Raw genomic sequence first — 288,358 nt, 5'->3', positions numbered from 1 at the left:
AAGGAAGAGGGAAATGCACTCTTTTGATAGGAAGAGAGTTTTTCGTAATTAACATTAACTATGTATATGCATTGGAGAAGGCAATGGCATCCCACTCCAGTACTCCTGCCTGGAAAATCCCAGGGACGGAGGAGCCTGGTAGGCTGCAGTCCATGGGGTCGCTAAGAGTCGGACACAACTGAGCGACTCCACTTTCACTTTCATGCATTGGAGAAGGAAATAGCAACCCACTCCAGTGTTCTTGCCTGGAGAATCCCAGGGACAGGAGAGCCTGGTGGGCTGCCGTCTATGGGGTCGCACAGAGTCGGACACGACTGAAGCGACTTAGCAGCAGCATGTACATGTATACACACAGAGCATGTGTGTATTAACATTATAATTGCCTCTACAGGTATGACATGAAGAAATATTCAGTTACCCTTTTACACTCCAAATAATGCAAGAATTTACTTTCTGAGAAGAGAGAAACTTAAAACCTGAAATATCCCATCACAGACATGTCTCATCATCTCCCTAAAAGAGCAATATAGGGCTTACCTGGTGGCTCAGGAATAAAGAATCTGCTTGCAACACAGGAAACACAGGTTCAATCCCTAGTCTGGGAGAATGCCATGTACCACGGAGCAGCTAGGCCCATATACCACAACCACTGAGCCTGTGCTCTAGAGCCCGGGAGCCACAACTATTGAAGCTGGCAGGCCTAGAGTGGGCCAAGAGAAGCCACCACAGTGAGAAGTTGCACGCTACAATGAAGAGTAGCCCTGACTCACTGCAACTAGAGAAAAGCTGCACAGTAACGAAGACCCAGCACAGCCAAAAAGAAGTAAATAAATAATTTTTTTAAAGAGCAATTTAGAGAGCACTTTCTCTGCCCATATGTGACCCCAAAAAAATGAAGGCTGTTCAGTAGCCCTGCTCTCCCCAGGACCTTTCTTTTCTATAAAATTTATATGGAAGAAAGTGGCCCCATGGTTTCAATAGAGCTATTAAGGGACATCTATATTTTCAGGATGATGCCAAAACTTACCAGTGATCCATAATTTTGTGCACATTAGCCTATTAGGATGCTAAGGATATGAAAATAAAAATTTATTAGTTGCTCAGTTATGAACTGTTTGACTTCTATGAAATTGCCAATATTTTATTGCTTTGGCCTACAGAAACAGCCCTTTCGCATCATTCAACCTAATGAAATCCTACCTATTTTTCATCTATCAGAAAATTAATGTAAATGCATTCTTCTTTTAATACAAAACATATAAATAAGTGGTTAAGAGCACAAGCACCAGGTTAAAAAAAGACTTTTAATTGAATCCTGGCTCTGCTTCTTTGTAGATGTGTGGATTTTGGCATTTTCTTAAACTTTCCAGGTCTTCTCACCTGTAAAATGCAGGTAAGAATACCTCTCAGAGAGCTATTGTGAGGTGGAAAAGAGATAAGATGCATAAAGTGCTTAGTACAGTGTTGGGCACTTAGTAAGTTCTCGATTAATTATCAAGTTTATTATCACAACAAAAAATTGTAATTTTCACAGATAATCACTTCTAGAAAGTAAAGAAAGTGAAAAGTAAAAGTTTAGTCGCTCAATTGTGTCTGACTCTGAGACACTATGGATTGTAGCCTGCCAGGTTTCTCTGTCCACGGGATTCTCCAGGCAAGAATACTGGAGTGGGTTGCCATGGCCTTCTCCAGGGGATATTCCTAACCCAGGGATCGAACCCAGGTCTTCTGCATTGCAGGCAGATTCTTTACCATCTGAGCCATCAGGGAAGCCTCTGTAAAGTATGCTAATTGTAAATATGATGGTTAGATTCAATTCCACTAGTCTTAATGGTGTATTTGTGCTCAGTCATGTCCAACTCTTTGTAGCCCTACGGATTATAGCCCACCAGGTTCATCTGTCCATGTGATTTCCTAGGCAAGAATACTGGAGGGAGTAGCCATTCCCTTCTCCAGGGGATCTAACGACCCAGGGATTGAACCTGCGTCTTTGGCGTCTCCTGCATTGACAGGTGGATTCTTTATCACTGAGCCTTCAAATCATATCAAAGCCCAGCAAAAACCACAATACTCATGGCTGATCTCCCTGGCATAGCCCAGTGTCTACTGCTCTCCTTTCTGGACTGCATGTCCATCAGAGATGGGAGAGTGGAAATGGCCTGTCAGTGCTGATTTTGTATACTTCTATGAGAGAATGCCACAGAATGTGAGGACTAAATGACTCTCGGTTGGGATTTTTGAGCTTTCTGCCTCTCTGGAAATCAGCTGGTTTCTGCTTGCTCCATTTACTGTACCAGCCTACACAAGATGAAATGCTCATGTCGTAATTTAAAAATTAAGACTATCCCAGAGGATCCCCATTCAGGGCATACATCAGTGTTTGCCTAACAATCTGTGAGTTCAATCGCAGGAACAGTTTAGAATAGCCTATTCCTCACGGCCCAAAGGCCTTGAGTCTTCTCAAAAATCAGAGCTTGTCAAATGGAATGAAAGAAGCAGGGAAGCAGCAGGGGATGGCATTCAGTTAGCTGTTTCATTTGTGTTATGGGGCAGGGCTGCATCCTCTCCTTGAGCCTTTATGTGTTAACTTGGCACTCATACTAGCCTGTTATGGGATTAGAGAGGCAGCATGCCACAGCGAAGCAGGGGAGAGTTTCTTTGGGGGGCCCAGATTTGATTTGGCTTCATTCACCACATGCTAGGTCTGCAACCCTTCACAAGTTATTTAACTTTTCAGTGTCTCTATTTCCTTACTGTAAATTGAAGATGATAATGGAAACTATGTCATTCATTACTGGCTGTTGGATTAAATGAATTCATAAAAAGCACTTAGAAAAGTGTCTGACAACCAATAAACATATTATAAGGGTATACTACTGTTATTACCCGAAGGAGAAAAGGAAAGATATACCCATTGGAATGCAGAGTTCCAAAGAATAGCAAGGCGAGATAAGAAAGCCTTCTTCAGTGATCAATGCAAAGAAATAGAGGAAAACAATAGAATGGGAGACTAGAGATCTCTTCAAGAAAATTCAAGACACCAAGGATCATTTCATGCAAAGAAGGGCACAATTATGGACAGAAATGGTAGGGACCTAACTGAAGCAGAAGATATTAAGAAGAGGGAGCAAGAATACACAGAAGAACTATACAAAAAAAGATCTTCATGACCCGGATAATCACGATGGCATGATCACTCACCTAGAGCCAGATATCCTGGTGTGTGAAGTCAAGTGGGCCTTAGGAAGCACCACTACGAACAAAGCTAGTAGAGGTGATGGAACTCCAGTTGAGCTATTTTAAATTCTAAAAGATGCTGCTGCAAAAGTGCTGCACTCAATATGTCAGCAAATTTGGAAAACTCAGCAATGGCCACAGGACTGGAAATGGTCAGTTTTTATTCCAAATCCAAAGAAAGACAATGCCCAAATGTTCAAACTAGTGCACAATTGCACACATCTCACACGCTAGCAAAGTGATGCTCAAAATTCTCCAAGCCAGATTTCAACAGTATGTGAACTGTGAACTTCCAGATGTTCAAGCTGGATTTAGAAAGGCAGAGGAGCCAGAGATCAAATTTCCAACATCCGTTGGATCATTGAGAAAGCAAGAGAGTTCCAGAAAAACATCTACTTCTGCTTTATTGACTACACCAAAGCCTTTGACGTGGTCACAGACAAACCATGTGTGGATCACAACAAACTATGGAAAATTCTTCAAGAGATGGGAACACCAGACCACCTTGCCTGCCTCCTGAGAAATCTGTATGCAAGTCAAGAAGCAACAGGTAGAACTGGACATGGAACAACAGACTGGTTCCAAATAGGAAAAGGAGTATGTCAAGGCTGTATATTGTCCCCCTGCTTATTTAACTTATATGCAGAGTACATCATGTGAAATGCCAGGCTGAATGGAACACAAGCTGGAATCAAGATTGCTGGGAGAAGTATCAATAACCTCAGATATGCAGATGACACCACCCTTATGGCACAAAGCAAAGAAGAACTAAAGATAAAAGCGAAAGAGGAGAGTGATAAAGTTGGCTTAAAACTCAACATTCAGAATAAGATCATGCCACGCAGTCCCATCACTTCATGGCAAATAGACTGGGAAATAATGGAAACAGTGACAGACTTTATTTTTGGTGGCTCCAAAATCACTGCAGATGGTGATTGTAGCCATGAAATTAAGAGACGCTTGCTCCTTGAAGGAAAAGCTATGACCAACCTAGACAGCATATTAAAAAGCAGAGACATTACTTTGCCAACAAAAGTCCACCTAGTCAAAGCTATGGTTTTTCCCGTAGTCATGTATGGATGTCAGAGTTGGACTATAAAGAAAGTTGAGTGCCAAAGAACTGATGCTTTTGAACTGTGGTGTTGGGGAAGACTCTTGAAAGTTCCCTGGACTGCAAGGAGATCCAACTAGTGCATACTAAAGGAAATCAGTCCTAAATTTTCATTGGAAAGACTGATGCTGAAGCTGAAACTCCAATACTTTGGCCACGTGATTCGAAGAACTGACTCATTGGAAAAGACCCTGATGCTGGGAAAGATTGAAGGTGGAATGAGAAGGGGACGACAGAGGTTGAGACTGTTGGATGGCATCACTGACTTGATGGACATGAGTTTGGGTAAATTCCAAGAGCTGGTGATAGACAGGGATGCCTGGTGTGCTGCAGTCCATGGGGTCGCAAAGAGTAGGACACGACTGAGTAACTGAACTGAACTGAACTGCACTACTGTTCATTTTCATCACATTTTTAATGTGGAAATAGAGGCAGCTGTATGTAGTGCTGTTACTGACCTTTTCAAGTTGGTCCCCAACATGAGTCCTCCTGTCAGGTGTTTCTTCAGCCCACAGAACAAGATAGAGTTTGGTTTCGAAGCCCAAGAAGCTTTATTGTTTGATCAAAGAATGGAGAGGTGGGAGCTCCCACTCTAGAGCACACGCTCTCCCCAAAAAGTTGTGGGTGGAACCGCTTTATATGGATCTTCTGGGGTGGGGAGTAGGAGGGTAGTTCTCACATGATCAGGTACAGCTGTGCTGCTCAGGCTTCAGATCACTGTGCCCAGCATCCAGTGTCTGCTCATGGCCTACCACCACCATCTTGAACTGAGTGCTAGTCACAGCACTCAATGGCTTCCCTGGTGGCTCAGATGGTAAAATATCTGCCTGCAATGTGGGAGACCCAGGTTCAATCCCTGGGTTGGGAAGATCCTCTAGAGAAGGAAATGGAAACCCACTCCAGTACCCTTGCCTGGAAAATCCATGGTCAGAGGAGCCTGGTATGCTACAGTCCATGGGGTCACAGAGAATCAGACATGACTGAGCAACTTCACTTTCACTTTCACAACACTCAAGCTTCTGGGCTTCCCAGGTGGCTCAGTGGTAAAGAATCCACCTGCCAGTGCACAAGACTCAGGTTTGATCCCTGGGTCTGGAAGGTCCCCTGGAGAAGGAAATAGCAACCCACTTCAGTATTCTTGCCTGAAAAATCCCATGGACAGAGGAGCCTGGAGAGCTATATAGTCCATGACGTCACCAAGCATCGGATACAACTTAGGGACTGAACAACACCACAGCTTTCCTGCACGAGGCCAGATGAGCGGCGCAGCCGTTTTTGCACCAGGGACTCTGGTCTGAAGGGCTGGGTACAAGGCCTCTGGGTGCGGCACCCCATGAATACCACACCCAGAGGATTAAGGAAAACGAGGTGAAGGACAAAGGAAGAGATTAGACCTTATCACCTGTCACCTAGATCCCACCTTATTTTTCTTGGGCTTATATTTTCCTCGAGCTTATATTTCTCAGTGGGCTTTGGTGGTGACAAAGTGATTTAGGAGGGGTTTCTGTGGTAAACTATCTCTGTATGCTCAGTCAAGTCCGACTCTTTGTTGACCCCATGGACTGTAGCCCATCCATCTGTCAATGAATGTTTGCTAGCATTCTACCTTTCAGTTATTGCAAATGTGGATATGAACACTGGCATCCAAATATCTGATAGAGTGCCTGCTTTCAGTTTTGGAGGGAATATATCCAAAAGTGCAATTCCTGAACCAAATTCTATGTTTATTTTTGAGGACCGCCTGGCATACCACTTTCCACACTGGACATACAATTTTACATTCCCTTCACCAGTACATAGCGGTTTCAATTTCTCTACATCCATTCCATACCTATTTTCTTCTTTTTAAAAACTTTTATAAAGCCATCTTAATGGGTGCGAAGTTGTATATCATTGTAATTTTGATTTGCATTTACCTAACTAAGCTGGTTTTAGAAAAGGCAGAGAAACCAGAGATCAAATTACCAACATCCACTGGATCATCGAAAAAGCAAGAGAGTTCCAGAAAAACATCTATTTCTGCTTTATTGACTATGCCAAAGCCTTTGACTGTGTGGATCACAATAAACTGTGGAAAATTCTGAAAGTGATGGGAATACCAGACCACCTGACCTGCCTCTTGAGAAATCTGTATGCAGGTCAGGAAGCAACGGTTAGAACTGGACATGGAACAACAGACTGGTTCCAAATAGGAAAAGGAGTATGTCAAGGCTGTATATTGTCACCCTGCTTATTTAACTTCTATCACGAGAAACGCTGGGCTGGAAGAAGCACAAGCTGGAATTAAGATTGCCAGGAGAAATATCAATAACCTCCGATATGCAGATGACACCACCCTTAAGGCAGAAAGTGAAGAGGAACTCAAAAGCCTCTTGATGAAAGTGAAAGTGGAGAGTGAAAAAGTTGGTTTAAAGCTCAACATTCAGAAAACAAAGATCATGGCACCCGGTCCCATCACTTCATGGGAAATAGATGGGGAAACAGTGGAAACTGTGTCAAACTTTATTTTTTTGGGCCAAAATCACTGCAGATGGTGACTGCAGCCATGAAATTAAAAGACGCTTACTCCTTGGAAGGAAAGTTATGACCAACCTAGATAGCATATTCAAAAGCAGAGACAACAATGGTCCGTCTAGTCAAGGCTATGGTTTTTCCTGTGGTCATGTACGGATGTGAGAGTCGGACTGTGAAGAAAGCTGAGCACCGAAGAATTGATGCTTTTGAACTGTGGTGTTGGAGAAGACTCTTGAGAGTCCCTTGGACTGCAAGGAGATCCAACCAGTCCATTCTGAAGGAGATCAGCCCTGGGTGTTCTTTGGAAGGAATGATGCTAAAGTTGAAACTCCAGTACTTTGGCCACCTCATGCGAAGAGTTGACTCATTGGAAAAGACTCTGATGCTGGGAGGGATTGGGGGCAGGAGGAAAAGGGGACAACAGAGGATGAGATGGCTGGATGGCATTACTGACTCGATGGATGTGAGTTTGAGTGAACTCCGGGAGATGGTGATGGACAGGGAGGCCTGGCGTGCTGCGATTCATGGGGTTGCAAAGAGTCAGACACGACTGAGTGACTGAACTGAACTGAACTGAACGATTAGTGATGTTGATATCTTTTTGTGTGATTATTGCCATTCATATATCTTCTTTGGTGTAATGTAACTTTTTAGATACATATTTTCTAATTATTAACCCTAAATAATAACAGTGATACAATCAATAATGATAATAACAACCCATCTATTAGTATGTAATGAGTTTCTTCTACTTCACCTAATACACAGTAGGCACCACATGTGTATAGATAAATAGGAACCCTTGCAAAGTAATATGTTTTATTTTTACACCCAGCCAGTTAGGATAACCTAACTGAGGTGACAATGCACAGGGAGTCTCCTGAGCAGAGAGAGTAGGATGGAGGATTTTCCAAACAGGGACTGAAAGTTGTTGTCATCCTCCTGAGACTCCTCCAGCTGCCATAGCACTTGCAGAAGGCCATTAATGGCCAGCATTCAGGGGCATTTCCTGGCAGCTGTAACAAGTATTTTATAGAATTAGAGACACATACATTTTAAATAGAGCCATATAAACACATTTATTGGATACTCTATACCTTAAATCTATACTCTGAGCAATTTCAGATGGGAAACAAAGGATTCCTTGCAATGAAGGTTTCTGCTCTGACAGTTTAAAGAAATGTGGTCATCACTTGATACAAGATAGATCTAAAGACAAGTGTAAGCAGCTCTGAAGATGACAAGACAAGAGTCTGGCACAGAACTGCCTTAAGGTCTCACCAATATCTGAAGAATACACAACCCCAGAGTCATTTAATCATAAATTTATTTACCAAATGTAAACACAGGCTTGTTGTTCAGTCACTCAGTTGTGTCCAACTCTTTACAAGCCTGTGGACTGCAGCATGCCAGGCCTCCCTGTCTATCACCAACTCCCAGAGTTTACTCAAACTCATGTTCATTGAGTCGGTGATGCCATCCAACCATTTCATCCTCTGTCGTCCCTTTCTCCTCCTGCCCTCAATCTTTCCCAGCATCAGGGTTTTTTCAAATGAGTCAGTTCTTCGCATCAGGTGGCCAAAGTATTGGAGTTTCAGCTTCAGCATCAGTACTTCCAATGAATATTCAGGACTGATTTCCTTTAGGACTGACTGATTTGATCTCCTTGCAGTCCAGTGGACTGTCAAGAATCTTCTCCAACACCACAGTTTGAAAGCATCAAATTTTTGGCACTCAGCCTTCTTTATGGTCCAACGCTCACACCCATACATGACTACTGAAAAAGCCATAGCTTTGACTAGACAGACCTTTGTCGGCAGAGTAGTGTCTCTGCTTTACAATACACTGTCTAGGGTTGTCAAAGTTTTTCTTCCAAGGAGCAAGCATCTTTTAATTTCATGGCTGCAGTCACCATCTGCATTGATTTTGGAGCCCCCCAAAATAAAGTCTCTCACTGTATCCATTGTTTCCTCATCTATTTGCCATGAAGTGATGGGACTGGATGCCATGATCTTAGTTTTTTGAATATTGAGTTTTAGGCCATACTTTTCACTCTCTTTCACCTTTATCAAAAGGCTCTTTAGTTCCTCTTCGCTTTCTGCCATAAGAGTGGTATCATCTTCATGTCTGAGGTTATTGATATTTCTCCCCACAGTCTTGATTCCAGCTTGTGCTTCTTTCAGCCCAGCATTTCACATGATGTTACTCTGCATATAAGTTAAATAAACAAGGTGACAATATACAGCCTCGATGCACTCCTTTTCCAATTTTGAGCCAGTCTGTTTTTCCATGTTTGGTTCTACCTGTTGCTTCTTGACTTGCATACATTTCTCTGGAGGCAGATAAGGTGGTCTAGTATTCCCATCTCTTTAAGAATTTTCTACAGTTAGTTGTGATCCAGACAGTCAAAGTCTTTTATGTAGTCAATGAAGCAGAAGTAGATGTTTTTCTGGAATTTTCTTGCTTTATCTATGATCCAGTGGATGTTAGCAATTTGATCTCTGGTTCCTCTGCCTTTTCTAAATCCAGCTTGAACATCTAGAAGTTCTCGGTTCGCGTACTTTTAAAGCCTAGCTTGGAGGATTTTGAGCTTGACCTTGCTAGCATGTGAAATGAGTGCAATTGTGCAGTAGTTTGAACATTCTTTGGCATTCCCCTTCTTTGGTACTTTAATGAAAACTGACCTTTTCCAGTCCTGTGGCCACTGCTAAGTTTTCCAAATTTGTTGGCATATTGAGTGCAGCACTTTAACAGCATCATCTTTTTAAGATTTGAAATAGCTCAGCTGGAATCCTGTCACCTCTACTACTGTGTACCAGATGCTGTTTTAGGCTTACAGAGATGAATACAGCATAATCTTAACACTTATATTCTAAGAGGTAGAAAATAAATGATCAAAAACAAAATGTTTGAGCTGGAGATAAGCACTATGTAGAAAATTCAAAAATTAGTCAATTACATCTATGAAAGTAAAGTGTTAGTTGTTCAGTCATGTTCAACTCCAGCCTTAGAAGTATACTGAGAGTTGATCTAATCTGATCCTTTAATTTTATAGAAAGTGAAACTAAGGCAGAGGAATTGGTGTGAGTTACCAAAGGCAAAGAGCTGACTAGCAGATGCCCTGGTTTGGATGCCTTCTGACTCCACTAAAGTAAGTAAGCATTAGTCACTCAGTTGTGTCCGACTGTTTGCAATCCCATGAACTGTACCCATCAGGCTCCTCTGTCCATGGAATTCTTCAGGCAAGAATATGGGAGTGAGTTGCCATTTCCTTCTTCAGGGGCTCGAACCTGGGTCTTCCGCATTACAGGCAGGTTCTTTACCATCTGAGTCATCAATATAATTATTATAATGCTATACATAGTGTACAGTTGTATATAAGCTATGTGTGTACATAATTTATTCCATAATATGGATTCAATTATCTCAAGTAATCTTTCCCTTGTCTTTCAAACCCTATGTAAAATATATCTACAAGTATTATTAAAGAGAGTTATCTGAACCTGAAAGCACCACCCTGTGCCCAGAGTATGTGTGCCAAGAAAGCAATCCTCTTAGAATGGAGCCCAGTGTGAAAAACAATTGAGTAGAAGATGTACTGTTAAGTGCAAAATGAACAGCTTGAAAACAGAAGAATCAAGATCATGAGATGACAAGCAACAGATATTTCCTTGAAAATATTTGGATGTATAGTTGGATGAAAATATTGGCAAAACACTGTTAACTTAAAAAAAATTCACAATGTGAGAGTTGTGAATTAAGTTTTATTTGGGGGCAAAATAAGGACTATAGCCCTGGAAGGTAGCATCTCAGATAGCTCTGAAAAACTGCTCCAAAGAGGTAGTGGGGGAAGGTCAGTATAAATGTGATTTTGGTAAGGGCCAATACATGCAAAATGTCAATCCACTCCAGTACTATTGCCTGGAAAATCCCATGGACAGAGGAGCTTGGCAGGCTACAGTCCATGCGGCCGCAAAGAGTCGGACACGACTGAGTGACTTCACTTCACTTCACTTCAATACATGCAATCAAGATCATATTTTTTGCAGAAGATTTCTGTTAGTCACGAGGAGCAGTTGTCACTATGAAGACTTTTGGTACTTTTCTAGATATGAGGAGATACAACTATTGGGCTCATAAAATCGTCTCCCGAAAATATCTATCTGAAGACCTATTCTGCCAGTTTTTCCCAGAGTACAGAATGCCTCATTTTTGCTCTCCACCCCAAACTCCTTTCAGGGGATGTTGAAAATCAGCAGCTGCAGCAACACATGACCTAATCCTTGTAGCGGTAAGTGGCTAGCAGCCATGGCAAGTGCCAGTTTGACAAGAGACTATTAGCCAAAATATACAATGAGCTCTTAACATATAAGAAAGCTAAGAGCTTGATTAAATGATGGTCCAAAGACCTAAACAGACATGTCACCAAAGAAGATACACACATGGCAAGTTAACTATCTGAAAAAATGCTCCACATCATGTCGTCAAAGAAATGACATTAAAAGATTAAATGACATTTAAAAGATTAAAACAACAATGAGATACCACTACTGTGTAGGAAAAACTCAGTTCTTCTGTGAATCTCTTTCATCTTTTACTCTCATGCTACCACCACACTCACAACACTTCTATCACCAGATATGTGAGGGTTTTCCCCCACCAAAAATCCTCTGCAACACCAGCTGAGCACTGACAATTTTACCCAATTCTGACACTACCTGGAGATAGCATCAGACCCCACAGGTTAAGGGCTTAGTCCTACAAGACTGTCACCACCTCAGATGCCAGTCACCAAGTCCAGGTTGTCATCTGTGCTTCTGACCAATTCTCTATAAATAAAAGATTCCCACCAACCCCTCTTTGTGATTGAGTACTTTGTTAAAGTGGATTGCAGCATTTAGGAATGCAGTTTATTTACTATTTACCAGTTTATTATAAAAGGATATGATACAGAATATAGATGAATATCCGTAAAGAAATCCAAAGGGCTAGGGATGTGGGAAGGAGTCATGTCACCTCTATGTTCTCCAGCTTGTAAACTCTCTGAATTCCATACCTTTGGGATTTTTATAGAGGCTTTATCATCTAGGCATGATTCATCATTAACTCCATTTCCAACCCTCTCCTCTCTCTTGAGAATGGGAGGTGGGACTAAAAATTTCAAGCTTCTAATCATGGCTTGGTATTTCTGATGACCAGACCCCATCCAGGAACCTCCAAAGTGTCACCTTGTTAGAACTAAAGACACTGCTATCACCCAGGAAATTCCAGGGGATTTAGGAACTCTGTGTCAGGAACTAAGGTCAAAGACCAAATAGTAGAACAAATCCTAAGGCTTCTATTTCTTAAGAAATTACACAGGTTTTAGGAGCTCTGTGCCAGGAACCAGGGGCAGAGACCAATACATGTATGTGTTATTATCTCACAACACACCTATTAGACGGGGCAAAGTCCAGAGTACTGACAACACCAAATGCTGGCAAGGATGTAGAGCAACAGCAACTCTCATTCACTGCTAGTGGGAATTCAAGAATAGTACAGCCACTTTGGGAGACAGTTTGGCAGTTTCTAACAAAGCTAAAGATACTATTATCACACTGTTCAACAATAGCATCCCCTTGGTATTTACCCAGATGAATTGAAAACTTACGTCTACACAAAATATGCACATGGGTATTTACAGCAACTTTACTCATAATTGCCAAAACTTGGGAGCAATCAAGATGGATGAATGAACTGGTACATACAGATAATGCAGAAGCCAATAAAAAATGATCAGCCATGAAAAGACAACAAATACATATCACTGACTGAAAGAAACCAACCTAAGTCTACATACTGTTTGACTCCAACAATATGGCATTCCAGAAAAGGCAAAACTATGGAGAATAAAAGATTAGTGGCTGCCAGAGTTTAGAGGGGAGGGAGGGATGAAAAGGCAGAGCACAGAGCCTGTTGAAGGAAGTGAAACCATTCTACTACAATGGTAGATGCAGGTCATTATACATTTGTTAATGCCCATAGAATGTACAACACCAAAACTGAATCCTAATGTAAACTATGGGCTCTGCCTGACGACAATGTGCCAGTGTAGAAATACTGACTGCAACAAATGTACGACTCTCACGTGGGATGATGATAGTGAGGAGGTTGTATGTGTGTGGGGACCGGGGGTATATGGGAACTCTCTGTACTCTCTACTCAGTTCTGTTGTGAACCTAAAGTTTTTCTGAAAAATGGAGTTACTTCCCTGGCGGTCTAGTGGTTAAGACTCCAAGCTTCCAATGCAAAGAGTGCAGGTTCACTCCCTGGTTCAGGGCACTAAGGTCCCATACACCTCAAGGCCAAAAATAAAGCTTATTAACTAAATAACAAGAAGAAGAAGACAGTATCTGAATTCCTGGCTAGCATAACTAGAATGCTATGTACACAGGTGATTTGATACATGGCCATGTTTGAAGAGCCATGCCTAGGACCATAAAAAAGTCAAATCATGATTTGACTACATGGCATTGACATTATCTTTTAAAATATTTGAGATGAAATAATGTCATTTGGTTCTCTTTTTAACACTAGCACTGGTTTAGAGCTCTATCTTCAGATTAAAAGTTGAATTCAAAGAATAGCTTTGAAATAGAAACATTGTTGCTGTATAGACCTTTACTTTTTTAAACTCTCAATGGATATCATCTTTCCAAATTTTATTTTTCTCACTAAATTAATCTTCAGGAAACTATAAAATGTACTTTCCACCTTGGAGTCAGATTCTTGTTTGATGCCTTTAGCTATTTACTTGTTATATGACCTTGGGCTCCACAAGAAACTCAGTTTCTAAAAGTTTCTAAAATGTCACTTATAATGCATGCACCTGGGGTTGGTGTAAGGCTTAAATGTGATGGTATATGTGAAAGTGATCTTTAAATTGTAAAGAAGTTAACAAATCTGAGTTATTTTTATATATAAAATACTTAAATATAAAATACTCCAGATGTAATTTTAAGATCACTATATAAAACCTCCCAGAATTTAAATGTTCTTGGAAGTTAACAATCATCTCATTAACTTTTATTTTCTTGTTACATAAAATCATGTTTAACATAGAATGCATGATCTGGTTTCATTTTTGTTTTAAACATTACTTAGAAAATTCTTTGGTGGACAAGTTGTTAGGACTCTACTTCCACTGCTGAGAGCCCGGGATTGATCTTTGGTCGGGGAACTAAGATCTCCAAGCCACATGGTGTAGTCACACACAAAAATTTAGATATGTATGTGTGTGTGTGTGTGTGTGTGTGTGTGTGTGTGTGGCTTATATCATATAAGCCATACAGAAAAGTCTTGCAAGATACACATTTTTAACTTGGCCCTCAAGTTCTTTGATATTTCTTCCACTGAATGGCGGGGTATATGGCTCCTTCCTGTTGAATCTGGACAATCTTGTGGCTGTTTTGAACAAAAGAGCATAACAGAACTGATATAGTGTGGATTCTGAAGTCAATTCATAAAATGTCAGGGAGCTTCTGCCTGGTTCTCTTGGAATGACTACTCTCCTAAAGTTTCCTCTGGATATTCCTCTTAGAACCCAGCCGCCATGTGTGAAAAGTCCAAACCACACAGGGAGACCAAACCTAGATGCTCCAGACTCCAGCCAAGAATTGCAGCCGAGTTTGGCCTCTGTGTCATTCCAGGGTAACCAGCACACCTGTGAATAGAGAAGCCACCAGATGATTTGAGTCACGGCTTGTGAGTCACCAGCACTTCTCTTCCCAAGTGAGTCCCCAGTATCACAGAGCAGATACAAGCCACTCCTTGGTCCCCTGTCTGAATTCCTGACACTCTGTGTGCTTCATAGAATGTCTCAGGCCACTAAGTTTGGGGCTGTGTGTTATGCAGCAATAGATAATAATACACAAAATAAATAACTAATAATAGATAACTAAATGCCAAAGTAGTATTATTGGGTTTAGAATATTTTTCTTATTTATAGTTCCAATTTCTCTGTAATGAGTATATATTACACACAAGCCAAACAATATTTTGCAAAGAACAATTTAAAAAATGCTTTAGTCTATGGTCATATCACCTTGAACACGCCCAATCTTGTCTGATTTCAGAAGCTAAGCAGGGTCCGGCCTGGTTAGTACTTGGATCGGAAACAAAAATGCTTAAGTCTGCTCTCTCCAGGATTGATTTCCTGCTTATCCAATTTCTTTAAACAAGTTCAGAAACTCTAAAAGGAAACTCCAAAGAGAAACTGAAACTCCAGTCTAAGAATGGAAAAGAGTTAAGGCCAATGTGTGGATTGCATAAATGATTGTGAAATTATTTCTCCCACATTACATTTATTTTCTTTTAAGAACTCAAATGATAAAATTTATTCCTTCACAAATTTTGAAAACTACTTGAGAGTTATTGAGATAAATGATTGCTGTAACCTATACAGCAAGAAGAAAGTTACAAAGGTACATTTCCCATAGTAAAGCCACCAACTAACTATACAAACAAGATGGAACAAGCTCGAATTATGTGAGGAATGTGTTCAAGCTCACAAACTGACTTTAATTACTATCCAAATTTTCCAAAGCAGGAATTAGTGTATCAGTTTTAGAGTAAGAATTGGGTAGATTTTTTTATATATATTTAAAAATAACTCAGATTTGTTAACTCCTTAACAATTTAAAGATCACTTTCACATATACTATCACATTTAAGCCTTACACCAACTCCAGGTGCGTGCATTAGAGACTTTTAGAAACTGAGTTTCTTGTACGGCCCAAGGTCATACAGCAAGTAAACAACTGAAGACATCAAATGAGTAATCTGACTCTTAAGGAGGAACATGCTTTTCATCGGATTCTCACATAAGTGCATCCTTCTTTCCATAGCATCTCCAGATGTAAGAATTCACCCAAAGTGGAAAGGGAACATTTCCTGCTCTTCAGCTGTGAGCGCTGAAGTTAAAAACCCATGTATAGTATGTCTGTTGGGATTTTGGCCACAAGCAGGAGAAAGCTGCTCTGGCTAATTTAAGCAGGAAAGGAAATCTATTGAAAAGATACTGGGCATCTCATGGAATCTTTGGGAGACTGTGTATACAGGTCTGTACTCACATCGATGTGGGATCCAAACTCACTAGTGCTATCCCTGGGTGCAGCCACTGCAACTTCCCCCTCACCCCACCGATATTGGATGTCAGACACTGGGCGCTGTTGCCAGAGATACTGCATCTGTGTCTCCAAAGAGCTACTAGAGAACATTCTGCTGGGCTCCTTCCTCACACAGTTATTTTCATTTCAAGATCTAGGTCATGCGCCCTGATTGATCCGCACTGTCTTAGCTGCAGAAAAGGCTCAGGAAGTACATTTTCGCTATTTTTCAGCTTGTAGAGTGGAAGTCTGACTGCCTCACAAAGCTACGGGAGTTCCCCTGTCACAGGTTTATATGATGGAAAGACAGAAGGATAGGTGACCTCTGTCTGTGATAAGGACCCTCCATTCCCCTCAGGAGGAAATTGAAGTTGGTATGGATTTTGCACCTAAGTGAACTTGATGGCACCTTGTTTGTGCAATGCTGACTACCAATAAATTAATGACTGTGTGATTTTTTTTTTACTGGACAAATAATAATATGCACTTTCTAATATTTATCATCTGTCAAGCATCATCAGGAGCAGGTTTACTATAAAGTTAATGAAGGAAAAGCTTCTCTTTCACAAGGGACCTATCCAAGGTCATGCACTTAATTTTGTTTTTGTCACTTTGTATCCTTTTTCTTTAAAAAGGGACCTGCAGGTTACATAACATTTAGGCCCCACAAAACCAGGATGCACCTCTGAGCTCTTTGCTAGATGCTCGGCATGTGCTCCGTTGCAGCAAACTGCAACCCCATGCATGGTAGCCTGCAAAGTGCCTCTGTCCGTGGAATTCTCCAGGCAGGAATACTGGAGTAGGTTGCCATTTCCTTCTCCAAGATACTTTGTATATATTAGCTCCAATTTTTACAACTACATACAACACATAAGACAGTTAATAAAGGGTAAATATTGTCTGTAAATCCTGCCAAACCCTGCTTCCTTCCCTTTTCCTTTCACAAGTATTTTGTATTCCTAACTCCATCTGAGCATCTGCTTCCCAGAGAACCCAACTTTCAACAAATTAACCACTTAGTTCATAATTCTGTGGGTCATTGATCTGGGCTGGGCTCAGCTGAGGTGGTCCGTCTCTGCTCCAGTTTCTCATCATCAGGCTAGCTGGACTTGTTCACATGGACTTCTTCACTTTTTCACATGGCAGATAGAAAGAACTCCAAGACAGAAAGCAGAATGCCCTTAAAATCTAGACTCTGAACTGCCACAGCATGGTTTCTGCCATCATCTACTAGCAGAAATAAATCACAAGTCCAGGCCAGATTCAAGAGGAGAAACAAACTCTACCTTTTGATCAGAGGAGCTGTAAAGTCACAATGCAAAGGGTTGGGTACAGGGCAGGGTGAAGAATTGGGGCCAATTTGCAAACTGCTACAGTAGGTGTGGTCAAGTAATTAAGTTTGTTAACAACTGAATGATCAAATACTAGCAGAAGTGAAATACGCATTTATGAGCCTGGATCTTCAGACACAGAGTTGTGGCTCCTCCACTCCTTCTCTGTTCCCTTCATATGGAATCCATCCAATTTTATTATGCAAATGTTATCACTGAGGAGCTTTAGAAAGAACCTAGGTTCTTGAGGAACCAGGGAGCAGAGCTGCCCTGCTGACCAGGAACATTTACATCCTAACTGTACAAAAGAGAGAAAAAAACCTTTTTTTTTTTTTTTTTTTTGCTGCTGAGTCACTTCAGTCATGTCCGACTCTGTTCTGTGCGACGACCCCATAGACAGCAGCCCATCAGGCTCCCCGCCACCCCCCCCTCTCCCCGCCGTCCCTGGGATTCTCCATTTTGGGACTGTTTGTTATGGTAACTTATTATTACCCTAACTAATGCATATGAAAATTGATAGAGGAACTGGAAGCTGGGGGAAAGTAAAACTGTTAAAGAGGAGTTTTAATAAGCCTTGCTGGGAGTTGTGCAATGTAATCCCCTTTTTTTTTTCCTTGAGCAACCTCATAGGTCTTCATCACTCATCACTGGATTTTGTTTATTTTTTCCCAGAAGTGTCAATATACTGAACTAGCTCTTAAGAAAGCATGGGGCAATCTGCAAGGACTACTGGTATGTGGATTACAGTATCATTACCTCATTTTTCAGATGGGGACACTGAATTTAGATAACAAATAACTGATGAAAACAGTATTCCAATCCTAATTTATCAGACCCCCAACCCATTTCCCACCTAGGCAGTTATTAGGTTCATTTCCCCCTTGTGAATGTAGAAGAGATTTTCTTCTCTCTGTTGTCATCTTTAGAGTGGGTAGAGAAACTTCCCATTCTATTCAATGACAGGTAGTAGTCCATAGGGATACATCACAGAAAGGCGGCCAGGACTCCAAGACTAATATTCTCTTTGGGTAAAGAGAAGCAAGAGAGTTCACCCAAGTCATCTTCTTGCCAAAATTACTCCTTAGATGAAATTATAACTCATTTGGAATCTTTATTAATTAATTTAGTGAGAGAACAGCTGGGTTGGTGCCATCTATGCAGAATGATAAAGGTGGTTCATGTTTCAGCCAGAAATCAGAAGAGAAATAGAAGCAGGTTGAAAATTGGCAAAATGCTGCAGCACTCTGTTGTTCGCCAGAGGCTTTGTTTCTGGCCAGAACTGTAGTATATTTAACAGTATTTGCATATTCCTTCAAGCAATATGTGGTATGTATGTGTGTCTGTACACAAAGGATTATATGGAAAATACAGCATCTTCTACCTGTACTATCAGGCCAAGATTTAGTACCTTGTAGTTTTCTGCAACTAAGCAGGAGGGAGAAAATGTCTAATGCCTGGCATTAAATTTTGCTTTCCAGTTCCAAATAACCATTTTAAATCTCAGGGCTTAAATAGCAACAGATTCAAAAAGAATTTATATACATAATTAACTATATAACTGATTACACTTGCCTGAATATACACTTGATTAGTTTAGTGTTCCTTCTGTACATGTTTCCAAGCAATAGTATATTTGGTGAATTGAAACAGAAATAAATAATGATATGAAATTTACTGACAGCTAAATTAAAATAAGATTTTGAAAACATCTTCATATAATTCAAAACTATAGTCATAGAATTAATTGTTTTGTGTATACATGCAAAACACGCCAAGTAATAATGCTATCAGGATTATTTCTTATATGCAAATACAGAAAGTTAGTGGCTCTTAACCAAAACTTGAAGCTGAAAAAAAGCCTTGCACAATATCTAGTTCAGCTAATCATATTAAAGATAAAGCAACTGAAACCCAGAAAGGGTTCTCAATGAGTTCACAATCACTATTTCATTATTATTAATCAAATTTTGTTATTATTTTATTATTATTATTATAACCCACTCCTTGAACCGAGAACTTCCAGATGTTCAAGCTGGTTTTAGAAAAGGCAGAGGAACCAGAGATCAAATTGCCAACATCCGCTGGACTGTGGAAAAAGCAAGAGAGTTCCAGAAAAACATCTATTTCTGCTTTATTGACTATGCCAAAGCCTTTGACTATGTGGATCACAATAAACTGTGGAAAATTCTGAAAGAGATGGGAATACCAGACCACCTGATCTTGAGAAATTTGTATGCAGGTCAGGAAGCAACAGTTAGAACTGGACATAGAACAATAGACTGGTTCCAAATAGGAAAAGGAGTACGTCAAGGCTGTATATTGTCACCCTGCTTATTTAACTTCTATGCAGAGTACATCATGAGAAACGCAGGACTGGAAGAAGCACAAGCTGGAATCAAGATTGCCGGGAGAAATATCAATAACCTCAGATATGCAGATGACACCACCCTTAAGGCAGAAAGTGAAGAGGAACTCAAAAGCCTCTTGATGAAAGTGAAAGTGGAGAGTGAAAAAGTTGGCTTAAAGCTCAACATTCAGAAAACAAAGATCATGGCATCCGGTCGCATCACTTCATGGGAAATAGATGGGGAAACAGTGGAAACAGTGTCAGACTTAATTTTTCTGGGCTCCAAAATCACTGCAGATGGTGACTGCAGCCATGAAATTAAAAGACACTTACTCCTTGGAAGGAAAGTTATGACCAACCTAGATAGCATATTCAAAAGCAGAGACATTACTTTGTCAACAAAGGTCCGTCTAGTCAAGGCTATGGTTTTTCCTGTGGTCATGTATGGATGTGAGAGTTGGACTGTGAAGAAGGCTGAGTGCCGAAGAATTGATGCTTTTGAACTGTGGTGTTGGAGAAGACTCTTGAGAGTCCCTTGGACTGCAAGGAGATCCAACCAGTCCATTCTAAAGGAGATCAGCCCTGGGATTTCTTTGGGAGGAATGATGCTAAAGCTGAAACTCCAGTACTTTGGCCACCTCATGCGAAGAGTTGACTCATTGGAAAAGACTCTGATGCTGGGAGGGATTGGGGGCAGGAGGAGAAGGGGACAACAGAGGATGAGATGGCTGGATGGCATCACCAACTCAATGGACGTGAGTCTGAGTGAACTCCGGGAGTTGGTGATGGACAGGGAGGCCTGGTGTGCTGCGATTCATGGGGTCGCAAAGAGTCGGACACAACTGAGTGACTGATCTGATCTGATCTCTCCTTCCTACCTTTAAATATTTTCTTTTATTTATCAGTTAATTTACTTATGTATTTCTTTGTCTTCCCCAGGTCTTAGTTATGGCACATGATGTCTTCCAGCTGTGGCATGTGAAATCTTTAGTTGTAACGTGTGGGATCTAGATCCCTGACTAGGGATCAAACCAGGACCCTCTGCATTGGAAGTGTGGAGTCTTAACCACTGGGCCACTAGGGAAGTCTCTGAAGTATTTTCTTATCAACTGCCGAAATAAAAAAGAGGAGAAATGAACTCCAGAGGCCAAACCAATCTCAGAATCATAAATGAATTTCTCTTTCCTATTAAAGGGTATTTAATACATTATTTCCACACACAAGTGTCTACCTCTGGCACATAGTAGGTGCTCAGTATTACTTGAAAGAATTAATTCTTCCAGGGTTAAAAAGGGGGGGGGGGCAAGAAGAATCAGATTTGCCCAGCATGTAGGTTCATTGTAGAAGGGTCTTTCATTCCACCTCACCTGATCTGCTCCCCTTATGCCTCAAGTCTCAGTCTAAATAACACTTCTCTAAGAAAGGAATGCCTGTACAGCCCCCTCCCATCTCTAATCACAAAACTAGGGTAATTGCAGTTGTACTTATTCTGCACAACCTTGATCAGAATTTCATCTTAATTACGTATGTATATGTGTATCATGTGTCTCTTTCCCACTAAATCAAAAGTTTCTTGTCAGAGTTTTTGTCTGTCTTCACCACTGTTTCTCTGATACCTTGCAATAGTATTCACTGCCCTTTAGTCAATCCTAGAGGAAGTGAACCCTGAATATTTATTGGAAGGACTGATGCTGAAGCTGAAGCTCCAGTACCTTGGCCACCTGATGAAAAAAGTCGACACTTCGGAAAAGACCCTAATGCTGGGAAAGATAGACAGCAGGAGGAGAAGAAGGTGACAGAGGATTCGATGGTTAGATAATATCACTGACTCAATGGACATGAATTTGAGCAAACTCTGGGAGATAGTGAAGGACAGGGAAGCCTGGTGTGCTGCAGTCCATGGGGTTGGAAAGAGTTGGACACAATTTAGCAATAAACAACAACAACAGCATTTCCCCCTAACAAGTACTTTCTAAACATGCGCTGACCTTGTGGGTAAATAACTGAGTAAATAAACAAACAAGCCTGTGGCAAAATCACATTTGACTAGACAAACCTACAGAAGAATATATAATTTGTCTTTCCTTGAACTGTTTAAAATGAAAGAAAAGGAAATAAAAAACCACTCATAACAGACATTTGAAAATCAGAGTTCCAGATCAGAGGCAAATACAGACAAAATTGTATCAAGAAAATAAAATGGTTCTAAGGAAATATATTTAGGAAAAAATGGCTCTGACAGAATATTTATAAATATACCCACATTGCCCACAGTAAACAGGAGCACTTTACCTTTGAAGCAAGCCCAGCAACGCTGGGGCAAGAGTAGTATCTGACATGTGAACATCACTGAATGAATGGAAAGATAGTCTTACATGTGCTTTTCTTTATCCTTCTGGATGTTATGGAAACATCAAGATGAGGGGCAAGGACAATCTTACCACAATTTTAAAATCAGAGTCAAAAGCCTTACTGCAAACTGTTCTTGAAAAACCGCCATAGCTCCTCAATTGACTTATTGGACAACCAACAAAAATGAACTTGAGCTGATGCTTGTATCCATCATAATAAGTGAGGCAAGAAATAAGAACCAGATTTTCAAAATGAAGTCAAGAGCTTCAAAAGCAGAAAGGAGATCTAAACCTAAAGTTAAAGGCTGTTACATTAAAAATACTTGGCTATACTTTTGTGAATTACAAAAATAAATAAAGGAAGTGGCATACAATGGTTTATATACACTGTTTAACACACATCTTACAACTAGAAAAATCAAGTTCCAGAGAGGAAACACATACCAAGTGAAGCTTTTATCATCAAAGCCCAAAGAAGGCTCATTATAATAATGTTTCTAGACACAAGGATCAAAGAAAGAATCCACAAAGAAGCAAGGTTCAGGGAACTCTTTATATCATCAACATGAATATATCAGAGGAAACATGGGAAAAAAGGATGAACATGACAGTGGTAACCCACCGATGAATGTGACATAATGGAGAAAATTTGGCTGTCAATGCTCCAAGTATTTGTTATAGTGAAATTGACGGAGAAAAGAAAGAAAACCAAAACATCTAATGGCAAAGCTAAACCAAGCAGAATGCAGATGAACATATGACTATATTCTGCTTTGTCTGCTACCTCTAGGGCTTCTAGCTTAAATGGTACAAAACCTCTCGAATAAAGCTCTTTTTACCGAGGCCAACCTCGCTGCATCGTCCAGAACTGTTCATCACATGATAGGCCAATAAATCGAGATGAGTTGTTGGGGCAAAGAATAGCAACTTTATTTGGAAAGCCAGCAGACTGACAAGATGATGGACTGGTGTCCCAAAGAACCATCTTTCCTGGGTTAGAATTCTAGCTTTTATACTAAAAAGGGACAGAATGTGGTTGGTTGTTGCAAACTTCTTGGGGTCAGAATCCTTTGTTCTCTCTGCTGTCCACATAGGTCAGATCATGATATTCTTGTAAACCTCCAACAAGACAAATGTTATTCTCTGATCTGCAACTGAATGGAAAAGTGTTACATCTTTAAAGGTCAGAGCCTTGAGAATGGGCTATCCTGAATACTTCAGGCTATAGGCAACATTCTTAACTTGTAAAAGCAATAGGATACAAAGGTTAAAGAAAAACAGATCAAAAATGGAGTCAGATGTTCTTCCCTACTACAATCTTGATTCAGACACATTCTATTTTCATCATAGTTGAGAGTTTATGAACATTCTTTCAAATGTTCTGTAAGCCAGCAAGCATTTGTTGACATACTATAGATAGCCCAAAAGATAATCTTTTAAAAAGGTAATTTAACTTTTCTTAAAATTTAAATTGAAAAGCCCCACTCATAACACTTTGATTCAGAAAACAGAATGGTATCCAAAGGCAAACCAGTAGTTTCATTAGGAGAATTTGTTTGAGAATTTTAAATGCTAAGACTAGAATAGTAGCTCTTTAGACCAGTGCTGCTCAAACTACCTGTGATGAAGGACCAGGTTTTTTCCAATCTACTGCAGACCCATTCTTTTGGTTGTTTTGTTTTGTTTGGCCATGCTGTGAGCAGCTTGTAGGACCTCAGCTCCCCGGCCAAGGATTCAACCCAGGTCATAGCAGCAAAAGCACAGTTCAGTTCAGTTCAGTCGCTCAGTCGTGTCCGACTCTCTGCGACCCCGTGAATCACAGCACGCCAGGCCTCCCTGTCCATCACCAACTCCTGGAGTTCACCCAGACTCACGTCCATCGAGTCAGTGATGCCATCCAGCCATCTCATCCTCTGTCGTCCCCTTCTCCTCCTGTCCCCAATCCCTCCCAGCATCAGAGTCTTTTCCAATGAGTCAACTCTTTGCATGAGGTGGCCAAAGTACTGGAGTTTCAGCTTTAGCATCATTCCTCCCAAAGAAATCCCAGGGCTGATCTCCTTCAGAATGGACTGGTTGGATCTCCTTGCAGTCCAAGGGACTCTCAAGAGTCTTCTCCAACACCACAGTTCAAAAGCATCAATTCTTCAGCGCTCAGCCTTCTTCACAGTCCAACTCTCACATCCATACATGACCACAGGAAAAACCAAAGGTCTGGACTAGACGGACCTTTGTTGGCAAAGTAATGTCTCTGCTTTTGAATATGCTATCTAGGTTGGTCATAACTTTCCTTCCAAGGAGTGAGCGTCTTTTAATTTCATGGCTGCAGTCACCATCTGCAGTGATTTTGGAGCCCAGAAAAATTAAGTCTGACACTGTTTCCACTGTTTCCCCATCTATTTCCCATGAAGTGATGGGATCGGATGCCATGATCTTTGTTTTCTGAATGTTGAGCTTTAAGCCAACTTTTTCACTCTCCACTTTGACTTTCATCAAGAGGCTTTTGAGTTCCTCTTCACTTTCTGCCATAAGGGTGGTGTCATCTGCATATCTGAGGTTATTGATATTTCTCCTGGCAATCTTGATTCCAGCTTGTGTTTCTTCCAGTCCAGCGTTTCTCATGATGTACTCTGCATAGAAGTTAAATAAGCAGGGTGACAATATACAGCCTTGACATACTCCTTTTCCTATTTGGAACCAGTCTATTGTTCCATGTCCAGTTCTAACTATTGCTTCCTGACCCGCATACAAATTTCTCAAGAGGCAGGTCAGGTGGTCTGGTATTCCCATCTCTTTCAGAATTTTCCACAGTTTATTGTGATCCACATAGTCAAAGGCTTTGGCATAGTCAATAAAGCAGAAATAGATGTTTTTCTGGAACTCTCTTGCTTTTTCCATGATCCAGCGAATGTTGGCAAAAGGAAGAAAAGCGAAAAGCAAAGGAGAAAAGGAAAGATATAAGCATCTGAATGCAGAGTTCCAAAGAATAGCAAGAAGAGATAAGAAAGACTTCCTCAGCCATCAATGCAAAGAAATAGAGGAAAACAACAGAGATCTCTTCAAGAAAATTAGAGATACCAAGGGGACATTTCATGCAAAGATGGGCTCAATAAAGGACAGAAATGGTATGGACCTAACAGAAGCAGAAGATATTAAGAAGAGGTGGCAAGAATACACAGAAGAACTGTACAAAAAAGATCTTCATGACCCAAGATAATCATGATGGTGTGATCACTGACCTAGAGCCAGACATCCTGGAATGTGAAGTCAAGTGGGCCTTAGAAAGCATCAGTACAAACAAAGCTAGTGGAGGTTATGGAATTCCAGTTGAGCTATTTCAAATCCTGAAAGATGATGCTGTGAAAGTGCTGCACTCAATATGCCAGCAAATCTGGAAAACTCAGCAGTGGCCACAGGACTGGAAAAGGTCAGTTTTCATTCCAATCCCAAAGAAAGGCAATGCCAAAGAATGCTCAAACTACCGCACAATTGCACTCATCTCACACGCTAGTAAAGTAATTCTCAAAATTCTCCAAGCCAGGCTTCAGCAATACATGAACCGTGAACTTCCTGATGTTCAAGCTAGTTTTAGAAAAGGCAGAGGAACCAGAGATCAAATTGCCAACATCTGCTGGATCACAGTAATCCTAACCAATAGAGCACCAGGGAATTTTCCTGGACCAATGCTTTTGTAAAACACAGTAAAAATGAATGACTGTACTAGGAAAATGAATTTTTTAAAAAAGACATACTAATCATGAGAGAAACATTAGACAAATCTTAATTAAGGGGCATTCTACAATATAACTGACCATTTCTCCTCAAAATTGTCAAGGCCATCAGAAAGAAGCCAAGAGGGGCCTAAGGTATGGTGACAACTAAATGTAATGTAGTGTTCTGGGTAAGATTCTAGAATAGAAAAGGACACTAAGAAAAAACTAAGGAAATCTGAATAAAGTATAGACTTTAATAATAATAATAATGCCTCGATGTTGGTTCATTATTATAACAAAAATTACTCTCAAATCTCTAAATGCTATAGAAGGTTTCTAAATTCTTACTCTTGGTTTCAGAACATATCTCATTATAGGCTGATAATAAATAGTTCATGGACTGGCACTAGCCCATGAACCACAATTTCAGTAGCACTGGTCTAGGCCAGTGCTTCCCAAATACCATGGTGAAGTTTTCATTGGGTACACAACCAATAAGAAAAAAAGGATAATGAATTGAATTTTCCATAAAGCTAATTTAATCTGATATAAAGCACCATCAATTTAATTTGATATAAAGGACCATTCTATATTCTGAAATTATCTCCTTTCTACATATTTAGGGGTATGTGTGTTCGTGTGGGTGTGTGAAACAATGGAGAGAGTAGATAGTAGCTGTCTTTGTTTGGATGCTTTTGCCTACAAATTATTGAACAGTGGCGGAAACAATAAAGATACTTATCATTTTTCATACGAAAATCCTGTACTTAAAGGATTTCCAAGGAAAGTCAAGTGCTGTGATTCCAGCAAGACTTCTTTCATCCTTGCACTGTGCCATCTGGTGAATGTTGGCTTGTCCCCTTAAGCTGGCTTTCTTCATGGTCCCAAGATGGCTGCAGTAGTTCTGGTTGTCCCATAAAGACAGCAATGTCCAAAAAAGCAAGGCTGCCAGTGGTGATTTACCATGACACTAAGGAAGCTTAAGCTTTAGAACCCTTCACTTTCACAGGTTTCTTCCAAGGTCCTGAAGAGGACCCTAGCAATCATTCACCTGGTCATGTATTTTTGTAAACTGAAAAAGCAAGATAATTTTATACCTTTTTCCTTAAAAAGGGCCCCCAAACTGTATAAGGTTCAAGCTCCATAACCTGGATCTTACCCTGAAGAGCACTTTTTCTTCATGTATCTCTCTTTTTAAGAATAAGAAAAACTTTTTCCAGAACTCCTGCATTATATATATCTCATTGACTAAAACTAAGTCAAGGCTCACTCCTAAAGAAATCATTGGCAAAGTGATGGGACTGCATAATTGGCTTATCCTAATCAAGATTCACTCCTTGCTGCAGAAGAGGAGTTCGATTACCCGGAATTCCCTGGCTACTACATACATGAACAAAATTGGGATTCTGAAAACAAGGAAGAAGAGCGTGAGATTTTAATATGCTACCAATGGTGTCTTCTCAGAAAGGATTTTTCTCCCTTAATTGTACTTGCAAAAGTAAAAGTTGGTGACCCCCTATTGGGTCCCCTGTTCAAAAACGAAAACTTTACTGGATCATGAAATTTAAAAAGCTGGGAACTTGCAGGCAGATCAATGAAGAGAATGAACATAATTAATAACTTTTAATGACTTGGGTTTGACTTACTTAGACTGCGTTATTTATTGAACAGTGCTCTCTGGAGAAACCTGCAGGAGAGAAGGGTAGTAAGATAGAACAGGAGTAAAAGCTAAGCAAAGCCATAGTTTCAGCTGGAGTCTAGTTTCACATTGATCCCATGGGGAGCTTTGGAATGTGTCTTGCATCACAGAGTTACTGCCTCCTCAAAAAAACAAGGAGCTGTGTTCCACACATCTGTCAGTTACTGGTTGGCTGAGGGGAAGTGGCTAACAACCTCCCAGCCAACTCTTGACGAGCTAGTTCTCTCTGGACTAGAGCAATTCTCTGGGGAAAGGTGCAGCTATGAATGGTTTGCCACCAACATGCACAGGCCCTGAGGGATGGATTGGACAGCCAAGTAATGGGATTTGGGTGGGATTCCATCAATGTCTAAAATATACCCTTCCATCGAGTAGTTTTCTGGTTATATGTTTCAGAGGAAAAAGTGAAAGAACAGTTTTGTTCACATAAATACATGGTATACAAAATAGGCTGGAGTCATGAGCTATAATCATAAAGCAACTGAATTTTGTCTTTCACTATCTCTTCAAATTTATTAGATGGAACTGGTTCATCCTTTACCTCTGAATGAACTCAAGCAGTCTCATGACTCTTCTGATCCCTTTTAGGAAACAAAAATCCTTACCATGACTTGACATAAGCAAACCAACTTTAGTTGAAGTAGACTGTCTAGGCTGCTATACCCCACTCTTATCCTGCTTGCTAACCATGGTTCCTGACCCCTTAGGCAGAGAGAGGAGTGAGCAAAAGGAAGAGGTGAGGAAGGCAGGAAACGGCTGACTTAAAATGGCCTTGAAGACTTGGTCCTAGCAAATGTTTAGAGCTTGGCTCTGTGGTTGCTTCAGAAACATCCCAATCAGAAATCTTTTACTTATAGCTTCCTTGATCTAAGCAATCATATCTTAAATCTGTCTGGTCTGTCTGTCTTACTCCTTCTATGGCCCATAATAATTTCTTCAGAGTTTCTGTTAGGCCATCATCACCCTTCAGGAAACCCTATCAGACTGTATGTATGGGTAGGTATTCTCATCACTCTCTCTCTCAAACCTGGGTCTTAGGAAACATTTAGGAAGTCTTGGCCCTATTCAATTTTATTTGCCTGTCAGCAGCTAGCCAGCCCACTTTCATCCTTTAAATTCCTGGAACCGAGCCTGTTTCACGAGGCTTGAGTGAGGAGCATCCACCCACCAGCTCTACTCTTTGATGGCAGTTGGGGAATCCATGTAACAGCTCTCTCCAATCTTTTCTCCCTCATCCCATCTATGCTCTCAGTGTGGGTGAAGGATTTAAGAGCCAATTAACACTGAGTGACTTTCACTTGCACTTAACTCTGTGCAGTTCAGTTCAGTTCAGTCGCACAGTTGTGTCCGGCTCTTTGCGACCCCATGGACTGCAGCACACCAGGCCTCCCTGTCCATCACCAACTCCCAGAGCTTGCTCAAATTCATGTTCATCCAGTCGGTGATGCCATTATCCTCTGTCATCCCCTTCTTCTCCTGCCTTCTATCTTTCCCAGCAACAGGGTCTTTTCCAAGGATTCAGCTCTTTGCATCAGGTGGCCAAACTATTGGAGCTTTAGTTTCAGCATCAGTCCTTCCATTGAATATTCACGACTGATTTCCTTTAAGAATTGACTGGTTTGATCGTCTTGCAGTCTAAGGGACTCTCAAGAGTCTTCTCTAACACCACAGTTCAAAAGCATCAATTCTTGGACACTCAGCTTTCTTTATGGTTCAACACTCACATCCATACACGACTACTGGAAAAACCATAGCTTTGACTAGATGGACCTTTGTCCACAAAATAATGTCTCTGCTTTTTAACATGCTGTCTAAGTTGGTCATAGTTTTTCCTCCAAGGAGCAAGCGTCTTTTAATTTCATGGGTGCAGTCACCATCTGCAGTGATTTTGGAGTCCAAGAAAATAAAGTCTGTCACTGTTTCCATTATTTCCTCATCTATTTGCCATGAAGTGATGGGACCAGATGCCATGATCTTCATTTTTTGAATGTTGAGTTTTAAGCCAGCTTTTCTATCATTTAAATTTAAATGAATCAAAATTGAGAATTCCCTGATGGTCCAGTGGTTAGGACTCCATGGTTACACTGCAAAGGGTGTGGGTTTGATCTCTGGTCAGAGAACTAATATCTCACAAACTTAATGGCACAGTCAAAAAAGTAAAAATAAAGAGATAAGTTAATCAAATTTACAAATTAATCAAAATTACAAAAAATTAAAAATTCAGTCATGGTACTTCTAAGTCAAGGGCTCAGTAGTCATATGTGGCTAGAGGCTCACACAGGAAACACAGATATAGAACATTTCCATCATTGTAGAAGGTACTATTGATGCTTTGATTTTTGAACATCTACTTTAAAGTCTTTGCATAGTGTTCTGAACTTTTGGTATCTGAAACACCATACCTTAAAGCCTCAAGCAAAGCCTAATAAACTGTTCCACATACATTTAAAAATGTGAGATGCATTAATATAACTAAATAGGATTTTCCCATGAATCTCATCTCATGTATAGTAATCATTACATTCTTAAAGTTGTAAAAATCTTACAAGGACTACTTCAATTGCTTTGCTTCAGCTTACATTCAATTAATATGCCCTAATTTATCTTAGAGAACATATTTGAATATCATTTAATAAAGTTTGTATTTGTTGAATTTGTACTTTTGAAATTACCCTTTGTTATATTTTATGTCCAATGCAGCAATAATTTAAATATGGGTCATTGAGGGAGTACCTTGGTGGCCTAGCGGCTAGGGCTCTGTGCTTTCACTGCCATGGACCTGGTTCAATCCCTGGTCGGGGAACTAAGATCCTGCTAACCACTCAGTGCAGCCAAATAAATAAATAAAATAGTTCATCAAAGTATAAATATAGTAATGAAAATAATAATGTAAACACTCTACTTGAGAACAACCACATAAAAAGTGACTAGAAATCTAGAACAAATATACAATGTATACTGATCTCTTATAAGTAACAAAAGATGAAAAATACAGACAAGAAATATGATTAATCTTTGAAGGTGAATGACAGTCATTACTTAATTTATTCTCTAGTTCTCAGCAATGTTTTCCGCTTCAAAATGTTGCCAACTAGTAGCACGAACCCTTTGTGTAATGTTCTAACAAAGCATCATGACCGCTCTGATGAACCAATCATCTGTTCTATTTCAAAACAAACAGAAAACAAATAATATTCTCCAATATGAAAACAGTGAAATTTGCTGCTGGATCAAAACAATGCCCGTCATTCATTCTTATGAACCTTATTAAAAGTAATAATACTTTGCAAGTAAAGTGCATGTCATGGCATTGCTGAACAATAGCTGCAAAGCAAATGATAAGAATCATATTCAGAGAGAAGACAGAAAAAGCTATTGGCAAATCCCTTAATGAATGACTCTATTGTAGAAGCTAATAACCAAGGCACACATGGTGGCAGAGTGGTTCCTATGCTTTGTGCATACTAGTACCTCATGCTAGCAGGAAGTCACCGATGAGAGTCAGGGTAGAAATCAGACGTTGGCACATCATGATGTAACGTGTGGGTGAGAAGTTCTAGATGAGTTTTTTGTTCTCCTTATCCCTGAAGTGTTAGTCGCTCAGTCGCGTTCAACTCTATGCGACCCCATGAACTACTGTAGCCCGCTGAGCTCCTCTGTCTATGGAATTTTCCAGGAGAGAATACTGGAGCGGGTTGCCATTTCATACTCCAGGGGGTCTCCCTGACCCACAGCTCGAACCCGGGTCTTATGCTAGTGGAACTTTTTATTGTTACAAATCATAGCAACTTAATGTGCAGACTCAAACCTGTAATTTTCATATTCTTACTTTTTTTTTTATAACACCACAAACATTTTATATTGGGGTACAGCCAATTAACAATGTTGTGGTAGTTTCAGATGAACAACAAGGGACTCAGCCACACATATAAATGTATCCATGCTCCCCCAAACCCCTCTCCCTTCCAGGCTGGCACATAAAATTGAACAGAGTTTCATGTGCTATACAATAGGACTTTGTTGGTTATCCACATTAAATGTAGCAGTGTGTACATGACCTTCCAAGATCTTGAAGATCATAATTTTCATTATTTAAATGGAAATTAATTGTCATTAATTTTTAATTAATAAATTAAATCAATTTATTTTATTATAAATAAAATCAATAAATTGAATCATTTATTATGTAACTAATATAATAATTGAATCATTTATTATATAACTAATATAATAAATTAAAATATTAAAATAAATAAATTTTATTATAAAATCTAATAAATCAAATTATATACTACATAATTAATATAAAATTTAAATTAATATATTTTATTATTACTAATTTATTATAATTAATAAACATGTTAATTTTTAAATTAATAAACATTTGGATGAAAAAAAATCCACCTTCCAATACGGGTGACCTGGGTTCAGTCCCCAGGGGAGCTAAGATTGCACATGCCTTGGGGCAATTAAGCCTGCCTGCTTGCCACAAACAACTACAGAGAAGCCCGTGCCACAGTGAAGGATTCTGCATGCTGCAATGAAGATCCTGCGTGCCACAGCTAAGAGCTGACACAGCCAAATAAATATTTTTTTAATAAAAATAAACAATTGACAAAATAAAAAAGAATAGTAGGCTGTTACACAGACACCCAGTTGGTTCTGTTTCTCTAAACCTTGATTAACACAAGCACCTTTCTGATTTCTGGGAAAGTAGACTCCCATGCCCAGTGTATGGTGTTTGTCGAGGTCCAGAAGTGACCCCAGGTCCCAGAACACTCAGGTATAGGGTGGCTGGCCTGGATGCAGGATCACAGCAAGGGGAGTGACCCAGCCCTCCAAGTGAAAGGCTGGTCAGACCCAGGGAGCAGAGCCACGTGGGCCCCAGTGGAGCTGGGTGGCTTTGATTGTGGCTAGGATAGAATAAGCAGCTACAGGTTCAGGATGTGGAATCCAAAGACATCTAAGGAGCATAAACTGTATCTGAAGTTGACCTGAAGTTGACTTCAAGAACCTATTATCTAGACTTTTAATGTTGAAGGTAAAACGTCAGGATATCTTCAGAAAACTGCATTGTGTACAACTGACTCAGTCACTAGCACCTTAAATTTTCCCTAACTCCAGATGATTCTTCAGATATCTAGGAGATAAATCAATGATGTATTATTCAGCTTATTTTAAATCACATTCAAAAACTGCAACAGTACAGCCCCTGGGCAAGTCCCAAGGATGAATCAAGTTACCCATTATGACACTGGCTTGACAAAAATTGCATACAATCTTTAAAAATATGAAATGATCATCCTAAATTTTGAATATCACTTTTTACTAGTGAGCAATCTTTTAAAATTTTCACTAAAATTTCAGTTCACAAGTATGCCAAACACTGATAAGGGGTCCAGTGAGGCTGAAAGTGAAAGTCACTCAGTCATGTCCAACTCTTTGCAACTCCATGGATTGTAGCCCACCAGGCTCCTCTGTCCATGGAATTCTCCAAGCAAGAATACTGGAGCCATTCCCTCCTCCAGAGATCCTTCCCAACCCAGGGTTAAATCCAGATCTCCCACCTTGCAGGTGAATTCTTTACCATCTGAGCCACCAAGGAAGCCCAATGAAGCTGAAAGTATGACAAAAACTACCTTCTTCATATCTGTGAAAAAATCACACAGAAACTTGTATCAACTGCCCTTCTGAGTTATAACATTTAAATATTAACTCACTGTTGAGGATCCTAAAAGCAAGAGACATTGCTATACTAATAGCTCAGATATTTCATAAGGCCTTGACAGTGGCTCCCAGAAAGGCTACAAGTACATGAAAGGCAATTAGAGATACAAGCTATCATCACCATTATGTTCCCAGTTGCTGCTCCCAGAAATCAGATCTCAACAGGGTATTTAAATATTAAAATCTAAAAACATGCTCTTGGGACTTCTCTGGCAGTCCAGTGGTTAAAAATCCATACTTCCATGACTTTTCTGGAGGTCCAGTGGTTAAGACTTCATCTTCCCAATGCAGGGAGTACAGGTTCAATCCCTGGTTGGAGAGCTAAGATCCCACATGCCTCATGGCCAAAATACCAAAGCATAAAACAGAGGCAATATTGTAATAAGTCCAAAAAAGTCTTTAAAAATGGTCCACATCAAAAAAATGAAAAAGAAGAAGAATCACACTTCCATTGAAGGGGACACAGGTTTGATTCCTGGTCTGCATGGCAAAAATCCTGTATGCCATATGATGTGGCCAAAAATAAAAATAAAGATAAAAATAAAAACTTGCCCTTCCCCCAAAGGAATAACGTCAATAGATAATCAATGGAGATTAGAATAAACAGTTTGTATCTTGTACTTGTTTTTGTGGTTAGATTAAGTGTTCTGTAGCCCGTCAGGTTCCTCTGTCTATGGAATTCTCCAGGCAAGAATACTGGGGTGGGTTGCCATTTCCTTCTCCAGGGGATTTTCCCAACCCAGGGATTGAACCTGGGTCTCCTGCATTGGCAGGCAGATTCTTTATCATCTGAGCCACCAGGGAAGCCCTAGAATAAACAGTTTGAAGATCTCTTTACCCCTATAACACACAGAAAATTGGCTTTGGGAATGGAGATGATGATAATGATAAGCAGCATGCAGTGAGTGTTTACTGAGTTCTAAGCTTTATGCTAAGCACTCACTTTCATTCTAACCTTATTATTACTATTTCAGACTTAGTCTGTTTGTACTGCTTAAACAGAAAAACCATAGAATGGGTAGCTTATAAACAACGAAAATTCAGTTCTCACAGTTCTGAAGGCTGGAAGTCTGGGATAAGGGGGCCAGCATGGCTGAGTTTTGGTGAAAGCCCTCTGTCTGGTTCTGGACCTCTAGTTACATCCCTAACTGCAGAGAGAAGACGCAACCTCTCTCATGACTTGTGGAAGCACACTAATCCTATTCATGGGGACTCCATCCTCATGACCTCATGTAATCCTTACTACCTCTCAATGCTTATACCTCTCATGCTGGGGTATAAGGGTAGGGGAGCGTTTCAACATATGACTATTAGAGGGACACAAACATTCAGTCCTGCAAGGTAGGAATCACTGTTCCCAGTTAACAGATGAGAAAACTGAGCAGAAGAAATGTTGAACAAATTACCCCTGGACTTGTTAGTTTTATAGGTCCAAATAGAGTGTGCCTTACTCCAAACCCATACCTTTAGCATAATGCTGAACAGGAAAGATTCTGTGGACTGCTGGAAATCAAGAGCCTCTAGAAGAGGCTGGGAGTCATGCGTCCACTAGAAATAAAAGATAACCCCAGGGAATGGAGAAAATAGGCAAGTCAACAAGAATTCTGCAATTGTGACTGATAAACATGTAGGACAGAGATCATTTATTTGGTCATGAAAGAAAAAGACAGCCCTTGGGACCCCAACAAGAGCACCAGAGGGCACAGCTAGGATTAATAAGAGGATTTTTCAGGCATCATAAATAGGCAGATTTTCATAAGCTGTAAACTTCAGCAGCATGCAGTATAAGGAGAGAAAAAAGGACTGAATTATACTTTATGTCAATTAAATATATTCCTCTTAAATTCAGTGGTAAAGGTGGAGCTCCATATTTCAGATTTTTTGGAATTTGAGGAGAAAAGGGATTACACCAACTCAGGCATATTATATAAGTTGTTTTTTTGGCCACTCACATGGCTTGTAGGGATTTTAGTTTCCTTACCAGGGATCGAACCTGAGCCTCAGCAGTGAGGGCACAGAGTCTAACCACTGGACTGTCAGGGAATTCCTTATATGAGATTATTTGAGTGGAAAAAATGGGGCAAATTTGAACTGATATAGGTAATACAAGAAGTTCTCCCATCTGTGATTCCCGTGGAAGAGTTTGTGGACTTTGCAAACTCTCTGCTTATAGATATTGCAACATCATGCTCTCAGAGATTGCTGGCAAGTTCCCACCTCTCACAAAGGATGATCACTTCTATTAGTCGCTCAGTCATGTCCAACTCTTTGCAACACCATGCACTGTAGCCCGCCAGGGTCCTCTCTCCCTGGGATTTCCCAGGTGAGAATACTGAAGTGGGTTGCCATTTCCTTCTCCAGGAGATCTTCCCAACCGAGGGACTGAACCTGTGTCTCCTGCATTGACAGGTGGATTCTTTACCACTGAACCACCTAGAAAGCCCCTTTATTAATATAGATGAATAAGAAGACTTAAAACAGGATTCTGTTGGACTCTAATTTACTGAGGTAAGTTCAATTATGTAAACTGAATCAGATAGAGCTTACAATTAACCCGAGTTACTTTGAACTGCTGAAATATTTAACAGAAGAGTTAACAAAATACTTTGCTGATTTTTCTAGTAGTTACTGCAACCTTCTGAAATTAACAATTTAATAAATCCCATAGGATGAATAAATGTTCTTGTTTATTCAATTCTCTAGAAGGTTTGCATCAACTGTTTATTAGAACTTGTCCTCAAAACTATCTGGAGCAGTTGTTTTCTTCAGGAGAATCCCCCTTGAAATCACCAATTCCATGTGTTTAAAGGAGTACTCAGGGTTGGGTTTGAACTTTTTAAGTTAATCTTATTAATTACTTTTTTTTAAACTAGGTATTTGTTCACTTATATTTATTTAAAAATGAGTTTTTCTCATAATTTCTTTCTAATCTGCTGTCCCTTGTGTTATGTCCCAGTTATTCCCAGTATAGTGCTTTTGTGCCCCTTCTCTTTTTTAAACTAAGTCTCCAGAGATATATTAATTTTATTACTCATTTCAAAGAACCAATTTTTTGCTTTTTGATTCTTTTTTACCTTTTTTTCCATTTCATTAATTTCTACTTTATTAGTTCCATACTTCTACTACTCCTTGGGTTTATTCTGTTGTTACTTTAATAACTTTTAAGTTAGCCACCTAGTTCATTAATTTTCAGTCTTTGGCTTTTCTAAATGATCCATTTAAGATAATGTTTCCCTATATGCATTGCTATAGCTAAATCTTCAAATTTTTTATTTGTTACATTTGTTTTTATTTTTCAGTTCTATGTATTTTGAATTTTCTGAGTTCCTTTTTAACCTGTGAATAATTTAGCAGTTTATTTTAAGATTTGCTGGCATATAAGATTTTCACGGTCATTTTTTACAAACTGATTTGAGTTTTAACTGCACTGAAGTCAGAAATTGTGGTTCTAATTTTTCAAAATGTATTGACACAAACTTTGGACTATTAAGTAGTCAATTTTCATAACATTCTGTACAGCATTTAAAAAATGTACATTCTCTAGTTGTTTTATGGGATCCTATATATGTTCATTAGATCAAGTTTGTTAATTGTATTATTCAAAATTTATCTATCTTTACTGATATTTTCTGTTCTGGAGGACAGCGGAACCATGTTTGGAGAGTTCTATAAGAAAGGGTGACCTAAAATTTGATATTAAAAAAAGAATTTATATTCATAAATTTTCTCTTCATAAAATAAAGCAGAGAACAAATATTCTCCAGCATGAAAGAGCTCAAATGAAATGAGTTCTTCTTGAAAAAGAAGGCAATACAAAATTCTCTGATAACAAAATGCAGCCATGCAAGAATGGGTAGAATCAAAACAAAACATTTTAGAAAAGAAAGAGCCCTGGTGGGTATCGACTATGGTGACAGACCACCTGGGCTGGAATCACATCTCTCTGTGACCTTGGACAAGTCATTTAAGCTCTCTGTACCTAAGTCTCCTCATTGTAAAATGTAGACAAGAGATGAACTGAAGTCTTAAGATTTTCTAAGACTTCATTTGGCTTATACACGAAATGAAATTAGAATAGGGCCTGGGAAAGAAAATGCTGTTAGCTGTATATGTGAAGCTAGTACTTCATTTTAGAAAATAAGGCTAAACAGCTATGAGGGCTGTTACTACAAATTAGAATATGAGGAACCTCACAGAATTGCCAAAAAGACTGCCTAGTAAACTTCATAGCTAAGAACTTCCAAAATAATGTTTTAAGATGGATCTAGGGAACTCCCCGGCTGGCCAGTGGTTAGGACTCAGTGCTCTCACTGCCAAGGGCCTGCATTCAATCCCTGGTCAGGGATATAAAATCCTACAAGCCAAAGAATGTGGCCAAAAAAAAAAAGGGACTGGTCTAGCGAGGACAGGCCTATTGCCACTGCCAAGCTGCCAAGAACTGGAAGGGGCAGTTTGTGACCCCCAACAGCCCTGGCACCACTGGACACGAGTCTATCACTAGCAGTACTGACCCTGGAACTCCTGAAATTTGATCTTGCTGCAGTGGCCACCGGAGAGTGCACGTGATGGGTGAGTCTTGATCACATGCCATATCCAAGGTGCAAGGGAAACTGGGAAGTGAGTAGCAGCACTTTGAGCTTTGTAGGCCCAGGTGGGCTCTGTCTACTACCCAGACTCATGTGAAAAAGGACTTCCCAAGCATAACAAAGGACTCAGAGGCTGGGCAGCCTTAAAGAATGACCTATCTCCTCCGCAGTAAACTAAGTCAGGATAGGGCACGAGTTCTATACACAGAATGCCTAGGGGCAAATGCTCTGTAACTGTGGCCAAGTTAATTAAAGTGTAGGAGCCTTCATTTCATCTGTAAATGGAGATAATAATAGTACCATTCTCGAAGTGCTGTCCTAAAGATTAAATGACTTAGCGACTGAACAGCAACATTAAATAAGTTAATTCAAGTGCTCAGTAAATGTTAGATATATTAAAGTGATTCTTCTTCATCTTCTTCTTCTCTTTCCCCTCTTCTTCCCCTGCTCCTTCCTCCTCCTCCTTTTCCTTCTTTCTCTCCACTCCTTCATGAGTGCTAAGTCAATTCAGTTGTGTCGGACTCTGTGTGACCCCATGAACTGTAGCCCACCAGGTCCCTCTGTCCATAGGATTCTCCAAGCAAGAATACTGGAGTGGGTTGCCATTTCCTTCTCCAGGTGATCTTCTTGACCCAGGGATGGAACCTGGGTCTCCTGCATTGCAGGCAGATTATTTACCATCTGAGCCACCAGGGAAGCCCAGTGAAGGGAGAAGAAAGAGAGGGGAAATTAAAGTGTGTAAATACATACACAATAGCAGAGAAGAAAACATGAATTGCCAAGATTGTTCGTACTTCCACAATGTTGTATAAATACTACAGTTAATATTTATGGCTTGTTTTCCCACCATCTATCCTGTGTTCCCTTGGTTTTCCATCAGCATCTCAGCTGGTTTGGATTTTTTGCCTGAAGAAGTGAACCAAACGTTAATTCCTGTGGGAGCTGAGCCTTTTGCGGTCCAGTTGCTATCGAGTTACTGTAGTTTTCCACTTACTCCTGCTACTGGCAGTGGCGGAGGCAGTCCAGTGATTCCCTTGAGTCCCATCCATATTCCTTCTTCTCCTCCCTGTGTGCCATGTTGCCAGTTGGGTTCTCTGAAAGTAGATACTGAGATGGGAGTTTGGGGTGCAAGGTGCTTGTTAGGGATCAACACCAGTGATGTTAAGGAGGCAGAAGCAGAATTGAGCAGAGGAGCAAAACTGCAGTATAAACCTGGCAAAGCCTCAGCCAGCCTGGTGGGGAGGGAGCTCTGAAGGAAGTGTTGCCAGTCACTCAGTCACCAGCTATCCCAGGAAGGGTGTGGCATGTGCAAGGTGGCTCTTGGCAGCTAAAGGTCTGATATCTGGAAGCTGACTGCACACCATATTGTCTGTAGCTGGGCCAAAAGTCCTTCCTTCAAAGGGATCTACAGGGCTTATCTCTTTTTCACAGGAAGCAACTTCATTTCTTCTTAGGAGCCAGGCACAATCACCCCATCAACATCATGAACCCCTCTTATTATGTCTGTTCAGCCAATTGCATGTGGAAACCTTACTTCTGATCCATTAGAACCATAATTGCATCTGCTTGTGGAAGCATTCCTCCCCCTGGGCATGACAAAGCACAGAACTTTGAAGATGGACAACGAAAATTTTGCAACTAGGTCACTGAGTGGAATGCTCAGAGGTGCCTCCTCCACCTCCTTTGTCATTTGCAGCATAGAACTGAAAATATTGTAATTTTAGGAAAACAGATTGACCTGTTTATGTTAGAAATGGGCTTCTAAAAAAAAATCTAAATGTAAGTCAAATTGTGGCCAACTGAATTGAATTTAAATGCATTTGAGGAACTCACTGCTGCTGCTAAGTCGCTTCAGTCGTGTCCAACTCTGTGCGACCCCAGAGATGGCAGCCCACTAGGCTCCTCCATCCCTGGGATTCTCCAGGCAAGAACACTGGAGTGGGTTGCCATTTCCTTCTCCAATGCATTAAAGTGAAAGTGAAATCGATCAGTTGTGTCCGACTCCTAGCGACCCCATGGACTGCAGCCCACCAGGCTCCTCCGTCCATGGGATTTTCCAGGCAAGAGTACTGGAGTGGGGTGCCATTGCCTTCTCCATGAGGAACTCACAGCGTAAAGGAAATAGCTCAGCAAAATTATTTTTATTAATCAAATAGTCACTCTTTCATCCCCTAACTCACTTTTCCCACTTGTTATCCATCTCCATCAAATTAAAATATTTTATCAATTAACATGTTTGACATTGAGTTTCAAAAGTAATACACACCTGTACTGTTAACTACAATTTAATATCCCATAGTTTCCTGGCAATACTGGTTTCTTGTTCCTGACAGGACACCTAGGGCTTATGAAATTACCCCAGTAGGAGGTAATGGAAAAATAAATATAAAACCTTTTTGTTAGTGAATGAGAAAGTTAAATAAATGCCCCTATGGAAGGGCACTTAGTTTCATTAAGAAAACTGCTCAATAGCCTAAAGAGTTAAGGGGAGATTTGGGGCATGACTACTGCTCATCACCATGGAAGGTAGAATGTTTCTAAGTTTCAGAAGTCAGATAAGTAAATATTTTTAAATCTTTATGATTTTATTTTAATTTCAGTATGCTGTGGTTCTTAATAGATGCTTTAAATTTCTCTTAATTTTACCAAGACTTTATAGTTTTGCTTTTGCAGTGTTCTGTAGTATTGTTTATTAACTCACACTTTCTGTCTGTCAGCCCAAGAGGATATAAAATACTGTCCTTCCTCCCAAGGAGCTCACAATCTCATGGGTATGCAGAAAAGTAAATAAAAAGTTATGGTGGTGCCTTAATAAAGGTATGCACAAGACTGCCTGAAAGAGAGCCAGCAAGGGCAGTCAGGAAAAGTGGCACCTGGTCATATCACTCAAGCCAAGATGTAAGGCGATGTAGGAAGGAGCTGAGACCGTGCTTCTTTTGCTCCTTCTTGATCTTTCAGTTGTAAGAATGCTCCTTCAGTTTGCCCATGGGAAGATAAGGAGCCAGCCTTCTTTCACCCCTACCGCATGCACTCCCATTCTGCCACTCCCCTGCAAGACTCATATCAGAATTCTGGTTAGATTAACCTCAATATTTACATTAGAGGTACAATGCAGATCCATCCATAGTTGAGCCGTTTGGCATATCCCAATAACTTTTCCTTTTTTTTTCCTTATCAATTATTTTTTTCACTTGCTTGGTTTTCCAGTCACAAAACATTCTGTTTAGATCTCTACATCTCTACTCCAAAACAACTTGCATTGGTTTCATCTTCCTCTATTCTAGAGTCCTAAGGCCTGCACCACATCCATAGTGGTTGCCCTCCATGCTGGCGCCGTCGGCCTGCACTGCAGCAACCCACAGACATGGACTTCTTCACCCTCATGCTGAGAAAGGACGGCCCTTTCTCCCTCTCTTAATTTACTCCCTCATGTTGGAGGACACACTTCTTGACACCTTGAGAAAGAGTGTATGAGAAGTAAAATATTAGGAGAGGGGACTGGGGAGGAAAAGATAGATTAGCAAGGAACCTGAAGACACTTTGGGATGAGCTGGCTGTATCCATTATTTTGACTGTAGTATGATTCATAGCATCCATATGAGAAAACTCATCAAATTGTGTGTAGTATACTGCATGTCAGTTATATTTCAAGTCAGCAATACGTGAACCTTGAACTTCCAGATGTTCAAACTGGTTTTAGAAAAGGCTGAGGAACCAGAGGTCAAATTGCCAACATCCGCTGGATCATCGAAAAAGAAGAGAGTTCCAGAAAAACATCTATTTCTGCTTTATTGACTATGCCAAAGCCTTTGACTGTGTGGATCACAATAAACTGTGAAAGATTCTGAAAGTGATGGGAATACCAGACCACCTGACCTGCCTCTTGAGAAATCTGTATGCAGGTCAGGAAGCAACAGTTAGAACTGGACATGAACAACAGACTGGTTCCAAATAGGAAAAGGAGTACGTCAAGGCTGTATATTGTCACCCTGCTTATTTAACTTCTATGCAGAGTACATCATGAGAAACACTGGGCTGGAAGAAGCACAAGCTGGAATCAAGATTGCCGGGAGAAATATCAATAACCTCAGATATGCAGATGACACCACCCTTAAGGCAGACAGTGAAGAGGAACTCAAAAGCCTCTTGATGAAAGTGAAAGTGGAGGGTGAAAAAGTTGGCTTAAAGCTCAACATTCAGAAAACGAAGATCATGGCATCCAGTCCCATCACTTCATGGGAAATAGATGGGGAAACAGTGGAAACAGTGTCAGACTTAATTTTTTGGGGCTCCAAAATCACTGCAGATGGTGACTGCAGCCATGAAATTAAAAGACGCTTACTCCTTGGAAGAAAAGTCATGACCAACCTAGATAGCATATTGAAAAGCAGAGACATTACTCTGCCAACAAAGATCCATTTAGTTCAAGCTATGGTTTTTCCAGTGGTCATGTACAGATGCGAAAGTTGGACTGTGAAGAGAGCTGAGTGGCAAAGAATTGATGCTTTTGAGCTGTGGTGTTGGAGAAGACTCTTGAGAGTCCCTTGGACTGCAAGGAGATCCAACCAGTCCATTCTAAAGGAGATCAGCCCTGGGTGTTCTTTGGAAGGAATGATGCTAAAGTTGAAACTCCAGTACTTTGGCCACCTCATGCGAAGAGTTGACTCATTGGAAAAGACCCTGATGCTGGGAGGGATTGGGGGCAGGAGGAAAAGGGGACGACTGAGGATGAGATGGCTGGATGGCATTACCGACTTGATGGAAATGAGTTTGAGTGAACTCCAGGAGATGGTGATGGACAGGGAGGCCTGGTGTGCTGCGATTCATGGGGTCACAAAGAGTCGGACACAACTGAGCGACTGAACTGAACTGAAGCTACAAGAAAATAAGAAGAGGGAAAAAAGATATGCATATAAACTTCAAACATTTATTAACTTATATTATTAGCAAGTCTGTGGGGAAACAGGGTATTTTTGCATACCCTAACACATTGCAGTTGGGAATGAAAATGGTACAACCTCTACACGGAAGACTTGACAATATCTAGGCAAATTACAAATGTACTTAACCTTTGGCCCAGTAAGTCATTTCTTAGAATCAAACAAACGTTGGCAGAAATACTGAAGGATGTCCCTATGTAACTCTTCGTTGAAGCACTGTTGGTAATAGCAAAAGGCTGGAATCAATCTAAAGGTCCATCTGTAGAATACTGATAAGTGTTGGTACAGCTGAGTAGTGAAGCGCTACTCAGGTGAGTGAAAAAATTAAGAAGTTCTCAGTACACTGCTATGGAGTAATCATTAGGATGTATTGTTAAGTGAAGATAACAAGTTAGTAAACATTGAGGATACTGCTACTTTTTGTTCCTGGTAATGTTCTCTTACCTGGTAATGTTCTGGGTGGTAGCTACACGGGGTGCATAAAAATGTAAAACTTCACTGAGCTGTGCATTTAAGATTGGGGCACATGACCATATGTATCCTAAATCTCAATTTAAAACATTTAATGGTAGCAAACTGAGTAAAGAGTAGAGAAGAGGAAATGGAAAGATGCCGAGGACCAGCCCCGGCTGATCCAGGGTATTCGAAGGAGAGACGGCATAGGCGAAGATCAGGAAACAACTGCTTAATTAAATGTTAATTAAGGATATAAAGAGTAATAGGATGAGGATAGCTCAGTGAGGAAATTCAGTGGAGAAAAGAGGCTGAGTGGCTTGGTTTACGCGGGAGACCAATAAAACTTCAAGACAAGAAGTTTGCACCACTTACGTAGGCCACAGGCGTCCTTCCGTTCTCCCGAAGGAGAGGAGACACTGAGGCCTCCCTGGTCGGATCTTAGAAGCCCAGGCATAATTAGTAAGCATGGTGGGTTCCGCGGTCCAGATGGAGACTCAGCCAGAGTGAAAGAGAGAGAGACATGGGGAGACCAGTATTTCGAGAAACTGATCCCCATTCTTTATTTTCCATGGTCTACTTTTATACACTGAGATGTTATGCAAAAGTCACGCGGGGTCAGCAGTCCTGACTTTTATCAAAGTCAGGTGCTTCATACAAATGTATACAGAGGTCTTAGGGGTGTTACATCATCTTCTGGCCAGGGGGCCTGCTGACAATTTACGACCCTCTCCTTGTGACAGCGGTCAGTCAACCAGGACACTTATTTCTCCAGGGCTGATTATTCTCAAAGCAGACGCCACCCAAATAAAGTTACATCCCTACGGGGTGAGGGTGTAGTGGGTTTTAGTTAAGGAAAGAATTTACTTAGCCTAAGGTCTAACGTGATTAATATCAAAGGTTAATACTTATTCCTTCTATATATTCATTAATGTGTGTAAGGGCAGGGGATGTGGAGACGTAGCAACAAACATTAGCTCAACAAATGAAAAACCCTTCACCAACACAATTTCTAATCAATCTTTTGACTGCTCAAAGGAATCTGTATTTAGACAGTTTAGAACATCTCCTGCCTCTCACAGTTGGGAGGCTCTGAAAATCACACGTGGCCGGAAAAACCTATTCAGGCAGGCTAGAGGATTTCCAAAGGAGTTTGTAGGTTGAAACACTGTCACACCCAATAATTATTAACTGGAGCTGTAAGCTAACTCTTTTTTCAGAGAGGTAGTGGGGGACAGCCCCCCGTAAAGTCAGAGGTGTAGGTAAGAGCACAAAGTAGTAAAGTAGGCAGGCTCTGGTTATGGGGGTAGACACTCGAGGATTTCCAGGGGGACTCCTGAGGCTCGATCCCGCCTTTGCGTATGTCGAGCCTCCTTCCTCATGACCTTTGCCATGGGCGGAGTACCTCACTCTGGCCCCCAACATCAAGAGACTTGGGGCCACAGAGAAGCACTTAGCTAAAACAGATGTGTCCTGTCAAGGGAGAATTTTTCTCTTCCTCCTTTTTTCATTCCTTTCTTCTTCCCTTCCTTTGTGTAATGGGAAAGATTTACACATGTGTAAAAGCTGATGGCTGATGAGAAACACTAGTTAAAAATTGAAATTGACTCTGTATAAGAAAAAGAAAGTATAATCCACAGTGTAAGATCTATGGAAAGTTGGGAGGGTATGCAAATCCAAGTACAAGTACAGGGATTGTCCTTAGATGGAGGAGGAACATTTCTATTATTTCAATAGGGGAAAAGGAGGCTGGAATGGGGGCAGTGACAGGAATTTTGTAGGATGAGGGACACCAGGCACAACTGTGCTGTGTAAAGGGGCTAGGTGGGTAGGATATGCAGCTGGGGAGAAGAGAGAGGTAGTTGTAGAATCCAGAAAGTGGAAAGGATTTCAATAGTGTTACAGGGAGTGGGAGAGTAGGATATAAGCTGAACGGGAAGCCTAATAGGATTGTCAGATACTAAGGGCCTAATTGACACTAAATGATCATCTGGCTTTCTCCCGCAGGGCTCAATGGAAGCAGAAAGTTGGCTCCATCCACAGTGGGGTTTTGCCAGATTGGTACAAACAAGAAATAAGGGGGCTTAGATAATTGGCCAAGCGTGTTACTAAAATGATGAATCATTCAGTCTAAGATGGATAAACAGGGAAGCAAAGAAAGCAGAGGGCTGATTAATTAGAAACAAACAGAAGGCTTGAAGGACTGACTTTCCAGAGAGGTTGAAAAATGGTTGTAATGGACTGGTTGAAAGCTGTGAGTCAGCATTTTCTAAAGTGTGTTCTGAAGAATATTACCATGTAAGTGGCTGATGCACTAATAATGCATCATTAAGATTCTAAGACATCTTGCATAACAGATTTACTGTTTAACCAAGCACTCCTGAACCCTTGAATTACTAAACTTCTTTGAATGTAACATCTACTAACACTTTCTAAACCAGTGTTCTTCCAAACGTGTTAGCAATTCTGCTTTGTATGTCACATGCTGAAACTTTTACATTCAATGGGATGAAGTGAATATTATCACAACATATGACCATAGTTTTATCTGTTTTAATGTATTTCAATATGAAAAGGTTATTTTCCTAGTAAAAGTATGTATAAGAGTACAGTATATTTTCAGAAAGTTGAGCAGGGTATGGTTCATGAGGTTAATACTGTTCAGTTTAACTTTATTCTGCTATGAAGGTGATTAAAAGACAGCGCTATTGTGTCAGATAATTAGAGTCAAATTTAACCACTAAGATTATCTTAGTCTGCATAAATACTACACCTCATTTTGACCATTAAACCGCCATCTGTTAAAACTAATTATATCCCAGCTGAAGAAAGGACACTGAATGATAAAAAGTCCTGAGGTTAATCACATCAAATGTGTATTTCTAGCCTTTAAACCTCAAAATAAGGTTTCTACTATATACAGTAAGAAAAATAAGGAGCAGCCATTGAAATTGATAAATAGAAAAGTCTCTTTTCTTTCACTACCTTTATTTAAGAATAAACTGTAAGTATCTGATGTAAACTGAATTAATGTGTTTGCTGCCCAGCCCTAAGGGAGGGTACACTTGCCCACTTCGCTGATATTAGGCTTGGCCAATGAAGTGTGAATAGAAGTGACGTGAGTTCCTTATAAGCAGAAATTTTAAGAGTCAGTGAATGATTCACCATGGTCTGTTTTCTACTGCCACAAGACTAGCAATGTTCCAGATAGAGGCTGCTCTGTCAGCCTGACTTCCTAGATAAAGGAAACACAAAGCAGATCCTCAACTAATTCTGAAAAAATGAGTCACATGAGCAAGAAATACCAAGTTTGGGGGGTCATTTATTACCACAGTCTATACTGACTCTTACAGAAATCACATTCTCCACACTCTACTCATTTCCCCAAACCAGCAACTGTTAGTGAACAGAAATAGAAGTAATCACCAGAAAATACAACTCTCTTCATATTGCCTCCCAGTGGTGGCAAACTGGTTTCATCACTCCCAACTACTCTAATGGACTTAATAACGGCAGTCTGAGTCAACTCTGTAGAGGACTCCGAAGCCATGTCCTCGCTCAGCAGAAAAGAGTGCCATGTTTATCAGGATGTCTCTCAGTAGAAGGGGTAATGAGCTGCCCTCCCCGGCCTAAGATACACAACCTATTCTCACTATCATTTCTGTTTTTTTTTTCTTCTCTTTTTGTGCAAGAGGCATTATTTTTTCAATGCACCCAGAAATAAAATAAATTTTAAAAAGCTAATTTGCTAAAATACTTAGAACAACAAATAATTTTATTTTATCTACTGATGGAAGGGGAAAAAGAGGTTTCTGTCAGAGTTTATTACAGAATTTCTCCTTAGGTAGAGAACTATCTTTGTTAAAAACATCTTAAAATGGATTTTTTGGTTATTAGGATGGCCCTCTTGATCACATCTATATGGTTTGCAGAGAGAGGAAAATAGTTAAACTGTTTTACCTCAGAAACACACATTTTTGGAGTTGTTGTTGAAGCAAAGAGAAGTTCAAGAAGAGGGTAAGATGGGGTCCAGCAACATGGCAGAAGGCCAAGGGAAAGAGAGGACCACAGGAATTTCCCCAAAGTACACGATGGCTTAGGGACTTTAAAAAACTAAGGAAGGTCAAGTATTCATTTGCAAGTGTTTTGCCCTTATATTCTGTAAGGTAATACTCCTAACCCTAATATACATAATACACATGTACACACACACTCCTCTCTGTTATGGGTTAAATTATATCCTCCCAAAATGTAAATGTTGGAGTCCTAACACCCCCACACCCCGTACCTCAGAATGTGACCTTGTTTGGAAAGAGGACTTGCAGATGTAATTAAGATGAGGTCATACTGGAGAAGGGTGGGCCCCTGATCCAGTGGGACTAGTGTCTTTATAGAAAGAGAAAATCCAGATACAGGGAAAACACCACGTGAAGACCGGAGTTACACTGCTACAGCCTAAGGAAGCATCGGAAACTGGGAGAGAGGCCCGCAGTTATCCTTCCCTAGTATCTTCTGAGCCGACACATAGCCCCACTGCCATCTGGATTTCAGAGTTTTAGCTTTTAGAACCATGGGACAATAAATTTTTGTTGTTTAAGCCACTCAGTTTATATTACTTTGTGACAACAGGCCTAGGAAACACACACACACACGCAGGCATGCACTCCATTGCCCAAATCTTTGGTAAAGTCTGCAGCACCCACAGCCAGGAAGAGTGGCACTCTGGGCACTGAGGGTTTATAAGGAGTCCAGTAAGTAGGCAGTATATGCAAAATGAACAGGGCATACAGAAGGCAGAAAGCAGAGTGGAGACGAAGAAAGCAGAGGAAACAGAGAGAAGGGGCAGAGGGAACACAGGCTCCTTCTGTTTGTGCTGCCGGAAAGAATTTTCAGAGCTACTGGGAAAGTATCTGAGCTACTTACTGCATACGGATGAAGATTTGAGACATTTTTTACTAAATCATAAATGACCAAATGAGCTCAGCAAGCTGGGGAAGTTAGAAACAGCTAGTGGCTGACATCTGGCTCACCCAACTAATGATGTCAAGAGGAAATCTCTGGTTCACTGGCAGTGAGCAATTGAAGGAAACTGGCTCACCGCGCCAACCCTGAAAAAAAAGCAATCCTTGCAACAATCCAGGTTGCTCTGACCTTGGCCTAATGCTCCTGATTCCCTGTGCAGAGCTAATGAGTTTGCTGCTTTGTGGCTTTTAGAGGTAAGGGAAGAGATGAGCTTGGTCTAATGCCTGCTGACTCGTAAGACACAGAGGCCCTGGCCTGCCTCTGATGTGATGTGTGTACCTGAATCCGCACTGATTTCTATTTCCTCTCCAGGAAACAGAGGTTGCTAAGGACAGCCAGTTATGCATTCAGAAACGAGACCCAAGAACCCTGTCTCTGCCACCAGGGAAGACAGTGAAAAGAAGGAAAGGTCAGGTACATTTCCTCCTAGCCCTCCCCTTTCAGCTCCTCTACAAGCAAGCTGCTGCCAAAGAGTTAGAGCTACTGCTGTTTCCTACCAAGTAGGAGCTACGCCAACCAGAAGCAGGCTTAATGAAAGGCTGCTTATCCTATGTTGGGCATTAACTGGGTGTAGAAGCGAATCAACACCCTTCTGCTCCTTAAGCAGTGTCCAATCCAGAATCAGTGTACACAAAGAAATAGAGGACAGGGTCAAATGAAACACAGGCCGGGTGGAGCTAAAGCAACATGGTACAGATGCTCTGAAGAAAAACTGTCTTAGCTGTGTGTCCTGGGAGATCAAGAAGAGCTCCACACAGAAGGTGACAGCTGAAGTCTAGGAAAAATTTCCAGGGACAGACAATCCAGAAACGGTATTCTTGGCTGAGAGAATCATAGGAGCGATGATAATGCGTTTTTAGAGGCTAGAAGTACAGTTTTTTGTTTTTCCCTAAAACAAAAATTCCATGCTCAGGAATTTGCACTGTATTCTCTACGTGGTGGAGAAAGCAATGCAGATTGCGCAAGGTAGTCTATGTTCTAGAAATGTACGTGCAACTTATGGGCTTAATCAATAATGAATGCCCTGGTTATATGCCCTTCATTCTTCCAGGCACCATGGTGCCATAAGGAAGACCACACTCCTTACTCTCAGAGGCTGCTGCTGCTGCTAAGTCTCTTCAGTCATGTCCGACTCTGTGCGACCCCATAGACAGCAGCCCACCAGGCTCCCCTGTCCCTGGGATTCTCCGGGCAAGAACACTGGAGTGGGTTGCCATTTCCTTCTCCAATGCCTGAAAGTGAAAAGTGAAAGTGAAGTCGCTCAGTCATGTCCAACTCCTAGTGACCCCATGGACTGCAGCCTACCAGGCTCCTCCGTCCATGGGATTTGCCGGGCAAGAGTACTGGAGTGGGTTGCCATTGCCTTCTCCACTCTCAGAGGCTACAATCAATTTAAGAGATAATGCACAGATCCAGAGTTAGAAAGAGAGCTGGGGAGGAGCACCATGGAAGCAAACTGGTGGCAGGAATCCAGAAAGGTAAAGCTGATCAGATAGTGCTTAATGGAGGGAGTGAGCTGGGACTGAGCCAAGAACAAAGTGTAGGATTGGAATTGCAAAAAGAAGGGAGAAGCACTTTCTGGGATTGAGCAAGAGGAAGGTGGGACAAAACAGTTTATACAAAGGCTGTTAGTATAGTGGACTTGGGGATATTTGCTTGGGTTTGGAAACCATGAACAGAGGCCCTGGCATCACAGGTTTTGCAAGCAGTACTGCTGTGACACTACCAAAACCATTCCTTTCCCCACACCAATGCAGAGACGCAGGCTACATCAAAGAACACTTTGTATTCACTCTTTCCAGTATCAATACAACCAAACCTAGCAATGCAACCAGAAAACTGAAAACTGCAACCCGATGCTGAAACACTTCTGTTCTTTTGTTAAACAGCACAAATTCATCAGCCTAGAAAGTCCTCAAACCTTCTGGAAGCTGCTGTCCAGGAAATGCTAGGTCAGTGCCTAAGCTCTAGGAGGTACCATGGGAGAAATGATCTTACAAAATCATGGCACAAAATTAAAAAAACCAGCACATACCAGGCAAATCCTGCACATATGCCCAAAACTGAATTCTACCACTTTAGTAGCATTGACCACAAATGATCTCTTACGTAGGAGGCGGTGTGGTCTCTGGGCAAGTCCCAAAGTTGAATCCTGGCAGCACCACTCACCGTATGACCTAAGTGCTTTGAGCGTCTATTTCCTCATCTGTAAAATGATAATAGCACTTGCCTTGTACTTCTGACACAAAGATGAAGTGAGATAACATTTGCAAAGCACCTCACAAGATAATTGGCATTGAGTCAGCCCTGGGTAAACTCTGGTTCCCCTTCTTTTTCTCCCATTGGTCTCACACTATTTATAAAACCAGATCAAGAGGGTCAGCATGATTGGGGAAAACTAACCAAAAGAATATGATGTTAATAAGGCTTGAAGACTCAGACCACATTAAAGGTCTCCGAGGCATGGCCAATGTCCAACTTCTGAAAAGGCTCTGGGATTTGCATCTATTCCAGATGTCATGGTTTGATCAATGCAGTCTCTCCATCACACTCTGCATCAAATGTTAAGACAAGATCTATTATAGAATGCTGGAATAAGGTCAGCATAGCAGGAATAAGGCCCTGCTCCCAGTTCAGGCAGGATGGGAGCCAAGAAGAGGTGACCAAGGGTGTTGAAACAGCTTCCGAAGCTTCCAGAGGTCCAGCTCACATAGAAGGGGCAGGGGTAGATCTAGTCAAAGAAGCAGTCCCAAGATTCAGAAAAAGTCCCCAATCTAGAGTGCAGCTTGACTGCCAAAAGATCAGAAAAAGTTAATAATCCGACTTGACAGGCAGCCAAAAGACTTGAGGTAGCTCATTTAACATGTGGGTGTGATGCAGGTCAGAAGACAAAAGCGCACAAACAATAGCAGGTAAAATATGAATCAAGCTACTTAGCAAGTCAGAGTGAGATCTACCCGTTGCCAAGTCTCTTGGATTCCTACAAGATACCTTTGTCCCTTTTCTTCCTTCCAATCCCTTTGTCTTGTTTCAGGCCCCTATTACCTCTTGGGGTTCCCCAGTGGTTCAGCAGTAAAGAACTTACCTGCCAATGCAGATATGTGGGTTCCATCCTTGGGTCAGGAAGATCCCTTGCAGGAGGCTATGGCAATTCACTCCAGTATTCTTACCTGGAAATTTCCATGGACAGAGGAGCCTGGAGGGCTACAGTCCATGGGGTTGCAAAAGTTGGACGTGACTGAAGTAACTGAACACATACCTATTATCTCTTGCTTTTCGGTGGTGGTGATACAGAATTCGTCTACCAATGAGAAGATGCAAAGAGATGTGGGTTCGATCCCTGAGTTGGAAAGATCCCCTGGAAAAGGAAATGGCGACCCATTCCAGTATTCTTGCCTGGAAAATTCCATGAACAGAGGAGCCTGGAGGGCTATCCTGCATGGGTCGCAAAAAGTCAGACACGACTGAGTACACACACACACATCACCTCTTGCCAGCTCAGGGATGCCTTCATTTTCTAATTAATTTTCCTCATTGCTCAGCAAATAAAATCTAGATTTCCTAACCTGAAATTCACCGCCCTCCATCATATGATATGACCTCCATCTTCAACACCCTGTTCTGTTTCAGGATCTTTATGCTTCAGCCAAACTGAAAGAGACACACACTCACATCTCTGTATTTTTCCACTTTAGTGTCTTAGCTTGAGCTGTTGTTTCCCAGCGATTCTCACATACCCTTTGTATTCATTTCCCAGGGCTGCCACAATAAATTATCACAAACTGGGTGGCTTTAAACAAGAGAAATTTATTCTCTCACAATCCTGGAAGCCGTGAGTCCAAAATCAAGGTGCTGGCAGGATTGGTTCTCTCAGGGACAGTCTGTTTCATCCTCTCTCCTGTGATTGGTGGCTGCCAGCACCCCTGAATTAGGGCTGCCAATCTCTGTCTTCATCGCCTCATGGCCTTCTCTCTGTGTCAGTGTCTCCAATCTCTCCCTGCCTTTCTCTTAAAAGGGCACTTGTCACAGGATTTAGGGCCCCCCAAAATCCAGGATAATCTCATCTCGAGCTCCTTATCTGGATTACACCTACAGTAACTCTTTTTCCAAATAGTCACATTCCCAGTTTGGAAGAGGATGTGTCTTTTGGGGGGCCACAATTCAACCCACTGTGGGCTAAGTCGCTTCAGTCGTGTCCGACTCCATGACCCTATGGACTGCAGCCCACCAAGGTCCTCTGTCCATGGGGATTTTCCAGGCAAGAGAACTAGAGTGGGTTGCCACGCCCTCCTCCAGGGGAGCTTTCCAGGGATCGAACCAGCAGTGGGTTCTTTACCACTAGCACCACCTGGGAAGCCCATTCAACCCCGCTCTGTTCTTCAATACTTGGCTTTAACGCTGCTTCCTCTGTGAAGAATGCCCTGATGGCAATACACAGGAAGTAATCCTTCCCTGTTACAAACTATCAGGACACTTAACTAAATCCTCCTTGGTGTTATTGCATGCTTGTATGCAGGTTTCATGTTTGTGTGAGTTACTTCACAAAACGTAACTTCCAAGTAACTCACACTGAGTCCTGAATACAAGCATGCAATAACACCAAGGAGGATTTAGTTAAGTTGCAGGCAGATTCTTTACCGTCTGAGCCACCAGGGAAGCCCAAGAATACTGTAGTGGGTTGCCATTCTCTTCTCCAGGGGATGTTCCCAACTCATGGATCGAATCCAGGTGTCCTGCATTACAGGCAGATTCTTTATCATCTTAGACACCAAGGAAGCCCCTTACTTTCACAGACCTCAGTTTCCTCATCTTTGAAACTGAGATGATAATTACATTTTCTTATAGCACTGTTTTGATTAAAAAAAAAAAAAAAAACAACTTTTTTTAGTCACATGGCATGCAGGATCTTAGTTCCCCACCGGGGATGGAACCCAGGCCCCTTGCAATGAAAGCATGGAATCTTAATCACTGGACCACCAGGGAAGTCCAAATAAAAAGACACTGAAGGGGCCTTAAAGCAGAGCCTGGAAACAGTAAAATATCAGTAAGTGTTATTATTATTATTATCTTTGTTGTGGTGGATTTTATCATTTTCCCTAATATTGTAAGTTCCTTAAAGACAGACATCTCTGTATCCTCCATGGCATCTAAGAAGTGTCTTGCACAAAATAAAGAATATTGGGGGAAAATGACAGATAAGTTGCCTTGAAATAGACATATTTGGAAATGTTATGAGGGGTGAGTGCTCTATCCAGCCCCCCATCAGCAGTAAAGTGGTCAAGTCTTCCCCAAAGGTGGGGAGTCTCTTCTTGGCCACTCCCAGGACCTTTCTGCCAACAGCTACTCCCTTTGACTTACAAGAAGCACAACTGGGAGATTTGTCACTCAGTGGCCCTTCTGAGTAAGCCAGCATATCCAAGGAGAATTCATTTTCATAAAGAACATCATCTGTGGATTTGTCATCATGGTAATTATATTTTATCATTCTCATTGTACCTCTGAGCATTGATGTGACTCTGAAATAGAAGGGAAAAAAGGGGGTGGGGAGGGGCTGGCTCCTGGTTTAAGGGAAAAGTGACTCAGTAGCCCTAAGCAGCCTCTTCAGAGCTGGGTAGGTGTGCTGACTCACCTCCCAAAGGCTGCTCCCCTCAAGGGCCTCTCAGGAATGTGGAAACCTTCACTGCCCTGTTAGTTCTGTCTACACACTATACTCTCCCCCACGTGATCCCATGGGCTATTTCTCAAGGGTCAAGGCTCTTAAGAAATGGTTCTTTTCTTTTGTTTTAGAATACTCTGAAGTTTTCTAAAAGATGTTCACCATTTGATGTGAAGGCTGGCAGTCACTACCACTTGGCTGCAGATAATATTCCTGGTAATCCTACCATCACTGACTGGGCACTTAGAAAGAGCCAGGCACTGTGTTCTACTGATTATTGCGTGTAGTCCTCACCACAAATCTAAGAGAAACCTGTGATTAGCTCCATTTCACAGGGGAGAAACTTCAGGCTTATAGATAGTAAATAACACCTGCAATCACAATCCTTGTGCACGATGAAACTAAGATTCCAACCGGATCTAACTGCCGAGTTCAGACTCTTAACCACCGAACACTACTACCTCCTAATATGCATCCTCTCTTCCAAGCAGAGAACAAAAACAATCTTCTTCTTGCATTTCCCAGGTTAGAAATACTGAGGCAGACCCTTCACAGATGGGTAAACAGCTGCAATCTCAGAAGTTTACCTGATTTCACATAAGAAATATAAACACATTTTAAGTTTCCTGAGAATGCGTATCAGAATTAAAATTTTAAATGTTAATTCTGGAGGCAGGAAAGATAGAGTTGGAGAGTCATTCCCAACTTGCCTTTAATTATACAGTATACAAGCACAGGCATGTGCAAAGACTCATATTTTAGCAAGGTGTGTACAAAGCGTAGTTGAAAGAGAAGACAGAAGTGGAAACCCTTATACATATTTTCCCAAGCAGATGCCGGAAAACATGATCTGCCGTGCCTGGTAGGGCAGGTAGAGCAGAAGACTTCTGGGATCAGGTTTCCCTGGATGTATTCAGTTTGGGAAATGATAAAGCAACTCCATCCCGCCCAGAATCAGTGCTGATTGATGCCATTCTGTTTCCATGTAACAACTGCCAAAACTATGCTCATATATAACACTTGCTATCTATAGGCTTTAGAAAGTAATGTATTCTTTATCATAGAAACTCTCTAATGGTACATATAGAAGAAAATAATGAGGATGAATCAAAAAGAGAAGAGAACTTGTGACTTTTTAGCTTTTTCATTTTACAAGAAATTGAGTCATTTTCCTGTGAAAATTAAAACACAGCAAGTCTTCTTTTCATGGGGAGCACAGTGCCCACCTGAGAAGGAAGGCAGTGGCATTATCAGGGAGGCACTGTGGAGCAGTTACCAGGCAAAATTTGCCATGGACTGAGAGTGGGGAGCCAAGGCTGTGGTTACTAAGAAGGTTATCTGTGACTGTGCTTCAGAGCCTCCTCGATTAAGTCCTAACCCAGGCTCCTTCCCAGACGCTGATTTTATGCTCCAAATCCACTGAAAAGGGAAAGGATGAGTTATTGCAGGATATTTTTATTTCAAAAAATTACTGAAAGGAAGAGAATTCATCAAATTTTGATCTATACAAGACCTTCAAACAGTGCTCAAATCCACCTACCTATTCTTGTGTATAAAATCCCTGTCAGGGAAAATGACAGTTCAATGCGGAGATTCATCACAATGAACGTCCAGGGCTCCCAAAAGGAAGAGAAGGCTGCACCTAGCAAAACCAGCACCAGATTGAAAAACATTCTCTCCTAACATGGCCTCAAGACCGTGTTAGGTCTAATGACCTCTCAAACTCTCATTTCTCAGATTATTCCTAGGCAGCAAAATTGCCCCTCACTGCAGATGGTGACTGCAGCCATGAAATTAAAAGACACTTACTCCTTGGAAGGAAAGTTATGACCAACCTAGATAGCATATTCAAAAGCAGAGACATTACTTTGCCAACAAAGGTTCGTATAGTCAAGGCTATGGTTTTTCCAGTGGTCATGTATGGATGTGAGAGTTGGACTGTGAAGAAGGCTGAGCACCGAAGAATTGATGCTTTTGAACTGGTGTTGGAGAAGACTCTTGAGAGTCCCTTGGACTGCAAGGAGATCCAACCAGTCCATTCTGAAGGAGATCAGCCCTGGGATTTCTTTGGAAGGAATGATGCTAAAGCTGAACCTCCAGTACTTTGGCCACCTCATGCGAAGAGTTGACTCATTGGAAAAGACTCTGATGCTGGGAGGGATTGGGGGCAGGAGGAGAAGGGGACGACAGAGGATGAGATGGCTGGACGGCATCACTGACTCGATGGACGTGAGTCTGAGTGAACTCCAGGAGTTGGTGATGGACAGGGAGGCCTGGCGTGCTGCGATTCATGGGGTTGCAAAGAGTCGGACAGGACTGAGCGACTGAACTGAACTGAACTGAACTATGCACCTATCAAAGTGGTATGAACGTAGATTACTCTAAAGCACTTACAGTTGCTTTAGCCACTAAAAAAATTGAATCCCCTTGTATAATTCTGTAAAAATATATTTGCACTGATTGGTCCAATGACAAGTCCTAATTCTTTTCTGGCCATACCCTGCAGTTTGCAGGATCATAGTTCCCTGACCGGTAACTGAACCTGCACCGTTGCCGCTGGCAGTGAAAGCTTGGAGTCCTAACCACTGGATGGCCACGGAACTCCCTAATTAGTTATAAGTATTTTTGGAAGTACCCTCTGGTCTTCTGAGCACAGAGTAATATTCACTTTTTATTTTAATATCTAGGGGTGCAAGGACTCCTTTGTATTCTGTCTCCAAAAGCTGTTTGCTCCCTAAGGAGGACCTCATTCCTTTCTGGAGAGGAAAGAGCTCCCTCTAGGAAACACCTAGAAACTGTTTCCTAAAGTTTCATCAACAGTGAAATTCCACCTCCATTCTGCAGCAAGCAGTGTGATTGCCTTTTAGCAGCTAAGGCCCAGCACCTATGTCCTACAAGCTTTTCAAGGGCCAATAAAATTGTTTGAGAGCTGAGAAAAATCCATTGGCTCCAAAGTCTTTTAAATTCAAAACTGAATCTAGTTTCAAAATTGAAACATTAGATGAAGTGTTTACAAAATGTGACATATCAACTAATCACAGCAACTCAGCTATTAAACAGTTACATATAAATTACTTTTAATGTGAGATGTGGGTTCTTTTTAATATTTTCTATGATGAGGGACAACCTCTTAAAGTAAAAGTTATTTTTCAGAGTTGACCTCTCTTAAAGAGTCTTCCTGATCATTGACATGGTCCATCTAAGTCTCCTTTTTTTTCCTTACTATATATATTTTATCAAAGTATAGTTGATTTACAATGTTTAAGGTTTGGCATTACTCTCTTAAAGACATTAGAAACAATACTTCGTGCAAAGTGCTTGGTAAAAGTTTACATATATGCGCATTCAACTCATTTCATCTTTGCAATAGTAAATTATGAAATAATGAATTAAAATGCTTGGACACAGTGGGTTTTTTGTACCCCCCATTTTTTGGTCAAAGTACAAAATATTACAAATTCTGAACTACAAAACAGACAAAAAATCTTCAGAATCAAAACAGATTAACAAGCGCAGTGCAAATGAAAGCAAACTACTAATCTGAAGTGGCATATGTAGACTTTGATGGGGGAACAATACATAGCGTGTGGCTTCGGAGTTAGATATTCTGAACAGGAGCTGAGTGACGTGGGACAAGTTACTTAACCTCTCTGTGCCTTAGTATCTGCAACTGTAAAATGATTAAAGAGTATTAGGTAAAGAATCATCTGCAATGCATGAGACCTGGGTTTATTCCCTAGGTCAGGAAGATCCCCTGGAGAAGGGAATGGCTACCCACTCCAGTATTCTTCCCTGGAGAACTCCATGGACAGAGGAGCCTGGCGGGCTACAGTCCATGGAGTCACAGAGTCTGACATGAGCGAACACGTTCACTTTACCTCACAGAGTTATTGTGATGTTTAAGTGAGTTCATAATAGGAAATACTTAGAATATAGCTTGGCCCATCGTAAGAGGTGAACAAATGCCAGCAATCAGTTATTATTTAGCAAAACCATACCGATCTTTGATTCTCAGAAATAAAACAATTTAAGATTTTGAATAAATTAACTCTTACCAAAGCTGAAAACATCTACAAAAACAGTCATTCATCTTTTATTTTGAAACTCTTTATTTGAAAATAACTTCAAACTCAGAATTATTAACATTTTATTCATTCAACTTATCATTTGCCCACCAGATCACTGCAAATCTGTGTCCCTACTTCTTATTCATAACTTACGATGTATGTGTTTTCTATTTCTGCATAACAAATCACACCACAAGTTTGGTGGTTCAAAACCACACCTTTTTATAAGATCACAGTTGTACAGGTCAGAAGTCTGAGCACAGCATGACTGGACTCTCTGCTCAGAGCTTACATGACTGAAACGAAGGTCGTGGCTAGGCTGAGTTTCTTTCAGGGACTCCTTTCTCTGTTGCCAGCCAAATTTAGATCCTTGCAGCTGTAGGACTGAGGTCTCCATTTCTTTGCTGGTGTCAAGTGTGGGCCACTTTCAGCTCCTCCAAGTCACCCACCCTCTCTGCAACATGACCCCATCCATCTCCAAAGCAGCAATGGAGAATCTCCCTTATGGCAATTCTTTTCTCAAGTTTTGAATCTTTCTCCCAAGAAAGGGCCCGGTTCCTTGTAAGGCCTCGCCTGATAAGTTGATTAGGTCAGGCTCACTCAGGAATGTGAGTGATGTGTGTCTCTTGTGAGTAATGTGAGTAACGTGTCTCTCTCTCTTAAAGTTAACTGGTTTGGGACCTTAATTAAACCTGCAAAATACCTTTACAGCAGCACCAAGATTATTGTTTGAATAACTGGGAGAAGGTGGAAATTTGGGGGACCACCTCAGGATTCCACCTACCACATACGATGAGATACTTTATAAGCATGTATTTTAGCCTGCTAGGGCTGTCACAGCAAAATATCACAGACAGAATGGCTTAAACAACAAAAATTTATTTTTTTACGGTTCTGGAGGCTGAAAGTCCCAGATCAAGGAGTCAGAAGGTCTGGTTTCTCCTGAAGCCCTTCTCCTTGGCTTAAAGATGGCCACCTTCTTACTGTGTCCTCACAGTCTGATGTCTCTTTCTTCTTATAAGGACACAAGTTACACAGATTAGGTTTCTAGCATATGAATTGGCGGGGGGGGGGGGGGGGGGGGCGGGGCGAGACACAATTTGGTCCTTATCTGTCTAATAACAAAACTAAGAGCTAATATTTGAGTTATTTGAGCTACTAAACAGGTATTATGCTAAACATTTTTCATGAGCTATCTTATTACATATAAATCATTAGATTAAATCATGCATCAGTATAACTATTACATAAAATCCCAACTTTGTCAAAATATATCCTATATTCTTGATTAGAAATTGTATCTGATTTTTGCACTGATTGGTACAATGACAAATCCTAATTCTTTTTTGGCCTAACCTGATTCTTTGAGTTCTCTGTCTCTACTATGCTCCATTCTGAGGACAATTTTTCATTCACTGATCAAATTTTACTGATTATCCATGAGCTCGGTTCAAAGGCACAAAGATGAGTAACAATCCTCCTCTCAGAGACCATAGGCTAGAATGGGGACATGCATGTCTCCATTTTGAAATATCTCATATTAAGAGTATCAATTGTATTTATAGAACCATTCTGCACATGTAAGTTCTTATGAAAGCTGAGGCACTAAAAGTTACATTTCAAGAAAGAGGAAAATCTTCTGGTTATTTGGTTTTACATTACCTTCCTGAACTGCATCAACCCAACTGTGGACTTCTCAGGTGACACTAATGGTAAAGAAACAGCCTGCCAATGCAGGAGATATAAGAGACATGAGTTCAATCCCTGGGTGGGGAAGATACCCTGGAGAAGGAAATGGCAACCCACTCCAGTATTCTTGCCTGGAGAATTCCATGGACAGAGGAGCCTGGTGGGCTACAGTCCATGGGGTTGTAAAGAGTCAGACATGACTGCAGAGATTTAGCACAGCACAACCCTAAGTGCAGCAACACATTCTTTTATATGTGGCTTTAGACTGAATTCTCTGAAATTGGAAAAAAGCTAGCTAGGATTTGAAAGTGAGAAGTGATTATAACATAAAAGTCCAACACCTGACTGGGTAAAGTGCCTAAAATTCCACTCGCTTTACTCAAGGAAAAAAAATTCTATTAAAAAAATTTTTTTCTCACTGCCCAACCCATTTCATGATGCTAACACTGAAGTCCAAAAATCACTGCAGATGGTGACCACCATGAAATTAAAAGACGCTTGCTTCTTGGAAGAAAAGCTATGACAAATCTAGACAGTGTAGTAAAAAGCAGAGACATCACTTTGCTGACAAATGTTCTTATAGTCAAAGCTATGGTTTTTCCAGTAGTCACGTACAGATGTGAGAGTTGGACCATAAAGAAGGCTGAGCACCAAAGAATTGATGCTTTCGAATTGTGGTGCTGGAGGAGATTTTCTAAGAGTCCCTTGGACTGCAAGAAGATCAAATCAGTTAATCCTAAAGGAAATCAACTCTGAATATTCCATGGAAAGACTGATGCTGAAGCTCCAATACTTTGGCCACCTGATGCAAAGAACTGACTCATTGGAAAAGACCCTGATGCTAGGAAAGATTGAGGGTTGGAAAAGAAGTGGGGGAGACAGAGGATGAGATGGTTGGATGGCATCACCGACTCAATGGACATGCGTTTGAGTAAACTCTGGGAGATTGCGAAGGACAGAGAAGCCTGGCGTGCTGTAGTCCATGGGCTCCCAAAGGGTCGGACATGGCTTAGTGACTGAACAACAACACTGAGACCTTTTCTCCTGCAAAAGGCAAAGGCAGCATTTGCAGGTGGAAGGAACTCTCCAGATTGGCAGGCCGCGTTGCCTCTCAGCTGTGGGCCGAGTGCAGTGATTGCACTCAGGCGAGAACAGTCTTCCTGCCCCAGCCCTCTTTCCCCAGCAAGGTAAGGGACTCATGGGCTGGGTGCGGAGTTCTGCAACCCCCTCCCTGGTTCATCATCTGTTCCCTCCAGCCATCTGTGGGAGCGTAGACGTGGGGGACCAGGCGAGGCCCCCTGCCCGGCCCCTGGTCCCCTGCTCCCAGCCCTGGCCCAGGCCCCGCCTTGCCACGAGCAGCCGCGGGCCAATAAATGGCTTCTGCGCCCCACACGCCTGGCCAACTCAGCCACAGCTCCATTCGCTCTGGCTCTTCCCCCCATTCCCAACCTCTCAACTCCCAACAGTGAGCCCTCCACCCATGGAGGAGACATACCTGGAGCTCTACTTGGACCAGTGCTCCGCCCAGGTGAGCCTGGAAGCCGCCGCCACTGTCCCAGAGTCAGGGCCCACGTCCTGCGTACCCAGGAGTCTGCCTTCCTTTTATCTCTAGTAAAACTTCTAGCGACTGTAGGAGGTGGGCTTCATTATCCCCATCTTTCAGTTGAAAAACTAGAAGGTTCGAAAGATGAATTAACTTACTAAAGGTTGCTGGTCCAGTGTGAATACAAATTGGAGACACCTGAGGCTTCTTTCAGTTTGTTGATTCTTACATTTTGAGGTTTTGCTTTTTAATCTAAGAACTGTAGAAAACAGAGGAAAGAGTCCTCAAAAAGAAAAACAAGGGACTTCCCTGTTGGTCCAGTGGTTAAGACTCTGAGTTTCCATTTTAGGGGCCTGGGTTTCCATCAGTGCTAAGGAAATTAAGATCATGCATGTGGCGGAGTCAAGAACAAGTGAAAAAGCAAGAGAGCAACTTACAGAGAGGGTGGTGGTGGTTGGGGGGTGCTTAAATAGACCAGTGATTAGCAGTGAAGTAGAAATAGTGAAGTCCCACAGTATTTAACATTGCAAAGGAGAGCCCAAGCTGGGAAGATTCTGTGAAAGATGAGTTAATGGCTCTGTAAAGACAGTTTAACAAAAAAGTTTCTTCAAGTATAAGGCTATATTCTGTATACTTAGGGAATACTCTGTAAGCTTGTTCTCTAAGGTGTGTTCCTATAAATAAACTCAGACAGGAGGCTTTCAGGGTTCCACTGACATAAAACATCCCTCTTTTTATCTTGTTGCCATTGCCTCAAATTCCTTGTTGAAGTTCAGTTCTTTGGGTGGGAGTTTTGCCTTCTGCTAAAATGCCATAATTGGAAAAAGGAGGGGAGTCACCGATGTTGCAGACTTTAGTTCTTTAGTGTAAATTGGCTGATGGAGTCTTTTCCGGCTAGAACAGAAGAGGCCATGGAAACAGTGGAGAGGGGTCTGGGCCGCTGTCCCCACCTCACTTTCCCTAGGGCCCACCTGTGGGGTAGGGGTGGGGGGAGATAGGGGCAAAATATAATGCAAAATGAAATAAGGTCAAATCTTATTTTAAGAGAATAACTGCGTTCTTCTAAGTGTTTTTGTCTAACATTTAGTCACCGCTGCCATCTGCTGGACTTGTGGTAACAGCACCATCAGTTGGATCCGAAAGTGAAAGAGTAAAAGTGAAAGTCGCTCAGTCCTGCTGACTCTTTGCGACCCCATGGCCTGTATATGGAATTCTCCAGGCCAGGATACTGGAGTGGGTAGCCTTTCCCTTCTCCAGACGATCTTCCCAGCCCAGGGATCGAACCCAGGTCTCCCACATTGCAGGCAGATTCTTTACCAGCTGAACCACAAGGGAAGCCCAAGAATACTGGAGTGGGTAGCCTATCCCTTCTCCGGCGGATCTTCACCCAGGAATTGAACCAGGGTTTCCTGCTTTGCAGGAGGATTCTTTACAACTGAGCTATCAGGGAAGCCCCATAAAATGCAAAGCGGGCCACAGAAGCCACAGGCCGACGAGGATGGGATTTGAACCCACGTGTGCAGAGCACAATGGATTAGCAGTCCATCGCCTTAACCACTCGGCCACCTCGTCCCAATAGGATCTAGCCAGACTTATTACGGGCTTCCCTGGTGGCTCAGATGGTAAAGAATCTGACTGTAATGCAGGAGCCCTAGGTTCCATCACTGGGTTGAGAAGATCCCCTGGAGGAGGGCATGTCAATCCACTCCAGTATCCTTGCCTGGAGAATCCCATGGACAGAGGAGTCTGGTGGTTCTCACAGAGCCGGACACGACTAAAGTGACTTAGTACACAGCACACACAGATATATATATATATATATATACACTTCCCATGTGGCACAGTGGTAAAGAATATGAGTTCCATCTCCGGGTCAGGAAGATCCCCTGGAGTAGGAAATGGCAACCCACTCCAGTACTCTTGCCTGGAAAATTCTATGGACAGAAGAGCCTGGCGGGCTACAGTCCATAGGGTTGCAACGAGTCAGACACGACTGAGCACACACTTTTAGCCAGACGTATTAGCTGAGATAAGTTTGTCATGGAGAAGACATAGCACAAGGCATTCGTGACTGTTCAATTATTAGAAGCAAGATCTGATGGGTGAGGTTATCCTGCCAGCTAGTGGTCAAATATAGAATCCAGGCATGCAACTTGGGTGATGTGGGTGGTAATATGTACCAACAATTTTTTTCCATAACAAAGGCCATGAGTTTTATATTAGCTGTTTCCCTCAGTTGCACACCTCATTCCCTCGGTTGATGATAATGGAAGTTGATTAGCCGTCCCTGTGCTGGAAATACAATACATTGATTTAAACTAGTCTTTCCATTTAAATTTCAATAACTTTCCCCCTATGCACATAAATGGAATGATTTCTTATCTCTCCTTTGACTAGAAGGAATAAAGATGAGTCCTTTGTGGAGGCTTGATTAGCACTCAAGGCTGTATCCTCAGCTTCCTTCACTTACTACTCTTTTTTTAAAAATATGATTTTAAAACTCAAAAAAAAAACACCAAAAACCTTTAAGTCAACTAAAGTTTATAATCAACTTAGGGAGTACAGAAAAATCTGTACTTTTCAAAGTACAGATTTACAGCGTGATTGCCAACTTACCTGAATTACAGAAGTGGGTTTAGAGTAGCAACTTACTACAAATCTAACCAAAGAAAAACATTTTATGAAACATGCTTTTTCTGTATTTTAAGATACATTTTCCTGTTTTCATGAAGTGTGTTGTAACCCTAGAGTAGAACTTTAAGGAGCCTTTCTGGAAAGAGCAGGGTGTGAATATAAGCTATCTGAACGGCCTCCTCCTGAACACACTGCCTGTCAGCCAAGGTTGGCATCCTTTGGGTGTGACATGATGTTCTGTCTGTTGTGTTTTGTCTGTTTTGGGAACGGCCTAGGATGCCCTTACGCCATCCAGATCACCCCTGCTGAGCCCAGCTGTGCCTTATGATGTGGACATGCTTACGTCATCCAATCCAGAGACTGCATTTAATCCCCAGCTTGAAGAAGTCACAGAAGCATCTGGCAGTTTCTCAGCTGTGGATCTTAGCTTCTTACCAGATGAGCTCTCCCAAGAAAATAAAGACCAGACTGTCATTAGGAGCAAGCATGAAGTTGAAGAAAACTGTAAAACTCAAAGTCGGCAAATTAGGTTGCCCTTACCCAGCCAACTGGACGCTGGCCTGGCCTTAAACAGCAGCAGTGGGTCAGGTTCCCATTCACATCTGCACCCTGCTGATGGTAACTCAGCCCAGCCCTCTCCTGAGAAACCACACTCCATGCCTCTGGCGTCCATAACTCCTATGACACCAATGGCCCCTATTTCAGAATGTTCTGGAATTGTGCCTCAACTACAGTAAGTTGCTGTTGTTTTAGATGAGTAATGCTTCTGAGTATAGATTTTGTATTCTTGAATGGGATCATAATAGTGTAGGGAAGAAAATTTCAGATCTCAGTATCCTTTGTTTTATCAGCTCTTAGTGGACTTGGTTTTAGACTATTTACCTGAAAAATGAAGCACCAACTCTTGATCTCCTAAGCAGGAGTTGAGGGTTAGTCTACATATTCCTGAAGGATTATATTGTTTACACTGCTGCTACTGCTAAATCCTTCAGTCATGTCTGACTCTGTGCAACCCCATACATGGCAGCCCACCAGGCTCCCCCGTCCCTGGGATTCTCCAGGCAAGAACACTGTAGTGGGTTGCCATTTCCTTCTCCTATGCATGAAAGTGAAGTCACTCAGTCGTGTCCGACTCTTTGAGACCCCATGGACTGCAGCCCACCAGGCTCCTCCATCCATGGGATTTTCCAGGCAGGAGTGCTGGTGTGCCATTGCCTTCTCTGATTGTTTACACTAAAGCACTTTAGTTGTTATAAATTGTGGTTGGAGTTGGAATAACACAAAGGATAAAAAAAATGTAAAACTGAATTTGATTTGCAAGTTGATTTGATGTTGTGCTTTCTATTTTGAGGCATTTTGAAAAAGATCTAAAACTTAATTTTAGTCAGTCATGAAATTTTAGAAAAAGCTATTTTAGTCCTTTAGGAGTTTTACAATATACTAAGGACTGTGTAACTATATATTTCACATTTAGAATAATTCTCCCCCTAGGAAGGCACCTAAACCTATAAAATGAAGAAGTAAATATGTTTTAATTATTTTTTACTTTTTAAATCTGGTATAACTTAGGTTGACTTATTTCTTTAGGAACATAGTTTCCACTGTAAACCTGGCCTGTAAATTGGATCTGAAGAAAATAGCTTTGCATGCAAAAAACGCAGAATATAACCCAAAGGTAAGATTTCTCAGTAATTTTTTCAATAATTAGGTTCTATTTAGATGTTCTTTCCTTCATAGGATCGTGATATTGACTCATTCCTTTGTTAATATTTTTTAAAAAGAAAAAATGTTTGGTGGAAGACTTCTGGCAATTTGAAAGTTTAATTGCCTCATTCTCTGTTTTGAACTTATAAAAATAATTTCATTTTCTGTGTTGAATACTTATTAAGCAGTTCTAAACATTAAGATGTTTCTCTTGTTAATCAGAAAAACCTTTCAGTGTGGCTATTTTCAGCCTGATTATGGAAATGCTAACTTTCTTACAATGTCATCATACTCATGGAAATAATTTTTTCTAATTGTTTTCCCATTTAGCTGACACATGTATTTTTTCACTTATAGTTTCTCTTACCTGGGAAATCTCAATTGTATAAAGTGCAAAACTGAAGTGTATGATTCCAGCTTCAATAAAATCTATTTTATTAAATTCTATCTTATCTATTAAAATCAAAGTTTAATAAAATCTATTCTTTTTTGTGTCTTTCCAAGGCCAGGTATCCCATTTTCAGTGGTCTGTTTACCTAGGATTTGTTCATTCAATCAACATTTAATGATTAGTTAAATTACTTAGTACAAAGACGAGTAAGGCCTGGTGCCTACTGGGGAAAAGTTCACTGTCTTGGGTAGTGGAGATTTAAGGAGTTAGATGAGAAAGGCCATATTAGTCAGAACCCAGAGGACCTTGCCAACATCAACTATTTATGGATAAAGTCTTTGTTTTTCCTGTTGTGGTAGTGGTGCTGTTGACATCCGAATTTAAATATTACCTGAATATTACCTAGTGAAACAAAGCTTGCCTGTTTATCTTTTGTGTTGCTAGCTATGATGAGGACAGAAGCCCAGTGACGGGCCAGGATTTTTAAGGATGTAGCTATGATTGACTACACAAGTGAGCAATCAACATCTTGAGCCTATTTTATTCTCTACCGTCCTCAGCTCTCCTCTCAATTTGGTGCATAGGATTTGTCCATACTTAGACTTGACAGCTGGAAAAATTCTGGTTTGGCATTTCAGATGTCTTAAGAATTTAACAAAAGGAATATCAGGTGAGAGTGCCACCTTTTTAGTAAACATCTGGAAAACATTAATAGGCCTTGATCAGTTGTGTGTAGCTCTGACTTGGGGTTCTTTTTACTGTCGGCACTTCAAATGCAATAAGACCTGTTAAGCTTTTAGCATAGGGTCTGAAACATTAACAGATACTCAAATTTTAGCTTTACTATTATTCTTCTTACCTTTTAGAATCATGTACATTTTAGAATCACAATCATTTTGTTAACCTTAAGGTAGGAGAATAGACCCAGACATTTTTTAGTTTCCCACTAAATTTCGATTTATTTAACCCTTTTCATGTCTAGCTCACCCTTGCAACTGGAATAGTGCTAACCCTTCAGTTCAGTTCAGTTGCTCAGTCATGTCTGACTCTTTGCAACCCCATGGATTGCAGCATGCCAGGCTTCCCTGTCCATCACCAGCTCCCAGAGCTTATTCAAACTCATGTCCATCGAGTCAGTGATGCCTTCCAACCATCTCATTCTCTGTCACCCCTTCTCCTCCTCTCTTCAATCTTTCCCAGTATCAGAGTTTTTTCCAATGAGTCAGTTCTTCGCATCAGGTGGCCAAAGTATTGGAGTTTCAGCTTCAGCAGGTGTTAACCCCTAGTGAAGGTTAATTGTTCTTTTGGCTTCTGTCTTTAGAGATTTGCCGCTGTCATAATGAGGATCCGAGAGCCCAGGACTACAGCCCTCATATTTAGCTCTGGGAAAATGGTCTGCACAGGAGCCAAAAGGTAAGAGGAGCCACCCTCCTCCAAAACCAGACAAACAATTCAGTATGTGAAACAAGGAAGGATGGCATTAATATTCTAAAACACATAGTAGATGCAAAATACTTTGCTGAAGAGTTAAATTCATGAAATGCGAAGTTAGGGGTTAAAAACATTCAGCCTCGTAATACTGACATATCCCACTTTACAGTCTCCCATAGTGAAGGGGGCTTCACTAGGCTATTACAACTTGTTTCTAAGGTATATTTAAAATGAAAAAAAGAAAAGCTATAGTAGTAAAGCCTGTTATAAATCTGGGGAAGTAGTTCTTGTGTATTTTCCTCATTGCAGGCAGATACATGGATAGAACTTTTCAAAGGAGGGGAATTAGACATTTCTTGAGCATTAGCTTGAGCATTCACTCAGGAGGGATCTCTTAAAAGGCTTCTCTTTCCTGGATCTCATGCCGAGGTAGCCCTACCATGAGGTAGCCGAGGTGCTGATGGAGGTCTGTTCGCCATAAAACTAGTAGGAGAGCTGCTCTTCCCTCTAGGTGTTAGTAGATGAGTAGTAAATTGTCCTCCTGAAAGGGTGTACCAATTTTCTTCAATATACACTGAGTGTTAATATTCTTCTTTATATTTGCCAAATTTATTGGCAAAAGTTACATTGTTTTAATTACATTTCTTTTTATTTACTAGTGAGACTAACTTTTCATAAGGATATAAACTGTCTACTGTATCTTTTGCCCAATATTCTATGGAGATATTTATCTTTTGTATTTAAGTATTTTTGCCATTTTGGACTATAAGTATTTCTCCCATATTAATGTTAGTAATATTTTTTTGTTTTTTTTTTTATACACAGTTTAATTTTGTGTGTGTATGGTTAGTCTATCCAATCTTTCTCTTTATGGCTTCAGTGTTTGGCTTCACGCTTAGAAAGTCATTCCCCATGTGTAAGTATTGACCTCCATATGTTTTTCTTGTTTCTTTTAAGTCTTGCTTTGTATTGAAGAGAAGAAATTAATGTTTTGATTCATCGGACATGACTGAGTGACTTCACTTTCACTTTTCACTTTCATGCATTGGAGAAGGCAATGGCAACCCACTCCAGTGTTCTTGCCTGGAGAATCCCAGGGACGGGGGAGCCTGGTGGGCTGCTGTCTATGGGGTCGCACAGAGTTGGACATGACTAAAACGACTTAGCAGCAGCAGCAGCAGCAGAGCCTTCTCTGGATGAAGGAAATGTTCTGTACCTGTGCTGCCCAGTGTGGTAGCCTCTTGTCACATGTGGCTTCTGAGAACTTGAAATATGGCTAATACCACAGAGAAATTGAACTTTTTATTTTGTTTTAAAATTAATATAAATTTAAATAGCCAGTGTAACTGGTGGCCACCATATTGGGCACAGCAAGTCTAGAATTTCATTTCAGTATTTTCAAATGGCCAGTCAGTGTCCTGATACATTTATCAGAGAATCCATTTTATCTGTTCCTCCCCCGCCTGTTTTGCATGCTCTTTACCTGTGTCCAGGTAAGTTTCCAGACTTTCTCTTCTGTTGATCTGTGTATCCTCTGATCTAGAAATCTCCATTTTGAAGTCATTTTTGGACAACTCTGCAAAGATGTACATTTCAGCATTGTTTAAAATGGGAGCAGCTGCTGCTACTGCTAAGTCGCTTCAGTCGTGTCCGACTCTGTGCGACCCCAGAGACGGCAGCCCACCAGGCTCCTCTGTCCCTGGGATTCTCCAGGCAAGAACACTGGAGTGGGTTGCCATTTCCTTCTCCAATGCATGAAAATGAAAAGTGAAAGTGAAGTCGCACAGTCGTGTACGACTCTTCGAGACCCCATGGACTGCAGCCTACCAGGCTCCTCCGTCCATGGGATTTTCCAGGCAAGAGTACTGGAGTGGGGTGCCATTGCCTTCTCCGAAAAGATGGCTAGGAAGACACAAATCTGTTTATGATTCCAAAACTGTCCATTGTACCAAAGCCTTTTCTAGGTGCTAGGGACAGTAGTAGGGGAGGTGGGTCCTTCTCTTCAAAGTCTGCAGCTTCCTTGTATACAGTGAAGGGTATACATGATACAAATGCTAAAAAATAAATCAGAGAAGTGTCTGAATATAGCCCAACTTGTCAGCAGTCGCAGTGATTAAGACATCTTTAATGTCTTGCCCCTCCCCAGCGAAGAGCAGTCTCGACTTGCAGCGAGGAAGTACGCCCGTGTGGTGCAGAAGCTTGGCTTTCCTGCCAGATTCCTCGATTTTACAATTCAGAACATGGTTGCAAGCTGTGATGTGAGATTTCCTATCAGTCTGGAAGGTTTGGTGCTAACCCATCAGCAGTTCAGTAGGTATGATTGTATAACTTCACTTTGAGTTTACCAAAATATTAAAATTCTATTTGGATTGCTTATATATTATCTTTCAGAGAAAGTGTACATTTTTTTAAGCCACAATAAGTGAAAGGGTTAAATTGCTATACCTAAGTCCTCATTGGTTACCATATGTGTCTAATCTTCTGAAACGGTGGTTCTCAAAACTAAATTGCATAGCGATCACCTGGACGGCTTATCAACACACATTCCTGCCTGGGCTGCAGTCCCCAGAGATTCTGCTTTACTCTGCCTTTCTAACAAGCTCACAGGTGATGCCATTGCAGCTGGCCAGAGGCCCACACATTAAGACTCACTAATGTATAGATTTCTAAAAAAAACATCACACCTGGCTGGGGGTGGTGGCAATGGCAGGAAGAGAAAGGGTATGATACAGACTAGGTAAGTAGGAAGGGCTGACAGCCAGTGAGGGGAGAAAGGGCTGGAGAGAAGATTTTAAAATAATATTATAATGATAAAGAATGGCCATAGCATACTTTATGAAGGCAATCCTACCTAGTTTTTGTCCTATGGAGTTTGTTCAAGGGTTTTCTTTTGCTGTGTGTGGCTGTAGCCCCCACCACAGCTTCTTTCATGGATTCATATTTCTTGGGGAGTATCTCTAGCCTGCTTGGCTTCTTAAAACGAAACTTCCCATCTCAACAGCAAATGCTCCTCCTCCAGCTGCTTCTGTGCTTCTCACAGCCTGTTCAGGCCCTCAGAGAATGGTGATGGAGGGTGACTGACTAACACTAAATCCCACCACCCCTTAGGCCAGGGCACTTAAACTGGCTTAGAATCACAGATGCTCTTAAATTCTTGTGATCTAACTTGAACTGAAGTCCTTTCACTCTGCTTTTCCTTCCCTTTGCCTTTAAGCAATCATTCGGCTTAATAATAGACAGGGATCATAGAGCTGTGTTTTCTTTAATGTTTGTTAACTCTCCATTGAGAAATGACCTAAACAGAAGTTAAAAAGTGCCTTGTTTTCCCCTAACTTTCAAAAAAAATTTTGTTCATTCTGAGATTTAGCTTTTATGATATTCTTTAAGCAATATCTTGCTCTTGATTGTATTTTCATTTTTTCCTCTGCCTCAATTTTTTCAGCATATGTTTATTAAGTGCCTATGAGGTACCCCTTGAGTTCACTGAGAAGCACCCCATGCAAGATGTACTGCCTCTTTATGTGTCCTTTTCTTCCTTCAATCTTGGAATGACTCATAGACTCATAGTAAAACCTTCATTTTTAAGAGTCTCTGAACACATACTCTATCTTCCAGATCCTCAACCTTGGACCTCCTGTCTATCTTTCTCTGAGGCAGTTTTTAATGAACATGTGAAAGATGTCTGCCCAATTTTGAGGTACATGTCTGTATTAGTCTTGGCATTCCCCTTTCTGGCCCTTTAGGGCTCTGAAATGATGTGTGCAGTTCCCCCTAAATTTCATTTCTTTTTCACCAAGATTGTCTTCTTTGTAGGTCAGATTTAAATCTGGAGTGGGAGTGCCCCCTTGTCAGTACTTCTACCTCTGAAAAATGAAATTGCAGAAGGGCAAGATGAGAATTCACCTGATGCACTGCTTTTAGTCACTTGGAGTGGGTCCATCACTGTTTTCCCCTCCTCGTAAGCCAGTTTTATGATCTCATTCATCTTTTTTAAAAAATTTGGCCAGATACTCTCACCGATACCTCTTTTTAGTCTCATTTTTGCCTCCCCCAAAATGCCCTCCATCCTTATCTTATGGATTACAACTTCAGTGTGTGTATTTGTGACACTGGGGCATTAAAACCTCTTTCTCAGCAGATTTATGTCTTTAAAATGAAGACTTCCTTTAATTGCCTGTAGCCCTGTGGGGAACCATGGCAACATACCACTTATAATTGTCAAGTCAAGTTTGCTTTATGTTAAAACCTCAAGTTCATTTAATTCCCCTGATTCTACAAATATGTATATCAGCATCTGATAATACGTATCTCACTTATTACTGGGCAGCTTTTCCATCAGTTTTTCTATGCCATAATTGTTTTCCATTTTCCCTGAGCAATTTTTTCCCCTTCCATTCAGTTTTTATTGGGTTGGCCCAAAAGTTTGTTCCATCTCATGGAAAAATCCAAATGAAATTTTTGGCCAATCCAATAAATCAAAGTTATCTTAAATATTTCTTAGATGAGTAGAATCTAGGTGGCTACTGTGTAGTAGATGCTGTGATGCTAGTGGCAATCAATGCGGCCATGGGCCCCTGCCGTTATGGAACCACTATTTAAAAGGGAAAACAGAGAAACCAAAGACAATAATGAGATGTAACTATGAGGGTATAATGGTGAAGGTGAATACCTCTTGGCGTGTTTTGGTACCATCAATTAGGATACTTAATGTAACCGGGGAAGGGCTGAAGATAAGGAAGACTTGTTTTGGTACCATCAATTAGGATACTTAATGTAACTGGGGAAGGGCTGAAGATAAGGAAGACTTCTTAAGGGAATGACATTTAAACAGATTTGAATGAGCTGGTTTGGTCCAAGAGATCGGCAGCTATTTGCTGTTTTCAATCTTCATGAAATATTCTCCATCTCTAACCAAAACCTCTTTTCTTTCTGTCTCAGCCTTCTTTTGAAATGAAGTAGAGAGTAAATAAAATGAAGTAAATCTCTAGTTGGGAGTTCATCATGCTAGTACCTTAAAATCATGGTTCTGAAGCCAAAAACAGTTCACCATGATTTACATACCAAAGACTTTTTTTGTATATATATGTATGTATCTGTTTTTTATTGAGGTACAGTTGATTTACAATATTAGTTTCAGATGTACAACATAGTGATTCAACTTTTTATAGATTATAAATTTACTATTATTATAAAATACTGGCTATATTCCCTGTACTGTATAATATATCTATGTAGCTTATTTCTTTTTACATTATAGCAATTTGCACCTCTCAATCCCTTCTTCTCCCTTCTCTCTCTCCCCACTGGTAACCAATAGTTCATTCTCTGTATCTCTGATTCTGTTTCTTTTTTGTTACATTCACTAGTTTGATGTATTTTTTAGATTCCACATATAAATGACATCATACAGTATTTGTCTTTGACTTATTTCACTTGGCATAATACCCTCCAAGTCCATACATGTTGTTGCAAATAACAAAATTTTATTCATTTTTGTGGCTGGGTGGTATTCCACTGTGGAGAAGGCAATGGCACCCCACTCCAGTACTCTTGCCTGGAAAATCCCATGGACAGAGGAGCCTGGTAGGCTGCAGTCCATGGGGTTGCTAATAGTCGGGCACGACTGAGAGACTTCACTTTCAGTTTGCACTTTCATGCATTGGAGAAGGAAATGGCAACCCACTCCAGTGTTCTTGCCTGGAGAATCCCAGGGACAGAGGAGCCTGGTGGGCTGCCATCTCTGGGGTCGCACAGAGTCGGACACGACTGAAGCGATTTAGCAGCAGCAGCAGCAGCAGCAGTATTCCACTGTGTATATATATCACATCATCTTTATCCATTCATCTGTTGATGGACACTTACATTGTTGCCATATCTTGCCTATCGTAAATAATGCTTCTGTGAACTTTAGGGTGTATGTATCTTTCTGAATGTTTTTATTTTCTTTGGCTATATACCCAGGAGTGGAACTGCTGAATCATATGGTAGTTTTATTCTTAATTTTTTAGAATGTATTTATGTATTTGACCGCATCGGGTCTTGGTTGCGGCACACAGGCTCTTCTCTGCATCACTTGGGATCTTTCCTGCAGCCCATGGACTCTCTAGTTGTACCATGTGGCCTCAGTAGTTGCTGCTCACTGGTTTAATTGCTCTGCAGCATATAGGATCTTAGTTCCCTGACTGGAGATCAAACCCTCTTCCCCTGCATTGCAAGACAGATATTTAACCACTGAACCACCAGGAAAGTCCCTAGTCAATTTATGATTTAAGGTAATGATTGATACGTATGTTCTTACTGGGGCTTCCCTGGTAGCTCAGATGCCTGCAATGCAGGAGATCCAGGTTCGATCCCTGGATTAGGGAAATCCCCTGGAGAAGGAAATGGAAACTCACTCCAGTATTCTTGCCTAGAAAATCCCCTGAATGGAGGAGCCTGATAGGTTACAGTCCATGGGGTTGCAAAGGGTCGGACTGACTGAGCAACTTCACTTTCCCTTTCATGTTCTTACTGCCATTTTGTTAATTGCTTGGGGGTTATTTTTGTAGGTCTTTTCTGTTCCTTTCTTCCTTTTGTTCTCTCCCTTCTGATTTGATGACTATCCTTAATGTTCTGTTTGGATTTCTTTCTCTCTTTTTTTAAAATTTTATTTCTAGCTGTGCTGGGTCTTCGTTACTATGTGCAGGCTTTATGTAGTTGTGGCGATCTAGAAGCTATTCTCTAGTTGCAGTGTGCATGCTTTCTCATTGCCGTGGCTTCTGTTGTTGCAGAGCAGGGGTTCTAGGGCACGAGTTCAGTAGTCATGGTACACGGGCTTAGTTGCTCGAGGCATGTGGGAACGTCCCAGACCAGGGATCAAACCCGTGTTCCTTGCATTAGCAGGCAGATTCCCAGCCACTGGACCACCAGGAAAGTCCTTTCTCTTTGTGTGTATGTATTATTAGATTGTTGGTCTGTGGTTACCATAAATGAAGTTTATATATAGCAATCTGTCTGTGTGTGTATGTGTATACACATAATTAAGTTGTTGATCTCTTAAGTTCAAAGCCATTTTAAGAACCCTGAATATTTACTCCCCCCTCCATGATTACTGTTTTTGATATCATTCTTATTCTTTTCTTTTTTGAATTCCCTAATTGCCTATTGTGGAGAAGGCAATGGCACCCCACTCCAGTACTCTTGCCTGGAAAATACTACTTTTGTCTTTTAGTTTTCCTGCTAGCTTTGTTATTTACAACCTTTCCTGTGCGTTGTTGGCCTTTACCTGAGCTTTTCCCTTCTCTAATTTTCACATTTCTAGTTGTGGCTTTTTCTTTTTCACTTAGAGGGGTCCCTTTAACATTGCTTTGGTGGTGCTGCTTTCTCCGCTTTTGCTTGTCTGTAAAATTTTTGCTCTGTCCATCAAATCTGAATGACAGCCTTGCTTGGTAGTGTATTCTTGGTTGTAGGTTTTTCCCTTTCATCATTTTGAATACATTGTGCAAATCCCTTCTGGCCTTCAGGGTTTCTGCTGAAAAGTCAGCTGTGATAGCCTTACGATAGTTCTCTTGTATGTAACTTGTTGGTTTTCCCTTGCTGCCTTTGATAGTCTGTCTCTATCTTTACTTTTTTCCATCTTAATTACAATGTGTCCTGGTGTGGTCCTCCTTGGGTGGATGCTGTTTGGAACTCTCTGTGCTTCCTGGACCTGGATGTGTGTTTCCTTTCCCAGGTTAGGGACATTTCCAGGTATTTACATACCAAAGACTTTTATTTGCTCTTTTCCCTTTTAGTGTCTTCAGATTTGGTTGGAAAATCAAATGAAAACATTTCTTCTCTGCCCTTAGTCTTTACTTTCTTGGCTCGAACTTCATAGTTCCTATAGAAGTTTTTCAGGGCTCCAGCTAGTATCATTGTCTCCCCAGTGTCCGGAAGTGGCTTGTGGGCAGAAGTCCTGACAGGCTTTCTGCAGGAAAATAGAGTGATGTCCCAGGAAGACATGTCTACACATAACGACCTCCATATACTTCAGATGGGTACACTCACCACCGTCATGCATCTTTCTGGTGCCAGTAAGAGGTCAGAGCCATTTCAGAATGGAATGGAGTTTTTCTGTGTGATCTGGATCCACTCCTTAAGAGCAAAACCTTTTTTTTTTTTTTTGCTGCACCACACGGCTTGAGGGATCTTATCTCCCCAACCAGGAATTGAACCTGTGCCCTCAGTAGTGAAAGTGCAGAGTCCTAACCACTGGACCACTAGGGAATTCCCCATGTATATTATAGTGTTCAATTTCCTAGATTTTTTTCTTTCTTTTCTATCCCCATTAGCCATTGTTTTGAGAATAGTTTTATTTCATCAACATCCTCTTAACTACTGACATCTTTTTTGTAGGCTCCTCAAGCCTTTCTAGGAAGGAGTGAGATACTATTTATAGGAGCAAATTCTGAATTTGTAAAACTTGGTATGATTTAGTATACAGTATCTGTCCAAAGTATTCTAGTAATGTTTTTAGGTTCTATCTGCTAAAAATGTTAACTGTAGCACTTTATAAATATATCCACAATGTGCTTATTATTGTGGAACTTGGAAATTTTTGAAAATGTGTTTATGTATTGCTATTGATAGACTTTTTTTGAAAAATAGAGAACATTCAACTAAGAAGATCTTAATATATTAAACCTGATGCTCTAAATTTCCTTAATTTCTAAAAGCTTAGGATGTCTGCACTTGGAAAAATATTATGACTAAAAATGAATTCTGTCACTGACTGCCACAGAAATTACCTAAGACACTCAAGACTACTTTTGTCAAGATGGCCAAAAGGTTTTTGGTAAAATGGCTTTTGAAAACTGCTTTTGTGCGCTGGATCTCAAATATTACGAGAAAGTAGTTGAATAGTGCTATTTTTTAACTTCTTTCTTTTATATCTTAACAGTTATGAACCTGAACTGTTTCCTGGCCTTATTTATAGAATGGTGAAACCACGAATTGTGTTGCTTATCTTTGTATCTGGAAAAGTTGTGCTGACAGGTAAGTTCTAAGATTCTGACTTTCTTAAAATTCAACAGCTTTGCGTATGCTTTGCTTATGCTTTGTTTTACCTTTTAAATAACTTTATTCACTGTCATACAGCAATTCTTGGTATTATAGAATACCCGGGAAAAAAATGAAAAGCAAAATGAAAGATAACATCATACATTGGTCCCTAAAGTTAAACAATATAACTTTTTCCATGTTTTATGTCATTTTGATATATTTAAAACGAATATGTTATGTGTTTATGTGTCTGTTCAGTAGCTCAGTTGTGTCCAACTCTTTTTGACTCCATGAACTGTAGCCCACCAGGCTTCTCTGTCCATGGAATTTTCCAGGCAAGAATACTGAAGTTTATAAGCTATTTCCTACTCCAGGGATACTCATCTTTACATCCTATCATTTTAATAACCATTATAACATATGTAGCTTAACTCACTGTTACAAATTCTTAATGAAGGCTTTCAATGTCTGAACAATGTTCCTACAAAGGGGTCAACAAATCTTTTTTCTGCAAAGAGCTAAATACTAAATGTTTTCGGTTTTGTGGGCAGTAGAGTCTCTGTCACAACTGAGCCTTGTTTTATTGTGAAAGTAACTGTGAACACCACATAAATAAAAAGGCTCTAAAGTGTGAATTTAATGTAATTCACTTAATTTACACATATCAAGTAATTTTCTTCTTTTTTCCCCCAACCATTTCAGTATAAAAATCATTCTTAGCTCACAGTCTATACAGAATCAGGTAGCAGACTAGGTTTGACCAGCAGACCTAAGTTTCCCAACCTCTGTTCTAACATGTTCCTGCATCAGACTGGTTCTCCCATTGTCAGGTTATGCTTTTTCTTTGTTTTCTGCTTATTAATGGGACAAAAGTTTGGCTATTTTTATGTGTAGAGAGTCATTTATTAGTGTAAATGCTCAGAAGTGAAGTCACTCAGTCATGTCCGACTCTTTGTGACCCCATGGACTGTAGCCTACCAGGCTCTGGGTCCATGGGATTTTCCAGGCAAGAATACTGGAGTGGGCTGCCATTTCCTTGTCCACGGGATCTTCCCAACTCAGGGATTGAACCCGAGTCTCCTGCTTTGCAGACAGACGCTTTTCCATCTGAGCCACTAGGGAAGACCTATGCTCAGACGGGGAATATTTGTCTAAAGACAGACCACTTTAAAGCTTCCTAGTACAAATTATTTTATGAAATTGTTTTGAAAAGGTTTATACAATGCAGTTTTTCTATATCATACATTGCTGCCAGGAATGTATCTGAGTATCTTTTACAAACTCTCAGCAACATTCAAAACAATAATTTACAGAAAAAAACTCTAACTGTGTAAGTGAAAGGGATCTCACTGGTAATCAGAAATAGAAATTGATCGCTTTTCCGCATAGTAAACAGCATTTCATCTTTTTAAAATAGCGTGTATGTAACACTGCTTTTTGTCTACTTTCCGCCCTCTAAGGGTTTGTGTGAGTTTACCGTAGTATTGAAAATAATTACTCTTTGTTTTATTTGTGAGTTTTCCCAGTTTCACTTATTTTTACGTAAAAGTTTTTTTAATTCTTGAGGTAAATGGTTGAGGCTCTTTTCCACACCATTCTACTGAAGTTTGCTGGTTTTGCCTTATTTTGTCTGACTTTTTACACATTTTACTCTCTGGGACCAGGATAAATACCCAGTTTTTATGGCACGAGCCAAATTGACTATTCCCCACCCCCAAATAGCTGGCCAGACAACCTAAAACTACATATCCTTCATTATTAATATCTGATGACTTCTTTTTTGGCCTTTATTTTAAAATATGGGTCTGGTCTCCAGTTCCACCTTTGCTCCTGAATTATACTATGATAATCCTACTGTATTTTTACTACATTGTGGTTATGAATGTGTGTTAATCCTAGTGAGCTCTATATCTGAGAGGCCAGTTTCCTGTCATTGCTTCTCTTTGATTAGCTCCCCTCAAATATTTATTCTTCCAAATAAACTTTAAAATTTAATAATATCTTGCCCCATCTAAAGCCAAATGAGATTTCTGCATTAGCTGAATTAATTTGAGAAACATCGATAAAGTTATCACTCAGCATCCAAAAACATGGAGTGTCTGTTACTAAATCTTGAGAATGCCCAGTAAGTGTTACAGTTTTTCTTTCAGAAATAATGTATCTTCAAAATTGGGAGAGCTTGTTTAGAATTCAAGAACCTTTTGAATACAACAATGCAACAATTGTTCAGATGCAACCAGTTTAGTGTCTAGAATAATTAAGACCTCCTAGTAATTAACAGGCTTCCCTGGTGGCTCAGAGGTTAAAGCATCTGCCCGCAATGCGGGAGACCCGGGTTTGATCCCTGGGTTGGGAAGATCTAGTTTCCCTCTATATGTCCTGGAGAAAGGGGAAAAAGCCTGCCAAGTACATTGAATAGTGTAGATACTGCAGGCAAATATATGCCCTCCTCCAGGGAAAAAAAAATTTTAAGATCTTTGGACGGATGCTTTCATCTATGTGTTATGTATCATTAGGAAACTGTCTTATTTACAAGTACAAATTGCCAAGTACAGGCTAAGTTCCTATTATAGGTATGCAAGAACAAGTTTCTTTAAATATCCATAATTCAGACCAACTTTCTTAGTTATCCCAAATAAAAAGGAAAAAAGATATACTTTCATGTGCACATTTGCTAGGAGTTTCAAGTTACAAAAGTAAAGGAATGTCAACTCAGGGTACTGAAGACCATACAATACCCTTCCCTGAAAATTTGTCAATGCGTTCAGCTCAAAGAACAGGCATAGCTAATTGTAAAATTGTCTTACTCCCTTGAGGTGCCAAAGCTGCAGTCAGCACGTCCAAAGCTACAACTGAATGAATGAATAGTTAAATGAGCCGAGAACAAAGAGGACCTACTTTCCTACTTTGTCCTTCATCATGGTCCCAGAGAGCAAACAGCAAAGGGACCTTAACACAACTTCTTCTGGTCTGTGCTGCTTTTCTACAGCTAATATGACATTTAGGACCCATGCTTTTTCTCAGACCACAGTAAAATGAATAGTCTAGCTAGGATCTGCTGGAACAATATACAGTGACAGCATATATGTCAATTTTCACTTCCAAGATGAGACATAATAAAGACATGTTAGGTACTCATATACCAGGCGTTATGATAAGTAAGGGCTTTTATATGGGTTCTAGTTAACTCTCTTGGTTTCCCTGGAGGCTCAGTGGTAAAGAATTCGCCTGCAATGCAGGGGATGGAAGTTCGATCCCAGGGTTGGGAAGATACCCAGGAGAAGGAAATGGCAACCCACTCCATATTCTTGCCTGGGAAGTCCCATGAACAGAGATGCCTGGCGGGCTACAGTCCATGCGGCTGCAAAAGAGTCAGACGTGATTTAATGACCAGACAACAACAGTTAATTCTGTGAGGTTGTGCTTAATATCTCAGTCTCCTCACCTGTAAAATGAGGACAATGGAGAGCTTAAGTAACATTAACAATGCCGAACAGCTGTTCATGCTGCACATGCCTGGCTTCAGACCACCAACTTCATGTACGTACACTATCCCCCAGCTCTTTAGATGTCTATGAAAACACCTGTGTGGTCTTTTGGACACCTTCCTCCTAATACTCCTTGTCACCTAAGGAATGGCAAATACTCTTAGTGGTGAGAGGCAGCAGGTGTGATAGCTAAGAGGCTAAGCTGTGGAAGCCAGTCATCTAGTTTTAATCCAAGCTTTACCATCTCTTGGCTATGTTGACCTTGGGTGAGTTTGTGCTCCACCTTGATTTCTACATATGTAAAAGGCAGGGGCCCATAGAAACTACCTGCTGTAAACACAGTATAGATGTTAGCTGTTATTACCTCTGTGAAAGCCCGCTGTTCTTGAGTTTTCCCCAGCACTGAAAAAGATGAATTGTTGCTCTCGTGCCTTGCCCAGATGATAGGAATATGAAGTTTAAAGAGGCTTTAGTAAAATGCTTTTTATACTTATTTCCTTCTGGCATAAAGGATGCAGAAGCTGGGTCTTTGTTAGGGAGGGTCATTCTCAATCAGCTGGGTGTCAGTGGTTCTTGGAAATGAGTGGGTCGGAGGACACCATAAAAATGGCAAGATTTAATAGTGAGTGAGCCAGACAGAGAACAGGATATCCCTGTTGATCATTGCTGGTAATTTACCACTAAAAGCGACTCAGTATATACTGCAAAATGTATACCTTGAGAGGTTAAAGTCTGTTTATTTTTTCCCCAATTTGTAAGATTTTCATTTATGTGTATACACATACGGTATCCCTTGGGAAAATAAGATGTGTACTTGTGACTTGATGTAAGAATAGAGTTAGAAAATCCAGGTAGTCCTGGGAAGAGATATTGGGGCTGGCTAAGAGGTAGGGAGGGCTTCCCAGGTGGTGCTAGTGGTAAAGAACCCACCTGCCAATGCAGGAAACATAAGAGACGTGGGTTCCATCCCTGGGTGGGAAAGATTCCCCTGGTGGAGGACATGACAACCCACTCCAGTGTTCTTGCTTGGAAATTTCTTGGACAGAGGAGCCTGGTGGGCTACAATTCATAGGGTCACAAAGAGTCAGACATGACTGAAGCAAATTAGCACGCATGCATGTATGCAAGGGGTATGGATGAGTTTGCAAATTCTATTGTTAGATGATAGATATTTAATAAACTTTGGATGCCTACGAGGTACATATACTGTTTTAGGCGCTCAGGATGCGAAAGCAAATACAACACACTCTTTATCCAGCAAAAATCCAGCCCTGGTGAAGGAGACAGACAAATTACATGATACCGATTCTCACAGAACCAAATGATAAGCCATGAATGCATGAACCAGCCATCCCAGCATCCCTAATCCTGAAGTACATTCTTTTAGGACAGTAAAAATGGCTAAGCTCTTGTCAAATGTTACCATTTGAAAAGGACTTTTTGCAAAAACTTGTTCATGCAATCCTTATAGTCACCTTATGAGAAGACTGTTGTCCTTGTTTATAGGTGAGGAAATAGAAGCTCAGAAGTTAAACAACATGCCTGTGATTTCAAACTTAGTGGGAGGGCTTGCACTTGAGCCCATGTGGTTTGATCTCAAGCCAGTAGCTAGTGCTTTCTTCAGTGCACTAGCCACAGAATTTCTACCTCATTTACCACAGTTAGCAAAGGTGTTTATCCCCCAAACTGGTGTCATCATAACTTGAAGGAATGATCTGACAAAAGTAAAAGTTGCTCAGTCGTGTCTGACTCTTTCCAACCCCATGTAGCCTGCCAGGCTCCTCTGTCCATAGAATTCTCTAGGCAAGAACACTGGAGTAGGTATCTGTTCCCTTCTCTAGGGGATCTTCCCAACCCAGGGATCAAACCCAGGTATCCCACATTGCAGGTGAATTCTTTACTGTCGTGAGCCACCAGGGAAGTCCAGGAATACTGGAGTGGGTAGCCGTTCCTTCTCCAGGGGATCTTCCCGACCCAGGAATAAAAGCAGGGTCTCCTTCATTGCAGGAGATGGAAGTAAAGTCCAATGCTGTAAAAAACAATATTGCATAGGAACCTGGAATGTTAGGTCCATGAATCAAGGTAAATTGGAAGTGGTCAAACAGAAGATGGCAAGAGTGAACATCAACATTTTAGGAATCAGTGAACTAAAATGGACTGGAATGGGAAAATTTAACTCAGATGACCATTATATCTACTACTGTGGGCAAGAATCCCTTAGAAGAAATGAAGTAGCCCTCATAGTCAACAAAAGAGTCCGAAATGCAGTTCTTGAGTGCAAGCTCAAAAACGATAGAATGATCTCTGTTTGTTTCCAAGGCAAACCATTCAATATCACAGTAATCCAAGTCTATGCCCCAACCAGTAACACTGAAGAAGCTGAAGTTGAATGGTTCTATGAAGACCTACAAGACCTTCTAGAACTAATACCCAAAAGAGATGTCCTTTTCATCATAGGGGACTGGAATGCAAAAGTAGGAAGTCAAGAGATACCTGTAGTAACAGGCAAGTTTGGCCTTGAAATACAAAATGAGGCAGGGCAAAGGCTAACAGAGTTTTGCCAAGAGAACACACTGGTCATAGCAAACACCCTCTTCCAACAACACAAGAGAAGATTCTACACATGGACATCACCAGATGGTCAACACTGAAATCAGACTGATTATATTCTTTGCAGCCAAAGATGGAGAAGCTCTACACAGTTGGCAAAAACAAGAGGAGGAGCTGACTCAGATCATGAACTCCTTATTGCCAAATTCAGACTGAAATTGAAGAAAGTAGGGAAAACCACTAGACCATTCAAGTATGACCTAAATGAAATCCCTTATGATTATACAATGGAAGTGACAAATAGATTCAAGGGATTATATCTGATAGACAGAGTGCCTAAAGAACTATGGACAGAGGTTCATGACATTGTACAGGAGGCAGTGATCAAGACCATCCTCAAGAAAAAGAAATGCAAAAAGGCAAAATTGTTGTCTGACAAGTCTTTAGAAATAGCTGAAAAAAGAAGAGAAGTGAAAGACAAGGAGAAAAGGAAAGATACACCCATTTGAATGCAGAGTTCCAAAGAACAGCAAGGAGAGATAAGAAAGCCTTCCTCAGTGATCAGTGCAAAGAAATAGAGGAAAACAACAGAATGGGAAAGACTAGAGATCTCTTCAAGAAAATTAGGGATACCAAGGGAACATTTCATGCAAAGATGAGCACAATAAAGGACAGAAATGGTATGGATCTAACAGAAGCAGAAGATATTAAGAAGAGGGGGCAAGAATACACAGAAGAACTATACAAAAAAGATCTTCATGACCCAGATAACCACAATGGTGGGATCACCCACCTAGAGCCAGACATCCTGGAATGCGAAGTCCAGTGGGCCTTAGGAAGCATCACTATAAACAAAGCTAGTGGAGGTGATGGAATTCCAGTTGAGCTATCTCAAACCCTAAAAGATGCTGTGAAAGTGCTGCACTGAATATGTCAGCAAATTTGGAAAACTCAGCAGTGGCCATGGGACTGGAAAAGGTCAGTTTTCATTCCAATCCCAAAGAAAGGCAATGCCAAAAATGTTCGAACTACCACACAATTGCACTCATCTCACACACTAGCAAAGTAATGCTCAAAATTCTCCAACCCAGGCTTCAACAGTATGTGAACCATAAACTTCCAGATGTTCAAGCTGGATTTAGAAAGAGGAATGAGAGATCAAATTGCCAACATCCACTGGATCATCAAGAAAGCAAGAGAGTTCCAGAAAAACATCTACCTCTGCTTTTTGACTACACCAAAACCTTTGACTGTGTGGATCACAACAACTATGGAAAATTCTTCAAGAGATGGGAATACCAGACCACCTTGCCTGCCTCCTGAGAAATCTGTATTCGGTCAAGAAGAAACATAACTGGACATGGAACAACAGACTGGTTCCAAATTGGGAAAGGAGCACATCAATGTTGTATCTTGTCACCCTGCTTATTTAACTTATATGCAGAGTACACCATGCGAAATGCTGGGCTGGATGAAGCACAAGCTGGAATCAAGACTTCCAGGAGAAATATCAATAACCTCAGATAATCAGGTGACACAACACTTGTGACAGAAAAAGAAGAAGAGTTGAAGATGAAAGTAAAAGAGAAGAGTGAAAAAGTTGACTTAAAACTCAACATTCAGAAAACTAAAACCTTGGCATCTGGTCCCATCACTTCATGGCAAATAGATGGGGAAACAATGGAAACAGTGAAGACTATTTTAGGGGGGCTCCAAAATCACTGAAGACGGAGACTGCAGTCATGAAATTAAATTACACTTGTTCTTTGAAAGAAAAGCTATGACCAACATATTAAAAAGCAGAGACATTACTTTGCCGACAAAGGTCTGTCTGGTCAAAGCTATGGTTTTTCCAGTAGTCATGTATGGATGTGAGAGTTGGACTATAAAGAAAGCTGAGCACTGAAGAATTGATGCTTTTGAACTGCGGCGTTGGAGAAGACTCTTGAGAGTCCCTTGGACTGCAAGGAGATCAAACTAGTCCATCCTAAAGGAAATCAGTCCTGAATATTCACTGAAGGACTGATGCTGAAGCTGAAGCTCCAAATACTTTGGCCACCTGATGCAAAGAACTGACTCATTGGAAAAGACTCTGATGCTGGAAAAGATTGAAGGCAGGAGGAGAAGGGGACAACAGAGGATGAGTGGTTGGAAGGCATCACTGACTCAATGGACATGAGTTTGAGCAAGCTTCAGGAGTCGGTGATGGACAGGGAAGCCTGGCATCCTGCGGTTGCAAAGAGTCAGACACAACTGAGCAACTGAACTGAACTGAATTCCTGCATTGCAGGCAGATTATTTACTAGTTGAGCTACCAGGGAAACTGGTGATCATCATAAATTTGAAGGAAAGATCTGGTAGATTTCGTTTAAAAGAGAAGGGTCATATAATCGAAGTCTGGTGCTCCAAATTGAGAGGTTTGATTATAGATTGATTATTAATAGGACTATGGGGCCAATTTAGGTTTCCTCAAAATTTTTATGGTAATATTTCAGTGAGGAAATATTTCACTGAATTGACCAGGTTCCCTCATTGGGATTTACAATTCCTGGCGATGTTTGTTTGCTTACCTTCCATGGAAAGGAAGGAACGCAGATACATGAAGTCTTCTCTCAAAGTTGATACTCACGATTCAGGGCATCTTCAACTTCGTGGGCCTTGCTTTCCCACACAATAAATTTTAAAAATTGCACTAGACAATTTCCCTAAAGCCTTTTTGTGTCCAAAGTTGTTTTTCTATGATATAAAAAAATGATCACTCTCAGTGTCTGTTCCCTCTTGGGCAATGGGTGTTTTGTACTCTCTAGGGGATACCAGAACGCTATACTATTTTGGGCTTGAATGTAAAGCTCTTGCTATTTCTAAAAAAAATTTTTGGCTGCCCCATGAAGCATGTGGGATCCTAGTTCCCTTACCAGGGATTGAACCTGTGCCCCCTGCATTGGGAGCTTGGAGTCTTAACCACTGGGCCAGCAGGGAAGTCCCTAGGTATTATTTTTAAGTGTTATGAAAAAACTGAAGTGCATGGTTACCCAAAATGCTGGACCTGGATATCTGTTACTCAGATATAAAAAGAAACTTAGTTGCCAAAAAAAAGAACTTTAGTTTTGGGGAGGGGGCATTGGGTGAAGGTGTATCTGTGCCTGCTATACCTACTGTGCTTCTGTGGTGTGCTGTGTTTAGCCACTCAGTCACGTCCCACTTTTTGTGACCCCGTGGACCATAGCCCGCCAGGCTCTTCCGTCCATGGGGATTCTCCAGGCAAGAATACTGGAGTGGGTTGCCATGCCCTCCTCCAGGGGATCTTCCTACTTCACTGTCTCCCAATTAAGGCTGTTCTATTCAAATGTATCCAGAACCTGAAAAAGTCCATCAAACGAGACGCAGAGTCTTTTTATAGTGATGTCTTACTTTTTCCCAAACTAACAGTTTGGCTTCTACAAAACCAGTCTCTTTAGAAACTAAAATTTTAGCACTATAATTAAAATTTGCTGAGACTTAAGGGACTTTCGCTACCTCAAACGTACCGAGTTTCTGTTAACCATTCAATGATTGACCCTCCCGCCTCTCTACCAGACATCTTTGAGGGTAGAGGCTCTTTGGCAGTGAATGAGTAACTTTTGCCCTTGCATACTGTTCCCTGCCCCACCACCATATTAAGCTAATAAGTACTTCGTTTTTGATTCTTAAACTTTTTTTAATTTATTGAGATAAAATGCAAATAGCGCAAATATAACCATTTAAATGAAAAATTGAGGGACAATTAGTTCATTCAAAATGTTGTGCAACCACCAACTCTAGTGCCAAAAGATTTCCACTATTCCAAAATAAAGTCCTATGTCATAGGCGGTTTTCTCCCCTTTCTTCCCTACCCTAACCCTGGCAACCGCCAGTCTCCAGTCTCTGAATTTACTTATTCTGGAGATTTCATATAAATGGAATCATATAATATGTGACCTTTCATGTCCGACTTCTTTTAACATAATGTTTTTGAGGTTCGTCCTCATTGTACTATGTATCAGCACTTTATTCCTTTTTGCGGTGGAATAATACTCCATTGTCAGCAATGAATATGCAGCTACATGCATATTATTTGTCTGAGTACTTACTTTCAATTTGGGGAGTATATTCCCAGGTACCCAGGAGTGAAATTGCTGTGTCATGTGGTAATTCTTCTTTTAGCAGCTTTGAGGAACTGCTAAACTATTTTCCATAGTAGCTGAACCATTTTATGTTTCTACCAGCAACGTATGAGGCTTCCAGTTTCTCAGTCTCTTTGCCAACACTTGCCATTTTCCACTTTTTAAATTGTTCTAGCTCATCCTAGGTTCTGAATCCTGATTTCTACCTACTTCTCAAATCTCTTGATTCTCCTTTTGGGAATTCCCTCTCATTCGTCCCATCCTTAAACCAGATAACTACGTCTCACACGTTATTTCTGCTGTCTTACTTAGCCTTTCTCCTAGCTAAGTTTATAGCTCCCAAGAACAAGTCTTTATCAACTTAAAAACTATTTTCCATTTTTCTTCATGTTAACAGTTTTTAATACGCTTTTCATTAGTCTCCTTGTCTCCTGCTCAGTATCAGATAATAGTTCCCTGATGGACTGACAGTTCCACATAAGTACTACCTGTCCTTAACCCTTAACATAACATGCCTGTGTAGCATTGAAAGCGAAAGGTAGTTAGTAGGGCTGACTGATAATCTCGCTCAAGGGTGGGTGGTGTGTCTAAATCATATTTTTATCCATTTTAACCCCTAGAGCAGTTGTAATTAAAGACCTCCTGAAATTTAACTCTAAGGGTAACAATGGTAGAGTCTTTCCCTCTAATAATCCCTTCCCAAATTGAAATTTAAAACTTTAGAACAGTTCCAATTTGTCTCACTCTGTTAGTCAATATTAGGGAATAAGGATGTTAACTAAGGCTGAGTAGATCAAAGGAAGTCCCTTTCGCTGGTAGCTAAGTGCCCACAGCTGCTGACGAAGGTCATGTTCTGTGGTCATGTCCATGGCACACCAAGAGATAACATTCCATATTTCATACTGTGCCCTAGGAGGCTAAAGACATACTGATGTGCCCACATTACAGAAATACTAGAAAAATCTGCTCTAGGGTATGTTTTTGTGGGAATATGACTGTAGTCACCAAATTCTTTTGTCTTTACCAGGAATAAAGTACTTCTCAGGTACACCTAAAGTATTAAAAGTAATTGGAAGTGACAATGAAATTTTAGTCTTAAGAAAATTTTAGCATTGCTTTTATATTAAAGATTATGTAAACTTGGATTTCTTTATAGGTGCCAAAAAACGTTCTGACATCTATGAAGCATTTGAAAACATCTATCCTATTCTAAAGGGTTTTAAAAAAGCCTGAATATATCATTCAACATCTCACAGTATATTGGTTTGAATATATGCATAAGCCCAGCAACAGAAACAGCTAGACTGTAGATGTTCCATGCACATTTTGACTTTAATTATTAAAGTGTGATTCTGTATGAGTAACCATGCCTAAGAAATAACACTTTTTTTCGAAATGACTATTGTATGTTATTTTTAAAATGGAAAAAGTAACCTGATTTCAGAATTTGAAGAGTTAAGGCCTTGCTAGAATGATATTCTAACATCATTAAAATTTAATGCTTTGTTCTTGTTAAAGATGTAGTACATGAACATGTGTTCTCTAAAAATGTATAACAATATATAGAAATTTAAAATATCTGTATAAAACAGGATAGAAATTGTCTATTGTCTTTTTTTTTTTTTGCCTTTTTAAATATTGAGTAGATGATCCCGGCCAGTAGGTACAGGCCTGTGATGGATCCTGTCAGAATACAAATGAAACTTTAAAGTCTGAAAACTTTAAGAAAAATTAAATAATTACATATCCTTTTGTTTGAAATAATCAGAGAAAAGTATTTCTCTCCCTAAAACTTTCAGGAACCATTCAGGTTTAGTATAAAGTCTATTTTGAAGACAGTTTAGGGATTTTGTGCTTTTTTTTGTACCTTCATAACCCTGTGTAATTGTATTAAAATAGATTAAATAAGACTTAAGAGGCTGGAGCAAAGAGCTCAGCTTCAAAACCCAATTAGCTTGTGGGAATCATGCGCATTTGATGGAGAAGTGGAGATTAACAGGGAGGGGGATGGGCTAATAGGAGTCTTGGACCTTGTTCCCACGTGGGCGGGGATTGTCTTTCACTAAAATGAGGACAGGGAGGCCTGGCCTGCAGTCCATGGGGTCGCAAAGAGTTGGACACGACTGGGCGACTGAATACAACAAAATGAGGAAACGTTTGTAGGGAGGGAGAGTTCAGTTTTGTTTCTGAATTGCTTCAGACCAATTCTGTACAGTGAATTGGTCACCGTACATTACTTTAAGCCTAGTGTAGGCAGTTATGAATTTGGGGGTATGAACTTGGGAGAGAAGCCCTAGTTGAAGAGAGAAATTAAGGCAGTCATTAATTTATAGCCTGTCAAAATAATCCTTTTGAGTCACTGGTCTGGATCATTTGACCTATGAGCCCAGTTTTTTTTTCTTCTGTAGTTTACAGGCATATTCAAACACCAATTACTCTGATATAATCCTCTGGCCCACCTTATTTATCCTTACAGAAAGAAATTTGGAGTAATCAAGCCATGTTAAAATACTACCTAGTTGAAATTCTTGGAATATGGCCGAGAATAGAAGCGGAGTGCTGGACATTAAAATTTTTCATAAAGATCCAACTGTGATTTACACGTTCAGTAGTTTCCACTGGTTAGTTATTATTGGCAAAGTACTATCAGATTACTATTAAACGGATTGACTGGTTAATCCTTACGACGTTGGGTGGGCACTGAAGTTTTCTCCACGTGAACACAGGAGAGGTGAGGAATTTGCCCCGAAATCACATGAGCCATAATTCCACCTCGCTCCAAGACCCACTTCCCTTATCCAACTCTGCGGTAGTTTTAGCCAAATTTAGTAAGTATCCACAGCTAATGACAGAAATTCCCTTATGCGTTCGCAATCTGTCTTCCCCAAATCCTGAGGGCACTGTATTACTATGTCTTGCACAAGTTTCTGACGTTAATTTGTAGCCTGGACGTGAAGGAGCCGCTGATGACACTCTGTTGCGCTGCCTCTCCCCGCTCTAACCTAATTCCTACCCAGCGGTAGCTGGGGGTAGGCGAGGTCTGGAGAGGTGCTCGCGGGATTCCCGCCGAGCTAGGCCCCTCCCAGGCCCCTCCTCCTCACCCAAGATGCACTTGGTTGAAAACAAAATCCCACGTGACTGGCTCTGTTCTCATGCTATCATGGCGTCTCCCAGTGGGAAGGGAGCCCAGGCGCAGGAGGCTCCTGGCTGCGGGCCCCAGCCGCTCGCCCGGGACCTGGTAGACTCTGTGGACGACGCGGAGGGGCTGTACGTGGCGGTCGAGCGCTGCCCTCTCTGCAACACCACCCGCCGGCGGCTGACCTGCGCCAAGTGCGTCCAGAGCGGCGATTTCGTCTACTTCGACGGCCGCGACCGCGAAAGGTACGGCAGCCGCCCCTGCGCTATTGTCTTCTCTGGGTGTCTCCACCGGCTCGGAGGCTGGAGCCTGGAGCCGAGTCTGGGCCGCGGAGCCCAGCGAAAAGAGGAGGAGGTAGCGAGGGTAGCTCCTTTGCGCCGGTACTTTGCTCCCAAGGGACGGGGACGGGGATGGAGGCCCGAAGAGGAGAGGTCGCAGTTTCCTCCTAACCCACTCGAGAGGAGCCTGACCTCACGGTGCTTCTGGTACTAGGGAAAAGGAATAGGTGGTACCTGTGGAAAGGTCTTCTCCTATTATTGCCATAGAGTTGGATTCTCGGTACTTTGTTACTCGCTCAAGCAAAAGCTTGGTTTAATCATTATTTTCAAAAGAACATTCATTTTCTAGAGAAGAGGCTAGAAGAGAATCAAATAACTGGTTAAGAGGGATTCGGGCCCTGGTAGTTTGTGTCACAGATTGATCTTGTTATCAGACATCCTTACTCTAATGTGTAAACTAATCTAGCTAGTTTCTCCCCTTTGCAAAGATTGTTTTGAGTGTTAAGGAGTTTGAAGATGTGTTTCCTCTGTTTTAAAAATGCACAGTGGGAGCTGCAAGCCCTTATTAAGAGAATTGAATTTAAGAACACGTTTTGGCCTTGTTTTGACATTTAAACAGAGGCCTACAAGTCCTGGGCTTTCCAGGTGGCTCAGTGGTAAAGAATACACCTGCCATTGCAGGAGCCCCGGGTTCAGTCCCTGGGTGGGGAAGATGCCCTGGAGAAGGAAATGGCAACTCACTCCAGTATTCTTGCCTGGGAAATCCATGGACAGAGGAGCCTGGTGGGGTACAGTCCATGGGGTCACAAAAGAGTTGGACTGACCTAGTGACTAAAACAAGCCCTTGGTTAAATAATTGTAGAATTAGTGTGGTTAGCTGAAAGTTTTCTCAGTCCCAACTTTTGTTTCAATAACTTAGTGACAGTAAGCCAGCTAATATTTTTTAGTGCAAAAGTTCAGATAATAATGCCTTAACAACAACCCAGTAAGTTATTATCCCTAATTTACTGCTAAGGAAGCTGCAGTTTCTTGCCCTGGGTCACACAAATAATAAGGGTAGGGACCAGAATTAAATTCCAGGCAGCCTGAACCCGTATGCCATGCACTTAACCACTGGATTATATAACATCTGTATTTGAAAGTGTTTTTGAGTTTCTGATAGTCTTCTGATCATGAATGGAGTTCATTACTTTTTCTTTTGAGAAGATTTGTATGATATAATCTTTTAGTTCATCATTGTTTTAGTCATTGATGTAGTTGATGAATTTAGAAACTGCTGATGTAATAAGTAATAGCTTTAAGAATTAAAACAGTTTTATTATAAAAATACTAGGTATGAGATGGCAATGTCTTTCAAGGGTCAGTTCTGGATCCTTTTCTCTATATACTTTTTCCTAGATCCATTCCTATAATTTAAATATCATCTATATAAAAAAAAATAAATATCATCTATAGGTTGAAGACTGCCAGACTTGTTTCTCCAACCTAGGCCTTTATTAAATTGAGAAAACAGCTGTTTGCTCTATTTGTATTTAAATTTGTAGTGAGAATCTCCATCTTCATATGGCAAACTGAATTCATGATTATCCATAATAAATCTATTTTTCTCATGCTCATCCCAACCCGGTAAATGATGACCTGATTCTTTCCTTACAGAGAAACTCTGAGCATTCATTCAATTAAAATAGTAACTTTCTTCCCCACACAATGTGATTTCTTGTTTTCCATAGTACCTATCACCATCTTATGGTTTGCATATTAATTTGTAACTGCCTCTCACTCCAGTGATGTTAGCTCTGTGAAAACAAGACAATTTTGTACTCTGCTATATCCTCATAGTAGAAGCTTAATAAAGATTCATTGAATGACTGAATCAATCTACCCTTCCTTCCCAAATTTAGTCTGATCCTGAACTACTTCATTATTATACATCATGACCCGTTTGTTACTTAAACCAGAAACCTGGGCGTTGTCCTAGCTTTTTCCTTTTTTTCTTATTCCACATATCCAATTCATTGACAGGTATAATTTGATCTGCTTCAGAGTAGATCTTGCATCTGTCTACTTCTAGTCCAGACTGCTGTCATTTCTTTCCTGGCCACTACTTTGTTTTCTTTCTTTTACACGTACAGCTCCTCCCTAGCCATCCTCTGGCCCTCACACAACAGCCACAGTAGAGATGTAAATCAGATAATCTCACTGTTTTGCTTAAACCTTTCAGTGTTTTTTCACTTTATAGAAAATAAAATTCAAACTTTTTACTGTGCTTATTAAGCCCTATGTGATCTGGCTACTGTCTACCTTCTAATTTTGGCTGTAAGGTTGAGTTTAAAATGTGATCTTTGGATTCAAGCTGCATTGAATTGAATCCAAGCTCCACCACTTGTTATGTGATTTTGAAGTTTCATAGGTTTCTGGTAGTACTTACATAAGAGCATGCACTGAATTACTTAACATAATGTCTAGCATGTATTAAGCACTCAAAAAGTAAACTCTCACCACATTCCCTCATGTTCACAGCTCAGTAATTGGGCTTTCTCTCACATCCTCAAACACATGGAACCCTTCCATCCATGGGCCTTTTTCTTTACTATTCCCTCTGCCTGGAACACTGTTCCTCCTGATTGGCATTTTGCCTTTCATGTCTCAACTTAAATGCACTTCCTCAGCGAGACTTTGCCTGACCTTCACTAAGGTAGGTCCCCACTTCCATCTCTCCTCCCATTTCTGTCACAGTACTCAATTCTTTCATGGTATCGAGCATGATAAGTGGTGTCACTTATCTGCGGAAGGTAACTGCATCCAGAATGTATCAGTAGTTCCACACAGGAGTGAATTCTGCTTTTGTTCCATCCCATCCTGGTGGTTAGTGCAGCGCTGGGCAGGAACATAATCAGCAGATTGTTGAAGGAAATGGTAAAGGCGGGACCATTTTAGAAACGGAAATATGAATTATTTTCAGGACAGGGATGTGTTACAGTGGATTTCTTTTTATGACGAAGCAGAAAGATGAAAAATAAATACCAGGATCGTTCAGAATTTAGAAATGAAAAAGAAAGTTAAGGTTTGGGGATAAGAGAGCTTCACTTCACCTTCAATCATCCCCTTTTCTGAAGTGTGTATTTCTAAAGAAGAGGAGTTTGCTTGTTTGTTTTCCTTCATTCCCTAACCAGTGTCCAGCATGTAGTAGGATGCAAGAATCTCTTGAGACCCAGGACCCTGTCCTGATGGCCAGATCAGTTTTAATGAGCTCATTGGGTACAGTTATTGGCGTGAAATATTCCAGCAGATAAGAGAAAGGCAGATTTCTGCTCTCGAGGATTTGCACTGACTACTAATAAGCCTTAGATATCTTGGGCCAAAGGTTGGTTGTGAGATATTCTCTGGTCTTCAGTATTTATGAAAAATTTTGTATTCTGTGCTTTACTTTCAGACCCTTTTTCCCCCTCTTACTTTATGAGAAAACTCACTGACTGGGAAACCACTTGGAAATAAAATATGGAAGCTTCAGCATGATTTAAATACCCTTGTTTAACCCCTGGTTCTTTTCAGTAAGTCACCCAGATTAGCTGTGCCTGCAAGGATCTTGAATGTGATGTACATATCAAAGTTCCTATAAATGTAGATTTTTTTTTCAGGTTTCATTAATAGACTAGCTGAATATACAGGTTCTAATGGTTTAGCAGTTCAAGGAAAATTCAATATTAAAGAATAAATGTGTCTCCTAATAATTCTTTTGACTTCTAAGAAGGGAACATGCATCTTTATGTAGTTTTGTGGACGGTATGAGTTTGGCAGTTAGATTGATTGAAAAATACTTGAACTTGCTAGTTTTGGTTTTTATTTTTGGTTATTATTCAGTGGGACACTTCCTTATAGCCTTGGTACCCTCATCAGCACTATCCTTTCCTCACCTCCCACCTCAGCCCAGTCCTGAGACACTGCCCACATCTCTGCTTTCGCGTCTGTCTTTTGACTTGTTTGCTTCCTTCAGAGATGAAGAGGAATGATTTTAAGCTATACTCTCAACACCATCTTCTTTGAATCTTGTACCAGAGAACATTTTAAAATTGCAGGTCTTTTAACAGGAAAGTAGTTTTCTGGATTAAACCTTTATCTGGTACTAGAAATAACACTGTTACCCAACAGATAACTGACAAGTTGAAATAATCTTTCCACTCAAAACTTGAAAAAATTGCTTACCAGTTTATGATAGGGGGTAAGAATGAGACAGGGGGGATAATCTGAGGATACCCAGGAACCTCTACATGCTGGTTTAGAAACCAGTTATTTTAAAGTGTGGATCAAAAAAAAAAAGGCATTTTGTGAGTAGATGGATATTGCTTTCATAAGTACACAGCATTAGGAGTGATACAGCACTCCTTTCACTGATGAGTTTTAGGCATTGAGGACTACATTTTTACCACAAAACAGAAATATGGGCCCCGGACAAATTGAGAAGTGGGATAGAGGACAAGCAAGAAATTTTAGACGTTACTGAAGATTTTGAGAGGAAGATGCATCCTAAAAACTACTCTTGAGACACTTCTATTCCCCTCCAGTATCTTTTTGGTTGTCAGTCCTTAGCTTATAAAAGTTTGTTTTCACGAGGATTCGGTTCTGGACCCACATCTGTGTACCCCACTCAGCAGAATAAGAGCTCCATAGGTACCTGGACTCCCATCTTGAGACAGGAGTTTAATCGACCTGCTCACTTGGGTTATCTCTTTCAGGAAAGGTCACAGCTCCCATCCCATGTAGCTTATTAATTGTATTTACAACAATACATGTGGATCTCCTAAGAAAGTATAATTCTTGTTTCAATCAGTATCACTGGCTACTCTTAACCATTATGTGTACCCTTCAGAATTTGTAAAAGGATTTCACAAGTATTGTCTCATTTGTTCCCTGGTAACAAAACCATGAGTTATTAACCTGTTTTTAAGATGAGGAAGCTCAGAGTAGTTGTGCCTTACTTACTGCTGGGCTATGTTAATTCTTACATTGACCTCCAGATCTGAAATACATACATACATTTAATACATTAGGAGGATTAAGTGCAAAGTCACTGATTGCAACGAAGAAAAGGGAAACTAGCCTGTATTGCCTGTTAAGTGCCTGTACCTGATGCTTTCACATTTATCTTATTTAATCCCTATAATCAAGTAGGATAATCATTATTTTCATTTTACAAGTGAGGAACTCAACAGTGCTCTGTCTGTATTTTCTACTAATGACTTAACCTTCATTCCTGCCAGTGGAGTATGTTTTTGCTACAGTTAAGCCTTGAACAACAGGGGTTAATTCATCTATAATTTATAGTCAGCCCTCTTTTTATCTGTGGTTGCTCTGCACCCACAGATTGAATCAACTTCAGACCGTGTGGTACTGTAGTATTTACAATTGATGAAACCCACATTGTTGAAGTTGTGTATTTTCTCATACTTTAAATACTCTAACATAGGATAAGGACTGTGTTTTTTCATATTGCATTTGTCCATAAACGTCATACCCTTGAATGCCTAAAAGAACTTAAGGGAGAAAAATGTGAATGCTAGTAATTTTTGCTGTGTTATTGATAGTATCCTAGTTCAAGAAATACTCCGTTCTTTAACCCTTTCTGCTTGTATAATAGAGATTGCTATGCTCTTTTCCAAGAAAATTTGTGCTCTTTCTTACCTGATAAGTCTCACTGCCTTATTTCTAGAGCCAGAATCATCAACTCTTCACCAAACCTGTGTCCAAATCGGAGCTGGGGGAAATTCCCCCCCACTGATTTGAAAGCTGTCAGTGCTTATTTTCTCCTTTCAGATTTAAGAAACCCAAGGAATATAAGGGTTGACTAATTCTTAAGGCCCTCAATTGCATATTTGAAAGTTTTGTGGGGTTGTTCTGTTTGCCTTTCTTAAAATACAGGAATAGTGTTTCTTGGACTTCTCTGTTGCTGTAACCCTAGGCACAAGTGAATGTGAAGCGCTAGGATGAGGGGAAGGACTGGGCGGCGATGGAAGGTGAGACTTATTTTATGAAAGGCACCTAGTCAGTGCTCAGCAAGATGTAGTCGATGGTCTAACGGTGTTACTGATCATCTCGCACAGAATTAATAGGACTCCTGATAGGGTGCGTGCCTGGGTGCTGCTTTCCCGCTCTCATGGGACAGACTTAGGTGACCAGTCCTGCTTGTGGCCAGATCCACTCAGTCACCCAGGACGATCTGTGGCCATGGCGCAGCGTGGAGCGATGGCGGCTCACACTTGTAACTGATCCTCGTCACCCTGCTGTCCCCCTGGTCTGGTGAAGTTCTCTGGGGCAGGACAGATTAAGTTCTTAGCATGTGAAACAGCAGAATCTCCTCTGCCTGTAATGCCTTCCTTCCCTTAGTAGGGCCACCTCTAACCCATCCTCAAGTGGCAGCTCAGGCAGACGTGACTCCAGAACCTGAGTTGGGTTGTGTACCGTCTCTCGGATTGATAGCACCAGACTGTGTGTGACCGCCTGCTCCTGGTTCTCACCAGTCTCTATCACAGGGGCATGGTTTAAAGTCGACTTAAGGGAATCCTTTTTTAGGGGGGAGAAAAGCTAATACAAGTCTGGAGGAATTTGGTAAATAACACAAAAGACATTTTTAAATTGGGAAAGAAAATATTAAAAAAGTGTTTAAAAGCCCTGATGCATGCATGGTACAGGTTCACTGGCAGATTCCTTTCAGAAAACAATGCAAAACTATAGAGCCATCCAGCAACAAGAAAATGAATAAATGTATCTGCACAAAATTTTGGAATTTTTGCAGAGCAGAACCATAATAGTCACTAAGAAAATTGAGAAAGAATTTCAAGATGTATGAAAGGAAAATCACTAATTTTCCTAATAACCCTTTAAAAAAACTATAGAAAAGTGAACAAAGGACATAGAATAACAAATGAAAAGTAGCCAATAAGAAATAATGAAGAAAGGCAAGTAAATGAATTGTAAACTATCTTTGAAGGAAGGGAGTGGGAAGCCAGGCATGTTAGTAAAGAATAAAAAGTGCAGAGCTGAGAGCATGAGAACAGGCTGGTGGGATTGGAAATATCGTATGAAATGATTTCAGAAGAAATTTAAAGATAACTGCCAGATGTTTGCATATGAATATCTGACCTAGCAGTTTATTTGTAAGAATTTCCTGTAGAGAAACCTAAAAGCTTAAAAGATTTGTGCACCAGGATATTCATTTCTAACATTATTGATAGTAGTGTAAATTTGGAAGCAATGGCAGTGTTCCTCAGCAGGAGTTTCTGTGAATAAGTTACATGATGTCCATTCAGTGAAATTCTATAATGAGACACGTCTTTATGTTCTGACGTGGAAAAAGATAGAAAACATTTTATGTAATAACCCAGCTTGAAAGACAGTGTATAAAATAAAATATGCGTTTCCCCCTTCTCCTTTTTTCTTTTCCTTCCCTAACCTATCTCCACGAGTCCTGGACTGGAAAATGCAGAGAATGGACGAGGTGCTGGTGAGCAGTTGGCTTGCTGACCAGGCACATTCCTTGATACCATCTGCTCTTTTGCTCTGCTCACACTACCTGTTTTCTCATTTCCTTCATGAAGAGTGACATGACTCCTGATGCGTTCCGTACAGGAGGAATTGCCATCTCCTGTTTGTTATTCCTGCTGCCATCTGTATTTTTGTGTTTTAAGTTTGGGTTTCTTTCTAACAACCCAGGAGAACTAACCAGCCTGATACAAAGCTGGACAGTGTCATCATCCCAATTTGTGTTAGTGCAAAGTGGAATCTTTACAACAGACCTGAAAGGAGCACTTTGATAGCCTTTGAAAGCAGGATTTTCTCCTTCATGTCAGCCCTTTGTTGACACAGGTTGATGAATCTTGTGAGTTTGTCATCTCCTTTCAGGTGATCAAGAGCATGAATCACGCGTTACCTCAGTAAGGGAGAAGTAAATACCACATTTGTTTCTCATTTTCAGTATAAGGAATGGAAGCATATCACAAGTGCCATGTCTGGCACACAGCCAGTTGCAGAAAATGAATGATTAGATTTCTTAACGTTCTGTAAAGTGCTCTGTAGTAAGCTGCAGGCACATAGTAAAAGCCTGATAAATTATTTGGTGAACCTATGAATTTGTCCACATTCTACATTGGTTTCTGAGTTTTCTAATGGTTCCTGTAGTCACCACCTCACTGGCCTTTGTAGTACTACCTAGTACTCTGTGCAATGATGCTGCATATCTGTGCATCCAGTAAAGTGGCCTCCAGCCATATGTAGCTGTTGAAATGTGAGAGTGTCACTGAGAAAGTGAATTTTTAATTTAATTTTAATTTAGCCACTTATGTATATAATTCTGTCACATATAATATTGTCTGATTTCCTTTCTTGTTTAATATATGTGGTACATTTTCAGTGACTATGAAATGGCAGAGTCATAATTAGGGCATTTTATCCCTTCCATTTAGAAGTAGATATCTGGGGATATTTCAGATGTGGGATTATAAAAATAGTGTGTTAGACTTCTTTGTCTGGATTATTTCAAGGAAGAGATTTTTAGGGCTGTTACGGTTCTGGTTTTATGTTACGATTCTGTTGAATTGTTTTCATTTAGACTGGGAAATCAGGAGATAGCCAAAAGCCTAATTCTGGACTCCATACCATGTTACCATGGTGGGTAACATTACCTTTATTTCTTTGAAAGCAGTTAATAAGCCACTGTTAGCTCAATTCAAAATCATTGCATGATATTCAGTTCAGTTCAGTCGCTCAGTCATGTCTTACTCTTTGTGACCCATGGACTGTAGCACGCCTGGCTTCCCTGTCCATCACCAACTCCTGGAGCTTGCTCAAACTGATGTCCATCAAGTCGGTAATGCCATCCAGCCATCTCATCCTCTATCGTCCCCTTCTCCTCCTGCCTTCAGTCTTTCCCAGCATCAGGGTCTTTTCTAATGAGTCAGTTCTTCGTATCCTGTGGCCAAAGTATTGGAGCTTCAGCTTCAAAATCAGTTCTTCCAGTAAATATTCAGGACTGCTTTCTTTTAGAACTGGTTTGATCTCCTTGCAGTCCAAGGGACTCTCAAGAGTCTTCTCTAACACCACAGGTCAAAAGCATCAATTCTTTGGCACTCAGCTTTCTTTATGATCCAGTTCTCACATCCGTACATGACTACTAGAGAAACCATAGCTTTGACTAGATGGACCTTTGTCGGCATAGTAATAATCTCTCTGCTTTTTAATATGCTGTCCAGGTTGGTAATAGCTTTCCATCCAAGGAGCAAGCGTCTTTTAATTTCATGACTGCAGTCACCGTCTGCAGTGATTTTGGAGCCCCCCAAAAAGATAGTCTGTCACTGTTTTCATTGTTTCCCCATCTATTTGCCATGAAGTGATGGGACCAGATGCCATGATCTTAGTTTTTTGAATGTTGAGTTTTAAGCCAACTTTTTCACTCCTCTTTCACTTTGATCTTTAATTCTTCTTCATTTTCTAACATAAGGGTGGTGTCATCTGCATATCTGAGGTTATTGATATTTCTCCCACCAACCTTGATTTCAGCTTGTGCTTCATCCAGTCTGGCATTTCGCATGATGTACTCTGCACATAGGTTAAATAAGCAGGGTGACTATATACAGCTTTGATGTACTGCTTTCCCAATTTGAACCAGTCTGTTGCATGTTATTACTCATGCATTTTTTAAAAATTTTTCTTATTTTGAGGAAGAGATTATTTTACTATTATTTTAAGGAAGAGACTTTTAGGGCCATTATGGTCACATGTTAGGTACTCAGTAGCCACATATGCCTGATGGCTGCTGTGTTGAACAGCACAGATCTAGAAGATTTGACTATCACTGCTTGCCACCTTCAGCTGGTTAATGCTTATAGAACTCTGTACCCAGGAACTATAAAATATACATTCTTTCAAGTGCACATGGAACTTTCACCGAGGCGAGCACATCATATGCAAGGCCATAAGACAGTCTCAAATTACAAGATTGAAATCTCATGTATTCTGGGACCACGTCAGAGTTAAAGTAGAAAAATAACAGTAAGTTACCTAAAAAGCTGGTATATCTGGAAGTTGAGTGATACACTTATGAATAGATTCTTGATCAGAGGGAATTTTACAGAAAATTAGAAATTTCAAACTAAATGATAAAATACAGCAGTTCAAAAATGTTAAGGGTTTAGCTTAAGCAATACTCTGGTGGAAATTTGTAACTTAAGGAGAGGCTTAAATTTTGATGATTGAAATTTTTACCTTACACTCCAAAAAATAAAAAAAAGCAAACTAAATCCCTAATAACGTAGCAGGAAGAAAATAAAAATAAGGGTAGAACACTGACAAATATAAAAAATGATCTGTGATGTGATATTCTTTCCTTTTAACTTTATTAATAATAGTGACTTGCTAGCCATAATGCCTAGCAATAAATTTAGTGAGAAAAAATTGGACATTACTTTACCAACAAAGGTCCATCTAGTCGAAGCTCTGGTTTTTCCAGTAGTCATGTATGAATGTGAGAGTTGGACTATAAAAAAAGCTGAGCACCAAAGAATTGATGGCTTTTGAACTATGGTGTTGGAGAAGACTCTTGAGAATCCCTTGAACAGCAGGGAGATCCAACCAGTCAATCCTAAAGGAAATCATCCCTAAATATTCATTGGAAGGACTGATGCTGAAGCTGAAACTCCAGTAGTCTGGCCACCTGATATGAAGAACTGACTCATGTGAAAAGACCCTGATGCTGGGAAAGATTGAAGGTGGGAGGACAAGGGAATGACAGAGGATAAGATGGTTGGATGGCATCATGGACTCAGTGAACATGAGTTTGAGCAAACTGCAGGAGTTAGTGATGGACAGGGAGGCCTGACGTGCTGCAGCCCATGGGGTCGCAGAGTTGGAGACGACTGAGCGACTGAACTGAACTGAGGCACCAATTTATAGATGAGAGCAGGGTTCAGTTAAGTTTAATAATGATGATTATTTATAATGGGGGCCTCAGTTTCCTTGGATTCAAACTCACTTTAGTGCTCTGATTTGCCTGTTTTGGAATATAATTTAACCTAGGCATGAAGAAACCTATAGACATATATTTATAAATCCATGAAAGAGTTTTAAAGCTGAGAATATGAACCTAGTTTTAAGTAACCTAGTTTTAAGTAAAATGGTAGGCAGCCGCATGCATCCCATCGAGAAGATATGTTTGGACAGTGACATTTCTGGATGAGTCTGCAGAAATGATTGGCTCTCAGGAATTTACATAATCTCATTTGACTGGAAAAAAAATGAACATTTAAATAAAATACTGCATTTTTTTCTTACAGGTTTATAGACAAGAAGGAAAGGTTAAGCCAGCTTAAGAGCAAGCAAGAAGAATTTCAAAAAGAGTGAGTTTTCATTTTGCTTTCTAATTTGTGGGGGTTATCTGGTCACCACATGGTTTATTTCAATGCTGTGGTACGCAGATATGTGCGTTGCTAATTTATTGAATTTAGGATACAGATCTCAACATGTGAAGAGCACTGTGTCTGGGAGAAACCAAAATACGAGATTTTGGAAAAATCGGGTTTCTGGAAAACAGTGGGCTCAAACATGGTGCCTGGTTAATAGCAGGTACAGTGACTGAATGGGTGAATCAGAGAGTGACCCTGTAAATGGGTCCAGTAGAGAAAGCGTATTGCACTGGTGGTGGTGGCTCGTGTGGGACGTTATTGCTTCTCTTTGTCTTTGTTCTTCTGTATGAGGGTTTTGCAAAGTGTGGTCTCTAGATCATCTACATAAGATTAAATTAACTTGGTGTTCTGGTTAAAAATGTAGATTCTCGGAGTCTATCCTCAGATATTCTGATTCAGTAGGTCTGAGGGGAGGCCCAGAAATCTGAGTATTAACAAGCACCCCTGACAAATCTCTCATCCTCTGGATTTGGAAATTATCCTGTAGAACCTTTTGTCCCAAATTGGTCCAGTCACTGTTCTCCATCCAGACCCCAGACGTGATTAATACATTTATGAGCAGATGAACTCCAGAGATGCCCTGCATTAGAGAAACCTGCTTGGATTTATTTTACTTGGTCATTTCTCTGACTTCCTCTAACATAGAAACTTAACTTTTTTCCTATAGAACACTTCATTCTATAGCACAAATTTTAGCCTACACTGACTTGTGCCATTTTAAAGTGGGGGAACTGATGATAGCATTTTGGATCATGAATTATCTTATGTTGTTGTTGGATTGCTACGTTGTGTTCAACTGTTTGTGACCCCATAGACTGCAGCTCACCAGGCTTCTCTGCCCTAATTATCTCCCAGAGTTTGCTCAGACTTATGTGCATTGAGTCGGTGATGCCACCCGACCATTTCATCCTCTGTCACCCCCTTCTCCTTTTGCCTTCAATCTTTTCCAACATCAGGGTCTCGTTATTATTACTTACGACTGATGGAAATTATTGATTATGATGGAGAGCAAAGGCGATGGCTGTTATGGAAGTTTCTTGCATTTACACAAATACAAAAGTGCCATACTAAAAGTGCAGAAGGAAGCAGGTGAGGAAAGAATTGCAGAAAGCAGGGGATTTGGAAAACATTTTTAAATACTTATACCCCACTTTGGTATATCCAGAGTTTTCTAAGACCTTATTTTAAAAAGTTGTTGATTTTGCATTTTTGAGCTTTACCAATTTTATTATTTTAAGAGCTTATTTCCTTTATCTCTTCTCCAAACAGAGTATTAAAAGCTATGGAAGGAAAATGGATGACAGATCAATTGGTAAGAATAAGACGTATTTAAATAATATTCTTTAAACTTGAGGTTAGATGTTTTTAAATTGGCAGAACTTAAAAAATGATTTTGAACTTAAATTTATTTGTGATCATTTTTTGGTAGTTCTCTGTGAATGTATTTCTAGTGCAGGCTTCTCACATATTTCACTTAGATACCAAAAACAGGGTATTGGCAGTTAATTATGGAACCACCTCATAATAATGAATAATTATGAGGTCTGATGCTGACAGAAATATACAAGAACAGTTAGATGCTCTTTTTAAAAAAAAATTACTCATGAACATACATTTTCTAGATGGGTTAATTGAAAAATAAGCTAAAATATTAAAAGAAAATATGGGAGAGTGTTTATATAATCTGAAGGTGAGCAGACCTTTATAATCCATAAAGTAAAACATTTGATACACTACATAAATGTTTAAAAATTATGTCTGTTGAAGACCCTGGCAAAATGAATATAAACTGGGACAAAATGATTATAACATATGAAAATAAGGAGTTTGATTGATTACACTTTTATTCACTGTTGGTGGAAGTGCATATTGGCATATTTGAGGGACAGCTTGGTGGTAGTTTGTTGCTTTCGTAATGCATATGTGGTATAAATACATCCAGCAGTTTTCCTCCTAAGAAAGTGCACATGAATATAGAGATTTACGGGTAAAGATTCTGATTGTCTGCATTGTTCTTAGTAAAATTAATATATAATTAAATATTCATCAAACAGAATGAGCTAATTATGATACTGCGTAGCTGTTAAAAAGTATGTGGTCAGTCTGTATGCACTGGTATGGAATGATATCCAAGGTATATTTTTTTAATGAAAAAAAAAACTCAAATAGTAGGCTCTGGTAAAGTATGATTCCATTTGTGTATGTGTTTTAAATATATATGCTCTTCAAAGTCTGAAAAGATACACAGTTACCCGTGAATAGTGGGAAAGAGTCAGGCTAACAGTCTCGTTCTTCTCTTTTGTGATGCCTGCTTTTTTATCATAAGCATCATTCATAATTTTTAAATACTTAGAGATGTGATATAAGTGAATTTTGCTTATGTTCTAAATGTTCTATTATTAAATTATGTTGTATGGAAAAAAGTTATAAAAGACTATAAAGAATCTCATCCCAGTTTTTCTAAGTTTCTATCTAAGTTTTCTAGTTTTTCTATCAAAAACTTAAAATCTTGGTTTTTAAAGACTAATATCTTTTAAAAGTGAAAGCATCTCATTGCCAGTTTATTCCTAAATTGATCGCGGTTCCTGTGAATCTGTTCTCAGATGTCTCTCACACTGCTTTGGAGAGGGGAGCATTTTCCCCACTGAACAGTCCTGTAATGTATTCTGTATCTTGTACCATCACACTGCTTAGACAAGTGTTAAACATTATAAACATTTGAATGTTGTTGTAAGCTTCCGGATGTCCCCGTTTATGGAGACATCATAGAATAGATAAATCATACTTTCTAAAAACCAACTAGTATGTCAGATTTTTACTTATCCTTTATTCTCTTTGGGGAAGCCGTACCTAAATCTTGGTAATGGAAAAAGGCAGTTTCATGTTTCATAAAATTTTTTCAGGGCTTTTCCAGAAATCTTACATGAGTTGTACACTTAAAAAAAAAAAAAGGAATTCTGCTCTGTTGCAGTATTTTATTACTCTGTAAGTAATATTTGCTTATTGTATCAGTGAGATAGTACAGCTGATAGTCTCCTCAGTAACCAGCACTGAGAATTTAGAGCAGTGCATCCACAGAACTCTCTGATGATACAAATGTTCTGTCTACACTGCCCAGTATGGTAGGCATTAGCCATAGGTGGTGTTGACATGTACCACCTGACATTTGGGTAGTGGGAGTAAAAACCAGATTTTCTTTTTAAATTTTGTGTAATCTCATTGACTTTCAGATAGCCACACAGGACCCACATGCAGTAGCTCTGTATTGGATAGGACAGGTTAAGATAATATGTGTCAACCTTTTTCTCTGTACTTACTAACACAGAAAAGAACTATTTCTCATTCTCTCTTAATTGCCTAGCAGCTTCTGTCCTAAACCACTAGTTACAAAAGCTGTAATAAATATAATTATACTGGACTTTTGTTCATTGCATTTTCTAAGATACACCTCAGGATAAGTAGTGTCCCTAGTAGATAATCATATTAATTGTAAGAGACCAATGTTTGTGATATTTGTTTCATACCTTTTTTAAGAGATGGAAAATAATGTCCTGCAAGATGAGGATTGAACAGCTGAAACAAACTATATGTAAAGGAAATGAGGAGATGAAGAAGAGTAAGTAATTTTCCCACCTTTCTCCAGCCCTGATAAAGAACTCATGTGTAACTTCATGGGATTGATCAACCAGGGAAAGTAAAGGGGAGGGGTGGTAGAGGCAGTAGCAACCTGGAAAAGTTAACTGGTTGCCTTTTACTCTTTGTAAAACATTTGTATAAGGAATTTACATATATATATATTTCAAATATATGTATATAAAACATGTGTCTGTGTTATGTATATTTACAAATGTGTGCATGTATACATAAGCACATGTGCAAATGTAATAACCCTTATAAACTGCTGCTGCTGCTAAGTCGCTTCAGTCGTGTCCGACTTTGTGCGATCCCATAGATGGCAGCCCACCAGGCTCCCCTATCCCTGGGATTCTCGAGGCAAGAGTACTGGAGTGGGGTGCCATTTCCTTCTCCAATGCATGAAAGTGAAGAGTAAAAGTGAAGTCGCTCAGCCGTGTTCGACTCTTAACAACCCCATGGACTGCAGCCCACCAGGCTCCTCTGCCCATGGGATTCTCCAGGCAAGAGTACTGGAGTGGGTGCCATTTATAAACTACTTAGCTTAAAAAGTTGAGCACTGTATGTGTCCCATTTCCCTTAGCCGATAGGAAGCTCAGAGTCAGTCTTGGTAATCAAGTATAATTATTAGTTCACACCAGAAGCAAATAATGACTTTTTCTCCATCAGTGAGTCTTATACATATTTTAATTTGTATTAATTTTGTATTATGTTTGTGTACTTCATATTTTATCACAGGTAGTTGCCAGATTTTAAGAGCATCCTCTTAGAAATCCTGTGTCCTTAGACATAGTGCATGCTGGGACATCCCTAGTGGTCCAGTGGTTTAGACACTGAGCTTCCAGTGTAGGGGTGGGGGTTCAGTCCCTGGTCAGGGCACTAAGATCCCACATGTCATGTGGCAAAGCCAAAGATAAATTTTAGAAAAAAGAAAAAGAAGTAAGTAGTTCATGTATTTCTGAAGATGATTGTTTAAAGTTTAAAATGGATTGCTGTCATACCTTTGTAAGTCCCTTTCTTGTCTGCTCATTGCTTTCAGAAGCAAGTATTTTATAGTGGTAGGCAGTAGTATAAAAGCTGCCTTTGAAAACTTGTCCTATTAAAGTGCTTGTGTGGAGTTTCACAGGATTAATAAGCTACAGAAACAGGGCAGCCTGGTGAAGAGGTCTCAGAACTACAGCCCGCCCCTCCTGTGCCGAGTTTGGCTTGCACCCTCCAAAGGCTCTGGGTCAGCAGCAGTGTAGGGAACTCATTACTTACCATGGGTTCACCCACTTTCCCCTCCTCCCTGGATGTTCACAGTAGGAGTTTGCCACCAGGCCTCTGTGAACCTCCTGAAATTGCTGAATTGACTGAGTTTGTGCGTTTCTCTGATGAATAAGATTAAAACTTTGATCAGCTCCTTTTAATAGGTTCCTATCCCAAGTATCCTTTTAGTTTAGTCACTAAGTTGTCTCTTTGTAACCCCGTGGACTGTAGCTCGCCAGGCTCCTCTGTCTATGGAAAAACATCTACTTCTCCTTCGTTGACTATGTTAAACCTTTGACTGTGTGGATCACAACAAACTGTGGGAAATTCTTAAAGAGATGGGAATACCAGACCACCTTGTCTGTCTCCTGAGAAACTTGTATGCGGGACAAGAAGCAACAGTTAGAACTGGACGTGGAACAACTGACTGATTCAGAATTGTGGTATGAATATGACAAGGCTATATATTGTCACTCTGCTTATTTAAGTTCTATGCAGAGTATATCATGCTAAATGCCAGGCTGGATGAATCACAAGCTGGAATCAAGATTGCCAGGAAAAATACTAACAATCTCAGATATGCAGATGCTATGCTATGCTAAGTCACTTCAGTCGTGTCCGACTCTGTGCGACCCCATAGACGGCAGCCCACCAGGCTCCCCCGTCCCTGGGATTCTCCAGGCAAGAACACTGGAGTGGGCTGCCATTTCCTTCTCCAATGCATGAAAGTGAAAAGTGAAAGTGAAGTCACTCAGTTTGTGTCCGATTCTTAGTGACCCCATGGATTGCAGCCTACCAGGCTCCTCCGTCCATGGGATTTTCCAAGCAAGAGTACTGGAGTGGGGTGCCATTGCCTTTGCAGATGATACCACCCTTATGGCAGAAAGTGAAGAGAAACTAAAGAGCCTCTTGATGAGGGTGAAAGAGGAAAGTGAAAAAGCTGGCTTAAGACTCAACATTCAAAAAACTAACATCGTGGCATCTGGTCCCATCACTTCATGGCAAATAGATAAGGAAAAAGTAGAACGGTGTCAGGCTTAATTTTTTTTGGCTCCAAAATCACTGCAGATGGTGTTTGCAGCCATGAAATTAGAAGATGCTTGCTTCTTGGAAGAAAGGCTATGACAAACCTAGACAGCATATTAAAGAGCAGAGATATCACTTTGTTGCTAAAGGTCCATCTGGTCAAAGCTATGGGTTTCCCAGTAGTAATATACAGATGTGAGAGTTGGGTCATAAAGAAAGCTGAGCACCAAAGAATTGATGCTTTCAAATTGTGGTGCTGGAGAAGAAAGACTCTTGAGAGTCTCTTGGACTGCAAGGAGATCAAACCAGTTAATCCTAAAGGAAATCAACCCTGAATATTCATTAGAAGGACTGATGCTGAAGCTGAAACTCCAATACTTTGCCCACTCGATGCAAAGAGCTGGCTCATTGGAAAAGACCCTAATGCTGGGAAAGATTGAAGGAAAAAGGATAAGGAAGCAGCAGAGGATGAGATGGTTAGGTAGCATCACTGATTTGATGGACATGAATTTAAACAAACTCTGGGAGATAGTGGAGGACCGAGGAGCCTGGCATGCTGCAGGTCATAGGGTGGAAAAGAATTGGACACAACTTAGTGACTGAACAACAACAAAGCCCCAAAATACTGAAAGCAACAACCGTGGAAAATATTAACAAGGGATATGGTTCTCCACTAGTGGACTCTATAGCTGTGATTTCCATCCCTAGCAGATGATTGGTGTTACCTGATAACCATTTTTAAAATCTAGAGAGAATCTGGGCCCTGCCTTGAACTTACAAAATGAAAATCTCATTCATGGGGACTGGGGTCAATGGTTCATAACCTGTCTATAGTAAAAGACCATTTTTTTTGTCTTTCATTTCTAATGTGTCATAAACCAACATCAATACTTCTGTAAAATACAATAAAATTAGTTACTAGAAAAGTGATTGCACATTTGGATGCCAGGGTGATATCACATGGCCATGTCAAAATATGTTTTTTTTCTAAATTTGCTCTCTAATTCTGTACTTGTTTTGTTTGGTAAAGGTTTGGGCCAGATCCACGGTTCACACTTTGAGTAGTAGCTCTACTCTGATGACCTGCCAGGTTCATAAGCTGTTTGCCACCATCTACACTAGACTCAGAAAATTTTGCAAACAATTTCAAGGCAGTTAATGGATTCCAGAAGCTCAAGTTTATAGATTAGATTAAGAGTTTGCTACTCAAGAAATAGCCTGTTGTGTGTGTTTTTTAAAAAAACAGAATCTTATTGTTAAAATACCAATTAAACTGTAGCTCCTGATGAATATTTCTCCAGAATCTTTTGATTTAACATGTTATGATTGCATTTGGAATTTCAGAGTTGAGTTGATCTGTTATTTGGCAAAATAGCAAGAGTAGATTACAGACAGGGAAGATGACGTGGAGAGAAGAGTGACTTAACCTGAGTGCACTAGTGCAGGTTGGGTGTCTGTGATGATTTCCTGTCACCTTCAAGGGGTCCTGTATTACATTGGAAAATGTCATTTAAAAAATCTAATCACCATACGGCTCAGGCCATGGCTAGATATTGATAGATATATTTGAGTACTTGTAAAGAACTCAGTAGAGATCATGAAAATGATTGAACTTACTGGAAAGTGTGTGAAAAGACCATAGACTTAAACTTCGGGACATTCATATTGATCAGGAATGGTGAAGAGATGAATCAGAGAAGAAAAAAAATATGTGTGTGTGTGTGTATAAAAGAAACTTTATGCCTGCAGTGAAATAACCTAGGTTCAGTTTCATGTGTCCTCAGTCTTGTCTGACTCTTTGTGACCCCATGGACTGTAGCCTGCCAGGCCCCTCTGTCCATGGGATTCTCCAGACAAGAATACTGTAGTGGGTTGACATTTCCTCCTCCAGGGGATCTTCCCAACCTTGGGATCGAACCTGCGTCTCCTGCATCTCCTGCATTGGCAGGGATACTTTTACCACTGTGTCACCTGGGAAGCCCTAGGACCTTCATGAAAAGGACACATATTGGGCAGGATGAGTGTCTGATTTCTCAGTTGTGTGGCCAGGCTCTGGTGGCCCTTGCAGTGGTTAAAATGCTAGTGTATGGTGGGTACTCCCACCGTGCTGGGGGTGCTGCTCCCCACTGTGACTTTTCAGAGTGGTGGTCTGTTTCTTTGTTGCGTGACCACCGGCCGTGAGGTTGCCCTCGGGTTCTCTGAATGGAGCCCAAGGCACACTCAGTAGTTTCCTAAGGAAAATCAGGTCTCCAGTGAGTTTTTCAAACTTAGATATTTTGTCTGCCCAATATGCCTATTCTTCAGTGTTTACTTTAAGAAAGTAAGGTGCGCAGTCTGGCACTGCAGGCCCACATGAGGAAAAAAAAAAAAAAGTCAGGTGCTTTGTGTGCTAAACTTCAAACACAACCCAGCTTGCCGAACTTGATAGTCTTGAGTGATGCTTACTAATGTTGATTACAAATGGAGACTCAGAATCATTTTAGTGGTGGTCCCCTTTGCTCTGTGTGTAATACCTCCTTGAACTAAACTCTTGGTCTCCATACTTGGTGAACATCATCTCATTAATGTTGAGGTTTTGCTCTCAATTTAGACATAATTCAGGAAGACACTTATAATGCTTTGGAGCCGTGGTGGGGGAGTGGTAGTATGCAGTAGCCAGGAACTGTTTCCAGAGCTTATTGTTGGGTGTGACTTGTTTATTTTAGATGCCGAAGGCCTCCTGAAAACCAAGGAAAAGAATCAGAAACTTTATACTCGAGCACAACGGCACCAGGAAAAGAAGGAGAAGATCCAGAGGCATAATCGCAAACTTGGTGACCTGGTAGAGAAAAAAAACACGGACTTAAGAAGTCATTACGAGCGTCTGGCAGATCTTCGGCGGTCTCACATATTAGAGCTCACGTCTGTCATTTTTCCCATCGAGGAAGTAAAGACTGGTGCGAGGTACAGTAAGCGAGTCCTTCAACTCTAGGGAAACCCAATTTCCAAAGATCAAGTGTCTTTCAAGCACGTCAGCACGTTTATTGAGCCTCATTCTGGGTTTCCCTGGTGATGAAGCTTAAGTCTTATCTGCTTCAGCAAACAGCAAACACTGCACGAAGTTGGGGAGGCAGCCAGGGGAGGGCGGTGCCCTGGGAGAGGTGAAGCCCAGGCTTATGGACTCAGAGCTTCCGGAGGAGGGCCGGGCTCACATGCTTCATCTGGAACCGTCTGATGTGGCTGCAGGGCCAGTCAGGCTGCTCATTAGTCACACGCTGTTAGGCAAGTTTTTGCGTCTTCAAGTCTTATTTCCTTGTCTGTGAGATGGGGATAATAAACGCCTACTTCACAGAGAAATCATGAGCTAAGATGGAAGAAAAAGCCCCTGGGTCTCTTACTTGGTGGGCGAGACATGCTGACTCCACCTTTTCCTGGTAACCCTCCCGTCTAGCTCGGGATCAGCTAGGTTGAGTCTCAGGCCATAGTGCTCAGACACCCTCAGGAGCCAGTGGGACAAACAGGATGGGGATTCCCAGCGGCTGAACATCAGAGTCACTCAGGAACTTCAGGAGAAAACAGGTCCCAGAGGACTGGGCTCCAGCCTTCCTGTCCATCTTGGAATGCTTTGTTTCTTAAACTTCCCCAGATGATGCTGCTGATCACACAGATGTGGAAACTTCCACTGAGGAGTTCCGTTTGTTTTCTGATGAACCATCGGGCTCTTGCCCTTGAGGGGTTTCCTTCTCTTCCAGTTGTCTCCACTTTCTGGCACCTTTTCCTGGCGCTGGAGTCTTGCTCCCCAGGACTTAAAATTCACTGCCTCCACTTCAGTCTGGCCTTTCACCTGTTGCCAGAGGGAGCTTCCGCAAAGCCCGAAGGTCTGATTGTGCTTCTGACTTGACAGCCTACTCTGACACTTAACCACTCATTTTTCACTAGTGATGGTTAGCAAATACAGAGATAAAAAGGCAGATTCAAAATAGAGAAGAATTTAGGGCTCAGAAATAGACCCTGAGGTGGTAGTTTGAATCAGTGGGGAAAAGTCGGATTTTTCCAAAAATTGGCGTAAAGATAGCTGGCCAGGCCTTTGAGGGGAAAAAAGCTGACAAACAGCAGCATTATGCCAAATTACAGTCTAGATTTTTTTAATTACGTATGAGCCAAAATACCCGTGTTAGAACACATGGTCAACAAGACTAGGATACTGTTCCAGATTTTAGGATACTAAGACTCAAAGAGAAAAACTTTCTCTTCCGTACTTATGCTGTTTAAATCTTTTATGTTAGTGTAAATTGCTGTATATCATTCGTTTTTTTTTTTTTTTTTTTTTGCTAGTAGTGTTGAAGTTATCCCTATGATAAGCTACCTTGTTCCTTCACATTTCTTCTCAATCTTCCTTGAGTGGAGGAAGGAGAGGGCCAGCTTAGAAGTGGCCACGGAGTCCTGTGCTGTCCTGCCCTGCGCAGGGCTGCCAGGAGGAGTGGGTTTACGTGCATCTGGTGCAGAGGAAGAGGAATTGAGAGCCGATGGCCCCGGGGATGCATTCTAGACCCAGAGCAGCACAGCAGGCCCTGCCTCATCTGGGCATCTCCCACCTCTTTCAGCACCATTTTCTGGCACTTCCCTTGGGCCTCCTGCACGCACCTACGCTGACCTCTCTGCTCCCCAGACACCCTGTGTCCTCTCGCCACCTGCACGGTACCTGCCGGGCCTTCTCATTCCACTGCCACACTCTAGGCCAGCAGCGCTCAAGTGTAGTCTGTGAACCTCTCTGGGTCACTGAGGCCTTTTCAGGGCATCTGTGCAGTCAAAACTATTTTCATAATAATACTAACACTGTATTTTCCCTTTTCACTCTGTTGACATTTGTACTGGTGGCTCAAATGCCGTGGTGGGAAAACCTCTGTTGCCTTGACAGCTTTCAAGGCAGTGACACCAAACTGTGGTAATAGTCATTGGATTGCTTTGCAGTGCAAAAGACCAGCCAGTTACACATCAAGAACACTATTGATGAAGCAGTAGAAATTATTCACTTTATTTTAATTAAGTCTTGACCGCTGCATGCCCATCCTTCGACTGCTGTGCAGTGTGGTGGGAAGTCTGTAGAAAGCATGTTTGCTGCATGCTGAAAGCTTCCAGGGGCTGAAGGAAAGGCCCTTGAGTGAGTTGCTGGTGAAACTAGTTTTTTTTTTTCCGTGGGACACTTTCTCCCCTTGAAAGAACAGAAAAAAGACTTGGGTTTTAAAGAGATTTTCAAAAGTCATCATCAGTGCTATGCTGTGCTTTGCAGCTCAGCTAGTCAGCAAATAATGTCACTCTTCGTGAATTTTCCTGTTTTGAAAAATATAGCTTTTCATTCTTAAAAACATGCTACTTATATGTAAAGGGGTTTATTATTTTTGAGTGAGTTAATAATTTAAAAATTTCTGAGATTTTTAATACAGTAAGTATTAATAGATCTAACATCATACACAAAAGCTCTTTAGAGCCCTCAGAATTTTTTAAGCACATGAGGGGGTCTTGAAATCACATAGTTTGAGAACCTAACACTTGACGGCCTTGTTCATGGTGCCATCGTGCCCACATTCTGTGAGCTGCTCTGCCATGGCTGCTTTGTCCTTCACCTCTGGAAGGACTTGCTGATCTCTGTATTTTCCAGTTAAATCCCTGTCCTTTCATGCATCATGCCAGTGTTCCGTGTACCTGCCAAGTAACTGCACAGTTTAAAACCAAGTGCCTTTACATCCGTGTGATCTTCGGCTTTTAGAGATCCTGCTGACGTGTCTTCAGAGAGTGACAGCGCCATGACCTCCAGCACCGTGAGCAAACTCGCGGAAGCGCGGAGGACGACTTACCTCTCTGGGCGATGGGTCTGTGATGATCACAATGGGGATACCAGCATTAGCATCACGGGGCCTTGGATCAGCCTTCCCAACAACGGGGACTACTCGGCCTACTACAACTGGGTGGAAGAGAAGAAAACCACGCAGGGGCCTGGTGAGAAGCAAGATAGTGTTCGAAAACTTTTATAAATTTTTAATTGAGGTGAAACTGATGTAACAAAATGAACAGTTAGAGAGTCAGTGAGCGGGACTAGTACATTCACAGTGTTGTGCAGCCATCACCTTTGTCAAGATCAAAAGCACATTTTTCATCCCAGACAAAAACTCTGGGGCTCGAATCAGTCACTCCTGCTTTCTGTCTCTATGGATGCTTTCTGTTTGTTTCATAGAAATGGGATCATACAACATGTGGCCTTTTGTGTCAGGCTTTTTTCACGTAGTGTATGGTTTTCAAAGTTCATCTACATTGTGGCATATACATTTCATTCCTTTTATGACTGAATAATACTCCTTTGTGTGGCTATGCCACATTTTGTTAATTGATGAATGGACTGAAAACATTTTTTTTTTCCGGTATTTTTTTATATATTTCACCTTTTGGGGTCAAATGTTACTTACATCAGAGAAGGCAATGGCACCCCACTCCACTACTCTTGCCTGGAAAATCCATGGGTGGAGGAGCCTGGTAGGCTGCAGTCCATGGGGTCGCTAAGGGTTGGACACGACTGAGCGACTTCACTTTCATGCATTGGAGAAGGAAATGGCAACCCACTCCAGTGTTCTTGCCTGGAGAATCCCAGGGACGGGGGAGCCTGGTGAACTGCTGTCTATGGGGTCACACAGAGTTGGACACAACTGAAGTGACTTAGTAGTAGTAGTAGTAGTAGTAGTAGTAGTAACTTATATAAAAAGATCTCACTATTTAAAGAAGTGTATTTAGCCTGTTGGGTCCCATTTTTATAGCTTCTAACTTTGTAAATAACTTTTTTTTTTTTTTACCAGTCCTAAGTGGAGATTGAAATACCCCAGTAGAAAAACCCTTTAAAATGCCAGTAGCTTCTCTTTGGTGGAGAAAGATGATGCATTTAGTTATCCAGCCAGTATTTAATGAGTGCTTTCTGTTATGCACGCTGCTGGTGATACAAGGCGATGTCACCAAGGCATGGGTTAGATCCCTGACCAGCCCTTTACCTCTCTGTGGAGAGGAAAGGAAGCAACTAATGGTCAAAGGCATTACAACTGAGTGTGGGCTGTAGGCAGAACCAGCGACTTCATGGGGTGGGGCTACAGAGGAAGGAACTATTTCTCTGTAGGGTAGTCAGGGGAGGCTTCTCTGAGGAGGTGACTTTTAAGTTGGTCATTAATTGCATAAATAATGTGTTATCCAAGCAGTTCAGATTTCAATTTCATTTATGCTGGGTCTGCTTAGACCCATTTGCTTAAGTTATATTCCACTCATCAAAAATTATAAATAATGAAATATTAATATCTGGCCATGGACTTTTTATTAGTAAAGAGTAAAGCTTAGCTGCCAGTAATGTATTGATAAAACCACACATCCCAGAAATCTAGGTTCTTTAATGTTTTTGTTGAAATTGAAGTTTTTTGTGAATGGCTGTTGTTTATCTACTTTTTAGACATGGAGCATAATAACCCTGCTTACACGATCAGCGCTGCATTGTGCTACGCGACTCAGCTGGTCAACATTTTGTCTCATATACTCGACATAAATCTTCCCAAAAAGCTGTGCAACAGGCAAGTAACTGAAAGCAGTGATGTCATCTTTATCATGGCTCTCTCATGTTCCTGTTGTATTCTTTATTCTAATTAAATAATGGGAGGGGAGTTTGGGAAGGACAAGAATTTAAGTATTATTGGGACTTTCCAGGTGGTCCAGTGGTTAAGATTGTGCACTTCCACTGCAGGGGGCATGGGTTAGATCCCTGATCAGATCCCACATGCCTCATGTATGGCCAGGAAAGGAAAAAAAAGAATCGAAGGATTTTCTTGAGAGAAAAGATCTGACCATGAAATACTTGATAAGCCCAACGTGCAAATTTGTGTCATTATCTTACAATTGCACGTGACATGTTTGAAAAGACCACAGAATTCTCTCATAGGAAAAGGTAGTTTAAGGGAAGACCAGGATATGCAGAGGACATGCTTCTGTGTAAGAACTGAGTAAATTGTAACACTTTTTTATTTAATTGTAAAGGTTTATAGTCCACCCAGTTCCTACTAAGATCTTCCTACCTCCCAGCAGTTATCCTTGCATTTCAAGTAAATGTTAATGTATGTTATTACCACCACCACCACCACCACCTCCCTTTAAACACAAAAGGTATTGTGCTAAACTAAGGTGTTTACGCCTTGCTTTTTAAATTTGTTTTTATTTACGAAGATTTTTTTGAGCACCTGCTGTGTGCTCGGCACTGTTCCAGGCACTGCAGGGGTACACTGGTGATGAGAATATAATCTCTGCCCATTCGGTACTTAATTTGAACAGGGAGACACGTAGTAAATGAACGTCGTGTCAGTTGGTCATGAGGGTTGGGGAGAACATTAGAGCAGGCGAAAGAGCGGGAACGTGGGGCAAGGAAGGGTTTATTTACCACATCCAAGAGGGTGGGTATGGATCCTGTGGGAGCCTGGAGGAGGCTGGGAGCAGGCCATGGGAATCCCTGGGCAAGAAGGGCGAAAAGGGCAGGTGCAGAGCCTGGGGAGAGTGAGAGAATGAGGCAGTGGGGACCCAAGTCTGCGGATCCCGTGGGGACCTTGTAGAGCCACTGTTGGCTTTAGCAGTCACTCCGCCTGATGTGGATAGTTGAAAGTTTTCCTTTGTACAAATGTGCCAAAATCTTACCAATCCGCTGTCTCCCCTGCTCATACCTCAGAGAATAATCCTGTCCATTCGTTGTTTCATTAGTGTGCAGATACTTGTGCAGAGTAAGTTTTCAGAAGTAGGGGCTGCTTGGTCACAGGGTACATGCATGTGTAATTTCTGGATGCAGTGAAGTTGCTCTCTGGGAGAGCAGCAGCTCATTCCTAGAAAGTTTCTGATAAGTGCAGTTTATTATGAGGCAAAGGACTTGGGGTGTGTCTTGTGCTAACTGTAGTGTAAAGCATACTCTTTAAAATGAACATTTTAACAGAATTTCTTCAGGAATCACGACTTTACAGATTGTCCATTTGTTTTGCAGTGAATTTTGTGGAGAAAACCTCAGCAGACAGAAATTTACTCGAGCAGTGAAGAAACTGAATGCAAATATTCTTTACCTGTGCTTTTCCCAGGTATGGAAAAATACGCTGTGAGCTCAATTTTAATTTGTTACATGGTTGAAAATATTAATCTTTTTTTTTTCCGCTTTTTCTAGCATGTAAATTTAGATCAATTACAGCCACTGCATACACTCAGGAATCTAATGTACCTGGTCAGTCCGAACTCTGAACACTTAGGCAGGTAAGAAGGGTGTTTGTTGCTTTTCTCTAAGTGGTGTTACTGTGATGACTTGTAAGTAGAGTTGCTATACCTGTGAGCAGGGTGCAGGGGCCTGATCCCTAGCCCCAAACTCTGTAGATGGGACAAAGATAACACAGTCCTGTACAGAAGGAAACAAGGGTTAGTCGGGTTTGATCCCTTGTGGTCCTTACATAATCTTTTCTTAGGGGAAATAAATGGCAACCATTTGTAACACCTACAGCAGAATAGAAGCCATGTGTTCCTGGAGTGGGGACTTCTTGTTCTGTCTCTGAAGACCAGAGGCTGATTCTTTGAATCCACATCTGTTTCTTCCTTAGCTCGGCCTCGTGTCTCCCCCGATTCTTATGCATTTTCTGTTGTGCCTGTTCATTCTTTCCCATCATGATAATCCTTCCCTGTTTCCTTTTTGTCGCTGAGTCCATCTGGCTGCCATTTGCTGGAGATAAAGGGTATTAGAAAGTTTATGAAATGAACTAGTTTGAAACCCCACTATCCTAAAAAGAGGAGTAAGTTCACCAAAATGACCAATCAGGACTGGTCTGTGGGATATTTCTAGTCTCTAAGCCCACAGAAGCACAAGATAGATGAGACTTATCTTTGGGACCATCCATGCACCCATTCTCTGGGTGCTTATCTTTTTCCCTTGCTCTGAGGAGTTGGTCTGTATATTTCTGCAGATATGACTTGGTTAATGTATTTGAATTTTTGAAAGAGAGCAAAAGAAAATAAAAGGTGGGAAAGTTCTTTGGGACTCCCTCCCCCATAATTCATTTTCTTCGATAGTGGAACCACGGCTCTAGGGGAGACCCCTCCACTGACCAGGGTGCCTGGCTCCCTCCAACTGCAGCGAGCCAAATCTTGGTCATCTGCTCTTAGCCTTGTCTTATGTGTCTTCTCAACTCTCCCCCCACCTAAAACAGTGCTTAACTTTTCTGGGACATAGAGCCTTCTGGAGAAAGCTGTGAAATCTCTCCAGAGAACTGCACCTACACCTAGAATTCTACGTCATTTTATAGGGAAGTCATTTGCCTCACCCCAAATCCCAGGAACCTGTAAGGTAGCCATCCCGTTTTTAGTGGTTGATGCCTATTTTTGTGAGTTCGCTGCTGTCTTCTCTGTACATCGTTTGTAAAGGATTCCACATGAGGAACTTAGCTTCGATAATAACAGCTGATATTTATTGAGCCAACATATATGGACAGTGGGCCACTGCTTGACCTGTGTAAGACTGACGTGATAGGTGAGAAAAAGGCAATGAATAAAATTCAGTTCTCATTAATAATTAAAGGAAAACTATTAAAAATTTTAAAATAGGTTATTAATAAAGGATATTTACTACATCAAAAACTAGTATACTTATTGACATGTTACTTTGGTAAATATTTAATAGAGTCTTCCCTTTATAGTCAGAAAAGGCCAAGAATGCCTACTATCACTGCTGTGTTACTGCTCTGGAGGCCTGGCCAAGGCAAAACATTTTTACAAAGAAGATGTGTTTATATTGGGAAGAAGGTGACAATGTAGATAGTATGATTATCAAACTGGTTATCCAGGAGAACTAAGAAACTGTTGGAATTCATTGTTCAGCGGTGGCTAGATACAAGTTCACCGTACAAAGAGCAATTGCTTTCTTATATGCCAACAGCAACTAATCAGAAAATGTAATGGATAAAAGGTCCTTTCTGTTGTGGCAACAAAAAATATAAATTATCTAAGAATAATCCTTACCAAATACTTGCAAACCTATATAAAGAAAATATGAAACTTAAAAAATGATTCAACATATATTTCCCGAATGTCTGCCAGGCACTGTATGAGGTATTGGACTGAATGAAAGTAAGCCTGAGGCTGTGAAGGCCCTTAGCATTTTCTAGGGTGGGAAGGCTCAGTATGGTAAGAATGCCATTTCTGCCCCAAAGGAAACCTGATTGGAAATTTCAACAGATATTTCATGTAACTTAAGTTGATTTCCAAAGCTCAGCTAGAAGCTCAATCTGAAAAGAAATTTTGAAAAAAGAACAAGGGATGGGCTTGGCTCCTTTAAAACATAGTATGAAGGTAATTAAAACCTTTATTCCCTGCTCTCAGCATGCTGATAGGTGGAGCACTTAGAGGAAGAGAACAGAGAGTCCAGAAACAGGCGCGCGCGTGTGTGTGTGTGTGTGTGTGTGTGTGTGTTTGTGTGTGTGTAGGAACATCATAGATGATAGGGTGGCATGTTGAATCAGATAACAATAGCAGCTCAATGGTGGTGGGCCAGGTGGGTATTTCTGTGGGGGAAAAGTTGGAATCATACTGCATTCCATATGTAAAAATAAATTCCAGATGATATAAAAGACCTTATTACTTTATTTTAAAAAACAAAACAACCTATAAAGGAACTAGGAGGAAAGACAGTGTGGGGAGGGAATTCCCAAGCAACCCACAAGACCCAAAAACCATAAAGGAAAGGAGTACACATTTTACTGTGTCAAAACTAAATGTCTCTGGTAAAAGACACCATAAACAAAGTGAAAAGACAAGCAACAGGTGTGTTTTGTAACCTTTATAATAGGCAGCAGATTAAAATCTAGACTAAAGAAATCTTTCAAATCAGTAGAAGACAGACAGACCTAGAGGAAAAACAGACAACGGATTTAGGTGGGAATTTTACACAGAAGTGCAAGTAATATTCAAATGAAAAAATCTTCCGCCTCAATCAAGAGTAAAGAATTACTATTCTAAATAGCTTTCTGTCAGTAGTTTTCAGTCACAAGTGTGGCAAAAATGGAAAGGCTTGATGATACCCAGTGTTGCTGGAAAACGAACACCTTTCTTTTAGGGCAGATGTCCTTGGTGGGTATGACGTTTTCTTTGGGCTGCCCTCCGTCTTGAGGGCTCGGTCTGCCAAGAGTACACATGCGCGTCTGTGAGCCAGAGGGCGGGAAGTAAGCTTCACGAGTCAGGGCCTCCTTCCCACCTGCCGCAGTTGGAATTAAGGCTTTAGAGAGGTTGTTGACTCGCTGAACTGAGGATCCCATCCTGAGCCCAAAATAAACAACTTTGAAATAAATTTACAGAAAAATAGCAATAAAATAAAAATAGGACAAAAGTACTTAGGCCCTTTACCCAGATTCACCTTTGTTTGTATTTTACCATGTTTGCTTTATCATCTGTGCCGTTTCTCTGTGTCTCTTATCTTCATAAATACATACATACACAAAAACTTTTTTTCCCTGAACTCTATGAGGATAAGTTACATGCATCATGGCTGTTACCCCTTAAGTACTTCAATATGTATTTCTTTAAAATAGGGCCATTTTCTTGCTTTTAACCACAGCAGAGTTATCAGTATCAACAAATCTAATTGATACGTACTCTAGTGCCCAGACGCACGTTTTGCCTGGACTAGGTAACGCCCTTGAAGCACCGCCCCTGAGCCTTGAGTTGGATGTTTTGTTCAGTTGCTGTTATCTCTTTGCCCTTTAAATCGGGAACAGTTACCACAGTCTACTTTGTTTTTCATGACATTACCATTTGTTTGTTTTTAAATAGAGCTTTTATTCTGAGTTTGCTGTTTCCTTGAAACATGGACCAGGTGTACATTGCAGGCTGGAATGCCTTCTAGGTGAATCTCTGCTGGCTGTCACAGCCAAGGCCCACTGTGGCCATCTGTCCCTCACTGGTGATGTTCATTTGGTCACCTAGTCAAGATGCTCTCCAGCTTCCCCTCTGTACACTTCCCGTATTTTTCCCTCCTTGGAACTAATAAGCAGACATTTAGGAGACATTTTGAGACCATGCAGTTATCCTCATCAGAATTTCCCCCTGGATTTTGTTATCTGTTGTTGTGTTTTTTTCCTATCTGATCCAGCCTGTACCATATTTAACACATCATTTTTATCCAAAGTTGATAGCTTACTTTAGAGTTCACTCTTGAGGTTGTACATTTTATCAGGTAATAATTTTGAAATATTTTGCAAAAGAGACTTCCTAAAACCCCAAAAAGATGGCTTCCTAAAAGCTAAGAGATTGTTTTCTTAATCTATAAAGAGTTAACTCCCTACAGCATCATAAAAAATGAGTACTCTTAACTTCAGAGTCTTAAGTAAAAGGATGTCAGTTATTCAGCTAAACTGAAAATTAAAGGAATGATTTTATAATCTTTATTCCCAAAGACATTAAGTGAAAAGACTTAATTCTGCTAGTTAATTCTGTGTTGGTGTGTGTGTGGCTTGGGGTGTGCTGGGCATATCATCTCTCAGCTAGAAGTGGTGGGAGAGCAATTGAGTGGAGAAATGTCGTCTGCTCTTACAGGTTCTTAGAGATGTAGGTTACTTGTCGGAACTAAAATTGTTCTGACTTGTCACTTTGGGAATCATCTTACTGGCTTATTTTTCATTAGAAGTACTTAATTCGGCACCTTCTTCAGGCCAGCTGGACTCTGCTCTGTGCAATTCTGAGCAGAAAACTGGAGTCCAGGTGGCGTCCAGCAGGGAGCTCTGCCTGGAGGAAGTGTCATTTTCCCCACCTTGCATCACTCCTGCCTGTTTCCGTGGGAAAACCCTTAAAGAGAAGGCCCGTGGATGATGGCAGTCTCATGCCGAGAAGGACCCCAAGAGTAGATCTGGCAGCATCAGAAAGGAATAGAAAACAGGTTGTGCCTCTTGGGCTGGCTGGGAGGAAGCGACTGCTGTGGAGAACTGGCCAGGGTCTGTGAGGGGTCCTGGGGGGCGCTGGGAGATGAAACCTGGCAGTAGATGCTGAGGGCCCTGGACAGAACAGAATCCAAGACTTTTGTGTTCAGGAAAACAGGGACTAAGGCTATGTCCCTCTTAGTGGCAGAGGCACTTAAATTGTGTTCTTGGTGGGCAGCTGCCATGAGGAGAGGAGCGGGGCTAGTGGCTCTCAGTAAGTGAGGTGGGTGAAGGGAGGTTGAGCGGAGATGGGACCCTGACCAGGAAGTGGGGTGGGGTGTAGAGAGGACCAGAGCTGGGGGGGTGGCAGTGAGGGTGGAAAGGGGGTCTTATTTGGTTATAGCAGGCAGGAGAATGAGGGAGGAAGGGGAGAGTTCCTGCTGGCTTGTATTTTGAGACTGGTGGGCTCAGACATCAGAGAAGATGAGTGTGAGAGTTTAGCAGCCCTCAGTCAGAGAGCTCTGGCAGTGTGGAGGGTATTTGTGAGTGGAGCTGGGAGGAGAAGAATCTGAAAAAACATCTTTGGGGTAGACGTGTCCAAGAAAAGAAAGAAAGAAGGGGGGCAAGACTGGACTGTAAGGAGAACCTTTTCAGGAACCAGAAAAGAGATCCTGAGAGTTAAGAGGCTGGTGCAGTGGTTAGGAGGTTGAAAGACTGCTGGGGAGAGACATTCCCCCGTTCTTCTTCCCTTTACCTCTTGGACAGTGAGGGCTTCTGGGGATGGAGGCCTGGTCAACTTGGGAGCCCCTGGTCTGAGTGGCTCTTTGAAAAGTAAATTGCTCACCGCAGACCAAAGGGGAGCCTTGCAGTGCCTCTTCCAATTTAATTAATACTTGTAAAGCCCCCAGACCTGAACAGAAACGTTAGCTATTACTGTTGCTGTGTTCTAGCCGGGAACCATGGTTGTCTTGAAAGAATGAAGATTGCCTGACCCTGAAGAAAGTGAGTCAGAAGGTCCAGGTCTGATGAGGTGCGCTGAGGCTAGTGCTAGGCTTTTAGCATTCAGAAGGGCGCAAAGAATTTTGGACCATAAAGTAAAATGACGGGCTCTACAATTCTTTTTTCTCATGTCTCCATTACTTTTGCTAATGTCTGTCTGTCATTTTCCCCTAAATCGCCATCAATGAAATTCCTCAGTGAACAAGGCCTTGATCCTTATCTTGGGGACCACAGGGGACAGAAAAGGGCTGCTGGCATGACTGGTCCCATCCTGTATGTGGCTGCAGGGAACTCCCCCAGAAGGGCAGTGGGCAGGGTGACTGCCCACCTGAAGGAAATGCAGCCCAGCTCCCCTGAGGCAGCTGGGAAGAGGCCAAGGAGAAGGGGCAGGGACTGTGTGGAGCCTGTTGACACGGGTTCCACAGTGGTGCTGAGGAGCCATCACAGGTGATGAGGCCTGATTTGGAGGTGATGATGTCATTGGGGACCTTTGGGAAATAAAAATAGCTTTCTCTTGAAATATAGTACAGAAATACACACTATTCCAGATGAATATATTCTGAAGAGTTATATCTCGTTCAGTGCTATAAATGTATCGCTAGAAAATTATGTAATGATATCTTAAAATGTGTGCAAGAGCTTGCTGTTGACATAAATCCAAGGAAGTGTTGTTAACATGCATACAGCTCTATCATTTAGCCCCTGTGAGTGTTGGGAGTTTAGTAACTGAGGGCTTACATAAGGCAGAGAACACCTGTACAGTTCTGTTGTTCCACTAACCCACCAGCGTATACCTCAGCTGACTGTTAGAATTCTCTCACTGGAACGCGTAGATACAGCAGTTGTTTGAAACAGGAACTCACACGTTGGACATGCACGCCTTGTCTCAGTGGATGGGCTTTTTCCATTCAGGGTCTGCACAAGTAGGTCGAGTTGAGGGAAGGTGTCATGTGGTGGTTTTATTCACTACTTGGATGGCCGTCGTTATTTAGGTAACTGGATGCGTGCTCAGTCATGTCCAACTCTTTGCGACTGCCGTGGACTGTAGCCTGCCAGACTTCTCTGTCCATGGAATTCTCCAAGCAAGAATACTGGAGTGGGTTGCCATTTCCTACTCCAGGGGATCTTCCTGATCCAGGATTGAACCCAAGTCTGCAGGCACAGTCCTTACCACTGAGCCACCTGGGAAGCCCCTTATTTAGGTAAAGAAACACTCAATTCTAGGCCAGCAGAATGTGCAGCAATGGCTCTGGTCCCCCACGTCCCATTAGGCCTTCTGTCTCGAGAGTGGCGCTTGTCTCATTGTCTGCCCACAGATCAGGACCCTTTGAAGTGCGAGCTGACCTGGAGGAGTCCATGGAATTTGTGGATCCCGGAGTTGCTGGAGAATCAGATGAGAGTGGAGATGAGCACGTAAGTGACGAGGAAACTGACCTGGGCACGGACTGGGAGAACCTGCCAAGTCCCCGGTTCTGTGACATCCCTTCCCAGCCGGTGGAAGTCTCCCAGAGCCAGAGCAGCCAGGCGTCCCCGCCCATCGCGAGCAGCAGTGCTGGTGGGATGATCTCGTCAGCTGCAGCCTCAGTCACCTCCTGGTTTAAAGCTTACACTGGACACCGTTAACAGGCAGTGACCAAGAGGCGCCACTACAGCCTGGAGAAAGCGCTTCTTCCACTCTCCAGTAAACGTTACGTGTTTAGCTAAGATAGTGCCTGGAACAAAAAGAGGTTAAGCTGTTGGGGTTTGTTGTTTTTTTTTTTTTTAAAGCAGGGAGTCTAGCATTTCTCTTGGTCAACTGGGCAGTGGTGACCGACATGCTTATGATAATTAACAGAACAGAGGGGTCACAGGTCCTTCTCCCAGACCAGTGCTGGTGGAGGAAGGCCCTGTTTGGTGAGTTCTGTTGAGGCAGAAGCGCAGGGAGCTCCCTCTGGGACAGGCCGTGGACCCCTCAGACACGGCTGACGTGTTGGTCCCTTGTGATGCTAAGACTGTTGCTAAACACTTTGTTTCGGAGATTGAATCACAAGGAAGTGATTCTTCATGATGAGGACTTGAAAGATGAAAACTGTTTAATATGAGTTCGTTTTTATGACATTAGTTTTTTGTACAGAGAATCGGCAGGCAATTTGAAACACGTGGTTTCTTTATAATTTGGTCGCGTTTGGTGTTTAGGTCAAGGCTGTTTGTTTCGTTTTAAAAGGGTGGGTTTTTAGTCTTGTTTTTGTTTTTGGAGGAGAGAGGTAGTTGAAAAACGATTCGCTCGCGCTGCTCCACTGTGGCCCGTCGGACTTTCCTGTTTTCTTTCTCCCCACACGCCAAAGAAACCAAGGTCTTTTTTTCTTTAGGACCCATATCCACGAAGAGAAGAGATGCTGGCTGCAATACTGTCATAGAGATTTAAGAACTGTTTTCTTGTGTTTTGAGGGAAATTAAGTTCATTCTTACCTAGACTGAATTCCTACCACCCACTCCGTGTGCATTTTGAAATTGAACTATTTTCTGTGGGTAAAAAGTCAGTCATTAAGGGTGTTCCCTTATGGAAGCCAAATGCCTGCCTGGACACAGGTTAAAAGCCACTGGCGTGGCCTCGGGCCGTTCTTCTGCTGTCTAGTTTCTTTCTAAGGGCTTCAGTAAGTAGCAGGTTTCTCCAGGGAAAACCACCCTGCTCGTTTGTTTCCTAGGTCTTTGTTGCTCTAAGGACACTACCTTTGCTCTGAAATGCAGAGCACATCATTATAGCTAATACTGCTCTTCTCTATCCTGGGAAAGCTCTGATGGAAAGAATTTTCTCTCACCAAGAGATCATTTTCAGCTAATGTGTCTTGTCCTTCTCTTAGTGACAATCTCATAAGAAAACCGTGGAGAGGCATTATGTACAAATATGTAAGTAGTTTTTTATTTTTAATAACTACAAAGAAAAATCCTATGTAACAACTACAAATGAAATCCTATGAAAAATTCCTAGCAGGCATTATCACCATATCTTGTTAGTGTGACTGGCATGATAGTACCTCATAAATCACTTGGAGGTTTGTCCCGCCCTAGCTTCTTTTCTCGTTGTAATTATTACAGTTGACACTTTGCCTCCAAATCTGAGGTGCTATATATAGCTCTTGCTATTTGGTATACTTAGTGTTTGGTAGAGTTTGGGGTAGAATTGCAGAGAAGAATGTTTATTCCTACCCAGGAATTCTGAGTTCCCTGACTTTATGAATTTTCCACTGAGGGAGGAAACAGGCTTTTCCCCTTGTGGGTTCTTATTACAGCCAGTACGGGTTTTAAGTACTGGCCTTCATGATTGCTGGGTTGCATCGCCCCATCCATGTCTGTGGAGTAGTTCATAGAGGGTGGCTGTGGTAGACTTGAACAAATACCAAATGCACTTAAAATCCCACGAGATGAGAGTTGTTTAGGCATTCAAACCCTCAAAGAGCTTAGTCTTGGAACACTGGGATTTGGGGCTTGGGGGTAGAAAACAACTTTAGCTGAAAAAATGCACAGCAGTCACGGTTCTTCTCAAGTAATCTTACGAAGACGATATCACAAACTAGAGTAATTCAACAAAGCTTACATGGATATGGGAAATGTAGGGATTGATAGGGTATGTTTTGTTGTTGTTAATATCAAATAGAGGCACTTTACTTAGGGTTAAATGATCAAACCTTTAATGGTTTTGAACACCAACATACTGACTTAACACTGCTGAGATATTTTGGTTTTCATTATTTTGCACTGGATCCACCCTGTAAATATTCTTAAATATACATTTCAACCACTGTTTGTTTTTTCTACTCTCTTTGCTGCTCATTAAAATCTCTCATGGAGGTGCCAGAACCATATGTAAACAGCTTTTTAAAGAATTGAAGCTGGTATTTTTTTTTTTTCCCAAATAAAAAAAAGCCATAGAACCTGGTCATGTTTTCCATAGTAAAATGATTTGTTGAAACAAGGTAATACTAGAAAAACTCACAGGCACCACATAGGCTGCTTTAAATGGTCTGTTAAAGACTGTTTTTGGAATGGGGTGTAACAAAGAAAAGTTTTGCACATCTAAGTTCGGGGGGGAACAATGTCAACATCGGGAAGTGGACAGAATTCATGTAAGGAGTCGTGCATTGATAATATGGGGAAGAACGTCTGGTGGCATGCTGTTAAAAGAATCTCCTCAAGGCGTCACATTGCAGGGATTCCCCACTGCTCTGCGACTTCCAAACCAGTTTGAGTCATACAAATAAATGTTTTCTAAACTTTTGTTGTATTATTGCAATAAATCTTTTAACAGTACTTTGCAAATATGTATGTCTTCTTCAAGCTCTGATTACTCATTTCTACTGATAATAAATTGAGGGTAGCAAAAATGAGATCTAACTCTGGAGTATTTTATACAAACTAGGATTTTTTTTTTTTTTTTAAGAATTTTTTGCCATGTGATGAAAAATGCCTGTTAATACTTTTTGAAAAAGTATTATTGGTATTACAGTAATGGCCCATCTTGAAAATTGGTTGCATACTTGCTCTGAAGATGCATTTTTGTTTGGGTCAGTTCAGTTCAGTCGCTCAGTCGTGTCCAAGTCTTTGCGACCCCATGAATCGCAGCACGCCAGGCCTCCCTGTCCATCACCAACTCCCGGAGTTCACTCAGACTCACATTCATTGAGTCAGTGATTTGTTTGGGTAGCTATCATTTGATGCGGATCACCAACAGTGACTTTTGGTGTCTTGCAACAGCCCTTTAAGGAGGGAGGGAGGGAGGAAAGGATGGGGCCTCTGGGTTGCCCATATGGAATCTGCCAAAGATTTCTTCAGAACAAGAGAAAGGTGATGTTAGAGGCAATCTGTCAAGCAGTGAGAACAGAAGACTCCTTCCCCTCTGTGTTTTCTTCTGCTTTAGAAACTATGTAGTCTCTCCCAGGTGGGTAATCTGTGCCTTTCGGGTTAGATTACTGTGGAGAGGGGCCATGTGCAAGGTGGATGGGGATACCGAGAGTGATGATGGAAACAGCAAGAGCAGCTCAGACAAATGCTGAGGCATGTTGCCGTGGGCATCCTACTCTTTTTTACCTGCAGGAAGAGGCCAGCCAGCAGCAGCAGAACAGGCAGGGAAATGGAAGGAGTCCTGAATAGGGCATGTGCTTCCATGTCAGTCCTTCCACCTCCCCGGATAACAGTTAAAAACATGCTCCTCTAATGGGTACACACAGATTCCCAGTCCTCAGATCATGAGTGATGCAGGAATTGGGTAGAAGCAGATAGAAAGAACTAAGGATAAATTTGTCCTTAGTGGTTGGGAGGTCATTTGAAAATTGCTTCAACAGCATGCACTAGGAAATTTGAAACCAACTTTTGGGCAAGTTATCTGAACCCCAGCTATGAAATACTCAAGAGAAGGCCACCAGTAGCAGCCCGTTCCAAGGATCTGGTGAGAAAGTACCCCAGAAAAAGGGTTCACCGTCTGCTTAGTTCCAAAGATGAAGTTTTTGTTTTTTTAACCAAAAAGGACCAGTGGGACCATCTTTTCTAGAAGAAAAGGGATGGTAAAACAGCAAAAGCTGCGTCAGTGACTTTTTTATTGTGTTTTTACAGGAAGGAATGAGGTAATAGTCTTGTGGGGAGAAAATCTGATGGAGAATTCAAGTGGTCCCTTTAAAAAGTGAGAAATAGGCAGGAGGTATCTGACAGCACCGCTGCTGCTGCTAAGTCACTTCAGTCGTGTCCGACTCTGTGCGATCCCATAGACGGCAGCCCACCAGGCTCCCCCGCCCCTGGGGTTCTCCAGGCAAGAGCACTGGAGTGGGGTGCCATCGCCTTCTCCGATCTGACAGCACTAGGTAAGCTGAAAAGTGGGTGGGAGTCGGTAGAGTGGAAGCCGCTCAGTCGTGAGGGCACATTAATACCTCCAGGTCCATATCAGCTTGTTCACCATCTGCCCCCTGGGGCATGGCTTTTTAGCATTTACTTTATGACTTCAGGAGACACCTAGATTTTGAGGAAGGGGCTCTCCTGCCCTACCCAGCAACTTATTTCCCTAAATTTAAAACATTATCAGGAAGACATGTAGAGCATAGTAGATGGCTCTTGATTTTAATAACAGAGGGGCAAGTGGTTTGGAAGGTAGTAGATGGGAGAGAAACATCTCCCAACCAAAGGATGATTAATAATGATAGAAACGGCATATCTTCTGCATCGGTAATGTATTCAATAATAGTTGCCGTCAGAGTAGGAAGGACCATGCCTAGCACCCTGGACTCGCACCCTAATGGTGCACCTATTTTCTGGCTTAGGGATACCGGTACTGGCTTACGTTGGAAGTTCTGCTGCATTGATGGCCTTGGAGAAAAAGTCTGCTGAGGCCTGGTAAGCTCTTGACCAAGACCTTTAATGCCCAAAACATACGTGCATTAATCTTTTAGAAGCACTCACCTATAGCAGTGCTGTCCAGTGTCATATTTATTGTAGCCCACATACGTGATTCTAAATTTTCTGGTAGTCTCATTAAAAAGGTAAGAAGACATAGGTAAAATGTATAATACAGCTTAATTCAGGATACCCCCAAATACTATTTCATCTAATTAGCATGAAAAATATTAAACAGCGGTGGGTGGGAGGCTGTAGGAGGGTTCATTTATATTCTCGCCCTGGGCCACAAAAACTGGGGAGGGCTTACCCCTTTATTTACACTTAAACCCTCCTTGAATTCACTCTTTTCTGGGGTGTGTCCACAGTCCTGTTGAGAAGGTATGCAATAAAGAGCCTCAGCAGAGCACACATTGGAAGCCTGAAGAGCGACTACTGACCTGGGAAAAGATGGTGTGAGAGGTCCCAGCTTAGATGCCAGGGCAGCCAGAGCACTGTCTCTGCTTAGAAGAATCAGTTCAGGCTGGGGTGGAAGGAGAATTCGTGGCAGGCCCCACACCCTGCAGCAGAACCGTGCCTGGCTACTCATACAGGAGGCTTGGTGAGGAAGAGCAGAGGTCGTCAGTGGCTCTGTCCCAGAAGGGTCCTGTCCATCCCTGCCTTCCCATTGGGCTGCAAGTATGCAGTTACAGATGGGCCGTTTCCCCTCCTAATGGATAGGGCACTAAGAGAGACAGCTTTGCTCTGCATTTTACTGATTGGCAAGTAGTCAATTTTGAAGCTGGTTTTGAATCTTCTATCAACCTCTTCATGCTACTTAACAGACATCTAAAAATACCAGTTAGTAAAGCAGTTTTATTCTCTGATGGGGGTGGTAGGGAAGGTGGATGTAAAGGAGGGAAATAATTAAAATAGCACAAGTGATTCTGCCCAAGTTAATTAGGGGACGTGATCTGCTCATCACTCAGCAAGCACAAGCCCTCTCAGAGGACTTGCACGTTTCCCACCACTGTGCCTGGTACGTATCCTTCTCTACTGGTGGGAGATGGACGTGCAGGACTTCATTTCAGCTGTATGCCATTTTCTCCGTAAATGCTGACTTCTGAACCTAATCCCTGCTGGGTTTTGTCATTCCAAAAAGAAAAGCAAAACATTTAAGTAGAGGTTTCTAATTTTAAACTTTTATAGCTTCCAAAGAATCTTAATCCAAAAAGAATTTGAGACAACGGGTCCCAAAACTAGTTTGTTCTGAGGTCTGTTCTCTACTAAGTGAAGAGATGAGGGGCCTTTGAGAGGGTAAGGTTTCACTTTGCACCTCAGTCAGAGGAGCGCCATGTCTCAACCAGGGTGGTTGCAGCAGAGAAGATGGCATCTCTCTGCTCCCACTCCCTTCCCAACTGCCAATTTTAGTGGCTCTGCTCCTTTAAAATTATGTATGTATGTGTCAGTCACTCAGTCGTGTGCGACTTTTTGTGACCCCAGGGACTACAGCCTGCCGGGCTTTTCTGACCATGGAATTCTCCAGGCAAGACTGGAGTGGGTTGCCATTCCTTTCTCCAGGGGATCTTCTCACCCCAGGGATCAAACGCAGGTCTCCTACATTGCAGGCAGATTCTTTACCATCTGAGATACTGAATAATACCAGGTCAAGCAAACCACCTAGAATAGGTGTTACTGCCTAACTGGGTTTTGCTTAAACCAGTTAGAGGTATATACACCGGAAGTCCCCCAAGGGTTCATAACCACAGTGATGTTTGCTCTTCCCATGAGGTTACGCAGACACCAACTATGGCCACACACTGGTGCATGTCATAGAAGGGACTGCACGTTTCCCGTGAAGGTCCTTTTGCCAGTCATGGAGATTGCAGCACTAGCTTGTCTGAACCCAAAGCAACACCTGGGATAGAAACTGTCAGATTCCCTGAGTGCCAGTTGCTGTACATGGCAGAGAACGCCTTTATGTAAACACAACATGGTACCTGACAGTAAGGGCTCAGTAACACCAGCTCTGGCTACTGGTGCAGTCTATGGTACAGCAGGATTTTGGCACAGACAGGCTTCAGTCATTTTGAGGTAGGCTGTGGGAGGTAGGAGAGGAAGAATAGCCAGTCTGCTGAGTAAAGAAGGAATAGAGGCTATTAAAGCAGTAGGAAAAAAGAAAAATGCCCAGGAAGACCCACATAATAAAAAAATTGAGGCCAGTTCATAAAGGTTAGCAGGGAGGCCCTGACAAGTCCGAGTTAGAAGGGTGGTTGGAGAGAGTCCAGGAAGGGGAACTCCGAGATCAAGCTTAACTCTCAACTCACAGCCTTCTGCAGTCGGGAAGCCCAAAGGAACTTGCTGCCAGGGAAAACATGACAAAGCCCAGATCATGCCAAACACAGCTGACAGTCACCCAGCAAGACTGCAAGGGCTGCTACAGAAGTGACCCTCACCAAGAAAGTTCCCTGGGACCAGCTGTGGCCAAAGGAAAAGATCCTCCCAGGTCCCTTCATCCCTCTTGATGTTTCTCATACTAGGAGTTACAGTAGAGCACAGTCAGAGCTGGCCAGCACCCCTTACATCAACATGATGACTAAAGAGGTATAAACATTTTTATGACATTTGTGTGTACTGGGTGTGAGGCCTTGAGGGAGGGCACGGCCAAGCTGCCCTCCACGAGCCCCGAGTGGAGTTGCAGAGCAAGGTCCAGACACAGAAGAGGCAGTAGAGAGGTACTACCAGGCGAACCAGCTGGGCAGGACAGGGTGGGGCTGCCAAAGAGATGCCCCCTGGTGCTGCACAGAGTTGTCAGTGCTAGGGCAGGGGACATGCTCAGCTGTGAATGAGCCTTCTACGTGGCCATATTAATGCCAGAGTCACCTTGACAAGGCCTGAAAAAAATGCTTAATCTTGGCCATCTTGCCCTTTGCTTTCTGGATTTTCTCTCAAACGGTGAAGTGACGGGTGGGAGAGAGCTGCTAAGCCAAGTATTTCAGGCCCTCCCTCTGAGCAAAAGCTGAAGGGGTAAGTTTTCTTCATTTGGGTCCCCACGGGGGCGCAGTTGGGGTGAGCCTAGGGTCCTCATGCCCACATTATTTCCTTTCTTATGAGTCTTAAGATTCTACAGTCAGGCAGGGAGCACTGCAGTGCTGGAGAAGTGAGAAGTGAACCGGTTTCCCCAGCTTGGCACTAGGGGGCTCTGAAGCACAGCATCTCTCCTAAGGGGAAAAGCTACACTTGTCCAGAAGCGAAGACCAGGAAGGAGGCGCCCTCTGACGCCACCTGCCAAAGTTCTCTTATCATTCACACAGACAACCCTGGGAACTGGGTCTTGCATCGGGTTCAAAAAGGGTCATCAATGATTTCTGAGGACCTGAAGAATTGCATGCCAAGATGGGGTTGGGCCTTCTTCTTGTCTTCTGCTCTTTGTCACTCCAGGCCCTCACACTCACAGCTTTGTACCCCACATGAAAACGAGATCCAGGATGACTGACCTGGGAGAAGCACCCTGGGCACATGCAGAACCAGCGCCAGTAACAGTGAAAGCTGACACACACTAAGCCCTTTCCGCACACCAAACTGTATGAAGTCCTACGAGAGCACATCTGCTTTACTCCTGAATCAGGAGTAAAACAAACCTATCACATCGGGATGGTACACTGAGATGGCCGCTTCAGAGCACACCACAGGGAGGACAAGTACTGGAACTTCAGCCCTTGGGGTGGAAAGCACTCGCCCTTACGTCGGCCCGGGTGTCACAGGAAGGACACCACCACCCTGAGGGGGAAGTCCGCCTCCACGGCCTCGTCGGTCCTGTCACAGAAGGGCTCCAGCCGAGCGTGTCGGAGGTATCACAACATGCCTGCTTGCTCAGGGTCCAGAGACTTCCTAGTTTTAGTTTCCCCTTTTCAGGGAGGTGCAGCTACTGCCCAAGGGTAAGGGCAGAAAGCCGCTCTGTGGCCACACCACCTCCACCACAGGTGAACCTGGCTTCCTCCACTCCAGCCTTGCCCCACTCTGCTTGGCAGTCCTGGCCAAAGCTTTACTCCACCTTCACATCCTTCTCCTGTGGGACCAGCGCAGTCTTCATTCATCACTGCCATCGGCCCTGCCCCCGGAACGCTCACCAGTGCTTCCTGACAGCCAGGAGCTGATGCAGCTGCAAGGCTTTGTTGGTGACTACTCAATTTAAGCCAACCTAGCTTGCGGGTCCTCCACAGCAGCTTTCTGGGGCCAGATACTTTCCAGCCCCACCAAGCATTACATGAACACAGGTCTGAATATATCCTCACTGACTTCTAAACAATTAACTCATCATGCATAGATAAGAATGCCTCATCCAATAGGAAATAGACAGTCCTGGGCAGACGAATGCAAAGAAGTGTTAAAGGTTTGTAAAAATGTCAGCCCATAAGTGAAGGCCTCTTTCCAGTGGTAGAAGAGAATTCTCTCTCCCCCTCCCAACAACTCAGTGTTTAAAAAAAAGTCTTGGGACTGAGTTTACAATATCTCTAATATTACCTCAAAAAAGAAAACAAATCTGCAAAACTCAGGTTCCACTTAAGATGCATGTTTTTATTGAAGTTAAAAAAAATTTGTAACCAGACAGAAAGAGAATAGACAAAAATGTTATAATCTGACTATATAATATTCTCTCATTCTTGGTGAATCACTAAAATATAACAAAAGATTGTTCTCTATGCTAACTTTTAAGGTTGTCCAGTTAAACCATTATTTGGTATCCTTTCAACAGGTTAACCTCTTAACTATTTAGAGTTTCTTCTCAGAAACATTCATATATTATACAGAAAACATTCATAGTTTATTTGGGAAACATTCATATTTTATACAGGATGTACAAATTTGAGATGAGACCCCCCCAGCCCAAAAAAAAAAAAAAAACCAACCCACACGATTGTAGCTGCAACACTATCCTAGCTGCATTGTGGTGATTATGTTCAGTCTGCATCCACTATTTACAACTGGATTTTAATGTTGTTATTTACAGAGGGGCCAAAAGCACTCATCTAAAGTAAAGGCGCTCGGGTTTAATGTGCACTTTCATAGCCCTAGGAAAACACAACCATTATATACACTGTAAACGCCACAGGGCATGAAATCCACCTCCAATCACAACATCAACCTCACAGATCAAGCATACAAGGTCTAAGTAAGGTGCCTGACTTCTCCTTTGTAAGCATACTTTTCATCCAAGAGTACTGCTATTCTTTTCATAGGACACTATTCACTTATTTCAAATACGGGGCCAGTGCTCCAAACATTCTCGGAACCCCTTTTTGGGGACTGCCTGCATAGTCTGTGATGAACTCTGCTGAACGTTCTTTTGATGGTGGCAAGTCTTCGTCCTCAAGGATTTGATTTGGGAAAACAGGCATAGTTATTCACAGCCAGGTGAATCAAACCGTGGGATACAACCCTGAATCAAACGTGAGGCACCACTATAAAATGATGAGACCAGTTTTCTTACATGGATCATAAATTCAGAGATTTAAGATGCCTGAGCAATGGCGGTCCTGACAGAGTAGCAGAGATTCTCCTGGAGTGATGACTCTGAGAGGCAACACTCACTGAAACGGTGTATCTAGGTGGTGGTTTGCAGTTTTTGAAATCGGTCTACTGCCTCGCACATACATTTTAATACTCCTCTTCAGTTTCAGTCCCTTTTGCTTTCTTATGGATTGCCCGATTAAAGCTATGGCAAGCAGGGACCCAGTGATTGTCATGGAGCCCCAGCTTACAGCCAGGGAAGCCCTTCTGGGACCGGTGGCAGCACATCCAGTACCCCGGCCCGTAGGGCAGCGCCTGGCAGTAGGGCTTGGGGTGCCACCGGCACAGGGACACATCCCCTTTCACATATTTTTTCTTGCACTGCTTGCACGGATCCTCTCTGTAGCGTGGATCCCGAACCCAGCGAGAATCTGCTGGCCTGATATTGTAATATTCAATGATAAACTTGAAATAGCAGCAGGTACATTTAAGAGCCACTAAACTCTTAGTAGGAAGTAACCTGAAGATTTTCACCATGATGTGGTGGGGCAGAAAAGCCATATACTGCTGAGGCTCTAAAAGCTGTTGGATTTTAAACCTGGTCTCCAGAAAGTCATGTGACACCTGCTTCTTCCAGCTGGATGCCTCAAGCATTGGTAATGTACTTTCCACAGGAGAGGCCAGTGGGACAAACGAATCAACCGAGACGCTTTTTTCCTCAGGTGCACTGTCACCTTCAGCAGCCTCTTCAAGCTGACTGGCCTCGGAAGACTCTTCTGTTGTGCTTTCATCTGACTGGGAGTGGCCTGACGAGTGCTGACCAGATGGCAAAAAAAACAACATCCCTGGAAGTGGGTCTTCACAGGACTCCGAACTGGAAGACTGGTCTCTCTCTACCTTGGACACAGTGATACTAATGCACAGAGATTCTCTTTTGCGCTGATCAGGATTTCGGTTAGCAAGCGGCACAAGCTCTTCACTAATGCCATCAACAGCATCTGTGGGCAGTTCAATGGCTTGGGGACAGGTGAGAGGAGGAAGAGGTGGCCCAACAAGTTCCTCTGTCATTTCCACATCGTGCCTGTTGCTGCTTTTCATGGCAGTCTGCTGATCTGGCTCGAACTCTGCACTGTCTGTGTGCAAACTCATGCCTGCTGGCACCGAGGGGCAGCCTCGAGGCGCGCCGTCCCAGGCCTGGTCTCCCTGAGGAGAACAACGGTCAGCTCTTAAGGGGCTGCAGCCCACAGATACAGACCCCACAGTTTTCACCTGAGTGTCAGGAACCTCCAAGGCGCCTTTGTCTGCTTTGCTTTCCTCAGCCTGGGTGCCATTCACAAGCAGTACGCGGCCCACATTGCGGCGAAAGCTGTTATTCCTCGAGAGGCTCCCGGGCTCCCGCTGGCTCTGCCGCTTCAGGCACTCGGACTCCAGCCTGGCTACCATGTCGAGGACACGGACAGGCTCGCTCTGTGTTTCACCAACCTCAGGATTTCTCCTTTCTGCAGGTTCTTCACATGCTCCTGGGGCGGACAAAGGCTCGGGGTTTGGGGGTACACCTCTGGATTGCCCGGAAAACCGCACCACAGCAGGTGAGTTAGTGCAGGTTTTTGCACAACTGGCTAGCAGAGCGCTGGCTCTTTGCTCGAGGAAGGCCACCATCTGTATGACCGATAGAGGCCTCCCGGCATACACGCCGTCCCCGCCGTCACTCACGTAATGCACAGAACAGTGCTCGATGCCACATGCAAAAGGCTCAGGCTGGTAGCATCTGCTGTTGACCTCCTTCATCCTTTCTAACTGTATCTTGGCTTTTTTAAGATCCCCTGATTTTTTCCTTCTTTTAGTAGCTCTCCCATCAATATCCCAGGAGCTTTTTATTTTCATAGATCCTATTCTGTTACTGCACTGGTGGGCTGCAAAGAATGCTATCTTTTCCTTGGTATTTCCCGGTTTCACAACAGCCCAGATATCGAGCGGCCCTTCCCCTTCTTCACCCTGGTGGATTGTTGCAGATGGTGCATTCTTCTTGGTTTTAACATTCAAGCTGCTCTCTTCAGGACTCTTCCCACTCATACTGCACAGAACATTTGGAGAAAGGATTCCAAAAGGCTTTCGAGATGATGCTTTACCAAGAGAGGCTGAAGGAAAGACACTTGATTTCATACACCTAGCTTTGCATTCTTCATCACTGATAGCCTGTTGGTGGCTCATAGGAGTTCTCAGAGTTCCCGTGCCGATTTCCAGAGGTTGCCCTTTCTTCTGGAGTTTCCAGTATGGCTTAAGGTGCATAACAGAGGTTCTACAAGAAGGAAATACACATTTGATTAACAGTCTGATTTTATTTTTAGAAAAGCTTTTTTTAAAAAAACTTATACTCACATGGTTCTAGCAAGTAAAAGAAACATTATCTTTCAGTTCACTAAATCTCTACCAATTCTCATTTCCACTAGTTTTTCATATACAAATCAAGAATAACAAAAGCAAAAACAACTACTTTCCATGGTTTACATGCTGGAAAATAAATTTCAGACTGAGTGACTAAAGGAATTTCAGACCGGCATTATTTAATTCTATACATAAAATTAGTACTTTAAATGTAAAGAAATTTGAACTTACTAAAGACACTTAAGTATAAGACACAGTATAGAAGAAACAATAGGATAAAAGAAGCCCATCCACAATCCCTGGTATATTAATGCTTTTCTAAGTCACCATAACTAGCATTTTATTGATTGCAAAACAGTCTATTAGAATTGTTATATTGCTTTCTAAGCTATTCTTACTGTTGAATATTTTAGACATCTCTAACTAACAATCTATCTGTATAACCTCTTAACTGTCAGATTTTCTGCAGATAAAATACAAAGTCCACAATCTTCATTAATTCACTGATTCAGGAAAAAAGTTCCTGTTTCGTTCCCTGAGCAGGGGTGGAGATGGGAACCATTTTATAAATTACAAACATAATTACATTCAGAGGTACATGTTCTAGTCCTTGTCATATCACTAATTAGCTAGACAGGGTGATTTTACCTTGGGTAAGTCACTTCCTTTCCAGGTCTGAGTTGAAATGTTAACTGAGGGATTGGGATACTAGTCTAGTCAAAGCTATGATTTCTCCAGTAGTCACGTATGGATGTGAGAATTGGACTCTAAAGAAAGCTGAGTGCTGAAGAATTGATGCTTTTGAACTGTGGTGTTGGAGAAGACTCTTGAGAGTCCCTTCAACTGCAAGGAGATCCAACCACTCCATCCTAAAGGAAATCAGTCCTGAATATTCATTGGAAGGACTGATGGTGAAGCTGAAACTCCAATACTTTGGCCACCTGATGCGAAGAACTGACTCATTTGAAAAGACCCTGATGCTGGGAAAGGTTGAAGGTGGGAGGACAAAGGGACTACAGAGGATGAGATGGTTGGATGGCATCACCAACTCAATGGACATGCGTTTGAGTAAGCTCCAGGAGTTGGTGATGGACAGGGAAGCCTGGTGTGCCGCAGTCCATGGGGTCGCAAAGAGTTGGACATGACTGAGCTGAACTGGGATACTAGATTATTTAATGATTTTTGTTAGTTTGTATGTCAAGATATCCCACTGCTACACAGAACACCTTGGATTGAGAAAAACAAGTCTTGTTGGGATGCCTGGTCTCCCACAAAATAGACCTATAGCCCAAAATGAACACCCACAGTCACAGATTGGTGGGAGTGAGGCAAGGGCTTTCATGGGTCTAAGCATGCAGGCTCTCAACCCACTCTTGTTCCTCGGGATACAGTCTAAGACACACACATGGGGCAGTCGGGCACATCCCTTTCTCACTCACTCCGTAACAGTTACCCAGGCCTGCACTGTGGCAGCCTTCAAAGTGATTGCTTTCAGATAGCAGTTTTATCCATCAAGAATCAAAGTGATTATCCAGAACAGATTTACCTTTCATTTCAAATTTAATTCCTAGAGTCCAGTCTCAGCTAAAAGAAGAAATATGGATATGAATATCTTCCAGCTAAGTAAAGAGAAACCTTACGTTTAAGGCACACAAAGTAAAGATACCCCTGAAACAGAGCGCGGCCGAGAGAAGCTGCCCCACGTCCGAGGTCAGGGGTAGCGGCCGAGAGTGCCAGGCCGCGACGGCGCAGGAATGGCCGAGAGGCGCTACCCAAGTCCGAGGTCAGGGGCGGCGGCCAGGAGGAGCTACCCTGTGTCCGAGGTCAGGGGCAGCGGCCAAGAGGAGCTACCCAAGTCCAAGGTCAGGGGCGGCAGCCAGGAGGAGCTACCCAAAACCCGAGGCCAGGGGCGGCGGCTGGGAGGAGCAACCCCACACCAGAGACCAGGGGCAGCTGCCGGGAGGACCAACCCCACATCCAAGGATCTGTGGCTGCACGGGCACAGGAGGGCCTAGAGGAGCTATCCCACATTGAAGGTCAGGAAGGACGGTGGTGAGGAGATACCCCTCGTCCAAGGTAAGGAGCAACGGCTGCGCTTTGCTGAAACAGCTGTGAAGAGATACCCCACGCCCAAGGTAAGAGAAACCCAAGTAAGATGGTAGGTGTTGCAAGAGGGCATCAGAGGGCAAACACACTGAAACCATACTCACAGAAAACTAGTCAATCTAATCACACTAGGACCACAGCCTTGTCTAACTCAATGAAACTAAGCCATGCCCGTGGGGCAACCCAAGACGGTCAGGTCATGGTGGAGAGATCTGACAGAATGTGGTCCACTGGAGAAGGGAATGGCAAACCACTTCAGTATTCTTGCCTTGAGAACCCCATGAACAGTATGAAAAGGCAAAATGATAGGATACTGAAAGAGAAACTCCCCAGGTCAGTAGGTGCCCAATATGCTACTGCAGATCAGTGGAGAAATAACTCCAGAAAGAATGAAGGGATGGAGCCAAAGCAAAAACAATATCCAACTGTGGATGTGACTGGTGATAGAAGCAAGGTCCGATGCTGTAAAGAGCAATATTGCATAGGAACCTGGAATGTCAGGTCCATGAATCAAGGCAAATTGGAAGTGGTCAAACAGGAGATGGCAAGAGTGAATGTCGACATTCTAGGAATCAGCAAACTGAAATGGACTGGAATGGGTGAATTTAACTCAGATGACCATTATATCTACTACTGCGGGCAGGAATCCCTCAGAAGAAATGGAGTAGCCATCATGGTCAACAAAAGAGTCCAAAATGCAGTACTTGGATGCAATCTCAAAAACGACAGAATGATCTTTGTTCATTTCCAAGGCAAACCATTCAATATCACAGTAATCCAAGTCTATGCCTCAACCAGTAACGCTGAAGAAACTGAAGGTGAACGGTTCTATGAAGACCTACAAGACCTTTTAGAACTAACACCCAAAAAAGAGTCCTTTTCATTATAGGGAACTGGAATGCCAAAGTAGGAAGTCAAGAAACACCTGGAGTAACAGGCAAATTTGGCCTTGGAATACAGAATGAAGCAGGGCAAAGACTAATAGAGTCTTGCCAAGAAAATGCACTGGTCATAGCAAACACCCTCTTCCAACAACACAAGAGAAGACTCTATACATGGACATCATCAGATGGTCAACACCAAAATCAGACTGATTATATTCTTTGCAGCCAAAGATGGAGAAGCTCTATACAGTCAACAAAAACAAGACCAGGAGCTGATTGTGGCTCAGATCATGAACTCCTTATTGCCAAATTCAGACTTAAATTGAAGAAAGTAGGGAAAACCACTAGACCATTCAGGTATGACCTAAATCAAATACCTTATGATTATACAGTGGAAGTGAGAAACAGATTTAAGGGCCTAGATCTGATAGATAGAGTGCCTGATGAACTATGGAATGAGGTTCGTGACATTGTACAGGACACAGGGATCAAGACCATCCCCATGGAAAAGAAATGCAAAAAAGCAAAATGGCTGTCTGGGGAGGCCTTACAAGAGAAAAGGAAAGATATAAGCATCTGAATGCAGAGTTCCAAAGAATAGCAAGAAGAGATAAGAAAGCCTTCCTCAGCGATCAATGCAAAGAAATAGAGGAAAACAACAGAATGGGAAACACTAAAGATTTCTTCAAGAAAATTCGAGATACCAAGGGAACATCTCATGCAAAGATGGGCTCGATAAAGGACAGAAATGGTATGGACCTAACAGAAGCAGAAGATATTAAGAAGAGGTGGCAAGAATACACACAAGAACTGTACAAAAAAGATCTTCACGACCCAGATAATCACGATGGTGTGATCACTGAACTTCCTGATGTTCAAGCTGGTTTTAGAAAAGGCAGAGGAACCAGAGATCAAATTGCCAACATCCGCTGGATCATGGAAAAAGCAAGAGAGTTCCAGAAAAACATCTATTTCTGCTTTATTGACTATGCCAAAGCCTTTGAGTGTGAGGATCACAATAAACTGGAAAATTCTGAAAGACATGGGAATACCAGACCACCTGACCTGCCTCTTGAGAAATCTGTTTGCAGGTCAGGAAGCAAAAGTTAGAACTGGACATAGAACAACAGACTGGTTCCAAATAGGAAAAGGAGTACGTCAAGGCTGTATATTGTCACCCTGTTTATTTAACGTATATGCAGAGTACATCATGAGAAACGCTGGACTGGAAGAAACACAAGCTGGAATCAAGATTGCCGGGAGAAATATCAATCACCTCAGATATGCAGATGACACCACCCTTATGGCAGAAAGTGAAGAGGAACTCAAAAGCCTCTTGATGAAAGTGAAAGAGGAGAGTGAAAAAGTTGGCTTAAAGCTCAACATTCAGAAAACGAAGATCATGGCATCTGGTCCCATCACTTCATGGGAAACAGATGGGGAAACAGTGGAAACAGTGTCAGACTTTATTTTTTTGGGCTCCAAAATCACTGCAGACGGTGACTGCAGCCATGAAATTAAAAGACACTTACTCCTTGGAAGGAAAGTTATGACCAACCTAGATAGCATATTCAAAAGCAGAGACGTTACTTTGCCAACAAAGGTCCATCTAGTCAAGGCTATGGTTTTTCCTGTGGTCATGTATGGATGTGAGAGTTGGACTGTGAAGAAGGCTGAGCGCCGAAGAACTGATGCCTTTGAACTGTGGTGTTGGAGAAGACTCTTGAGAGTCCCTTGGGCTGCAAGGAGATCCAACCAGTCCATTCTGAAGGAGATCAGCCCTGGGATTTCTTTGGAAGGAATGATGCTAAAGCTGAAACTCCAGTACTTTGGCCACCTCACGCAAAGAGTTGACTCACTGGAAAAGACTCTGATGCTGGGAGGGATTGGGGGCAGGAGGAGAAGGGGATGACAGAGGATGAGATGGCTGGATGGCATCACTGACTCGATGGACGTGAGTCTGAGTGAACTCCAGGAGTTGGTGATGGACAGGGAGGCCTGGCGTGCTGCAATTCATGGGGTCGCAAAGAGTCGGACATGACTGAGCAACTGAACTGAACTGAAACAGATCAGACTTATTTGTTTCTGATCTTTGGCAATTACAGCCTACATCTGTTGAGATCACCTCCTTGTGTGCACTGAAGTGTTTTAACAGCTGTATATTTTATAGAATACAGAATCATTATATTCTATAAGTCAGTTTTACAAGGAGTTACCCAGTATTCCTCAAGAAGAAGATATATATATTAGTAAAATAAATGAATGTAAGAGGCCTCTCTCATATTCCTAGTGCCCTCTGTGTCAACAATTTTCTGGTTTTTCATCTCTCTTCAATACCTTCCATGTAAAATGTAAGAAATTGAGGTGTTGAAAAATCCAATTAGTTCGCACATAATGATCTCATTACAGAATGCCTGTGAATAAATTTAAACTTCCGCAATGTGTGTGCCGTTCTGCACTGCACGCTGTGTTCTCTTCACCTTCCTCCCCCACACAGTATTTTAGGTGCTATTATTGATAGACAGCGACATTTGGAAGAAACTAATGTGATTATAGAAGGCTTTTGTTTGTGTACACTAACCTGCAAAGTCAGCTCAACTAACACATTACTAATAGACAAGGTTTTAGTAGGATTAAAGTAGATGATCCCACCGAACAGGAGTGACGAAAGGCCCAACAGTGAAGGAAAAAAGCCAGTAAGGTCATTTGATGCAACCAGGGTGACTGCTGGAGAGTAAATGGTGATTCTGTGGGACCCCCGAAGGAAGCAGAACCTTTAGGCACAGGCTGAAGTCCTCCACTGGTTGAAGGATGGCTGAGGTATTAACTGCTTGCCCTTCCTTTGCTGGGCTTGAAGGCCCTGAGACAGTAAAATGCTGGCAAGACTCAGAGAAACTTGCAAAAATTGAGAGGTTGGGTTGAAATCAGTTTTGAAGCATGAGGATGATAAGGGCATCTACTGCAAAAATCCGTAAAATAAAAATTTTACATCTCTGAGAGATTACATCAGACAGCCGCACTTTGCCCACCCCCACCCCATCTCAGGCTCTTAAATACAGACAGGCGCTGCAGAAAGCTCCAGTCAGATCTCCATGGTTGCCAATCCCTTCACACAACTGTATTTTAAAAGTTCACCACAATAAACTCCTGATTCCTTGCAATTAAGTAAAATGTGGGTTGTAGCACCTACCCACACATGAGTGTTAGATGCTCAGAAATGTCCTTGAAAAAAATTAAGATCTCTGTGCCTGTTGAATCAGAATTTCTGGGACTGGGCCAAGAATCTGTTTTTAACCTTAGATTTAATTTGAAAGAGAATTTAAAGGTCAGTCATGTGTTAGATCTAAGAGTGTCAGTGGGGTTCTGGTTTGGGCTGGGGGCGCTAGGCTACTGACAGGCGTGAGGTGGAACTGCCCAACACCATTCAGTCTATACTGAAGCATCTACTCTTCAGGACAGACCCATCTTCTTACTTTTTATTCTCTTTAAAACACACACACACAAGTCAATAGCCATTTTATTGCCAAATTTCTGTCTAACTCCAACTCCTCAGTTTCTTGGCATTGCTCTTCCAGCTCTCTGCTTTTCTTCTCCAGTCTTTAAACACTGATGTATTCCTCAGAGTTCTTTCCCTAGATCATTATTACTCTTAAGCTATATATTTAAGTGACCTCACAGTTTTAATGACCACAGGCTCATGACGCTCCAGTGGTATGCTCTCCCAAGCTTCATATGCTGTGACATGCCTAACAGACATACTCACCTGGATGTCAAAAAGAATCTCAAAAATCAAATGACTACCTAGTGACAGCACCAAGTACCTAGTCAACCACACCAGAAAAGTTGAAATCACTTCGATTCCTCCTCCCATCCAATCACCAAGTCACTAAAAACGGCTTCCTCTTCTTGTTCGTCCCTTACACAACTGCCTAGTTTTAGCTGCCATATTTTCTCTCTACAAAGCCTAACCCCTTGCATCAATGAGAGGCAAGGTCATGGAGCCCACTCCTGCCTTGCCCTTTCATAATTCAAACTTTGGAAGCTTGTTCACAGACCATTAACACAGGACCAGGTAGATTAAAGCCAAAATTATCACCTAAGATACAAATTTTAAGTTAGGCAGAGCCATAAAACTAAGGAAACAGCTTCAAACTTTTTTCATACTAACTGCCACCCATTTCTTTCTATCCATTTATCATCAAAAATTTACTAATAAACACTCTGGGCTGGACTTTAGTGGTGCAATTATGAGTAAGACACAGTTACTGCCCTTGGTTGGTTTAGTCACTAAGTCATGTCCAGCTCTTGCAACCCCATGGACTGGGGCCTGCCAGGCTCCTCTGCCCATGGGATTCTCCAGGCAAGAATACTGGAGTGGGTTGCCATTTCCTTCTCCAGGGGATCTTCCTAACCCAGGGAGCGAACCCGGGTTTAAGGAGACAGTAAAATCAAATAGGCAATTACAATATACAGTGTGATATGTGTTAAAAGGGACAGTACAGGTGCTGTGAGAGTCCATGAGGGAAGAAGGTGGAGGGAGAGGACAGAGAAGGAAGGAGTGTGTGAAAGGAGGAGAGGGACCATCAGCACCAAGTTTAGTCTCAAGGGCACAGAAAACGGGCCAGAAAAGCCATGAAGGAAGATAAAAGTCCTAGGAGTTCAAAAGTTAGATGATGCTTTTTGGGAAACTGAGGCAGGTAAGAAATAATCAGCATCCCAGCTAAGAGACAGAAGTAAATGGATTAGACACAAAAAACAGGCACGATTTTATGTAGCGACTGATTATAAATGGAGGTTGAGGGAGGGAGTCAAGGATGGCTCCTCATGGCTACAGCAACCTGACAAAGAGTGGCACCTTTTAGTGAGACGGCAACAACAGCAGGTGAGCTGTTAGTATGGAGCAGGGGAAAAGGTAAGTTCAGTTTTAAGAAATGCCGCATCCAAGTCTGGCCAAGACAAAGAGGAAAGGAACAAGACAGTTGCAATAGAAATTCAACGAGGATAAAGTTTTCTGGACAGAGATTATGATGTCTTTTTCCAGAATTTTCACGAGTATATACTGCATATCTTACTATTATAATCAGAAAAGATACACATAAAAGTAAAGAGCAATCACACACTTTACCCAAGGCCATATAAAGAATTTTTTCCAGGGGACTTCCCTGGCTGTCCAATGCCTAGGACTCTGTGTTCTCACTTCTGGGGGCTGGGGTTCAATCCATGGTCAGGGAACTAAGATCCAACAAGCCACGCTGTGCAGCAGAAAAAAAAAAAAAAAAAAAAATGAGTCCAGTTAGTGATGGAGATCCCCAGGTGCTCTGCTGTGAGGAACTGCAGCAGATGAACAGAAGAGAGTCAGAAATTCATGGAGTGAATGGCAGGTGAAAGTGAATGTTTGCAACTCTCTCATGAAGTCTGGCTATAAATGATCTTTGTATACAACTGTTACCTTAAGTCCTTTCCAGGAATAAAGTGAGATATAACAATGAATCAATTAAAACTTGAACAACTTTCCTCCTCCAGTAAAGGCCAAAATCTTTCTTTCAAGTAATTCCAGTATTCTTTATCAATTCAATTTCTGATTTCAGCTCAAAAAAGCTGGAAAAAACTCTAACCCAAACATACTGTACAATCTGAAAATGAAGCCATGGAAAAGAATTTAACTTTGCTTGGAGGGGGGCGGGGGGAGGAATGCCTAGACAAATGTTAGAGTCTAAAGAATCACACTAACTTGTCTACAGAGAAACGAACTTGATCACTGAGGAAATCAAATGGCAATACTGGAGTAGAGTGAGGAAAAGAACGAGATTTCTCTTAGCGCTAAGAGGCTTAGTGCTAAAAGGAAGCCTGACATCAAAGGCCTGTTTTCTAACTTTGGCCTTGCCTACCTAATCTGGTTGGAAGATAAGGTGTTTCCTGTTTCTTTCTACTTTATTAAAGTTTCAGGAATGCTAATTCCAAAGAGGAGTCATTTATCAGTATAATAGGAGCTACTCCTTATTTACAAAAGACTAGAGAAATAAAAAAGTATGTTTTCCTTTAGAGGATGAAAAAAAGTAGACAGTAAATAAATCACTGTTCTTTAAAAACATAAATGCTTCCAGAGAACATCTTATTATGATGGCCTTCTTCACTGAACCATTACAGAAAGGAATAGCTGCTTCAGCAAAGTACTAAAATGGCTTTTGAAGCCCACAGGTAGATAGTAGTAGAATTAAGATCAGAATTAGATAAGTCTCTTGGATCTATATATTTTTCTGCTACAAAAATTAAAAATTAAAATCCTAGGTTCGATTATGACACAAAATTAAATAATCTGACAGCATCTATTCAAAGAGCTTCTATCTTTCAAATTGGGATCAGTTTTTCTTAAATGCCAGATAAAACTTCTACTCAGAACTGTGATGACTTAAGCAGATGTGTCATAAGAAGCCACACTAACCTACAAGTATGTAGAACTGCTTCTATGGCTATTAAAGCAGAAAAAAATGCCAAGATCAGGAGGGTGTGAATACAGGCAGAGACATAAAAAAAGACTCCCACTAACCTCTAAGCATTGACTGAATGCATCCAACTCTCAGTGTATTTTAACAACAAAACAGAACAAACTCTAACACAGAAAAGACCATATTTCTCAAACTGAGCTCCAAAATATTTGGGACTGGCTTTTTTTCAGGAGGGTGTTCACTCCTTTTTTTAAAAGTAATACTGTCTAGAGTCATTTCATGGGAACTTTGAACTTCTCTTGGAAGGACTGGATGGTTACTAGTGTATAATTTAATGGAAAAATCTTTTATTGTCTTTTAATATTATACTTATTTTTCCTAATTCCAATATTTCTTACAGAAAACAAAGGAAGACTTCTATTTTTTTACATAGAAAATTGTTACTTCTTTGAATGTGCTAGTGCTTTCTTAAAACTTTGAAATCAATCATTCTTCCATACATATTTTATGTGAATTTATATTTTTAAGGCAATAGCAATTTTTTACATCATTTGCATATGCAGTATATTCAAAGAAATAATCAGAACTTTAACATGTGTCCTATTTTGATTAAAATGTAACTTGGACATAAGGATGTCATCTTCTTTAGGGAATAAATGTTAGAGAGTCTAAGGCCAGTCATGAACACAGTTTAAAAACCCATTAGTTGCCAAATAACATTTCACAGGAAAATAAATCAGAACAGCAACTAATTCTCAAGTGTAAATGCAGCACCCACACTGTGCCTGTCTGCCAGTGTACTCATACCACTCCATCCTGAGCCTCAATCTTGAGCCAAGCAACCTAACAGCCCACTGGGCACAAGTTGGCCCGATAACACTGTTATAAACAACTAAATTTTATTTTTAATTTTATTAAAGTACAGCTGATCTACAATGTTGCTTTAGTTCTACTGTACAGCAAAGTATACCAGTTAGACATATACATGTATCTACTCTTTTTTAGGTTCTTTTTCCATATTGGTCATTACAGAGTATTAAGAAGAGGTTCCTGTGTTATATAGTAGGTCCTTATTAAATATCTATTTCTATATACTAAACCACTAAATTTAAAAATGGTTTATCCCTCAGGAAGGAGGGAAAAGGTAAAAATTCAGGATAACAAATACTAAAGCATCAAGCAAAATAGTTTGCTTCCATTATTGATGAAGACAAATGTAAGATTCTTGTCAGCAATCCTGGGTGGAGGTGAAAGCAGGGAGGGGATGACTTGACCTCCAGTGTTTATCAAAGAAAGCCGCCTAAATCTCAGTCCTGCCCAGCTGTTTAGTAATTCTTCTACCACATCCCTGTATACTTTGTTGAATCAAGACTGCAGTAGCAGTCTTCACTGGGTGGTCAAGGTTTAAGAATTACCACGTGTAAAGAAATGAAGTTTATGATCAATAGAAAACAGAGAAAGTTGCTTTGTGGCTGTTATTAGAGCTTATCACAGCCGGTTTAAATACTGAAGTGAAAAATGAGTATTTTTCCAATGGGAAATGTGAGAAATCTACACTACAGAAAGCCAATAGTTAGGCACTGAGGAGACCAAATTGTTATGTTACGACAAAAATCACATACTGGGTTTTATGTAGTTGTGCTTTTGAACTGTGGTGTTGGAGAAGACTCTTGAGAGTCCCTTGGACTGCAAGGAGATCCAACCAATCCACTGTGAAGGAGATCAGCCCTGGGATTTCTTTAAAAGGAATGATGCTAAAGCTGAAACTCCAGTACTCTGGCCACCTCATGCGAAGAGTTGACTCATTGGAAAAGACTCTGATGCTGGGAGGGATTGGGGGCAGAAGGAGAAGGGGATGACAGAGGATGAGATGGCTGGATGGCATCACTGACTCGATGGACATGGGTCTCAGTGAACTCCAGGAGTTGGTGATGGACAGGGAGGCCTGGCGTGCTGCGATTCATGGGGTCACCAAGAGTCGGACACAACTGAGTGACTGATCTGATCTGATAACACATCTCATATAAAACTTTTCTTTGAGTACACAAAGTAATCATGTTTACATTTAGCTACCTTCCAAAGGCCTGGAAGTAGCTAATGATCAACCAAACAGTATCAGAGTAACTTTTAATCCTACTAGCCAACACTAAAGGTGGGCAGAGGGGAGAAGAGAAAAAAATATATTATTACAGAAAATCTAAACTAAGAAACTCCAGTACTCTTGCCTGGAAAATCCTATGGATGGAGGAGCCTGGTAGGCTGCAGTCCATGGGGTCGCGAAGAGTCGGACACAACTGAGTGACTTCACTTTCACTTTTCACTTTCATGCACTGGAGAAGGCAATGGCAACCCACTCCAGTGCTCTTGCCTGGAAAATCCCATGGGCAGAGGAGCCTGGTAGGCTGCAGTCCATGGGGTCTCGAAGAGTCAGACACAACTGAGCAACTTCCCTTTCACTTTTCACTTTCATGCACTGGAGAAGGAAATGGCAACCCACTCCAGTGTTCTTGCCTGGAGAATCCCAGGGACGGGGAGCCTGGTGGGCTGTTGCCTATGGGGTCGCACAGAGTCGGACACGACTGAAGCGACCTAGCAGCAGCAGCAGCAGCAGCAGCAGCGATAGGCAGAAATCACTAGCAGATCTTGTTTAGTGAAAGAAGCTCCATTATTTTCTAAATACCAAAGGCAGCCAGCAAAAATAACATTGTGCTGTGAAATTTTTAAACCTGGCTACTCTCTATGCAAAAGTACTGTCTTTGACCTTCCTCAAAAAGCAGCTTTGGACCTGTTCACACAACTGGGCAAAGGGCGAGTTTATATAGAATTCGACCTAGGGAACTCTGTGGATATAATTTCACTAAGATGTAAGCCCCCAAGGTCAGGGACCCTTGTCTACCTGGTATACCACTACTGCCCTAGAATTTTACTGAAAAAACGTTCGTTGGATTTGAATGATGTGTTCTACATTATACAGCCTGAATCTGGAAACCAGAGAGAGGATCAACATCCGTCCCTACTGCACAAGCACCGCAACTGGCTGGCCATAGCCTGCTGGATTCAACACGGCACTAGCGGCAAGAAGAATGTGTGGCAAGTGTCTCAGAAAACAAAACTGCTATTTGTTAAAACGATTTATTATACTATTATTTTCTAAAGCATTACCTAAAAATTAAGTTACTAAAGATCCATCTGGAATACTATTGAAAAAAATCAAGTTTTTTTCCCCACTGCAGATATATATGAAGAATAAATTCAATTACACTTATCAGCTATGATTAGAAAGGGAATTCAAATTCAGCTCACCTGAGGAGCACTGAGCCTGACAAGATGTGAAGAGAGTAAAGAAGATAGTAAGAATGTATTAGTTCTCTAATGTATTAGTTATCTGGTCACTTTTAGACTCACTGAAGAAAGTCTCTCCTATTAACCCCACCACAGATACTGTCATTAACTTCTCTGTGAGCTGCTCCGACCACTAGGCCTGAGATTGATCTATCACTCTCCAGTTCACCAGTTTCAGCTTCTTGCTTTAAATGAAATACCAAAGACATGACGGGGTTTTTCTAAACAAATTAATTCTTTCCATAAACAAACAAAAATACTCATATAATACATATTAACAGGAATATCTGGAAGGTCATCAAAGATATCAAGTGGGCACCACAACCCAGTGAATAATACTCAAATGTAAAAATGCAGGTTAAGAAATAGGACTTACTGTAAACTACAAAACTCAACAATATCAGATCACCTTCCAAGCCTCCCTTCTACAAGTTTACCAAAAAAAAAAAAAAGCACAATTTTGAAACTAAGGTCTTCAGTAAGTAATCCCACAGTTAACTACACTAAGCAGACACAGTTTTGACCCAGAAATGATTTTTAATCAATCATATTTTTTTGCCCAGAAATGACTTTTTGAATTAACTGTATAAGTTCATTAAAAGAAATGACTTATATAAGCAAATAAGACTTTAAAACAGCAATTAATAATATACAAGTAGGCAAGTACACACTAATTACAAGGCATATTTATCCCTAATAATTATTTCTTGCTAGGAAATAACCACCAGTAAGCAATCTAAGACAATTTCATAAGCTGATGAACTAGGTGGGTCTGAAGTCATCCTGAAGTAATCAGCTACCCTACACAGCATATAGAACATCTCAACACCAAATCATGTACTATATTTAATCACTACTACAAAGTCAGAGAAAGAGAATATTAATTCAAAATAAAATATTTAATTCATTAAATGCATTAAGTAAAATTTTATTTCCTGACAGGTTTTGATTCAAAATAAACAGAAGGAATGATAGATATCACCATTTTCCAAATTTTACTGAATTAATGGATCTAGGCAATGATTATCAGTAGCTGCTAACATCACGAAACTGAAACACAACCAGACATTACATACTCCTGATGGGGGGAAAAAAGACACTTAAAAAAATTCAGTTCTATTCTTTAGCACTAGTCTCAGAGGAAATACAGGAGACAGAAAAAGTTAATATATATGTGTGCATGTATGTATGTGATTTTAAGTCCTCATCCCTTAGATATACATCCTAAAAACTTTTAAGCTTAAATGATACGTTTTCAAAACAACATGGGAGAAGGAATTCCCTGGTGGTCTGGTGGTTAAGACTTTGACTTCCAATGCAGGGGGTGCGGAGCCAAAAAAAATAACACAAACACAGAAGCAATATTATAACAAATTCAATAAAGACTTTTAAAATGGTCCACATTAAAAAGAAAAAGGTGGAGAAGTGGTTCAGAGTACAGATCAAGCAAGATTGGCAATTAGATGACAAATTATTGAAATTATTGCTATTGAGCAATAGCAAAGTGGGGTTTATCATTCTATTATTTCTGTATTTGTTCAGTTCAGTCACTCAGTCATATCTGACTCTTTGCAACCCCGTGGACTGCAGTACGCCAGGCTTCCCTGTCCATCACTAACTCCCGGAGCTTACTCAAACTCATGTCCGTTGAGTCGGTGATGCCATCCAACCATCTCTGTATTTGTTACCTAACTAAATATTCTCAGAATTACTGGTTTTTTAAAAGGAGAAATAAATAAATGGAAGCATCTGAAAACGATAGATGGATGAGTCCAGAAATGTCCATTATGCACACACAGTTGAACTGCATACCCTCTGATTTAGAGGGAGAAAACTGGAATTCACAGGTTCCCTGGTTAGGGAGCTCTGCAGGGATTATTGTTAAATCCGTCCCAGATAAGCCCCAGGCTGTTTGATGCAGTACTCCTTCCTGGTTCAGACCCAGGGCACCAACCAACAGAAGTTCTTCACGCCCTTTACTGAAAACTGAACAGGAAATAAACCAGAAGGCACAAAAAAGATAAGAAAAGAGAGACGAACACACAGGCAGTCAAAAAAGAACTGAAAGACAACAGTGGTCAAGACCAAGCAACTCATTTCTCAAACGAATATGACTTCCAGGCCCTCATTCTGTAACCTAAATGTGCAGCTTAATGCCTGAATCTGCCTCGCAAAAAATGCTCTTAACTTTCACAACTTCAAAGAAAAACATAAACATTTAAATAAATACATGTGAAATTTTGCTATTTAAAGATATTTTATTGCAAATTCTCTTCTAACAACAGTCACCCCCCACATTCACTCATGGGGAAGGGGGAAATTATATTATTAATATTAAAATATTAATATTATTAATAATGTAACCATTGATATTTACTGAGTACTTAAGCTGTAAACTATGGAGTTTGATTTTGTATGTATATGTATTAATTTCATCTTCAGGACAATTGTATGAGATACATAAAATTACTATTATTATTTATTATTCCCATTTCACAAATGTGGAAGCTAACCGTGTGGAAGCTGACCAACTAAGTATAACAAATACTAAATGCTAGGTCATTTCTTTGGGGGGGCGCTTTGCCACGTGGCACGTGAGGATCTTAGTTCTCTGACCAGGGATCAAACCTATGCCCTCTGCAGTGGAAACACAAAGCCCTAACCTCTGGGCTACCAGGGAATTCCTGCTGGGTCATTTTTAAAATGTGCTTCATAATATTTTATATGAGGCCATGTATGTGTATATACACATATATTTATATAACAATTAGTAAAACAATCAAATGATTTGTCTACAAGTCACTAAATGGTCTGTACAGAGGTTCCTAATTACAAGTACAGTATATTTACAACTGTCACAGACAACAGTCACTTTAAGTTCATTTTAATAGAAATGTTTCTCTTGCCCAGGAAATAATCAAAGACCCAAAGATAACTGAACATACACAGATCCAAGCTGAACAAAAAGCCAAAGAAAAAGCTACATACCATCAACTCCTTAAGAGTATATCCCTGTCTGAAATTTTATAAATCCCTCATTGGGTCAAGTACAGATCACTTTACACAAAGGAATTCCAAGAAAAATGCCAGAATTATTCTACAGTAGTATCCTCGTCTCCCACATCTTCATCAATCCGGACTCCAAATACAGGGGGAAATAATGTTAAGGAACTCCTTTGAAAGAAAACACCTGCCCTTAGGGGTTGTACCAGATCATTAATGGATCCATCTAACTTGCTAGGTGGGACACCCAGTTTGACAAGGCAACCTCCCCACTCAGGGGACTATTTCATAATCTCAGAAATAAGCCCCAAATTCCACCTTACCTCCCACAAGAAAAGTTGTGCCACATGATCTCCTTTTTCTCTACAAAGCCTCAACATCTTCTCAGTCATCTAAGGTTGAAAACTCAGCACACTGATTCTCAAATTTCTTGGAACCTGGATCCTTTTCAGAATCTGAGAAAAGGTCTGAGTTCTCTGCCCCAGAAAAGTGCCAGAATATCCACAAAAACAATTTTGGACAGAATTTTGGGGAAATCTCAGGGCTTATGATTAAATAGCTGCTGCTTTGGTTCCTCCTCCTCCTTTGCCTTCACCTTCACAGTAGCCATCTGACCTTTCTTCCCCACTTTATCACTCTTTAACCATAGGAACTACTGAAACAGAACTGGGTCCCTCCCTGCCTAGGTCTCATCCTCAGCGACAGCCCTACCCATCAACGTTACCATAAGCCTTGTCTGAATTCTCAGAATACTCTCCTGGGTCCCTTACCGTGTCTACCTTGTCTTCATCTCCCCTACTACACTGTAAAGCTCCTGAAAGGTAAGAATAATCTTACTCCTTTCTGTATCTCTTATAGAGCATGCAGCAAAGTGCCCTGCACATGCCAAGCGTTTTCATGAGCATGAATGTCAAGCCTGAGGACTTAAAAGAAGCCAGCCGATCCTGGAACATTAGGAGTGTCTGACTAATCAATGCTTGGGCAGCCCAGGAAGTTGATGCAACTAAGCAGCTCCACCCATCATTTCCTGATCTAGTGCCCTGCTCTCTCAGAGATGGGAGGTGTGTGAGGTGGAGACGCAGAGGCTCTCCAGCCCATGGTCAGTTTTCTGTAAAACAAAAAGTACTTGGGCTTGAGCAGCAGCATTTTTCCAGCGCTCTAGTTACCTAAGAGTAACTATGCAGTATCAGCTTTTAAAGAAAATCCTGCTCACCAGCCATGCACACACATTTCCACGTACTGTCACTTTAGCTACAATAAAAACTTCCATGTTACTAAGAACCTCCAGAACAGAACAATCTAGATATGCAGGCATTCAGCTATGAGTTAGGCAACCTCTGTCTCATTTTCAAAGCCCCAGCCGCATCCTTTAAATACTAAAATATATAGATTCTAAGTTTTGGTAAGAAACACTGTGAAGTCTCCACATGATTCTTTAGGATATTAAACACAGCTGTCTAAGGACATGTTTACTTATAGATTAAAAAAAAAAAAACAATATCAGTGTTAACAAAACTGATGATAAACAGGCTCCTGCACATCCAAACTAGAAAGAGGACACAAAGAAAATTTTTAAACTTCCATCTTTAAGGTATATAAAAGCATAAACTATGTCCTATTATAATGTTTTGGTTATTTCTGTGTATATATATTATACACATAACTTACATAGAAATATAAGTATATATATTATATACATAACTTACACAAAGTATATAATATATATATATTACGTATATATATTATATACGTAACTTACACAGAAATATATGTAACTTACACTAAAAAAACACCATAATGATTTAATTACTTCAATAGAAAGCCCTAACTTCCCTGGTTCTAAATTAGTTATATAAAGTATGCAGAATTCACACCCAGAACCGTGAGGTACTTCAATTATTAACAAAGCAACCACAAAGGAAAACCTGATCAGATTTCAGTGCTGGGTTAAATAGATGCAAAACTACAGATACCAAACAGCAAAGCCAAACAAAACTCTCTCCCCCAAATTTTTATTAACAAGCTTATTCCTCTGTCCTATTGCCCAATCTTATATACAAGATTATTAGTACAATAACATAACAGTAATCCTAATTCACAAACTGCTAGAATTTGTGACTCATGGGTATAATTCTTGCTTTCCATCCTCAAAGCAGGATCCTCAAAGCAGCATCCTACTCGCTAGGCAAGATGGCCCTGTAGCTAACAAACCAGTCCATTGGAAAAAGAAAACAAACATCTTTCCTAAATGTAACTGCACCTGAGCTGCAAGGAATGTTTTGTATCTACAAAGCACTTTCATAAAGATCTCACTTAGCCCTCTTTCTGTTCTTCAGCTTATTTGCAGGTTGGGGCCTTTGTGCCAGCTGCTCCTTTCTCCCCAATCTCTGCATGCCTACCTATCCCCTTGAGGTCCTCATGTCACCACAAACTTCATATTCCTCTGTGTTTTTGTAGTTCACAGCCCGCAACCACTGTGCGAAAAAGGAGATAAAAGCCCAGAAACTGAAACCTGCTCAAGATCACAGTAGTGATGTAGTCATTATTTCAGAGGTCAACATCTTCTGATACGCTAAAAATTTAAAACATCGTATTTTAAGTTATAAAAGATTTAAATAAATAAAGAGGCTCACCAAGTTCTCTTTTTTGAAAACATTCTTCAATATGTTTTACTTCAGGAACTGACACTCAGTCCCATCTTGTATTAAACATCTTGTATTAAACTTCCCTCCCAGTTTTAAGACAATCTAAAAAAGCTCTGTATCCAAAACATCTTCTACTGTGATTAGCAAAGAACTAAAAATGTCCCGGGAGCAACCAAAAGCTAACATGCATCACCTGAGAGGTGACAGTGCTAAGACCAGGTTCAAATGTAAGCAGACACTTTGGTGGTGGCGGCTTAGCCGCTAAGTTGTGTGCAACTCTTGCAGCCCCATGGACTGTAGCCTGCCAAGCTCCTCTGTCCATGGGATTCTCTAGGCAACAACCAGAGTGAGTTGCCATTTCCTTCTCCAGGGGGATCTTCTCAACCCAGGGATCGAACCCGGGTCTCCTGCATTGCAAGCAGACTCTTTACCGACTGGAACCCGGGTCTCCTGCATTGCAAGCAGACTCTTTACCGACTGAGCTACAAGGGAAGAGAGTAGACACTTTAACATCAGCCTATTCAGGACTTCCCTGGTGGTCCAGTGCTTAGGAATCGGCCTGCCAATGCAGGGGACACGGTTTGATTCCTGGTGTGGGAAGATTCCACGTACTGAGAGGCAACTAAGCCCACACACCTAGAGCCCATGCTCTGCAGCAAGAGAAGCCACAGCAGTGAGAAGACCTCACACCACAACCAAGAGTGGCCGCTAGAGAAAGCCTGCGTGCAGCAACAAACACCTAGCGCAGCCGGAAATAAATAAATAAAAAGTCAACACTTCGTTCTCTTTAAAAAAAAACCCCTCTATTCAGGGTTGCACGCAACACTGAATGTCGTCATGGAGGGTAATATTCACTCTAATTCTTACTTTTACTGAGCGGAATGTTTATGTGAGAAAAATATTAAAACACTAATGCATGATTAAATAGAATATTTTTCAGTTCCTGAATTTGCTTGGAAAATAATTATTTAATACCTACAGATATGCTCCAATGTTTGAAACTCTAATTCAAAATGAAAGCCAAATAATGTTAACAAAGGTTTCAGCAGCAGTTCAAATGGAGAAAAAGTACTGTGAGTAACCACCGCATCTTTAAAACCTGACAAACACAAAAGAATCTGCAGACTGAATGTCAGCATTTGTACTGCATGTGTCAATTTAGCTTCCAAACTTTATTCAAAGTAACATCAAAAAATACTGAAGTACTGTATACATCATGTACCTATTTTCTCTTGATAGTTGTGTAAATCGAGGAGCATACAAAGTTTACTAGTTTTGTTCATATATATTTAATTACATTGTAATGTAAAAAAATTTTCAATTCTACTCATACTGAAGGGCCTCAATAAATTTCTTCCTTTGGATGGTATTCATACGTTCTTCAAATTTACAAGATACTGCTCCCAAGACCAGAAGTTGTACAGTGAAAAAGAGGATGACAGCAGCATAGGAAAAACTATTAATGTATTTGTAAGTACATACCACAGTGATTTGATTAAAACTACAGAAAAGGCTGGCCTATCATCCAGACAGGCAACGCTGGTGATGCACTCAAACTGCTACTTTCTAGACGGGCATAGAGAGAGAAGGCCCCTTAACTTTGAGGATTTTCACCAATCCTAAACCTAAAAAATTCACCTTTGGTGAATTTTCTTCCATTTCACAAGTATAGAACCATTTCCAGTCTCTAATTTGAATGTTCAAGTAATTATTTCTGGGCTTCCCTGGTAACCCAGTGGGTAAGAATCCACCTACCAATGCAGGGGACACAGGTTTGATCCCTGATCCGGGAAGATTCCCATGCCAAGGAGCAACTAAGCCCATGTGTCACAACGACAAAGCCTCGCTCTAGAGCCCAGGAGCTGAAACGACTGAAACTGGAGCACCCTACAGCCTGTGCTCTGCACCAGAAGAAGCCACCGCCATAAGCAGCCCATGCACCTCAAGGAAGAGAAGCACCGCTGGCCGCCAATTAGAGAAAGCCCGTGCAAAGCAACAAAGACCCAGCACAGCCAAAAAGAAATACAATCATTTTTTAAAGGGTAATTATTTCTCCTTCTATTCAAATCTTACAGAACAGATCTTTCAATAATTCACTATTATCGAGCATATATTGAGCATGTACCAGGAAATCTTTCAGAAGTTGCAGGTATAACATTTGCCAAGTACAAAAATCCTCATTCTCATCAAACCTGGGTTCTAGGTGGGTGACATGAATAAAACACATATGATACATAAAGGTAAATATGGAGGGCAATGGAAGTGAGAGGTATGTGCATCTTGCACTAATGATATATTCAGGCATAAAAAAAGTGAAGTCGCTCAGTCGTGTCCAACTCTTTGCGACCCCGTGGACTGTAACCTATCAGGCTCCTCCCTCCATGGGATTCTCCCTCCATGGGATTCTCCAGGCAAGAATACTGGAGTGGGTTGCCATTTCCTTCTCCAGGGGATCTACCCGACCCAGGGATCAAACCGGGGTCTCCCACATTTCAGGCAAACGCTTTAACCTCTGAGCCACCAGGGAAGCCCTATTCAGGCATAAGATTTCAGAAACTGGAATACCTGAGTCCTCCATTTATACTGTCCCCTTTCTAGTATTAAACCAGGAGGTTTGAGTTATGTATGAAAAAGTGAAGAAAGAAGAAGAATCTAAGGAAGAATTCAGTTTAAGCTGATTAAGCAACAGTCAGTATTTCTCCCTCCCAAGAACTCATTCAATATAGGAAGATTCAGCCTCATCCCCCACCATTCTCTCTCCTAAAGGCAGAACAAACATGGCTTAAAATTTTGTTTTTAAGCTCCTCCTTAAGGCCTAATCAACTTCCACTTATTACATACTTTCTTCACCCGATTACCTAAATGGATTTTAACTTACTAGGTGTTCCTACTCTTCTGAGTTTCAACTAATTCCATTGACAGTTCTAAATCTTAAGTGCTCATTTGCTAGATTATGGTTCTTCTAAAGATGTCTGATGGCATCCAAGAGTTCTCAACTCTCCCTAATTTTCTGAATCATCATACCTCAAAGTTGAAGAATATACTCACTTGAAAGAGAAGAGTGTACTTAACCATTCATTCTTGCCACAAATGTTATTATTCCATGGAATTAACCTGAATCATTTTTAAGGTTTAAGAATGGGATAATATAATTGGAGAAAGAATGCAAAATATGCAAGAATTTTAGAAATAAATTGCTTTTTAAAGACATTTTGTGCAATTCTCCACCAGTCCTTTCCTGGCCTTCAAGGCAGTGGTTTTCTGTCTTTCAGGGTAGATGCTCTACCCCATTCTCCAGGAACTTCTAAATACAATAAGTTCTGCTGTGTGGTATACTGATACACTGGGGAATGATTTGAGTAAGATATAAATTTCATGTTTGCTTATGTAGGATTTCTTCTGTAAGAAACAACAGCTGCTGCTGCTGCTAAGTCGCTTGAGTCATGTCCGATTCTGTGCAACCCCATAGATAGCAGCCCTAAAGGCTCCTCTGTCCCTGGGATTCTCCAGGTGAGAATACTGGAGTGGGTTGCCATTTCCTTCTCCAATGCATGCATGCATGGTAAGTCGCTTCAGTCGTGTCCGACTCTGTGCGACCCCATAGACGGGCAGCCCACCAGGCTCCTCTGTCCACAGGATTCTCTAAGCAAGAATACTGGAGTGGGTTGCCATTTCCTTCTCCAAGAAACAATAGGTGCACATACAAAAACTGCTCTCGGTTGATGCCAGCAGCATAGGGCACACACACACGCACAGAACTCAAACATCTTTTTTAAAACTTTTAAAAAACAGATGCACCATCTGTACTCTTTTCCTGGAAATTTGAAATATTCTGCCCAAGTTAGCTATGATGCCTCAGGGCTCCTCAAACAGTTTGGGAACTAACAGTCTAGGCTCCCCACACCCCCAGGGGTAACGGTTAATAAATTAACCAACACACTGTGCAAAGTGGCTAGCCCCCAACCTTTCAGATTTGTAAACTGACTATCTGAAATCTCTGCTTGGATATCTAATAAGCATCTCAAACTTTCCTTTTTTCCTGATATAACAATTAAACTTATGCTTTTAGGGGGTTCATCATTATCCATACAGAAAATGATTTGGCTAGTCTAAAATCAATTATACTTTGATTTTCCTAAGCTCTTTAATTCTACTCATAAGCTAAAAGATTAGATAAAATCAGGGTAGATGTTTCAGGTGACAAATCTCAAATCACAATCTATCTTTTTTTCTTCCCACCAACGTTCTTCTCAGATCTTAGCTTTAAACCAACTGTTAAGGAAAATCTCTAAAGACACAGGCCCCAAACAACATTGTCCCATAGAAAGATCTAAGACAAGGCACTTCAAAATCTAACCACAACATGTTTATACCAAAGATTACCTGTGGCCCCCACCTACACAATTTGGCCCAAATCTAAAAGTTACTTTTTGGTGATTAACCCTGGTGGCCGAGTGGTTAAGACTCAGCTCCCACTAAAGGGGTAGCAAATCTGATCCCTAGTCAAGGAACTAAGATCCTCCATGCTATGTGGTGCATCAAGTAAATAAGTAAATATCACTTCTAACCTTCACCTTCTTTGATTCTCTAGTCCCCTAGACCTTCTTTACCAGTCATCTTCAATGTGGACTAGAGGGTGGAGTGTGGTAATCATATTAATGAGCCTTATTAATAGGAAGCTACTTGATCATCCTCAAGCAGCAAGTAGAGCCCACCAAGATTTGTTTGGAAGTGATGGAGCCTCTCAACTCCAGATTTTAGATTTTACTTCTTCTCCTTTGCAAACTACCTCAGTTCTATTTTGTGCGCGCTGAGAATGTTTAGACACACCTTGAGCCGGCCTGCAGTCTCACCTATGAAGAGGTATTTGGATTGTTTTTAGGTCCTTTTGAAAAGTAATGGAGTTGGCTCCTTGTTACTAGGGTGATGAGAGCCCTAGAAACAGATATAATTTCCAAATGAAAATTCAAAGCATTCTGTAGCTTTGTTTTTTTAATCAGGAATGAGGTAGGAGGACCAGCAGAGGCAGTTATGGAGTATATTTATAAACATGTAAAGGAGTATGCTTCTTAACTCTGAATAACAAGATTTTAAATTGCTTAATTTACAGGAACAAATGAAGGGACTAAGAGGACTGAAGAAAGTAAACGTCTGTTGTTGTTGTCTCTAAGTAGTGTCCGACTCTTTGCGACCCCACAGACTGCAGCATGACAGGCTTCCCTAAACTCATGTCTGTTGAGTTGATGATGCCATTCAACCATCTTTTCCTCTGTTGCCCCCTTCGCCTCCTGCCTTCAATCCTTCCCAGCATGCTAGAGTGTATGTTAACATGCACAGCTCTACACCATCACTGAACTTGGCACTATAGAAATGTCCAGAACAGAGGTTCTCAGATTGGTTTTCTGACTGGTCTGAATGGGAAGAAATGGGAAGAAAAATCCACTGAAGTAACCAAGAATCAACCAAAGCACCAGTATTATAGTACCAAGCCCAATCTTCCAAAACATTAACAGTTTAAAGGAGAGATGCCACATCTTAATAAATTCTTAAAAGAAAATAATATTCCAGCACCTATTCCTAATTCTAAAAAATAGTTCTTAGCAAACTAGAGATAGAGTAAAAGTTTATCTTAACAAAAGGATTCTACCAGAAATTTACAGAAAATAGCATACACACTAGCAAAACATTAAAAATACTCCCTCTCAGAATCAAGAATGAAGATGCCAGCCATATTACCAAAAAAAAAAAGATTGAAACATTGAAAGAAAATCTGTAATTATTTGCACACTACATGTTACGGTGCTTTCAAATTAAACAATCACATTAAAAACTATTTGGTTTAATAGTACAAAAACTTATTATATAAAAGATCAAAATTAAAAACAAAAACAGAACATTTTAAAAAGAATTACCACATGACCCAGCATTCCAACTCCTAAGTATGTACCCAAAAGAGGTACTTAAAAAAATACTGTGCACAAGTTTATAGCAGCACTACACTTGAATAGCCAAAGGGGAAAACAACCCAGATTTCCACCAGTGGATGAACAGATAAATCATAATATAAAGAAAAAATGGATTATTATTTAATAATTGACACGGGTTCAATACCTGATCTGGAAAGATCCCACAAGCTGCAGAGCCTGTGTGTGCGGGAATGCCAAATCGCTTCAGCCATGTCTTGACTCTTTGCGACCCTATGAACTTGTAGCCCACCAGGTTCCTCTGTCCATGGGATTCTCTAGGCAAGAACATTAGAGTGGGCTGCCATGCCCTCCTCCAAGGGATCTTCCTGATTCAGCGGTCAAACCCAGGTTTCCTGCATTGCAGGCAGATTCTTTACCATCTGAGCCACCAGGGGAGCCCCAACTAAGCCTGTGCACCACAACTGTTGAGCCTGTGCCCCAGAGCCTGGGAGCTGCAACTACTGAGCCTGCGTGCAGCCACTACAGAGCCTGTGTTCCGCAGCCACTGAGCCCACACACCCCAGAGCCTGTGCTCCGTAACAAGATGAGCCACTGCAATGAGAAGCCAGCACACCACAACCAGAGAGTACTCCCCCCTCACCACAATAAAGAAAAGCCTGGGACTTCCTTGGTGGGCCAGTGGTTAAGAATCTCTGCTTCCACTCAAGGGAGTGCAGGTTCCATTCCTGGTTGGAGAACTAAGATCCTGCATGCCAAATGGTAAGGCCAAAATAAAAATTATTTGTTTAAAAAGGTGAATCTTATGGTATGTGATTCTTATCTACATTTTAAAAGTAGATGAAAAAGAATAAGATCTGAACTGGGAAAAACATAAAACTCTTAAAAAAAATTATGCTAAGACTATAGTAACCAAAACAGTATGAAGCAGAGCAGAAACATGTAAGGAGTTCAAGAAAACAGCAATCTAAATGATTAGACGCACAGTGAGTGGAAAAGCAGAATGTCTGAATAAACTGAGAAAACCAAATATCTGAGTAAAAACGTAGATGCCTACTACACCATAAAAACATAAAAGTGCCAGACTGAATAAACTGCAAAATTTAATACTGTCAGTTATGAGAAATGATTTTAAAGTCTTAGTGGGAAGTAACTCCTTAACGGTATCAGACTTTATTTTTGGGGGCTCCAAAATCACTACAGATGGTGACCACAGCCATGAAATTAAAAAACGCTTACTCCTTGGAAGGAAAGTTATGACCAACCTAGATAGCATATTCAAAAGCAGAGACATTACTTTGCCAGCAAAGGTCCGTCTAGTCAAGGCTATGGTTTTTCCAGTAGTCATGTATGGATGTGAGGAGTTGGACTGTGAAGAAGGCTGAGCGCCAAAAAATTGATGCTTTTGAACTGTGGTGTTGGAGAAGACTCTTGAGAGTCCCTACGTCCCTTGGACTGCAAGGAGATCCAACCAGTCCATCCATCCTAAAGGAGATCAGTCCTGGGTGTTCTTTGGAAGGACTGATGCTAAAGCTGAAACTCCAGTACTTTGGCCACCTCATGCGAAGAGTTGACTCATTGGAAAAGACTCTGATGCTGGGAGGGATTGAGGGCAGGAGGAGAAGGGGACGACAGAGGATGAGATGGCTGGATGGCATCACTGACTCAATGGACGTGAGTCTGAGTGAACTCTGGGAGTTGGTGATGGACAGGGAGGCCTGGTGTGCTGTGATTCATGGGGTCGCAAAGAGTCGGACATGACTGAGCGACTGAACTGAACTGAAGCAAAAAACACAAAACACTGAAATACCTGACTAAATACAAATTTTAAGTATCTACTTGGGGCAAAGACACCATAAAGTTAAAGACAAGCAAAAGACTGGGAGAACATACACACAAAAGGTTAATTATGTGCAATATATACAAAAGGTTAATTTCCATGACATTAAATAGTTCACCCGGGCCAATGGGGGAGGGATGAAGTGTCACTATTTTAGCATAATATTTTAGCACAATGGTGTAAAACAAAAATGAAAAGACTATAGTCTGCAAAATAGATAGAAAGGTATATAATGCCCAGCAAACTGGATGTTTTGAAGCTGAGTTAGGGACATGTATTTTTTTCACATCTATTTTCAATGTTGTTTGAATTTCTGACCACAGAATGCTAATTTTATAATGGCAAAATAATTTTAGAGGAAAGTCTGAAAGGCAAAACTTTAAGTAGATGAGGGCCACTGAAGATTTTTTTTTTAAGGGAAATATAACATGGTTAGATTAGTTTTTCTGACATATCCCTGGAGCAGCTTTACAAAGAATGGCTATGAAAAGCACCAGTTTGGAAATATGACACGTAATGATTCATTTCTCTATTCAACAAATGCTGAACACCTATTGGGGCTCAGCACTGAGCTAAGCACTGGAACCAGTTAGAAATGTTGCAAGTTGTCTCAGCAAAAGATCAAGTATGCTAGGTATATTATACTTTGGGCACTGGTATAAGGGATGTAAGGCACCATTTGAAAGGCATCTGTGGATAATATTCTTCTGATACTCCTTATATTACAAGAGGATCAGATATTCCTGATAATATAATCCACTTTTGACAACTCAAAAAAGCAAAAAGCCCGTATCAGCCTGTTTTTACAAGTAACTGTCTTGTTTTCAAGATTCTCTGACTTGATAAAGTCCATGTTCTAAAAATCTTTGAATACAGAAATTTCAAAGGCACCCCTGGTCATTTTCTCTGTATCTTTTTTTTTTTTTTTTTTTCCATTCCTTGGTTTTGTCAAAAGATGACTTAAAAAAAAAAGGACACAATATTAAGAGTCAACCCAAAGGAAAAACATTTTAGTGACTCATATTAGAGATATTTTTAATTGTGATTTAATCTGCATTGGTTTCTTTTTACAGTTGACATGTTCCCATTTTATCACACCCATCTGCTATTGCAACAGCAAGCCAGTTTTAACAAAAGACCATGACTATACATAAAAAATGTTTTAACCTTTCTCATCTTAAAATACATTTTTAAAAAGTGTTCACCAAATGAAGGGAGGCACGAAAAAAACAAAACCCTTGCTGATAACTGACAAACAATTAATCCTACCATTTATCTTGCATGCTCAGTCGCTCTGTGGCCCTTTGGACTATAGCCCGCCAGGCTCTTCTGTCCACGGGATTTTTCACGTGAGAATATTGGAGTGGATAGCCTTTTCCTCCTCCAGGGCATCTTCCCAACTCAGGGATGGAACCAGCATCTCCTGCACTGGCAGCTTCTTTATTGCTGAGCCATTGGAAAAGTCCCACCATTTTGCTTAGGGTATGTCAAAACCTTTGACTGTCTGGATCACAATAAACTGTGGAAAATTCTTCAAGAGATGGGAATACCAGACCACCTGATCTGCCTCTTGAGAAATTTGTATGCAGGTCAGGAAACAACAGTTAGAAGTGGACATGGAACAACAGACTGGTTCCAAATAGGAAAAGGAGTTCGTCAAGGCTGTATCTTGTCACCCTGTTTATTTAACTTATATGCAGAGTACATCAAACGCTGGACTGGAAGAAACACAAGCTGGAATCAAGATTGCCGGGAGAAATATCAATCACCTCAGATATGCAGATGACACCACCCTTATGGCAGAAAGTGAAGAGGAACTAAAAAGCCTCTTGATGAAAGTGAGAGAGGAGAGTGAAAAAGTCGGCTTAAAGCTCAACATTCAGAAAACGAAGATCATGGCATCTGGTCCCACCACTTCATGGGAAATAGATGGGGAAACAGTGGAAACAGTGTCAGACTTTATTTTTATGGGCTCCAAAATCACTACAGATGGTGACTGCAGCCATGAAATTAAAAGACACTTACTCCTTGGAAGGAAAGTTATGACCAACCTAGATAGCATATTCAAAAGCAGAGACATTACTTTGCCAACAAAGGTCCGTCTAGTCAAGGCTATGGTTTTTCCTGTGGTCATGTATGGATGTGAGAATTGGACTGTGAAGAAGGCTGAGCGCTGAAGAATTGATGCTTTTGAACTGTGGTGTTGGAGAAGACTCTTGAAGAGTCCCTTAGACTGCAAGGAGATCCAATCAGTCCATTCTGAAGGATATCAGCCCTGGGATTTCTTTGGAAGGAATGATGCTAAAGCTGAAAGTCCAGTACTTTGGTCACCTCATGCGAAGAGTTGACTCATTGGAAAAGACCCTGATTCTGGGAGGGATTGGGGGCAGGAGGAGAAGGGGATGACAGAGGATGAGATGGCTGGATGGCATCACTGACTCGATGGATGTGAGTCTGAGTGAACTCCAGGAGTTGGTGATGGACAGGGAGGCCTGGCATGCTGCGATTCATGGGGTCGCAAAGAGTCGGACACGACTGAGCGACTGATCTGATCTGATCTGATCTGATGTCAAAAACACGAGAGGTGTGGCAGCAGCTCCAAGTTACACCACTACCTGAGAGCTAACTGCTTAATCATGTGGGGCTGAGGAAACAAACTCCTCCGAGGCTGCTGGTTAAGCAGGCAATCACCATCACCTTGACAAAGTCAAGTGCCTGAACCAGCTTTTCTTAAAGGTACCATAACGCTACCACAATTCTCCCCAAACCATGCCAACAAGGTCCCCCATTTTTATAATTCCTATCTCAAATGCATGCTGTGGGAAATGCCAAGCAAAATGCACGTCAGTTTCTGAGGAAGTGATTACGGCAAGCATGACAGTTAAGACCTAGATACCCCAAGGCAGTTCCAATTTCACAGTATTTTATTGTTTTCACATAAGATGCCTGTTTTAAATATGTTAGTCAAGATGGTTTTTACCCTAGCTTTATTTTATTTATTGTCTCACTTTGGCCACGCCGGGTCCTCACTGCACTGCTCGGGCTTTCTAACTGCGTCACGTGGTCTTAGTCACTCCACTACATGTGGAATAGTAGTTTCCCAACCAGGAATTGAACCTGCATCCCTGCATTAGAAGGTGGATTCTTACCCACTGGACCAGGGAAGTCCCTCAAGATGATGTAAGTTATACTTGTGAAAGACTTTTTAGTACGAATAAAGTTCAAACCCCAGAAAAAATTCTTTCCAGACTCTTGGTGGTGCATACTCAGTTGTGTCCAACTCTTTGCAACCCTTTGGACTGTAGCCTGCCAGGCTCCTCTGTCCATGGGATTTTTCAGGCAAGAATACCGGACTGTGTTGCCATTTCCTTCTCCCAGGGATCTTTCCAATCCAGGGATCCAACCTGAGTCTCCTGCATGGGCAGAATCTTTAATGCTGAACCATCAGAGTAGCCTCAGACTCTCTGTAAAGAACATATAATCATATGGAAAAAACCTGGCCTAATCCCCAAGCCATCCTGAGAAAGAGCAGCATTTCTTCCCAGAGAGATCACCAGAAATTACAACGGATTTTAAAACACAAAAACTCCTTTGCCAAGAGAAGAAGGGGACAACAGAGGATGAGATGGTTGGATGGCATTACTGACTGGATGGACATGAGTCTGAACCAATTCATAGAGACAGTGAAGGACACAGAAGCTTGGTGTGCTGCAGCTCATGGGGTCACAGAGTCAGACCTGGTGCCTGAACAACAACAAATAATAACAACAAAAAACCCCAGTCCACAGCACATGCAAAGTGATTGGCCTCTATCTCATAAACAGAGGGGGGAAATCCTCTAGTTAAAAACACAAAAGACGATGAGGGAAGGAGGAAAAACTGAAGACTGAAAAAGGGGGCAATAAGCAGCACTTATCAGAGCCCTTTCAACAGAAATTTTTAACAACTGGATATTGCTATAACCATTTTCACAGCTTTGAAAAAGAAGGTTCGCCTAGACATCTAATCTAATTTCACATGCAGAGCATCAAATATTTATTCCTTTTACATCCTGTCAGATATCTGTTCCTTTTAGCCACAACTGTCACTGCCCTGAACCACAAAAAAAATTTTAATATATGTAAATAGCTGCATTCCTTGAATCCAAGAGAAAGTGTCTGAGAGGCCCACAACTCCCTTCTGAGACATTACAAACAGTTTCTTTCACTTTAGTTGCTACACTGGTATCCGAACACCTTTCAACTCTTGCCTTACCCAAAAGGCAACCATCAGCAAACAGACAAAGGAAAGCTAGTGGACCAAGAGGCGGCCTGGTGTAAAATTAACAGCAGTGAGAGTCTAACCACCCAAACACATCAAATCTAATGGGGAGATGAGCGCACTGAATCTGAGCAGAAGTTAGGAGTGGAGACAAAGTCATAAAATTGGAAGACTCACTGCATGAGGGAGCAATAGACGTTTGCCACGAGAGCAGATGAGGTGACCAGGTCGCCAGATCCAGCCACTTGTTGGGCAACTGGAATGGCTACAGAATCTAGGACAATTAGGTACTATGGTTCCAATTCTCTGTAATACCAAACTATATGACCTAAAACTGCCCTGTATTTCTGTATGTCCCACACATCCATATGAAAAGCTAACAACATCTACTTACAGATGGTTACTTCTTTTTGGAAACGAAAAATATTCTAGAATCAGTAGAATCTTTTCCTGACTGCATTTATGCATGACCTGCAAATCAGGAGGCTGACTAAGCCTACTGAGAACTCCCTTAAATTGTTGAGTCTACTTTTACCTAATCTTTTTTTTCCCCCAAGAATTGGACGCCAGACTTCTGGGTAAAGATGATGGACTAAACACATAGCTATTCACTGATCCTTCCCAGAACACCAAGGGATTCCTTTTCTTTCTTTTATTTTAATAAAACCCCACAGAGATGAAGAGAACTGAAGATTACAGCCACAAATTTTTGAAAGCTGGAAAATAAATGGTTAAGGGGTAAAGGACCCAAAGACCCAAGAAAACTGAATCCTAAGGTAAGCATCAAGGAACAGGCCTCCAAAAGGCTCAGTGGGGATAAATGGGAAGAATTAACAGAAAATCTTTCTGAAATGCAATTCTCAGGTACCCCTCCACTCTCTCAGGCAGGCAGATAAATGCCTTTCCTTCACCTATGCAACACTGAAGGTAATCTAAGAAGGTTTATAAATAAACAGAGGTTTACATGGACTGGAGACCACTAGGTAAGGTGAAGACAGTGTAAGCTAACATATGTACTAGATTCCAGTCCCCAGTGTGTTGATAAACAAACGTCTAACAACTGGCTGGGGTCTGGCGAGCAGAGGAAGTGGGGGAAACAAGGGTAGTTATTTGTAATATTTGCTGCTTACCATAGCTGCTTTAAGCAACCAATGTCACTAAATGCAGAATTCAGAAGAGATGCCTGTGACAACATGGTATTCCCACTCTACAGACAGATGTACATACTCTCAAGAGCATCCACAATTAAAAATGTAATACAATAAACAGAGAGTGGTGAGCTTTTATATTTATTAATTTTAATAGAACATTTAATAAGTCTGTATACAATCTTTAATAATTGTTGTATGTAGCAACTCACTCACAAAGTTCCTGAAAACAACTGTCTCTGATGTGCTAGTACTACCCACTAAGCCCAGACCCCTTTGTCAATACCTTTCTCAAAAGACTGACAGCCAGGCCTTCACTTCCAGGCAGTGATTAGAAGAGACGTCTCTGGGGAATTTGCCCAGTGATTAGTCTACAAGGAAAAATATAAAAATATTGACAAGTTCTCAAACTATATTTGACCAGCCAGATCATCCTACTTCAAAGCTCACAATTGCTAAGTCCTACTTGCACGTTCAGAGCTTCCAGTCAGCTTCTTAGGATCCAACTCTTAAATATCAGGAAACAGCCAAGCATTAGACATTCTAGTATAAAAAAATAGAAATGGAAATAGGAAAAGAAAGCTGAGAGACCTGGGCAGTCATACAGCACTCTGCACTTTGAAGAGCTCCACATTAGGTTTGATGCTCTGCTGTTGCTGTCTTATAATGCTTTAATAATGTTAAACAAGGGGCCCCACATTTTCACTCTGTACTCAGCCCTGCAAATTATGTAGCTAGTCCTGACAGAGACTATACAGGCAAAAGAAAATTCTGGAGAGAAAGACAGCGTTAATATTTTCAGAAATATAGCACAAAATAATATAAACATGAAGCAAGAACAGTATGTTAAAAAAAAAAAAGGACAACAAAGAGAGAATCAGAAAGTGATCACAAGCATGCTTCCTTGCTAATTTAAACTGTAAGAGCTGAAATGAAAAACTCAATAGAATAGCATAAGAATTCTGGAACATGAGTCCAGGAGGTCCAATATCTGAATAATAAGAGTTCAAAAGGAGATAAAAAGAAAAAAGGGAGAAGTCATCAAGAATGTGTCTGTGATGCAGGAGACCTGGGTTCAATCCCTGGGTCAGGAAGATCTCCTGGAGAAGGGAATAGCAACCCACTCCAGTATTCTTGCCTGGAGAATTTCATGGACAGAGGCACCTGGCAGGCTTCAGTCCATGGGAATCACAAAGAGTCAGACACAACTGAGCAACTAACACACATCAACAAAACAGTTTCGTGACAGAAAGGATTCATCAAGTGCTCAGCACAATGGATGGAACCAAACTCACACTAAGGTATATTATTGTGCAATTTTAAACACTGAGAAACAAAAGAACTGATCACATAAATAATTAGGAACTTAATGACTTCGGCTTCAAGAACAATGCAGTAAACTTGGAGGAAACTATAAAACAATTAAGTCATGCCTTGAAAATTTACAAGCTAGAATTCTATACCCAGCCAAACTATCAATTAAAAGTAAGGACAGAGTAAGATGGGTTCAGTCATTCAAAGTCTCCAAGCTGATTAAAAATCAAACCTTCCCTTTCTCAGGCAGCTATTGGAGAATACGTTCTGACAAAGTAAGACACAAGAAGATATGAGATCTAAAAAACTAGAACTCAACACAAAAAGGAAGAGTAACCCTAAGATGCTGGTGAAGGGAAGACCCAAATAAGAGGTACACATAAAAACAATGGGCAACCAGTCAATGTGGGACCATATACTCAGGAATTTGAGAAGCTAATAGAACACCTTAAGTGTTGGGATTTCCTGAAAGGAAATTTGGGCAAGTTGCAATCTGAACTGTAAAAGGCATTAATATAAAAGTAAGCAACAACAAAGAAAAACAGAAATTCACAGAAAACCAAAATTGTATAGAAAAGTAAAAGTGTTCACAGCTTGTTAAATGGCTTAACTGTGAATAGCACATTCACTCTTAACTGTGTAAACACTGAACACTGATCTAAGCAGTTATGAACACCTATACCAAGATGGGAAAAGAAAAAAGGTACCTGGAGACGTGGAAAAAGAACTATATCTTCATCTGCCATAATAGGAAATAAAGATAATACCGAAAGCTGAGAAATCAAGAAATCAGAATACAAGAATGCTATTAAGAATGACAAGGTTCAGAACTTGCTATCCCAAAATACAGTGCCTTGGCATAGTGATTATTTTAAGCTGAAGAAATTTGAGAAATGACAGGTGCAGGAAGGACTAACTGACCTCTTTGGACTCTGAAGCAGGTCCTAAGACCCTGGTGTGAGAAAGGCCTTCCCTATACCTGGAGGAAGGGAGGATCCTTATTTCTGAAGATGAACAGACAAAGAGAAATTCAAAGTAACTGGCCTTGTTAAGCTTCCCATTTATTAACCATAGCTCATATTATTTTGTCCTATCACATTCTTCCATGACTTTCTACTCTTTCAAACTCAGTATCAAAATGCTCAGGCCTGGATTTCCCTGGGAGTCCAGTGGCTAAGAACACACCTGCCAATGTGGGGGACAAGGGTTGATCCCTGTTGTGGGAAGATCCCACATGCCAAGGGGCAACAAGGCCCCTGTGCCACAACTACTGAGCCCACGCTCTAGAACTCGCATGACTTTACAAGAGAAGCCACTGCAATGAGAAGACGATGTACCACAACTAGAGAGAAGCCCCACTCACTGTAACAAGACAAAGTCCATGCATGGCAACGGAGACCCAGTGCAGCCGTAACTAAATACATACATACATGTGTGTGTTAGTCGCTCAGTCCTACTCTTTGCAACCCCACAGACTGTAGCCCGCCAGGCTCCTATATCCATGGAATTCTCCAGACAAGAATACTGGAGTGAGTTATCATTTCCTTGTCCAGGGAATCTGCCAGACCTAGGGCTCAAACCTGGGTCTCCCGCATTGCAGGCAGGTTCTTTATTGTCTGAACTACCAGGGAAGTCCACAAATAACTACATGCTGCTGCTACTGCTGCTAAGTCACTTCAGTCGTGTCCAACTCTGAGCGACCCCATAGACAGAAGCCCACCAGGCACCCCAGTCCTTGGGATTCTCCAGGCAAGAACACTGGAGTGGGTTGCCATTTCCTTCTCCAATGCATGAAAGTGAAAAGTGAAAGGGAAGTCGCTCAGTCGTGTCTGACTTAGTGACCCCATGGACTGCAGCCTACCAGGCTCCTCTGTCCATGGGATTTTCCAGGCAAGAGTACTGGAGTGGGGTGCCATTGCCTTCTCCAAATAACTACATATACACATTAAAAAAAAAAAAAATGCTCAGGCCTAACCACTTCTTCAGGTTTTCATTTCCTTATGTAGACTCATCACACAAAATCTATATTATCAATAAATAAATGTGTATGCTTTTCCTTTGTTTGTATGTCTCTTGTCAGTCCATTTACAGGATCCTAGCTACAGAACCCAGGAGGACAGTAGGAGAAAGAATTTTTACTCCCCTCCAAGAACACAGAGGTAAGAATCAGCTATAAGAAATTAAAGCGTTTGCCTCTAGGGAAGAAGTGGGGGATCAAGCGGGAGAACTGCTGCTTTTCAAAACAAGTCTTATAGAGCTATTGAATCATTAAACTATGCATTTAACACACTGATAGAAAAAATACAAAACAAAAACATGAGAAAAACTAGCACCAAGTTCAGCTTGATTTAGTTCATGATTCTTTTTTTTCAGATTACAAGTTTTCCCAATAAGAAACTGTTCTCCTTTCATTTGTTGTATTTCCCATTTTTCTACAGTTGATTACTCATACAATAAAAAGTTAATAATCATCTTCCTACTGTCTGATATTCTAAGTCATCTGCAACTCCAATTATTATTTTGGGATATTCCTACATCATATGATACCCAACCTGGCCCAACTCAGGAAAAGGTAGCAGTTGTCCTTCACGGAGTTACCACAGCAATTTATACCAAATGACTTCCTATCGCACAAAGGGTTTCCCTCTGCAAGCCTACAATTCTGTCAAAACGCTACAAAAAGACTAAACTTAACCCTGTAAGAAATTCAAATAAAAAACACAACAAACTCGAGAATGAGCATTTAAGGGGCAACAAATTCAATTTTTTTCATATCTTTATTACCCTAAACACTAAAAGATTTCAGTACATATAAATTACAAAAAGTGAAGTCACTCAGTCGTGTCCAACTCTTTGCAACCCCATGGACTATAGCCTACCAGGCTCCTCTGTCCATGGGATTTTCCAGGCAATAGTACTGGAGTGGATTTCGATTTCCTTCTCCAGGGGATCTTCCCGACCCAGGGATCGAACCCAGGTCTCCCGAATTGTAGACAGGCGCTTTACCGCCTGAGCCACCAGGGAAGACCAAATTATAATACACAACATATTAAATACAACTGATAGCATTTAGTATTTATTTTTAATCTTTCTTTATATGGCTGTCAGGTTGACCTTCACTAGCTAGTAAAGTTATTATACAGTCAGTTTACAAAACACAATTCAGATAAGTAAATGCTGTCACATCCTCTTGTGCACCTCCAGATGAGGGTAGTCATGGTCAGCACAGGATATTTAAGGAGGAATCTGCTTACCACAGAGAACTGAGACAATCTGTAGACAGATATACTCCAGTCAAAGCAGCTACACATGTTTTCACTTATTCCTTTAAGAGTGATTTGATTTGTTTGGATTTGGTATAGAATCACTTCTGGATTTAAGGAAAATGAAACAAGGTTTTACAGCTTGCTATGTTATGTTATGAGCTTGTTATGAGTGCTGCACTCAATATGTCAGCAAATTTGGAAAACTCAGCAGTGGCCACAGGACTGGAAAAGGTCAGTTTTCATTCTGATCCCAAAGAAAGGCAATGCCAAAGAATGCTCAAACTACTGCACAATTGCACTCATCTCACACGCTAGTAAAGTAATGCTCAAAATTCTCCAAGCCAGGCTTCAGCAATACATGAACCGTGAACTTCCTGATGTTCAAGCTGGTTTTAGAAAAGGCAGAGGAACCAGAGATCAAATTGCCAACATCTGCTGGATCATGAAAAAAGCAAGAGAGTTCCAAAAAAACATCTATTTCTGCTTTATTGATTATGCCAAAGCCTTTGTGTGGATCACAATAAACTGGAAAATTCTTCAAGAGATGGGAATACCAGACCACCTGACCGGCCTCTTGAGAAACCTATATGCAGGTCAGGAAGCAACAGTTAGAAGTGGACATGGAACAACAGAGTGGTTCCAAATAGGAAAAGGAGTACGTCAAGGCTGTATATTGTCACCCTGCTTATTTAACTTCTATGCAGAGTACATCATGAGAAACGCTGGGCTGGAAGAAGCACAAGCTGGAATCAAGACTGCTGGGAGAAATATCAATAACCTCAGTTAGGCAGATGACACCACCCTTATGGCAGAAAGTGAAGAGGACCTAAAAAGCCTCTTGATGAAAGTGAAAGTGGAGAGTGAAAAAGTTGGCTTAAAGCTAAACATTCAGAAAACGAAGATCATGGCATCTGGTCCCATCACGTCATGGCAAATAGATGGGGAAACAGTGGAAACAGTGTCAGACTTTATTTTTTGGGGCTCCAAAATCACTGCAGATGGTGACTGCAGCCATGAAATTAAAAGACGCTTACTCCTTGGAAGGAAAGTTATGACCAACCTAGATAGCATATTCAAAAGCAGAGACATTACTTTGCCAGCAAAGGTCCATCTAGTCAAGGCTATGGTTTTTCCAGTAGTCATGTATGGATGTGAGGAGTTGGACTATGAAGAAGGCTGAGCGCCAAAAAATTGATGCTTTTGAACTGTGGTGTTGGAGAAGACTCTTGAGAGTCCCTACGTCCCTTGGACTGCAAGGAGATCCAACCAGTCCATCCATCCTAAAGGAGATCAGTCCTGGGTGTTCTTTGGAAGGACTGATGCTGAAGCTGAAACTCCAGTACTTTGGCCACCTCATGCGAAGAGTTGACTCATTGGAAAAGACTCTGATGCTGGGAGGGATTGGGGGCAAGAGGAGAAGGGGACGACAGAGGATGAGATGGCTGGATGGCATCACTGACTCGATGGACATGAGTCTGAGTGAACTCCAGGAGTTGGTGATAGACAGGGAGGCCTGGCGTGCTGCAATTCATAGGGTCGCAAAGAGTCGGACACAACTGAGCGACTGAACTGAACTGACTGATGTTATGTTAGCAGAAGGGGACGACAGAGGATGAGATGATTAGTTGGCATCACCGACTCAATGCACATGAGTTTGAACAAGCTCCGAGAGGTGGTGAAGGATAGGGAAGCCTGGCATTCTGTAGTTCATGGGGTCGCAGAGAGTCGGACATAACTGAGCGACTGAACAACAAAATATTGGTAGGCAAGTGGCTGTGAAGAAATCCTAATCAAAAAAGATTCCTTTTGCACTTAAAATTGAGGTGGGATAGACATACCTGAAGTCATAGTTAATTTACATTTCTCATCTCTGTTTTGCCTAATCATGGATTTGTAGGATTATGAACACTCCTCACACACATACCTCTAAAGCCAGTAAAATATGTCTTTGACATTAAAAAAAAAAACACCCAAATTTTCTCAAACTGTCAACAAAAACAGGTTGCTGCCAGAAGAATCTCTTTGTCAAAGTCAAATTAAACTTTGCCAGTACACACAAAGAACATACTTTCAGATGAGTGGCTGTCAACCAACTTAATCTTAGAACACTCAAAACTTCATGTTCACACTAGAGTGCTTTAGGTAAATAATACTAATCTCTTCCGGCTTCTAGGTAGCTTACAGCCTTAGTAAAGTTCATTTGGTTTCTTGCCACCTTTATCCATCCCCATCTAATCTTCCCCTCCAAAGCAGCTTTTTCCGTCATGTTTTGTTTTTGAAACAGCTTGTTTTTTCCACCCTAGGTTTTCCCAAAATATTTCAGGGTTCTGACAATTCTGCCAGTGACTAAATCTCCTCCTGGGAATAGCTGCCTCATTATCACTATTAAAAACAGTCACTCCTAATACTGACTGATAAGAATCTGGAAACTAGTTGTAACTTTGGGAATGCAAATCCCACCCTATCCAATCTAAAGATAAATGTATTACAAATGGAATAACAGACTCCTCACAGGACAGAACTCAAGCAGTCTTTGTGTTCCATTTAAGCTATTGAGTTTTGTGTAATCCTAATTCTGACTAATATGAAGAATTTACCATTACCTTTCTCATAACCTATTAATATGTAAATTACTAAGAGTCAAGCAAGCATAAAAGAAAAAAGGGAAAAAAAAAATCACAACCCACACTCAACACAAAAACTCAGCAGCAAATGCCCTTATGTTTTTAAGGTAATACTGCCTTCCAACTGATCTCCTGTTTCAGAAATATTTTGTGCAGTACATGTGTTGTGTGGGTAACTTCTGTTCTTGGCAAGCTAGTGCTCCTGGCTTGGAAAATCAACAGCAGATAACCTAAAGTAAGAGGTCTTTTCCTATATCCTTCAAATGGAAGGACTACTTAGAAACCTAATTCTTCCAAAAAAGATTTACAAACTAGAGATGATCATGAATTTACTTCCATCATCATCATTCTGCTTCTATCTAGCTTACTTAGTATTTGTGGAAAGTTACATAAGCATAGTTCATTATTCTGGAAACGTGTAAGAGCAATGCAGAGATGATTCCCCCATCCATACACAACCCCCTAAAAAAAGCAATGTCCAAAAGCTCTTTCAAAACCAAAATCAACGTGGGCCATTTTGCAGTGAAGGCAGAGAACATGTAACTCAGGGGTATGTAACGATTTTGTGGTATAAATTCCTTTGGCAGTATGCTAAGACTACAAACTGGAATATTTTTTAAAGCAAAAATACATATACTGAGAAAATCTATTATATGGTTATCAAAATATTTAAAATTCATATAATATTCAATAAATTTCTTTTTTAACATATAACAAGCACTAACAAGTCTATTAACTACCATAATTTCCAAATTATGACCAACATAAATGATATTTTCAAGGTATCTATAACAACTACAATATGATATAAAAATATGATGTCAATTGATGACAGTCACAGGGATTGCTAACTTGCTGTGGTTTGTAGGTACACTTCAGTCAGAGATTAGTGAAAACAAGTAACTAACGTTTTTCTCATTCAATCTCACAGACCCTTGAAGCTTTTAAAGTATACTCATCTGGAGCACTTAAAGAGGTATTTAGAGATTACTTGGTTCAACCTCTTCATTTTAAAGGTAAGGGAATTAAGGAGGAACTGATGACACTGATTGCCTGAAGTACATTCATTCCCAATCACTGAGTTCTATTTAAAAGTAAACCACTGTTTTCTTCTGAAAACCTGAATCTCACATCTAGGCCTACTAAGAACTTGCTTCAAACTTGCACCTCAGTTACATCGTCTGTAAAATAAAAATAATAATCCAACTTTGGAGGAACTTTAATGTGAAAACCAAATTTAATAATCCATGTTAAAATACTACAGCAGTACCTTTAAGGGTAAGGCTAATTATCAATTAATTCCATGAGAAATCAAAGGCAAATTATTCTTATTCCTTCAGTTCAGTTCAGTCGCTCAGTCGTGTCCGACTCTTTGCGACCCCATGAATCACGCCAGGCCTCCCTGTCCGTCACCAACTCCCGGAGTTCACCCAAACTCATGGCCATCGAGTCGGTGATGCCATCCAGCCATCTCATTCTCTGTCGTCCCCTTCTCCTCCTGCCCCCAATCCCTCCCAGCATCAGAGTCTTTTCCAATGAGTCAACTCTTTGCATGAGGTGGCCAAAGTACTGGAGTTTCAGCTTTAGCATCAGTCCTTCCAAAGAACACCCAGGACTGATCTCCTTTAGGATGGATGGACTGGTTGGATCTCCTTGCAGTCCAAGGGACGTAGGGACTCTCAAGAGTCTTCTCCAACACCACAGTTCAAAAGCATCAATTTTTTGGCGCTCAGCCTTCTTCATAGTCCAACTCCTCACATCCATACATGACTACTGGAAAAACCATAGCCTTGACTAGATGGACCTTTGCTGGCAAAGTAATGTCTCTGCTTTTGAATATGCTATCTAGGTTGGTCAAAACTTTCCTTCCAAGGAGTAAGCGTCTTTCAATTTCATGGCTGCAGTCACCATCTGCAGTGATTTTGGAGCCCCAGAAAATGAAGTCTGACACTGTTTCCACTGTTTCCCCATCTATTTGCCATGAAGTGATGGGACCAGATGCCATGATCTTCGTTTTCTGAATGTTTAGCTTTAAGCCAACTTTTTCACTCTCCACTTTCACTTTCATCAAGAGGCTTTTTAGGTCCTCTTCACTTTCTGCTGTAAGGGTGGTATCATCTGCCTAACTGAGGTTATTGATATTTTTCCCGGCAATCTTGATTCCATCTTGTGCTTCTTCCAGCCCAACGTTTCTCATGATGTACTCTGCATAGAAGTTAAATAAGCAGGGTGACAATATACAGCCTTGACGTACTCCTTTTCCTATTTGGAACCACTCTGTTGTTCCATGTCCACTTCTAACTGTTGCTTCCTGACCTGCATATAGGTTTCTCAAGAGGCCGGTCAGGTGGTCTGGTATTCCCATCTCTTATTCTTTAGTATACCTTAAATATCCTCAAATTCTAATTTATTCACTACATTAAATATGCTATCAAATGGATCGCCCAAAGGACAAACTGACCCTAAAACTAAGACACTTCAAGCAGAAAATATGTTTAGAACGAAAAGTACTGGCTTTGGAGTAAGACTATTACAAGCTATGTGCCTGTAATTCTATGGGAAATACTTGTTTTTATCTGATCCTCCAATTCTCAATTAGTAGTAAGAATAAATGTTAACAACCATACATATAAGACTACCATAATTAAATGTCAGTCCATGAAGAATATAAGATTCAAAGATAACCTCATAACACAGTAAGGAAACTTTTCTGATTTCTGCATTATGGATATTCACTTTCTCTTCCACATTACTTGATAAGATTATTTAAAATAGGATAAAGTATAGCACAAGTACAGAGAAGGCAATGGCACCCCACTCCAGTACTCTTGCCTGGAAAATCCCATGGACGGAAGAGCCCGGTGGGCTGCAGTCCAGGAGGTCGCTAAGAGTCGGACACGACTGAGCGACTCCACTTTCACTTTTCACTTTCATGCATTGGAGAAGGAAATGGCAACCCACTCCAGTGTTCTTGCCTGGAGAATCTCAGAGACAGAGGAGCCTGGTAGGAGGCCATCCATGGGGTCGCACAGAGTCAGACACGACTGAAGCGAGTTAGCAGCAGCAGCAGCAGCAGCATAGTACAAGTAATATCCTTACTTCAGTACAGCATCTCAGTAATCTAAAACAAAGCCAATCAAATAGCCAGCAAGTTTTTTCCCATTGAAACTCCTTGTCAAAAAAAATTAATTACATATTAAAGACAGTATTACTGTGCATTGAAAAAGGAAGGGAATTAAAACTAAACGCTATCCCCAAACTTCTAAACCAGACAAAAGCAAACAAACATTTGGAAGACAATAGTCACACAAAATAATTTAAGCACATATTTAAGTATGCAAGTGGGGGTAAAAAGGCCAATAAAGGCAAGGCTACTCAAGTTCTCCCCACATATTCTGTCCTGCCTGCCTCCACAAAAGAATTCAGTGGCCGACTGTAGACACGTCAAAGTTATATGCAGACATTTTAGTTGACTAGGAACAATATACAGAAAATACAGTAGATAGTCCTGGGAACACAAAAGGATCATAGTCTAAAGTAGCTTTGTTAAACTAAGGAAAAAAGAATCATTATCTGTCATGCCCTCCTGTCACACCCTCTTATTTGTAGTCATAACTGCAAGCTGTTTTAAAGACAATGGCAATGTTATTAAAGGTACCTTCATGCTGTGCCAAAGCACATATACAGAGCAATTCAGAACAATCAGTCTTACTTTCATAAAAGCAAAGGTTGCAGCCAAATGAAATGGGTGGATACCATATTAAACAATCTTGGAATTAGCTAATAGGATATGGGAAAAAATGATCCTAATGCCGATGCTAAATTCCCTTCCTTCTTTACACACAAAAAAATTTTTCCTATTTGAAAAGCACTAGTCAAGAAAGATTTCATTTACTAAGACCTAAACACAGCCTGTTTTTAAGCACAAAGATGCTTATTATTTCCTTGTATAAGATATAAACTTAAAATATAAGCACAGGGGTTTCCCTGGTGGCTCAGTGGTAAAGAATCTGCCTGTCAATGCAGGAGATATGGGTTTGAACTCTGATCTGGGAAGATTCCACATACCATGAAGCAACTAAGCCCATGCACCACAACTACCGAGCCTGTGCTCTAGAGTCCCGGGATTGCAACTACTAAGTCCACTTGCCCCAACTAATGAAGCCAGTGTGACTAGAGCCTGTGCTCTGCAACAAGAGAAGCCACCGCACTGAGCAGCCCATATACTGCAACTACAGAGTAGCCCCACTCATCACAACTAGAGAAAAAGCCTGCGTACCAACAAAGACCCAGAACAGCCAAAAACTTTATATACATATATATATGTGGAAACCTTTAAATATAGACACTAATAACGCTAAAGAAAATCAGGTGTTTTATAAACATTTAATGAAAGTGAAGAGAAGGCAATGGCACCCCACTCCAGTACTCTTGCCTGGAAAATCCCATGGACGGAAGAGCCTGGTGGGCTGCAGTCCATGAGGTCGCTAAGAGTCGGACACGACTGAGTGACTTCACTTTCACTTTTCACTTTCATGCACTGGAGAAAGAAATGGAAACGCACTTCAGTGTTCTTGCCTGGAGAATCCCAGGGACGGGGGAGCCTGGTGGGCTGCCGTCTATGGGGTCGCACAGAGTCGGACACGACTGAAGCGACTTAGCAGCAATGAAAGTGAAAACTGAACGAAGACAACAAGTAACAGTAAAACCTAATGCTTTGTTTGTTGCAGTTATTCTACTGCTCTATTCCTCAGGAAACAAATTATTCTCCCACTGGGTTTCCTGGCTCTGTTTTCCTAATTATAATGAAGTTTAAAACATGAAGCAATTGTTTTCGTCAGGCTTCTCTAGTGGCACACAGGCTCAGAAGTTTCTGCACATGGACTTAGTTGTCCCGTGGCACGTGGGAACTTGGTTCCCTGACCAGGGATCAAACCCTCATCCCCTACATTGGTAGGCAGGTTCTTAACCACTGGACCACCAGGGAAATCCCTAAGCAATTGTTTCTGGAAGTTCAGTAATCGCATAATTGTATGGCTTACTTTCAGAGAATAAACGAATTGCTTCTTAAACAACTAGGAAGAGGAGGACTGTGCATTATATACATGAAAACATTTAAGCAGGCCTTTCAGCAAGAATGTAAAGTTTATTTGATAAAACAACTATTCTTTACTACTAGACTACACAGATTTAAAATGCACTTTATTCGTCACTGTGGCATGTCAATATTTTAATCAATTGAATTCAGTCTAAATTAATTACGTTAGTTAATGCTCTGTTAACTGGCTTCAAGGCAAAAATCAGAAAAGGAACAAAGAAAGAGCTTAAACAATGATAGGACTATAATTACATGAACATAACCTTATACACACATATAGTACTATTAGTAGTAAAACAGAAACATGAGAGACAAAATTCAAGTCTTAGGAGAAATTTCACTACCAAACTGATTCAGTGAAAACTTTTATACAGCAATTTAATAGCTTGCATTTAAGATTCGTATTTATGAAAGATGTTTTTAGATATAATTTTAATGCATTAATTAGCACTTAGACGTTAGGTCAACAGCTAATACAACAGAAATCTATTGCTCAAACCAAACGGAAAGAAGAGTGTCTTCTCAGATATGCTGTTTTTAAAAGAACCCCACAAGAATTTAAGCTCTTCCTGGGCAGCTTCTCAGAAGGTATAGTATCTACTGCCCTATTTTGCTCTAAGAAAAGGAACCGTTTATGAAAATTTCTGCCAAAAATTCCAAGGTAGATAAAATTCAAAATTTTAATAAATCTTTTTAAAATATTCATTTTGAAAACCAGGTTTACACAGAGCTCCAAACCTAGAAAAATGATTAAAATAAAAATAGGCTGGAGGTGCTTCCCTGGTGGCTCAGTGGTGGGGAGTCCATCTGTCAATGCTGGAGACCCAAATTCAACCTCTGATTGAGGAGGATCCCACACGCTGCAAAGCAACTGAGCCCAAGCACAACTACTGAGCCTGCTAGAGGCCAGGAACTGCAAGTACTGAAGCCTTGTGCCCTAGAGCCTGTACTCCACAAGAGAAGTCACCTCAATGACTATGCACCGCAACTAGCCAGGAGTCCCCGCTCGCTGCAACTAGAGGAAATTTCACGCAGGAAAGAAGATCCAGCACGGCCAAAAATAAATCAATTAAAAATATGTTGGAAACTTCCAGTGGTTCAGGTCAGGAAACTAAGATTCCACATGCCACACTGCATGGTCAAAAAAGAAAATAAATAAAAATAAAAAATAGGTTGACCACATAAATTATAGGCTATTTACAGTGACTTTGGGCAAAATCATTTATCATTAAGGCTGCTTGCTGTTGCTGAGTCACTAAGTCATGTCCAATTCTTTGAGACCCCATGGACTGCAGCACGCCAGCCTTCCCTGTCCTTCACTATCTCCCAGACTTTGCTCAAACTGATGTCCATTAAATTGGTGATGAAATCCAACCATCTCATCCTCTGTCGCCCCCTTCTCTTCCTGCCCTCGATCCTTCCCAGCATCAGGGATTTTTCTGTTGAGTTAGCTCTTTGCATCAGGTGGCCAAAGTACTGGAGCTTCAGCTTCAGCATCAGTCCTTCTAATGAATATTCAGGACTGATTTCCTTTAGGATGGACTGGATGAATCTCCCTGCAGTCCAAGGGACTCTCAAGAGTCTTCTCCAACACCACAGTTCAAAAGCCTCAATTCTTCGGTGCTCAGCATTCTTTCTGGTCCAACTCTTACATCCACACATGACTACTGCAAAAACCAAAGCTTTGACTAGACGGACCTTTGTCAGCAAAGTGATGTTTCTACTTTTTAATACGCTGTCTAGGTTTGTCATAGCTTTTCTTCCAAGGAGCAAGCATCTTTTAATTTCATGGTTGCGGTCACCGTCTGCAGTGATTTTGGAGGCCAAGAAAATAAAGTTTCTAACTCTTTCCACTGTTTCCCCATCTATTTGCCATGAAGTGATGGGACCAGATGCCATGATCTTGTTTTTTGAATGTTGAGCTTTAAGTCAACTTTTTCACTCTCCTCTTTGCCTTTCATCAACAGGCTTTTAATTCTTCTTAGCTTTCTGCCATAAGGGTGGTGTCATCTGCGTATCTGAGGTTGTTGATATTTCTCCCTGCAATCTTGATTCCAGCTTGTGAGTCATCCAGCCCGGCATTTCACATGATGCACTCTGCATATAAGTTAAAAAAGGAGGAAGACAATATACAGCCTTGACGTACTCCTTTTCTAGTCCTTGGACTGGTCCAGTTGTTCCATGTCCGGTTCTAACTGTTGCTTCTTGTCCTGCATACAGGTAAGACAGATAAGGTGGTCTGGTATTCCCATCTCTTTAAGAATTTTCCACAGTTTGTGTTGATCCACACAAAGGCTTCAGCATAGTCAATGAAGCACAAGTAGATGTTTTTCTGGAATTTCCTTGCTTTTTCTATGAGTCAACAAGAATTGGCAATTTGATCTCTGGTTCCTCTGCCTTTCCTAAATCCAGCTGGTACATCTGGAAGTTCTCAGTTCACGTACTATTAAGCTTAGCTTGAAGGATTTTGAGCATTACCTTGCTTGCATGTGAAATGAGTGCAACTGTTCAGTAGTTTGAACATTCTTTGGCATTACCTTTCTTTGGGATTGGAATAAAAACTGACCTTTTTCAGTCCTGTGGGCACTGCTGAGTTTTCCAGATTTGCTGGTATATTAAGACTGAGGCCATACTTTGAAATTTATCTGGTAAACTTGATGAGAATGATGCAAAAGTTTAGCACTTACCCAAAGTACCGCAAAAGGCAAAACAAAGATACATTTCACATCTGTGGGCATTCCAAAAAACTGCCTAAAGCAAGTATAATGCTGCAAATCTTTTCTAAATTACTTATTATAAATAATAAATTATTTTTAAAGCAAAATAAGGGAATAAAAATTTCAATCTGTTTTATGTACTGGGTTGGCTGGCCAATAAGTTCGTTTGGGTTCTTCTGTAACATCTTATAGAAAAAGCCAAATGATCTTTTTGGCTGACCCAGTATTTGAAACCTATTAAAGGTCAAAAGAAAAAACAGCCTAATTGAACAGAACATAGAAAACTAATAAATGTTTCATTTCAATCGAACCCCCATCTCATCCTCACTACTTTGAAGTACAGGAACTCTGCTAATCCCTTAACATCTGTGGAAGCTTCAGTTTGGGGTATTTTGTTTTGTGCTTTTGCTCTGCAATTAAATGACTGCTTTGGATCAAAGAAAGATGATATGAAAACAGAATTATTCAAGTTTACAATAAAATCAAGTGGTGGAAGAGGAAAAGGAGACTGCTATATAGAAATCACTGAAAGATTCCACTCTGCTCAAAAATGACTTAAAATTATATCTAATTAGTATCCAAATTTAAATATTTTAAAAGATTTTTTTCATGAATGAGAATGACAGTGATAGTATTAAGGAAATTCAGGGTTGGTGTTTCAAGAATTTGAGATGATCTGAGGAGAAGGCAATGGCACTCCAGTACTCTTGCCTGGCAAATCCCACGGACGGAGGAGCCTGGTGGGCTGCAGTCCATGGGGTCGCTAAGAGTCAGACACGACTGAGAGACTTCACTTTCACTTTTCAGTTTCATGCATTGGAGAAGGAAATGGCAACCCACTCCAGTGTTCTTGCCTGGAGAATCCCAGAAACGGGGGAGCCTGGTGGGCTGCCGTCTATGGGGTTGCACAGAGTCGGACACGACTAAAGCGACTTAGCAGCAGCAGCAGCAGCAATTCCCAACATGAAAAGTATAGTACTCAATTCTGGAGAGTCTTTTTAAATTTTTAAATGATAGAATGGAGGTTATCATAGTAAAAGCTAAAGTCACAAGCATAAACATAAACCTAGAGCCAATCTCATTAGAATTGAGACATATACTAACTCATATTAAACAATTTCATCCTTTTACCAGCAGACATATCATTGTAACTAAGCAATAAATTCAAATACTATTCTTTCCCTTGTGCATTCTTAAAAGGTAACAGATTGATTTATTTTCTGATATAAGATCCTAAATTTGTTTAATGTATGCAAACATATACACGCTTTTTACAAACATCCATTACTGAGGCCTTAAACCCACCAAAAAAAAAAGTTAGATGAGATGGTATTTCCCTCCATGATTTAGCTTAATTCTAATATTCCTCCAGGATTCTGTCCGAAGTATAGCAATATACCTACATTAGGTTAATGCACTAGTTCATGATACTTTTCATATTAAAATTTTATAACATCAATCCACTAAAACAAAAAAAACCCCTAAAAACAGATTTTATAGTCTAAGATGTAAAACCACTCATTATCAAAGTATCAATTCACCCTTCTCAAAAGATTAACTAAGTACACAGTTTTATAATGACAAAGTACACAACTAATCTTGAGAGGAAGTCATAGCAGTTGAATTTAATATATGCCAAAGCCCTCATTTCAGATGCTACCTTAACTCCACATCTAGTATTACAGAGTGAATAACAAATTATGGTAGTAAAGCCCCACAAAATCCTCTTTACTGGTAGAAATAATCAGTAAAGAGATTATCTGTCTTTCACCATATACCAGTGGTGGTGTCAGACCTCTGCAAAGTGACATGAGATTTTTTGTTTACCACAAGGAAACCCAGAAGTTTAGGAACATGGGACTTGCTCATTGGTTTATTCTAGAATCACTGATGGAGACCAGAGTAATAAAACTCTCCAAGTCCAAAATTAAATGTAACTTGCCCAATTTTGTAAGCTAAAGAGAGACAATTTCTGAGAACTAAGGAAGGCAATCATTTAAGGTCTCCTAAACCTCTGAAGTATAAATACAACTCCTGGTGCACCAAAAAATATATATATATAATGTTTCAGTTCCTATTTTTTTTAAAAGTATTTCAAGTTAGGTGTTTTAATACATTTTGATAACAGCTCCTTAGTCTTTCCAAAATAACTAACAACCATTATTGAACACTTAGTATTTTCTAAGACTTAAATGAAGCCCAAACAACAAATAAATTGGATAAGTATCATCTAAGCCCTCCTATGGTGCTGACATTCTAACAGGGAAGGCAGAAAAACAGTTATAAAACAAACATACAAGAGCTAAACTATAAAACTCTTAAATCTTCATGACCTGGGATTAAGCAATAGTTTCTTACGTATGATACCAAAGTTACAAACAACAAACAACAGAAGAAAAGACAGACTCCAGCAAAATTTAAAACTTTTTTAACTACCAAGAAAGTGAAAAACACAGCCTCCCAGAACGGGATAAAATATGTGCAATTAATATTTCTGATAAAGGATTTGTATATAGAATATAATGAACTCTTGTAACTCAATAATACGAAGTAATACAAACAATACAAAGAGATAGCTCAATTAAAAATAAGGAAGGGAGACTTGCCTGGAGCTCCAGTGGCTAAGACTGCACTCCCAATGCAGGGAACCCAGGTTTGATCCCTGGTCAGAGAACTAGATGCCACCTACTGCCCCTAAAGATTCTGCATGCCACAATTAAGACCCAGTGCAGCCAAATAATGGCACCCCACTCCAGTACTCTTGCCTGGAAAATCCCATGGACAGAGGAGCCTGGTAGGCTGCAGTCCATGGGGTCACTAAGAGTCGGAATACGACTGAATGACTTCACTTTCACTTTTCACTTTCATGCATTGGAGAAGGAAATGGCAACCCACTCCAGTGTTCTTGCCTGGAGAATCCCAGGGACGGGGGAGCCTGGTGGGCTGCCGTCTATGGGGTCGCACAGAGTCGGACATGACTGAAGTGACTTAGCAGCACCAGCAGCAGCCAAATAAATAAATAAATATTTTTTCTAAAAAAAGAGGAAAGGATATTCATAGAAAATTCCCCAAAGAAGATATACTAATGGCAATAAAGACATGAAAACATGCTCAACACCATTAGCTCCAGAAAAACTCAAATCAAACCCACAATGAGATTGACTTCACACACACTCAGGATGATTAAAATCAAAAAGAGGCAATTCTTGTTGGAAAGAATATGGCTAAGCTGGAACTGTAATACACTGGTGTTGGAAATGTAAAATATGTGGCAGCTATGGAGAACAGTTTGGCAATTCTTCAAAAGACTAAACATAGAATTGCCATATGATTCAGCAATTCCACTCCTACTTATGGTCTCTAGAGAAATGAAAACATACTCTACACAAAATCTGTACATGGATGTTTGTAACAGCATTATTCATAATGGCCAAAAATTAAAACAACCTAAATGTCCATCAATTGATGAACAGTGTATATCCATACGCTGAAATACTATTCAGCCATAAAAAGGAATGAAGTGCTGGTATGTGTTACATGGATAAACCTTGAAAACATTATGCTAAGTGAAAGAAGTCAGACAAAGATCACATAAAGTATGGTTTCATTTATATGAAATATCCAGAATAAGCAAATCTAGGAAGACAGAAGGTAGATTTAGTGGTTGTTATTAATAGTTACTGGAGGGATGGGGGAAATGTGTGTGACTGTTAATGAGTATAGGGATTCTTTTTGGTATCTTTATGACAGCAGGTAGAATTCTCATGACTTGAATCAAGTGTTCTGTAATTGATTTTGGTTGTGATCACACAATTCCGTGAATTGCACGGAACTGTACACTTTATTAGGGTTAGGGTTAGGTTTTGGGTTAGGGTTAGGGTAATTGCATGGTATGTGAATTATGTTTCAATAAAGTTGTTATTTTTAAAAAATGGGTATTAAGAAACATATAAAAGGAAACTTCATCTAATATGGAGAATCAGGCGAGTTTAGTGAAGACCTGGATGCTGGGTTTTAGTTTCAGCACATGGGATCCAGTTCTCTGACCAAGGATCAAACCTGAGCTCCCTGCTTTGGGAGTGTGGAGTCTTAGCCACTGGATCACCAGGGAAGTCTCCAAACCCTTAATTATTATATTTAATCCTAATAACCCTTTGAAGTATGGGCAGTTATTATCATCATTTTACAGATAAGGAAACTGAGACATGGTGAAGAAAAATAATCTGCCCAAGGTCACAGCAAGTGGTGCTATTAAGACTTGAACAAAAGCATTCCGGCCCCAAAGTCCCCATACTCTAATACTTCACTACTCACCCTCTCCTGGAAATTGCCTATCAGTTAATTACAACATAGTTTTGTATATTCAATCCTGTACAGTAAGCAGATACATTATACATTTATACACAAGTTTCTTTGGTTGAGCACTAGGTGAAGTATTTAACTTGGGTTTAGAGACCATGTTTTGTAATACTTTTAACCTTTAAACTCTGGAATCACACTCAGCAAGACAGGTTTATTGATTAGTGGCTCTGAGAATTAAGACTTCCTGAAAGACATCTGTTTCACACAACTGAGGTATTTACTCATTATATTATCACCATATCATTTATGTGTATAAACCAGTAAGTGGAATGTGGTTAGAACTTGTGGTAAAGAAATGTTTTAGTATTTGTGTAAGAAAGCAGATCAGGCTTGGGTTTCTAGCATGAGTATCTGCATGGATGATAGTCCCTATGTTTATGAGACATCAAAGTCAAAATAAATAATAGCTGGATATGTGGACCTGGTCCTCAGAAGAACTGGACCAAGGAGGTAAACTTGGAAGTTTAGGCATACAGCATTGGAGCTCAAAGCCATGATATTAGGTTAATGCAAAAGTAATAGCAGTTTCAGATCCTGAATTTTAATTCATTATAACTAGGCTCAAACACATCCTCAGTAATCAAAATAGGAACCATTACAACCAACACATTTTTGCCAATGAGAAATATTTGTTTATTCCCATAGCAAAAAAAAAAAAAAATCCATCCTTCGAAATTCAGTGAACTCTTGGAATGCATTTTCTGCATCCGGCTGGTTGTGGAAGCATTTTCCCTGCAAAAAGTTGTCAAGATGCTTACAGAAGTGGTAGTCAGTTGGTGGGAGGTTCAGTGAATATGGCAGATGAGGCAAAACCTCGTAAACCAATCCATTCAACTTTTGAAGCACTGGTTGTGCGACCTACAGTCAGACATTGTCACAGAGAACTGGGCCCTTTCTGTTGACCAACGCCAGCTGCAGGCACTGCAGTTTTCGGTGCATCTCACTGATTTGCTGAGCATACTTCTCAGATGTAATGATTCAGAAAGTTGTAGTGGATCAGACTGACAGCAGACCACCAAACAGTGACCATGACCTTTTTTTTGGTACATGACCACGAGCTGATCGTTGCTGGTTGTAATATAAAATCCACTTTTTGTTGCAGATCACAATCCAGTCAAGAAATGGTTCACTGATGTTGTGCAGAGTAAGAGAAGACAACACTCCAAAATGATGATTTTTTTGATTTGCAGTCAGCTCAGGAGGCACCAACTTTTCGAACTTTTTCACCTTTCCAATTTGCCTCAAATGCCAAATGACCACAGAATGATCAACACTGAATTCTTGGGCAACTTCTTGTGTAGTTATAAGTGGATCAGCTTCCATGATGCTCTCAGTTGGTCACTGTCAACTTCCAATGGCTGGCCACTGGTTTCCTCATCTTTAAGGCTCTTGTCTCCTTTGCAAAACTTCTTGAATGACCACTGCACTGTACATTCATTAGCAGTTCCTGGGCCAAATGTGTTGTTAATGTTCCAAACTGTCTCCACAGCTTTATGACCCATTTTGAACTCAAATAAGAAACCACTCAAATTTGCTTTTTGCCTAACATAATTTCCATAGTCTAAAATACATGTAAAATAAATAGCAAGTAATAATTCATTAGCAAAAAACATAAAGCAAGAAATGTACATTAAAAGATGTATGACATAACCACATTTATTTAAAATGTATTCCAATATCAAATGGCAAAGTTCAACAAGGGAAAACTGAAATTACTTTTGCACCAACTTAATAACAGATTATAAACGCCTAAGGAGAAAGCACTGTAGAAGGCTTGCCTGGAGAATCCCATGGATGGAGGAGCCTGGGGGGCTGCAGTCCATGGGGTCGCTAAGGGTCGGACACAACTGAGCAACTTCACTTTCACTTTTCACTTTCATGCATTGGAGAAGGAAATGGCAACCCACTCCAGTGTTCTTGCCTGGAGAATCCCAGGGACGGGGGAGCCTGGTGAGCTGCCGTCTATGGGGTCGCACAGAGTCAGACACAAATGAAGTGACTTAGCAGCAGCAGCAGCTGCCCAGAGCAAAGCCCTACAGAACTCTGATAATTCTCAGATAAGGAACTTAAGAGGAGACCAAAAGGAGCCCAGAGCGAAGTAGGAGATATACTACTCCAATTAAATATTTTTTACCAAGGTCACCAGCAACGTAACTAATATAATCCAGTGGAAACATATGACTCTTTAAAACTTCAAACTAAATTCTACTTGAAACATAATGTATGGAGCACCTACCATATGCCAGGCAAATCTGTTGCCTGTAACTTGACCCTATCTTCTCCCTTGGCTTCTGAAATATCACTCACTCCCTTGTTGTTACTTCTTTTGAACACGTGTTATCTTGTTTCTCTCTTTCCATCTACTCAAAACATTTCAAGATTTCCCCAGAATTCTGAGTCTTCTCTTCATGCAAGCTCTCCCAGGGCAATTTCACCTAATCCTCTGAGTACCATCTAACTGCCAATAATTCTCCCACACCTCACCTTTAGAATTGACTTTGCTTCTGGGCTTCAGATCCTATTTCCCACTGCCAACCAACCATATATTTATTAATACAAACTACACCTCTTTCTTTCTATATTCTCTCTTCAAAAAACACAACTATCCACCCAGAGGACCAAGCCAGAAATCTGTGACTCTTCCTAGAGCAACTGTTCTCAACCTTATCTGGGTATTGGAACTCCCAGGAGCTTAAAAAAAAAGAAACTCACTCATCAGTCTAGTAATAATATGGTAACAATAATCCTGTTAATTATCCTGTTCTATGTCTCTTACACACATGCTCGTAAAGTACTTAGCAAAAATGCTTGTGAGCACCCAGGAAAATGGAGCTATCTTCATAAACATTTTAAATTCAGCTCTTCTGAAGTCTTAAGTTTCTGATTAGAATCAACATTTGTTTAAACTATTTCACTAACAAAAAGACAAACAGAAGAAAAATTTGTTTATAAGACCCTCTAAGGTAAACTTTAAAAACGTTCAAATTCACTGATGAGCCATAAACCGGGGTGGGGAATGGGGGAGGGCTGCACCAATATAGTCAAACAAGCTAACAGGAGAAGCCCATTATATACATTACTTAAAAGAGTTTACAAATAAGACATTCAACTCCATAGTGATAGCAAAGCTCCTCTTTGGTGTTACTTTGTATTTTGAGTATTTTCAAAAAAGAATAATGAAGATTTAACACAGCCACTATCTTTCAAAGTATAATGCTTTGTTTGTGTCCCTTGCCCAACGATGTTAGTTTAGCAAATCTACTTTTTCTTGAAAACATGTGCAGGAATGGGCAAATGGTTAAGTCAGTAAGTTCATTTAAGGCTGCAAATTCTGCTTTCACCTAAGACGGTCAGTTTCTTATAACTTTAGAATTAACAGGATAGTTCACAAATAGCCTTGAATGTGACAGGAAACCAAAGAATAAAAGTTACCAAAACTTTTGACTGGAATAAAGAGTGCAGGTTATTTTTAATTGTTGTTTGCTTTAGCTGAACAAATGCATAGTACATTTGTGTTACAAATGGATCAGAAGAAAGCTACATATTTAAAAAATAAAATGTGCATGCAAATGCCACCAGAGTATATAAACACACACACACACAAAAATCCTTAAAAAAACAAAAACAAAAAACTTACAAGCTTTTGCACATCAAAGAAAACCATAAACAAAACAAAAAGGCAACTTAAAGATTTCGAGAAAATATCTGAAAATGATGTGACCAAAAAGTGCTTAATTTCCAAAATATATAAACAGCTCATACAACTCAGTAAAAAAAAATAAAAAAAAAAACAATCAAAATATGGACAGAGGACTTCCCTTGTGGTCCAGTGGGTATTAATCCACCTGCCAAGTCAGGGGACACAGGTTCCATCCGTGGTCCAGGAGGATTCCACATGCCACGGAGCAAACAGGCCCATGCTCCACAACTACTGAGCCCTTGCACATTAGAGCCCGAGCTCCACAACAAAAGAAGCCACCAAAATGAGAAGTCCAGACGCTGCAACTAGAGAGCAGCCTCTGTTTGCCGCAACTAGACAAAGACTTTGCACAGTAACAAAGACCCAGCGCAGCCAGAAACAAGCGCATTTTTTAAAAAAACAAACAAACAAAAAAGGTAGCTTTAAAAAAAAAAGGGGCAGAAGACCCAGACATTTATCCAAAGAAGATTTACAGATGGCCAACAAGCACATGAAAGATGCTCAACATCACTATTTACTAGAGAAATGCAAATCAAAACTACAACAGAGTATCACCTCACATCAATCAGAAGAGCCAACAGTAAAAAGTCCACAAACAATAAATGTTGGTGAGGGTGTGGCGAAAAGGGAACCCTTCGACGCTGTTAGTGGGAACGTAAATTGGTATAGCCAAAATGGAGAACACTATGGAGGTTCCTTAAAAAAAGTTACCAATCCTACTGCTTGACATGTTTCTGGAGAAAATTATAATTCAAAAGGATAAACACACCCCAATGTTCAAAGCAGCACTATATACAACAGCAAAGACATGGAAGCAACCTAAATGTCCATCAATAGGTGGATAAAGATGTGGTACCCATACAATCACAAATGGAATACTACTCAGCCATTACAAATGGAATAATGCCATTTGTAGCAGCATGGATAGACCCAAGATTACCATACTAAATGAAGTCAGTCAGACAGAGAGAGACAAATATCATGTGCTAACACTTCAATGTGAACTTTAAAATATGATACAAATGAACTATTTACAAAACAGAAACAGATTCAGACATAGAAAACAAACTTACCGTTACCAAAGAGAAAAAGGAGGCGAGAAGGATAAATTAGGAGTTAGGAATTGCAGATACAAACCACTATATACAAAAGAGAGAAACAATGAGGTACTACTGTATAACACAATGGACTATATTCAATACCTTGTAATAACCTATAATGGAAACAATATGAAAAAGAAATACAAATATGTAACTGAATCACTTTGCTGTATACCAGAAATACAACATTGTAAATCAACTACAATAAAAAATTTTAATTTTAATAAAATTCTAAAATGTACAAATTAGTAATCTTTGTATCTTCAAAATTACTAGGATATTTAGAATGTTTACTGGTGATATACAAGAGCTTAATAAAAACATTTCATTCTAGACACAATAACTGCTTCTGGGGAAGACACTGAAAGGTAGAGTGTGAAGAAATGACTGACCTTCCAATATACACCCTTTTGTATCATTTAAAACATTTACTCTGTGCATGAATTATATATCGTATAAGTATGCCTCCAGAGTCAATCGCCAATTTACAGGAGATACAGAGGACATAAGAACATGTTAATTAAGCTAAGCCACAGGGATACAGTCATTAAAACCCAGACTGAGAAACCCTAAAAGCCATAAAATAAAATCTGATTTCTTTAATAAACAGATTCACAAGGGAGAGAGAAAATGAGAGCAGTAGATTAAAAGGGACTTAAAGGTCATTACCAACCAACTGCAAATTAGGAACTTTATATGGATACTGATTCAAACTATGACATCTGAGACAGGTGAACCTTTGAACATGGACATTTGATGACATTAAGGAATTTAAGGGGGTGATATATATATACGTTTTTTGAGTCCTTATCTTTTAAAGATACCCTGGACTCCAATTAATACTTGGGATTTGCTTAAAAATAATCCAGGAGGATGAAGCAAGAGGTAATAAATGAAACAAAACCAGGCATGATTCGACACAGTGGTAAAGAATCCACCTGCCAGTCCAGGACACACAGAGTCTCGAATTCCATCTCTGGGTCAAGAAGATCCCCAGAGTAGAAAATCACAACCCACTCCAGTATTCCTGCCTGAGAAATGCCATAGACAGAGAGGAGCCTGGTGGGCTATACAGTCCATGGGATCCCAAAGAGTCAGTCACAACTTAGTGACTGAGCACGAATACAAAGCTGTGACGGGTACATGGGAGTTTATTCATGCACTGCATCTACTTTTATGTGATTAAAATCTTCCATAACAAGTTAGAAAGGCAAATATTTGCAAGATATAAATATTTTTATATAAATGAAGAAAACCAAATCATTTAAAAATGATACCACATACAACTTGAATATATGTGGGTTTTAGATGACATAAAGGAATTTGATGATAATGCTCAAAATTCTCCAAGCCAGGCTTCAGCAATACGTGAACTGTGAACTTCCTGATGTTCAAGCTGGTTTTAGAAAAGGCAGAGGAACCAGAGATCAAATTGCCAACATCCGCTGGATCATGGAAAAAGCAAGAGAGTTCCAGAAAAACATCTATTTCTGCTTTATTGAGTATGCCAAAGCCTTTGACTGTGTGGATCACAATAAACTGTGGAAAATTCTGAAAGAGATGTGAATACCAGACCACCTGACCTGCCTCTTGAGAAATCTGTATGCAGGTCAGGAAGCAACAGTTAGAACTGGACATGGAACAAGAGACTGGTTCCAAATAGGAAAAGGAGTTCGTCAAGGCTGTATCTTGTCACCCTGCTTATTTAACTTATACGCAGAGTACATCATAAGAAATGCTGGGCTGGAAGAAACACAAACTGGAATCAAGATTGCCAGGAAAAATATCAATAACTTCAGATATGCAGATGCAGATCTGCACCCTTATGGCAGAAAGTGAAGAGGAACTAAAAAGCCTCTTGATGAAAGTGAGAGAGGAGAGTGAAAAAGTTGGCTTAAAGCTAAACATTCAGAAAACGAAGATCATGGCATCTGGTCCCATCACTTCATGGCAAATAGATGGGGAAACAGTGGAAACAGTGTCAGACTTTATTTTCTGGGGCTCCAAAATCACTGCAGATGGTGATTGCAGCCATGAAATTGAAAGACGCTTACCCCTTGGAAGGAAAGTTATGACCAACCTAGATAGCATATTCAAAAGCAGAGACGTTACTTTGCCAACAAAGGTCCGTCTAGTCAAGGCTATGGTTTTTCCTGTGGTCATGTATGGATTTGAGAGTTGGACTGTGAAGAAGGCTGAGCGCCGAAGAATTGATGCTTTTGAACTGTGGTGTTGGAGAAGACTCTTGAGAGTCCCTTGAACTGCAAGGAGATCCTACCAGTCCATCCTGAAGGAGATCAGCCCTGGGATTTCTTTGGAAGGAATGATGCTAAAGCTGAAACTCCAGTACTTTGGCCACCTCACGCGAAGAGTTGACTCACTGGAAAAGACTCTGATGCTGGGAGGGATTGGAGGCAGGAGGAGAAGGGGACGACAGAGGATGAGATGGCTGGATGGCATCACCGACTCAATGCACATGAGTTTAGGTGAACTCCGGGAGTTGGTGATGGACAGGGAGGCCTGGCGTGCTGTGATTCATGGGGTCTCAAAGAGTCGGACACGATTGAGTGACTGAACTGAACTGAAGATGGAGATTAAAACTCAGAAGCTAGGGGTCAGATCAATAATTAATTTTGTTAGATTATATAATGGTATTGTGGTTATGGGGAAATTGCCTATTTAAAAGACAAAATATTGATGTATTTACAGCTAAAAAATGGTATGTCTAGAATTTGCTTTAAAATTTTTTTTAGTTGGGACAAGGACAAGAATAAACAAGCATGGCAAAATGTAAAAACTAACTGGTACATATATAGGGGCTCATGGACTATATGGTCGTGTGTATTTCCATCTTAAGATGTAAACAACATTATAATAATATCAACAGTAAAAATAACAGACTCTAAGAACTTCCTCCACTATGTGAGAGAAGGGGAAAAAAAAGATAAATAATCCAAACTAAAACCCTAATTCAGATAAGGGTCAAGATTTGGGGGGAGGGAGCAAGAACCACTACACAAGGGTTTTACTCACTCAACTCACCTGAATTCTACACACAGCAGAGTATGCTAAAGAAAGTCCCAGTGTTCCACCATATTGGAGGCATCAGCCAAAGCAAAAAAAAAAAAAATTTTTCAAGAATTATTCCTCCTGCCAGTTTTTGCCCAAGAAACCCATTTATAAAGAACTTTCAAAAATTTCTCAAGTTCAAGAGTTAGGATTGTCAGTGAGTATTTTGTATAGACATAAAGCTTCCCTAATACCCTGAGCACATACAATTCTGACAGGACATAAGAGTTTCTGGGCGTGAAAATGGTATTCTTTCATTCCTAGTTCTCTGGCTCTGCTCCAAGACCACTTTTATCAAGTTATCTTGAGTGAGATCCTTTTTTAGGGGGAACAGGAGAAACTTTGAAAGACTTTTATGGAAACATTTGCACATACACATTCCAGTCCTTGAAGTAATGATACCAAGTGTTCTTCAAGGTTCTAAAGGGCAAATTCTAAAATTACGTAATTCCACCAAAATTTCTGCTGCAGGCAATCACCACCATATTTAAATCACATAATTGTTACTATGGGTAGGGAGAAAAGGAAAATGAATACTTTGATATTTTACTAAACGCCACTATTTAATACCATTTTAAACTAAGTCCTCTAAGTACAACCTTATTAGGTAGGTGCTGCTGCTGCTGCTGCTAAGTCGCTTCAGTCGTGTCTGACTCTGTGCGACCCCATAGACAGCAGCTCACCATGCTCCCCGTCCCTGGGATTCTCCAGGCAAGAACACTGGAGTGGGTTGCCATTTCCTTCTCCAATGCATGAAAGTGAAAAGTGAAAGTGAAGTTGCTCAGTCGTGTCCGACCCTCAGCCACCCCATGAACTGCAGCCTACCAGGCTCCTCCGTCCACTGGATTTTCCAGGCAAGAACACCGGAGTGGGTTGCCATTTCCTTCTCCAATGCATGAAAGTGAAAAGTGAAAGTGAAGTTGCTCAGTCGTGTCTGACTCCCAGCGACCCCATGGACTATCAATGTCCAAAACTTTCAGATGAGAAAAGTGGGGCACTGAAAGGCTAAGTAACTTGTTAAGTAAATGGCAGAACCAGACTTGAATCCAGTCTGGCTCCAGTATCTGGGCTACTCTCTGCTACAGAATCCATACCCTAAAACTTCTCACTCTGAAACACAAGAAAGATGACTACATAAACATTTCCAGACACTAGATCACTGACCCTCTTCACCATTCCAGTTACCTTTGAGATTTTACATTTTAAAAAACAAAATAAACAAAGGAAAATAACAAAACTAAAACATCCGGGCAGATCCTTTAAATAGTGTGGAAAGAATTAACAGCAGCTATTATAGGCACTGGAGAAGGAAATGGCAACCCACTCCAGTGTTCTTGCCTGGAGAATCCCAGGGACAGAGGAGCCTGATGGGCTGCCGTCTGGTCGAAGAGTCAGACACGACTGAAGCGACTTAGCAGCAGCAGCAGCAGCATTATAGGCAGTAGCACCACTGACCAAAGCTAATAAGGCCCCTTATCCGTCCACTCTACTGCAAAGCTCACTAGTCAACAGATCTGTCTAGGTAGAGAGATGCCAATCAGTTTCATATCACTTCATTCTTTCATTTGACTGGTTAAATCAGAATCAAACATCTGTAACATGAAAGAGATAAGGAAACAAAAAGTTAAAGAAATGTGACAAAGGAATAAACAATTCATAAAACAGAACTTGTTAAAAGCTCTCTGAGATCCTCAGAAAGATGGTGCATTCATAAATCAAGAAAGAAAGCTGTGAAAAGGCAAAAAAGTACAAGAAAAGACTCTTGAAAACAAAATTTTTAAAAGGTAGTGTAAGGTTTTATACTGTGGAGGCAAAACCTAGAAAGTAGACAGAAACAGGAAACAGACAAGAAATAACGAAAGGATACCCAGCATCAGTCAAGGAGGTCAGCATTTAAGTAACAGAAATTACAGAAGGAAAATAGGAAAAAAAAAATTGAAGAGAGGACATTTTCAGAGAAATATAAATGTTCTACAACTAAAAGATTTAATTAACTAAAAGATTTATAAAGTCTTCCAATTAATAAGGCCCACTCAGTGCTCAAATGAATAAAGACCCACGCCATCAAAATCTTCGGAAAATTTCAGGCAACAATGACCAAAAAAGACAATAAACGCTTTCAGAGAAAAGGTAGCTCATATGCAAAGGAACAAGAATCAAACTGGCCTCCCACAGCAATATAAATAAAACCAAAAATAAACAAATGAGGCCTAGTGAAACTTTTGTACAGCAAAGGAAACCATAAATAAAACAAAAAGACAACCTACCATATTTGCAGAGAAAATATCTGCAAATAATGCAACTGACAAAGTCTTAACTTCCAAAATATACAAACAATAACAAAAAAACAAACAACCCAATCAAAAAAATAGAAGAACTAAACAGACATTTCTCCAAAGAAAACTTACAGATGGCCAACAAGCACATGAACAGATGCTCATCACAACTAATTATTAGAGAAATGCAAATCAGAACTACAATGAGGCACCACCTCACATGGGTTAGAATGGCCATCATTAAAAAGTCTACAAGTCACATGCTGGAGAAGGTGTGGAGAAAAGGAAACCCCCATACACTGTTGGTGATAATGTAAACTGGTCCAGCCACTGTGAAAAACAGTATGGAGGTTCCTCAAAAAAACCTAAAAATAGAAGTGCCATATGAGCCAGCAATTCCACTCCTGGGCATACCCAGACAAAACTATACTTCCCAATGTCAGCAGCACTAATAGTCAAGACACTGAAACAGCCTAAATGTCCACTGACAGAGGAATGGATAAAGAAGACGCGGTACCTACACTGAAATACGACTCAGCCACTAAAAAGAATGAAATACTGTCATTTACAGCAACATGGATGGACCTGAGATTATCATAGTAAGTGAAGTCAGAAATAGAAAGATAAATACCATCTAATATCACCGATATGTGGAACCTAAAAATAATACAAATCAACTTACTTACACAATAGGAACAGACTCACAGACATAAAAAAATAATAACTTAGGGTTACCAAAGAGGAAAGGCTAGGAGAGAGATAAATTAGGAGCTTGGGATTAACATATACACACTACTATATGTAAGACAGATAATCAACAAGGACTTCCCTCTATATGACAGGGAACTTTACTAAATATTCTATATATTTAGAATAACCTATATAGGAAATAATAATATTTCCTATTATATAGGATAATAACCTATAATAGGAAAATAACCTTTATAGGAAAAGAATCTGAAAAAGAATGCATGTATGTATATGTGTAAATAGTCACTTTGCTGTACACCTGAACTAATACCACACTGTAAATCTACTATATTCCAATAAAAAAGTAAAATTAAATATAAAAGAGAAAGACAAATGCCATATGATATCATTATATATGGAATCTAAACTATGAAACAAATGAACTTATCTATGAAACAAACACCAACTCACAGATACAGAGAACACACTTGTGGCTGCCAAGGGCAGGGGAGGGGGACCGGCTGGGAATCTGGGATCGGCAGATGCAAACTATTATTTATAGAATGGACAAACAACAAGGCCCGACTGTATGCACTGCGAACTATACTCAAACCACATTGGAGACAAATATGAAAAAGAATGTACATACAGGATAAGTGAGTCACTTTGCTGTACAGCAGAAATTAACCCAACACTGTAAATCAACTATACTTCAATTAAAAACAAATAATAATAAAACGGGCCTAAGACTTCTTTTCAATAATGAAGAATACTAGCAAAGAATGAATCAATGCCTTTGAAGCGCTGACAGAAAATTATGTTCAACCTACAATTCTACTCTTAGCCACACTAACATTCCATTTTAAGAATAAAATAAAAACACTTTCAGACAAGGAAGTACTCAAAATTTACCTCCCATACATCTTACCTTAGTATGCAACCCAGCAAAACAAGACAATACACCAAAAAAGAGGACTATATAAAACTGGAGCGAAGGATACAGGACATCAAGAGATGGATAACTATGAAAAAGGGAAATATCATAAATTCATTCTATCTTTAAGAAAATGAAAAATATTAAGGTCAGTTATAAAAACTAACAAAACCCTCGTCAAAAAAAAAAAAAAAGTAAACTGAGAACTCTGATATGGAGAGGTTATGGCATCCGTTTTATCTCTGCAGAACTACCTTCTCCCCACCCCCAGCATACATCTCCATCTGGGCATGGGACCAGGCTCCAGCTACTCTAATCTAGTCTCTCCACCTTGCCATAGCAACTTGTTCAGAAATAAACACAGAGCCAAGAATCAGTACTGGTGAGAGAGAGAGGCGAAGGAGGGTACCAAAAATAAAGCCAAAGGAGGAAAGCAAAGGGATATAGGGAGAGACTAATTCTTCTAAGTAATATTCAAGCACCTGGAGCCAATCCTATTCTATCGCCCTGAACTCTCTATTTCCTTTCTTAGGCTCTAACTGAACTAGTTTTCTAACACTAATAAGGATCTCTAACCAAAATACTCCTTTCTAAGCAGGAAGTCAAAAGACACCACCTACTGTTAGTAAAATAAAAATATACAGTATTTACTAAGGTGAGCAGAAAGCTAAAAATAATGATATGTAATTATATCAGAAAGAAGGTGGGGAACAGGGTAGTGGTGTTGGAAAATAATCCTTCATGGTTTTCTGTGTCTTACAAGCAAGGCACTGTCTGCTCTTTGTTTTGGACTATATTCTCAAGGACGTTCATACAGTGAGCAACCTTGGAAGACAGAAGCTCTGTCTTCAGTATACTACTGTCTCCCTCTGAAGCAAAGAGCAAGCGTGCTTACTGCCCATTACAAAATATCTGAAATCCTTAAAAGCAGAGTTTTCTCCAGTAACAAAATCCATTATGTGAAGTGTTGGCCCTCTCTGCAGTGTCCTGTGCGAAGTGCAGCTCGGGATACAGGCACAAATGAATGCTGATGCCCTAGCTACTGCTAAGGCTCTAAGTAATACACTGTACTTCATCTCTGACTCTGCCTCCAACCATAGCAGTCTGTATTTCCACCAGCATCCATGAAACTGTGACAGGCTAATTTGTTAGCTTCAAGTAGAGTAAACCCTCAGATCCTTTGTAATTCTGGACAGGTCGTAAATGAGAGCTAAATCTTGACTATCACTACAGACAATGCTTAAAATTGACAAATCTAGAAATGGAAGCATAAGAACATTAATATGGGGATTATCACTAGAAGAATCAAATAAAGAAGGAACTGAAGTGAGTCCCTGGGGGGTGGGAGGGGATTGGGAAGGCAGAGGACTAAGGGATTTTACTGCTTTCAACATAAACTCTGAACTATTACTTTTTCCACCCACCATGAACATGCATTCAAACAAGCAGCCTTTCTGGGCTCCTTTAAAGGGGGGAATAACGAAGTGTACAGGAAAAAACTCTTTTCAAGAGGAAGGGATGAACTGGGAGACTGGAGTTGACATATATACACAAGTATGTATAAAACAGGTAATAAGAACCTACTGTACAGCACAGGGAACTCTACTCAGTGATCCATGGTCACCTAAATGGGAAGGAAATCTAAAAGAGAGGACATATGGATACGTACGACTGATTCACTTTGCTGCACAGCAGAAACTAACACAACACTGTAAAGCAACTATATTTTGGTAAAAATTAATTAAAAGAAAACCCTCTTTTTAGTATTCATTCCACTAAAACTGGATGGGAGCATCAAGAAAAGTACTAATTAAGCATGACGTTCTCCTCACAGTTCTAGAAATCTAAAAGGGAAAGTCTCTCACCACTGATCATCTCAAGCCAGAAAACAGTCTCAATGTATCTCCAAAAATAAGTATGTCATGTCTTGCTTTGGAGAATTTTTTTTTTATGAGTCTACTAGCGATGTACACAATAGTGTCCTACAACTTCTATGGAAAGCATATTACTGGCTTCAGCATATAAATGTATCCTTAAACATGATTTCCTGCAATAATAAGATTCTACTGCTGCTGCTGCTGCTGAGTCACTTCAGTCGTGTCCAACTCTGTGTGACCCCATAGACGGCAGCCCACCAGGCTTCCCCCATCCCTGGGATTCTCCAGGCAAGAACACTGGAGTGGGTTGCCATTTCCTTCTCCAATGCAGGAAAGTGAAAAGTGAAAGTGAAGTCGCTTAGTTGTGTCCGACTCTCAGCGACCCCATGGACTTGGGCCCACCAGACTCCAGGCGAGAGTACTGGAGTGGGGTGCCATCGCCATCTCCGAATAAGATTCTAGGATACCCCTTAAATCACCAGTGTTTTAAAAGTGAAATTAAAATTATGAGAAGAAATACTTCTATAGTGAAGGGAATAAAATATGTCATCTTACAAGGAAAAACATAGACAAACCGCTAATTAATGGTCAAAAAGTAATTCGTATTAAAGAATCAGAATTTTCTAATCAAAATTTGAAATTAAAACAATTAAAAATAATTTGGAATTATTTTGTATAGTTGGTAGGGAATGACTAGTTCCATTTAGTATAACTTTTTTTCTTAAGAATCCAGAATAGCAAAGCCTACTCACTGTCTACTCCTCTACTTCTCCACCAAATTATACTTCTTATACAGCTCCCACTGAACCTAATTTTTAGTGACGATGAAGAAAGGGCATATACAAATTCTGCTCCCGAGATAAGCTAAGTTGTTATTGGGCTAAACTATAAGTAATAGAGGATCTGATTAGGAGCCAGCTCTGGTTTCATTTAAAATGCACTTTAAATTGTTGTTTAGTCGCTACATTGAGTCTGACTCTGCAACAACATACAGGTGCTTCAATCACACTGTTCCATTCAAACTACTTAACTTTTGAGAAGCTGGGGCAAATAAAAGAGCTCTGTGAAGTTAGTTTCACTACAGCGTTACTAACTTCTTTTTCATATCTAGCTGCTCTTCACTAAGAAGGCTTACTATGTAGTGATGTTCCTCTACAGTCAGACTGGATGGGTTTGAAACACAGCTCCTACACTCTACTGAGGCAAGTTGCTAAACCTCTAAGACTCAGTTTTCTGCAAGCAAAAAGGGACAGGAATACTTTCTTCATGGAATTGTTAGAAAGATTTTTTTTTTAAATACACATAAAAGCTTTAGCATAAGACCAAGTCGAAAGAAAAAAGGAAGAAAGAAGATAGTTATTAATATTGTCATGCCTTATTTCATGGAAAGCCACATCCAGTAGGAAAGAGATGCTCCATCTGCACACAGTGGAACACACTCTGAGATTCTTTCTTGTTAATTAAACGACCAGTGAGGTAATGAAAAGCAACTTCACCAAAAAGATGCTACAGGCATGAAGCAGACAACGCATTTCAGCAAGCCAAACTCAGTCCCTTTTCCAGCAAGAGAAGAATCCTTCAATTTTTGCATGCTTGTTTGCCTTGGGCTTCCCAGGTGGTGCTAGTCTAAAGCATCTGCCTGCCAACACAGGAGACGCAGGTTCAATCCCTGGGTCAGGAAGATCCCCTGGAGATGGAAATGGCTGCCCATTCCAGTATTCTTGCCTGGAAAATTCCATAGACACAGGAACCTGGCGGGCTACAGTCCACGGGATTGTAAAGAGTCTGATACAACTGAGGACACACGCACACATCATTATGGAACACAAAAGTCAACAAAAGCAAAACTTCTTAAACAATGGAGGTACTTTTAAATATAAATTTTAATGTAAATTATTTTATAGCTAACTTTATCATGTTACATTCTTTCCAACCTTCATTCATTCAACTAGCATTTGTTAAATAAGCATCTATGAAGCTCTCAGAATAAAGTGAACAAATTATCAAAGCCCTCAAGGAATTTACATTTTGGTGGTAAGAAAAACAATAATCACAGTAAGTAGTGTTCACAGTATATGTTTCAAGGAGGTAACGATTATGGGAGAAAATTGACTAGCGTAAGGGAACTTGGAAGTGCAGGAAGAGAGTGGCAATTGCCATTTTAGACAGTGATCAGAGTAGGCTTCCTTGAGAAGGTGCTGTTTAAGAAGAGATTTGAAAGAGGTGAGGGAATAAGAAATGAAAATTTATCTAGGCACATGGGACAGGCTAAGACAAGCACTTGCCTGCACCACCATTACCTAACAAATAAATAAAAATGTTGTCTCTTATCACCTTCTCCAAAAAAAGACATCTATGCTAGCAAAATATATATATGACTCAGTGGTAAAGAATCCGCCTGCAACGCAGGACACTCACGAGATGTGGGTTCGATCTCTGGGTCAGGAAGACCCCCTGGAGGTCCAAAAGCCAACCTATTTCAGTATTCTTGCCAGGAAAACCCCCTGAACAGACAAGTCTGTCGGGCTACAGTTCAAAGGGTCACAAAGGGTCAGACACGATTGAGCAACTAAGCATACATAAATTCATTCAACAAATGTTTAGCTAAGGACACAGGAAAGAACATGATATGCACCACTTTCTATCCTAAACTATGAAGACCTCAGCAAAGGGCCTAAGGTTGACTACCTTTTAAGTGTTAAGATATACTTTTTTCCTCTGTTATTTTAGCTTATTGGGTCTTCACTGCTTTCAGAAAGGAAAGGAAGGGGAAGAAAGAAAGAAAGCAGAGATCTACAGAAATTTGTCCTCCAGATAAAGTGGGATGATACTACCTACAATGAAAAGTACCTCGGTCTCTATTCTTTAAAGCACAAATATTGGCCCCTTCAGTTTCTTCACCCGAAGAGTGAAAATTTTCAAAAGTAAGAACAATGATATTATAATCTCTCCCTGACTGCAGCAGGCCAAAATATTGCTACTGGGAGTCTAATAATTTTTTTTAACACTTTCTCAAGATCCACTGCTATTACAGAAACACCATGATCTACCAAGTACAAGGTGCAATATGCCATGCACTAGCTACGTAAGAGGTCTCTGACCTCCAAGACCTCATCAAGTGGCATGGGAAAACATGATTTGCTGCTGCTGCTGCGTCGCTTCAGTCGTGTCCGACTCTGTGCGACCCCATAGACAGAACCCCCGTCCCTGGGATTCTCCAGGCAAGAACACTGGAGTGGGTTGCCATTTCCTTCTCCAAACATGCATTAGATAGGTTTTATGCTATTTGATTTACTACTTCGAAAGTAAGTACAGCACATACTACCATTTGGTTGAAAAGAAAAATACTATGAATTTTATTTCCTTCAAGTCACAACCAAAAGCTTGTATTTATAAGAGTTGAAAACACATTTTACAAACACTACAAAAAATTACTTTTGCAGAATTTTTTTTTCAGAACATACTTTATATAACTCATCTAAGCCCACTTAACAACTGGAGAGTAAAAGGTTAGAAAGTTAAAAGACCCACAAGAAATATATAAAAGGAAGCAAAAGAAATGTATTTATTGATTATTTTCCCCAATTACATTAAAGGACATTTTAAAATTAGCTGAAATACACTTCTACATATTAAGAAATGTACACAAGAAAAAACAGAAGACCAAGAAAAAAAAAAAAGTAGCACACTTGAACCTTATGCCCTAATCTACTTTTTTTAATTAAGAGGGCAAATCCTGGACTTTCCTGGTGGTGCAGTGGATTAGAATCTGCTTGCCAATGCAGGAAACAAGAGTTTGATCTCTGGTCCTGGTTCAGGAAGATTTCCCACGCAAAAGAGGAACTAAGCCAGTGCGCCACAACTACCGAGCCCAAGTGCTCTAACTACTGAAGCCCAAGAGCCTAGAGCCTGTGTTTTGCAACAAGAGAAGCCACCATAATGAAAAGCCTGCAAAACACAGGGAAGAGTAGCTCCCACTCACCACAGAAAAAGCCAGAACATAGCAATGAAGACCCAGTGCAGCCAAAAGTAATTTATTTAAATTACTAAATTACTAATTATTAAATGGGATTCCCTGGTGGCTCAGGGGTAAAGAATCTGCCTGCCAATGCAAGAGATGTGGGTTCAATCCCTGGGTCAGGAAGATCCCCTGGAGTAAGAAACAGCAATCTACTACAGTATTCTTGCCTGGAAAATTCCACGGACAAAGGAGCCAGGCAGGCTACAGTCCACAGGGTCGCAAAAAGTCGGACACAACTGAGGGCACATGCACACACAACCTCCTACTTATACAACAAAAATGTGAATTTCCCAGAAAAGTTAGTATTTACTTGGACTTTTAATAATCAATTTTATTAATGATATTTGCCATAAAGGGGAAAATCCACAAGATGTTAAGATAAACAATAAAAAGACATAAGGATTGGACTTCCCTGGTGGTCCAGTGGTTAAGACTCCATGCTCCCAATGCAGGGGACCCCAGTTTGATCCCTAGTCAGAGAACTAGATCCTACATGCCTCAGCTAAGAGTTCACATGCTGCAACTAAAGATCCCACATTCCGAAATGAAGATCAAAGATCCCGCATGCTGAAACTAAGACCTGGTACAGCCAAATAAATAAATAAAAAGAAATATTAAAAAAAAAAAAAAGACAAAAGGATAAATTCTTAAATTTAAGACTGGTACATGCCAAAGAATATATAGGTCTGTAAACTGTGCTGAGAGAAAAAGTGACAGAAGTTAACTAATGCACTGTACATAATGCCTGGCATATAAAACATGCTCCCTTTTTTTAAGTAAATGAATAAATACATAGGACTTGAAATTCCACAAGTTAAAAATGGTGATATTTAACTATTTTATCAAGATAACCATGGAACGTTTCATAAAACATGGGCAAAGAAAAATGTCAAATGAAAGATATGATTCCTAAAGTATAAATCTATAGACTTTCTATGCATTTATTTTCAGGATCCATTTTTCACAGTCTTCATAGCATCCCAAATAAGCTGGACTACTGTGATGATAGTACAGATCTTCAACTAGAAGACAGCCTGAACCACGGAAACTTACCCCCAAGGGCTGAAGTGGTACGTAGAAAGTACCAAAAACCTCCAGAGAATAATTCTGATAACTGAACTTGAAATAAAATCTCTTGCTCTACTTAGGAAACAAGTTTGTCTCTCCTGGTTCCAGAACAATAGAGCAAATGTGTCCTTTGAGACTTCCTTACCAAACTCAAAATCATCTTCAGAAACTCCAGCTAATCAATTTTCTATGGCAGTTCCAAGAGTGATTTCAGAGCTTCAGATAGGCAATTTTATGTTATTAATTAATATACATTTTTTTTTTATGATCCAGTGGATGTTGGCAATTTGATCTTTGGTTCCTCTGCCTTTTCTAAAACCAGCTTGAACATCTGGAGGTTCACGGTTCACATGTTGCTGAAGCCTGGCTTGGAGAATTTTGAGTATTACTTTACTAGCATATGAGATGAATGCAATTGTGTGGTAGTCTGAGCATTCTTTGGCATTGCCTTTCTTTGGGATTGGAATGAAAACTGACTTTTTCCAGTCCTGTGGCCACTGCTCAGTTTTCCAAATTTGCTGACAAATTCAGTGCAGCACTTTCACAGCATCATCTTTCAGGATGTGAAATAGCTCAACTGGAATTCCATCACCTCCACTAGCTTTGTTCACAGTGATACTTCCTAAAGCCCATTTGACTTCACATTCCAGGATGTCTGGCGCTAGGTGAGTGATCTAGATTAAAAAAAAAAAAGACAAAAGGATAAATTCTTAAATTTAAGACTGGTACATTGTGATTATCTGGGTCGTGATAATCTTTTTTGTACAGTTCTTCAGTGTATTCTTGCCACCTCTTCTTAACATTTTCTGCTTCTGTTAGGTCCATACCATTTCCATCCTTTATTGAGCCCATCTTTGCATGAAATGTTCCCTTGGTATCTCTAATTTTCTTGAAGAGATCTCTAGTCTTTCCCATTCTGTTGTTTTCCTCTATTTCTTTGCACTGATCGCTGAGGAAGGCTATTCTTTGGAACTCCGCATTCAAAAAGGTATATCTTTCCTTTTCTCCTTTGCTTTTCGCTTCTCTTCTTTTCACAGCTATTTGTAAGGCCTCCTCCAACAGCCATTTTGCTTTTTTGCATTTCCTTTTCTTGGGGATGGTCTTGATCACTGCCTCCTGTACAATGTCACGAACCTCCATCCATAGTTCACCAAGCACTCTATCAGATCTAGTCCCTTAAATCTATTTCTCACTTCCACTGTATAATCATAAGGGATTTGATTTAGGTCATACCTGAATGGCCTAGTGGTTTTCCCTACTTTCTTCAATTTAAGTCTGAATTTGGCAATAAGGAGTTCATGATCTGAGCCACAGTCAGCTCCCGGTCTTGTTTTTGCTGACTGTATAGAGCTTGTCACTGGCTGCAATGAATATAATCAATCTGATTTCGGTGTTGGCCATCTGGTGATATCCATGTGTAGAGTCTTCTCTAATGATGTTGGAAGAGGGTGTTTGCTATGACCAGTGCATTCTCTTGGCAAAACTCTATTAGCCTTTGCCTTGCTTCATTGTGTACTCCAAGGCCAAATTTGCCTAGGTTACTCCAGGTATCTCTTGACTTCCTACTTTTACATTTCAGCCCCCTATGATGAAAAGGACATTTTTTCGTGTTAGTTATAGAAGGTCTTATAGGTCATCACAGACCATTTACCTTCAGCTTCTTCAGCATTAGTGGTTGGGACATACACTTGGATTACCATGATACTGAATGGTTTGCTTTGGAAACAGAGATCATTCTGTCGTTTTTGAGCTTGCACCCAAATACTGCATTTTGGACTCTGTTGACTATGAGGGCTACTTCATTTCTTCTAAGGGATTCTTGCCCACAGTAGTAGATATAATGGTCATCTGAATTAAATTCACCCATTCCGGTCCATTTTAGTTCACTGATTCCTAAAATGTCAATGTTCACTCTTGTCATCTCCTGTTTGACCACCTCCAATTTACCTTGATTCACGGACCTAACATTCCAGTTTCCTATGCAATATTGTTCTTTACAACATTGGACTTTACTTCCATCACCAGTCACATCCACAACTGGGCGCTGTTTTCACTTTGGCTCCGTTCTCTTCATTCTTTCTGGAGTTATTTCTCCATTTTTCTCCTGCAGCATACTGGGCACCTACCAACCTGGAGAGTTCATCTTTCAGTGTCATATCTTTTTGCCTTTTCATATTGTTCATGGGGTTCTCAAGGAAAGAATACTGAAGTAGTTTGCCATTCCCTTCTCCAGTGGACCATGTTTTGTCAGAACTCTCCACCATGACCTGTCTGTCTTGGGTGGCCCTACATGGCATGGATCATAGTTTCATTGAGCTAGACAAGGCTGTGATTCATGTGATCAGTTTGGTTAGTTTTCTGTGATTGTGGTTTTCATTCTGTCTGCCCTCTGATGGATAAGGATAAGAGGCTTGTGGAAGCTTCCTGATGTAGACTCATTCAATACTCACTTCGATCTATTCTCACATGGACGCCCTGATTTACAGAGGCTGGACAGCTAAAAACTACATTTTTCAGATGCCCTTGAAGCAAAGGTTTCACGTAAGACCAAAGTGTGGCCAAGAAGATCACTTAAGATATAGAGAGTGAAAAGTAACATGTAGTGATATTTTTACCCAAAGAAGTGAAAACTTCCGCCATGTATAAATCAGCTTTCTGATTCAACAACACAGCCCATAATGGCAGTAGCCCCTTCTCAGGCAAGTTCTATAATGTCCCTGTGGGGTCTGTTCCAAGAAACTCAGTCTAGTTTGTTCACTCACTCTACTCAATGTTTACCTCTTTCTTAATAAATCCCATTTGCTACAACTACTTACAGCAGATGCTCTTGCTACAGATTCTTGTAAAATAAGTACAAAGTAAACAGGGATGTTAAAAAAAAAAAAAAAAAGCACCATCCTGGGACTTCCCTGGCGTTCCGGTGGTTAAGAATCCACCTTGCAATGCAAGGGATATGGGTCTGAGTCCCCGTCAGGGAACTAAGATCCTGCATGGCATGGAACAACTAAGCCCATGTGCCACAACAAAGACCCTGCATGTACAACTAAGATCCAACACAGACAAATAAATATTAAAAAAAACAAAAAAAAAAAGCCTCATCCTATTAGCAGTTAGAAACCTATCAAGAGTTAACAGCTTTTGGATAAAGATATAGGCTTGACCTGGAAGGGAGAAGGCAATGGCATCCCACTCCAGTACTCTTGCCTGGAAAATCCCATGGATGGAGGAGCCTGGTAGGCTGCAGTCCATGGGGTTGCTAAGAGTCAGACACGACTGAGCGACTTCACTTTCACTTTCCACTTTCATGCATTGGAGAAGGTAATGGCACCCCACTCCAGTGTTCTTGCCTGGAGAATCCCAGGGACGGGGGAGCCTGGTAGGCTGCAGTCCATGGGGTCGCACAGAGTTGGACACGACTGAAGTGACTTAGCAGCAGCAGACCTGGAAAGCATTATAATTGAAAAGCCTAAAAGGCTACCGGCCAGATTACAAGGAGCACAATATAGAGTTAACAACAGCGCTTTAGACAGCCACACAGATCTAGAGAACAAACTAGTGGTCCACAGTTGTGGAGGGTGAGGAGGATACACAGGGGTAGAGAAGTATGAGGTACAAACTATTAGGTAAAAAACAAGCTACAAGGATATATTATATAACACAGCAAGTATAGCCAATATTTTATAATAACTATAAGTGGTGTATAACCTTTAAAAATTGTAGGACTTCCCCAGTCCAGTGGTTAAGACACCACACTCCCAATGCAAGAGGAGCGAGTTCACTCCCTGGCCAGGGAACTAAGACCTCACATATTGTGCAGCATGGCCCCCCACCCAAAAAAACTGTTATTCAGTCGTTATATGGTACACTATTGCATACAACTGTACACATTATAACTTACATAATATTGTACAGCAACTATACTTCAATTTTTAAAAAAAGAGGTTTAGATAGTTTGGATCTGGAAGAGAAAGAATTGCCAGCAAAGCTGATAAATCAGGAGAAATAAGAGACGAGAACCAAGAAAGGAGAGAATTCAAAAAATGTGAAGATGTCTTCCATTCAACTAAATACCAAAGATGACAAACTGGGTTAAGATCCATTCTTCATATTGCTTCCTTTCTCAAAAAAAAAATAATGCTCAAACTCTCTCCAAAATTGGGCCCCTTGTGTGCTACAGTTCCTTTATACCATATGTTTTTCTTTTTCTTTCTTTATGGCTGTCCTGGGTCTTCGCTGCTGCATGTGGGCTTTCCCTAGTTGTGGCGAGCAGGCTTCTCATTGCAGTGACTTCTCTCGTTACAGAGCACAGGTTCTAGGTGCACAGGCTTCGGGAGATGGGGCTTAGTTGCCGCGCGTGGAATCTTCTTGGACCAGCAAGTGAACCCGTGCATTAGTAGGCAGATTCTTAACCACCGGACCACCAAGGAAGTCCTTCTTTCTTCTTTTTTAATATCACAACTTTTATTCAGTCTTCTTTAAAAAAAAAAAAATCTCTTTTTTAGGTCCTAAAATAAAAGTCCAATCCAAGACCCACATCTAAAAAGCTTTCACAGCAGTCGAAGTTGCCTCCTCTGAATTCATGGAACATTTATTCATCAGACACCAAACTAAAATCCAAACTAAATTATAAGCTTAAATAGAGCAGGGGCTATGTTCTTCTTTATATTCTGAACCCCCAGTATAATGCCACATTCAGTGCTAACAAATAGGCCCTTTCAACAGGTAGTTTCAGAAGGGTGGAGTTAAGATTGCAGGAGATTAAAATTTTAACTAAATTGACTTGGAAGGTGCACAAAGAAACTTTCTGTAGGGATGGTGATGTTCTATATCTTGACAGGGTTATGGGTTAAAGAGATGTATGAACTTGTTCAAACTAAGGGACAAGTTAAACTATTTATTTACACAATAATAGTTCATGATAGGAATGCTCAAGTAAAGAGTAAAGTATATTTACTCTGAAATACAACCAAAACATAAGATGGGTTGATAAAACACATTGACAGAGAAGTCAGAATGCGTGGACAGATAAAGTAAATGTAGCAAAATAAGAATTACAAAATCTAAGTTGTTGATATTTAGGTATTCAATGTATAAACAATTCTTGCAACTTTTCTATGATTGAAATTTTCGTGATAAAATGATAGGGGGGAAAAAAGCAGAGTGGAAATGAAGCTGTGAGAGGCTCACATTGTTTCAGAAGTTAGTCAATTAAAGGACTGATCTTAAGAAGAAAAAGAAGGTATATACATTCCTCTAGAGGGTATCTGGATTATTCCTCTTCTCTCTAGCTCTATCTCTAGTCTCAGACTGACTACACAGGCTAGTTCTGGTCTTGAGTACTTGTTGCCTGAAAGAAAATGCATACTAAGCTCCCTTCATTCTAGAACAATCCAAATCTGTGGAGACTAACCCCTTTGTCTGTCTTGGGATAAAATAATCTGTTTCTCATTCTTTTTACCTGAGTTTCTAATACCTCCTTGACTCACAGTTAGACTAAACCTGTGACCAATCTGCGTTAACGTAAATGGTTCATCCTCTTGGTCCAATTCTTGCCCTTCAGACTCATGGCCTTCCACACCAACAGAATGTTAAAACAAAGGTCACACAGTCCCTGGCTGAGGACCTGGCAGAGAGTACCCAAAAATGCCTGCTGTATGAGTAAAACCCATGCTTGATAATAACATGATACACAAACAGAGCTTAGTTTCACATTTAAATCTACACTGTGTTGAGGGTTGAAAAATGTTTGTGCTAAGTTTCCAGAGCTGAACATTTAAAAAGGGAAGACCTGGAGCCTCTTCTGTGGAAAGCAAACTAGAAGATGGACCTAGAAACAAAAGGCTGACAAACTCTCAACTGACTTTAAGAAACACCTACATTTAAATCATTAATGCTTTCCCCAGATAATACAGTATGTTCATCAGCTTCAAAGTACCATAAACATGAACTAAAGGGGGGAAGATAAATTATGCATGGGTAAGAATTGACAGGAATTCAATTCCCAATGACCTAGATGCATTTGGAGTTCATTTGCTGTTTTTTTGTTATTGTTGCTTCCAAAGGACTACAGATTATGCACTTGCTGAATTTTGCCTTTGTCACACATGACCTAACAAGGAAGGCATTCATTCTACCATAGTAGCTTCTCTCAAGTGTCTGGTTCTAAACAGCTGCAAATTTTGGAAGGTAACACTAAATGATGTCTCTAACCATTAGTATGTTCTCTCCCCAATAAATATGAAAATAAGATTCAGGGCTACTAGAGTATCAAAATTGCACAAATTAAACTGGCTGAGCATAAATTTATTAGTAAAGGAAGTAAAAAATGTGTATAAGAATTTTAATTCTATGTATTAATAGAATAATTGAGCCAATAAACATATCCTAAAGAATTTCTAGTACTTTTATTGTTTATATTTGCTTTTATCTGTTAGAAAGATGCTGTATCACTAATGACTGGCTAACTTAGTCCCCTAAATACAGCAACTGGATAAAATAACAAAATAATACTGATCTCAAATAAATTTCCATTTATAAAAAGTAAAAGCTGCTTCCTAGTCCCAAAACTGCAAGGCCTGGGTGAAAAATAACCTGCTCAAAGTAGAAACAAACTGTAAAAATGTTTACGTGTTATGGCTGGTTTAGTTTTACAACTATTCAAAGCTGTTTTTTTTATAGTTTTCATTGTCTCTCAGTCATATTAGAATACATGAAGACCTTTATTCACCACCTATCAACTCATTTTCCATTAAAAAAAAAAAATCATTAAACTGCTAAACACAATGGGTGGGGGTGGGGGAGATGCACTGCCAAGGAGAAGCTATTTTATCATCATCATTTATGTGTCTTTCCACTTACACACAGTTTGACTTTCACCCCTTCCGATGTACACTACTACATTTAATTTACACGCATCCATGTGAGAATCCCAGGGACGGGGAGCCTGGTGGGCTGCCGTCTGTGGGGTCGCACAGAGTCGGACACGACTGAAGTGACGGAGCAGCACCATCTAGCCTCCCCCAAAAAGGCTCATTGGAATAGATACATTAAAGTGTTCTTTTTGTACCTCCTTCAACTCCATTACATAATATCTTGTCATGATCATTTAATTTTAAAGAGTAGCTTGGTTAACACCCTCAAATTAGCAATTTCATTGTTAATTTGGTACTTATCAGCCTTGAGGATCCAAAAAACCAAATTATGTCTTCAGAGCCTAAACATTGTCACCACACAATTCCTAATGTTTTAAAATATGTATCCTGTAATTTTCAAATAGTACACACAATGCTGTAGAATGTCCAAAGTATGGTATTAAAATGAGATTTACAAGAACATCTTGTTTTGTAAACTTCCAGTCAAATCTAACAGTAATTAACAAGGGTAAATTTCTGCTTTCATTTTCTGAGTAAACAAAGAAACACAGCATAACTTCCACCAGCATGTTGATGCAAAATCTAGAGACGCAATACCTTTTCAATCACCTTTAAAGAGCAAATCAGAGAAGAAGTATTAACAACAGAAAACCCCTAATAAGTCAAGGTCAATAGGGAGGGACTGAGGACTCCCATCCTAGTTTCCTGCTGAAGACACTAAATTGCAATTATGCTTAAGTTTTAGCCATCTACCTCTCAAACTAGATTCTATTTAAATGGTTTTATAGAGAGGAAGAAATGATGAGCCCAAGTACTGATATGCTGCAATACTTGAAGCTAGTAACGGCAGGTCTAGCTCCTCTTCTAGCCTGATCTCTTTGGAAAGCTTCGGAAGAAAAGCGGTGTTCACAAACAAGGCATTTTTAAAAATTCTGTAGTTTCATATTTGCAAGCACTACAGACAAAATTTTAGTTACTTGTCCAGGCAAGCAGTTCCTGGTATATGTTATTTTACTGTTACACCCAGTCTTAGTAGGAAAACAAGAAAAAGCCTTTTTGGTGAGCTATAACCGCAGGAAACCCTCAATTATCCATGACTAGGGACAACCTGGGATAAATTAAATCCCCAGGTAATTATTATTTAACAATAATATTGGATTAATTCAGACCTCCTCCTTTCCTTTTTACAAAAGAAAAAGTTGACTTAAAAGCCGCTCTCTTTCAAGCCACTCTCTTAACAACAAAAAAGCAAATGGGCAGATAAATTATTTCAAAATTGTATAGCAAGAAAGAGTAAGGAAATCATCAGCACTCAAATTGGTTCTTTTTCAGCAATTCCGATCACAAGCCATCAAACTACGAGTTAAGCTCTCTGAAAAGCATTTAGATCAAACACCCACCATCCACCCCCACCAAAAAAAAAAAAAAAAATCCTCCTGATTGAGATTTTCCTAAATCAAATGGATATTATATTGAACTGTGTAACAATGCTTGTTCGAAATGAAGTTAAAGAACTTGACAACTACTACATTAAAACTGTAAAATGCTGATATCGAACAACTTTCGATTCAAATTCCCTGGGACCCCAGGCGTTGACAGCAGCTTGAACTTCCTTTCTTTCCCAGTCCCGGTCCTCCCGGCCCTTCTGTGAGCCAGGGTTCCCACCAGGGCCTGCAGTGACATCACAGCTCATATCCTCGTAACCCCTGACGTCACAGACACGCGGACCCACAGCACTGTGACTTCATCGCGGACTGGGGCGGAACCGCAGTCGACCTGCACCAGCCCAGAGGCCAGAGAAGCCTCCGAGCCTCCGTCCTGCCCGGTCCCCAAAGAAGGTTAAGGACAGGCGCCAGCTCACCTGCGTTGGGACAGGGAAGGACGGAGCGGCCGAGCCCTGGCGGGAGCCACCGGGCAAAACAACCCCCACCCAGGGCCCGACTTCCTCACCGGCCGCCAGTACCGGGGATGGGAGAGACGATCCTGAAACTCCTCAGGGCCTATCCCGGATCTCCTCGGCTTCAACCCAGACCCGGGACCCCGTTCCCGCCCGCCGGCCCGCCTGACCCTCCGAGCCCCGCGGGGGCGCTCAGCGCCCGGCCCGTGTGCAGGCGGAGGCCGTCCCAGGACAAGGTGCAGGCCACAGAGTCCCTGCTCCAGACCGAGCCTCGGACCGGCGGGCGGCACCCCCGCCCCCACCCGCCCGGCGCCCCAAGAGCGCAGGCGGGCGGCGGGAGGGGGCGGGGAGCGGCCACCGTGGCCGCCGCCGGACCCCGACCGCGCTGCTCTCGCGCCACGCCCCACCCCAGCCCGGACCCACCTGCGCTCCTGCCCCGGCCGGGGCCTGGCCAGGGGCTGCACACCCCTATACAGCGGTGGCGGCCGGAGGCCTGGCTCGCTCCCCACCGCTGAGACAGACCGAGCGCCCAGCGCGGCGCGGCGGAGCCCAACGCTCGCCCCGAAACCCATTTGTTTGGCTAAAACGGCGTGACGTCACGCGCCGGCCCAATCGACGGTTGGCCAGGGGAGGGGCCGCGGAGTCAGGGTCACAACGCCCCCTGCCGGGCTTCTGCGGCACTTCGGGCGCTTGGGGATTCAGAGTCGGGGCACTTAAACAGCGAGAAAACCTGGTGAGGCTTCTTCGGGCCCCCAAGTGGTGAAGAGTGAAAGCTCGAGCACGACCTGTAGAGAAAGGACTCAACCCCTCAAGCTAGCCAGAATGGTAGTAAGCCAGGGTTCAACAGTCAGCAGCAATGGCAAGTCTGTTAATACTCGTGGGTGGATGTCGGTGGAACTATCTAAATGGTGTTAAATTACTGGTAGTTACCTGGTAGATCTGGGTTCAGGTTTCGGTTCTGCTACTACCTGGGGAAGCTGGGCTTCAGAGTTCTTATTTGTAAAATGAAGGGATTGGCAATGTCCGTTTCGTTCTTTTCTATACAAATGCAGGAATGCGTGCGTGCATGCTAAGTCGCTTCAGTCGTGTCTGACTATTGGGACCCGATGGACTGTAGCCCGCCAGGCTCCTCTATCCATGGGAGTCCCAGGAAAGAATACTGGCGTGGGTTGTCATGCCCTCCTCAATGGCAGTAATACCTACCAGCAATTTGATAAACTTTGAGGTTGACAGTCTCAAAATGTGATCTTTAGAAGAGTAAGGGATTGTAAATGATGACTACAAAAGAGGGTTTTGGTACTTTAATACTTTCAAATGAGAGTGCCAGTGAAGGCTATTTTATACTCACCCTTTAAACTGAAAATTGTATTCACTGTAAAAATAATTTTGACCACATCATAGAACATGAGGACAATAAAAGAAAAAAACTCCTTCACCCTGACACAGGCACTCAGCATTCAGCTTATTTTCCTATAGACATTTTCTCATGCATATTTATTTTACAATGTTGTGCTCACAGTGTACACACAATTTTGGATCCTTGTTGGTTTGGAGTGCTTTTTTGTTTTTGCGTTTATAACTATTTTTTCCTAGTTCTACATAAGCTTCATAAACACTTCAGAAACTGTGTAAAATTATATTAAGTGAACATACAAAATTTACCAAGTTCTTCATTCTCAGACTTATTTCCTTTATGACATTATAAGGAAACCATAGGATATTTTCATGAATGTAAATTTTTTAAGATAAATACCCAGAAATGGAATTTCTAGGTGAAAGAGTATTGGCACTTTTAAAAGTCGCGCCCTCATGGTAGTTTGCAGTCACTTTTATGGGTCATTTCTTCCAGGTTTCCTTTGACCAATCGTCTTGCGTTCCCTGTTTCTGAGTCTGTATTTGCTATTTCTCAGGGTCCCCCCATGTGTGTGTGTATCTTTTAGCCATGATGAATTCTAGCCAAGAGACTTATGGGCAGCTGACATCACTAACTATGAGGTGATGCCCCCTCTCTTTGACCTCCAAGGAGCCTTTTCTGAGCATGGATATAGGCAAGGAGTTTTCCTTAACTTTGAATATGAGGAATATGTGGTCTCTTACCGGTGGCGCTGGTGGTAAAGAACCCCCCAGCCAATGCAGGTGATGTAAAGAGAGCAGGTTCCATCCCTGGCTTGGGAAGATCGCCTGGAGCAGCGCATGGCAACCCACTCCAGTGTTCTTTGCTGGAGAATCCCACGGTCAGAGGAGCCTGGCGGGCTACAGTCCATAGGGATGCACAGAGTTGGACACAACTGAAGCGACTTAGCATGCACTCGTCTTCTATCTGGAAAGGCCCCGGCCTCCTCCATTATCCTGCTTTTATGGAGTTCCTACTGTTTTGGAGTTTCTCTCCTCAGGGGAGAGACTGTTCAGCCCGGGGCCTGTCTATCTCCTGCCTCATTATTAGAGCCAAACTGAGCAAGGACCCCAGAACTCTTACCATATCACTCATTGTACCGTTCTTGGAAATTGCAGATGGATTAAAGACACTGAAACTGCAAAAAACACAAATATCAAAATGACACTGGTTTCCATGTGGCCAGTATATCTTCACTGTTAGAGTCTGATTAAAGACTGGTCTAATGCAGTGTTTTTCAGACTGTGTCTGATTGAGAACCAGTCGTGCAGGGATTTTTTTTATATTTAATGCATTGTGAACTATTTTGTAAAATGTAATATAACTGACTAAAACTTCTAGAATGTGAAATTGTTGTGTTAAACAGCCAAAATTCTTGATTACTAAACTCAGCACACATAAAGTTACTCTGTCAAATTGCTAGTAAAGTTTCTGAAACTCTTCCTCTCATTTCTGCCCTTACCATGGACTGACTCTACAGCTGCCTTGTGGGCCACACTTTGAATAGCACTAGTCTAAGAAAACAATCAGAGTAGCAGGCAGTGAAACCACTTGAGACAAGTAGTTCTTTGATTGTTTCTCCATCTGTACAATGGGAATAAACTTTGCAAAAAGCTAGTAGAACCAGTGCAATGCCTCACACCTGGGAGGGAGTTCCCTGGCCTGCTTGGGTAGCAGTGTGACACAGTGGGGTTGTGGGATTGAAGCAGTGCTGACAGAAGAACAGATTAAGGGACTTCAGGGGCACAGCAGCTGAAGGTCTGTGTATTTAGAGAAGGTCTAAATATTATAAAGTATTGATATATTACTTTGGTTATTTTATCAATGATTAGAACTTAGTCATCTCAAACCAGCAAGCAAACGTCACATTAAGACCCAGTTCAATGGATTTGTACTCTCCACTCAGATAAAAACTAAGAACCTATCACGGCTCCTCAATAGCTCACTCCTACCTCAAAAGAAAAACACGTTGTGATAGTCGTCTACAACCCTGAACTCTTAACCCAACCTACTTCTTCCATTTATGACAAAGGATACCAAAAGGCAGGATCACTGGAGTTTGTCTCTAGGCCCCTCTTTACTGCAAAACTAGCTTCCTAGGTGTGATTATGATTTTCCCTTCCTAGTTCACTGTATTACCATGAAGCTCAAACAAGTGAGAAAAATGAAAGTGCTTTCCAAAATTTAAAGTTTACACAGGTTAAGGCATGCAGTTAACCTCTCCTTGAATGAAATCATTGGAGCATGTGTGAAGCACTGAGCTTATGCCCAGGGTATGCACGGATGAAGCGTGGTGATGGTGATGGGAAACAGCAGAGGCTACTCAGCCAGGAGAAAGAACCTCATTCATGATAAACAGAAGAGCAACTAAAGGGAAGCAGAAGGACCAGGGCAGCAAACTGCCAAGAAAGATGAGTATATCTTATAATTTATTGTTGTTGTTCAGCTGCTAAGTCATGTTCAATTCTTTGCAACCCCATGAACTGTAGCACGCCAGGCTTCCCTGTCCTTCACCATCTCCGGGAACTTGCTCAAACTCATGTCCATCTAGTCAATGATGCCGTCCAACCATCTCGTCCTCTGTCTTCCCCCTCTCCTCCTGCTTTCAATCTTTCCCAGCATCACTGGGAAAATTTTGAAAATAATTTTGAAAATAAATTTAACTTCTCAAAAAAAAAGTCCCTTAGATCAACTAACTTTATGGTAACCTGCACACTTAAAAAGGGAAGTAAGACAACAACCTCTTCTAGGGAAATGCCAAGGCAAAATCGAATCAAGGTCTCAGGTCTTCCTCCCTCCAAGGTATCGTCCTTAAACAAGCCCATTGTTGTTAAGTGCCCTTTGACCTTTCAGCAACATTCAGATGACAGCTTCCACAACACCAACACAGATTCATAGCAATTTCCCCTTCCTCAATTTCTCTCCATTCTGACCCTGTCTTGGCTGAAATGTTACCTCCTCAGAGCTTTCTCTAACTCTCTATGCAGTATTTCAGCCTTGTCACTTTCCTTCACAGAATCCATGCCTGACAATAATGGGCACCCAATACATATCTGTCGAATTATTTAAAATATTCATACCTGCTGCTGCTGCTAAGTCACTTCAGTTGTGTCCGACTCTGTGCGACCCCATAGACGGCAGCCCACCAGGCTGCCCTGTCCCTGGGATTCTCCAGGCAAGAACACTGGAGTGGGTTGCCATTTCCTTCTCCAATGCATGAAAGTGAAAAGTGAAAGTGAAGTCGCTCAGTCGTGTCCGACTCCTATCGACCCCATGGACTGCAGCCCACCAAGCTCCTCCATCCATGGGATTTTCCAGGCAAGAGTACTGGCGTGGGGTGCCATTGCCTTCTCCGAAATATTCATACCTACTCACACTAAACAAGTTAATCCAGGATGCATAAGTTCATCATCAATGGATGATCAATAAAAATAACAAGAGTAAAAGGTCTTGTACAGTAGAAGTAGAACCTGAATAAAATCAAAACCTAAGGTCTTAGTACCAGAAAATGACCAAAAGTAGGAACATCTTGTAAAACCCAACCAACCAATCATGATTTTGGTGCTTCCATACAAATTACCTTTGACCAAATTTTCTGATTCACCAATTAATCAGATATATTAATATATCGTATAATATATAATATATTATTAATATATTAATCATTATATATAATTAATATATTAGCCTTATAATAATATAAACATAAGGATATTTATATTAATACTATCCACCTGGCATTTAGACAGGAACTAGCATTCATCGGGTAATACCAGGTAACTCATTCTTTTATCTTTCATATTTTTGATAAGGCTCTGATCTGTTTGTTGAAAAATGGCAAGAAAAAAAAATGATAGAGGAAGGGAGGAGTCACTGTCCATTGACTGTCTATAAAATAGCAATTTCCCTTTTCTTCCTTGCTAACAGAATCCTGGGCTTAGGCACTCTCTGTGTGTTTCAGGGGAGATGGGCCCAGATCCATGTGATGAACAATGACTGACCTAAGCCAGTGGTTGTCAGTGGGGGGATAGATTTTGTCCCCCAGGGGACATTCAACAACGTCTGAAGATACTTCTGATTGCCACAGCTTGGGGAGAATTGCTGTTGGCATCTAACAGGAGAGGCCAGGGATGCTACTCAGCGGCTTACTGAGTTCAGCACTGCCACTGCAATTATTCCTCCAAAAGGATAATTACCCCACCAAAAGCCAAAGGTGAGAAACACTGCAGCAAAGTCATCACTTGAGTGGTCCCAAACTCTTTGTCGGGGATTGGTTGAGGCCTGGGTATGTGATGCAAATCTACCTAATAAAATGCAAAGGGAAGTTTACTGAGATATACCTGAAAAAGGTTTTTCCTGCCAGGCTCCATCTGGCCATGAGATTCTCCAGGCAAGAATACTGGAGTGGGTTGCCATGCCCTCCTTCAGGGGATCTTCCCAACCCAGGAATTGAACCCGAGCCTCTATGTCTCCTGCATTGGCAGTTGGGTTCTTTACCACTGGCACACCTGGGAAACCCGAGATATATCCAGAAAAGGTTTTTCTTACCTTTAGTAAAAAGACATTATTTTCTGCTGAAATGCATTACTCTCATAAATAAAAGTGTACTTAAGAACAAGAAAAGAGAGAGAAAAACACACAAGAAGAAAAAGTTTGTCCTCTGCTGCTAGAACTGTGCCTGTGCATGGTGCCTGGCAGTGCAACTGCCATCCTGGAATCATGAGCGACGTTAGCTGCAGACAACATGAGAGGAGGGCAAAGCAGAAAGAGGGAAGTATCTTGCATCCTTGATGCCATAATTGAACTTCTGATTAAAATAATCCTTGAGACTTCTTTTTATATAAAACAATAAATTGTATTACTATTTAAGACATTATAGGACTTCCTAAAAATTTTGAAAATAGCTAAAAACATCCTAGTACATATATGTGTATGCTGTGCCATACTGTCACTTCAGTCATGTCCGAATCTTTTGCGATCCTATGGACTATGGCCCACCAAGCTCCTCTGTCCATGGGCTTCTCCGGGCAAGAATACTGGGGTGGGTTGCCCTGCCCTCCTCCAGGGGATATTCCCAAGCCAGGGACAGAACCTGCGTCTCTTACATCTCCTGCACTAGCAGTCACGTGCTTTACCACTAGCGTTGTGTGTGTGTGTGTGTGTGTGTATTAGTCGCTCAGTCATGTCCAACTCTTTGCAACCCCATGGACTGTAGTCCGCCAGGCTCCTTTGTCCATGGGATTCTCCAGGCAAGAATACTGGAGTGGGTTGCCATTGCCTTCACCCATATATGTGTGTGCATATGTATACACACACACACATACACACACATATGGGAGCTTCCCTGGTGGCTCAGATGGTAAAGAATCCTCCTGCAATGCCAGTGACCTGGGTTTGATCCCTGGGTTGGGAAGAGCCCCTAGAGGAGGGCATAGCAGCCCACTCCAGTATTTTTGCCCAGAGAATTCCATGCACAGGGGAGACTGGTGGGCTACAGTCCATAGTGTCACAAAGAGTCAGACATTACTGAAGCAACTTAGCATGCACGCACACACACACACACTTATATTCATGGATGGGAGATTGCTGGATAGGAAATAAACTGGTGGGGGGGTGGGGACACTAACCTACTTCTTTGGGGGCAAGCGCTGCTATAGTGTAATAAATAAAATAATTTTGTTTTGCTATGCTTCTGGAACAATCCTAAACTAATGATGCTAGAAGTTGATAAAACCTGTGGGAAAAGAATCTGTGAATGCGTGTTTGTGTTCTTTAAATAAATGAGTAGGAACTCGTGACACTTTGAAATCTTTAAGAAAACGATATTTTCAAATCACTGACATTTACTATGGGGGAGCCTGCGGCATTAGCACAAAACTAGCCAGCCTGTCCTTCTTCTTCCTCAGCTTTAGCACACCAAATTCACAGGCACCTGCTGTAGCAAAGGAAAGGCTGCCTGGCTAAGGTAACCTAGTTACATCAGCTTGCTAAAATGGTCCAGGGCATTGATTTTGCTCAAAAGTGAGCTCTTTAAAAAAAATGCCACCAACATATTCTGCAATTTTAGGATTTGCTGACATTTTCCACCAGGCATAACTATGCTCTTAGTGCCAAGTCTTACTTTGAAATACCAAAGATACTTTGCAAAAAGTACAGAGCTCTGCTGCTGCTGCTGCTGCTAAGTCACTTCAGTCGTGTCTGACTGTGCAACCCCAGAGACGGCAGCCCACCAGGCTCCCCTGTCCCTGGGATTCTCCAGGCAAGAACACTGGAGTGGGTTGCCATTTCCTTCTCCAATGCATGAAAGTGAAAAGTGAAAGTGAAGTTGCTCAGTCGTGTCTGACTCTTAGTGACCCCATGGACTGCAGCCTATGAGGCTCCTCCGTTCATGGGATTTTCCAGGCAAGAGTACTGGAGTGGGGTGCCATTGCCTTCTCCGGTACAGAGCTCAGTTACCAGCATTTCCTTGCTAAATCATTTGTTTTATCAAGGAGTAATATACTAATACTACATTAATGAACTAGATATTTTCCTTGGAAAAGTATATGGTGGTTGGCTTCTTCTGAACACACCCATTCAGAAGGGATGGACCCATCCCTCTACTGTATTAGAATTTACTGTTACTCTAATAGAGAATCCCATCATTTTTTCACACCTCAATCCTCACCGCTTTTTAAAACTGCTGGGCTATGTGTAATGTTTTATATACCTTCAGTAAGGCTGCTGCTGCTGCTGCTGCTGCTGCTGCTGCTGCTGCTAAGTCGCTTCAGTCATGTCCAACTCTGTGCGACCCCATAGACTGCAGCCCAACAGGCTCCCCTGTCCCTGGGATTCTCCAGGCAAGAACACTGGAGTGGGTTGCCATTTCCTTCTCCAATGCATGAAAGTGAAAAGTGAAAGTGAAGTCGCTCAGTCGTGTCCGACTCCCAGCGACCGCATGGACTGCAGCCTACCAGGCTCCTCTGTCTGTGGGATTTTTCCAGGCAAGAGTACTGGAGTGGGATGCCATTGCCTTCTCCATTCAGTAAGGCACATGTGGCCAACAACACATATATGTATTAGAGCTTGTTTTGTCCTTTCTTTGAACTACCCTGGTAGCTCAGACAGTAAAGAATCTGCCTGCAATGCAGGAGACCCAGGTTCAATCCCTGGGTTCTTTAGATGCCCCTCCTCTCAACAAAGCCAAAGTGTGCCTTCAGAGTGGCATAATGGCCTTGTGAAAGAGTGGGGGCACCTGACTGCTCCCTTTTATTCAGAGCCACTCTGGTTTTCTTATCTCAGAGCCCCTATTCTCACACTCAGATAATATTCTCCTTAAGGCCCCATTCTTTGCTCCTGTGGCTTTGCCATCTGTTCCTCTGACCACTGCTGCACTTCTCCAGCCTCTGCCCCCACTATAGCTCCTATATTTCCTGATTTTCTTACCTAATGACCTGACTTTTATAATCACCACTAGTTGAGAAGACAATTCCTGTTAGCTCCTACATGATACCATGGGAGTCTCTACATATTGAGTGTAGGTTTGAATCCTCTCTCTTTCTCAGTGATTTCCTTCGTTCCTGCTACTCAGGGCCTACTTGTGCATGACTGCAGGCATTATCTTTCTTGTATTTCCAGTATTGGCAAAACTCTAGGGCTCTACTCTCTGAATAAACCAATGTGTGCTTAATAGTTGAGGTAAGAATCTTGTTCTTAAGTTCATTAACTACTTCTCCAAAATGTCCTAAATATATTTCCACATATGTGTTATTCTATACGTTGGCACATCTGATTCTTAATTTCCTGCTTTGCAGAGGAAGTTGTGCTCTGATGATAAAAGCCCTGTTGGAACATTACAGGGAAAAAAAATTGTTTTTCAAGCTCCAAAATAATCGGTTAAGCCACTCTTCCTTTAAGAGGCATAAAATGAATAAAATTGGTGTTCATTTTTTACCTTTTTGCGACTGCTCTTACAATCCAGGTGCCCAGAGAAGATGCAAGTACTGTGGCTCATACAAGCATGTTATTCACCTACTGCAGTATCACGACTCCTGTGACTCATTCCCTGAATCCCTAAACAACATTAGTCACTCTCCCGATCTATGATCTCATGGTACTTTGTTCCACTTGTGCTGCTCCACTGAAAACATTTCAATGTGCTTTATTATGTATAGAGCTTCCCTTCTCCTCTGTGAGCTCTTTAAAGACATAAACTGATCTGTTGAATCAGTGAATGAATTAAAGAGCTAAGAGAACAATTTTATTGACTATATCAAGATATTCATAAATATTCAGAGGTAAAAATATCCTTCCATTAAATGCAATGATATTTAAACTGCCAAACTTGTCAATTTTACATAAATGGAACTAAATTAAAGAGCATGTTGTTGTTGTTTTTGTTGTTTTTAGTCGCTGAGTCATGTTGGACTCTGTGACCCCACGGACTGGAGCCCCTCAGGCCCCTCTGTCCATGGGATTTCCCAGGCAAGAATACTGGAGTGGGTTGCCATTTCCTTCTCCAGGGGATCTTCCTGACCCAGGGATCAAACTCATGTCTCCTGCATTGCAGGATTATTCTTTTACTGCTGATCCACCAGGGAAGCTCCCCAAAATTAAACAGCATGACCCTCTCCAATGGTCATAGCTTTGTGATCCTTTCCTAAGTGGTCAACTTGTCTTTATGATCAGTGCTGCTTGTTGTCTTTTGAAAAGGCTCACATTTTCCCCCAGTGTCTTCTCAAAGGTAAAATGATTCACATGTTCCCTTCAGAGAGCCTGATGCATTAAATTAACGTTGAGCTTTATTCTGTATTGTCAAAGATGAATTATTTGAATCTTCTAACTTATTCATATTAAATAATAAAATTATTAAAAATTTTAATGAGTTTGTGATAAGTGTTTTCTTGTTTTCAATTTAATATTCATTTAGGCAGTAACTGAGCCTGCCAATTTTAAATCTTATTCCAATCAAGCTCTCCCTTCCCTTCTATCCCCTGCCATTCTTACAAAACTGCCCGTCAACTTTAAAACCAGAGCAGGACTACCTAGTACCTAATGAAAAAAGAAGAGGAGAATTGGGAGGACGAAGAAGAAGAAAGCTGTTTTCAAATACTTAAGAAAAAGTAAACTATTTTTATGCATATATAATTTGTCCCTATTCATAGGTATGAAGAAAAAAAGATCACAAATAGGGGATAGATAACTACTACATGGGAGTATCTTCATATAATGGAATAAGAAACAGTATTAGAATTCAATCATTTAGATCTATGTGTATCAATGTGGTGATTCTCAGAAAACACTGGGTTCAATGATAAAAAGTGAAAGTGTGAAATTGGTTCAGTCATGTCTGACTGTGACCCCATAGACTATACCAGTGATAAAAGCAAGTTGCAAATGGTACACATTATATATTACCATTTACACAAATGTTAAAAACATGCAAATGAAACACACAACAATGCTAACTATTGTTTGTGGACAGCTATAATTGCAATAAAAGTATAAAGATATAGATGAGAAGGGCCCAAAACAACTTCAGAATCGTAATTATTTCTGAGGAGGAAAGAAGAAAATGTTAAAAGAGGCACAAAGAAGGACTTCAATCATAATAGAATATTCTATTTATTTAAGAAAAAATATCTGAGCCAAATATGGGTGGTTCACAGCTGCTGTTGCTGCTGCTGCTGCTGCTAAGTCGCTTCAGTCATGTTCGACTCTGTGCGACCCCATAGACGGCAGCCCACCAGGCTCCCTCCTCCCTGGGATTCTCCAGGCAAGAACACTGGAGTGGGTTGTCATTTCCTTCTCCAATGCATGAAAGTGAAAAGTGAAAGTGAAGTCGCTCAGTCGTGTCCGACTCTTAGCGACCCCATGGACTGCAGCCTACGAGGCTCCTCCGTTCATGGGATTTTCCAGGCAAGAGTACTGGAGTGGGGTGCCATTGCCTTCTCTGGGTTCACAGCTAATCTTTTTAAAAATCAAAATGGTGAGGGACTTCTCTGGTGGTCCAATGGTTAACACTCTGCATTTCCAGTGCTAGGGGCATGGTTTCCATCCCTGGTAGGGGAACTAAAATCTCACATGCCCTGCAGTGCAGCCAATAAAATAAATAAAAATGGTGACTACAGAAGTATTTGTAAAATTATTCAGATTTTTTTTGGCATCTTAGATGTATTTCATAAATGTAACAAGTAAATGGAAACTTTTCACTTGAAAATTTTAGAAGAGGTTGTGATGCGTAGAATATCCTTGAGAAAAAAACCATTTAACTTACTGCCCATAGGTAATAGAGATGAAAGCAAAAAAGCTTCAGTTCATTCTTCTTTTCTCCTCTTATACCAAAGTATTTATGACACTGTGAAACATGCAGAAGTCTTAATGTATAAAAATGATACTTCTTTGTTAAGTGGAGAAAGTGAAGTTAATATTTCTGTCTTTACTTACCCTGGCATTACTGCTCTATTTTTCCAGTGAGAAGGCAATGACAAAACTCAGGCATTTATAAGCCACCTGGAATTTGAACTCTAGGAGCAAATGCCTCCGTAATGCTGTTGTTTTTTTTTTTTTTTTTAAAAAAAAAAAAAAAAAAAAAACAAACCTCGGTGGTAGGGGGAGGTTCAGGAGGGAGGGGACATATGCATATCTGCAGCTGATTCTTGTTGACGTATGGCAGAAACCAACATAACATTGTAAAGCAATTATCTTGCAATTTAAAAAAAATTTTTAAGTGAAAAAAAAAGCACACAAAGAATTGACAGTGAGACAGAGTATCAAAGTTCTCTTCTCATCCCTATATCGTCATCCTCTCAGCTTCTTTTCTGGTTGGTTCCATAACCCCCAGAACTGTACACAAACAAAGCACACAAATATATGACTAACCTATGACGAAGCAGCATCATTCAATGACTAAACACCATGGAGGGCAGAGGGATGAGACACAAGTAAGGAGACACCCACAGAATTCTGTTACGAGCCTTTATGGAGCTGTGGCAAAGGCACTGTCTATGGTCACCCCACCAAGTGCCCAAACCCTTGACCTCTATTCTTCATGCAAAATAAATTTCAAACATATTGTTAGGGCTAATGAGGCCTCAATAAGCTCTAAATAACAACAACAAAAAAACCTGATTCATCATTAAAGACTTTTACTTTAAATCTGAAAGATTTAAAATTCTTATGAAAAAAGAAAAAGGTCCTGTTTACTGAAAATGACTTAGTTCCAAGGACTTACATCAAAAGTAACATGCTACCTAAAGCAACCACACTCTGGTGTTAGAGAGCTGATGGGAAGGAGAGCTAGTAACACCCAAGCATCCTCAGGAAGAATTTCCAGCTGAGAAAAGCCAGTAACTCTGTGCAAGGCATTCTACAATCTTCTCATGTACTGCGTCTACTTGACTCAGGAGAGAGAGGTCCCAGGAGATGAGGACTCAGAACTTGATAAAGTAGATTTATTTTTCCGTAAAGAAGTATTAAGGAAACATCCAAAGGTCTCTTGCACAATAAACAGATCAAAGGCTGGTTGAAAGTATTTATAGGCAGTTGTTTTGAACCTTGGGTACTCATTAGAATCACCCAGGGAGTTTCTGAAGAGTAGGATACCAAGGCACCATCCAGACCAACTGAATCAGAATCTCTGGGAGGGGGAGCTGCGGTGTTTGTGATTCTGATGCACAGTAAGGTTAAGAATTGCTGCCATAGTGCCAGGGATTCGCTGGTAAACTGGTTCTTGGGGGTGGGGGAGGGTTATTCCAGTGAGCTCTGATTGATACAATGTGAGCCTATTTCTTGGTGTAAATACTCCCACCTTGACCAGTTTCAAGCTACTAATGTGAGAATGAAACAGGAGGGAAGTGGGTAGGGCATAGCCTTTAGAAGAATGACATAGCCGTAGAATATAGAATACTGGTTAGAACCAAATAGGTCCAAGATGATGGACAAGTTGATTTCCACTAGACCTTGAGCCTCAGTATACGCTCATTCTAACACATCAGCAAGCTAAGTGATACACACACACCAGTGCCGTAACAGTTCCAAGGCCCACCATCAAAGATCAAAAGGTGGGCAGTGGCCCAGTTCCTGGAGATCTCTACCCCTTCCCCCAAAATAGTTGGAATAATCCTCCCACTCATCAGCCTATGAAATTACCTAACACATAAAAACTAATCGTGCCACATTTCCAGGCCTCTCACCTGAGATGGCCCACATTCTATCTATGGAACGTGTTTCTAAATACATCCACTGTTTACCTATCACTTTGTTTCTCACTGAATTCTTTCTCTGATGAGATATCAATAATTTGAGCTTAATTAATTCCTGAATCCAGGTGTGTGATCTTAGTTAAAAGACCGTGGGTTCAAGTCCTAAACTGGGTTACATAGTTTCAGAGAGACAAAGTGGAATTAGAAACAGATGGGCATAATTGGCCCTCACAAGCTCCTGAGTGCTAGCTCTAGCAATGACCTTTAGGGGCTTCTGATGATGAAGTTACAGTCAAGGGTGAGAAAGCAATAGCACAGAGACAAGTCAGAGTTTATTTCATCAATTTAAAGAATATGAGGACAAACTAACATATTAAACCAAGACTCATCTACCATTTCATCAGCTTTTTCTCATTCCACTCTTTTCTAAACCAAAAGTTATTTTAAAATATCAGTCTTATAAAGAGAATTCTCTTTTTCCACTTTATTAATAATTATTTGAAATTAGGTCGTTTTTGCAATAATTATTCAGTCTCACAACGAGAGTAAATTTAGTCTTCGGTATACGGACATAAACTATGAGTTTCAAGTGTCTTTGGTTATGAGACCAAAGTCTCATATCTCATATGAGACTGCTACAACAATTCATGTTATGGAAGGAAGACTTGTTAAAGAGAAGTGAAATGTTGTCCTTATACCATCCAGAAATAGAAGAAAAGGAAACCATTTACTTGTGAAAGTCATTTTTAAGTAAATTACATTTAAAAACACTATCCTGTGAATTATATCCTATCAAGCTCCTTTCTGAGCAAATATATAACAACTATAGCAGAGAAACTAAATGCAAGAAAATTCAAAACCACTTTATAAGAGAGACCAAAAAACAAACAAACCAAAAAAAAGCTTTGTTAAATAATACAAAATTGTGATGAACTATCTAGAAATCAAATAAAATAAAAACAATTCGCTAATCAGATGCATATTCATTTAGTATACATTTAGAAAATCTAAGAATCATAGTCCTATTAATTTTCTACGTCAGTAATTGTATAATCAGTTAAATAGTAAAACCAGGAGAGGACTTCCCTGGTGGTCCCATGGTTAAAAATCCACCTGCCAATGCAGGAGACACAGGTTCGAGCCCTGGTTCGAGAAGATTACACATGCCATGGGGCAAATAACCTGTGCACAACTATTGATCCTGTGCTCTGGTGCCCGAGAGCCATAACTACAGAGCCCACTTGCAGCAACTATTGAAGCCCAAGCACCTAGAGCCTGTGCTCTGCAATGAGAGAAGTCACAATGAGATGCCCATATACATCTCAAAGACCCAGCATAGCTAAAAAAAGGAAGAGAAAAAGAAATAAAATTATTTTAAAGACAAAAACTTGTTTCCAAATTATTTTAATGAACTTATTAACAAAAACAAAAATATTGTAATTATTCTACCCAAAAATATTATAAAATGAAAGCAATTAATTTTTAAGATTGGCAATTTAAAAATCTATCATCGTAAAACATTATGGACATGAATTTGAATGAAGTCCAGGAGATGGTGAAGGACAGGGAAGCCTGGCGTGCTGCAGTCCATGGGGTCACAAAGAGACGGACATGACTGAGTGACTGAACAACAAAGAACGACAAACCACTGGAAAACATTATTCTAAGAATTTATAATATTACCAAGCTTCCATTAGAACCACTGTATATTCACTTGTGTGCTTAGTCACTCAGTTGTGTCTGACTCTGTGCAACCCTATGGACCACAGCCCGCCAGGCTCTGATGTCCATGGGATTCTCCAGGCAAGAATACTGGAGTGGCTTGCCATGCTCTCCCCCAGGGGATCTTCCCAAGCCAGGGATCCAAACCCAGACCATCTGAGCCACCAGGGTAGCAGATATAAATGCTTCATAGCAATAAAACTAAAAGAAAAAATATAATTTAGTTTAGCAGAGAGAACAAAAGTTACCTGCTGTGGTCTTGGATCTTCAAAAGTAGACTCATTGACAAGGGATCACCTTGGAAAATGATACACTTTGTTTTCCAGCTGTGTAGTTAGAGACTGAGCCTTGGTGTGCAGTCCTTTCTTGTTGCCAGTGAAGAATGTGCTGAGTCGGGACCTTCCCCGGAGGAGGGTGGGAAGGATTCCTGGGGAGCTTCATCCTTACTTTCCAGAGTAAGGGAAGAAGGACCTGAATATGTGTACTTAGTCACTCAAGTCATGTCGGACTCTGCGACCCCATGGACTGTGGCCCACCAGGCTCCTCTTTCCATGGGAATTCTCCAGGTAAGAATACTGGAGTGGGTTGCCATGCCCTCATCCAGGGGACCTTTCCAACCTAGGAATTGAACCCAGGTCTCCCGCATTGCAGTCAGGTTCTTTACCGTCTGAGCCACCAGGGAAGCCCTAGAATACTGGAGCGGGTAGCCTATCCCTTCGCTGGGTGATATTCCCGACCCAGGAATTGAACCAGGGTCTCCTGCAGTGCAGGCAGATTTTTTACTAGCTGAGCTACCAGGGAAGCCCCAAGGGAAGAAGAGGGAGGGGGACCTAATTTTCAGGAATTACATTCTGTCCCCTCTGCAACATCTTAACTCCTGACAGGAGGATGAGAGAGGAACTGCCTGGGTCAGTGTCTTCCAGTTCAGTGGTAAGGTAACCAAAAAAATCCTAAGCATCTGTCACCATAAGGAGCACCAGGAAAAGAGGGAAAGCTCTGTGTTGCTTCTGGAAGAGGATCTATTGCAGGATGAAGTTGGCCTGATGGTTGGATCCTTTTTCTGGGATCCTGAACCTGAAATGAAGCACGACCCTGTGGGACCCTCCCAACTAAAAATCCTTTCTGTGTTCACTTCCCTCCCCTCCCTCTCCTCATTTGTTTCTTTTTTGTAGGAAATAGGCTTCTTTCAGCCTCCTGGACTTTCCCTGAGTTCCAAAGGGCAGATTCAAACATCTGCTAATCAGGAAAGGGAGGGAACGCAGAAACTAGGGAGGAGGAGTCAGGAAACAATAGTGCAACCTTGGGGCAGAGTCCTGGTTCCTCCACCAGGAATATACAGAGCAGTATCTCTGAGTTCTTCTGGGGAACTAAGGCCCCCACCCAGGAGGAGGGTGGTAACTTAAGGCTGAGCGCTGGGTTTCTGGAACACCACCCTGTTACCTCACCACCAACCAGTCAGAAGAGAGTGCAGCCCTCTACACGCCCTGTAGCCCTCACCCCAAATTTCACCTATTAAAAATTCCTCAAAAACCATGAAGGAGTTCAGGGTTTTTGAGCACAAGCCACTTGTTTTCCTTGACTGGCCCTGCAATAAACATTTCTCTGCTGCCAACTCCAATGTTTCTGTTTGGCTTCACTGTTCATCAGGCACAGGAACTTAGGTTCAGTAACAACCCCTTGAGGGTGGTATTTGGTCCATAAAGGACCTGGATCCACCTGAGTCTGCCAAATATCCTATTTGGAAGATTGGGAACATAAAGAACTTTTCCCAAACATCTTACAGCATGCATTTTCTCTTCTTAAATTATCGAAGTTTCTCTCAGCCAGCAGAGCTCGCAACCCATTACACAAGCCTTTCTTAAGTGGAAAATAAACTAGCGTTGATAATAGCGAGCAGCTCTTTTGAATTTTTCTGAAAGAACTTTGGCTTCTATTTCGTAGGTGTTCAGCCCTTCACATGCATGGTTCATCTTCACATCTGCTTTGGAAAGATTCTCCTTTATCTTCAAAGGGTAAATTCTCTTTAAATTGCTTGTTTGGTGAAAATTCATTTCTTTTTCTTGATGCAACTCAGGAAGAACTTGGAGTTTCAGTCAGACCATCAGCCTCACCGTTTCCTTGCCTTTTTTTACCCCCTAACTTTAAGGCACTTATACATTTACCAACTTTTAATGTGCTCTTTAAAAAATGTATGTATTTATTTATTTATGGCTGTGCTGGGTCTTCGTTGATGCATGAGGGCATTCTCTGGTGGCTGTGTGAGGGCTTCTCATAGCGGTGGTTTCTCTTGATTCGGAGCACAGGCTCTAGGCATGAGCTTCAGTAGTTGTGGCACATGGGCTTAGTTGCCCTAAGGCATGTGGAATCTTCCTGGACCGGGGATTGAACCTGTGTCCCCTGCATTGGCAGGTGCATTCTTTACCATTGGAACACCAGGGAAGTCCTCTTTTAATGTGATCTTTAAGTGCATCAATTAACTTACCTTCTTTCATTAATTTTGTGCACATTTGGTTTCTTTTTTCTTCAAAAAGCTTTCAATAAGTATTTAACTCACATCAATCCATTTCTTCAAAACCTCTTTTATTCATCTTCTAGGAGCAGAACATTTTCTAAAGCATTTCTCATATCCAGTTCCAAGTGCCCACAACATACATTGTCTTTAAGAACAGAAGCCTGGTGGCTCATCGTTAGCACATGCTCCCCAGAGCCTTGCTCCATGTGCACTTTAGCATTTCCTCATCTTTTTTTCCTTCTGTTGGATCAGTCTGTCATTCTTCCTTTCTATTCTTCCCTTTCATGTGAGTACAGCTTTATGTTTCCTTAAAAATAAAAATTCTCATCAAAGCATCTTTTAGTGCTTCTGGAATTGTTTCTTACCCTTGCTGTGTATATTGAAGGCTGTTTTGGTTGAAGTTGCTTTAAATTTTATGTTTTGATGCATATTCTAAAAACTGAATCTCTCTTATAACGTCAATCACCAGCTCAACTTCTTTTAAGGGTTTACATTTCTCTCCTTGAGTCCTTTTCTCAATTTCTTTAAGCTCATAAAATGTGTTGAAAATTTCCAGCTCTTTATTAATGACTTCCAGCTTTTATATTTCTGATCATTTTTCCTCAAATGTGGCATCCATTAAAGTTGATTCAAGGCTTCTAAATTCTTTTCCCCCCCCTAAATTGGATCCTTTATTTTGCATTAAAGGATACTCCTGAGACATTTGGTAAAATTCAATGGGGTCTCAGGATTAGTTACTATTATTAATGTTAATTTCCTGATTTTGATTATTGTATTGTGACTATGAAATAGAATGTCCTATACAAACCTCTGAACTATTTGGGGGCAATGGGGCATCAGGTTAGCAACTTACTCCCAAAGTGAAAGTCACTCAGTCGTGTCCGACTCTTGCAACCCCATGGACTGTAGCCCACCAGGCTCCTCTGTCCGTGGAATTTTTCAGGCAAGAGTACTGGAGTAGAAACTAGAGTTTCCTACTCCAATACTCCCAAATGGTTTAAGATAAAATGTTGTCTGCACTGTACTTTTAGTTTTCCTGTAAATTTCAGATCACTTTTTTAATTAATAAATTTTATTTTTTAGAGTAGGTTCACAGCAATGTTGAGCAGAAGGTACAGAAAGTTACCACATATACCCCTGTTCTCTTTCACACATGGGCAACATATCCCTCCTTTATCACCATCCCCCACAGAAGTGGTCCATTTTTTACAACTGATGAACCTCCTCAGACACATTATTATCACCGAGAGTCCATAGTTTACATTTCACTGTTCATTTGGCTTTGACAGATGGTATCCCTCATTATAGTCTCATAGAGAATAGTTTCACAGACCTAAAATTCCTCTGTGTTCCTACCTATTCATCCGTTTTAGCTTCACAACCCGTGGCAACCACTGATCTTTTTATGTATCTGTACTTTTGCCTTTTCTAGAATGTCATGTGGTTGGAATCATACAGCATGTAGCCTTTTCTAAATTCTTTCTGAATGAAGTTAAACTTGTCAAAAACTAGATGTCTTTCTCTAGAAGGGCACAGACTCCAGTGGCCAGTTTTTTCTGTCTCGTATAGAGTAGCATATAATAAGTAAAACTGTGACTATAGATATAAGTACATCATTTCCCACAGAAATCCAGGATAATCTGGGCCAGGTCTGTATTCCCTTACCTGTGCTGCCATCACCTGGTACAGTGTCACACGGCTCCCGTGTGACACAGAGCATCACGTTCCCAGGACCCTGCTGGCTAACTCAAATGGCAGAGAACACACCAGATCACTCGGTCCAAAGCCAAACTAGTGATTAGAAACAGGCACAGACCTTGATGGAGGTGAGGAAGAAGAATCAGTAAAACACTGGCCAATGGCTCTCCCTTTTTTAAGTAAATATTTTATTCTGAGGTCCTGGAGGCCTTATCCTGCCCACAAAGCTCACAGAAATCTCCCTATTCTCAGATCCCTTCTTTGGCTTGTGTCTGACTGGCCTTTGAATAAAGTAAGAAGTGCTGAAGCAGTTTCAGAATTTCAACTTACTTCACTAACTATCTTTAAAAACTAAGGGAGGACTTCCCTGGTGATGCAGGGGTTAAGATTCTGTGCTCCCAGTGCAGGGGCCTGGGTTTGATCCCTGGTCAGAGAACTAGATCCCACAAGCTGTAACTAAGAGTTCTCCAGCCGCAACTAAAGATTCATCAACAAAGATCGAAGATCCTGCATGTAGGAACTAAGACCTGATGCAGCCAAATAAATACATAAATATTTAGAAAAAAAAAACCTAAGGAAGAAGCAAGAGGGGTTTTCAAAGTGTTCACATTTTGAAACTGTGTAGTCCAACTGGGATCAAAAACAGCATGATTTTCAAACTATTCCTGCACAGAGTAGTAAAATGAATGACGACACAGAAGGCACTCAGGTGCTACTGGTTCACAGTGAGCATTTCAGGGGCTTTCGGGAGCTGGCTGGATGCTCCTCTCAGGGGCAGGAGTATGGGGCCATATGAGCATCTCCTCAATGCAGAGTCTACTCCTTGAGTCCTGGGGGACACAGGCATCGTCCAGCTCAATGAGTAGTTCAGTCTTGTTGAATCTCTGGGTCAGCTGGGAACTGGCCAGTTTTAACTGGGCAGGGATGAATAGGTCTGATAACCCCAGCTGACCTTGATATATGTCTCAAGGTTACCTGGGGATGAGCTGACCTGTGCTGATCTGGGCAGTGCTGCCGACCTTGGCTAGATGTGCTCACGTGCCTTGGGGTCATCAGAGGGAGGGTGCATTGGGCTAGACTAACTCAATGTATCTCCGAGTCAGCTGGGAATAAGCTGATGTAGACTGGACCCTGCCGTGCACTGGGCTCTACTCTTACTGTTCCTCATCTTCCTCCTAGAATGGCAGAAAAGCCCAGTCACATCTTCCCTTGGCAACAGCAGAGGCAGAAGAACTCTTTGCATTTTAAGAAGTTTCCTCTGGCTGTGAGATAGCAACAACTGTTTTGATGGTCTTTTCTTTCCATAAAGTCTTCATCCTCAGGGAAACTGTTTGGAACTGGGATGTACAGTAAGAGCAGCTGTGGTTGCCCACCTCCTCCTTTTTCTACAGTTCCCTTCACCAGCTCCAAAACCACCATTGCTAGGATCTGCAGCGGCAAAATGCACACCCTGAACTCTTCCTCTTAGCACATAGAACTCCATTCGGAAACAAAGTTTTGAGTCTGGCTAGCAGAATTTATACCACATGTCTGCACCCTAACAAGGAGGAAAGCGGGGAAAGGAAAATGGTTCCACACTGAGAAGGCAGGATTTCTACTGTGAAGAATTGTGATTATGCAGACAGAATGATCAGAAGGTTTTGGGCAGCCATGAATTACAGATGCCCATTACAGTTGTCATATTGGGTCATGTGACCTGGCTATTCAGGACATAACAGTTCATCTAAAGACTAAACATAAGGGAAATATTTGCTCTTTGAAGTGGTTTGTAGGACTCTAATAGGTACACCATGATACAACATAACCCTGTCTCAGGGAATCTGTGTAAGACATACAAAGAGATGAGCAGTTAGCAAACAGAGAAAAGTGAGGTTACAAGAACAGAGAGAGAGAAGAGCAGGGAACAGAGAGCCATACCACCAGCATCAGAGGTGATTTTTGCAGAAGCCATTGTGGTATTACCTGATTTGCCACAATATCTGAACTAATGTTCTAATTCTAAATGGAGCCCGACATAATCACATCCCAAGAGAAAACATCTCTGAACACATCTCTCTGCTCCTGCAATCTGAAATGTGCAGTCTCCTGAACCCCTCCTCCCCAAGGTAGAGCAAATTCCAAGTGTCCCAATGGTTGCCCATTAGATTTGAGCTCCTAAGGGACCCATGTCAGGTTAATTTCATCCCAAAGCATCTACTATTTATGGCAAGTGCTCAGGAGATGTTTGTTGAAAATTGAACTGAGGGTGTAAGCTGTAAGTGCTGTACGATTCAGAATAGAAAGCAATCGCCCTTCAAAGGCCAGTGTTCGAGGTGCTCTGGGTTGGTCCTCTCACCAGAGATTCATTATCTGCTCTTCTCTGCCCCACTTTCTGTGCCTTAGAAGGATGACCTCCAAGGACCTCATGCCCTGTACTCCCTTATCCTGTGGCTTTCCCCTGGGAATTGCCAAGAGAAGCACTGCTCCTGATAGTGGGAGGGAGGGAAGAAGATATGGGAGCGTAGTGCCCACAACACTGCGGGGTTCTAGCAGAGGTCATGTTATGTTCTGGCTGCAACTACTGCCAAGTGGCCTCTCTCCATGGTTCCCTCCCTGGGTCTCTAGTGATACTGCTCACTTCCCTTGCCTTTCCAGACCTATGGTGGTAACAGCTCTCAGCTGTTGCTAATCCCTGGGAGCATCACCAGTATTTTGTTGTGTCCCTTACTCTGCTCACGCCTCTGACAATAGTCCTTGCTTAAACTCTTTGGCTAAACCTGCTGAATGTGCCATTTCTTTCCAGCCAGCATGCTGACTGCAACATTATATTCATATTCTAGAAAGGAGGAGATAGTACTGTACTTGTTCCCAAGTAGTCTTACTGTTTGGAGACAGGTCAAGTTCACACAGAAAGAATGTGCAAAATAGCCTTTAATAAAAGTACTGGAGATACAAGAGTGACTCCTCTGTTTTCTTATATCAGTTTCCACTCCCCAAATTCTTTCATGGGACCCAGACCTCAACCTCTCCCCTCCCCAACCTCCTTATCAGAGAAGCCTCCTCTCCTATAGCTACAAAGTTTTTGTTTTTCATTCTCCCTTTCCCTGACTTCAGGAACCCATTGCTTCTGTGCCAAATGTCAGTTTTTTGACCTAGTCAAGTCCCTTGGGGTTTCCAACCCTGGAGACTCAAGACAGAAAAAGAAAAAAGAGAACTTAGTGGACTGCACTCAGGTTGTGGTATCTATAAGATAATCAGATCATCCATGGATTAAAAATGATCATCCATGATTAAAAATCCTGTAGGTGTTTCCTGCACTTGCTAGAAGGTTTACTAAAGGGCTGGATGTCTTCTATAAGGTTAGCCTGACATGTCTAACTCTGGGAGAGAAAGGGAAAAACTGGAGAGAGACCTCTATCCTACCACCCTAAAAACTATGTCTTTGAGGAAGCAGAACTTGAGCTTACCTTTAAGGGAGAAACAACATTAAACAACTGATAAGAAAGAGGGTATTTCAGAGAGTGGAGAAGGATGTGAGCAAAGAAGATATAAATGTGGCAATTGGGAAGAAATTAGTACACCACACATTGTTGTTTGATGTAAAGAAGTACCAATTTGGGAGGCCTTAAATGCCAGGACATGACTGAGCGACTTCACTTTCACTTTTCACTTTCATGCATTGGAGAAGGAAATGGCAACCCACTCCAGTGTTCTTGCCTGGAGAATCCCAGGGACGGGGGAGCCTGGTGGGCTGCCGTCTATGGGGTCACACAGAGCCGGACACGACTGAAGCGACTTAGCAGCAGCAGCAGCAAATGCCAGGATAAAGGCTTTAAGGAGTCTTCTTAGCAAGAGACAGTATTTCAGAAGTCACATATAAAATAGATTGGAGGTATAGAGACAGGATGACCAGTTAGAAAATAAATGTAGTTATCCAGATGTGAGCTTATAAAGGCCTGTGCCAGGTAGTTGTCCTTGAAACATCACAAAGGAAGAAACTACACTTTGACTATGAGGTAGTGGTAGTTTAGTCAATAAGTTGTGTCCTACTCTTGGGACCCCATGGACTATAGCCCACCAAGCCCCTCTGTCCTTGGGATTTCCAAGGCCAAAACACTGCAGTTGGTTGCCATTTCCTTCTCCAGGGGATCTTCCCAGCCCAGGGATCGAAATTATGTCTCCTGCATTGCAGATTGATTCTTTACCGTTGAACTACCAGGGAAGCCTATTCAGAGGGTACAGGAGGTAGGAAAGGGAAAGTAGAACATAAAGATGACAAATTGTGGAATTGAGAGATAGAGTATGATGGTGCAGAGGCAAAAACAGAAAACCTTCTAAGAGAGAGCTAGTTTTAGATGAAAATTTAATTAAGTTTTAGATACATTGCATTTAAGTATCACCGTGACTCCCAGTAGAGATGGAAATGGAGGCATGAAACAAAAAGAGACAACTGAAGAGATGACTTGAAATCATAAAAGTAAGCAGCACCTCTGAGAAAGGCTTCGTATTAAATCAGGGCCCCAGGGCTAAACAGTAGGACATGCTGATCTTTAGGGAGTTAGAAGAGAAAATAAACTAAAGGAGTCAGTACAGAAACAATATGAAAAGTGGACAGAGAAAAAGGTGGAGAAATGAAATAGCATAAGAAAAACATGGATGGAACTTCCCAGGTGGTCCAGTGGTTAAGACGCCACTCTTCCACTGCAGGGGGCACAGGTTCCATCCCTGGTCGGGAAACTAAGATCCTGCCTGCTGCAAGGTGTGGCCAAACAAAACCCCACAAAAACAAAAATAACAACAAGAAGAAAATCAAGGAATGATTCCAGAAAAGATACATTTGAACTGTATCACAGACATCTCAGCCTTTGCAGAAGGATCCTTCAAGATTGTTTTTTTCCTTCCAGGTTTTGAAAATAGAACAACAAGGTCAACAATATGAACAAGTTTTGTTAAATTAGGACTTCCAGTCAAAAATACTTCCCTGTAAGTGTTGATTTACACAATTGGATAGGATATAATCCTGAAGCCATTGGAAGGTATATTAGTAAAGATGTCTTTGGAAGCAGATAACAGGAAATCCAATTCAAATTAGCTTAACTAATATAACTGAAATCTTGTTGGTTAGTTTCCAGAAAAGACACTAGTTGGGCAGGCTTTATGTTGGTGCAAACTGAAGGAAAATACCATTTTCCTTCATTTCTCTTGGTTTACTCTATAGTCCACAAGCCAGCTATATCCTCACCCTGGTTTAGCAAAATCTACCTGTTTCTGTGTTTACATCTAAGATTACATCCTTCTCTCCTGGTGGCTCAGCAGTAAAATCTTTGGCTTGCAATGCAGGAGATGCGGGTGCCATCCTTGGATCGGGAAGATCCTCTGGAAAAGGAAATGGCAACCCACTACAGTATTCTCCTCTGAAAAATTCCATGGACAGAGAAGCCTGGCAGGCTACAGCCCAGGGGGTCACAAAAGTCAGACACAATTTAAGAACTAAACCACCACCACCCAAAAATCGCAGTATTTGTGTCATGCCTGAACCAGCCCCTGGGGCTAGGGGAAAGGCATAAATTGATTGACTTAGGTGATCATCACTGAACCAATCACACTTACCACTGCACATTGAAATAACACAGATTGACAGGTAATCAGTCATGAGCCCTCTGGATATGAGGGGTGTGGTCAATCTTGCTCAACTGCTGGGCAGGTTCCTAAGGTCAGAAGGCTTAAATGAATGTTAGGAAGACAACTAGGATTCCACAGATGAATACTGAATTTGTATGTGATTGGGCAAGTATCATTGGCTTAAACAAGGTAGAATTTCTCTCTCTCCCTGCTAAAAGTCTGGAACTTTGTACCACAAGCTTAGTCTGCTCCATAATCTCCTTGGGACCCAGAAGTCTCAAGCTAAAGAGCTCACCACCCTAATAACATTCCTAGGGTATAGGCTTAATCCTCATTATCCTAGGGAAGATCTCTGCTGCAGGCAGCAGCATAGAGGAAGTGACAAACAAAAACGGGCAAAGGGGCACATTTGAAGGAAGGTTTCTAGAAGCTGTCACACACGGCTACCTTAATCACATGACTATACCTACCTGCCAGCTGGGCTCCCTTGGTGGATCAGTGGTAAAGAATCTACTTGCAGTGCAGGAGACATGGGTTCCATCTGTGGGTGGGGAAGATCCCCTGAAGGAGAAAATGGCAACCCACTCCAGTATTCTTGCCTTGTCCCAAGGACCAGGAGCCTGTCAGGCTACAGTCCAAGGGGTCGCAAGAGTCAGACACAACTTAGCGACTAAACTACCACTACCATGTGCCAACTAGGCTAGGAAATGAACTTTATTCTAGATAGCCATTTTTCTGGTACTGTAGAATGAGGGGGAAATTAATGTGGGGGACAAACACCCTCTGCCACTCTGAAAAAATGAGATCTGCTAGGGTTGACTCAATGATCTCAGGCTAAGTAGTAAACTACTTGGGAAAGTTAGTTATCTATTTGTAATCTGGCAAACAGGACAGGAGTGAGATGAGAGAAAAATCCCAGTTCAGAGGGATGAAACAGTCATTCCTCCCAAGTCAGAGGAATGAAATAGTGAAAAGGAGTTTACATCCCATTTTTACCACCTAATAGTTGGGCAACCCTTAATAGGTTGCATAACCTCTAAAAGCCTGTGATCATATCTGTAAAATGGAGATAATATCATCTACTCTACAGAGCTAGGAAAAGATTGAGATAATAGTTTTTAAGGGCTTTGTAACACAAGGGTCCGTCTAGTCAAGGCTATGGTTTTTCCAGTGGTCATGTATGGATGTGAGAGTTGGACTGTGAAGAAAGCTGAGCCAAAGAATTGATGCTTTTGAACTGTGGTGTTGGAGAAGACTCTTGAGAGTCCCTTGGACTGCAAGGAGATCCAACCAGTCCATCCTAAAGGAGATCAGTCCTGAATATTCATCGGAAGGACTGATGTTGAAGCTGAAACTCCAATACTTTGGCCACCTGATGCTAAGAGCTGACTCATTTGAAAAGACCCTGATGCTGGAAAAGATTGAAGGCAGGAGGAGAAGGGGACAACAGAGGATGAGATGGCTGGATGGCATCACTGACTCGATGGACATGGGTTTGGGTGGACTCTGGGAGTTGGTGATGGACAGGGAGGCCTGGCGTGCTATGGTTCATGGGGTTGCCAAGAGTTGGACATGACTGAGAGACTGAACTGAACTGAACTGAAGCAATAATGCTCATACAGATAAAAGTTTTTGTCTGCAAACAATAACTATTACTTATGACAAAGCCTACAATAGCATTGTTTATATTTAGGAATACATTAATTAAATGTATTTAATGAATTGAATGAATTAAATTTGCATTTGCTTTTTTTTTTTTTTTTCCTTTTGGCCATGAAACAGGGCATGCAGGATCCTAGTTTCCCTGACCAGAGATAGAACCTATGCCCCCTGCAGAGTCTTAACCACTGAACTGCTGGGTAAGTCTCTGTGTTAGCTTTTTTAAGATCAGTTTTTCAATTCGAGAAGTGAGTTTTGTGACTAACTGAATTTTTAAAAAATTTTCACTGTATTTCTTTCCTGCTGGTCAAGTCTCATCTATCAGCTTGTTTGATGTATACCCAGAAAGCCGTTGAGCAAATATTCTCACCATGTAATAAAAAGCCCAAAATGAAAAACTTCAGATAAGAAAATTTGAGCCACAGTATTTATGACATTGATTTCTACCATAAAATGAATTTTTCAAATTATAATAAATTATATAAGTAGAGTCCCAAGTTTCACATATTCTCTCTTTTGCATACAGAATAGGAATGAGTTGAGAAAAAGTATCTCATTTGCTTTGTTTAATGTAATTCACAACTTATGTGGGAAGAGCAGTGGGGCTGGCCCGTTGGGACAGGCTCATTTCTACTACACAGTGGCCTCAATGGAGGGTGATGTGTCAGTCTGCTATTAGGTCAGGAGATTGATGGCAAACAGGATGGTTATGTAAGTAGACCAAACTAGTGGGAGCTAGACTTCTCAATGTGGAAAGGAAGAAAACTAGGCCTGGAAGAAGTGATCCCCTAGAAGTAATGAGCACTTCTAGCAGCCAAAGTGTAGCTTCTGAATATCTTTCTCCACTAAATTGATCCAAAACTCCTTGAAGAAATGGTTGAATTCGGGGCTAGGACAGGCAAAGTACAATATGTTCCTGGAACATCTTGTGGAACATAAAAATAAGGAAGTACTCAAAAATGATGATGAGTTATTAGAAAAGAGTCAAACTGCAGAGTTCCCGTTACTAAATCTGGGATGATTTAAACTTAAAATGAATGATGGTAGCAACAGATTATGACATTGGATAAAATAGGAATCCTGGGTCTATCCTGATATAAACATATATAAATAAATAAATGGGAATGAATAGAAGCTTTATTTTATAGTAGAACAGTGCAAAATAATGAATATAGAAGGAATGATGGAATTAGAATATCACCATTTGTCAGTCATTATAGTAATCACTTGTTTAGGGAAGAACCAACAATGGCCATTAAAACCAGGATACTTACATAATATCAAAGTAGCTCTTCATAAAATACTGCTTAATAACACATTAATTAACAAGTACAAGATGTTAATTTTACAATGAAGAAGTTTGGCAGACATTGTCTTAATGAATGATAATAGCCAACACTATTAGAAATGGGACAAATTAACATGTGTTCATTTGCCTCCTGATAATGCATTGAGAAGAATGTAGCATCATGCCTGTGGTACTTCTCCAAAAAGATGAATAATCTGAATCCAATCATAATAAGTAAAAGGCAAATTCAAACTGAGAGATGTTTTACAAAATAACTGGCCTATTCTCTTTTAAAAACTTGATATCATGAAAGACATGGAAAAACTGAGGAAATCCTCCAAGAAGGAGTCTAAAGGCATATAAAACTGGGTACAACACAGGATGATGGATGAGAAGGGATCTGGGATTAGAAGGGAACTTTAGGTACATTTGGAGAAGGCAATGGCACCCCTCTCCAGTACTCTTGCCTGGAAAATCCCATGGATGGAGGAGCCTGGTAGGCTGCAGTCCATGGGGTCTCTGAAAGTCAGACATGATTGAGCGACTTCAGTTTCACTTTTCACTTTCATGCATTGGAGAAGGAAATGGCAACCCACTCCAGTGTTCTTGCCTGGAGAATCCCAGGGACAGAGGAGCCTGGTGGGCTGCCATTCATGGGGTCGCACAGAGTTGGACACAACTGAAGTGACTTAGCAGCAGTAGGTACATTACTACTTTTGAATGCAGGCCATGGAGTGGATGGTAGTTTTGTATCAGTTTTAATTTCTTGATTTTTACTGGATTTACTATATATATAAAATAATTGAGAGAGAAAGAGATAAAAGAATAAGACAAACCAGCAAAATATTAACAGCTGACTAGAGAACCTGGGCAAAGGGCAAACTAAAATTTTTTGTTCTGGTCTTAACAAATTTCTGTAAGGTTGAAATGATTTTAGAGTAGTTATTTTGAAAAAACAAAATGTGTAATATAAAAATAATTAAATTTCAGTTCATGGAAAGTTATATTGGGCTTCTAGGAAGTAATAGCATAGTTTTTGAATCTTCTTAAAACCCTAATATAAACAGAGAAATTGGAAAGCAAAATTAAAAACCCATGGATAATGTTTACAACAAAACAAGATAATAAGATATTCCTACAAAATACAAAGTATACGCAGGTGGGGCCAAATCACCTAAAACTCAAGACCACAATATTAGAGTCTATGCAAGAGAATAAAGGGAATCAGTCAGATATTTGATGGACCAGAGAACTGGACAATCCCAAAGAAACAGGCATTTTGCTGGAAAATGAAATCTGAGAATAGCAACTGAAACTGGTTTTATCCATTCCAATAACAGACGAGTGCAACGAAGTTCTGGTAAGACCTGAAAGGGTGGCAACAGTCTCACCCATATGAATTCTCAGTGCTGACCAACAAAACCTCCCTTCCAGGACATAGCTCTGAGGAGAAACCTCTGGCTTTGGAATAAAAATTGATCAGGATAGTGACAATGATGATGAAGTAAAAAGATTCAGATAAAAATGGTTGAGGGGAACAGGGTCAGGAAATCCCAGAAAGCAGTCAAATTTTTTAAACATTACATAAACACAGGAAGAAGCACCACTCTCAGGTTAGATATTAATAGCTTTTCTATTTTTTTTTAGTAATTGATGACAATATTAGTAATATTAAAATCAGTATTACTACTGGTATTCTGAGACAACTAGTATTGTTATTCTGGGACTGTTGTTGGTATTATGTTCAGTTCAGTTCAGTTGCTCAGTCATGTCCAACTCTTTGTGACACCATGGACTGCAGCATACCAGGCCTCCCTGTCCATCTCCAACTCCTGGAGTTTACTCAAATTCATGTCCATTGAGTTGGTTATGCCATCCAACCATCTCATCCTCTGTCATCCTCTTCTCCTCCTGCCTTCAATCTTTCCCAACACCAGGGTCTTTTCCAATGAGTCAGTTCTCAGCATCAGGTGGCCAAAGTCTTGGAGTTTCAGCTTTAACATCAGTCCTTCCAATAAATATTCAGGACTGATTTCCTTTAGGATGGACTGGTTGGATCTCCTTGCAGTCCAAGGTGGGAAAAAGTAAATGAAAACTATGGAATATTCTAACTCTATCATCCCCTGTTACCTTGAGAATCAGGGTTCTTTGTTTGGAAGATAGAAGACACAGTTGTAATATAGAAGAGTTTTTCAGTTCATGGGGTCGCTAAGAGTCGGACACGACTGAGTGACTTCACTTTCACTTTTCACTTTCACGCTTTGGAGAAGGAAATAGCAACCTACTCCAGTGTTCTTGCCTGGAGAATCCCAGGGACGGGGGAGCCTGGTGGGATACCGTCTATGGGGTTGCACAGAGTCCGACACAACTGAAGCGACTTAGCAGCAGCAGCAGCAGCAAGCAAAAACTACGTTGTTCTGAATTTAAAATAGAAATATGAATGCAAATATGTAAGGTAATATATGTTTTACCAATGAGGCTTAGAAATAGCAACTACGTTGTGGTCTTGAAACATTTCCCATTCAAGAAACTAAGAGTCCATAGGAAAAAGGCTGATTCCAGGGTTTGAGGTCTAGGGCAGAAAATGGAACATCTTGACATACTAGCCAGCAAAAAAACTATTGAAAACTATTAGGATCTTGTTCAAGGAGCCAATTTGAAGATTTCCACAGTCAAACACTAGACAATTGGAGCTTCAAAAAGGAGGCATGCTAAGTCGCCTCCGACTTTTGTGACCCTATGGACTATAGCCTGCCAGGCTCCTCTGTCTACGGGATGCTCCAGGCAAGAATACTGGAGTGGGTTGCCATTTCCTCCTCCAGGAGATCTTCCCCACCCGGGGATCCAACCGGCAACTCCTGTGTCTGTTGCTTTGGCAGGCGAGTTCTTTAACACTAGCGCCACCTGGGAAACCCTGGAAAGAGGATAAGAGTTGGGAACTTCCCTGACAATCCAGTGGTTAGGACTCGGTACTTTCATTAAATGGGGCACAGGTTTGATCCCTGGCTGGGAAATTAGGATCCTACAAACTGTGAAGCACAGCCAAAATTAAAAAAAAGAGAGAAAGAGAGAGGAGAGAGAGAAATGTTTGGTAGTTTAGTGGTTAAGACTCCACACTTCCAATGCAGGGGGCATGGGTTGAATCCCTGGTGGGGAACTAAGGTGCCACACTGTGTGGCCTTAAAAATAAATGGGCAAGAGTTGCAATAAACTGAAATCTCTTAAATGGGTTGAGGTTCATTATACTATTTTTAAAATCTCATTGAAAATTTAAAACCATAATAGAGAATCAATTCATTGTACCCAAAATTGGGGAAGTAAAAGGGAAGACTCAAACATTTGTCCTACCTTTTTCTGGAAAATCCATTCCATTGGATAACCAAATAGTATCAAAAGATGAAGGAAAGCATCTTACGATACAATCATGTATCTAAAGTAATATATGAAAGAAACATTGTAGAAATAGAATATCATCCTTTTGATTACATGGAGGATTAATACAAGGAGTTCAACATTCATCTTACGGAATTCCAAAAAGAGGAAGAATAGATGGAATGAAATAAATAATTTCATTCCAAGTATTTCCAAGCACTAAAGAAAGACAAGCCTTTAGACAATCTGCTAGATAGCACAGGGAGCACAGCCCAGTGCTCTGTGATGACCTAGAGGGGTGGGATCGGATGGGATGGGGAGGGAGGGGATATGTATATATCTATAACTGATTCACTTTGTTATATAGTAGAAACTAACACAACATTGTAAAGCTACTATATTCCAATTAAAAAATAAATAAAAATTTTAAAAATATATCCTTTTTTTTTTTTTGCAACTCTCAACAAATTAATAAATCTAAACATTGAGTGGGGTTTCCCAGGTGGTGCTAGTGGTAAAGAACTCACCTGCCAAAGCAATAGACACCGGAGTTGCTGGTTCAGTTCCTGGGTTGGGAAGATCTCCTGGAGGAGGAAATGGCAACCCAGTCCAACATTCTTGCCCGGAGAATCCCACAGACGGAGGAGCCTGGTGGGCTACAGTCCATGGGGTCACAAAGAGTCAGACACGACTTAGTGATTGAGCATACATTATATGTCAAACAGACTGAGTTTATAACAGACAAAATATTAAGGAAAAGAAAGGGTAGAGGGAGAACCCACAGATTAAAAGAGATTAAAAAGACATAACAAGGTGGGGTTTTTTCTTTTTTAAATGAGAAAAACTAGACTATTGTGTAAAGGAATGCAAGAAAGGGACTTCCCTGGCGGTCCAGTGGTCCGCACTCCCAATGCAGGGGGCAATGAAAGATCATGCATGCCCCAGTGAAGTTCGAAGATCCTAAGTGCTGCAACTAAGACCCAGCACAGCCAAATAAATAAATATTTTTTGGAAATGCAAGAAAGAGATCACTATAAAAGTCAGAAGAATGGTTATTTTGGAGGAAGAGAAGGGACTGTGAATTGCAAGTGGCACAGGAGATGACCAGAAAAGTTCTATTTCTTGACCTGGATGGTGGGTACAAGGTGTTTATCATATAGTCACTAAGCTCTACTTTTTAAAAGTTATAGTGATTTACAGAGCTGAACCAACCTGGAAAAGGTAAGAAAAAATGTAAGTACAATAGATTTCGTTGTCATGTAATTGATTATCACTGTGCATATGAGCTAGTGCAGGTCCATTTTTGTCTTCCAAAACTTAACCATATAAAATAAAACTAAGACTGATATAGAATCAGAAAACTTACAAACTAATACTATACATAAAATAGACAAGCAACAAGGATTTACTGTATAGCACAGGGAACTACACAGAAGAATACTCAAGAACTGTACAAAAAAGATCTTCATGACCCAGGTAATCACGATGCTGTGATCACTCACCCAGAGCCAGACATCCTGGAATGTGAAGTCAAGTGGCCTTAGAAAGCATCACTATGAACAAAGCTAGTGGAGGTGATGGAATTCCACTTGAGCTATTTCAAATCCTGAAAGATGATGCTGTGAAAGTACTGACCTCAATATGCCAGTAAATTTGGGAAATTCAGCAGTGGCCACAGGACTGGAAAAGGTCAGTTTTCATTCCAATCCCAAAGAAAGGCAACGCCGAAGAATGCTCAAACTACCGCACAATTGCACTCATCTCACACGCTAGTAAAGTAATGCTCAAAAGTCTCCAAGCCAGGCTTCAGCAATATGTGAACAGTGAACTTCCTGATGTTCAAGCTGGTTTTAGAAAAGGCAGAGGAACCAGAGATCAAATTGCCAACATCCGCTGGATCATGGAAAAAATAAGAGAGTTCCAGAAAAACATCTATTTCTGCTTTATTGACTATGCCAAAGCCTTTGACTGTGTGGATCACAATAAACTGTGGAAAATTCTGAAAGAGATGGGAATACCAGACCACCTGACTTGCCTCTTGAGAAACCTATATGCAGGTCAGAAAGCAACAGTTAGAACTGGACATGGAACAACAGACTGGTTCCAAATAGGAAAAGAAGTATATCAAGGCTGTATATTGTCACCCTGCTTATTTAACTTATATGCAGAGTACATCATGAGAAACACTGGGATGGAAGAAGCACAAGCTGGAATCAAGATTGCCGGGAGAAATATCAATAACCTCAGATATGCAGATGACACCACCCTTATGGCAGAAAGTGAAGAGGAACTAAAAAGCCTCTTGATGAAAGTGAAAGAGGAGAGTGAAAAAGTTGGCTTAAAGCTCAACATTCAGAAAACAAAGATCATGGCATCCGGTCCCATCACTTCATGGGAAATAGATGGGGAAACAGTGGAAACAGTGTCAGACTTTATTTTTTGGGGCTCCAAAATCACTGCAGATGGTGATTGCAGCCATGAAATTAAAAGATGCTTACTCCTTGGAAGGAAAGTTAGGACCAACCTAGATAGCATATTCAAAAGCAGAGACATTACTTTGCCAACAAAGGTCCATCTAGTCAAGGCTATGGTTTTTCCTGTGATCATGTATGGATGTGAGAGTTGGACTGTGAAGAAGGCTGAACGCCGAAGAATTAATGCTTTTGAACTGTGGTGTTGGAGAAGACTCTTGAGAGTCCCTTGGACTGCAAGGAGATCCAACCAGTCCATCCTGAAGGAGATCAGCCCTGGGATTTCTTTGGAAGGAATGATGCTAAAGCTGAAACTCCAATACTTTGGCCACCTCATGCGAAGAGTTGACTCATTGGAAAAGACCCTGATTCTGGGAGGGATTAGGGGCAGGAGGAGAAGGGGACGACAGAGGATGAGATGGCTGGATGGCATCACTGACTCGATGGATGTGAGTTTGAGTGAACTTCTGGATCTGGTGATGGACAGGGAGGCCTGGCGTGCTGCAATTCATGAGGTTGCAAAGAGTCGGACACGACTGAGTGACTGAACTGAACTGTACAGGGAACTACATTCAACATCTTACAATAACCTATAATGGAAAATAATCTGGAAATATATATATATATAACTGCATGATTTTGCTCTGCATCTGAAACTAATACAATATTGTACATAAACTATAATTTTTAAAAAAGAATCATAGAACATACATTTAAAAACAAAAACTATACAAAGAGCTCTTATGGTTCAGTATTTTCTAAAACTGGCTTCCTTGGAAGGTACATTTCACAGAAGGTTAATAAGTGCTATCCTTCCTCTCCCCAAATAAAATAGCTTAAATGGTCAAATAAGTCAGGAAAAATGGAGTTAAAGGGTTTCTTTTATTGTCTAATGTCTTAGGGGTTTTAATAAACCAGTGTGTAACTTGAAGCATTAAGAAGAAACTATAGTTGCATTATTTCCCAAACTTATTTTACCATAGTTTCTTTTCTTTTCTTCTCTAAGGACACAAATATTGCAACTTTATTAAATAGATTAATGCCTATCTCTAATAACAGCAAATAAAAATTTTATTATATTTATTGCTTCATAGTACCCTGTTCTCAATGAGATCAGGGACTTGGTTCTATTTATAACTTTTCCCAGTGCCTAAAACAGTGCCTGACACTCAATAGGTGCTCAAAACTACATATGAAAGAATGAATAATTTTTCAACATGCAAACAGATAGGATTAAAGATCTGTTTTGTAGAAAATCAAATTTATTGGTAGATTTTGTAGAAAATCTAAGAATTCTGGCCTGATGAACAGATCTGGTGTCATCTCAGGGATCTAATGTGCTTCTTTCCCATAACTGTTGCTTCCACCAATAAATTCACAGAGATGATTATTTAAAGAACTCTGTCATAATCAAATGCTAAGTCTTTTTATGAATAACATTTAAATTAACTGTTTCTAGATATTCACCTAAACTTTAATTTTATTGTCTTAACATTTGCCATTGCACCTTATGCCTCTGAGAAGGCAGTACATATCATAGTTAATTAAGATCACAGGCTTTGGAGTTAAGCTGTGACACCCCATTCTACTTATTTCCTTCTATTCTTACAGGAGGAAATTTTAGTACCACAACATACGCTGACATCATACTAGAAAAGGAACCAAAGATCGTCAGTTGAATTAACATATCAGCCACAGACTCTGCTGCAGTTGCTGTATTTCCATGCTGTTCTACTCTCCTATTTATTTCAGTTTGGCATTTTGACAGAAAAAAAAAAAATGATCTCATGAGTACAGCCTTGAACTAAAATTAGAGTACTATTTTTCATTCCAGTGCTACCTCTGATAAGCCCTATTACTAACGGAAAGTTATTTAACTTAAGCGCATTTATTCCTTCATGACAAAATTCTGATCTTCAGGGAAGCAGATAAGATGATAACAAATAGCTAATGTGCTATTTTTTTATCTCAGCATACTAAGGAAGCAGCAGGGTGTGGTGGAAACTATAGTGGGCTGGACGAAAATTTTGAATTCTAGTTGTGATATGTCACTAGATGGCCGGGTAGTCTTGTACACATTACTTAACCCCTGTGGGTGAGAATCTAGCTGCTAGATGATCTCTGGAATCCTTTCCAATTTCTGAAAAACAGTCTAAGATCCTAGTCATTACTTTGGGGATTACTATTGTGCATGTCTAAAACTTGTCTGTAAATTATCCCTTCTACTGTGTCATGCTGGGGTCTTTAAAATGACCAAAGGCTACCACCCCCTCTTCCCTGTCTTAATTCTGAGCCAATTGAGGAATAATATAGAGTCCAAGGCATTAGTGGCTGGGATGAGTCTAAATATCACTTTTATTATTAATAATGACTAGGGTGGATAATATGGCATCTATCCATAGGTAAATAAATGTCTTATAACTGAATCTCACAGTCTCTCTTATAATACAGTCTCACCCAGGTCCAGACATTGGATTATCCCTGGATGCTGCACAAAATCAGGTGTGAGTAAAATTTTTGGAATAGAAGAACAAAAGAAGGTGTGGACTCCCAAGAGAGTTTTTTGTAGATGTTCTTTACTAGGTTGAGGAAGTTCCTTTCTATTCCTGGTTTGTTTACTTTTTTTAAAGAAAAAATTATTTGTTTTTGATTGAAGGATAATTGCTTTACAATATTGTGTTGGTTTCTGCCATAGGTCAACATGAACCAGCCATAGGTATACAAATGTTCCCTCCCTCTTTAACCTCTCTCCCACCTCCCACCCTATTGAATGCTTTTAACATGAAGGGGCATTGGATTTTATCCAATGCTTTTTCTATATCTAGTGAAATAATTATATGGTTTTGTCCTTTATTCTACTGGTAAAGTATATTACATTAATTCACTTCAGGTATTAAACCAACTTTGCATTTCTGGAACAATAAATCTCTTGATTATGGTATATACTTCTTTTTACATATTCCTGGATTCAGTTTGCTAGTATTTTGCTGGGGATTTTTATGTCTCTATTCCTATGAGATATTGCTCTCTAATTTTCTTCTCTTGTGATGTTTTTGGTTTTAACATGGTAATATTGATCTCATAGAGTAAATTGGGAAGTGTTTCCTCCTCTTCTATATTTTAGAAGTGTTTGCAAAGCATTGGCATTAATTCTTTAAATGTTTCATAAAATTCACCAGTGAAACTAGCTGGGCCTGGATTAAGTTCTCTTTTAAAAGTATTCCAATTGATTAAGTCAGGGCTACTCAGGATAATCTCATTCTGCATTAATTTATAGTCAACTAACTAGGGATTTTAATTACAATTGCAAAATCTTTTCACAATAGCACCTAAGTTACATTTGATTGAATAACTGGGAGAAGGTGTATTTATGCTGCAAAATAGCTGCTTCTTCCCTTTTCTCCTCTGACTTGCAAGAAATCTGTCATCCACTTTAATGGGAAGCATACTAGAAAAGAAATTCTGGAGATTATAGTTCAGAGTAGTCAAGCTGACACATCATAGAGTCATCAGTTTCCAAACCCATAACTGCATCAGTATCATCGAGGACTTATTACAAAATACAGATTTGGGAGGACCATGTTCCAATCTACTGAATGAGAATCTCTAGAAAACTTTTGTCCTGTGTAGAGGATTTCAATGCAACCAATCCATATAGACTGGGATTTGTGAATCATTGCCTAATAATCAGTATAATATTGCAAGTAATAACTAACATATATTTAATGCATACTGTGCGCCATGTACCAGGTTGAGTACTTTCTATTAATACTCTCATATACTCTTTACAGGGCTTCCCAGGTGGCTCAGTGGGGAAAGAATCTGCCTGCAATGCAGGAGACGCAGGAGTGGCAGGTTACATCCCCAGGTCAGGGAGATCCCCTGGAGGAGGGTATGGCAACCCACTTCAGTATTCTTGCTTGGAGAATCCCATGGACAAAGGAGCCTGGCAGGCTACAGTCCACAAAGAGCCAGACAGGCTACAGTCCACAGGGTCACAAAGAGCCAGGCATAACTGAAGTGACTGAGCACACACACATGCATGTACTGTTATTATTCTCATTTTATAAATGAGGAAACTAACATTTACATAGGTCAGGTTGTGTGCTTAAGGTCACATGGTGGTACATGAGCTTACAAAACAGGGGAACAGGTTTTCCTTTCTACCTCTAATCGCCAATTATAAACCAAGGACAAAGGACTGTGTTAAAGGACACCAAGGGAATTCAATCAGAAAAATCTAGAATATAGGAAATTCTACAAGACTAATGATTTGTTTTCTTCCAATAATTTTATTCAGTTCAGTTCAGTTCAGTCGCTCAGTCATGTTTGACTCTTTGTGACCCAGTGGACTGCAGCATGCCAGGCTTCCCCGTCCATCAACATCTCCCAGAGCTTGTTCAAACTCACGTCCATTGAGTCAGTGATGCCATCCAACCATCTCATCCTCTGTCGTCCCCTTCTCCTCCTGCCCTCAATCTTCACCCCCATCAGGGTCTTTTCTAATGAGTCAGTTCTTCGCATCAGGTGGCCAAAGTATTAGAGCTTCAGCTTCAACATCAGTCCTTCCAATGCATATTCAGGACTGATTTCCTTTAGGATGGACTGGTTTGATCTCCTTGCAGTCATAGAACAGAGAGGAAAGAGAGACTTATAGATCAACTCTGTCCCATAAGACTTATGCAATGATGGAGAAGTTCTATATCTGCACTGGTGGCTCAGATGGTAAAGAATATCCTGCAATTTCTGAGACCTGGTTCCATCCCTGGGTTGGGAAGATCCCCTGGAGAAGGAAATGGCAATCTACTCCAGTATCCTTGCCTGGAGAATTCCATGGACAGAGGAGCCTGGTGGGCTACAGTCCATGGGATCGCAAAGAGTCAAACTTGACTGACTAACACACACACATACATCCATATAGCTATTTGGCACTTGAAATGTGGTGATTGCTACTGAGGAATGGAATTTTTACTTTTATTTAATTTTAATTAATTTATGTTTAAATTTAAACAGTCACATATGGCTAGGGGCTACCACATTGAACAGTTATAGATTAAAGAATGATTATAGAACAATTGTAGATTAAAGACAGGCCATCCAAATGCTATGTAGCCCTTATTTAGATCCTAAGTCAAACAAAATAATTGTAGAAAAATGATATAATTGGGGTAATGCACAATGACTGGATATTTGTTAAATTTAAAAATATGATAATGGTTTTATAGTTATGCTTTTTTAAAAAAGAGAAATGTTTAAGGATGGAAATACAATATCTGGAATTTGTTTTATAATATTGGGGAAAGAGGGTGGCACTGAATGGAGCATAGATGAACATCACTGAGCAAATGCCTGAGTACTGAAGCAGGGTGATGGGTACATCAGGGTATGAACCTCTTCTCTCAGTCTTAGAATATGTTTGAAATTTTCAATAATCAAAAAAATTTTTTAAGGTTTTTGAGTTATTCCCATGTTTTATCTCATCTAACCATCATAACTGTATTATAAAATAACTGAAATGCCTTTGTTTAACTGATGAAGAATCTCAGGCTCAGAGAGAGTCAGACAATTTGCCTGAGGTCACACAGCTAAATCAGAGGCCTGGACTCAACTCCAAGCAAACTCCTCCAAACCCCATGTTATTCTACCACCCCATACTCTCTATGACAAGATATATAATCATCATGCATTGATTTATGGACGATAAAGTGAGCAGGATCAGAGAAACAAATTAAATGCTACTGCTCTCATTCAGAATGATATGTGAGCATGTGCTTCTCTAATTAGAAAGAGATTAATACCAACCATCAGCTGCTGTGAGTTTATTAGTGAGCACAGAGAGATGCATGCAACCAAGCAGGATTGATTTATAAGTTCCCAATGTGAAAGATAGGATCTATTAATTTTTTCTATATATATCATTGAAGATGACAGTAAAAGCAATTTAAGGCATTAAATACATCTTAAATACATTAATACATATGAGTTTCCCCTTTTCACCTGAGAGCTGAAGTCGACGGAAGGTCAGGAATCAGACAGAAGGAAAATGAAATGAAAAGCATAGATTTATGAAACAGTGAGTTCCAAGATTTAAATATTCAAAAGATAATACATAAGTCCTGATGTAGGACCTGACATAGCAAGGACTGATGCTCCAATACTTTGGCCACCTGATGGGAAGAGCTGACTCATTGAAAAAGACCCTGATGTTGGGAAAGATTGAGGACGGGTGGAGAAGGGGGTGACAAAGGACAAGATGGTTGGATGGCATCACTGACTCAATGGACATGAGTTTGAGCAAACTCTGGGAGATAGTAAAGGACAGGGAAGACCAACATGTTGCAGTCCATGGGGACGCAAAAAGTTGGACACGACAAATACTACTTGTAACCAAGAGCGCCCTCCAGTTTGCTGTAGAAAGGATAGGATTCTGAATGTCTTACTGAAAGGGTCTGGGAAGACTTTGTAAACTAGAGATGTCTTTCCATGTGTTTTGAGTGAAGATTTGTTTTCTTTCAACTCTCACTAAAGAAACAAAGACGAAAAACCCACGTCTGGACAGATGGGCTTAAAGACCTTGCCACCTCCTAAAAACCATGAAATAGTAAAAAGCAAAATGATTTTCCTTGTGCAAGACTTCAACTTTTATAAAGTAGTTAGACTGTCTTCAAAGAAAACTTCACGCATAATTTTGAGGAATGAACATCTTGAGGCAATAATACTTCATTTAGGAATATTTAGATAGAGAAAGAAAGCAACCTCCCTAGTCCCCCGTTCCTAGTGATAATGTGATAAAGTGTTGTTAGATTTTATATTGTTATGAAACAATGTTTCACACACAAAAAAAGATTGAGTGTGTAAAATAAGAAAATGCCTCTGATTACTCCAGAAGAAGTAAAAATGTCATCAGTTTGTGTCAAAAAGCCATTCCTGATTTACTACATCTGATATATAGTCCTTGTTCACTCTGTGATTTATCGCTTATTTATACAGGACAGCTCAGCACATGTCACATCTGGTTATCCCACAGGTTTGTAGTTTTAGTTTATTTTTAGCTGGGATGGTATAAGAAAGTTTAGTGCCTTGAATGAGCTTACACTGCAAAAAGTTTTAAACTGAACTTTGTGACATCTAGAACTTTCCTGAAACATTATGACTGACCTGAAAAGGAAGAGAAAGTGAACACTACTCAAAAAAATTAAGATGAGGAAGAGAAGGGAAAGAAACATCAGTTCTGGAACCCTACAGATTAGCTATTCACCATGGACCTGGTACAGTTATTAATACTGCATTAGATAAGCCGGTTCTATGCAGTGAGCAAAAACCTTTCCATGAAAAATGTCGTTATTATATATCATGTTCAGCAGAGTTTTCAAATCACAGTTCTCTGAATTTAATTTAATTTTACTGTTAGCCCCTTAATATTTGTCAGGCAAGGAACTGTACAGTCTGGAAAGAATCATGATGCAGGGTTACCAAATTTCTGAACCATTAGCGCTATTCTTTTTTAATTTCATCATATAAAACAAAATGAAAAACAGCAAAAGTATATTTGAAAGTTAGCTGCAATAGCTACAAAAACTAAACATGACTAAAAAACCCACAAAAAGCCAGAAGACATATGGTACTGGCACAAAAACAGAAGTATAGACCAATGGAACAAGATAGAAAGCTCAGAGATAAACCCATGCACCTATGAGCATCTTATCTTTGACAAAGAAGGCAAGAATATATAATAGACAAAAGTCTGCCTCTTCAATAAGTGTTGCTGGGAAAGCTGAACAGCTACATCTAAAAGAATGAAACTAGAATACTACCTAACATCATACACAAAATTAAACCCAAAATATATTAAAGACTTAAATGTTAGGCCAGAAACTATAAAGCTCTTAGAGAAAGACATAGGCAGTACATTCCTTGACATAAATCACAGCAAGATCCTCTATGACCCACCTCCTAGAGTAATGGAAATAAGAACAAAAATAAACAAATGGGACCTAATTAAACTTAAAAGCTTTTGGACAGAAAAGGAAACTATAAACAAGGTGAAGAAGCAACCCTTAGAATGGGAAAAAATAATAGCAAATGAAACAACTGGCAAGGATTAATCTCCAAAATACTCAACAGCTCATACAGCTCAATACCAGAAAAAAGAACAACCTAATCAAAAAATGGGCAGAAGAACTAAGTAGATATTTCTCCAAAGAAGACATACAGATGGCTAATAAGCATATGAAAAGATGCTCAACATTGCTCATTATTAGAGCAATGCAAACCAAACCTACAATGAAGTATCAACTCACACTCACAGAATGGCCATCATCAAAAAATCTGGAAATAATACATTCTGGAGAGGGTGTGGAGAGAAGGGAACCCTCTTGCACTGTTGGTGGGGATGTGAATTGCTACAGCCACTATGGAGAACAGTGTGGAGATTCCCTAAAAAACTAGAAACAAAACTACCAAATGACCCAATAATCCCATTACTGGGCATATACCCAGAGGAAACCACAATTGAAAAAGACACATGTATCCCAAAGCTCACTGCAGCACTATTTACAATAGCTAGGACATGGAAGCAACCTAGATGGCCATCAACAGATGAATAGAAAAAGAAGCTGTGGTACATGTATACAATGGAATATTACTCACCATAAAAGGAATGCATTTGAATCAATTCTAATGAGATGGATGAACCTAGAGCCTATTATATGGAGTGAAGTAAGTCAGTAAGAGAAAAATATCGTACATTAACACATATTTATGGAATCTAGAAAGATGGTATGGATAAATCTATTTGCAGGGCAGCGAAGGAGATGCAGACATAGAGAACAGACTTGCGGACACAGTGAGGGAAGGAGAGGGTGAGACGCACAGACAGAGTAGCATTTAAACATATGTATTACCATGTGTAAAACAGCCAATGTGAATTTGCTATATAAAGCAAGGAGTTCAAATCAGGTGCTCTGTGACACCCTAGACCAGTAGAATGGGGTGGGATGGGGTGGGATGTGGTGGGAAGTGCGAGGGACGTTCAAGAGGGAGAGGACATATGTATGCCTATGCCTGATTCATGTTGATGTATAGCGGAAAACAACACAATATTGTAAAGCAATTATCCTTCAATTAAAAATAAATTAATTTGAAAAAGAAAGCCTACCCATTCCCTTCTCCAGGGGTTCTTCCTGACCCAGGGATCAAACTCAGGTGTCCTGCATTGCAGGCGAATTCTTTACCATTTAAGCCACCAGGGAAGCCCAGAAGACAAAAACTACCCTCTAAACATGACAACTCATACATAGACACAGAAGCTATAAGTCAGTAAGCTATAAGACAGCTATAAGACAGTAGCTTGATAAAATATACTTCTATTAAAATTATACAACTCCAAAATAAAAATACCAGAGACAGAAAGGATATGGGTAAATAGGAACCTTCATTTACTGCCAGGGAAAATAGAAGTTGTATGATACAACCATTTGGAAGAAGAGTTTGACAGTATCTAGTTCTGCAGGCGTGTGGAAGTCAAAGCAGCAGTTTCACTTGGAGTCGGATGAACTAGAGAAATTCCCAGACATGTGCACAAGAAGATATATTCAATCCAGCACTGTTTTTACTAGAAGAAAAAAGAATCTAAATGTTTATTAATTTTAAGATAGAAAATAAAACTCACAAATATAATACTATTTAATAGGTAAAATGAATCAACTCAATCTATTAATACACGTATCAACACGGACAAATTTTGAAGTCATCCTGAAAACCACAATGAGCTGCAGAAGGATATGCACAGTATGTGCAATTTATATGAACTTTTCACAATTTTATAAACTTATATATATATATTTAAAAGAGATCTGTGAAAAAATAAAAGTATAGAAGTATGATGTTTAAGACGCTTGTCAAAATAACAGGTGTCTCCCTTGTTTATGATAAGCATAATTTGGGCTTATTTATATGTTTATTTTTGCCTGTGCTTGTGGGATCATATTTTCCAGACCAGGAATCAAAACTGGTCCTGGCAGTGAAAGTGCAGCATCCTAACCCCTGGATCACCAGGGAACTCCCCACAGGTTGTTTTAAAAATAAGCAATTAGATAGAAGTTTCACAATATTTTCAAAAGACTAGAGATTATTCAGGTTTTTTTAAAACTGTCTTTTAATTCTTTCCGCAAAAATGTTCAGACATGAATACATTGGTTTCATTACTCTATTTATGAAATGCCTTCTTTTCATATATCCGAGTGAGTCTAAACACCCCAGCCTCCATAACCATTACCATTTATATAGTAGGCTTTGACCCCAATTAACATATGCTTCAAAGTGGTCAAGAAGAGTACTACGGCCATTTGAAAAGTGACCTCTCATGAGGTTAAAATAAATAATAGAATTATATAAATATATGCAATCATAACCTCATTTGAGGCAAGTTTGATGGGTAGATTCTTTGCTGTTCTTTATCAGCAACATTAACCAGAAGCCTGGCATATTTGTAAAAGGTTTCTCATGGGAACTTTGCAAGTCTTGCATGCTGCTTAGTCACTCAGTCATGTCCGACTCTTTGTGACCCCATGGCCTGTAGTCCACAAGGCTCCTCTGTCCAACGACTTCTCCAGGCAAGAAAACTGAAGTGGGTTGCCATTTCCTCCTCCAGGGGATCTTCCTGATCCAGGGATCGAACCCTTGTCTCCTGCATTGGCAGGCAGATTCTTTACCACTGAGCCACCTGGGAAGCCCTTTGCAAGCCCTGCTGTTGCAATATTGTGAAATTAATCTTAGAAAATATACTGCAGATCCCTGATGTGACTAACTTAAGAACAACTGTTGACAGTTTGTTATTGCTGTCCTTCCCCCTGCCCTTTTTTATTTAAATGACATAGGAAAATATTTAAAATTTTGGTGCACAAGAGAGGGTTTTCAAGTATATAAAGGGTCTTCAAAAATACGTGGACATCACCTTCAAGCTGACAATTACCTCTGGGGAGGGGTGGAGAGTTACAGGATCAGTGAGAATATAAAAAGAAGTTTTGATGTATCTGTGACATTTTATTCTTTTTGTTTTTAAAAGTGAAGCAAAACTGCAGAATGATAATATTTTAAAGCTAAATGGTGAGCATATAAGTGCTCATTATATAATTCTCTCATGTTTTCTATGTGTTTGAAATGTTATACTTAAGAATGAAGAAAGAAAAAGAAAGGAAGGAAGGAATGCTGAAGGACAAATAAACTTGGAAAAATATATTCAAACCATGTGTGAGAAAAGGGTCTAGTTGACAAACCAATGAGGAAGACACATGACCCAAGAGAAAAACTGGCCAAAGACATGAATGGGAAATTTATAGGAAAATGGTGAATTTATAAAACAGCCTAAGTATATGTAGGTCTCTCCATGTGTGTTGTATGTGTTATACATGTATTAAATAAATGTATATCAAGAAAACAATTCTGATTTTCATTGTCATCTTGGTAAATTTCCTGCAGTTTCACAAAACACAGTGTTAGCAATGGTAAGTAGAAACTCTGTTTTTGAGAAGACTATGAATCAGTGTAATCATACTGGAGGGCAAATTTTGTAATGTACATTCCCTTTGAAAGAAGATTTCCATTTCTAGAATTTTTTATAGTTGCATAAATGCACAAAGACATAAGTATAAAGGTATTATTTATCAAAGCAAAAATTGAGGAAAAATTAATTTCTATCAGTGGAAGACATTAAATTGATGATTATATATTTATAGGTTATTCTGCATCAACAAATGAAGATATCCCCAATACAACATAAGATTAAAACAAGCAAATGGTGGAACACAATCCTATTTACATGAAAAGTAAACAAATGTCTGAAAGAAATGTAACAGTGATTATCTTCAGGGGATAAAATGAGGTTGGGGAATAGGAGAGAAATCTTTTGTTTCCTCTTAGACTTTTATTGTATCAGTTAGGACTCTATGGCTGCAAATGATAGAAAACCAAAACTCAAATTGTCCTTAAAAATGAATGAATTGAGGGAATTCCCGGTGGTCTTGTGCTTAAGCCTCAAGGTTTCAATGCTATGGGCCTGGGTTCTATTCCTACTCAGGAAACAAAGATCCCACAGCTGCATGGAGAGGCAGAAAAAGAAAAAAGAAAGAAATATACTGGCTCAATTTAACTAAAATGTCTGTGAGGAGTTTCAGTTCATTTTGAATCACGGCTCCAGTATCATTAGGATGATTTTCTGGGAGTTGACTTCATCTTTTGGATATGTAATTGATGCCATCTGGCGGCGTACACCTGATACTCTTGATGGTCCGGACGGCTTCTCTCAAACCAGCAACATAGTGGAGGGGACCAAAGGCAAAAGGGAATGCTTCACTTTTCCCAGAAGCCTCTCAGTTCAGTTCAGTCACTCAGTTGTGTCCTGCTCTTTTCAACCCCATGAACTGCAGCATGCCAGGCCTCCCTGTCCATCACCAACTCCCAGAGTCTACCCAAACCCATATCCATTGAGTCAGTGATGCCACCCAGCCATCTCATCCTCTGTCGTCCCCTTCTCCTCCTGCCCCCAATCCCTCCCAGCATCAGAGTCTTTTCCAATGAGTCAGCTCTTCGTATGAGGTGGCCAAAGTATTGGAGTTTCAGCTTCAACATCAGACCTTCCAATAAACACCCAGGACTGATCTCCTTTAGAATGGACTGGTTGGATCTCCTTGCAGTCCAGGGGACTCTCAAGAGTCTTCTCCAACACCACAGTTCAAAAGCATCAATTCTTCGGCGCTCAGCTTTCTTCACAGTCCAACTCTTACATCCATACATGACCACTGGAAAAACTATAGCCTTGACTAGACGGACCTTTGTTGACAAAATAATGTCTCTACTTTTGAGTATGCTATCTAGGTTGGTCATAACTTTCCTTCCAAGGAGTAAGCGTCTTTTAATTTCATGGCTGTAGTCATCATCTGCAGTGATTTTGGAGGCCCAAAAAATAAAGTCAGCCACTGTTTCCACTATTTCCCCATCTATTTGCCATGAAGTGATGGGACCGAATGCCATGATCTTAGTTTTCTGAGAAACCTCAACTAATGTCTTTTAGGGATCCATTCGTTCTGATTAGATTATTTTCCCATCCTTGAATCAGTCATCATCAATTGTGGTCATGGTTGTTGTTTTTTAGTCACTAAGTCATGTCTAACTCTTTGCAACCCCCTGGACTGCAGCACGCCAAGCTCTTCTGTCCTCCACTGTCTCCCAGAATTCACTCAGTGATGCTATCTAACCGTCTCTTCCTCTATCGTGCCCTATTTCTCCTGCCCACAATCTTTCTCAGTGTCAGGGTCTTCTCCAATGAGTTGGCTCCTTGCATCAGGTGACCAAAGTATTGGAGCTTCAGCTTCAGTATCAGTCCTGCCAATTCAAGGGTGATTTCTTTTAGGATTGACTGGTTTGATCTTGCAGTCCAAGGGACTCTTAAGAGTCTTCTCCAGCACTACAATTTGAAAGCATGTGGTCATGGGCTTGGGGTCAATTCAAATACATGGAATTGGTTTTGGTGATTTCCCAAAAGAAAGAGGAATGCTGGCCAGAAAACAGCAGATTATCTACTATTGCTAGATAATGTTTTCCCTAGTGCACATAATTATCTATCTATCCATCCATCTGTCTGTCTATCTATCATCAGCTTACAGTCCTTTAGGGCCTAGACTCTGAGCTTTGCAGGAAGACACTTTCTGTGCCATTCATTATCCTGTCCTTTGGGTCTCAGATGAGTTCCTGGCACATGATGAGCTGTCAGAGAATATTTGTAGAATAAAAACAAAACAACTTCCCTTGCAATTTCACACTCTTACTAGTCATAGTCTATGAATTAGAAAAACTTTAGACACAGAATGAGCATCAATGAGATTATCTTCCATGATATCTTTAACCAAAATCATCAGAAGAGATGATGATGCAGTGAGAGATATGCAAGTTTTAGCAGAAATACTGATGGCTCTTTTAAATAGCTGCTGGTATTGCTTTTCTTTGGTAGAAATCATTCAATAGCTTATGTCATTTCATTATTTCCGAACTGTTGCAATAATGGTTAAACTCAGCAAATGAATCACTCTGTTTTCCACATAGGGGTTTAGAATCAGGCTAATTTATTTTAAGACTTTGTTTCCTCCTCTTTCCTTTTCTTTGATCCTCCTCTGGGTACTCTCAGTGAGCCACTGAGAACTGCTTCTGCCTGTGTAACTTGCCATGTAATTAGTGTTGCCACCACATAATTAGTGTTGCCAGATTAAGTATAGGATGCTCAATAATATGTGAATTTCAGATAAACAATGAATTATTTTTAAACATGCTGCTGCTGCTGCTAAGTCACTTCAGTTGTGTCCGACTCTGTGCAACCCGATAGATGGCAGCCCACCAGGCTTCCCCGTCCCTGAGATTCTCCACGCAAGAACACTGGAGTGGGTTGCCATTTCCTTCTCCAATGCATGAAAGTGAAAATGAAGTCACTCAGTCGTGTCTGACTTCGAGACCCCATGGACTGCAACCTACCAGGCTCCTCCGTCCATGGAATTTTCCAGGCAAGAGTACTAGAGTGGGTTGCCATTGCTTTCTGACTTTAACCATGAGTGTGTTCCAAATACTGCATGGGATCAAATATTACATGGGGATATGCTGTTAAGTAGCTTCAGTCGTGTCTGACTCTGTGCAACCCCATAGACAGCAGCCCACCAGGTTCCCCCGTCCCTGGGATTCTCCAGGCAAGAACACTGGAGTGGGTTGCCATTTCCTTCTCCAACATGGGGATATACTGATCCTAAAAAATTAGTCAATGTTTACTAGAAATTCAGGGCTTCCCAGGTGGCTCAGCGGTAAAGAATCTGCCTGCCATTGCAGGGGATGAGGGTCTGATGCCTGGAGATGAAAATGGCAACCCACTCCAGTATTCTTGCCTGGGAAGTCCCATGGACAGAGGAGCATGGTAGGGTACAGGCCACTGGGTCACAAAAGAGTCAGACACCACTTAGCAATTATACAACAGCTAGAAATCCACCTTGAGCTTCTGGATTGTTATTTACTATGTATACTGCATGCTCAGTCACTCAGCTGTGTCCAACTCTTTGCGACCCCATGGACTGTAGCCCACCATGCTCCTCTGTCCGTGGGATTCTCCAGGCAAGAATACTGGAGTGGGTTGCCATTTCCTCCTCCAGGGGATCTTCCTGACCCAGGGATTGAACCTGTGTCTCCTGCATTTCTGCATCAGCAGGTAGCTTCTTTACCACTCAGCCACCAGCCAGCTTCCCTATAGCTATTTGCTATAGTTTCCTATTTTTATTTGCTAAATCTGCCAACCCTACATGTAATGTCACGTGTTTGTGAATACTTTCAGTTTGCCAGAGGATAAACCCCTGAGCTTTCTGAACTATAAAATACCTGGTTTGGGGATTTTTACTTTATATCTGTCTCTTTTACACTTTAAGAGAAAATGTAAAGCAAACCTCCGTGGAACCTCCACCCAGGTGAAGAAACATAGCAGAATGATGCCAAGACCTTTGAAGCTGTCTGTGTTGTTCTCTGCAGATGGCATCCTCCTCTTACCCCTCAAGGAGTAACCACTATGCTGAATTTTATAATCATGCTGGTACTTCTTTAGGTTTACCTACTTATGCATGTGTAAGTATGCATGTATACTTTTGTATACATAAACAATGTAGCTACTTATGTATACATAAACAATATAGCTTATTTTGACTATTTTTGAACTTTATATAAAAGTTTATATATTAAGTGATCTTTGTGACTTGTTTGGTTTGCCTAACTTTGTGTTGTGAGTTATCCATGTTGATGCATTTAGCTGTGCTTCCCTAATTCGCCTTTCTGAATAATGTTCCAATATTTGAGTATATCCATGATTTGTCCATCCACTGTATTGTTAGGCTGTGGATGATCCAGTTTTAAACACAACTGACAGTTTTTAATGCAAAGATGGGCTCAATAAAGAACAGAAATGGTATGGACCTGACAGAAGCAGAAGATATTAAGAAGAGGTGGCAAGAATACACAGAAGAGCTGTACAAAAAAAGAGCTTCATGACCCAGTTAATCACGGTGGTGTGATCACTCACCTAGAGCCAGACATCCTGGAATGTGAAGTTCAGTGGGCCTTAGGAAGCATCACTACAAACAAAGCTAGTGGAAGTGATGGAATTCCAGTTGAGCTATTTCAAATCCTATAAGATGATGCTGTGAAAGTGCTGGCCTCAATATGCCAACAAATTTGGAAAACTCAGCAGTGGCCACAAGACTGGAAAAGGTCAGTTTTCATTCCAATCCCAAAGAAAGGCAATGCCAAAGAATGCTCAAACTACCGCACAATTGCACTCATCTCACATGCTAGTAAAGTAATGCTCAAAATTCTCCAAGCCAGTCTTCAACAGTACATGAACCATGAACTTCCAGATGTTCAGCTGATTTTAGAAAAGGCAGAGGAACCAGAGATCAACTTGCCAACATCTGCTGGATCATGGAAAAAACAAGAGAGTTCCAGAAAAACATCTATTTCTGCTTTATTGACTATGCCAAAGCCTTTGACTGTGTGGATCACAATAAACTGTGGAAAATTCTGAAAGAGATGGGAACACCAGACGACCTGCCCTGCCTCTTGAGAAACCTATATGCAGGTCAAGAAGCAACAGTTAGAACTGGACATGGAACAACAGACTGGTTCCAAATAGGAAAAGGAGTACGTCAGGTGTATATTGTCACCCTGCTTATTTAACTTATATGCAGAGTACATCATGAGAAATGCTGGGCTGGAAGAAGCACAAGCTGGAATCAAGATTGCAGGGAGAAATATCAACAACCTCAGATATGCAGATGACACCACCCTATGGCAGAAAATGAAGAACAACTAACGAGCCTCTTGATGAAAGTGAAAGAGGAGAGTGAAAAAGTTGGCTTAAAGCTCAACATTCAGAAAACAAAGATCATGGCATCTGGTCTCATCACTTCATGGCAAATAGATGGGGAAACTGTGGAAACAGTGGTAGGCTTTATTTTGGGGGGCTCCAAAATCACTGCAGATGGTGACTGCAGCCATGAAATTAAAAGATGCTTACTCCTTGGAAGGAAAGTTATGACCAACCTAGACAGCATATTAAAAAGCAGATACATTACTTTGCCAACAAAAGTCTGTCTAGTTAAGGCTATGGTTTTTCCAGTGGTCACATATGGATGTGAGAGTTGGACTATAAAGAAAGCTGAGCAACGAAGAATTGATGCTTTTGAACTGTGGTGTTGGAGAAGACTCTTGAGAGTCCCTTGGACTGCAAGGAGATCCAACCAGTCCATCCTAAAGGAGATCAGTCCTGGGTGTTTATTGGAAGGTCTGATGTTGAAGCCGAAATTCCAATACTTTGGCCACCTGATGCGAAGAGCTGACTCATTTGAAAAGACCCTGATGCTGGGAAAGATTGAAGGCATGAGGAGAAGGGGATGACAGAGGATGAGATAGTTAGATGGCATCATTGACTCAATGGACATGAGTTTGGGTAGGCTCCGGGAGTTGGTGATGGACAGGGAGGCCTGGCGTGCTATGGTTCATGGGGTCGCAAAGAGTTGGACAAGACTGAGTGACTGAACTGAACTTAACTGAATGTTCTAAGTTTCATAATGTTTTAAATTTATTGCAATAAATTAAAATATAACTATTATTAGTTTCATACTGTTTAGGGAAATTGTTATTACATAGCATTTCCTCTGAAATTTTTTGTTGTTGTGTTCAGATCAGATCAGTCGCTCAGTCGTGTCCGACTCTTTGCGACCCCATGAATCCCAGCATGCCAAGCCTCCCTGTCCATCACCAACTCCCGGAGTTCACTGAGACTCACGTCTATCGAGTCAGTGATGCCATCCAACCATCTCATCCTCTGTCGTCTCCTTCTCCCCTTGCCCCCAATCCCTCCCAGCATCAGAGTCTTTTCCAATGAGTTGTTGTGTTCAGTAATAGGGAAAACTTTAAGAAGGTTTATATAAAATGTGTTTCATTTATTATCACTTAAAACTTTTTATCAAGGTGTAGTATTCATGCAAGCTAAATTGCTTCAGTCGTGTCCAACTCTTTGCAACCCTATGGACTGTAGCCTGCCAGGCTCTTCTGTCTATGGGATTCTCCAGGCATTAATACTAAAGTGGGTTGCCATGCCCTCCTCCAGGGGATCTTCTCAACCCAGGGATCGAACCCGGGTCTCTAACATCTCTTGCATTGGCAGGCAGGATCTTTATCACTAGTGCCACCTAGGAAGTCCAGGGTATAGTATACTGCTATTACTGCTAAGTCGCTTCAGTCGTGTCCGACTCTGTGTGACCCCATAGATGGCAGCCCACCAGGCTCCCCCGTCCCTGCGATTCTTCAGGCAAGAACACTGGAGTGGGTTGCCATTTCCTTCTCCAATGCATGAAAGTGAAAAGTGAAAGTGAAGTCGCTCAGTTGTGTCCGACCCTCAGCGACCCCATGGACTGCAGCCTTCCAGGCTCCTCCATCCATGGGATTTTCCAGGCAGGAGTACTGGAGTGGGGTGCCACTGCCTTCTCCGGGGTATAGTACACATATAGTAAAATGCACAAATCTTAGATATATAGCTTGATGAATTTTTACATATGTATATACCTGTGTAACTACAATTCTGATAAAGCTACAGAACATTTTTAACATCTTTTATTATGACTGTTTCACAGCTGTTTCTTGTTGCTACCTACAAGACAGTTGTCTGCCTACATTTTTAGATACAGGCCTGATATGTCTGTGTGATGCTGATTTCTGGGCTCTTGGGTGCCACCACATGGTAAGTCTGCTGTACTGCAACTGATCCTTTGAAGAAGGACTCCCAACTATTAGTTTCCAAAATGAAAAATGATAATACAGATTCTGATGCAGCTAACAAAGAAGGTGAACTAATGCTCCTATTAAAGAAGAAAAAGAACTTATCTTCCAAAACGAGGATTTAAGATGAGGTAGATAATGACATCACACATATTTATAATTAAATTGAATATATAACTTTCTGCTTGTGTATTTGTGTCCGACTCTTTGTGACCCCATGGTCTGTAAGCTTGCCAGGCTCTACTGTCCATTGAGTTTTCCAGGTAAGAATACTGGAGTGGGTTGCCATTTCCTACTCCAGGGGATCTTCCTGACCCAGGGATTAAACCCATGTCTCCTGCATTAGCAGGCAGATTCTTTACCACTGCGCCACCTGGGAAGCCCTTGTGTATTTGGCCTATAAATAAAAAATGACTTATTGCAAGTACTATCAGCTGCTAGTTGTAAAGTTCCTTAGAACTGGTAATGTACAGAAAGTATAAGAATAAAATTATATACAAGTAATTTACTCAAACCTTTGAACTTATTCACTTTTTAAAATTACTATACTATATTCTGACTACAGATTCTATAATTCCCCTTGGAATTATGCATTCTATAATGACTATATAACAGCAACATGTCTTAAAATGCATGCTGAAATTTTTGAAAACTCACTAGTGATACCTCATTAAAATAGCTCTTTCCAGTATTTCACATTTTCTAATAGTTTACATTTGTGGGGTAATAAAAGAACTCAAACAATGAGAATTTTAATGAATACTAAGGAAAAGTATACAGACGATAAATGATTTCGTGTACATATGTAATGCATGTTGGAGAATAAAGAAGGGAAGAGGAAAGTGGACAGACAGTGAACAATGTTTTATTCTTATAAATGTGGTGGTTATTAAGAATCTCTAGGAAAGATTCCAGGTCAAGGTGTAGACTGTGACACATGATTAACCCCATACCCATCCACCTGCCACGGGAACCTCAAGACAGATTTTTTTTTCCATGACAGATACTTTTTTAAAACACAAAACTATATCAGTAAAAAATGATTAGAGGATCATCAGTGTACCAGAAAATTTGAGGACTACCTGGAAAATAGAAAGCAAATGGTATTGAATTTTGTGAAAGAAATCAAAAGGGAATTAATTGTATCTTAGGACACCAAAAGCAAGCCAGGTTCTTTCTAAGAGGCTCAGCAGCAGCAAATTCTAAGAGAGGAGCTGTGTGTGAAGCAACCTTCAGGGCAATTCATGAAGGATGCTTTCTAGTGAGATTTTTGGGACCTCAGAGAAAAGTCAAAGTCGGATTTGTAGTAACTTCAGAATTTGGGCCAAAAAAGCATTAAACAAGATACTTTACTGTATCAAAGGGGAAATTTACAGTGGAGATATAAAATCTATGCACCAAAGATCATAGTATCAATATTCATAAAGCAAAAATCATAGATGATACAAGGAGAAATAAAAACACACAAGAAATAGAGGATCTAATTCACTTCTCTTACTCTCTGGCTGGACAAAATGTAAATAATGCCTTCCAAGATCTAAGGGAAGATTTTATTAAGTTTAACTTTATTAAATAAGCATGAGGACAAAATAAATATATCTGGGAATTCAAAATTTACCATTCACATTCTATACATGAAAAAAAATTACTTGAAGAAGCGCTTCAGCACAAAAATAGAAATCCAAGGGATCAGGCTGTACAACATGGTGGCAACTAAGCAGAAACAGAAAAAATTAAGCAAAGATTTAAGCAGCACACTTTTAATGTCACAAGACTCAGTTTCTTTCTAAATCAGCCCAAGCCCAATATTTGGTTCACTATGAATAATGCTCATCAGCATTTGTGCTATCTATTAGTTTTTACTTTGGGGTATTAAACAATGCCCAAAGTACAGAAGAGTTAATGATTATATTACAGTGGTACAAATACATGTCATAAATCATGACAATTTAAAAATTATGTGGCAGGGGATAAATCTCAGGCAACACATTCAAGTATGTATGAAATATCACTTTATTGTCTACACTTTAATTGTTACCTCTTGAAAATACTCCCTTTCTCTTCCCACCTCCCCCATAAGCTCTGATTGATGGGAAAGGTAAACACAGACATTCTTAGGGTTTCTCTGACCTCCTGGGTCCCATCAAAGCACACAGCTACCAAAGCAGCAGAGAGAAGGGGGACCTTCCAGTCATTAGTCATCTGTACGTCCAGGTGATTGAGAGCCTCAGTAAGTGATTGTTTCCTATGCAGCCGGTCTCTGCTCCTTTGAGGTCCCATGTGTGGCATGGGATTCTTGGCGGAGGTTGGGATCCTGTGCTAGGGTCCTCCCTTCCCCAGATACCTGACACTGCTACCTCGTCTGAGCCTTGCCTGCTCCTCAACACTCCACCATGGAACAGGTTTGAGTCTCATACAGCTTATCACCACCACCCAACCCTCTTGGAGGGGGGAGAAGCCTCTCCCATCTCCCGCTTTTCCAGGTCAACATGCTGCCTGCCTCAAATCCTAAGCTCTTCAGTGAGCGTAAGCCTGTGGAATTAACAAAAGCCAGGACAAATTTTACAGGCTAATTCTGCTTCTCTCCCTGTCTTATACCTCCCCTGAAGTGATAAAATTCAGAGCCTGTTACTTGTTTGAATGGAGAAATGGGAAAGGGAAAATAGAATTATTCAGACACATATGAATACAACTAAGAAAAACTAAGAGGTAGATAAAGGTAGAAACAAGGGTATTAGTCTCATTTTTCATTGAGGGTACCCAAGCCATACTAAATTTGGTAAATCAAGACCTAAATATTTAAATATGTAATTTAAAGTAAATAAGGCAGCCACTGGAAAATAAAAATATAAAAAATAAGCAATAAAATCCAGAGATGAAAAAGTAGCTAGATCATGATAAATTCTTAAACTTACATAGTAGAATATCAATAGATTCTGTAAAATTTGAAGAAATATGAAGCAGAAACTGTTAACAGAGGTGATTTCTGAAAGTCAAATTAGGGGCTGAGGAGAAGTGATAGCCGGGAAGAGGAAGGAGACTTCTTTATTTTCATTTTAACTTTTAACTTTTAATTTTATGTAATGTAATTCTTTTCTAAAAAATTAGATTAACTAACAATAAATAAATAAGACTATGTTAAACTACCACCTGACTAATATTTATGAGATAAATTTAATAAAGAACTCACACACTAAAATATACCTTGGGTACTAGGACTTTACTCTAAAAATTTACTATTAAATTTCTTCCCATATTATGAACACAGGCCAAAATAGCCACACTGAGAAACAAATCTTCTTAGCTTTATACAGATGAACAAACAATTTACCCCAAAAGAAACACTTGGAAAACAATTAGAGGGAACACTAACACAAAATAACAAGAGTTACTATTAACAGAGCAATGTGAAGGAGCATGCAGTCTTTCAACGAAGGAAACCATTCAAATCATTCATTTACGTGATCAAAGTCACAAAAATGATTACATCCTTTGATCCAGTAAAACGATTTTAGAGAATATTTTCCAGCACTCTGTTAAATCACAGTTCGTATATATATTCTCTATCAATATAAATCACATGATATATTTAGTCACGAAATCTAAACTTCATATAACAAATACACATAATTCCTGAATAAAAGAAAGTATAAGATACAATAGTTGTTAAGCACATAGAGTCAGCATAGATGTCACAGGGCAAATTCCTTCAGGAACAGGGCAAATTCCTTCATGTCTAGCTCTCATTTTTCTTCTTTATAAAGTTCTTACTTATCTACTGAATGCTATTGTCCAAAGAATGTATTATCAGTTCTCTTAGATACCAAACTTTCATCTGACATATTAATTGCAAGCGTTTCCCCATTGCAGGGCTTCCCTGGTGGCTCAGTGGTAAAGCATCTGCCTGCCAAGCAGGAGTCTTGAGTTCGATCCCTGGGTCAGGCAGATCCCCTGGAGAAGGAAATGGCAACCCATTCCAGTATTCTTGTCTGGAAAATTCCATGGACAGAGGAGTCTGGTGGGCTATAGTTCATGGGGTCACAAAAGAGTAGGACACAACTTAGTGACTAAACAACAACCACCCTATTTCATTTGTTTCCTTTTGTGCAACTATTTATTATGTATGTATATATATATGAATATATATTGTATATGTGTAGTATTTGAATTTTCTGTTTTGCCACCAATTGTTTCCTTTACTGTTTCTTGAATTTCTTTAAAAATTAAAAATAATTTTAGACAATTTTAAGGATTACTTTCCATTTACAGTTATTACAAAATACTGGCTACACTCCCCATGCTCTATGCTTGAATCTATCTTACACCCAATAGTTTGTATCTCGCACACCCCGACTCTTATGTTTCCCTTCTCCCACAAAGGTAACCACTAGTTTTAACAGAGCAGTATCTCAAGTCTGCTTCTTTTTTGCCATATTCACTAGTTTGATTTTTTAAGATTCAACATGTGATATTATCACTGTTCCTATCATTTCTATGTTATTTGATCCTTTATTACTCAGTAATGCCCTATCTGAGATGCTCTCCTAAGAAGTGATCAGGAATTTGAATACACTGAAAGGGTCACATGCAGATGGAGATAGCAGTGATGGGAGTGACAGGTGGGGTGGGGGTGGGGTAAATGTATATATTTTGCACTATTTGACAGGTATTTTTACTTCTTTCAGTTTAAAAAAAATGGCTTTTAAAAAAATTATACCACTCTCCTCTAGCATTATAAAAACTAGGAAATAAAGAAACAATTTTGTGATATGAAAAAATTTGACCAAAAATTGACATTTTAAAAGGTGCTAATTTTAAAGGATTATTTATAACAGGAAACAAAATAGCTTAAATAGCTAATAAGAATAGAATGATTTGTAATGTATAAAACATAATAAGTTATGCAGCAATTAATTAAACCATTTTCTTTTTAAGAAAGATGTGTTATTTTAAATAACTAAAAAATTGAACATTTAATCAGATCCTCAGGGACATAGATTCAGCTATTTGCACGGATTTTAAATCTATTATTTATTGTACAAAAGCTATTATTATAACACTAGTTAGAAATTAAAATACAAGAAAAGTGCACACAATTTTGCATCTCCTTTCAGACTTTGTCAATGAAATTTGAAATCTTTGCAATCTGTCAGTTCTGTATTTACATATTTTCAGATATGATTTTGGAGATGTGTGCTTAAATTCTACAGAGCTTATTTTAAAAGTGTTTTTAATCATATTTTATGAGTTCACAGCACCATAAAAATGAAATATTTGTCAGTTTATATAAAGCATCTACAGATAAAATTTTCAATCAACCTATTAAGTGCATTTCTGTTATATTTTCTCAGACAGTTTCTGAGTAAAGAATTATCAATAAATTTTAATGATTGTGGGGAAAAAAAAAACAGCAATAACTAGAATAAGAAAAGTTTGAATGAGTTTTTTTTTTTTTTTTAAATTTCAAAATGGCATCTGGCGGAAAACACTGATCCAAAGCAATGGCTTACAGTGTAAAGAATAAAGTGAAATGTTACCCACCCTTACAGGCTACCCAGGTGGTGCCAGTGGTAAAGAATCTACCTGTCAATGCAGGAGATACAAGAGATGTGAGTTGGATCCCTGGTTTGGGAAGATCCCCTGGAGTAGGAAATGGCATCCCACTCCAATATTCTTGCTTGGAAAATTCCATGGGCAGAGGAACCTGCCAGGTCCCAGTCCATCGGGCTGCAAAGAGTCACACACAACAGCATATTACCCACACTTAAGCAAGTAAGACTGATTGGGAAACATCTCTTATGCTTGTTTTCCAGAAAGACTTTGCCGGTTTATAGTTGCAACCAAGGGTTTGTCCAGTGGTCATGTATGGATGTGAGAGTTGGACTGTGAAGAAAGCTGAGCCCCAAGGAATTGATGCTTTTGAACTGTGGTGTTGGAGAAGACTCTTGAGAGTCCCTTGGACTGCAAGGAGATCCAACCAGTCCATTCTAAAGGAGATCAGCCCTGGGATTTCTTTGGAAGGAATGATGCTAAAGCTGAAACTCCAGTACTTTGACCACCTCATGAGAAGAGTTGACTCATTGGAAAAGACTCTGATGCTGGGAGGGATTGGGGGTAGGAGGAGAAGGGGACAACAGAGGATGAGATGGCTGGGTGGCATCACTGACTCGATGGACGTGAGTCTCAGTGAACTCCAGGAGTTGGTGATGGACAGGGAGGCCTGGCGTGCTGCGATTCATGGGGTCGCAAAACTGAGCAACTGAACTGAACTGAATGCCAATTTTGTCGTTCCTACTTATTTTTGATAGCAACGTGTCTTGCATTTTATTTCTCAGTATTATAATTAAAAGTGGTCTATGTTTTCGATGCTGGTAAAAAAGCAGTTGATCATTCCAAAGGAAAGGAGCTGTATCGCCTGGGGAGAAACGCTGTTTACATGGCCTTGGCCTCCAGCTAAACACATTTTTCAAAGTTCTGTTAGGAATATTCTAGTCTGATCACCTGTTTCTTTGGAAACTGCCAGTTACAAACCTCTTTTCTGAAGCTCTGGGTTGGAAATTGAGGTTGCTTCCCTGTATTGAAGTAACTCACAGGAGTGAGACATTCCATTCTCCTTGATATTTAAAATGGAGAAGTTTCTCAGAAACTATGACAGCATTTTCCAATAGAAATGTGATATGAGCCACATACACCATTTAAATATTTCTAATAGCCACATTGAAAAGAAACTGGTGAGTGGCAAGGCCTTGGTGGGACAAGCAGAGCTGTGCCTGCTCAGACCAGCAGACCAGCAGTTGGCCTTACTCTCAGCCTGGGGCCTTGAAGCCAGAGGGCCATGAAGCCATGGGCCGTGCCCAGAGGGCCTAGCATGCAGGAGGTGGCCATTAGGCAGCATGGCTGCTGCCAGAATCATTTCTCCAGCATTCAGAGTATTATTATTTTGCGAATTTCAGGTGGGGGGAGGGTCTGGCTCGTGCTCAGGAGCATAGTCTTGTCAGACTTTTGCAACCCTATGGACTGTAGCCTGTCAGGCTCCTCTGTCCATGGGGGCAGGGAAGGGATACTTTAAATATTTTTCAGTAAGGCCGGAGTCTCAAGTTTGGTCCACTGGCCCTGCAGAAAGAGACCCACTAAAAGGCCCCTCAGGCAATGGTACCAGTGGGCTGCCTGTAGAGTGGGAGTGCCAGGACTAGCCAGTGTCCTGCTTCGGGGCTATGGGGAGATGGGCAGGATCTCAGGCCAGCCTCCTCCAGCTTGTGGCACTTTTTGGCCTTTCCTGAGGAGCAGATGGGATTCTCCTATTCAGCAGCCCCCAGGTGTTCCATAGGGAAGCCCTGGAGTCAGCCTTTAAGCCAACAAGATGCACCTGGGCTTAAGCGGAAAAAACTTCGGAGCTGGAGAAGAGAGGCCTGGACCAGCCTGATGGGAATCCCCCCCACCACTTCCCCTCTGCAGCTGACCCCTAGGACTGTGCCCCAGGGGTGGAGTGACCAACTTGGCAGCTGTTCTTGTTTTAGCAATGAGACTGCCAGGTCCTTGGTTTCTGCCTTTAGCCTGGACCACAAGAAAGTGAGGCTCAAGGACCTCCCCCAGGCTGAAGCAGCCATCCTGGAAGCAATAAAGCTCTTTCTTGAAAGAAAATAAATAAAAAGAAACAGGTGAAATTAAGTTTAGTAATGTATTTTAACTCAATGGATCCACAATTTATCTAAAATATTATTTCAACACAGAATCAATATAAAAAAATGTTAGACACCTTACTTTCTGTTTTTATACCAAGGCTTCAAATCCAGTATAGCAGATCTCTATTTTGATTTTAGATTTTCATTGAAATTTTGTTGTTGTTTAGTCACTAAGTCATGTCTGACTCTTTTTGACCCTATGGACGGTAGCCTGCCAGGCTCCTCTGTCCATGGGATTCTCCAGGCAAGAATACTGGAGTGGGTTGCCATGCCCTCTTCCAGGGGATTTTCTCGACCCAGGGATCAAGCTTACTCTCTTGGGGCTCTGCATTTCAGGCAGATTCTTTACCACTGAGCCACCAGGGAAACCCTAAGACCCAGTTCAGCCAAATAAATAAATAAAACTAAATATTTTTTTAAAAAAAAGAAGCCAAAGAGAAACTGTATGGTATGGTATTTTGAGAGGCAGCCTGGTATTCCAGAAAGAGCATAAACACTGAAGTCAGGGAGATGTGGATTCAAATCTATAGCCAAATAGTCAAGGCATTAAGAAGTAGTATCCCCAGTGGAGACACAGACATAGAGAACAGACACAGGGCACAGTGGGGGAAGGAGAGGGTGGGATGAATTGAGAGAGTAGCACGGAAACATATACCTTGCTAATGCTGCTGCTGTTAAGTCACTTCAGTCGTGTCCGACTCTGTGCAACCCCATAGACAGCAGCCCACCAGGCTCCTCTGTCCCTGGGATTCTCCAGGCAAGAATACTGGAGTGGGTTGCCATTTCCTTCTCCAATGCATGCATGCATGCATGCTAAGTCACTTCAGTCGTATCCGACTCTGTGCAACCCGATGGACAGCAGCCCACCAGGCACCTCTGTCCACGGGATTCTCTAGGCAAGAATACTGGAGTGGGTTGCCATTTTCCTTCTCCAAACCATATACCTTACCATACATAAAACACAATAGCCAATGGGAATTTGCTGTAAGGAATTTGCTGTATGATGAGCTCAAACCCAGTGCTCTGTGACAACCTAGAGGGGTTGGAGGTGGGAGGGAAGTTCAAGAGGGGGGGACATATGTATGCATATGACTGATTCACATTGATGTATGGCAGAAACTAACATGATATTGTAAAGCAGTTATCCTCCAATTAAAAATAAAACACACAAAGAAGTGCTATTCCTTTAGATATGGGCTAGTAGTGGTTCTTTATAGTGGGGACTTAAAAAACCAGCTACCATATAGCAGTCCTGCTGATTCTGCAGTGTTCTTTCTTTAGATCAGAATTGGATTAATATGTACACATTCTTCATTCTGGAGAAGTTTTGTGAAAAATTTAAATAGCGTATATTCCCATGGGAGAGTATATGGATGAAATAGGGTCCAACTGTAATCCTAAGGTTTTTTTACACTCACTGAAAGGAACATTCTGATTTTGTCTATGCACTTCCTAAGTAAATTCATTTCCCCATTCAAGCTATGAGAAAATGTCATCAAATAGTCAATGCTAATGCTTTTTGCATGCTCATTGAAATATATTCACTTTTAGCACTCCGCTTACTATATTTTGAGCAATTTCATGGATTCTAAAACTTGAAGATCTTATTTTAAACACTTATGATTACAAAACAATTTAGGTTCATTGCAAAAAAAAAATAGGAAAATACATAACCAAAGAAGAAAATGAAAATGATCTATTCTCTAGACCTAAGAATTAGTAAAATTTTTATATTTCCTTCAAATGTTTTTTGTTTACTTTCTATGTGTGATCTGGAGGAGGTTACTGAAGGCAAAGTACTTACGCTCTGTATCTCAGTTTCCTAACCTTAACCACTTTATTACGTTCTTGTGAGGATTAAATGGGTAAACCGCTTTTAGGACAGTGTCTGGCACAAAAGAAAGAAAGTGAAAGTTACCCAGGCGTGTCTGACTCTTTGTGAGTGGACCATATAGTCCATGGAATTCTCCAGACCAGAACATTGGAGTGGATAACTGTTCCCTTCTCCAAGGGATCTTCCCAACCCAGGGATCGAACCCAGTGTTCCCGCTTGCAGGTGGATTCTTTACCACAGCCACCAGGGAAGCCCAAGAATACTGGAGTGGGTGGCCTATCCCTTCTCCAGCAGATCCTCCCAACCCAGGAATCAAACAGGGGATTCCTGCATTGCGGGTGGATTTGTTACCAGCTGAGCTACAGGGAAGCAAGATTGTATTAACTATTAGCAATTATTATAATTAGATATAAATATTTGTACTCTCTAAAACTGGATTAAAACAATGTTATAACTTGTATTCTGCTTTCTTTTAAAACATATTACTTTGATGGTACTTTCCCATTTCATTCAGTTTTTTTCCTTATGTGAGTATTTTTTAAAGCCTCATTGATAAGGTTATTGCTCCAGATAGAAGCAGAATCCTCTTCTTAGAAGAATGGAGGTTCTTATGGAGGGCACAATTCATCAGTATCCAACTGAGACTGTACTCATTTAAAAGTAAAACAAAACAAAACAAAACAATATCATTTAAAAAACTGAAAATAGCACAACATTCAGAGGTTATTAGTGTTCATTAAAATTTCAGTAATTTTAGTTTAGTCATTAATAGAAGGCATTCAATAAGCAGTTGCTGGTTAGCTGATTAAGTGATTGTTTAGATTAAAAAGTTGATTAAAATTCTATGGGGTCACAGAGCTTCTCTGGGTTTAATACAAGATATTCAGTCACAAATTTACCATTTGAAAGAGGGCTTAAATTCACCATTAAAGAAATTATTGAAGACAAGAACTGTATCTTATTCATCTAGTTGTTGTTATGCTTAAATAGTACTAAGGGCTCGATGAATGTGGAATCAAACTCCGCAGAAAGAATTAAATATTAGATAACTAGTTATCTAAGTTAGGTTCTATAACTAATTTAAAAAATAGGTAAGTGAATAAATACAAATTAATGCTACAATTTGGTTAATTGTGGGTTCTATCCCACTGTCCCTCAACGCTTTATCATCTGCAAGTATACTAAAAACTGCTATATGAAATTGGAATAGAAAAGTCAATGCCCCACTTTTCAAAATATATAAACATATTGAGATCTTATAATCCCCAAGTCTCCAAATAATTATTGAACATGTCTAAGATTTGCAATCATTGTCCTATGCTTTTTTTTTCCTGGCCATGCCCCACTGTGTGTGGGATCTTAGTTCCCCAACCAAGGATTGAACCCAAGCCCTTGGCAGTGAAAGCACAAAGTCTTAACCATTGGACCACCAGGGAATTACCCTCTAAATTTTTCTATGTGGTTGTTTGGCTTTCACAGTTATGTTTTTTAGTGATTGCATAATAACCGTCACGTAGATTAGACTCTTAACTACCACATTCCTCTATTGTTGACATTTAAATAGCTTCCGGTTTTTCATTTTCAGGGAACTGGTGAATGTATTTAGGCATGATTTTGTGGTAAACCATCAGATGTGGCATTTTAGGGTCAAAAAGGCTCTGAAGATTTTGCGGCTCTTGGTACATACTGCCAAAATGCTTTTCCCCCAAATTATATTAATTTACAGTGTCACCAGTTAAAAATAATTCTCCATGCACATACCTGAATTCATTGTTTTAAATATGATCTTGGCCTAATTTCCCTGCCACATAGAAAACTACCAATTTATTTACAGCATTCCTTCTTCTATGCATATTCATTTACCCTAGAATACATACTAATAGAATTTTGATATATTTTTAAGTGGCACTATGACTCTTTTCCACAACCTCTTGACAGTTTTTTATTTTAGGGTTTCTACAATTACAATAACTGCTTATTGATTAATGTTCAGCACTAAGTTACCATTCTGAATTTAGGTCAACATTATTTTACGTTGAATGTATCATAAGTGTTGCAAAGTTTAAGTTTATAGAAAGGACAAGAATTTTGCAGACTTGTACTTACTTAAAAATGTTTCTGAAACTGGGAAGAACGTGTCCTTCTGATGGCAAAAATCTCAGCTAAAAGAACTTGCTGCCTTGGCTAATTCCTAACTGTTAGGAAACTTATATTTCCAAAGGCCTCTATCAGAAGAGCCTAATAAGTAATTTTCAAAAAATAGCATAAATTGACTGCCACTTGTAAACATCATTTCCTTCTTTTTCCCGATTAAAAATACTTTAACAATAACATCAGGTTTTATGTATACAGACTTTGGAATTTTTGGAACATTTTCACATGTATTATTTTCATTTCATCCTTAACACAACTCTGGCAAGTATGTATGTAGATAGATATCATTCCTGTGGTTTGCATGTGGGAAAACTAATGTTTTTAGCCACCATTTCCCCAAAATAAACATGAACATGTCTAAGATTTGGAATCATTGTCCTATGCTTTTTTTTTGGCCATGACCCATTGCGTGTGGAAATCTTAGTTCCCCAACCAGGGATTGAACCCAGGCCCTTGGCAGTGAAGCATGGAATCCGGGTATGGTTTAAGACTGAAATCCAGCTTTAACTCTTGGCCAGGAATTTTCCATTTTACTGTAATGAAATGAGATGGTATTACACACCTGAACTCCTCTCCCCTGACTACATATGTACATTTTTCTTAAGTACTGAGATTGTTATGTTGTCTGAAAATATGATTATCCTGTTGATGTTCAAAGAGTAAAGCCACATCTCCATTTAGATTGCCTTCTCTGAATGAATCATCTCACATACCCCAGGAAGAAATGGCTCTTTTACCAGGAAACTAGAACTGTGCAGGAGTTCTCTAGAAAAGTACTCAAGTCTTGTCTAGAACTGTAGGAGCAGCCATGCTGGGTGGCGGGCTTAAATGATATGTCCCCAATACAAAGGGAGACAAGAAGGCAAAGATGGAAAAATTACGCAAGATCCCTTTATTTCTGGATTCCCTTGGGTCTGCTGCAAATGTTTGCCATGTCTGCAGCAAATCAGATTACCTCCTGTGCTTTGCACACTAGAAAACACCTAATCACAAGAAAATTATGGGGCTTCCTCCTGGAGCATCTATCTTTGCTGAAGAATTTTGAGGATAAAACACTAAATAAATTCGATATAGACTTCACAATTTAGGGGGGAAATGCATCAAGATGATTTTTTAAGGAAAAATATGAAAGTTTGACAATTTTAGAATGAAATGGACCACTTTGGGCTGCTTCTTCAGACCACTGGAGACTATGAACTCTCTGCTACCCTTGCGTCTATGCAACAGAAAATGTTTTAAGAAATACAGTATGACAGGCATTTTCCTTCATAATACCCTGGCATTTAAAATAAAGTCCTGTTTGAACATAAACCAGACTTGTTTCAGTTACAAGTAATCAATGGACTGACCATGTGGGCTAAAGATCCTAAAAAGTTGGTATATTTCAGAGAAATTTAGTTACTGCTATCACTTACAGTGGGAAAATTGTAGGGTTTTTATTTTATTTTTAGTAAGGAAAATGGCATTTTTTTATGCAAGCTTTCTTTCTTTTATTGAATTTACCATAAACTGAGTTGGAGGAGGAATCTGTTAGATGGAGCTTATCTGTAAAACCATTTGGGCCTGCTGTTTTCTTTATGGGAACATATGTAACCACAGTTTTCACTTCTTTAATTGGTTACAGGAATATTTAAGCTTTCTATTGAATATATTCATTAATCTAAGTTCTCAAAATTGGCATATTGGTCTTAATGGTATTCTTTTCTTGTCTTCTTAGAACTTTATCTGTAATTATGCTTTTCTGGAGAATGTTAAAACTGGCTTCCAATGAATTGTTCCTCCCTGTGTCCACTCTCCTTTGAACATGACTTTTCTACCCTTCCCATAAGATTGAACCTCCTTGAATCTGGGCTGGCCTTGTGACTTTGCTTTGACCAGTAGAATAAGGTAGAAGTGGCATTCTTGGACTTCAAAACCTAGATCTTAAGAGGTCTTCTACATTTGCTGAGAAGGAATTCAGCTGCCATGTACAGAAGTCCAAAATTGTCTGCTGGAGAAAGAGACCAAATGAAGAATGTGCTGGAGAATAAGAGACTAACCATGTAGAAAGAGTGGCTCCAGCTGATGGTCAGCAACAAGACCCCCACACAGGTGGGCAAGACCATCTTGAAGCCTCTTGCTCTATTAGGAAAGCAAGATGAGAGAATGAAAAGAGAGACTCTATCCATCCTTGCCAGCACCTAACCAAGCCATCCCAGCTGTAACCACAGACATGAAGCAAAGATGAACTTTCCCATGAATATCTGCTGGAATTCCTGATCCATGGGATCAAGAACAAGTAATATGGTTGTCATTGTATGCTACATATTTAAGGACAATTTGTTACACAGTAATAGATAATGTGTATCCTCATTCATGATAATATTTTTCTTTTTGAATTAGTTTTGCTAGAGTTTTATCTATTTTAATTTTTAAAAAGAATTAAGTTTTAACTTGGTTGATTTTAGACAGTAAAGAATCTGCCTCCAATGCAGGAGACCTGAGTTCAACCCCTGGGTCAGGAAGCTCCCCTAGAGAAAGCAATGGCGACCCACTCCAGTATTCTTGCCTGGAGAATCTCATGGACAGAGGCTACAGTCCATGGGGTCACAAAGAGTTGGACAAGACTGAGTGACTAACACTTTTGCTTTTTTTATGCGTGTCTCAACGCTGCTCTAGCTTGGTGAACAGAATCTTTTATTAGTCCACCATGATCTTCTCCATTCTTAACAATGTACCAGCTTTCTACTGGTTAGTTTTTGCATGACATAGTATATGTGGTGGTGGCGGCGGCAGTGTTTTGCTTTATATGTCATAATGTACTAAAATGTTTTAGTTTTAAACTCCGAAATATGACCCAAGGTTTTTGCAGGGGGATCTTTTCCACAAACAGCCATACATACGAATTTTATTTATATGTGATATTGGACAATGTATTTAAAAAGTTAGAAAAGATTGGAGATACCACACACAAATTAGTTCAAGATGAATCACAGATCTAAGCATCAGAGCTAAAACTATCAAGTTTTGAGAAGAAAACATAGGAGAAAACTTTATGACCTTGTGTTAGGCAAACAGTTCTCAGAGAGGAAACAAAGCATTAAAGATAAAAGAAAAAATTTATAAATTAGTACTTCATAAAATTTAAACCCTCTACTCACCAATGACACTAAGAAAATGCAAAGGCAACCAATAGAGCCAGGTTTCCTACTGTAAGGGTGGGAGATTACAGATAAGCAAGGGGAGGAGGCTAGAATGATCCATGTGGTGATGGATTAGAGTTGGAGACATCAGCATGAACTCATGATTAGCTTAATATATACAGATGTTTACATGTAGAAATACTTACAGATACATATATACATATGTTAGTCTAGACAGGTATATTCCTTCATTCTATCACCTGAGAAACTCCCTAGTAGCAAAGAGTATACCTACTGCCCAGATCTTGGTTTCTAGTACAATGCTCCAGTCAGAGGAAACAGTGTTCCTTAGAGAAATGGTTGATTCCAGCAGTGGGCAAGGAATATATAAGATGAACGTGGAGCATCTTATGGGCTTCCCAGTTGGCTCAGTGGTAAAGAATCCACCTGCCAATGCAAGAGATACAGGTTCAATCCCTGGGTCGGGAACATCCCCTGGAGAAGGAAATAGCAACCCACTCTAGTATTTTTGCCTGGAAAATCCCATGGACAGAGGAGGCTGATGAGCTACCGTCCACAAGAGTTGCACAGAGTCAGACATGACTGAGTGACTGAGTACACGTGCACAGGGCATCTTCTGGAGTCAGAAAGTAAAGTAATACTAAAACAAACAAAAACAGACAAACAACAGACAAAAACCCTCAACGATGGGGACATGTTCCAAGTGATGGAGGACCAAACTGAAAAGGCTACCAATAGCTGAAATTATAACAATGTGAGCAACAAAATAAAGTATATAACCCAAAGCATAAAATAAATGACCACAAGCTCTAAGGTAAATGATTGCCTAAACAAATAATCGGAGAGAAGAGACAAATTTCCCATGTAGAACAGTTTCAAACAATTTATGTTCATAGTTTGTACTCAAGAAGCATAACTTCCCAGTCCTTAAGTGTGGTCTGTTCATACTTCCTTCCAAGGAGTATAGTATGGAAAGGGGGAAAGAGAGTAACTTTACATTGGAGAAATCTGACAAGCACTACCTCAACCAAATAATCAAGGTTAACATTAACAGTAATAAGTCATGTAGATACTATATACTCACTGTGATATGATGTGAAAGGTACTTCACCTCTATGGTACTTTTCCCAAAGCCATAATCCCAGTCTAAGTATAGGAAAAACATCAGACAAATTCCTATTAAGGGTCATTCTACAAAATATCTGACCAGTACTCCTCAAGATTGTCAAGGTTACCAAAAATAAGGAAAAGTATGAGAAGCTGTTATAGTCTAAGAAGTCTAATGCAACGTGATGACCAAATGTAATATGGTATCTTGGAACAGAAAAAGACCAGTGGATAAAAACTAAGGATATCTGAATAAAATATGGACTTTAGTTAACAGACTTCAGTTAATAATAATGTATCAGTATCATTTCATTAATTGTAACAAATATACCATACTAGTATAATAGGGAGAAATGGATATGGGGCATATGAGAACTCACCTTACTATCTTTGTAATTTTTCTGTTAATATAAAGCTATTCTAAAATTAAAGATTTGTTATTTTAAAAGGTTAACCTTTTAAAAAAAGGGAAAATTATTAAAAATACATGTATCTGAAAAAAGACTTGGACTCAGAATAGATAAAACTTCTATAATTGAATACTAAAAAGACAATTAAATTTTAAAAGTTAATCCTCAATTTTAAAAACATAGGCAAAAGACTTGAATAGGAATTTCAAAAAACAAGATGCAAAAGTACTCAATAAGCACATGAAAAAATGCTCATCATCATTAGTTATCGGGGAACTACAAAATGAGAATGAGATACCATTTTATACCCACTAGAAGGGTTAAAATTAAAAAGCGATAACTCAAAATATTGGCAAGCATGTGGAACAATGGGAGCTCTTAAACATCATTAGTGAGAGTGTAAAATGGTACAGAGGAACCAGAGATCAAATTGCCAACATCCACTGGATATGGAAAAAGCAAGGGAGTTCCAGAAAAACATCTATTTCTGCTGTATTGACTATGCCAAAGCCTTTGACTGTGAGGATCACAATAAACTGTGGAAAATTCTGAAAGATATGGGAATACCAGACCACTTGACCTGCCTCTTGAGAAACCTATATGCAGGTCAGGAAGCAACAGTTAGAAGTGGACATGGAACAACAGACTGGTTCCAAATTGGAAAAGGAGTACGTCAAGGCTCTATATTGTCACCCTGCTTATTTAACTTCTATGCAGAGTACATCATGAGAAATGCTGGGCTGGAAGAAGCACAAGCCGGAATCAAGATTGGCGGGAGAAATATCAATAACCTCAGATATGCAGATGACACCACCCTTATGGCAGAAAGTGAAGAGGAACTCAAAAGCCTCTTGATGAAAGTGAAAGAGGAGAGTGAAAAAGTTGGCTTAAAGCTCAACATTCAGAAAACGAAGATCATGGCATCCGGTCCCATCACTTCATGGGAAATAGATGGGGAAACAGTGGAAACAGTGTCAGACTTTATTTAGGGGGGCTCCAAGATCACTGCAGATGGTGACTGCAGCCATGAAATTAAAAGACGCTTACTCCTTGGAAGGAAAGTTATGACCAACCTAGATAGCATATTCAAAAGCACAGACATTATTTTGCCAACAAAGGTCCGTCTAGTCAAGGCTATGGTTTTTCCTGTGGTCATGTATGGATGTGAGAGTTGGACTGTGAAGAAAGCTGAGTGCCGAAGAATTGATGCTTTTGAACTGTGGTGTTGGAGAAGAGTCTTGAGAGTCCCCTGGACTGCAAGGAGATCCAACCAGTCCATTCTAAAGGAGATCAGTCCTGGGTGTTCTTTGGAAGGACTGATGCTAAAGCTGAAACTCCAATACTTTGGCCACCTCATGTGAAGAGTTGACTCATCAGAAAAGACTCTGATGCTGGGAGGGATTGGGAGCGGGAGGGATTGGGAGCAGGAGTGGATTACAACCACTTTCGAAGACTGCTTGGCAATTTTTTATAAGTTAAGCATACCCAGAATGACCCAGACAGCACATCTGTATTTCCCCAAGAGAAATAAAACATATTCACAGACAGACTTGTACAAGAATGTTTATAGAAACTTTATTCATAATTAAAAGGTAGTCAAAGCAAAATTAAAAAAGAAAAATAAAGCTGGAGGCATCACACTCCTAGACTTGAAATTATACTACAAAGTTACAGTAATCAAAATAGTAAGGTACTAGCACAAAAACAGACACATAGATCAATGGAACAGAATAGAGAGCCCAGAAACAAATCCATGCTTATATGGTGAATTAATTTATAAGGGAGGCAAGAATGGGGAGTGTAGAACAATAATGGGGAAATAATAGTCTCAATAAACAGTGTTGGGAAAAGTGGACAACCTCTTGCAAAAAAATGAAATTGGGCCACTTTTTTACACCATATAAGAAAATAAACTCAGAATGGGACTCACCTGGTGGTACAGTGGTTAAGATTCTATGCTTCCAACCCAGGGGGTACAGGTTTGATTCCTGGTCAGGGAGCTAAGATTCCACATGCCACATGATGTGGCCAAAACATAGAAATAAATAAATAAACTTAGAATGGATTAAAGATTTCAATGTAAAACCTGAAACCACAAAACTCCTAGAAGAAAACACAGGTAGTAACCTTTTTGACTTTCTTCTTAGCAATGTTTTTTGAATATGTCTTCTCAGGCAAGGTTAATAAAAACAAAAATAAATAAAGGGGACCTCATCAAACTAAAAATCTGTAGAGTGAAAGAAACCAACAAAACAAAACAGCAACCTAATGAATGGGAGAAGATACTTGCAAAAGATAAACCAAAATGGGATTGATAGCCAAAATATATAAAGGAATCACAACTCAACATCAAAAAAACAAATAACCTGATTAAACAAGAAGATATGAATAGATATTTTCCCAAAGAAGACATACAGATGACCAATAGGCACATGAAAAGGTGTTTAGCACCCCCATCATCTGGGACATATAAATCAAAAGCACAAAGAACTACTTCCTTACACCTGTTGGAATGGCTATTATCAAAAGTATAAGAAATAACAAGTGTTGGCAAGTATGCAGAGAATAGGGACCCCTTTTGCATCGTTAGTTGAAATGTAAATTATTGCAGTCACTATGGAAAACTGTACCGAGTTTCCTCAAAAAACTAAAAATAGACTACCATATGATCTCACAATTTCACTTCTGGGTATTCATTTGAAGAAAATGAAAACATAATTTGAAATGACAGGTATGCCTATGTTTGCTGTTGTTAGTCACTAAATCATGTCTGACTCCTTGCAATCCCATGGACTGTAGTCTGTCAGGCTCCTCTTTCCATGGGATTTTTCCAGGCAAGAATACTGGAGCGGGTTGCCATTTCCTTCTCCAGGGATCTTCCTGACCCAGGGACGGAACTCGTATCTCCTGCTTGGCGGGTGGATACTTCACCACTGAGCCACCAGGGAAGCCCTACCACTATGTCCACTGCAATATGTAGCTAATTTATAATAGCCAAGATATGGAAGCAACCTAAATGTCCATTGATGGTTGAGTGGGTATAGTAAGGTGTGGTATACATATGTACAATGGAATATTACTCAACCATTAAAAAGGAATGAAATCTTGCCATTTGTGGCAACATGGATGGACAATATGCCAAGTTAAATTAATCAGACAGAAAAACAAATAACATACAATTTCATTTATATGTGTAATCTAAAAAAACAAAACAAGTGAATAAACAAAACAGAAACAGACTCATAAATACAGAGAACAAACTGTTGGTTGTTAGGAGAGGGAGTGGGGGGAATGGACCACATTGGTGAAAGGGATTAAGAGGTACAAATTTTCAACTATAAAACAAACATCACAGACTATAGTAAATAATAACAATGTTGTATGGTGATTGATGGTAGCTGGATTTATTGTAGTGATCATTCCATAATGTATAAAATATTGAGTCACTATGCTGTTCACTTGAAACTATGTTAATTATAACTCAGTATTTTTAAAAATTCCACATTTATATTTCTCTAAGATAAATAAAGCATGCCCACAAAAAGACTTGTACAAGATTGTTTACAGCCACTTTATTCATAATAGCTGAAAACTGGAACAATCCAAATATCCATCAACAGGAGAATGGATGGCAAATTATTCAATGGAACACTTCAGTTTAGTTCAGTCACTCAGTCGTGTCCGACTCTTTGTGACCCCACTGACTGCTGCACTCCAGGCCTCCCCACCCATCACCAACTCCTGGAGTTTACTCAAATTTATGTCCATTACGTTGGTGATGCCATCCAACCACCTCATCCTCTGTCGTCCCCTTCTCTTCCCGCCTTTACTCTTTCCCAGCATCAGGGTCTTTTCAAATGAGTCAGCTCTTCGCATCAGGTGGCCAAAGTATTGGAGCTTCAGCTTCAATATCAGTCCTTCCAATGGATATTCAGGGCTGATTTCCTTTAGGATGGCCTGGTTGGATCTCCTTGCAGTCTAAGGGACTCTCAAGTCTTCTCCGACACCACAGTTCAAAAGCATCAATTCTTCGGCGCTCAGCTTTCTTTAGAGTCCAACTTTCTCATCCATACATGACTACTGGAAAAACAATAGCTTTGACTAGATGGACCTTTGTTGGCAAAGTAATGTCTGTGCTTTTGAATATGCTGTCTAGGTTGGTCATATCTTTTCTTCCAAGGAGCAAGCATCTTTTAATTTCATGGCTGTAGTCACCATCTGCAGTGATTTTGGAGCCCCCCCCCAAAATAAAATCTGTCACTGTTTCCACTGTTTCCCCATCTATTTGCCATGAAGTGATTTGAAGAAAGTAGGGAAAACCACTAGACCATTCAGATATGACCTAAATCAAATCCCTTATGATTATACAGTGGAAGTGAGAAATAGA

The 288,358-nt window shown here is 40.6% G+C and overlaps 3 protein-coding genes and 1 non-coding gene across 7 annotated transcripts; 2 read left to right on the top strand and 2 right to left on the bottom strand.

The window, feature by feature from the left end:
* Positions 1-60,784: 60,784 nt before the first annotated feature.
* Positions 60,785-87,720, top strand: TBPL2 (TATA-box binding protein like 2). Its single transcript, XM_002690913.5, has 7 exons — positions 60,785-61,114; positions 64,039-64,496; positions 65,351-65,438; positions 67,180-67,271; positions 69,436-69,603; positions 76,207-76,301; positions 87,644-87,720. The coding sequence occupies exons 1-7, from the start codon at positions 60,785-60,787 to the stop codon at positions 87,718-87,720; spliced, it is 1,308 nt and encodes a 435-aa protein (XP_002690959.3).
* TRNAS-GCU (transfer RNA serine (anticodon GCU)) lies at positions 62,620-62,701 on the bottom strand. The gene has a single exon. It is a non-coding gene; the product is annotated as a tRNA-Ser (tRNA).
* Positions 87,721-89,647: 1,927 nt separating the features above from the next.
* ATG14 (autophagy related 14) lies at positions 89,648-126,540 on the top strand. Its single transcript, NM_001192099.1, has 10 exons — positions 89,648-89,868; positions 101,223-101,285; positions 102,621-102,663; positions 104,886-104,967; positions 109,964-110,201; positions 113,005-113,234; positions 114,718-114,835; positions 116,281-116,371; positions 116,455-116,540; positions 123,493-126,540. The coding sequence occupies exons 1-10, from the start codon at positions 89,648-89,650 to the stop codon at positions 123,797-123,799; spliced, it is 1,479 nt and encodes a 492-aa protein (NP_001179028.1). The 3' UTR covers positions 123,800-126,540.
* A 6,529-nt stretch (positions 126,541-133,069) lies between these two features.
* Positions 133,070-215,465, bottom strand: FBXO34 (F-box protein 34). Of its 4 annotated transcripts, NM_001081611.1 has the most exon segments (3): positions 133,070-136,322; positions 168,293-168,377; positions 215,315-215,465. In NM_001081611.1, a coding segment is annotated over 1 exon segment (2,142 nt). In that variant the 5' UTR covers positions 136,313-136,322; positions 168,293-168,377; positions 215,315-215,465; the 3' UTR covers positions 133,070-134,170.
* Positions 215,466-288,358: the final 72,893 nt, after the last annotated feature.

The sequence above is a fragment of the Bos taurus genome, chromosome 10 (assembly GCF_002263795.3).
Source record: "Bos taurus isolate L1 Dominette 01449 registration number 42190680 breed Hereford chromosome 10, ARS-UCD2.0, whole genome shotgun sequence".
NCBI classification, from domain to species: domain Eukaryota; kingdom Metazoa; phylum Chordata; class Mammalia; order Artiodactyla; family Bovidae; genus Bos; species Bos taurus.
The sequence above is the reverse complement of the archived record's forward strand: the minus strand, read 5'-3'. Positions and strand labels throughout refer to the sequence as shown.

Bases quoted from the DNA above. Each gene is read 5' to 3' on its own strand.
- TBPL2 (XM_002690913.5), top strand. From the start codon at position 60,785: ATGGGCTGGGTGCGGAGTTCTGCAACCCCCTCCCTGGTTCATCATCTG. The intron at 64,497-65,350 runs GTAAGTTGCTGT...TTATTTCTTTAG, and splicing joins GGAATTGTGCCTCAACTACA to GAACATAGTTTCCACTGTAA. The intron at 65,439-67,179 runs GTAAGATTTCTC...TTCTGTCTTTAG, and splicing joins ACGCAGAATATAACCCAAAG to AGATTTGCCGCTGTCATAAT.
- FBXO34 (XM_005211842.5), bottom strand. From the start codon at position 136,312: ATGCACCTTAAGCCATACTGGAAACTCCAGAAGAAAGGGCAACCTCTG.
- ATG14 (NM_001192099.1), top strand. From the start codon at position 89,648: ATGGCGTCTCCCAGTGGGAAGGGAGCCCAGGCGCAGGAGGCTCCTGGC. The intron at 89,869-101,222 runs GTACGGCAGCCG...TTTTTCTTACAG, and splicing joins GACGGCCGCGACCGCGAAAG to GTTTATAGACAAGAAGGAAA. The intron at 113,235-114,717 runs GTGAGAAGCAAG...TCTACTTTTTAG, and splicing joins GAAAACCACGCAGGGGCCTG to ACATGGAGCATAATAACCCT.